Source organism: Muntiacus reevesi, chromosome 4, assembly GCF_963930625.1.
Source record: "Muntiacus reevesi chromosome 4, mMunRee1.1, whole genome shotgun sequence".
In the NCBI taxonomy this organism is placed as follows: domain Eukaryota; kingdom Metazoa; phylum Chordata; class Mammalia; order Artiodactyla; family Cervidae; genus Muntiacus; species Muntiacus reevesi.
The window spans coordinates 112,727,177-112,982,226 of record NC_089252.1 but is presented as its reverse complement, the minus strand read 5'-3'; the positions used below and the strand labels follow the sequence as shown (position 1 = coordinate 112,982,226).

Below are 255,050 nucleotides of genomic sequence, written 5' to 3'. Positions count from 1 at the left end.
AACCAGGCCCTGGCCTTTAAGGAACTGGGAATCTAGACCAGGGGCCAGCAAACTCCAACCAGTGGGCTGACTCTGGCCCATGGATTGCTCTTGTAAATAAAGTTTTATTGGAACACAGCCAGGCTCATTCATTTGAGTACTGTTTACAGCTGCGTTCCAGGCTTCCCAGGTGACACTAGTGATAAAGAACCCATCTGCTGATGCTGGAGAAATAAGAGATGCGGGTTCAGTCCCTGGGTTGGGAAGATCCCCCGGAGAAAGGAATGACAACCCAGTCCAGTATTCTTACCTGGGAAATCACAGGACAGAGGACCTGGCGGGCTACAGCCCGTAGGGTCGCAGAAGGTCAGACGCCACTAAAGCAACATAGCATGCATGCACGCGTGGCCGCTTTCAGTCAATGCCAGCACTGAGCGTTTGCAACAGGAACTGAATGTGGCCATCAGACCTAAAGGACTGACGGTCTGCAGGAAAAGGAAAAGCCTGCCAGGCCCCGGGGCAGAGCCCAGGCAGACATGCACTCGGAAGAGAAGCAGAGAGAAGCGTGAGGGAAGTGAAAGTACATGCAGCTGGAAAACTGGGAAGAACAGGACACACCTGCCTTGTGACGTGATGCGGCCGCCAGCAGTTCCCCAAACATCCCACTTGCCATCCTTTGCCAGGATGAAACCCCCCCATCCAGAGCCTGTTCCTTTGGGATGATCAATGCTTTTGAACATGCCGCTGGGGAGGGTCGTTCACCCTCAACTCACCCTGACTGTGGGTTAGCTGACGAGATCGTGCAGGAGGAGGCAAGGCTGCCCGGGCTTTCCAGAAGTCTGGAAGAAGGGAGGGGGAAAGTGAGCAGCATTGTAAGCCAAAGCAGCCGTGTTTATCAGAGATGAGCCCGCTGCGAGAGTGTCTCCGAGACTGGGGTTTCTGAAAGGTGGGGTTGCAGTGTGACTTAGGGGTCACTTGCCCCCTAAAAGCAGAGCTGCCCTTCCTGCCCCCCTCCCAAACCTCGCAGAGTGCCTTCCCACATGCAGGTGTGTGGACACCCAGATCTGCACACGTGGGCACACTTGCATACATCCGGTGCACTGGTGGGTGTTAGGGATGTATTCACGTTTTGTCTCAGGAGTGGCGGTGGGCGAACTTTATACAATTTGGGGGGACCCACTTCATAGACAACAAAAGAGTCCAAAATGCAGCTGACTCATTAAAGAAGACCCTGATGCTGGGCAAGACTGAAAGCAGAAGAAGGGGATGGCAGAGGATGAGATGGTCGAATGGCATCACCTACTCAATAGACACGAGTGAACTCCGGGAGACAGTGAAGGACAGGGAAGCCTGGCGTGCTGCCGTCCATGGGGTTGCAGAGTTGGACACACCTGAGCAACTGAACAGCAACTTTAAGATAAAGATTCCAAAATTATAATATAAATTTAGGTATACAAGTACATATGTTTTCAGAGCTTTAAAAATGAACAAATACCAGAAACATCACAAATGCTAGAAAATTCACATATATATTTTATTAACTCCCTGATATCATTGAAAATGAGTTTTCTACTCTTTTCTTTGCGGAGTGGGGGGAGTGGGGGTGCTGTACACTGTGACAGCCTCTTCAAGCCTCTATTTCAAAAAGAAAAATGCATCCCTATGTTCATAGAAACACTATTTACAACAGTTAAGACATGAAAACAACCTACATGTCCATCAGCAGATGAATGGACAAAGATGAGGCACATATGTACCATGGAATACTATTCAGCCATAAAAAAGAATGAAGTCAGGTCATTTTCAGCAACATGATGGACCTACAGATTGTCACACTAAATAAAGTAAGTCAGAAAGAGAAAGACAAATACCACAAGACATCATTTATACGTGGAATCTAAAATACGACAGAAAGGAACATATCTATGAAACAGACTCGAAGACATGGAGAACAGTCTTGTGACTGCCAACGAGTAGGGAAGTTGAGGTGAGCAGGCACAAACTATTATATACAGACTGGATGAACAGCAAGGTCCTACTGTATCGCATGGGGAACTACTTTCAGTATCCTGTAATTAAACCGTAATGGAAAAGAATTTTTAAAAAGAAGGTATGTACATATGTATGTATCACTAAATCACTTTGCTATACAGCAGACGTTAACACAATATTGTAAATCAACTATACTAGGATGCATAAAACAGGACTTCATGCAGGTATTTGCTGCTTAGCATGACTTTGCATGTGGGTCCTATGGATATGGGAATCCCAATCAAGTTTGTATGTTTTCCATCACAAAGAGAAGAAGAATATACAGTGTACTTGGAGTGATATATGTTGCAGATTTGGGCATATGCTGCATTATCAAACTTAAGCCCAAATGGAGAAAAAAAAACTTTTTGACTAGGGGTCAATGAGAACTGAATCCAACTACAGAATACATGTCTGATGATTAGAAGAATCTCTCAGGTTCATTTCCAAGAGTAATTCCTGACTTACACCTCTCCAACCTTGTTTCCTGTGACCCACACATTTTTGGCGTGTAATTTATGGCACCAGGGAACACAATGAGGTGGTTCAGTCCAGCCACAGGCCCCACTCCTCCATGTCCGGACTCAGTGGGAGTCGGCGCCTGGCATCAGAGCGACTGCTGGAGCGATTGTCAGGCCAGGGTGGCTGATATTAAACCATCTATGGGACGGGTGTTATTCAGTCGCTAAGTCGTGTCCAAATCATTGCAACTCCATGGACTACAGCACGCCAGTCTCCTCTGTCCTGCACTATCTTCTGGAGTTTGCTCAGATTCATGTCCATTGAGTCGGTGATGCCATCCAACCATCTCATCCTCTGTCGTCCCCTTCTCCTCCTGCTCTCAATCTTTCCCAGCATCAGGGTCTTTTCCAATGAGTCAGCTCTTCGCATCAGGTGGCCAAAGTATTGAAGCTTCAGCATCGGTCCTTCCTGAGAATATTCAGGATTGATTTTCTTTAGGATGGATTGGTTTGATCTCCTTGCTGTCCAAGAGTCTTCCCTACCACCAGAGTTCAAAAGCTTCAATGCTAAAACTGAAGCTCCAATGCTTTGGCCAATTGATGTGAAGAGACAACTTACTGGAAAAGACCCCGAGGCTAGGGAAGATTGAGGGCAGGTGGAGAAGGGGGTGACAGAGGACGAGATGGTCAGATGACGTCATTGATTCAATGGACAGGAGTTTGTCCATTGGAGTCAATGGGCATTGAGTCATTGGACCCCATGGACAGGGGCAAACTCCAGGAGATGGTGAAGGATACGTGCTGCAGTCCATGGGGTTGCAAAGAGTGGGACATAACTAAGCAACTGAACAACAATGATATACGGGTGTGTGCCCACTTCTGTGCTTGCTAGGAACCCGCTTCTGTTTTATTTTCTCTGAGTGTGTATACATGCTGGTACGGGTACATTCTGGAAGCTTTTCTACTTGTTGGTTTGTGCAAGTGTGAGCTTTCCTAGATGAATGCCAAGTATATTTGCTGCAGACTTGCACATGCCGAGTCAGCGCACTTGCCCGCCCTCCAATCCCAATCCCCCGGGGAGATTCTGGCGTCTCTGAGACCTTCCCGGTCAGTTCCCCAAGCTGGGCAACTACTAGAGAGCGCAGGCTTTGAAATCTGGAGTCCTGCCACGGACTGGCTTGGCAAGTGACTCCAGCCCCAGTGTTCTGATCTGTAAAATGGGGACACACTTCCTAGCCTCCCTGTGAGCAGCCTACACAGTAACGTGGCTTTGTTAGTTACGAGGAGACTGGGGGAGCGACTGCCCTCCCCACTCCACATCCCAAAGACCTGACCCTTTCCAGGTGCTGAAACTGGAGGTAGCTCTGTAGCTCTGCATCTCTGAACGTGCTGCCATGGCAACCACTGCCTCCTGCTCATGTGTCAGCAGTGTGGGATGAGGCTCTCATAACTGCTAGGCCTGGGCGTGGCAGATGAGCAGGCTCACGGGAAGTCCCTACCCCACCCTTCTCTTCCAAAGTGGTCGGGGAAGGATTCAGGGAGGCTGTTATCTTTGTGGCTTGGGTTCTGCTCCTTCTACTGTGCTCCCTCCAACAGCAGCTCGAGCAATAGCTTTAAACTTTAGCACACCTGCAAATCAACTGGGCAGCTTTCAGAAAGGCAGACACTTGTGCCTACCCCCAGGAAGTCTGCTGCAATGTGTCTGAGAGGGTACGGGGCACCTGCATTCTTACTATGCTCCCCGGAACCATACCTGCAAAAACTCAGCATCCTTAGTGTGGGGGCTGCCTTTATGCTGATCCCCACATGATCAGACACTTCATTCACTTATTTACTCACCAGTGTATCTGCATAATCAATTATCCATTCACCCACTCACATGTAAATAACCATTCCCTCATTTGTCTTCTTATTTATTTAAAGGCATCTATTAATGTCTTAAGCTCTGGGAGATGAGGAAAGAATTAAGGATGTATTCCCTGCATCCTAGCAGAAAGTTCCAGGCAATGTTTTTTATATTGTGGCAAAATGAATTTAATGGATTCACTGGCATATTTTAAAAATTGAAGAGAATAGGCTGTAATAGGAAATATTAGTGTGCATAGCAGTTAGCAAGGGAAAACAGTGTTTGGGCAACTTTCACATCCTGTATACATGTGGGTGTGGATATTGGCTTTTAGTGAGAAAGGCATTTTCCGCTGAGGGACTGGGGGCTGGAAGTAAATGACCCTGTGGCATGCATGCCGGTTTCTGGGAGTGGGCGGTGCTGAGGGGGCAACATAGCTCCATCCCTCTGTCAGCGTGGCATTGAGAGGCTTCACGGAGAAGGTGACATTTGAACTGGGTCTTGAACCATGAGCCGGAGTTCTTCCACTGGGGGGGAGCAAGGGGATTGCAGGTGGAGGTAACAGTGTGTGCAAAAAGCACAGCGGTGTGGAAAAGCAGAGGGAAGAGCCAGACGACCCGCGGGCCTGGAGCGTGGAATGTGTGGCTGGAAACGGCATGAGCAGAGGCGGAGAGTGAGGAAAGTCTGGATCCCCAAGGGCCTGAATACCAGGGAAGGCGCTCAGGTGTTAGTATGGTACCCTCTGGAGCCCCTGGGATGGGAGCAGGGACGTGACGTGGTAAGAGTGGCCGCCTGGACAGACCGCACCAGCAACACCGGGCCCGGGAAACCGGCAGATGACTATGGCTGTTCTGTGTGTTCTGCGGTCCTGGGGTGGGCTCAGACGCTGCTCTGTGGTGTGAGGTGGCAGGGAGCATTACTAGGCAGTGGTCTGTGGCTGGCAGTTAAGGATACACTTGAGAAGCATTTAGGAGGTGAAATAAACAGGACGCACTGATTGGCCAGGGGAAGGGAGCATCCGGAAGAGTATGCACTGAGGCCTGGGGTCCTGTTGCGGGGAGCTGGGTGGATAGGAAAACCACCGAATCTCATCTCAGCAGGCCTCCCTAGTGGCTCAGCGGTAAGGAATCCGCCTGCCAATGCGGGAGATGTAGGTTCGATCCCTGGTCCAGAAAGATCCCCTGGAGGAGGAAATGGCAACCCACTCCTGTATTCTCAGCTGGAGAATCCCATGGACAGAGGAGCCTGGTGGGCTACAGTCCAAGGGGTCACAGAGAGTTGGACGCGGCTGAGCAACTGAACTTATGTTGCCACCTGATTTGAGCACACACGCTCTTCCTGGGAAGTGGAGGTAATTACTTAGCCCTCCAACTGAGAGAGGCATTTTTGTAGCCTTATAGTTAAAAAACAGTTTTAAAGTTGGTAACAGAGGCTCATTACGGGAGTCATGATGGCAGTGTGGGGCCACTGCTAACCTCACTTTCCCTGTTCTCAACATCTGGACAATTATGCTCCTCCTCACCCGCAACCCCGCCCTGTGATGGTTAATTTTACGCTTTAACTTGACTGGACCGTGGGATGCCAAGATAACTGGCTAAACATTATTTCTGGGTATGACCGTGAGGATGTTTCCAGAAGAGACCCGCATTTGTGTTGATAGACTGAGTGAAGACCCGTCTTCCCAGCGCAGGTGGGTGTCACCCAACTGGGAAGGACTTTAATGGAATGCAAAGCAGGACGAAGTGCGGGCATTTATCCCTCGACCTGACTGCTGGAGCCGTGACCTTATCCTCCTGCCCTAGAACTGGGGCTCACACCATTGGCTCGCCTGGTTCTCGGGACTTTGGAACCAGACTAGGAACACACCATCAGCCTCTCTGGAGCTCTGGCTTGCAGGCAGAAGACTGTGGTACTTCTCAGCTTCCATAATAGCACAAGCCGATTAGTTGCTGCTGCTCAGCTTTTAAAGCACTCACTTCCTCTGGCTCAGAAACCCTGAAGTCCTGTGTTGAAACATCAGTGTCATAAATGGGTGGCCCGTCAGCCAACTGGATCCCTAAGCGAAGAGCCCCCACCCACCTGCGCCAGCCCTTGGTTGGACATGTAGTGTGAGCAAGAAGTAAATCTTTGTTGCCTTAAGCTGATGAAATGTAGGGTTATTTCTTACCCACCCTGGCTGGTATAAACCTCCCCCTTCCCCCTCCCATTTATTGAGCATCTACTGTGTACCAGGCTCTTTCTTTATCAAATAGGTAGAAGGACTCTGTCACTATACAAGAGTTTTGCTACTTTATGCTAAACTCTTCTTGACCTCCCATCCCGTTCAGAGGGAAAGCCCCGTTCTGACCAGTAGGACCTAGAAAGCCCCTCACTGTCTGGTGTCTGCCTCTCCTCACACCCTCCTCCCAACCCTATTGGCTTCCTTGCTTTTCCTCCAGCGCTAGGCACGCTCCTACCCCAGACCCCTGATTTTGCTGTTCATTCCGCCTGGAATGCTGTTCCTCTGCGCATCCTCGCGATTTGCCATCTTACCTCCTTTGGTCAAACCTCACTTTCTCAGCAAGGTGTTCCTGGACTAAATATTTAATCCCCACCTGCCTTCTCTGCTTCATTATTATTTTTATCACCTTCTCCTGATTTACACGTACCTTATTTTCTCTTGTTTACTCTCTCTCTCCCCACCGGAATGGGATCTCCCCAGAGCAAGGATTTTGGTTGTCTCTGATCCCTGTTGAATCCCCAGGGCCCGGCACATAGAGGTCCTCAAGAAATTCACTTGAATGAATGAATACATGAGTCTGTGAGGAGGGCACTTTTGGTTCCATCTTCAGTGGAGGAAGCAGAGACTAGCCATCTGGCCGAGGTCGCTCGGTTGTAAGACCCACAGCTCGTGTTCTAAACCTGCCCCGTCTCATACATTGTTGTTTGAGACACAGTCACTCACTGGTGTCTGACTCTTTGCGATCCCATGGACTGTAGCCCGCCAGGCTCCTCTGTCCATGGGATTCTCCAGGCAAGAACACGGGAGTGGGTTGCCATTTCCTCCTCCAGGGGATCTTCCCGACCCAGGGATCGAATCCACGTGTCTTGCATTAGAAGGCAGATTCTTTACCTCTGAGCCACCAGAGAAGCCCGTCTCATATGTTAGGCAACAGTAACACTGTGTGGGGATTCCCATCTTTATCTCGAGTGTCTAGAGGGCCACTGTGACTTTAGGCTGGTCCTACCAAGCTGGTCCAACTAGGCTGGTCCTGGGAAGGTCTCCCTTCCCAGCCTGGCTTACAGGGATCTGCCCCAAGCAGGGTTCTGGGCTCTGCTGGGGCTTCTGAGTCAGGCAGCAGCGCCACCTGCTGGCCATGTGGATCCCTCCGCGTCTCTTACTCCCTGATGGGCAGGGAAGGAGCCCGGCACGCTCTGGGACTTAAAGAGTTGAAGTGTCTCATGCCTAGAGGGCATAAGCCGACAGACCCCATTATCTCCACACTTACTCACAGCAGCATTGAGAGCTGGGCTGCAACAGACCCGGCTTTAATTCCCAGCTGCACCACATTTGAAAAGACCCTGATGCTGGGAATGATTGAGGGCAGGAGGAGAAGGAGACGACAGAGGATGAGTTGGTTGGGTGGCATCACCGACTCGATGGACATGAGTTTGAGTGAACTCCAGAAGTTGGTGATGGGCAGGGAGTCCTTGCGTGCTGCGGTCCATGGGGTTGCAGGGAGTCGGACACGACTGAGCGACTGAGCTGAACTGCACCACTTTCTAGCTGTGTAACTGCTAGTTTCAGACCCTTATCTGTAAATTGAGCAGCTGTCTCCTGGATGCAGTGAGGGTCAAGCTATAATGCCCACAGACCACCCCTCAGAGAGCCCTTCCCAGACCATGCCCATCTGAAAGAACTCCTTCTCTCCCTCCAAGCCTTTTCTTTTCTTTTTCTTTTTTTTTTGGTTCTTTCACTTTACCTTGTTTTTTTCTTTATAGCACATACCACCGTCTGACATTTTAATATTCCTTGTTCACTCTCTTCCCCACAAAATGTCAGCTCTATCAGCGCAAAGACTTTGCTCCCTGCTGTATTCTAGGAGCCTTCTGCAGGGCTGGGTGCATTGTACGGCTAAAGAAAAACACTTCTGTGTTGAAACACACTTTGTGTTTGGACACAAGTGTTCGGTGAACATTACTGTTTTTGTGGTTCTGTGTTTATTTATTCATTTACTCACTTGCTCCTCTCGTAGTTGATTCACTCACATATACTTCTTTTTTCATTATGGTGAGACATATAGAACTCAAAAGCTACCGCTGTAAACATGTTTTGAAGTGTGCAGCTCAGTGGCATTAAGGACATTCACACTGCTGCTTAACCATCACCAACAAGCCTCTCCAGAAATTTTTCATCTTCCCCCACTCCCAGGCCCTGGCCCTCACCATTTCACTTTCTGCCTGTATGACTTTTGGCTACTCCAGGGGCTTCACGTAAGAGTGATAGTTGCTCAGATAGCTGCCTGACTCTTTGCGATCCCATGGACTGTAGCCTGCCAGGCTCCTCTGTCTATGGAATTCTCCAGGCAACATTACTGGACTGAGTTGCCATTTCCTTCTCCGGGAATAAATTAATTAATTTATGTGCAAATCACTCAGTCGTGTCCGACTTTTTGCGACTGTATAGTCCATGGAATTCTCTAGGCCAGAAGAGTGGAGTGGGTAGCCTTTCCCTTCTCCAGGGGATCTTCCCAAACCAGGGATTGAACCCAGGTCTCCCGCATTGCAGGCAGAGTCTTTACCAGCTGAGCCACAAGGGAAGCCTTCATGTAAGAGGAATCCCCGTTTTATCTTTCGTCACATGTATTTCTTGAGCCCCTACTGTGTACATAGGAAGTGGTTCCGGTAGGACCACAGTGAGGGCTGGAGGTGATCAGTGCGCCCTGTTCTAGATCAAACCCCTAGAACAGGGCCTGTTACAGGGAAGAGCCCAAATGAAATGGGCACCATCCCCTGCAGAGTCCTTTCTGAGCTGTGACGTGCTCAAGCCTGGGCTGGGAATTAACTTCTCCGACTCCTGTCTGTACTTTTTCTGTGGGTGCTATACCGAGCAGAGACAACAGGTGGCAGCCTCGTGCCAGGAAGAGGCCTCTGGCCGCTGCCTTCAGAGGGAGATGATGTCTGGGGCTCCAGGGGCCGCAGGCAGTGGTTTAGAAGGTCCTAGCGAGTGGGATACGGGGCCCAAGTCCTTCAGGGTTTGCATCGACCCCCGACAAGGAGGAGGCGGAGGGGAAGAGAAGGGGCAGCATGTTGTAGGGGAAAGTGCGTGAGTTGGCAACAGACAGACGTGGTGGGCTCAAGCCCCGCCACTTCTCTGCTGTGTGGTATTGGGGGAGTCTCTTCACCTCTCTGAGCCTCTGCTTCAGCATCTGTAAAATGTGCTGTCACTCAGTTCTGTCCAACTCTCTGAACTGTAGCCCTCCTGCCGATCACTAAAGGTCACTCCGATTCCCACTCCCCAAGCTCTGACTGCCACCCTGAGCCGTCAGCAGTTTTCCAGACCATTTTACAGCCTACTGCTCCAGAGCCCCTCCTGCCTGCTTCTCGGCCCAAGCTGCTGCCACGAGCTTCTTCCTTCCAAGCAGGAGCGGTCAGGCAGGGTTTTTCATATCCCTGCTTTACAGATTCCCTGCTGATCTCAGAAACTAGGTTTTATCACCCGTAAGAAGTCTGATTTAAGAAGCAGACACTAAGGCTCAGATTTGGAATGATTCCCATTTATAGGAAATGTCCAGAGAAGGTACATCCAGAGACAGAAAGTAGGTTAGTGATTAGCAGGGCCTGGGGGACGGGAGGATGAGGAGAAACCATTTAATGGGGTTTTATTGTGGAGTGATGATGTAGTTTGGAGTCAGATAGAGGTGGTGGTTGTATAATATTGTGAATGGACTAAACATCACTGACTTATTCATTTTTAAAATGGCGAATTTTTCATGCAAAAATGGCTCCTCTGATCATGCAATTCTCCAGGGAAGAATACTAGAGCGGGGAGCTGTTCCCTTCTCCAGGGGATCTTCCCCACCCAGGGACTGAACCCGGGTCCCTGGCATTGCAGGCAGATTCTCTACCACCTGAGCTACCAGGGAAGCCCAACTTTGATAGCACTTCCTTAATATCCATCCTCTTTAAAAAAAAATTTCTACAAAGAATAATCCATGCCTACATTTCTGCATCGACATGTCCTCACTGAGAAGCAGAAAAAAACAGAACCAATCACACAGCCTATGAAGCCCGAGGGCCTGAGCCTGAATTCTGCTCCTCCCCTTACTAGGAAAGCTGTGTGACCTTGGGAAGGTTACCCAGCCTCTCTGTGCCTCTGTTTCCTTCTGCTAGATGGGCTAATGAAAGTGACTACCAGGGGAGATGGTGGGATGGACCAGTGGGTTAACTTGTATAAACGCAATGTGTTGAATAACAGTAAACATTTATCGAGTGCAGGGCATGTACCAGGCACTGTTCTTACACTTTACACATATTTACTAATTTAATTCTCACAAGAGCCTTGTGAGACAGGCCTTCACTATTATGCCTATTTTACAGATGAGGCCTGGAGAGGTGGATCCCACTGCCCTTGGTCACATAGGGAGTACAGAGGTTGAGCCCTGAATCGTGTTCTCGTAGGTGCCCCTCCAGGGACTGTCATGTTCTGTAATTATTGGGCACAGTGGTTATAGCCACCACCACCATCACCCAGCATCGCCTCAACCTCCAGCCCTGCTGCTGGGCCGCGGGGAAGCTGGCTCAAGAGAAGGGACAAATGTGAGTCAGGAAGGCGCTTCCTCCCTTTCATCTCATCTGAGCAGACGACCTGAGAATTCAGGCTGGCAGGCAAGTGGGGTGAGAGCGAGCAGGAGAAGGAACAAGGAACAAGGAGGAAGGCCTGGGGACCTGGAGCCCTTGTTCCCCGGCGTGGCCCACACCACATTCTCCTGTCTCCCCTGCACTTCTAATGACTACTATTCACAGTAATTCCATCTCAAGGTGGGGAGAGCCCTCTCTGGGGTGCGTGGGCTCTGGGATCAACCACACTTCTTCACTGCAGTTAGAAGATGCCAGTCCCGCTGAGACCTCAGGAGACAGCTGCCTTCTGGAACTTTCTGGAAACTTTGCATAAACAAATGGTTTTATTGCTTTTCCCCACTTGATTATAGAAGTGATAGATGTTCATTGTAAACAGCTCGGAAAAGAAGTTTTTAAAAGCATACAAAAAGTTTTAACTGTCTACCCATAAAACAACTCTGAGAGAGGCTCTGTATAGAAAAGAAGGTAGAAGCTGTGGGCTCTGGAGTTGGGCAGTCTTGACCTTGATGAGAAACTTAATTTCTTCTTCCTCAGTGGTCCCATCTGCGGAATGGGAATCATAAACGTGGTCATCTCAACGGTTGTTATGAGGAAGAATGAGATCAATGCATGTCCTACGTTGCCCTGCTAAACAAATTTAGCCAGCATTGCTGCATACACTGTGAACCTTTAGGGAGATTTTCTTCCAGGAATAAATTACAATTAGAAACAACCCAACCCAGTCCAATTCAATTCGAATGACACTATGTATATGTAATTTTGCATCCTACTTATTTTTACTCATCATTCAATTTTGGACACTTTCAGAAAAACGAAATTGACTTTTCTTTTACCATGTTTCTTGTAATGGCTGGGTCATGTTTCATGGACTGGGCATACCATCACTTATTGCACCCACCCTACTGCTGGACTTAGAGATGAAATCCTTTCTTTCATTGTTATTATATATAGTAATGTAGTGAAAAAACCTTAATACAAATTCTGTCCAGCATTTCTGAGAATTTTCTAAGAGATTCCTAGAAATGGAATTGCTGAGTCAAAAGGAATAAGTATTCTGGCTATGTTAGCAAATTATGTCCAGACACTTTTTAAAAATCAGTTTAGGCATCTGCGCTGCATCTAAAAATGTGTTTATTTCCCTGCATCCTTACTGGTACTGCCACTTACGAATTTTTTTTAAGTTTTGTAGATTTAATGGGTGAGGAAGAGTCCCTCTAGTTTGTGGTTTAGTTACTAGGTGAAAAGATGAGTATCTTGATATTTAATGTTGACTGGTAGCTGACAGAGCAAGTGTCTCAATTCTCTTCACTCTGGTCCCGTACCTGTAAACTGGGGATAATGTCTACTTTGTACGGTTGTTGTGAAGATAAGATGAGTTGATGCATATCAACCTGCTAGAGCTCATCTTGATAAATGTCAGATCGACCTCAGAAAGTATCATTACATTTGTTTGCTGTTGCTGTCAAACGTCACAGGCATACCTCAGGCCTGTCTGCTAAAGGAGAGAACCCTGTGCATGTCCCATGTCCTGCCTGTTCCTCGGTTTCTGAATCTGTCGGGTGGGGCTGAGAACACCTCGCCTTGAAGAAATCAGTGGGGGTTTCCTTCTCAGAGGCCTGGGCACATGTAAGGGTTTACTGCCTCTCTTCCAGTCTGATGAGACTTAGATTCCAAAAACAGGTGCCAATACTCCAGGCAGCCTGCCTAGAAGGGCGCCAAAGCCAACACTTGAAAGAGGAGTTAGAGTTAGCCAGTCGGACATGAGGAGGAGGGGGCCCCAGGCAGAGCAAGCAGCAGGTGCAAAAGCAGAAGTTTAGAAGAGCCTCAGGGGTGGGGGACGTGAATGGTGAGAGAGAGGGCGGGGGCCTGAAAATGCCCTTGTGACTGGACATTGGATTGTTTCAGACTTGGGCTGTTACAAAGAGCATGTCTATAAAAGTTATTCTATAAACTACCTTGGGTGTCCACGAGCAAGCATTTCTATTCTACCTAGGATAAAACTGGTTGGGTCATAGAGTATGCATAATATTCAGTTTTAGTTGATACTTAGGCTTCATTTATTTTTTAAGCATCACTATGAAAAATTTCAAACATACAGAAAAGTTGAAAGGATAGTACAGTGAGCACCTTTATACCACCACGACTCCATCATTAACGTTTTATTACATCTGTTTTGTCGGTCACAACTCCCGCCACTAGCTGGCACACTAGGTTTGATGCGCACTAGCAAAGTAATGCTTAAAATTCTCCAAGCTACGAGTTGACAATGCATGAACCGAGAACTTCCAGATGTTCAAACTGGATTTAGAAAGGCAGAGGAATCAGACACCCAATTTCCAACATCTGCTGAATCATAGAAAAAGCAAGAGAATTCCAGAAAAACAGCTACTTCTGCTTCATTGACTACACTAAAGCCTTCGACTGCATGGATCACAACAAACTGTGGAAAATTCCTCAAGAGATGGGAACACCAGACCAACTTACCTGCCTCCTGAGAAATGTGTATGCCGGTCAAGAAACAGCAGTTAGAACCAGACATGGAACAACAAACTGGTTCCAAATTGGGAAAGGAGTATGTCCAGGCTGTATATTGTCACTCTGCTTATTTAACTTGTATGCAGAGTACATCATGCCAAATGCCGGGCTGGATAAAGCACAAGCTGGAATAAAGATTGCTGGGAGAAATATCAATAACCTCAGATACGCAGATGACACCACCCTTATGGCAGAAAGCAAAGAAGAACTAAAGAGCCTCTTGATGAAAGTGAAAGGGGAAAGTAAAAAAACTAGTTTAAAACTCAACATTCAAAAAACGAAGATCATTGTATCCAGTCCCATCACTTCATGGCAGACAGATGGGGAAACAATGGAAACAGTGACTGACTTTATTTTTTTGGGCTCCAAAATCACTGCAGATGGTGATCACAGCCATGAAATTAGAAGACGCTTGCTCCTTGGAAGAAAAGCTATGACCAACCTGGACAGCATATTAAAAAGCAGAGATATTACTTTGCTGACAAAGGTCCATCTAGTCAAAGCTATGGTTTTTCCAGTAGTTGTGTATGGATGTGAGAGTTGGACTATAAAGCAAGCTGAGTGTTGAAAAATTGATGCTTTTGAACTGTGGTGTTGGAGAAGACCCTTGAGAGTTCTTGGACAGCAAGGAGATCAAACTCATCAATCCTAAAGGAAATTTGGATATTCATTGGTAGGAGTGATGCTGAAGCTGAAACTCCAGTACTTTGGCCACCTGATGCGAAGAGCTGACTCACTGGAAAAGACTCTGATGATAGGAAAGATTGAAGGCAGGAGGAGAAGTGGATGACAGAGGATGAGATAGTTGGATGGCATCACCGACTTGATGGACATGAGTTTGAGCAAACTCCAGGAGTTGGTGATGGACAGGGAAGCCTGGTGTGCTGCAGTCCATGGGGTGGCAAAGAGCTGGACATGACTGAGCAACTGAACTGAACTGAACACTGGTTTTATCATGTCTCCATCAATCCATCCATCTCCCACCCATTCACCCATCCTCCCCCCCCCCCCAGCATCTATTTTCAAGAACCAAAAAGCTCCCCCACCCCTCCCACTGCCCGGTGCCTCACCCCTCACTGGCCATAACTGCTTTCACGCCCATGAGTCTACCAGTTACTGCTCAGGAGAACGGAATCACATGAGTGACATAGACCAGTCAACATTTCCCACCTGGAGCTGGGGCTGAGCCCCACTTCTGTATGCTGAGGCTGCCTGCTGATACCTGAGTAGGATCAGGGCTCAGTTCTGAGGAAGAACGGGGAAGACGGCTGTTGGCTCCCTGTCTCCAGACGCCGCCTTGGCAGACAGAAAGACGGGCTGTGTGAAAGCTGAGCCTCCTCCGAGGCAGGAGCGCCCCGAATGCACGGGAGCCAGGCGCCTCCACTTGGTTTCTTGCCTCACTGGCTCCTGGCTGTGACCCCCTTGGGTCCTGGCGGGCCTTGGGGGCCCAGAAAGCAGGAGATAGGTCTGGGTGAAGCAGGAAGATTTGGCCTAGTTGAGACGGTGCTGAGCACCCATCAGGGACCTCCCATCCCTAGGTTCTGTTGACTTAAAAAAATGCACAACCTGAAAGTTGAGAATTCTGTTTCATTTGCAACATTCCTGAGGACTTAAACCCAAGATACATACAGTCTCTCAGATACCTCTCAGGGACTATTTCAAAGACCTAAATGAGGAGTCAGGCTCTATAGAACTTAAAAAGAAAAATGCAGGTAGTTAAATATCAAAAGATTAGTGCTAATTAAAGAAAACCAGACATCTCAAGTTAATGGATTCAGTGCTTTTCTATGCCTGCCAATGCAGGAGACCTAAGAGACACAGGTTCATTCCCTGGATCGGAAAGATCCTCTGGAGAAGAATATGGCAACCCACTCCAGTATTCTTACCTGGAGAACCCCATGGACAGAGGAGCCTGCAGGGCTACAGTCCATAGGGTCGCACAGAGTCGGACAAGACTGAAGCGACTTAGCATGCACGCATGCATGCATGGGAGAATGCAGGTCTGGGCTTATTGAAATTTGATATTGCACCTTAACTATTTAGACCCAGTATCCTGTTGTTCTCAATCCCGAATTGCAGGGTGCAACATCAGCCTGGCTCAGTGGCTCAAGTTTGATGGCTGCAGCACCCTCTGTTTACTGAAATGGCAAGCTGACTTTCCTGTTCACAGTTGCAACCCCGGGGTGCCTGTGTCAACTTCAAAGAGGCAGGTCTGACTTAAGAAGCCTGCACCTGCCAGCTCAGAACCATGCCTGGCATGTAGAAAGCATTCAATAAATACTGCCATTATGTCTGGCTTTGGGCAGATTACTCATCTTCCCCAGGTCTCAGGTTCCTCATCACAAAAATGGAAAGGTAAAGAAAAAGGATGAGGGGAGGATAGCTGCTTTATGGACTTCATGGTGAACAGCGAGATGATCAGCTCTATGTTTATACGTATCCCTTCCTGCTTGGATTTCCTTTCCATTTACATCACCACAGGGCCCTGAGCAGGGTACCCTGTGCCGCGCAGTGGGTTCTCATTGGTTATCTATTTTATAGATAGTATCAATGGTGTGTATATGTCAGTCCCCGTCTCCCAATTCATTCCACCCCATTTCCCAAACCCAGTCCAGGGAATCAGCGCCTCTGATTTCAGGACATTAAGTTAGTCGTTAGTACTATAGAAATATTTCTTGTTCATTGACTCAGTCATGTCCAGCTCTTTGCCACCCCATGGACTGAAGCACTCCAGGCTTCCCTGTCCTTCACTATCTCTCGGAGTTTGCTCAGACTCATGTCCATTGAGTCAATGATGCCATCCAACCATCTCATCCTGTCACCCCCTTCTCCTCCTGCCTTTAATCTTTCCCACCATCAGGGGTCACCATCAAGGGCTTTTCCAATGAGTCAGTTCTTTGTATCAGGTGGTCAAATTATTGGAGCTTCAGCTTCAGCAACAGTCCTTCTAAAGAATGTTCAGGGTTGATTTTCTAGGATTGACTGGGTTGATCTCCTTGCAGTCCAATGGATTCTCAAGTGTCTCCTCCAGCACCACAGTTCAAAAGCATCAATTCTTTGGCAGTCGGCCTTCTTTAGGGTCCAACTCTCACATCGGTACATGATTACTGGCAAAACCATAGCTTTGTATCTATATGGACCTTTGTCAGCAAAGTGATGTCTTTGATTTTTAATATGCTCTCTAGGTTTGTCATAGTTCTTCTTCCAAGGAACAAGCATTTCTTAATTTCATGGCTGCAGTCACCATTCATAGTGATTTTGGAGCCCAAGAAAATAAAGTCTGTCACTGTTTCCATTTGTCCCCCATCTATTTGCCATGAAGTGAACAACAAGACATTGGGGGAGTATTATTCTTGAAGTGAGGGTTGGAGGGAAGAGGAAGGAGGGTAAGTGTTTATTTTCAGGTCTCTGGTATCCCAAGTCCCTTCTTCCCACTGGACCTGCTTAGAAACCATCTGCTGTCAGGAGAGCCAACCCCCCATCCCACCTGGGTGTGCAGCCAACTCTGCCAAAGTGGAGCTCTCTGCTTGCATACCCCCAGGGGTGGGGAGCTCAGTCACTATGAAGGAAGCTTGTTCTACTGCTGGAGAGCCCTGACCAGGAGAATGTGCTTCCATCAGGCGAACTGGAGTCTGCCTCCCATCCACCCCTGGTGCACATACCTTTGACCCCTCTGGGGTCACAGAACACTCTGACCTTCTTCTTTATTTGCTTATTCACTTATTCAATAAAACTTTTTTAAGGAAAAATCTCTTCATTTTTCTAAGCATTATTTTTTCATCCATTGTAGGGAAGTAATCAGGCCTACTGTCACCAGCAAAATCCATAAACAATTCTTAGGGAATGTAAATGGAATGTGGGTAATAAAAATGTCTATTCTCTTTTATAGTTTTCCTTTGCCCTTAGTCTAGTTTCATTTTCTCACAGGGTGCTGCAGGCAGAGGCCTTGCACCCACTTCTACAGACCAGAGTTCCTAGGGGGGCAGGAACTCTGCACCTGACACTTCTGCCCATAACACCACAATTCAAGATAGTGATGGCAGGCCGTGCGCAGAGATGCGCTGCTCGGCACTTGGATCTGAATCCTTGAGCAGCATAGTTGAGTCTCACCAGTAGGAACGCCGCCTTCTCCCTGCCGAGGAGAATAAGAAATTCTTGCTTTTGAGTGGCAGGACCCAAACACAACAAAAAAACAGCAATACAGTCCTGCCCCAAGGGTTCAAAAAGCCCCCCATCATTTTGGGGGAAACTTTAGCTAAAGACCTAAAAGATGCACTTTGAGGAAATACTACAACCTTTCTGAAACACCTAGCCAATAAAGGATATAAGCTGTCCAGGAAAAAGGTTCACATGTCACAAACAAGGGTGATTTACCCAGGCTTCATTCTCACAGAAGGTCAGAGAAGCCGCCCCAGGAAAGGCAAGAAACCATTTACAGCTTCACCCGTCGGAACAGTGGAAGACAGTTTAAGGGTTTCCCGGGGATGGCTGGGTTTTCTAGCATCTGGACCCCTAACTATGGTCTAATAGCTAGGCCTCTATATGAAAATTTGAAAGGAAAGGATAATGACCCTTCCAAATGGAATTTAGGATACAAAGGGGCCTTTTAATAATTGGAAAGCAATTATGTTTGAGTCTGGCTCTGTCACTCTCAGATTAACTAAATCCTTTGACCTTTGGGGGCTTCCCTAGTGGCTCAGACGGTAAAGAATCGCCTGCAATGTGGGAGACCTGGGTTTGATCCCTGGGTTGGTAAGGTCCCCTGGAGAAGGGAATGGCTACTCTACTCCAGTATTCCTGCCTGGGAATCCATGGACAGAAGAGCCTGGCGGGCTACAGTCCAAGGGGTTGCAAAGAGTCAGACACAACTAACACTTGGACCTTTACTTTCATGAGCGAAGGGGGATTGCCCCCTCAAATATTAGCTCAGAAACTGGGACCCCTTGCTCAAGTGATTGCTTATTTCTCTAAACAATCAGATCAAACTGCCAAATGGGGGCCGCCTCGCCTATGGACTGGAGAAGTTACGACAACCCTGCAAAAGGAGGCTTTAGTTAAAAATTAATATCGGGTCAGTCTCACTATATAGACAGACCCCACACCAAGTTCAGGCTTTAGTTAGTTCTAAGCAAACAGAATGGCTATCCCCCGGAAGGTCAACGCAAGTTCAGGCTATGCTTTTAGACAACCCGGTGGCTACGTCAAAAACCTGACACACACAGAATCCTGCCACCCCACTACCCACAGAAACGGGGCCCCTGGAGGACGACAGACTATGCCAAACCTCATGGCTGCTCTGATCTCCTTGCTGTCCAAGGGCCTTCCAAGCAGGACAAACCTCAGCCTTAGAGTGGTTTCACACCTCATTGAGAGAGATTGGGAATCTCGACTTTTAAAGCTAGCACCATGGGGTTCATTGGATTGATGCTTTTTTTTTCTCCCCTGATTGAGATATAATTGACATACCATAAAATTTACTCATTTAAACTATACAATTCAATTTTGGGGGGTATACTTACATGGTAAGTATGTAACCCCAAATCTAAGAAGTCAGCCTCTTCCAAACCCCAAAGAGTAATGATTCACAGATGGGAGCAGTTTTGAGAGAGGGGAAAAGGAAAAAAGGTGGGTGGGGTAGGCAGTGACCGCCCCAGACCCAAGTCACAGAAGTAAGAAGCCTACCCCAGGGATTTTGTTCAAAAGGCCATGCTGACAGCCCTCACCTGAGCCTCAGGGCTCAGGGAGGGGAAGGTCTTAAATCTTTACAGATTCCCAGTGTGTATATACCATCCTGTACACACACACACACACACACACACACACACACACACACACACACACACACACACAGCGATTTGTAAGGAAACAGTTATGCTTACTGCAGAGTGTAAACGGTAAAACCTGGCTAGTACAGCTCTCAGAAATCATGTGGCAGTGATCCATTGCAGGAGTCACCAACAGGAAGATGCAGAATTAATCAAACGAAACAACAAGGTGGATGCAAGTGCCCCAAAGACGCCCTAGAACCAGAAAGCTGGCAACCGCTCCTCATACCTCAAAGGCCAGATCCATCGGATTACTCCCCAACTGACACAAAGGAAGAATTAGACAAGCCCCAAATGGGGCTTCAACAGCGATCTGGGGGTGTCTAGTTAGTGAGCAAGGGCAATACTTCTCTCCCCAAACTGTGGCTCATCAAGCCATGGAGGAGGGTCCGCAGGGAACTCCCTACGTGGGGGAAGCCCCACATCACCGGTTGTTGTCTGCGTGTTTACTAAGTCGCTCAGCCGTGTCCAGCTCCTTGCGGCCCCATGGACTGCAGCCTGCCAGGCTCCTCTGTCTATGGGATTTTCCAGGCAACAGAGCTGGAGTGGGTTGCCTCTAGTAAGTACATACATGGTAAGTATGTAACCCCAAATCTAAGACGTCAGCCTCTCCCAAACCCCAAAGAGTAATGGTTCACAGATGGGAGCCGTTTTATAAGAGAGGGGAAAAGGCGAAAAGGACGAACTTTTCGTCCCACTAGAATGAACCCATTGCATCCTCCAGGGGATCTTCCTGACCCAGAGATGGAACCTAAGTCTCTTGCATTGTGGGTGGATTCTTTACCACTGCTGCACATGGGTTGAATTGATTAGTTGAGGATGTGGTAACTTTCAGCATGAAAAGTAACAACCCTAACACAAAACCCACCAGAGGCCCACAGATCAGGCCCATTCAGACCCAAGGGATTTATCCTAGGGATAAGTGCATCTAAAATCCTGGCAAATCGGCAGCTGCCAAGTCCAGCTCACCCCTAAGGGGACGGACCCCACCGGGCGACCCTAACCATCCATCCGACTGGAAGTCACAGGGACCCCTCCATGCGTGCCTCGCACTCAAGGGAAGAGAACCCCAAGCCCTCACCTCTGCAGAGATGACCTGGGGCAGCGACCCCCTGACTACCTGTGGGACCCTCTCTCTGACCTGAAGCTTCTCTTCCATAAACCCACCACCACAGTGTGACCCGGGAGATTCAGCCGCGGCAGGGCCTGGACGTCAGGGCCCTCTCGCCCTGACCCACAGGCCGAGGACCCAGAGACCCACATTTGCAGCAAACACTTGGCAGGTGACCGTTATTCTCTTGTTCATATCTTGGCCTTTTGGAACTTTACATTGTCTGGTGTCCTTTGTCTCCAAAAGGTCAGACAAATGGGGGAGGCTCGGGGATGTGAACAATCAGGGCCTAAGCCTGGGCATCCTGGGGGCAACCCAGACATACCTAAAGGCAGCCGGGGAGCATTCTGCCCCTCCAGGGGGCTCTGATGATGCCCCAAACCCACAAGAAGCAGCGACAGAAGGCGGTCTAGCGCCCCTCAGGGCCTCTTGACAGTGAGGGGCAGGATATGGAGCAGGGATGTGTCACCAGCAAAGCCCGTTAACAACTCCCAGGAAATGAAAGTGGAATCTGGGTAATAAAAATCAAGTCTAACCTTTAGTTTTCCTGTGTGTGCAGTCTTCATTGGCTCAGAGGATGCCGCACCTGGAGGCTCTGAACCGTGTGGCTTCACATTGGGGGCTCTGCACTCTTCAGAACCGAGTTCCTGCTTCAAAATGCCGTGGGGCCAACACCTCAGTTGGCTTTGCCGGCCATGTGCAGAGGCGAGCCGAGATCGCTATAAGGCAACCCCGCCCATGGCCTGTCTGCACAAGCAAGCGTGTGCTCTAGAGCAAGTTCACATCTCTCCATTCTGTGCTGGAAGCAATAAGCTTTCTCCTGCTTCTGAACCAAACTCGCCCTTGTTTTATCAACTTGAACAGCACCAGGCAGGAGAACTCTTTTAGGGGACCAAAGCGAAATGGTCAGGTTGGTGCCACTACCTTATAGGTTTGTGGGTACTAATGAGAGAGAGGTTAGGCACGTGTGCGTGCTAAATTGCTTTAGTTGTGTCCGACTCTGTGTGACCCTATGCACTGCAGCCCGCCAGGTTCCTCTGTCCATGGGATTTGCAAGAATACCAGACTGGGGTGCCAGGCCCTGCTCCAGGGGATCAAACTCGTACCTCTTATGTCTCCTGCATTGGCAGGCAGGTTCTTTACCTCTAGCACCACCTGGGAAGCCCCAGGGGTTAAGCAGGGTTTAGTTATTAACAGTTAGGGTGTATCGCGAAATGCTGAATTTCAAGAATCAGAAACCAAAAGCGGATCTCTTTTGAGCACCGGCCTGTGATAAACTTTGTGCCAGTCCTGGCCGCCTAAAGACCCATGAGACACAGCCACTCCTTTCCAGTCGCAGTGGGGGAGACTGAGTGAGCAGAAAGGGGATGACTTCGCCCGGCAGGTCTGACAGCTAGGAGGGCCCCCCGACACACACACACACACCAGCAGCCTGGCTGTGTGAGCCTGTTACCATGCAAGGGCGTGACTTCTGGGCTGAGACCTGAAGGAGGGGCTTTCCAGAAGAAAAGGGACAGTTACAGCGGCAGGCGTGTGAGAGAGGAGAGGTCCTGGTGCAAACCAAAGCCTGTGTGCACCTCTCCACCTCACCCCTGCAGGATCTCCCATCCCCACAGCCCCCTACAGCTCTCATCAGATGAAGGCGACACCCAGGTCTTCCTCAATTGTTTAAATAACTTCACTTGGAAGTTGCAAAACTTGTATAATTTCTGTACAACCTTCCCCCAGACTTCTCAGGTGGTCTTTCTCCACGTGTGCCTGTTCCCTCATCTCTTTCCCACTCGACACACACACAACACACACATGTACATACCACAGATGTGCAAGTTGTTATTTTTCCTCAATCACTGGAGAATTAATTGTAGACAAGGTATTCCTTCACTCCTATTTCAGCATGTGTTTCCTAAAAGCAAGGATATTCTCATACGTATTCACGAAGCAAGTCAAAATCAGGAAACTAACACCGACACAATATTATCATCTAACCTTATTAAAATCTTTAGATTATTAAAATTCCACCTAATGTCCCACTGATGCCCTTTATCACAAAAGAAAAAGTATTTTTTCCTCTGACCCAGTGTCTAACTCGGGAGGAGGCATTCCGTTCAGTGGTCATGTTTCCTTAATCTGAAAAATTCCTCCATTTTGCCTTTTACGACCTGGACATTTTTGAAGAACATAGGCCAGCTGGTTTATAAAATGTCCCTGAATTTGGGTTCTTGGATTCTTTCATACAGTGTTTCAGCCAATTTTCTCCATCAGAAAGGCTGACCATTCATATGTACCAGGCCCACTCCTACCTCCTCTCATTAGTGACTATCCTATGATCTCCCAACTCTCTTAGATCCTTACTCCCTTATTTCTCCCACAACTGTAAAAGGCTTGTTCCTATAATAAATCCCTTATCCCATAACACTCGGAGTGTTTCTACTTCCCAGATGAACCTGATGGAGAGACAGACTTAAAAGTAACAACAGGACCAAAGCTGGTGACTATGGGTGATTGTTGAATCATTCTTAAAACGTCTCTGTAGAATTCAAATTCTAAATAAGATTTTAAAATTAAATATTTTGAGGAATGAGTCACAAGAGAGTGAGTGTTGTTAACTAAGTATGCTCCTATGATACTAGCTTTAGACCTTGATTTAGTTGACCACCTTATAGTTTTAGAACAGTGAAACCGTCTCCCTTACGTGGCTCAGAATCATTTTCTATTCACTCATTCCAAGACTCTGGGAGAAGTCCAGCTCCATGTCCCTTGATTTTGAGCCCAAATCTCTCTCTGTTGGGGAAAAATATTTTAGTGTTTTTGGTGTGTGTTCTGATGAAAGAGGTTATTGTGCCCCCACCCCCAAGAATTGAAGGTCTAACATTGTATATCATAGAACCTTTATTATTTTTTCCTCTATATTCTTAGAAACGTACATAACGCCCGTGCTCTAGTTATAACACCATTTATAGACATTTAAAATGCATCTTCATTTATAAATATTTTACATTTGGTCCATAGAACAGATCATTTTACTAAATAATACTGTAATTTTTTTAAAACAGGCTCTGTATATAGTTTGAATATGTATATATTACATATATTTTTTAATATAGAGATAGATTTACTTGGTGTTCTGAGAATAAACCCTTATTGCAAAAACAAAAAAAGCATATATGATAATACAATATCTTTCCCTCCCCAGGGCAAATACTAAAAAAAGTTACACGTATTCACAGTTCTCACAGTAATTGTACGACACGTAATATTGTGCTATATATGTGGGTTTGGATGGAAATCAGTTAAGGGATTTCTTGCCAAACATCTCACTTAGATTTGCTTACAAACATTATTAAATACGCTGCATTTGTCTTCGAAAGACTTGTTCTTAGTTCCAGAGTGAAGAACAAAGAGAAAGTTAGAAGCCTTCCTGCCCTTATTTTAAAGGAATTCACGCCAAGGCTGAGGGGGTGGGACCACGAGACACAGAGAAGGGTTCCTTTTGTTCTAAACCCTATAATTTAACAATACATATGCATTTCGATCCTGGATTCACCAGTTGGCATTTGGGATGCCTTAGTGATGAGACTATTTTACAGATGACTTCAGGAAAAGCTTGTGAGATTTCCTACACAATATCAAATGAGACCCTAGGTACCACACGTGAGGATGAATGTACATATGTGTGCATTTCTATGCATACACGGACTTTTTTTTTTCTCTACAAGAATGTGTTTGATATTCTGAGGGTAATACCTTATTGCAAGAACTGGTATGCTGGTCACTTCTGGATGAGGATGAAAGATTTAAAAAAACCCACAGTCACAGTTATTTACCATAGTTATTAAGGATTAGTTGTAAAACACAGCTCGTGAGTTTAACTAGCTAAGGAGTACAGGGCACGACGTACGACTTGCTACACGGGAACCCATGTTCCCAGCAAATGAGAAGCTGTCGAGCTGCTGGAGCTTGCAAGAAACTGTCTTCACTGGATCTGCCACCATCACCACCACCACCGCGGAGCCCAGCTCTGGAAAAGAACACTGCCTCCCAACGAAGCAGCTTTAATCTCGGAAGCACTTGGGGAGGGGGTCTGGATTAACACCAGCCCCTTGGTTACTGGGCTGGTGGATTTTAGTGGCAGCGAGGAGATGCCCACTGGGGAATTTCACAGGAGGGGAGAGGGCAGCAGGCGTGACTGGGGCGGCCGTAAGGGAGACGGTTCAAGAAGGAGACAGTTAAGACCACTGGATCCGCTTTGCAGTCAAACACAGAGCCTCACCTTCATTGCCTATGGATGGTTCTGTGCTCGGCAAAGCAGGCTGGCCTAAGAAAAGGGCTCCTGGTTAGGAAACGGCCCCGGCGGGATCAGAGCCCCTCCACCACCAGCGGTGGTTAAAAAAATCAACTGTGCTTTGCAGCCATTTCCCGAGGAGCAGGGGGTTTGTCTGGAAGGGTCACTGTTGGGCCAGGTGCCCTCAGAACAGCCTGGCCAGGGGTGTGGAAGGCGGTGGGGTGCGGGGTGAGGGGGGAAGTAGGAAGCTTAGTGCAGAGATGCCCGCTCAGTTGGGTGGGAGGGAAACAGGGTACTGGATCAGCTGCCTGAAAAAGCAGCTCTGGGAATGCTGACGGACCTGCCGGGGTGGGCGGGGGTGTCAAGCTGCCTCGGGAAGGAGAAAAACAGAACACTGAAGCGCTGGCTCCCTGCTCTTACTAAAGGTGAGCTCCCCCTGGAAATGCCCATTATACAGAAAATAGCCTTTTCACGCACACAGAGCAGCATTCCTGGCAGAACCCAACTCCTGCCAAGCCGGAGATAACAGTCATGGGTTTCGGCAGTAAGAGAACAGTCAGGAATTAAAACTAAAAGCCAGGAGCCCACAGCCTCGCCGCTTCTCCCTGGCCGGCGGGGTAGTAAAAAAGATCTATGATAGCAGCCACACAGGCCGATGCTGACGGGGGAGGAGGGAGCCGGGTTATAAAGGTCACCAGCCCGCGAGCATCTGCTCCTCCCACGGTGGGAGCCCCCCCCCCCCGACCCCGGGGGTGTGACTGTCCCCACCTCCCTCTGTTCGCCTGCTGATGGTGTCTGGACTCGCCACTCGAGGTAGGTTGAGATAGACGGTATCTTCAGACATCAAGTGGTGGTCACGCGCAGCCGGGGCGGGGGGTGACAGCATGGGTGGGCGAGGCGCCCCGCACCCCTAGATGTAGGCCTCTTTGCTGGCTGAGCCGCTGGCCTGGGACTGCTCCGGACCGTTCTCCGGGCGCACGATGTCTTCACTCGGCTGGATCATGACCTGGATCCGCTGTGGGCGGCAGAGCAATTAGCGCTAGGATGGCGGGAGGCTGGCTTCTCCTTGGCCCACCCACTTTCCAGGTCCCTCCCGCCTGCTGACCTGCAAGACGGGAGCTCCCAGCCCCCTCCTGCGCCTCTGCAGAGGCCCCCCGGGGCCACGCCCACCCCTTTCATGTGGGTCATTGTAGCAATTCCCCTGCAGGTCGCAGCACCCCCTCTATTTTGGTTCTTGCCCCTCACCCTTTTCATTCTATTCTTGACACCCCAGCCCGGGGTTGGGGGGGATTAGGTGAAAAGAGAAGTCTTTTTCTACCCCATTTCACCAAAGCCCTACAAGGCCCCACAGGACCTGGTCCCCCCATCCCCGCCTCCGCCCCTTCACTGCAGACCTCACTATTCTCCCTTCACCCCCTCACTTCCTCCACTCTAGCCAGGCAAGCCCCCTCAGCACTGAGCGAGGGCCCCTGCTGTCCCCGCAGACTGTACATCCTTCCTTTCAGATGGTGACATAGCTCGACCTGTCTCCTGAGGTCTTGGCTCACTGATATCTCCTCAGGGAGCCCTTGCCCAGCACCCCCTAAACCCCCTTTCTCCACATTGCTCATCCCCATCAAGCGTGACTTTATTTAACTGTGGATCTTTTCTCTCTTAGAATGTATTGTCCATGGTGGTGGTAGTTTAGTTCCTAAGTTGTGTCTGACTCTTTGCAATCACATGGACTTGCAAAGCCAGGCTCCTCTGTCCATGGGGATTCTCCAGGCAAAAATACCGCAGTGGGCAGCCACGTCCTCCTCCAGGGGATCTTCCCGACCCAGGGCTTAGACCCATGTCTCCTGCATTGAAGGCGGATTCTCTACTGCTGAGCCTCCGGGGATGCCCGTGAGGATGGGACTGCGGCTCAGGGCTGAGTCCCCGGCACTGACCGTGGCATCTGGCACAGCATGTCTGCTGACGGGGTGTGACTCTGACTCACCTTCTCTGCACGCGCCGCCCCCCATCCTACCCCATCAGCATCTGTCCTCAGAGGAGCCTTCCTGTTTCCTGACCACCTTCTGAGACTTAGTAGAGAACTGTGGGAGACAAAAGCCTTGGACGTGGAGTTGGAAGAAAAGGCCGTAAGGGCCCTGCTCTGCTAATGCCTGACCGCAAGGGGTGGAGAAGAGGCTTCTGCCACGTCTTCCCTGTGCGGCAGACCTGCAGCCCCTCCTGCCGGCTCTGAGTGGGTCTGGCAGGTACCTCTTGGAGGGCAGCCAGGCTGAGAAGTGCGGATCCAGGTCCTCCCCAGCTGTGGCCCTGCATCCGTCCTCGGTGAATCCCCCAGCCCACCCTTACTCCATCAGTGTCTCAGCTCCTGGGCCTCCAGCACAGCCTTGTTCACTCGAGGATTCAATATTATTTAACGAAGAGCTGCTATGGACCTGGCATGTGCCAGGGGGCCCCCGCTAGGGGCAGCGTGCTTTTCATGAGGTCTCGAGTTAGGCTCTTAACACATCTGATTCCACCCTTCATGGCTCTGTACAACCCTCAGGATAAAGTCCAAAGTTCTTGTCCTGGTTTTCCAAGCCCTTCAAGATCTGGTCCAACCTTCTTACATCCCCAGCCTCATCTCTCATCACCTCCCTGCATGCCTCCCCTCTCTACCGGCCAGCGACACTGATCCGTTTATACCCCTGGGCCTTTGCACATGCTTCCTATCCTCTTCCGGGGACATGCTCTCCGCCTCTATCATTTATTTTATATATCTACTCTTTTCAGATCTGCTTCTCTTATAGGTTATACAAACTATTGAGTATTGTTCCCTGTGCTACGCAGTAGGTCCTTGCTTATCTGCTGTATGTACATTACTGTATATATGTCAACCCCAACTTCCTTATTCCTCCCCTACTTCCTTTCCCCTTGGTGACCGTAAGTTTGTTTTCTTTGTCTGTAGATCTTTTTCTGTTTTGTAAAGAAGTTCGTGTGTATCTTTCCTTCCTGCTTCTCCTTTTAAGTGTGGTTTGTCCGTAGGCCTCTTCTTTGTTGCCCCCTCTTCCAGAAAGCCTTCTCTAACCCCCCTCAATGCAGGCAGGGCTAACCCGTCTCCCTGGTTCACCCCAATCGTGACCTCTGACACTCCTGTCGTTGGCTAGCGACCTGTCTTCTCCCCGGGCCGACTGTGCTCACAAGGGTGGTGGTGGCGCTCAGCACAGTACAGGAGCGGCCCAGCGGCAGGAAGGGTGAGGACCGGGCTTACCTGCTTCAGGGAGCCCTTCAAGGTGAGGAACATGTAGGCCATGTATCCGGGGATGAGGACCATGGAAGACAGGGCCATGAGCCAGCCCACGCCCTGGCCCCACTTGGGGAAGACGTAGCTCCCCATGGTGAGAGGGGTCATCTGCACAGCACTGAAGATGAACACACCCTGCGGAGGGGGAGAGGGAGGGCCAGGCGGTCACCCAGACTGGACTGCCAAGGCCCTTCCTTCGACCCTGAAGGTGGCAGGTCCACCGCACTCCACCCCTGCCCTGGCGCTGCCCAGGGCCCCCACAAGGGCCAGCATCTTGGGAATCCTGCACCCGGGGCCACTGCTAGGACATAAGCCAACTTCGTGTAGAACAGAAGCCACCATCTCTGAGAGGACCAATAGTAAAAGGTGTCTTCTCTGTGACAGCCAATAGAAAAGGGCCTCTCTTCTGGGAGAGCCAATAAGAAAAAGGCATCCGCTCTGGAAGAACCAATAGTAAAAGGTGGTTCCTCCGGGAGGACCAATCGCAAAAGGCCTCCCTTCTCCCAAGTAACCAGTGTGCCAAGCAGAACAAGGGTGGGAGGTCACCCCCAGCCTGCCGTTGGCTGGGTGCCCTTGTGCAGGACACAATAAATGCGGTGGCCCTGCCCCACTGCAAGGCTCTGGGTGGGTGGTCCCTCCCAGGCCAGTTCCTGCCTTAGTTTCCCCTTGCAGGAGAGAAAGAGGGATGCTGAGAATGCGGGGCCTCCCCGTGTGGATGGTTTGGCTTCAGAATCAGGCCAACATGGTTTGAGCCTGAAGATGGTAGGCTCAAGTGGTAAGATGCCCACTGGGTGAGGCTGGCTGGTGAGCCCCAGCCACCGCAGCAGTGAAGTAGGGCAAAGATAGCTGCTTTGCTGAGGTTCATGAAGACTCCAGGGAACAGAGGAAATGCTCAGCACAAATGGGAGAGAGCAGTATACCGAGGGAATAGAGGTCTGGAGCCCTTCCATCTGCCTTTGGCTCCGGAAGTTTTTCTCTGGCCCTGAGTCACCCCAGGGTCCGGTCTGGCCCTGCCCTTACCGCCACAATGATGGGGGTGAAGAAGGACCAGCAGAGCTTCCACCAGATGCAGGGCCTGGAGCCGACCATCTCCTGGATGTTGTCATAGAACCGGTTGACGCCTGTGACAGGTGGGATGAGAGCAGGAGGGATAAGGGAGCAGTGGGGACTGCGGCTCAAGGCCCCGACCTGCTGCTTCCTCACACTGCGACCATGGCCAAGTCACCTAACCTCTCTGAGCCTCAGTTTCCTCGTCTGTAACACAGGGCGAATGCTCCAGGGTAGGGGGTCCTCGTTAGCTAAGCTCTCAATAACCAAAGCCCCCCCGGCAAGCGGGGCAGTCACCTGAAGGTGAAACCATCTACCACCACGAGGACGTACCTACAGGAAGCAGCCCCACCTTTCAGGTCCCTCCCACTCAACATCTCTCCCAGCAACACCTTCAAAGCTTTGCTGGGCAAAGGAGGTTTTCCCTGCTGATCCGATGCATGAGCGGCTAATGATAAGACTGCATGGAAGAATTGCCGGTCTTGCAGAAAGAACTCTGCAGAGGTCCTGAAGTTCACGAGAGTGACACTGGGTGCCACTCAGACTTAAAAGCAAAGTCACTGATAATGAGGACCTGGAGGGTCAGACCAGGTGGAGAGCAAGAAGGGAGAATGATGAGGAGGGTGAGGTGGCAGGACTACGGGGACCCCCAGGGACCCAGGGGAACACTTCTTCCAAAACCACCAGCTTGCTGTGACAACCAAAGTGCCCAAAAGGATAGCTTTTTCACTATCAGGCAGTTGAGTCTAGAAACTCAGACCACAGAATCAACAAACAAAAATCCCCATGTCCTGCATTCTTTGTTCTATGATTTATCATTGCTGTTGTTCAGTCGCTTAGTCACGTCTGACTCTCGCATCCCCATACTGTAGCAGGCCAGGCTCCTCTGTCCTTCACTATCTCCTGGAGATTGCTCAAATTCACGTCCACTGAGTCGGTGATGCTATCTAACCATCTAATACTCTGTCACCCCTTCTCCTCCTGCCCTCCATCTCTCCCAGCATCAGGGTCTTTTCCAATGAGCTGGCTCTTCGCATCAGGTGGCCAAAGTATTGGAACTTCAACTTCAGCGTCAGTCCTTCCAATGAATACTCAGGGTTGATTTCCTGACTGGTTTGATCTCTTTGCAATCCAAGAGGCTCTCAAGAGTCTTCTCCAGTACTGCAACTTGAAAAGCAACTTGAAAGGTGCTCAGCCTTCTTTGTGGTCCAGCTCTCATAACCGTGCATGACTACTGTTCTAAAACAATACATGCTTTTAATTATAGCTTAGCTTTTAAAAAATATTTAACTTTAGAACTTATTTTTATAGTTTTACATTTCTTTTACTAGATAAAATTTCAAATAAATCTTTGATCCCAAAATTTATGAAGAAATGTTGGCTCCCATTTTAAAGGAGTTTAACTCAGAGTTCAGTTCAGTTCAGTCATTCAGTCGTGTCCAACTCTTTCCGACACCAGGCCTCCCTATCCATCACCAGCTCCCGGAGTTTACCCAAACTCATGTCCATTAAGTCGGTGATGCCATCCAACCATCTCATCCTCTGTCGTCCCCTTCTCCTCCTGCCCTCAATCTTTCCCAGCATCAGGGTCTTTTCAAATGAGTCACCTCTTCGCATCAGGTGGCCAGAGTATTGGAGTTTCAGCTAAGGTATCTTCCAAATATGGGATGTCCTATGCTAACTTCATTGAATTGCTGTGAGGACCAAATAAATTAATGTATGGGAAAGGTCTGGTGTTCAAGCTGTATTTGCAGAATGATGACTGGAGAAAGGATGACTGAATGGATGAATGAATGAATGAGGGAGGAGGGGTTGGTGCTTACCATAAAACCAGGAAATGGAGACACATTCAAAGAACACGAGGAACAGCAGGCTCATGCCACTGGCGGAGTAGTAATCGAAGAGTTTGAAGACATAAATGCCCCCCTGCAAGAGCAGAAGAGGGGAGAATGGGTCCCCTTACCCTGGGGTCCAGTGCACTCAATTCAGGGTCAACACAGGCTGTTCAGGTTGGGGTTAGGCTACCCTGCAGCAAGGCCTGACAGTAGATTAGAGCAAAGACAGGGGGCCTTGCGGCCCTGCAAGGATGTAGGTGTGGACTCTGGGGACTAGGAATAAAACGTCTGAGTGGCGGGCAGAAACACCCCATTTCTGGGAAGGCTGGAGGGCAGAAGAGGAACTAGTCACTCGAGCCACATGTTCACAATGTCAAACGAGTCGTGTCTCCCCCCATAAGTTCTTCCATAACTTAAATAAGACCGTAGGGGACTTCCCTGGTGGTCCAATGGCTAAGACCCTGAGTCTGCAGTGCAAGGGGCCAGGGTTCGATCCCTGATCAGGGAATTAGATCCCACATGCTGCAACAAGCATTCACATGCCGATCCCGAGTACCTCAACTAAGACCCGGTGTGGCCAAATAAATGAATATTAAAAAAAAAAAAGACCGTAATGTAACACATAAAAAGTAAAGATACATAAAATAAAATCCAAAACGTATTTGGAACATCTTGCACAATCTGGCTCTGCACCCTCTACCTAACCCCCGACTCCGTTACCTCCGCACTGGCTTTCCTTCTGTCCCCCACATTCACCAAGTCCATTCCCACGCCGGGGCCTCTGCACCTGGGTGCGGTCCTCCCCTGGTGAGACCTCTCCCCCGGCTGGCGCTTCCTCACCAGTGAGTTTCCGCTCAGCTGTCACTCCCTGACCACTCTGTCCCAGGCGGCGTCCCTCCCACCCCCACTGCTCATTTTGTCCACTCTCCTGTCTTGTTCTGCCACGTTAACTGCAGAATCTGCAGGGTCACGCCAGACCCACAGCAGGTGGTGAGCGACTCTGAAGAATGGAGTAACAGAGGAACAATAAACCTGGGGCTGAACAGCATCTGGATCCAGGGAAGGCTTTGTGGATCATAAATCAGACCCACGGGGCTGTGTTCACAGCTTTAGGCTCATTTGTATTTATCGAGTAATTCCTCAGTTGTGTGTCTGTCTTCCAACTAGACTGGGAAGCTCTTTCTTTAAAGAAAAAAAAATTTATTTATGTGTTTGGATGTGCTAGGTCTTAGTTTAACTGAGGCACGTGGGACCCTCAGTTGTAGCGTTCAGGATCTAGTTCCCTGACCAGGGATGGAACCCAGGCTCCCTGCACTGGGAGCTCGGAGTCCTAGCCAGTGGGCCACCAGGGAAGTTGCCTGGAAGCCTCTGAATGCAGAGACGCCTGCTCACTCTCCGGATACAAACAGGAATGTGGAAATGAAAGGAAGGGATAGCATCAAGTTCCAAGGCCCAGCTCCAACCTGACTCCCCGGGTTAACTCTGTGAGTCTTTCAGGCTGAGTCCTGCATTTCCTCCTCCAGGGAGCAGTCGCTGGGGCCGCATGTCAGGTTGAGGAGGCTGTGTTCTCATTTCCCCCTCAGCGTCTGCATCTCCCATCAGCCCGGGAGCCCCTTGAAGGCAGGAAGCCTTCCGAGTCACGGCTCAGGGCCTGGCACAGAGATGGTGCTCGGCGAACACACGAGAGGAGGCACACAGGGCCTGCCAGGGGCCCCAGGCAGCAGCAGCAGAGGCGTGCCGACGCGCTCACCTGCGTGATGTTGGACAGGCCGATCAGGTAGGAGACGAGGCAGACGGCGGCGATGAACAGCTCCCTGCGGTTGCGGAGCAGCCGGGGGTACTCGTCCACCAGTGCGGTGATGAAGCCCTCCACCGTGCAGAACTGCGGTGGGGAGTCGGAGGTCAGCGCCCCGGGCAGCCCCAGCCCCCCAGCCCCCCCAACCCCAACCAAAGCCTGACCCTCGGGCCCGGCAGGGCCAGGACAGCCCGGGATCCAGGCCTGACTCTCCTGCCACCTCCCTCCGTGACCTCAGAGGGCCTTCCCTCTGGGCATCAGTTTCCCCATCTGGAAACTGGGCAAGGTGGCTGACCTGTCCCTCACATCTCACATGCTGGAATATTCTAGGGGGTCTGAAACTCATGGCCATGTTCCCGGGACCTAAGTCAGTGAGCTGCTCTCCTGGCTTGTTCCTGGACCCGGGAGGCTGGAAGGGGCTCCTCAAGGTGCCAGGGAGTGTGTCCTCACCTGGCTGTCAATGCCCAGCATGAGCAGCATGGAGAAGAAGAGGATGGCCCAGAGGGGAGAGATGGGCAGCTGGGTGACTGCCTCCGGGTACGCCAGGAACGCCAGGCCGGGGCCTGTGGAGGGAGAGGTAGAAGAGGAGAAAACACAAGGCCCTGAGCACCTGCGGCCGCCCCAGCACACCCGCCTCCTAAGCTTCATCCCATCTCACGCTCAGAGTCTTCATTTCAGTGAGTGTTGTCAGCCTCCCTTTCCAGACAAAGGAACAGTGTGGGAGGGGGCTGGGAGGGAGGCAGGGGGGCTACAGGGTTGGGTTCAGAGGCAAGGGGACCGGTGAGACGGAATGAGCGATGGCAGGGGCCTGGCTAGCGGTGCAGACAGTTCCAGGTGCAGAGAGCGGGGGCAGCTGCAGAGACGCTCGGGAGGCAGAGTGGGCAGGTCCTGGCTTTGGTTGGTTTGAGGGAAGCACCAGGATGCTGCTGGGGTTTGGCCTGGGCACTGGACACTAGAACCCTTTGTTGTGATGGGAGCACAGGGTATAAGGCTCAAGGAGTTTAGCAGTTTGCGTTTGAGCGTCTCCTTGGAACACAGGAGACTGCCACCTCCCTGGGGTGTGGCTCTGGAAAGCGGGCAGCTAGGAAGCTCCCTTCATGGGCAGGGGAGATTAGGACCTCAGTGAAGAATGCTCTTTCCACACAACCTGCCAGCTCTCCACAAAGGGAATGGACAAGTCACGCTGCCTCCCTGAGCCTCTGCCGTGAGCACAGGGGGCTGCTGTCCTTGGACCCTGTAGCAAGGAGGGCTGCGGGGGAGGCACACTCGATGCCAGTGAGCCCGGGGGGCGGCCACGGTGGTGATGGCGAGGAGGACGGCAAAGCCTGTGCAGTTGGCCCCTCCCCCCAGCCCTCACCGGTGCAGGTGCTGACCTGAGGCCGCCACGTCAGCAATGGACCTCTTGGTGACGTGGGCCATGAAGCCCACGATGGAGAAGATCACGAATCCGGCGAACATGCTGGTGCAGGAGTTGATGCAGCAAACGATGATCGAGTCCCTGCAGAGAGGGAGGGGCGGGGTCAGGAAGGGTGGGGCTGGTGGAGGGTGACCCGTGGGCAGTGGTTATGGAGTGACCAGGTGGACCAGGGTATTTGGGAGCTACTGGTGTGCCCACCCCCAACCACCAGCGCAGGGGCAGAACCAGGAGGAGTGGCCAGAAGGCGCTGGCTCAGGGATGGGTGGAGGGCTAGGGGAGGGGTGTGGCCATGGAGGGGGTGTGGCTGTGAATGGGGGCGTGGCCGGGGCGCAGAGGGTGTGGCCACAGGTGGGCGTGGCATGAGGGCGTGGCCATGGGGTTCACCTGTAGACGTTGTTGTGAAAAGAGTTGTAGCTCCCGAGAGCGATCAGGGATCCCAGGCCCAGCCCGTAGGAGAAGAAGATCTGGGTGGCGGCATCCAGCCACACCTGTAGGCAGAATGATTTAAAAAATAGCCAAAATTAGAATCACAGCCAGAGTGGCCCCAAGACCTTTTACGCTAATCGCCTCTACCAGGCAGCACCCGGAGTTTACAAAAGACAGTCAGAGACATGCGATGTTGTTCAGTTGCTAAGTCACGTCCGACTCTGCGACCCCATGGACTACAGCACGCCAGGCCCCTCTGTCCTTCACTACCTCCCAGAGATGGCTCAAATTCACGTCCATTGAGTCGGTGGTGCTATCTAACCATCTCACCCGCTGCCGCCCCCTTCTCCTGTTGCCTTCAGTCTTTCCCAGCATCAGGGTCTTTTCCTGGAGACCTGCGATAACTTACCCTAAAGCTGGTATGGGGACTTGGGACTCGGGTGTGTTCTTAACTCAGTGCGGGCCCTCCAGGAAGGCCAGGAGGTGAGACCAGGAGAATCGCTCACCTCGGAGTCCGACAGCTTGCGGAAGTTGGGCGTGATGTAAAAGAGGATGCCCTCCTTGGCCCCGGGCAGCGTCACTCCACGGAAGAACAGGATGATCAGCATGATGTAGGGGTAGGTGGCGGAGAAGTAGACCACCTGCGAGGAAAGGGGGCAAAGGGTCACACCCCTCCAGCACACCCAGACTCTCCCCCTCCCCACTTTACCTACATCCACACCTGCTCTGGGCTTGGTTCCGGTTCATCTTCCTCCAGGAAGCCTTCCTGGATTCCTAACCTGCCCTGCATGGCCACGTTTCTACAGCCCCTCCTTGGTATCCGAATCAAACAGGTCGGCACCCATGTCTTCCCTTTCCCTATCCCTCCAGTTTTTAAATTTTCATTTAAAGTATTCAGGTAATAAATGTTTGACAAGGAAATTTTAAAATTCCACATGAACACACACACACAATTAAAGTTCCTTTCAACAGCCCACAGAACACAAGTTACATGAGGGTCAGGACTTGTGTTCATGTCTGTTTTCCCAGTGGCTAGAATGTCCATGGTATATAGTAGACACTCAGTAAGTGCCCAACAAATACATGAGTGCATCGATGTTAATATTTTAATGTCTTCTTTTGAGGCTTCGCATATATGATTCCATTTTCCTACAAAGAAGGCTCAATTCTATACCTGTCTTTTCGATTAACATGCTTAGAGTTAAAAAGCATACAGTACAAACCACTTTGTTTCTTGTGTTGTATACTGAATGCTGTTTGATTGCCTCCTAACACTGTGATTTTTAATTATACAAAACAGTCCCTTAGGAGGTCCCGCCACCCGATGGTCCAGGAGCCACATCTACCCTCTGTTTTGCGATGACTCTGCCCAGCCCAGGGGAATCTCGAGAGGCCCTGGCACTGTGCTAAAAGCATGACACGCACTGTTTCCTTGAATCCTTACAACTTCCCAGAAGGTAGGTAACGTTATTATTCCCATTTTACAGGAAAGGAAACCGAGGAGGCACCGAGTAATGAAGGGACCTGCTTAACTCAGAGTTGGATGAGGTTCCCTGGAGCTGACTCGTCACCCAATGCAGAGATCCCCCTCTGAAAACCCATCCCCCGGAGGTCCCCACTGTGCAGACCCCTTACCTTTCCCGTCCAGCCAACACCCTTCCAGATACAGAAATACACCAGGATCCAGGCGATGGCCAGGGTGATGGCCAGGGGCCAGCGGATCTGACCTGGCTTATCCAGCCCGTCTGTCATCTGGTGCATGTTGCGCCTGGTGGAACACGGGAGGGAAGACAAAGTCACATGGGGCTGGCGGGGGCTGGAGTGACCTGGGGGTGCCCAGGGCGTGGACACGGGTGATGGCTTTCTCCGTGATGCTGCTGACAACTCTGATCACTGGGCTCCAAGAGCTGGGCAGAGACTGTGTGCCAGTTAAACTAATGGGGACAAAGTGCTGTGTGCTCAAGGGTCCTGCCAGCGCCTTCATTCAGCCTCCAGGATGGCTCACCTGGGTGTCTGCGGCGGCCTTCCAGCAAGACCCCATCCCCTCTTCTGCTCTGTCCCCACTCCAGCCCCAGGGAGCCTTCTAATGTCTGATCATGTCCCTTTTCTGCTTGCAGCGAATAGCTGTTGTTCTCACAGTTATTCTTCCCGAGTGACACCCCCCCCAACCTCATGGACAGCCCCCTGCACTTACTCCCAGAACTCCACCACGGCGCTGGTCATGTTGGTGGTGTTGATGACGCTGTAGTTGGAGAAGCAGCGGTCTGTGTTCCAGGAGTTGTCACACTGTTTCCACGGCAGCGTCTGCAAAGACACAGCCGCACAGACAAGCCCCATAAGCCCCAGGAGCTGACAACAGTGGTCCCAGGACATACCGTGCATCCTCATGGTTCGCCGAGCCGCCTCACGCCATCATGTCAACTCCCTTCCCAGAAGCTGCTGGGTGCTGGTCATGCTGTGCTCCCCATTTTAGAGATCAGGGAGGGGCAGCAACTTGCTCAAGATCACACAGCTCCTAAGCGTCAGAGCTTTACACTCTTGAAAACCAGCTCTCCAAGCTGCACCATGAGGTCTTCCACGTCCACCCTGGGGCTACCTCCCAGCCACATGACCATGGGTAAGTGACCTCACCCATCTGAGCTCTGCACATCAAAGTTAACAGCAAACATTTACCATGCTTGTTCTTTGCTGGGTACAGTTTTAAGCACTTTACACGTATGTATTCCTTAAGCCTCATACAATCATGTGAGGTAGGTTTTACTTTAAGCCCCATTTTGTAAACAAGGGCACTGTGGCTCAGAGAAGTTAAGTGTCTTTCCTGGAGCTGCACAGCTGGTATATACTAGGGGTCAGGATTTGAACCCAGGCTGTCTGGGTCCTTATAAGACGGGCTAACAATGCTATGACTTTTGGAGAGACCAGGGCAGCTGAAGACAAACCATGCCCCCCACCCAGAGGAATGGCCCTGTTAGGGGCAGAATGGTGGTAAGTGGATGGAAGCGCCGGTCTGGGTCTGGTTTCTTCAGGGCGGGGACAGGCCAAGGGGCCACTGACCGTGGTGAAGGAGTTGTACAGGTAGTAGATGGCCCAGGAGATGATGACGATGTAGTAGATGTTCAGCCAGAAGGACAGCACAGCAGCGGCAAGACCCACACCTGGGAGCAGACGCACCAGCGTGATACACGTTTAGTAAAGTGCTAGCAGAAACCGGCCCGGCTCCTGTCACGGGTGCTGCTTTCCTCGACATCGCCAATCTCACTAGACCCCGGAGCGAGGCAGGGACTCGGCTAAGGTCACACCCACGTGGCGGGTGAGGGAGCTGGGACTTGCTGCTGGGGCCCAGCCCAGGCTGGAGGCAGGTGAGGGGAGAGGGGCTGAGGTCAGCCAGGCAAGCACGACCCTCCATGTGTCCACCTGAGTGTCCGTCAGGCACCGAGCAAGGAAGTGAACGGTCGTACCCAGCCCCTGCTGGGGCAATGAACTCGCAGGACAGGGCGGGCTGACATGGGGTGGGGCCGCTGGCTTGGGACTTCTGACCATCATCACCAACAGTCACCTTCCTCCAGCAAAGGCTCCTCTCTATCCAGACATGACCTGACAGCTCCCTCTGTCTGGGGCCCGGAGGTGGGGGCAGGAGCATGACCACAGCCCACAGCCCCACTCTGCACACTTACCCTTGAACATGGGGGCCAGCTTCCACACCCCCAGGCCCCCGATGGATGTGTACTGGCCCAGGGAGCACTCCAACAGGAAGAGGGGGACCCCCGCGAAGATGAGTGTCAGGAAGTAGGGGATCAGGAAGGCCCCTGCGGGGTCAAGAACAGAGGTACTCATGGCCTCAGAGCTCCGAGAAACCCGGTTGGTCAGAGGAAGCATCACAGAGCTGGGGGTGGTGGTGTTTTGGGGTCCCTGCCACGATTGCCTTATATTCTGCCACCACGGCATCCCCCAAAGCCAGAGTAAGGCCTGAGGATGTCCTGTGCTCAAAACCCAGACCCTGCACTTTGCAAAATGTAGAGGTGAACTCTTTGGTATCACTGACAGAGGACTACTGCCCTTTGGAATTCTTAGGAAAAGGATAAGAAACAGGAAGTGGGGCCTGGCACTTCCTTTGGAGTCTTTGCTGTTGTTTAGTCGCTCAGTCGTGTCCAACTCTTTGTGACCCCGTGGACTGTAGCCCCCCCAGGCTCCTCTGTCCATGGGATTCTCTAGGCAAGAATACTGGAGTGGGTTGCCATTTCCTCCTCCAGGGGATCCTCCCAACCCAGGGATCAAATCTATGTCTTCTGCATTGGCAGCCAGATTCTTTACCACTAGTGCCTCCTGGGAAGCCTTCGGAGTCTTTAGGGGACCCATTTCCCCCAGGTCACCCCATAAAACACCTCCACGGGGGTTTGCCCCCACCGGGAAGTTGCCAAGCCAGCTACCTACCACCACCGTTTTTCCCGCAGAGATACGGGAACCTCCAGACGTTGCCCAGGCCGATGGCGTAGCCCACGCAGGACATAAGGAAGTCGAAGCGGCCCTTCCACGTGTCCCGGTCCGGAAGGTCTGCCGCCTTTTTCTGCACCTTGACCACCAGGGTTTTGGGCTTGTCGTTGGCCACGGGGACCTCGCTGACCTCCGTGGAGATCTGCCCGTCGGCCACCTTGCTGGCGTCGGTTGCCATGTCTCGGAGTTTGGACGCGGGGGTCCTGGCAGACGAACGTGCGATGTCAGCCCCGGTCCACGTGGACAGCAGTTTTGCGGCTCAAGGTCACCCTAGGAGAGCAGAGGGTTGGGGCGATAGGCACTGAAGGTATCAAGATTCTAGAGCCTCCCCAATATAACAGAATGAAATAATGCACAAGCCGGGGGCCGTAGAGGGCTCTCCCCTCTTCCTTCCACCAGCTCCTGCTCAGGAGGAAGGTGTCTTTTGTTTCCAAGGTCAGCGAGTGAGGGTATGGCCTGACGTCTCCTGGACCAGCATCAAAGCTGGCCATCTGTGACAGGTGCCCTCTACGATGTGTCCTGCTCAGAGAATGCTGTCCAGGATAAGTTGCTTCAGTTTTGTCCCACTCTTTGTGACCCCCATGGGCTGTAGCTCGCCAGGCTCCTCTGTCCATGGGGATTCTCCAGGCAAGAACAGTGGCATGGCTTGCCATTCGCTTCTCCAGGGGATCTTCCTGACCCAGGGATCGAACCTACATCTCTTACGTCTCCTCCATCAGCAGGTAGGTTCTTTACCACTAGCGCCACCTGTGAAGCCCGCTTGCAGAGTAGCCCAATGCAACCAAAGTTCCAAACTACTCTTGATTGCTCTGGTCTCAGTTTCCCCACCTATAAAATGGGGGAAGGGGTAATCTTCTCTGGCTTATAGAATTATGGCTAAAAGGAATTTTTAATGGCTATGAGGGTGCTTTTCACCCAAATGGTTCAGAAAGGAACCCCACAGACGACTGTTTGGACTCTGGTTGTTGACGTTACCTGATAGTTTTCTGTGCTGGGTCAGCTCCACACTGGTTCCCTCTGCAATCGCGGGGTAAGAGCCTGCAAAGAGGATAGACAGGGTAGTGAGCTGGCAGACAGGCTGCGGGCAGCCCTGGGTACAGGCAGCAGGGGGTGCAGGCAGCCTGCCAGCATCTGAGCCGTGGACGGGCACCCAGCCGGGTGACCGCAGTGGGTACATGCGACCAGGCGCTGGTTCCCTGGGTGCTGGGAACATGCAGGAGCGGGCTTGCTGCCCCTGGGACCACGGTGGGGGGTGGGCACAAAGGCGAGGCAAGGAAGACGTTCCATAATTTTATCAGAAGGAAAAGAGAAACCCACAGAGGGGCCCCAGCTCCTCAGGGTCCCTCTGGGAACCAAACGAAGTGGCTACTTTTCTGTGTCCTCCGTCCACATGTGTAGGAATGTCATCACAGGTCACGTTAAGAACATGGCAGAGAGCGAGGAAAGTAGGTTCCAAGACAGTTCATTTAGTGTGACCCTATGTTTGCCACCCCCTCCAAACTGTTCATGAAAGAAAAAAAACTAAACTAAAATAGAAGGATATACCCTAAGATATTCACATTGTGTAGTTTCTGAGCTCTGGTTTCTTCTTCGTGCCTTTCTGGGTTTCTATAATGTTCCAAGTTTAAAAAAATAAAACACCAGAATAAACTTATGGAACCCTCAGAGCAGAAGGAGCACGTGGGCGCTGGTCAGTGGGCGCCCGGGTGTAGGAGCGGGGCCGAAGCAACGTGCAGTGTGGGCCCGGCCCTATCCCAGCGGCCCCTCCCCTCAGCTCAGCCCCCCGCCCACGAGGGCACCCCATTTGCTGTGCACTCGCGGCCCCCCACCCCCCACCCTCACATGCGGTCCCCGGTTACCAAACACCAGTGTCTCTTCCCAGGGTTCACGGAGAGCCAGACCACCTTCCGGTAAGCCACGCTTGACCGCCAACCCTGCTTCTCGTTCTCAAGGCCGGTCTCCGGCGCCCGTCTAAGACCCCGGCCTGAGCAGAGCAATGTCGCAGGGAGCTTTAGTCTCAGGCTGGGGTGACTGCCCCCTAAATATCAGGACAGGCTGGAGGCAGCTGATTCTGGGGTCTACCAGCACATCCAGGGGACAAAGAAGCCTCAGGCAGGTGGGGAGAGGCTGAAGCCGACCCTCTTTGGGGGAGGAAGCATCAACCATTAACTGTTAAAAGACAACGATGCCCTTAACTGTCTCCACAATTTGACCTTGTGGGTACCAGCCTCCATATTTGTTCAAAAACGATCCAACCACTTTGCACCGGGACTAGTCACCTGATCCTACCAGTCAATCAAGGCTCCCTCCCTGGCAACTGGAGGAAGAACGCAGTCTCCCCCTCCACTTGGGAACTCTGAGGCAGCCATCCTTGCCCACCTTGTCCTCAGAGCAGCAGAGATGGTTTGCTGAGCTGGGAGGAAATCAGAGATCAAAAGACAAACAGAGTCTTCAAGGCATTCTATTGTGCAGGTCCGGGCTTTCTTAAGACCAGCTACATTCCTGCTCTTAGAGTCTATAAAGCATCCCCACGGTTGTAATGGGGCTTCCCTGGTGGCTCAGATGGTAAAGAATCTGCCTACAATGCAGGAGACCCGGTTCAATCCCTGGGTCGAGAAGATCTCCTGGAGAAGGGAATGGCAACCCACTGCAGTATTCTTGCCTGTAGAATCCCATGGTCGGAGGAGCCTGGCAGGCTACAGTCCATGGGGTGGCAGAGAGTCAGACAGGAGGTTGAGCAACTTTCATGGTTGTAAAATAAATCCCCCGCTTCTGCTTATGTTGGCTCCTGGGTTCCTGCTCTAATTCTGAAATTTCTGCACACACCTTCTGTGTCCCATGGGAACACCAGCTGCTGGCCTCCACTCTGGGTTGACTTGTTGCTCATCAGAGAGACTCAACTCCAACCAAACTCCAAAATCTACTGGGCTTTGGAAACTGGTGCATGCGCTGGGCCACAGGATCGTCTGACTCCATTTGGGGAGACAGATAGAAAGATGGCAGGACATGTTGAACAGAGCGGATGGGTGTGTACATTCTTTGAGAGAACCATTCAGGGCTGGGGGAGACGCACTCTGGTTCACCAGGAGGTTTGGTCCGTCGTCTTCTCCATGAGAATATTGAAGACCTTCTCATGCCAAGCCCAGAAGGATCAAAGATAGCAGCTTTGGTCATGAGGAAGACGTCCATGCAACTTCCAGAACTGGGGAAAGTACTGAGATTCAGCCCAATGTCTGTAACTTCCCTGTGAGAAGCCACACCACCAAATGTGGAGTCTTCCAGGATCAAGCATGTAATAAAGTCAGGAATTAATACAACTGACAGCTTTTTTTGTTTGTTTTTTTTGCAGAGTCACACTGAGAAGGCCCTCCTTGCAAGGACCAGCCTGGGGCTAACTCAGACAGACCGTAGGGATCCCTCCAACACTTACCTTGGGCAAACTATGTCACCTCTTTGGTCCTCTTTGGTCAAATGAGGGGAAAACACTTCTCTCCCAGGGTTGTGGGGAAGATGAAATGAGACGTGCCTGCAAAGCATGAGAAAGCACGCCCGGCTCACAGCGATGGAAAAGGGAATCTCGGCCATTTGCATTGTGATTGCTGCCATCCGTGTACAGATTGTGGCTCTTAATCTGGTGTTCTCCACTTCCCAGAAGGCCACAAAGATGATGATGATATAACAATAATAGCAGTAATAAGAATAGCAGCTAACATTTATTGAGAGCTTATTATTCAGGCCCTGGAGCGACTTGAAGCATTTTCAGAAGCTGGATAGAAATCAACCTTTTAGTTGCCGTGGGGAATACTAGTTAATAAAAATGCCAAGCCCTTTGCTTTGGGCTGTTTTTATACCAGCTCAGAGTGGTCTAGCTGATCACCTTGGGCCAATCAGAAGCCAGCAGTGGTAGCTTTGAATGTTTGGTTAATTAAAAATAAAAAATCTTTTTCTGTAGTAAATAAAATCTGCTAAGAAAAAAAAAGAATCCAGAACATCTTACAGATGGGAGGAAAATGATAAAAGGTCCCCATTGGTGAATAAAGGACTCCCAGGTGGTCCAGAGGTAAAGGATCAGTCTGCAATCCAGGAGACATGGGTTCAATCCCTGGCTTGGGAAGATCCCCTGGAGAAGGGAATGGCAACTCACTCCAGTATTCTTGACTTTGGAAATCCCATGGACAGAGGAGCCTGGCGCGCTATAGTCCATGGGGTCGCAACACAATTGAGCACATACACATTCATGAAAAAGCCCGGGACCCTGTGCTAATAAACCAGAGTTGTTCCAGGAAACCGCCTCATTGTTCATACCCTGCTGCTCGGAGAACTTTAATTCCTGACCTGGCTGGTTCTCCTATCACCTCCCCGTCACAAAGAACGGCAGGCAGAAAGCACAGGCACGTGCCTGTTTCCTGCGAGGGAACCCGTGTTTCGACAAAATGAATGCTCTCTGAAGCAAAAGCAACCTTTCCGCCACTGTCACCTCTTCTTTCCTGAAAGCAGCACCCGTGCTCTGCAGGTCCAGGGCGTCTGGAGGATGGCTCTGCAGGTCTCGTCCCTCCTCCTCTTTTATCTGCTGGTGGAGCCGGTGGAAGGACAGGCCTCACCACCCCTGGATCTGAGGCCCATTGCCAAGACCTTCCTCCAGCGTCTCCCAGTTCTTCCTCACCAGGTGGCAAAGTTCTGTAGACCAAGAATCCAGCTACGTCTTCCTCCAGGTCTGTCATTAACTGAACTCCAGCAAGGCAGCATTCAAAAGGGCACGGTTAATGTGGGACCACAAGCAATGAGTCCTCTGTATTCCTCACCTACTCCTGCACGCCTTCATTCATTCATTCAAGCATTTACTGAGCACGTGCCAAGAACTGGTGGTGGGACCGTTGTTCCAAGTGTTTTGCATTCTGAGCTACACCAGAGTTTGAATCAGTGAACTGACAGGTACCAACAGACAGATTCTCTTGTGTAACTATTTATTGAGGGCCTAATGTGTGCATGGAGCTGGGCTGGACACTCAGATGGCAAGGATTAGTAAGACAAGATCCCTGACCTTCACAAGGTCACGACCTCTAAAGAAAAACAGCTCTGCTACAGCTATTCCTAATACTCTGTGTCAGCGCAGCAAGAGTCTATGGAGCAGAGAGGCCTAAAAGGAATGACTTAATTCAGCCAGCGAAGGTGTCCCAGATGAAGGAACATTTGAACCGGGCTTTGAAGGCTGTATATGTGCTCGTTAGGCTCAAAAAGAGGGAAATGGCATCCGCAGTAGAGGGAAACCCATGAACAAAGGTTGGGAGGTTTGAAGCTAGGAAGGTCAGTTTGTGAAGGGCCTCAAAACTCAGGCTAGGGAACTTAGGGGGACCAGCTGCAGGGATGGGACAGGGGTGACAGTGGGATCAAGTTCAAATTACAGAAGAAGACTCCCTCCGGGAGGCTCTGTGAAGAATGGAGTTAGAGAAAGAAATTCGAGACAGAACAGTGCTCAAGATGTTCCCACGATGTTCCATCCTTCCTTGATGTGCTCTATGACCAGGTCTTAAAGCCATGGATAAAAATGAGGCCAAACCAAGCAGGAAGCATGCTTTGTACGGAAAAGAAAACATGTTGCGTTTGGAAGCATTAGATCAGGCAAATTGGGTCAAAACTGGCCCTGGGGCTTGTTTTATTATTTAGCCTGAACAAAAAAAATTTTTTTCCGTTTGAATCAGGAACCAGAGATGTGATTATCTTGGATCCAGCATTTCAAGCAGAGGAAAGAGTAAGTGCAAAGGCCCCAAGGCAGGCGTAAGTTTGGCATGATTGAGAGCCAGCATGGAGGCCAGCGGGGCGGGAGTCCAGGGCAGGAGGGGACAGTTCTAGTTAGAGGCAGGCAGGGGCCAGATCATGCAAGGTCTCAGAGACCACAGTGAGAAGCTCAGATTTCACCGTAAAGGGGAAGGGAGAAAGTGGAGGGCGTAGCGGCAGGGCTGGCCTGACTTACATTTAGGAGTCCTCTCTGGCTGCCCAGGAGAGGCTGCAGAGCAGCAAGGGTGGATGCGGGAGGCTCCTTAAGAGCTGAGAGTCCAGGCGAGGGATGATGGTGACTAGAACCCTGGCTTCAAGGCGAGGCCAGAGCTGGTGAGGAGTAGCAGGGGATCCACTTTGGAGGCAGGGCCCCCGGGCCTTGCTGGAGGCTTGGCGGTAAGCAGTCCAACTCCAGGGCCAGATGGCAGGCTGGGGGGAGGGGAGCACATGGCAGCTGCCTGGGACAATCCCCCTCTGTCCCGCTGCCGCATCAGAGGGACGGGCAGGGCGGCTGCGTGGGGTGGGGACCTAGGCAGAGGCAGAAAGGCCAAGACGGAGTCTCAGACCGCCATTGTCTAGGGCCGGGGCAGGGCCCAGAACCCAGTGGGAGCCAGGGGGGCTCTGCAGGGGCGAGGAGGGGGAGCAACGGGCCTGGGAGCGGGGCCGCTTCCTCCCATGACGCTGTGAGCGCTTGCACCCCTGCTTTGTGTTGCTTCCCGTTCTGTAATTACAGAAATTACAGAGGCTTGCTTCAGACCGCATTCGCTGCTCTACTCTCCTTTCTTTCTGAAACTCTGCGGTTCAAGAAAAAAATTAATATTGGGTTTGGCCGCATGCCAAAGGGAAACATAATGGTTTATTCTCTGCTTTTTAGGAAGAAATGCTAGGCTCGGTCCATTGCACAAGGCTTTATTGGGCATCTGTTGTGCACCCAGACCCAGAACAGTTCCAATGAAGAGAGAAGAGCCGGCATCTATTGAACACCTCTTTTGTGCCAGGCACTTATCTCAGAGGTCTAAGGTCTGCCAAGTGCTCACCTCACCTCAAGAAGCCGAGGCCTATGTCACCCGTTTGACAGATGGGTAAACTGAGGCTTGCCACCCTGGGGCAGTTACTGTAGAGGAGTCTCAACCCAAATGGCTCAGCTACTCAGAGACTTGCTACTCAAAGTGTGCTTCTCCAAGGGCAGACTGGCAGCCTGTTAGAAATGCAGAGTCCTGGGCTCTGCTCCAGACCCATGGAATCAGAAGCCGCATTTTTTTTTTTAAGATTTATTTATTTACTTCTGGCTGTGCAGACTCGATAGACGTGAGTTTGAGCAAGCTCCAGGAGTTGGTGATTGACAGGTAAGACTAGCGTGCGGCAAACCACGGGGTCACAAAGAGTCAGGCATGACTGAGCGCCTGAACTGAACTGAACTGAACTATGTGGCACTTGGGCTTTCTCTACTTGCAGTGAACAGGCTCAGTTGCTCCGAGACACATGGCATCCTCCCAGACCAGGGATTGAACTCATGTCCCTTGCATTCCAAGGTGAATTCTTAACCACTGGACCACCAAGGAATCCCAGAAGCTGCATTTTAACGTGTCCCAGGGATTCAGGTGCCCGCGGCAGCTTCCAAAGGTGTAGGTTATGGGTGACCCTGATTATCTCATGGAGTTTGATTCAAATCCCTGGGTGACCAGGAGCTAGATGTTTACCTTGCTTGAGCCTCAGTTTCTTTATTGCAAACCTGGACCCCTGTATTTCACAGATCATTGTGTCGACACTGAAGTGAGACGAAGAGTCTAGGGAAAGCAGAGGGCCTGGTGCACAGGAAGTACTTGATACACAGCAGCTTAGAAGGCCATTCAGAGAGATGAATGGCCACGGAAGTGGCTTGCTTTGTAATCGAAAATCATCATATAAAAGTGGCCCAATTAATAGCTGATGCTCGGTGCAGAGGGATTGAGGGAGGCTGGGCTGTGCAGTGAGAGGCGGGTGCTGTGGGCAGCCCTTGCTACGAATCTCCCTGCAAGTCAGGGAAGGCTCCCCGGAGAAGCTTCTGTGATGGAAAAGCTGGAGAGGGTCTCCAAGGCCTCAGGACTTTGGCCCCAGAGACCTGAGCCCAGTCTGGGGGTGAGAAGTCAATCTTTTGCCTGGCAAAACGGATGCCTGCGAGTCCAGATATTAGGCCCTCATCCTTGGACTCTCAGTCCAAGCAGGGCTTGGGGCTGGGACCAAGGCAGCCAGCCTCCTTCCTGATCCAGACTTGGTCTACAGCAGCACTCTACAGATGAAGACAAAGGCCCAGAGAGGGTTGGGGGCTGGTCTGAGATCACACAGCACAGGAGTCATATGACCCTTACAGACCCCCACGGCCCCTAGATCTCAGCCTCCTGTACACTCACTTCAGAGACGAAGGAAGGAAGGTCCGCATCCTGGTGCAAACCTCTCGGCTGCTTCGACAACCCTGAGAGGCCATCTGCAGCTCCAGGTGAAGTTCTCAACAGTACTGGATGCCGATCCTTCACAACATCCCAGGGTGACTTTCAAGTAAGCCATGTAATTTCTCTAACTGTCTGTTTCTTCGTCAGGAAATGGGGCCAAAGGTAATTACTTTATACATTATGACCACTAGGTTGAGATTTTCCAGCCCTGGGCCCAGCCCAGCAAATCATAATACAGTGACGCTAAAATGATTATTAGTTCCATTTTGCAGATGATGGTTCTGAGGCTCAGAGAGGTCAAATAACCTGCCCAAGGTCACAGAGGGTTTAACCCTGGCCCTTTGCTCACTTAGCCGATGCCTCCTGGACACTGGCCTGTGTGAAATGCTCTGAAGCGCATGGACGTGGCCCCTGACCTTCTGAGCCTGCCTCTGGGCTCTGCGGAGGAAGAGACGTATTGGCGTGAAGAGGCGTCTGCCTGGCCCGTGAGCCTGCTACAGGGAAGGAAATCAAAGTGCAAGCCCTCCTGCCTTCAGTCTCAGAGAGCCCGCAAGTCTGGTTTTCTAGGGTGCGTCCCAAATCAGAAAGTACAAGAAGGTTAGAGGACATCCCGCCCCAGCAACCAGAGTGAGAAAAAGATCAGCTTTATAACTGCTGGGTGCTTCTTAAATCCATCACTCAGTTCAGATGCTCAGTCGTGTCTGACCCCTTGCGACCCCATGGACTGCAGCACGCCTGGCTTCCCCGTCCATCACCAACTCCCGGAGCTTGCTCTAACGCATGCTCATTGAGTCGGCGATGCCATCCGTGCAAAGGTGAATAAGTCACGCTGCTCTTCTGTCTGTGAACACACGCAGGAAACTGTCCCCAACTTTTTGTTAACAAAGAAGGAAGGAGACAGAAGAGCTTGAAGTACAAGAAGAAAGTGAGCTGGGGACTTAACACATCAGGGCGTGCTCTAAGCGCTTTATGGAGAGCCCTGGGTTGGTCAAAAAGTTTGTTCAAGTTTTCCCGTAAGATGTTAGCCAGCTCAATAACTCGCCACTCTCACCCCTCCCCCACATTTTACTGATGGGTAAACCAAGGCGGAGAGAGAGAGAGAGAGAGAAAGGGACTTGCCGAAGATCTCCCAGCTAGGAACTGGGGGATGGGGGGCAGGGCTGGAACCCAGGCAGCTGGTCTCCTGTGTCCACATCCTCAAGCAGCCCACTCCGCTATCTCTAGTTGGATGCCTGCAGAACTCCCCCAAAGGCCCACCTTTAGGAGGGGAGAGAATGTAATTCCCTCCAGAGCAAACCCCCAAGGACAAGGAGCCCAGAGTGCCTGCTGACATTACCTCCCCAAGGTCTGGCTCTGTGAAGGCTAACTGGTCCCCACGGTCACACCAGGCAAACCCTGCAAGTGTCCTGGGAGCCAACAAGGGGTCACGTGGGATCCCAGCTGAGCAGCTGTCAGCAGGCCCCCAGGGCCGGGTTCTAGAGAGCCCCCCGGGAGGCAGCTGGCCCAGGGGTGGCAACCCCTTTAGGAGTCCCCAGCTCTCCTCTGCTTGCAGACACAGCCGGTGCTCGCAGAAAAGCAGGCCTTTCTAGGGACCGGGAGGGGAGGATGCGCAGTCAGCTGGAGGCTCTGGAGTCTGCAGACCCCGGTCTGAATCCTCACTCTGCATGCTACTGGCTGTGAGATATCAAGCCAGGCCCTTAATTGTTCTGCGCTTTGGTCTAAGGAAAGGAGTCAGGCTCTGGCCGCGAGCACCCTCCTGACTTCATCCTGGTTCTCATCTCAGCCTGCCTGCCTTGCTCACACGGTCCACAGCCTGCTAACATCTGTTCTCGCCCCTAATTGTCTGCAATGCCTGACTGTGCACCTCGCTTTGTCGAGGCAATTTTCAATCCAATCCAACCTGCATCGACCGCACACCTCCAGGGAGCCGGGTCCCACGCTGGGTGCAGAGCGATCCAGACGCCAGCTGGAGCCTGGGTCCTGCCACTGAGCGCTGGTGACAGCTGGGCGTGCGGATAAGCGACATCCACTTGGGGAAGTTCTCCCACAGCCCAGAGAAGGGGGGAATAGTGCCCGGCTGTGGCCGGGGGCTGGATTCAGGCAAGAAACCAGGAGGCAATGGCATTAGGGCTTGTGGAAAGGGGACACAAGTAGGACACTCTTTCTATAATCGCAGTGAGAGAAGTAGGAGCGGAACCTTTGCTCCTCTCCCCAAGCCTAACACTTCTAGTCCACCCCAGGCAGAGAGGACGGGGACAAGGCATAATGTGTTTATAGACAATGAGGAGGGACCTGAGTCTGGCTGGCGAGAATCTGGGGTCCCTTAGGGAGCTTGGCTGGGGAGGTGGCAGGAATGGTCAAGGGCTCTGAAAGCAGGAGAAGGGGGCGCTCCCAGAACATGAACAGTGATCATGCCAAAGGTTTATCCAGTGCTTTAGTTCAGTGGGCTTCCGTGAGAGCTCAGTTGGTAAAGACTCTGCCTGCAATGCAGGAGACCCCAGTTCAATTCCTGAGTTGGGAAGATCCGCTGGAGAAGGCATAGGCTACCCTCTCCAGTATTCTTGGGCTTCCTTGGTGGCTCAGCTGGTAAAGAATCCACCTGCAGTGTGGGAGACCTAGGTTTGATCCCCGGGTTGGGAAGATGCCCTGGAGAAGGGAAAGGCTACCCACTCCAGTATTCTGGCCTGGAGAATCCCATGGGCCGTGTAGTCCATGGGGTGGCAAAGAGTCGGACATGACTGAGTGACCCTCATTCATCTCACGGATGCTCGTCTTTAATTCTCACAGACACAGGGACTGCGGGGGGACAGGAGCTTGCCCAAGTCCGTGGTCTGGAGCCATCTGCTCAATTCCCATGCTTTTATCCTCTCCCCCAAACTCCCACCCCACACAAGGAGGCAAGGATGAGACAGAGGGATGGCATCACCGACTCAATGGACATGATCTGAGCAAACTCCAGGAGAGAGTGAAGGACAGGGAAGCCGGCAGTCCATGGGGTGGCAGAGTCGGACACGACTGAGTGACTGAACAACCCCACGGTGAGCACAGAGCAGGGGAGCCCGGGGACCTTTGAGAGAGGGGAGACTTGATCTGATGGTGACATGGCCAGAACCCATCTGCTGAGTACGTGGTGGGCGGAGGGACAGCGAGCTGGGGGGTGATGGGGAAGGCCCGGTCCCTCTACACAGCCTGCCTTCTGTCCTGACGAGCTAACTGATTCGTCTACCCTGTCTCTCCAGCTCCACTGGTCCTCTCTGCACCAGCGGGACTCGCGTCTTCACGTGGCTCTGCTTCTCTCCACGGCAGCTCACGCAACGCCCGACACACACACACGCTCTCCCGAGTCCCACCATGGGGACACTGCTATCACAGGTCCTCGAGAAACGTCGGCTTCGGAGAAGGTGGCGCCCCTCCCGTTGCCAAAGCAGGGGTGTGCTGGTGAGCTTGAACAACGGGCTCTCCAGAAGGCAAGGGACCAGCCCAGCTGGGAGTTTCTGCTGATTTCGGCAGGGTCTGTGTTCCCGCCCCGGCGGGGTCAGGGTCCACCCTGAGGTCACAGGATCAGAAGAGATGAGCTCACTCTGTGAGTCTTGTGGGCTCTTGATTGCTTCTTATAAGGAAAGCCTCGGATACCAAAGATGAGGTTTAGAAGGAGAGATAGAGACTGAAGAAGAGCAGCCGAGGGACAGGGAGAAGGGGCCGGAAGGAGAGAGGGGAGGAGAGAGGAGGAAGGACGGAAGGGAGCGGGGAGACCCGGGGGTGCTGTTGGTTTCCTCTTTGCCCTGCTCTGGCGACCTCCCGGAACCTGCGAACCTGCGTGTCTCCCGGAACCTGCCCGAGACCCCAGGGAGGGAGGGAGCCTGTGTGTGCCTGCCCAGTCGCTCACTCGTGTCCAGCAGGCCCCACAGAGTGCAGCCCACCAGGCTCCTCTGTCTATGGAATTTTCCAGGCAAGAATGCTGGATATGGGTTGCCATTTCCTTCTCCAGGGGATCTTCCCAACCCAGGGACTGAACCCGCAGTCTCTTCCATCTCTTGCCATCGGCAGGCAGGCAGGCGGATTCTTTACCACTAGTGCCACCCCGTGAAGGCCAAGAACCTGAGAAGGGAGAGGAGGGAGGAAGCCCAAGTTTCAGAGACCCTGGCAGAATCCAAGGAGGCAAGTGGCTGAAAAGCTGAGACTGGAGCCAGGTCGCGGGGCTTCCCTCCCCCCAGCTTCCTCCAGCTGGCCTAACTGGCTGAGCCAGGGCGGGCTCCAGGCACCCCTGAGAACCACCGAGTCTCTCATCGCCCCCCACCCCGCTTCCTCCACCCGGTGTGGGGAATGCTGGTGGTTCTGCTCCAGGGGACGCCTCTGAAAAGCGCCCCCTGCTCCCCTGGCCAGAAAGGATGAACTCAGATCAGGAAACAGAGAGTGAAAAGACACCCGCCCGGCATTCTTTACACACACTGCTCTTTGCCTTGGAAGGCACGCTCTTTGCCTTGGAAGGCACGCTCGTGAGAAACCCAAGGGTTAAAGGGCCCTTCCCTCCTGTTCAAGATGTGTTTGAAGGACTCTGAAGGGCATTAGGATGAAGGCCCTTTAAGAACTCAGATTCAGGAAGAAGAAAAACACAATACTTCGGGGACTGGTGGAACAAAACGGTTTTTAGTCCCCCGCAGACGCACAGCTGACGTGGAGAGCTGACCCCGTGCCACAGGACGGGACTTTGGTGACAGTGGCCTTCGGCAGCTCCGTGGTTCCCTTGCCAAGCGTCCACACCTGCGACCCTGCTTCCCCCTCTGGACACCTCTGCGGGCTTTCTCAGCCCCGCTCTAGAGATGCAAGCGCCGAAGCCCCGAAGACAAACTATCAGATTAAGATCACACAAAATCATGAGAACCACCAGGGGTCTCGAATCGCCTGCCCCTGGGCCAGAACAGGCCCCACACGTGTGTCTGGTTGAGCGCTTTGGGAGGGGAAGAAGGTGTGTATTTACCAGTTTATTACAAGTCCCACCATGACTGTCACCTTGCTCCTGACCTCTTCATTCATTTCTTTGACCCACCCAGCCCTCCATGGCCTTCGAGTTTGCAATTCTAATATATAGGGCACAGTCTGGTCATGCCAGACAGCTCTTTCTCAAAGTGGTAGGAGGAGGGGCCACTGTTGCCCCTTCCTAAGAAATATGCAAAATTTGGGGGAGGGTGGTTAAAAAAGCGAGGTCAGCATTATGAGTTTATATTTGGGAAACAACAAATCCTACTGTTCTTTTAATGCAGCTCAGATGGATTTAAAAAAATGTTGACAGACACTGCTTTAGGATATTTTTCAAGAATGAGAAGGGTGTGTATTTTCAGTCGATTAAGGGTCAGATTCCTGGGTCTCAAGTATTTCCTACAAGAGAAAGCCAATTTTGTTTTTGAAAGACTCCAACGAATGCTCACTCTAGCCAACGCATCTATTCTTGATTCATTCACCAAGCTTTCTAAAGAAATCTTCATCGTATGAATACCCCACCCCCATTTTTGTCAAGAGAAAAAATTCCATGTAGGGAGAAGAAGCCACCCATTTGGGGAAATGAGATTTTTATTGAGAAAATGGTCTTAAGTCCCAGGAACAATGAAGAAATTCAGGAGTAACTTCCGCTCAGGAGGTCAAGGGTATTCAGAAGTTTATTTGTCAAGAGCCAGGATGGAATAGGGCAGTGTTTAAGCGCACTGACCCTGAGGGTGAGAAAACCTGGTTTTCCGTCTCAGTTCAGAAGCTGCATGACTGCGAACCTCTCAAACACGGAGGTGACAATGTCTACTTTTATGGCAACTATGAGGATTGCCTGGGGAGACTACAAAAAGTGGTTCACACAGAGCCTGGTACGTACTCAATACTTGTTACCTGGCAGAAATTATAATAAATCACCTGATTAGGGCTACTATTTTTTTTTTCCCCCAAGAGAGCTATGGGGAAAAAGTCCAAGGCAGGATGCCACAGTTATCTCAACCCACAGGCAGTTGATAAAAGGGAATGGTGAAGTCACTGTCAATGCTGACCACATCAAATTCTCACAGCAAACTGCTCACTAAACACAGTCCCCAAGTGGACATGGGTACCTATCCCTACAATTAGCACATCTGCTCAAACCTCCTTAAATGTCAACTGTCTTCATCTGTCCCCATGGAATGGATCTCCCAACCCTCTCCTGCCTGCCAAAGAGGCAAAAGTCAGAGTCTGCGGGTGGGGGGGCGGGATTGGGCTCACTGCTTCACACGCACCCCGCCATCCAGCCTCAGGAGCAGCAGCGAGCAGACGACCCTCCCTCTCCGGGGAATCCAGGACCAGGTTGCTTCTCTGGGGGTGGACGTGCTCAGACAGGGAACAAACAAAATGGTCGCTTGCCTCTTAAGTCACCAGGATCCGAGCTCTCAACTGTGCTTTTGAGACAGCCAAACGCCGAGGCCAGCACCCGCTTTCTGCTTCCTAAATGGAGTGGGGCTGTCTGCCAGCTCGCCTCCCCTCTTGGCCAGCATGCAAATGATGTACTTTGGGGTTCCTCGGGGTGTTAACCCCATGCTCCCCGACCCCCAAGTAGGGAAGGGAATATATTGCCCCAGCTGTTCGGGATGGAGAGATGAAGAGCATGGGTGAGAGTGTTTATTTTCCACGGGCTCACCTGGAGAGCAGCACAGAATAGACACGACTCCCCAGGCATGGTGCGTGTGCAGATTTTCGGGCTCGGTGCATTTACAGCGAGGTATACACCAATCATGCCTTCCAAACACAAAGTACTTATGCATGCTTTTAATGACGGAAGCTGTGGGTTTGTCCTGGTGACATTCACTACGCCTGCAATGAAGATCCCCGTTATTTACTGCTCTTGTACTCGTTTTAGCCAATCTCAGTCATCCTACCATCTACACCTAGTCTTCCTACACCATATCTCACACCGAATCTTCCTACACCAAATATGGTTGGGAACACACCTGTCTAGCCTCTGCCCTTTGGTTGATGCTCAGCAGTGGGGCCTGATGCTCTGCCCACCTACCCTATTTGGTCTCATGACAATCGTATGAGATTGATCTGTTCTTATCCCCATTTTGCAGGTAAGGACACTGAGGCTCAGAGAGGTAAAGTGACTTTGCTCAGGGTCATGCAGCTAGGAAGTGTGAGGGTGGGCTGTGGACTTACTGTTTCCCACTCCTCTTGGTCTGGAATTGTTGCTCCATCACAAGCTCTGCGTGTGAGAGTCCCCTCAACAGTCTTTAGAGAGGCCTAGGTACTCTGAGTACACTGTGACCCCAGCTCATGGACTGCCCTCCCCCTGGCTGGCCCCCACCCAGGGCCTCCATAGTCCAGACTCCCTGCAGACACTGGAGGTTTGAAGCCCAGCTCCATCTCGTGCACAGGTGTGTGACCTGGTGATGTCACTTCACCCCTCTGCACCTCACGCTGCACCTCCACAAATGAAGAAAATTACCCCGTCCTGCGAGGCTGCAGCAAGGATGCTTCCAGACAAAGCCAGTTTCCCTGCAGCTATCCGCACCCCCCACCCCCAGCCTCTTTTCTGGGGAAGCTTGAGCCCTAGACATGAGAGCCTCCACTCACTCCATCGCTCGCTCGAGCGGCTCCCGAATCAGCATTCAACACACATCATTCTGCCTTGTGCAACGCCATTATCTCCCGAGGACACAGGCTCCGTTGTCATGGCAACCAGAGTCCTTCCACCAACTCTATTTAATAATTTTTCAACAGCGGTGCTGGGCTTGGGGCAGGGGAAGGAGCACTGGGTTAGGGGTTAGGGGTTAGGAGCTCTGGGTCCTAGCACCTGTGGGCCCTTGACCCTGCCTCTTTAGGCCTCAGTTTACCCACCTATAACAGAGGTATCAGAAATGGGTGGCTTTTGTGACTTTCCCTGGCCTAGAAAAACCTAAGAAACTGATTTCAAGGTCCAAGAAGCAGGAGGCAGGGAACCAGAGCTACTGGGGCGGTCTGAAGGTTTGAGTGACACTTTGAATCCACCAGAAGAACCAGAAGCGGCCTTTGGTGACCAGACTCTCTCCTGCTGCCTCTACAATGTCACTTTTCAGACATTGCTGCGATATCCGTGACCTGCCGCGGTCAGGGCTAGGGTTCATTCAGAGACAGGTTTGCCTGCAGCCATCACAGCCCTCACTGCGCCCGATTTGCTGCTGTTTAGTCTGAGTCATGTCCAACTCTTTCGGGACTCCACGGACGGTAGCCCACCAGGCTCCTCTGTCCGTGGGGTTTTCCAGTCAAGAATACTGGAGAGGGTTGCCATGCCCTCCTCCAGGGGACTCTCCCAAGCCAGGGATCGAGCCTGCGTCTCCTGAATTGGCAAGTGGGTTCTTTACCACTGAGCCACGTGGGAAGCCCCAAACCCAGTTTGCAGATGTACAAATGGAGGCAAAGGAGCCCATGAGCACCAGCAAGTGAGAAGCCCTGCTCCCGGAAAGGCTAGGCTGGTGGTGCCCAGGAAGCGAGCCAGTCCCCCTGCCTTGCCCTTCTACCCCATTCAGCCCACGACGGGCCAGCTCCGGCCCCCACCTGTGCGGCTTCTGGCTCCCCCTCAAGCAGTCACAGAAACAATCAAAAGCAAGAGCTAAGTACTTGTTCTGTGTCCCCGACTACGTGGGGCACCGCAGACCCCAGAAGACACAGCGTTTCTGCTCCTGGCTTATCTGCGTGACCCACAGTAGGGCCTGGCACACAGTAGGTGCCCAAAGCTTTATTTGGTCCCGTTGTTGGCCCACATCGGCCTTTGACCACCCCCCTCCCCAAAGGCCTCTAAGAAAATCTCCCAGAGCAGCCACCAACGTCTGAGCTCCGAGGACCCACTGCGGACCCCATGCTGGGGAGGGGGGCTGGTGCGAACAGGGGCTTTGTGACTCCCGGCTGGCTGCAGGCTGGGGAGGGGGTGGCTCTGCCTTGGCACAGGCTGATGGCACTGCTTTCAGGCACAGCCGCTGCCAGCCCAGCGGCGCTATTTAACTCCTCTGGGGCTGGCGTTTTCATTTAATACCCGCGGCATAATTAACAGTGCTGCATCTGCTCTGTCATTACCGGCATTCTCTGCCATTTGGAGAAAGGGCCCTTACATTCCCAGTCATTAGTCTCAGGGAAGCTGTCATGGGGGAAATGGAGGAGGAAGTGGGGCATGCAGCCTGCCTTTTCCCCGCTCGGAGAGCTGGCACCGGGCGCACGGAGCGGCCAATCGATGTGTCCCGTCCAAAGGCTTTGGCTTCATGGGCAGAGAAAGGGGAAGCACCAGATTGGGGAAGGACCCAGCCCACCATTCCCCAGGCTCCCAGGGAGCCCACAAGGGAGGTGGCACTCCCCCCACCTCCTGGGGTCTATCAGCCCAGGCCTCAGGTGTCCGTCAGCAGGACGGAGCAACCTGGGCAACCAGGAGAGCGCCCCGGGCTCGGTCACCTACTGAGGATCCCGGAACATGGTTTATGAAATACTGGGCTCGGTGCCTGCGTCAAAAGTCAGAGCTCAAAACTGGGTCTCCTACGCGTCTGATGACTTGGTGGCATAGCGCAGAGCCAACCCGTTAAAAGAGTGTCCGTGCAATACAGCGAGCGCATTCAGATTCCTTCAGGAATCCTGACTACTTCTTCCCCATGCCCAAGCCCACTTATAAAACTGTAGGTGAGTCCCTGACCACACGCTCTGGAGACAGCCAACAGGAGCGCTAAGAGGCTCGAGGCTCGGGTGGCCACGAGGGCCGGACGCAGGACGGAGAGCACACAGCACATGGGAAGCAGCTGCCTCTGGCCGTGGTCACTTTTGTTTCGGCTCCCCCCATGACAGTCCCACCTGGGTTCTCCCCAGAGGCAGCAGGTGGCATGGGAAAGCACAGGGGGCCGGCACCAGCAAGACCTGGGCTTGAACTCTGCAGTGTAACTCAGGTGGAGCAACCCCACCTCCATCGGCCTTGGGGTGGTCCTCCGGCCGATAGGGATGGCACTGCTGGTCCCCTGACACTGTTCTCACCACCTCGGGCAGCCCACAATCGATGCCCGGGAAGTGCTCCAGCCTCGCTGGTCAGGGTCGGGCTGGCCACACAGCCAGGGGACATGTCAAACCCCCAAATTCCCCTGGCCTCCCCCAGACCTCATCCTATTCCACAACCACCTTCAGCACAGGCAGCAGTCCGAGGGCAGAGGGGAAGTGAATAATGTCCAGGACAAGTGGTTTCCATCCCCTACCCACTCCTTCCCTTCCCTCTCAGTCGGGCAGAACTCTGAGCCACACGGCAGGTCCCAAACCACCTCGAGGCTCACGTGCAAACACCTGCCCACAACTTTCCAGGCTACCAAGGCCCTCAGATCCTTCTGGATGGTCTCACGGGGCCCCTGGGGCTCAGATCCGTGTAGATGAGCACTGCTGGGCCCGTGCGTCTGAGAGCAAGCATCCTTCTTGTCCCCAGGCACTGCCACCACTCGGACGCCCCGGCCACACGAGCACACTTCAGACCCCAATCTGGATAGAACGGAGCACGTGTCAGCGGCGGGCCAGAGCTCAGGGCAGGCAAGAACAGGATCTGGGGCCCTTTCCTCCAAAACCTCACGCCGTGCCTTTCCACGCTGTCCGGCAGGCTTGACCCCGGTGCTGTGACCTGCCTCCCACAGAGGTTCCTTCCAAGGGGCTCCCTGATGAACTGGGATTGGGGCTTAGGAAAAGTGACGCCCCTCAACTGGGAAACCAGAGGTCAGGCTGAGGGGGTGCAGGACTTGCTGAGCCCCCGTTTCCCCATCCAAAAAGTGGAGATAGATAATAATGGAAACAATAGTAATATTACTTTCCCCTGGAGCTCCCAGCTGATGCAAACTTCAACAGGAAGCACTTCATGCACATCTGTGTAAGCATTAAGTGTGTGCGTATTTCACATGTGTGCAAAGAGGATGCATCTGAGTCAAGGTCATTCTGATAAGGGCTTTCTGAGAAAAGTCACTTAAAGCAAATGCCTCTTTTTGTTGGACAGAGGACTCTTCTCTGTCGGGGACCATATTTTCTTCCCCTGGAATACTTCAGACAGGAGCAAGAGAAAGAACACTACAAGAGCTTTTTGTTTTCTTTCTTTTTGTACACTGCGAAGTGTTGCTCTGATGACTGAGGGAACTGCTATCAGGACGAAGCTCCAGAAGACCGCAATCCTGACACCAAATGTCACTGCTCACCCTCCGTGTGGCCGCTGCCTTCTCCCTGCACAGAACCTCCTCACCGAACAACAAGGCCATGAAAGCAACCTGCTGTCACTGTCTTTCAGGGCATCTCTGACCTTGAATGTCCCTCTGGCCAGAACGCAGTTGTCTCCAGAGCTGGCAGGCGACACCGATCTCGCAGACACCGTGCGGCTGACAGGTGGGCGGAGCGGCAGGCCACTGTCCGAAGCAGCCGCTAACGCGTGCACCCCCCAGCCCGGCCGGCCTGCCACGATGCCACCCGGCCCTGGAAGCTGGGGACCCTCTTCTGCAGCCAGGAGGGCCCCTGACACCCTAATGTAGCCCGTTCCACCTAGCTGCACAACCCGCTGCCCGCACAGGGCTGCAGCCAATTGCTCTGCCAAGACCTGGCCTCCTTGTAATTTCCAATTTGTCAGAAATGTAAAAATAGAAGGCCATTCGCTGCAGGCAGCTCGCATCAAATCGCATGCCACTTTGGTGTCACGTCAGATCACGGTAAACAGAACTGATGGCTTCCTTGGCTGCTCCCGGTGACTTCCAGAGCAGCAAGAGGGTGGTGACAAGTTGGGGTGGAGGGGCACCTGAGAGTTAGGGCAATGTGGCTGGGTGCACAATATCAACACCAGCTTTAAGTGAATCTAAAGCACAGGTCACAAATCCGCTGTATAATATGGGGACCCCTGGGCACGAACCCCAGTCCCGCCAGTTAGCAGCCAAGGGACTTTGGGCACAAATTCATCTCTCTGTACCTCACCCCGCCCAGCTAGCAAATAGCAGCTATCACACTCCCGGCCTCCTAAGCTGGGGCAAAGCTCAATTGATGGCGTGAACTGCAAGGTGCTTCCTAACGGGCAGCTCCTTAAATGGGTGTCGCGGCCCCGGCCACATGATCGGGGCCAAGGCCTCCGTGGCAGAGGCGTCAGCGCCACGTGGCTGCACCTGGGCTCCCGGGCCAGCTCCTAGCCCAGCGGTCTTGCAGCTGGTGCCGCCCGTTCTCTCCGTCTCAGTTTCCTCATCGGTCCAGGGACAATTCCGCTATGGAGCTCACGGGGTTTTGTGGAAATGAGACACAGTCCTATCAGGAAGGCACACAGAGCAGCCCCCTGGCATATCGCCAGCTCGCACTAACTCTTAGCTGTGACTGTTATTGATGAGACTACACTGGAACCACATTTCGTGGAGTTTTTCTTTTTTTTCCTGTTTATGACTGAATCCAAGTCTGCGCTGAAATATCACAGCTTGTGTTCACACCTACGGTCCATGCCAGGCAACCCTGTCCCCGCTTTTAGCCGGCTCCCCGCTCGCTCCATCTCTACCTCCGCTCCGGAGGCCCTCAGGTGAGCTCAGAGTAAAGATGCTGGATGTTTGTAAGGCTCACAGAGGCACGTTTCCTGGGAAGCCCTATCTCGGGGTCCACATCGGGCCTCCCAGCATTTCCCCCTCTCAAGTACCACGCTGTTTCCCATCACCTTCCAGAGAATGGGTGGTAGAGAGTGCACCCCCCACCCCGGTTCTGGGCTCATATGGGGAGCTGGTGCCGGGGAATGCCACAGAGCAGTGGCTGAGCATCTGATGACATTCTTGCTGGGGGCAGTGGGGGCTGCTGCTCTTTGCAGTTGTTGTCAATTCAAGCTTGCTTTTATCATGGCAGGTGTGCTCTGCCCACCGTTCGAGCAGCTTGGCCTGGCTGAATGGAAAGGGCAGTCCTGACACAGGAAAAGGGCAGCGGACACTTCTGTCTCCACCTGGGGTTCAGGTGATCAAAGGGAAGAAGTGCCAGGCCCACCTCAGGCCAGGTGACACGGAGGGGCTTGGGTACCACCCCACTGCTCTCAAGACAAAGCAGGTGGACTTTGGGATGCTGCGGGGCTGGAGGCAGCAGGCAAGGATTAATCAACTGGGGTTGATGCTTGGCTTGTGATCCACACACCGCAAGGGACAAAAAGACGTTTCTAAATTCCGAGTGACTTGGGACATCTCTATCTCAGCTACTGAGCTCATAGCCAAGTGCGGGAATAGCGTCTTTATGTGAAGGCAAGAAGCCGCTCGACGCTGTGCTTTACTGAAAGATGCTCTCAGTATATGCTGGGAGGGCAGGGCAGCAGCCACTGTTTGGAGGGTGGCCCAGAAGGGCCTCACTGTCAGTCATCCTGACCATCGCCCCACCACCTTGCTTTGTGGAGGTAAAAGCAAGGCCCAAAGACCTATCAAGGGGACAAAGCATTGGCCTGGAAGTCAGAAGAGTGGGGTTCAAACCTCTGCCCCACCTCCCCCTGGCTGTGTGACCTTGGGCAAGTCACGTTCCCTTTCTGTCCCACAGGTTCCTCACCTCTGAACTGGGGGGTCAGGACAGTACCTGCTGCACAAGGTCACTGTAGGAATCACAAGCTGGGGACACGGCAGCTTTCAATACTCCGTCCCCACCTCCCCATGTGGACGAAAGTTTGCCCAAGGTCACCTGCGGAAAGCGGCCTCAGCCCTGCTCAAAGCCCATTCATCCAGGGTTCGTTCCTGGCTGTGGCCTCAGAGGCTGTATTTCATAGCCTTCCTGCTCAACAATGCAGGAAGGTCCATGCTCTGTGCTGTCCTCACCTTCCATCTGTGCTGGCTTTATTCTAAGATCCTTACTGAGCGCCTTGCAAGGTCCTGGGTGATCGGTAAAAACATTCACAGCATTTGGAGCTCCGGGTCGCCATGCATGTGAGAACCAGGGACAGACGAAGCGACTGTGCTTCTTTCAGCTTTGAGGAACCTGCTCCTTCCTTGTCTTTACCCTCCGCGTTTCCTCCTACTTGGCCTCTAGATGCCCCCTCCCAGCCCCATCCCGAGATCCTGGGGGAACCGGCTTCTCACCGAGCCTCCAGCCCGGGACTGAACAGGCAGAGGGTCAGCAGAGATGGTTCCCGCTTCTCCCCTGCAGCAGCCGCCTCTCTCCTGTAATTCTCAAGGATCGCCCCATGCTACAGATGCCCCGCCGGACAAGCTGGGTTTCCTCCTGCTGCCGGGGACTCATGGTTCGTCCTCTAAGGGCTGGCCGTTGAGCCAGCGCTTGGCTGGAGAGAGAGCAGTTCCTTTGTTTGCAGCCTGGCTAACAGTTTCTTCCTGAGCCTCAGGGGAGACTCGGCCATTTTGCCTCATCGCCCTGGGAAAAGGTCCCTCTCACTTGTCCAGGGACCTGCACCCTCCTCGCCTTTGGGGTGGGGGGTCTGGGGCTGCTCTGCCAGGACGAGGGCAGGGGCTGGGTCGATCCTTCACAGAGACCGCCAAGAGGCAGAGGACACACGCCTGCGGTTCCCAGTGACATTCTTTGTTCTGGAATTTCGGAGTTGGGGTACTGCATTTCATGCTCTCTTATGAATGCATTTCCTCCAAAGTTGCCAACGAGAGAATCTAGGCCATATCCAACACCCAACACTTCCCTCTCTCACCGAACACCCACCGTGCCATCACAGATCAGGACTGACCCAGAGTCCGCTGACTTAGTCTGACAGTCTCTGATTTGGGGGTGTCCCCAAAGCTCAGGAGCCATTTTATTCAGTGCCCCCCTCCCCAGTTCTTCATGAAGACGAGGCTGAGCTTCCCGGGACAGGACAGAGAGCTCAAGCCCCACATCAGGCAGACACTGGGCATTATAACTGGGTTTTTAAAATCCCAATTTTCTCCCCAGGATTCACGCAGGTTTGGAGAGATCAGCTCAGAGCCTCCGTGTGGGGCTGCTGGGTCTGGGTTCCTTATCCAAAAAGCAAGCTAAGCTAGAACATCTGTGGATGCCAGCCATAGGGATGTGTGGGTACAAGAGGACGCCCCATGGAGACATCGTCATTGTCCCGGGGGTGGCAGGGTCGCCTCTTTCTCCAGTGTCCAGAAAATGAATGTCAGGTTGTAAGGCAAGAAGACAGACACAGTCTTCAAACCTTCTAGGGACCCCCCGCCCCCAACCAATCCTACATCGCTCGGAGAGCGCGGCGCGGACTTCTGTGCGCTCAGCTCAAGCCCAAGCTGCGCTGTGCTTTCTAGTCAACGTTTCTTGAGAGCCTAAGCTGCGGAAGACAGAAAGGAGATGTCCCATTCCCCAGTCGCCTGGTCCCCGGAGCCCGCAGGGAACAGAAGAGGGGCACAGCCCGACCTCGGCGCAGCTGACCCCGCGAGCAGTGGCGCACGGCTCGCCAAACGTTATCATTCCATCCCGGGTCCCCCGCCACCCCCTGGGGGTGATGGGGGTGAGCGGGGCTCTTCGACGGCTCCAGCAGAATTTAGCGCCAGCTTGCGGGGGGCGGGGAAGCGGAGGCAAGGGGCCCGTGACCCCTTGGAAAGGAGGTGGAGATTTTGGCGACCCTCGTGCGTGCTCCCTCGGCCCCCTCGCGCGTCCCTGGTGCGCGTCGACTGTCGGAGCTGCGCCTCGGGCTCCTTCCTGTGGGCCCGAGGCCGGGCGAGGCGCGGGGGGCTGGAAACTCGGCGAGCCCGACCCCAACCCGCCCGGCCCGCGGCGGCGGCTCTGGGCGCCCGGCCTAGCCGTCCGGCCGTCCCGGACTCGGCGCCCCGACGCCGGCCGCCCCTCTCCTACCTGCGGCCGGGGCTGTGCTGCCCGCGGCGGGCGCTGCGCGGGCAGCTCGGCCGCTCCGGTGCGCTCCGGGCGCGGGGCCGCTCCCGGCTGGGGCCGCGCGGCGCTCCCCGGCTCCTCCGTTCCTCCGCTCAGCGATCCTCGCCCGCAACCTCGCCGCGCGCTCGGTCTTCCGAGGGCGGGAGCAGGGACGCTGGGGGAGAGGGGCGGGGAGCGCGGGGGCGGGGCCGGGGCGCGGGAGCCCGCCCAGCCCGGGGAGGGGCGCCGCCGGGCCGCCCCGCCCCCCGGCCCCCTGGTCCCGCCCCCGCCCTTCCCCTCCCGGCCTCCCCTCTCCCGTTTCCCGCTTCCCGATCCTCTCTCCCCACCTCTCCCCCTGGTCCTCTCCTCTTCTTCTCTCCTCTCCGCCCCGCCCCGTCCGCCTCGCCCGCGCCCCTCTCCCCCGCCCCGCCTCCCGCTCCTTCTTCCTTCGCCTTCCGTCCGGTGGGCTCTTCCCCGGCGCGGCCCGGCGGTCTGGGTCTCTGTGTCCCGTCCTGTGCCGTAAGGATTTCCCGCGGGGCTTTTCTCCTTCCAGCCCTGCCGACCTGCTTCTGTTGGTTTGTTTCGGTCTCTCTCCTCTGACACCTTCTTCTCTCCCCGTAGGTCGCCAGGCCCCCTTGGGGGGTGGATGGAGGGTGCGCCCCTGCCCCCTCTCGGCTCTGCTCCCAGGGACGGCTCCCCCCACCCCCCGCGCCCCATGCCTGCTGACCCCGGGAAGTTTTTGAGCTGGAGCGCCCAGGCTGTGGGTCCCAGGCTGGATGCGTGCGCCTGGCAGGGAGGTGCGGCTTGGGGAGGACTTCCTGTCTGCTGCCAGGGGGCGGTAGAGGAGACACAACTGGCTCAGTGTGTGGATGGACAGATGGATACGCAGATGATTAAGAATGGAAACACAGCCTGGAGCAACACCCGGGGATGGGAGCTGAGCACGCCCACCCTCCTTCCAGGTCTTAGTGTTTGAGAGGCCCTCCCCAGAGACCCCTCATCCCATGCCTGAGGCCTCCCTCCCTTCCCCTTGACCCCTGACTCCTTTCACAAAGACTCCTGGTAATGGGGCCGCGACTGCCCTTCCCTCCAGGTTCCCCAAGGACTCACAGAAAGCATCTCCTCCCCCCAGGGCTGGCATTTGCCAATAGACTTGCCATCCCCCACCCCCATCATCCATGGGCTCCCCAGGTGGCTCGGCGGCCAAGAATCCGCCTGTAATGCTGGAGCTGCAGAAGATGCAGCTTCCATCCCTGGATGGGGCGGATCCCCTGGAGGAGGGCGTGGTGACCCCACTCCAGTATTCGTGCCTGGAGAATCCCATGGACAGAGATGCCTGGTGGGCTACAGTCCATGGGGTCACAAAGAGTTGGACACGACTTAGCGACTTAGCATGCATGCAAGCCTATCATCCACTGTGGGGTCTCCTAAAGGTGACCCTAACTGCTCCTGCCTCTTTCCCCCATTCTCACCCACAAGCATGGAATCCTGATATCTTCCTTGACTGCTCCATCGTCCCCCATCACTGGTCACCAGCTCCCATGCTATGACCTTCACCTGTACTTCAGTGTCTGTTGAACTCCTCCTGCTTGCCAGGCAGTGTCCTGAGCCCTGGAGACAGTATGGGGAACAAGACAGGTCACAGGCCCCTAGGCGGTCCTGATTGAGGGTGGGAGACAGGCTTCTGTCAAATAAGCACACAAGCCCAGGCGGACAAGCTCTGCCAGGAACGCACATTCAGGATGGGATCCAACCTGAATCCATCCCAGTCCTGCTTGGGATGTTTGGGAAAGGTTTCCTCAAGGAAATGCCATTTGAACCAAGGGCCAAAGGATGGACAGATGCTGTCTGGATGGAAACGCAGGGCACAGATTGGAGCGAGGTTATGAGGGTAGCAAAAACAGAAGCTGTTTTTTTCTTGCCTGACATTCATTTCAGTTTGGATGACAGCACCTCGGTTTTGATTTGGGGACCTCCCCTCCTTCATTCGCGTTCATCAGGTTGGATGGGGTCTCCTCCTTTCAGAGACAGCATGTGACCTGGGCACAGTCATCGCACATCACCCCAACCTCGCTGGGGGAACATGGATGGATCCTGGGTTGATAATTCTTCCTGGGACTTTGGCTAAAAGGACTGTCGGCCAGAAGTTTGATCTCCACCACAGAATCCTTGGATGTCCTCGAGGGGCCTCGAGGCAGGAGGGGAGCTGAGAGGCTGGGCTCCTGCTCCACAAACTGGCCCTGGGAGGAGGAAGCCGACAGCCACAACAGGAAGGAGGGCCTGTCTGGGGGTGACCGGGGCCTGGCAAGGGCCCTGGTGCTGAGTGACGTCTAAGGGTCCGTGCAGCTTGCGGGCGCAGGTTAAAACCAGTTGAGGGCTCCCTCATTCAAAGCACATGAGTGTGTCTGCCCAGTGGCGGGTGGCGTGGGCTTCCTCATAGCATCTGCTGGAGAGCTGTCCGAGGTCTCAGCCTCCAGCAATCTTGTTCACACACTGATTTCTTCCAGGCCTGGGAAAGCAACCTTCAGGCAGACTGAGCTTAAGAAATGTGTGTGGCTGATTGCTCGGGGGGGGGGGGGGGGGGGGGGGGGGCCCACCCGGAGCAGCTGCCCAGGCCCAAGGGCCACGTTCTCTTGGCCAAGGAGTCATGCCCACCCATAAGCCAGCCCCAGCCCACTACCAGGGCCTCAGGAAAAGCCTTCGCCAAGCCCCTCCTGAGTATCCCTGAGCTGCCAGGTGGCCACGAGGGGCTGCTGACCTCGGATTTGGAAAGAGCTCGGACATCGTGAGGGCTTCCCTGGTGGCTCAGTGGTAAATAGCCCGCCTGCCAATGTAGGAGGTGCAGATTCAATCCCTGGGTCAGGAAGATTCCCTGGATTGGGAAATGGCAACCCACTCCAGTATTCTTGCCTGGAGAATTCCGTACACAGAGGAGCCTGGCGGGCTACAGTCCATGGGGTTGCAAGAGTCAGACATGACTGAGCGACTAAACAACAACAACCACAGTTCCTAAGCCCTGAGCTGCTGGCAGCCAGTTTTGTCATTCCTTGAGCAGGTCATGAGCGCTAAAGAATTGATGCTTTTGAACTGTGGTGGTGGAGAAGACTCTTGAGAGTCCCTTGGGACTGCAAGAAGATCAAACCAGTCCATCCTGAAGGAAGTCAGTCCTGAATATTCATTGGAAGGACTGATGCTGAAGCTCCAATACTTTGGCCACCTGATGCGAAGAACTGACTCATTGGAAAAGACTCTGATGCTAGAAAAGATTGAGGGCAGGAGGAGAAGGGGATGATAGAGGATGAGATGGTTGGATGGCATCACCGACTCAACGGACATGAGTTTGAGCAAGCTCCAGGAGTTGGTGATGGACAGGGAAGCCTGGAGTGCTGCAGTTCATGGGGTCACAGAGTCGGACACGACTGAGCAATTTACTGAACTGATCTGAACTGAGCAGGTCATGTCTGAAAGTGGAGCCAACACAGAGGAAGGAAGAACTGAGAGATGGGGAAGTGACAGAACTGATGAGTATTGTCTGTCCCTGGACACAGCTGTGCCCGAAGACAGTTTTATTATTTAAATCTCATTAAGTTCCTTTTTTTTTTTTTTTTTTGTCATTTACGCAGGTTTGAGTTCAGTTTATGTTGCTTAAAACCAAAATAGTCCCTAAGAATCCAGTGCCAGATTGAGAAACAGGAAACATTACCAATAGAAATGAATTATAATAACTATTTCCACTCCCCCTTCTTCCTTCAAGTCTGTCTTACAATCATCTCTCTTTGCTTCTGTGTTTCTGTTCAGAAGTTAACTCACCTTTATTTTCATTGCTCTAAATCTGTTTTGCCTACTTAGGAAAGGAAAGTCTGTCTGGCTGTCAGGTCAGTTTCATAGACTGGCCATCTGATGCTTGAATTATCTCCATCACACCCCCTGTTCCCCGCCTCCCCTCCCCACCCCACCTGCCCATAACTGTCTAGCATCTGTCTGCACCTCTCCAGTGATGGGGAACTCATTATTCCGCCGGGCAGATGGCTTCAGACAACAAACTCTTATCTCAGTGGAGTTCTGAGGACTGTCTCTCTGCTGTGCAGGGGCGGCTTCAGATGAAGGACCGCATACTATAAAATTGAAATGGCCAAGGCACCATCTCTAGGTCCTTCCTAAAAGTCCAGTTGAAGTCTTCCAGAGAATTCACATGCAGCCCTTGTGGGCTCGAGGCATGGGTTCTGTTAGCAGAGTTCCCAAAATGTGGGCAGCAGCCACTGGCAGTAGTTAGGATAATTTTCAGTGACATGAAATAACTTGGCGTGAAAGGGCTCTTCTATCTTCATCCCCTGTAATATCCTTGTGATTGCTGTCCATGGGCAAGCCTCAAGATGGTGCTTCTTTGTCTCAAACACCGCTCACGGTTCTGAGCCATCCCATGCTAACGGAGAGAGAGAGAAGCCCTAGGCCTGCAGCCCTGGTAGACAGCAATATCTAGTTAGAACTGAACACAGGGCTCATCTGTCCTTGTATCTATTTTAATGGAGACCTATTTCTGGCAAGTAATACTGATCTTCTAGTTATAGTATGATGTATGGTTTCCTTTTCAGATACATTTATTTAATCTAAAAAAGGAAAATACTTAAGTAAATAAAAATAGACACAATGCACAGATTTTTGGCTGGTCTGCGAATGACTAAAGTTTGCGTAGCCTCATTTAGAGAAATATTTCACCCATGTGTTAATTCAGTCAACAAATGTTCATTGAGCACCTCTGAGACGAGACGCAGGGGGAGGACTGGACAAGGAGCCAGCACGGCTGGTACGAGATTCCATTAGAGAGGGCAGGGCCTGAGCAGGGAAGGCTTCACCACCACATGGAGGAATTGGACCTCACCTTGTGGCGGGCGCTGGCTCTGGGGAGCCACTGCATGTGCTAAAGCAGCGAGCAAGGTAGGGTTGAAGGTGGCTGAGACAGGCCAGGTATGCATGGTGGATTAAAGAAGAGAGGACTGGAGCCGGGAGGCCAGGAGGTGGTAATATTGTAGACCTGACATGAAGGGAGAACCAGCAACTAACAGTGGACATTCAACACACGGCTAAAACGATTATTGTTAATATCGTTGCTGTAGTCCTCTCCCTTCCTTTGACTCAGGGTGGTTCTCTGAGTGATAGTCTTGCAAGGCAGCAGACTGGAGATGGCCTTGACATATTACCAAGTCAAACACTTTTATTTTAGAAATGGGGACATTGAGGTTTGTATGGTCAAACCTGTGCTTTTTCTAGTAGTCATGTACAGATGTGAGAGCTGAACCATAAAGGAAGCTGAGCACCAAAAACCGATGCTTATGAATTGTGTGCTGGAGAAGACTCTTAAGAGTCCCTCGGACTGCAAGGAGCTCAAGTCAACCCTAAAGGAAATCAACTCTGAATATTCAGGGACTGATGCTGAAGCTGAAGCTCCAAGACATAGGCCACCTGATGTGAAGAGCCAATTCACTGGAAAAGATCCTGATGCTGGGAAAAGACTGAAGGGAGGAGGAGACGACAACAGAGGATGAGATGGTTGGATGGCATCACCGGCTCAATGGGCATGAGTTTGAGCAAACTCCAGGAGATAGGGGAGGACAGGGAAGCCTGACGTGCTGTAGTCCATGGGGTCGCAAAGAGTCGAACATGACTGAGCGACTAAACAACAACAGCAAAATTGAGGTCCAGAGAGAAGAAGCACCTTGCCTGCGAGCATTTGGCTACCTGGGAGCAGAGCCAGGAAGGTGATGACTGCTAGCTGTATTTTGGAGCACTGCTCCGTGCTCATTACTGACAACTGGGGGAACAGAGGCTCAGAGGGTCAGTGGCCCAAAGTCACGGAGGAAGGACAGAACTGGAGTCCCCACCCAAGCCTCCAAAGCTAGCACTCTGAGCCATTAAGTTCATCAATCTTGCCGCTGGGGCTTTCCTGCCACCCCGGTCAACCCCTTGTCGGGTCACGGGTGATGCTGTGGGTAGAGGCCTGATTTTTGGGGGGAGGGGTCAGGATACTCAAATCTATCACCAGGCCTCTGTGTGTGCTTTGGCAAGTCCTTCCCCTCTCTGAGCCCCAGTTTCCTCACCTGTAAGTTAAAGAGATGGCACTTCCCCTCTGCCATTTCTTGGGCTTCCCTGGCGACTCAGTGGTAAAGAATCCACCTACCAATGTAGGAGATGATGCAGTTTTGATCCCTGGGTCAGGAAGATCCCCTGGAGAAGGAAATGGCTACCCACTCCAGTATTCTTGCCTGGGAAATCCCATGGACGGAGGATTCTTGGTGGGCCGCAGTCCATGAGTGACCACACAGTAGTAACAATCTGCCACTGCAAGGGGTGAGGGGCTCAGAGGGAAAGGCCACGCCTGAGTCTGTTCCCCACGCCTCACCCAGGCCTCCGCCAGCTGCTCAGAACAGACGCTGTCTCCCTGAACAACAGGGAGCTTCTCCACCTGTTTCTCTGAAGCTCTAGTAAGACTGAGAAGCCTCTCTTTGACCTAAGAAAACATCCCCCGTAGAGAAACAAGGCTTTGTGTTTTGTTTTCAGAAATGGTGCTATTACCTTAACCACACCCCCCTCCATGCAAGAAATTCCTCCATTAGCAAAAGAGCCAGCGCATTAATGTGTGTAACCACTTGATAAACCACAATAAACCTCGCCGGAGATAATGGGACGTAAGATCATTTTGTTATGGTCCTAAAGGAACCAAAGAGCCTCTTGATGAAAGTGAAGGAGGAGAGTGAAAAAGCTGGCTTAAAACTCAACATTCAAAAAAACTAAGATCACAGCATCCAGTCCCATCACTTCATGGAAAATAGATTAGGGAAAAAAATGGAAACAGTGACAGAATTTATTTTCTTCAGCTCCAGTATCACTGTGGATGGTGACTGCAGCCATGAAATTAAAAGATGCTTGCATCTTGGAAGAAAAGCTATGACATGCCTAGACAGCATATTAAAAAGCAGAGACATTACTTTACTAACAAAGGTCCGTCTAGTAAACTCTATGGTTTTTTCAGTAGTCGTGTATGGATGAGAGAGTTGGACCATAAAGAAGATTGAGCACTGAAGAACTGATGCTTTTGAACTGTGGTGTTGGAGAAGACGCTTGAGCGTCCCTTGGACTGCAAGGAGATCATACCAGTCAATCTTAAAAGAAATCAATCCTGAATATTCATTGGAAGGGCTGATGCTGAAGCTGAAGCTCCAAAACTTTGACCACCTGATTCGAAGAACTTATTGGAAAAGACCTTGATGCTGGGGAAGGTTGAAAGCAGGAGAAGAAGGCGACGACAGAGCATGAGATGACTGGATGGCATCACTAACTTGATGGACAGGAGTGTGAGCAAGCTCCAGGAGTTGGTGATGGACAAGAAAGCCTGGTGTACTGCAGTCCTCGGGGTCGAAAAGAGTCAGACACGACTGAGCGACTGAACTGACCTGAAGATCATTTTGTTACCCTGCCCTTGAATCACGCTAGGGCAGGTCCTCTTTGCTGAACGTTCAAGCATTTGTTCACGTCTCACCATGCTGAACTCAACACAGAAACACTCTGACAGACTGCTGCTTCCAAATAGACATCACCCCAGAGGTAAGGAGCAGGCTGTGCTGGGTGCAGACAGAGACTGTCCTAAGGACATGGCCCGATAACATTTCTTCACAGTGTCCAGTCTGTGGGTTATGTGCAGTCTGCGGAGCTAGACAGACGTTGGAAAATGACCTCACCTTCCTGGGTTTGAGTTTCCTCATCTATAGAATGGGAATAATAATGATAGTTATAGGGACTTCCCTGTTGGTCCAGTGGTTTAGACTCCACACTCCCAATGCAGGGGGCCTGGGTTCCATCTCTGGCATGGGAACTAAGAGCTGGTGCGGGCGTGCTGAGTTGCTCAGTCGTGTCTGACTCTGTGTGGCCCCGAGGACTGTAGCCCACCAAGCTCCTCTGTCCATGGCATTCTCCAAGCAAGAATACTGGAGTGGGTTGCCATTCTCTCCTCCAGCGGATCTTCCTGATCCAGGGATCGAACCACATCTCTTACGTCTACCTGAATTGGTAGGTGGGCTCTATAGCACCAGCACCACCTGGGAAAGCCAAGACCTGGTGCAGGCAAATAAAGAAATATTTTTTAAAAATAACAATACCTATAGCTTCTACCTGACAACATTGCTGGGAGAAAGCTAGCTCCTGTTCTGGTGTGTGGGAAATGCTTCAATTACTCAGGTTGCCATTTGCAAGCTCTTCTCCACCCGACTCAACAAGACTCTACTTGAGGGTTGAAGGCAGTCTCAAAGGCCACCACCTCCAAGAATCTTGTCTGACTTTCACCCAACTGCGTAGGATTCCTTCTGCTCCAATTCCCACTGAGATCTTGTTCCTGCCTCCCTTTAGGTACTCACCACTCCCCACTCGGTGGGAGTGGGGACTGCCCTCCAGGAGCCTTGCACACGATATTGGCTCAATACGCACTGAGACTTCATTAACATATGCTCCCAGGGCAGAGAACCTGGGCCTCTGGGTTCCTTCCAAACTCCTGGTGGACATCCAGCCTCGTGAGACTATCTTCAGCACTCATCTAGAGGTTCCCACCTCTGGGCCTTTACCCATGGCTGTTCCCTCTGCCAGGAACGCTGTGTCCTTACCCTCTTCTCTCGTGGACTCACCTGTACCGTGCTGGATCGACCCAGGGATCGAACACACATCTCCTGCGTTGATGGTTGATTCTTTCCAACTAGCGCCACCTAGGAAGCCCGAAGAGACAAACACACACATGAAGACCACGGGCTCTTGTCTCACTCAAGTGGCAGATTCTTCAGGACCTGCCTGCTGGACCCTGGGACAGACCAGGCGAGAGTGGGGCTCAGAGTTCTGAAAATCCTGACTTTTTCTCCCCTGAGCACTCCTGGAAGTGAAAACCCTGTCTGTTGGTGAGCATGAGGGTCAGTCACTCTCAGGACGGAGCTGAGTGTCGGTCTCACCTGTGGGCATCTGACAGTCAGCCCGGGCTCAGTGACATCCCCAGGCCGCAGTTTCTTCCTCTGTTGTGAGGCGCAGCCGTGATGACCCGGGAGAGTCTGCTGAGAGGGCCGGAGGATTCGTGGCACTCAAACCCTGGCATGGAGTGGACGCCCCCTGAGGGCACTGGCACCCATCCATCCGTCTCTATCTTCGGAAATCCCGAAGCAGCAAATGCCTGCTCTGCTTTCATTATCTGCCATCAGAATGGCCGCTAATCACACTATCGTTATTTATGAGAGCGATGGATTCAGCATTTTTATTCCGAACAGAAGCTGTTGACATTCCTAGAATAGTCCCTGGAGAGGGAAAGCCCATTGCAAAATGCTCCTTCAGAAACAATTTGCAATCAGTGGCCCAGGCGTGGGTCCAGGGATGTGGTCCTCGCTGGTTCTCACTGATCAGGGGAATAAAGACAGCTCCACTGGAGGCCGGGGCCAGGGGCGGGCAGGAGCCAGCAGAGAGCTGACATCTTAATGGGAGATGACATGGCAGGGCCCTGGGGCTGCAGCTTGCGCTCCCCAGCTGACGTGGGCCGGGGACGTCTTGGCAGGTGGGGGAAGACGGGCCCTGGGGAGGCCTGCCCGCTTCTGTTCCCCTCTGCCGTCCACCCCATCCCTTTCTCTCCGACCCTCTGTCTTCTCTGATTACCTGCCTTTTCTCTCTCTCCCTCTCTTCTCTCCTTATTTTGTTTTCCTTCGTTTTTCCTCTTTTAAAATCACCCTTTATTACCCGAGTATTTCTGGTATTTACTCCTTGTAAACTATCACAATATTTAAGACAGATGTTCCTTTTGATCGTCCAAATGCAATCCTCACTTCCTCCTCCTTCCCTTAGCAAACCGGAAGAGTTTGCTCTGTGTTCTTTCTGAGCGTTCTTTCTTTCCATTTGCATGTATCTATATACACCTAGGAAATATGTTTTTGGTGTGTGTTGTTTACATTATAAAAATAGCATTGTACTCTAGTTGTCATTGTGTTACTTGCTTTAAAAAACAACAACAGCAAACTTTTTTTAGAAGAGAAGTTTTGGGGGACTTCCTTGGTGATCCAGTTGTTAAGAATCCATCTGCCAGCGCCGGGGACACGAGCTGGATCCCTGGTCTGGGGAGATCCTACGTGCGGCGGGGCAACTAAGCTCGTGTGCCGCAAGTACTGAGTCTGTGCCCTAGAGCCCGGGAGCTGCCACTAGTGAGCGCAGAGGCCTAGAGCTTGTGCTCTTCCACAAGAGAAGCCACACCAGTGACAGCCCCACGCACTGCAGTGAGGCTCCAGCACAGCCAAGAATCAATAAGTACTTTTTTAAAAAAAGAGAGATGTTTTGGCTCCTGCAAACTTAAGAGGAAGGTACAGAGATCTCCCCCACACCTCCTGCCCCTAAGGGAGCAAAGCTTCCCTCAGTATCAGCATTCCCCTGCAAAGTGGTTCATTTGTTAACAACTGATGAACTTCCATTGACAGGACGTTACCACCCTAAGCCTACAGTTTACCTTACGGTTCAGTCTTGGCTTTGTACATTTTGTGGGTTTGCACAAACATGTACCGTTATTACACTGGGTTGGCCAGAGAGCTCACTCAGGTTTTCTGTTATATCCCATGAACTCTTTGGCCAACCCAACAGTATCCACTACCCTAAAAATCCTCAGCGCTCTACCTATTCACCTCCGTTCCCCACCCCGCATTCCCAAGCAACCACTGATCTTTTCACTGTCTCCATAGTTTTGCCTTTTCCACGATGTCATATAGTTGGAACCACACAATATGCAGCCTTTTCAGACTGTCGTCTTTCACTTAGTAATAATATGCATTTAATACGTCTTTTCACGGCTTGCTGGCTCATTTCCTTTCAGTGCTGAAAAACTTTCCATTGTCTGGATGTACCTCAATTTATGTTTCCATTCACCTACTGAATGGACATCTTGGCTGCTTCCAAGTTTTGGCAGTTATGAATAAAGCTGCTATAAATATCTATGTGCGAGTTTTTTTGTGGACGTAAGTTTCAACTCCTTTGGGTAAATAACAATGAGTGGTATTGCTGCATAGCATTGCCAGAATATGTTTAGCTTTGTAAGAAGCCAGCAAAATGTCCTCCACAGTGACTGCACTGTTTTGCGCTCCCACCAGCAATAAATGAGAGTTCCCTGGGCTCTAAATCCCCACCAGCCCTTGATGTTGTCCGTGTTCCAGATTTTAGCCATTCTAATAGGTAGCTCATTGTCATTTCATTTTGCATTTCCCTGATGACATATGACGTGGGACATCTTTTCAGATGCTTATTTGCTATCTTCATGTTTTCTTCAGTGAGTTGTTTGTTAAGATCTTATGACTTTTAAATTGGGTTGTTTGTTTTCTTATTGCTGAGTTTTAAGAGTTCTTTATGCATTTTGGATATGTCTTTTGCAAATATGTTTTCCCCAGTCTATGACCTGCCTTCTCATTCTTTTGATATCGTCTTCTGCAGAGCAGACGTTTTTAATTTTAATGAAGTCCAGTCCAGTCCATTACTTCCTTCATGGATTGTTCCTTTGGTCTTGTTTAAAAAGTCATCACCACACCCAAATGAAATCAACCTTGAATATTCATTGGAAGGACTGATACTGAAGCTTAAGCTCCAATACTTTGGCCACCTGATGTCAAGAGCCTTCTCATTAGAAAAGACCCTGATGCTGGGAAATTTAAAGGCAGGAGGAGAGGGGATGACAGGAGACGAGGTGGTTGGATGGTGTCACTGACTCAATGCGCGTGAGTTTGAGCAAGCTCTGGGAGACGGTGAAGGACGGAGAAGCCTGGCACGCTGCAGTCCATGGGGTTGCAAAGAGTCAGACACGACTGAGTGACTGAACAGCAACAAAAAGTCATCCCCATACCCAAAGTTGTATAAATTTTATCCTATATTATCTTCTAGGAGTTTTCTCATTTTGCATTTTATATGTAGGTATATTTAGGATTTATGGTCCCCTGTAAGTTAATTTTTGTGACGGGTACCTGGTCTGTATCTGGATTCATTTTCCTGCATGTGGACGTCTAGCTGTTCCAGCACCATTTGCTGAAGAGACTATCATTGCTCCATTTCAACGCCTTTGCTCATTTATCAAGGATCAGTTGATTGTGTTTATCTGGATCTATTTCTGGGCTCTCCATTCTGTTCCATTGATCTATTTGTCTGTTCTTTCATTAGTAGCACACTGTCTTGATTACTCTAACTTTATAGCAAGTCTTAAAGTCAAGTAGTACCTGTCCCCCAATTTTGTTCTTCTTCAGTATTGTTTCACTTTCAAGGTTATACAGCTGGTGACCAGTGGTTATACAGGTCTAGTGACCAAGACTCAAGTCTTGGACTCTTATTCCAGCATGGAAGAGGGGAGGAGACAAGGGTGAGAAGAACAACTAAGGTGAGATCACGGGGGACCTTGAGAGCCAGATGGAGGCACAAGGATCTTGTCCTGATGGCAATGAGCAGCCAAAGAAGGGTCTTGAGCAGCAGAGTGATGGGGAAGCCGTGGGAAGATTAATCTGGTGATGGTATGTGCTGTGAGTTGGATGGAGAGAGAGGTGTGGGGACCGAGAGGCATTCAGGAGGTGGATGCAATTATCCAGGAAGAGATGATGGTGCCAGGAAGAGAAACCCTAACAACCAGCCCTGCACAAAGAACTTCCAACTGTCCACTCGGAGGGCCACTCCTGGGGCCACTCCATATACCATGATGCATGTCATATTGTGGAGCTGGACTCACTGCTGGCTCTAGAGATGGGCACATTGCCCCAGGCCTGGCCAACCAGGATAAATTCATCATCCCCATAGGAGTGATTAGTTCAGGAAGGAGCACATGATGAAAGCTGGCCCAGAATGAATGAATCCCAGACTTCTGTTGATGAAGGGTGCCTGCCTAAAACCAAGGTCAAACTAGAGGCAAAGGTAGTCAAGAAATAGTGAGAGTGAAACTCAGTCATAATGAGTCCTAATGATATCACCTGAGCTCCTGGATCCAGCCATGCCTGAAGTCCTCCTGGAACTTTTTTTCTTATGTGACCCCAAAGCTCTCCTCCCCTAAACAATGTTTAGTGTAAGCTAGTCTGCACTGGGATTCTTTTGCTTACAACCTAAAGTGTCCTGGGGGTGTGCCAGGTGGCACTAACGGTAAAGAATCCATCTGCCAATGCAAGAGATGCAAATGACATGGATTCACAGAAAAATAAATGACCCAATCAAAAAATGGGCCAAAGAACTAAACAGACATTTCTCCAAAGAAGACATGCATATGGCTAGCAAGCACACGAAAAGATGCTCAACATCACTCATTATCAGAGAAATGCAAATCAAAACCACAATGAGGTACCACCTCACACAGGTCAGAATGGCTGCTATCCAAAAGTCTACAAACAGTAAGCGCTGAAGAGGGTGTGAAGTAAAGAGAACCCTCTCACACTGTTGGTGGGAATGCAAACTAGTGCAGCCACTATGGAGAAAAGTCTGGAGATTCCTTGAAAAACTGGAAATAGAACTGCCATACGATCCAGCAATCCCACTGCTGGGCATACACACCGAGGAAACCAGATCTGAAAGAGACACGTGCACCCCAATGTTCATCGCAGCACTGTTTATAATAGCCAGGACGTGGAAGCAACTTACATGTCCACTGGCAGATGAATGGATAAGCAGGTTGTGGTACATATACATGATGGAATATTACTCAGCTACAAAAAAGAACTCATCTGAGTCAGTTGTAATGAGGTGGATGAAACTGGAGCCTATTATACAGAGTGCAGTAAGTCAGAAAGAGAAACACCAATACAGTATATTAATGCATATATACGGAATTTAGGAAGACAGTAATGATGACCCTACACTCAAGACAGCAAAAGAGACACAGGTGTAAAGAACAGACTTTTGGACTCTGTGGGAGAAGGTGAGGGTGGGATGATATGAGAGAATAGCACTGAAACATGTATATGACCATAAGTAAAATAAATGACCGGTGCAAGTTCGATGCATGAAGCAGAGCACTCAAAGCCGGTACTCTGGGACAACCCAGAGGGATGGGGTCGGGAGGGAGGTGGGAGGGGTTTCAGGATGGTGGGACCCATGTCCACCCATGGCTGATTCATGTCGATGTATGGCAAAATCCACCATGATATTGTAAAGTAATTAACCTCCAATTAAAATAAATTAATTTTAAAAAAGACACGGGCTCAGTCCCTGGGTGGGGAAGATCCCCTGGAGCAGGAAATGGCAACCTACCCCAGTACTCTTGCCTGGAAAATTCCACAGACAGAGGAGCCTGCTGGGTTACAGTCTACAGGGTCGCCAAGAGTCAGACACGACTGAGTACACCCAGACACTCTTTCTCCTAGAGTATCCTGACTGACACCGCAGTCACAGCTGGGTCAGGGCTCAGCAATCCTACAGCCCGTGGGCCAAGGCCAGCCTGCCACCTGCTTCTCATAAGTAGAGTTGTTTTGGAGCACAGCCATGCCCATTTGTTCACATGTCATCTATGGCTGTTCTGGCACTGCAAGGCAGAATCGAGTAGTTCTGACAGACACGATGACCCACAAAGCCTAACACATTCCTTTGTATGGGCTCTTACAAAAACATACATCATCACGTGGCCTAGATCAATCTCTCTCACCTCTTACTAAGGTGGAGACGGGGGCCCAGAGAAGGGCTCGCCTAACACTGGGCAGGACCAGCCTAGAATCCAGATTTTCTGACACCCAGGCTAGAGCGCTTTGTTCTGCCTCCCCTTGTTCCCAGACACTGCCCTGAAGTGTCCGTGTGTCCTTCTGGAGGGTGTTTGGTTCACTTGACAATTGAATCCCCCTCGTAGGCCCAGACAAAACCCTTCTCTGTGGCCTCCCTGTGAAGCTCCTGGGAGTTGCAGGGAGCCGGGGAAATTGAATTCCATAAATAACCAAGACTGACAGCCCAGCCAGTCCTTCTCGCCTCCCCTAGCGACCTACTAAGTGGAACTGGAACAGACACGGAGGACGATTGTCCTGATGGGGAGCCTGTCCACATCCCGAGGTGCCCTCCTGGCCAGGGGACCCAGGAACAGGGGAGGGCCCACTTGTATTAATAACATGCTTTTACATCATTTAAACAAGGTAAGGTAAGGGTTTGGAGACTCACTCATCTTCCCATCACTTCATGGCAAATAGATGGGGAAAAAACAGAAACACTGACAGACTATTTTCTTGGGCTCCAAAATCACTGCAGACAGTGACTGCAGCCATGAAATTAAAAGACACTTGCTTCTTGAAAGAAAAGCTATGAGAACCTAGACAGTGTATTAAAAAGCAGACACCACTTGCCGACAAAGTCCATTTAGTCAAACCCATGGTTTTTCCAGTGGTCATGTATAGATGTGGGAGTTGGACCATAAAGAAGACAGAGCACCGAAGAACTGATGCTTTTGAACTGTGGTGCTGGAGAAGACTCTTGAGAGTCCCTGGGACTGCAAGATCAAACCAGTCAATTCTAAAGGAAATCAACTCTGAATAATCATTGGAAGGGCCGATGCTGAAGCTGAAACTACAATTCTTTGGCCACCTGATGCGAAGAGCTGACTCATTGGAAAAGACCCTGATGTTGGGAAAGACTGATGGCAGGAGTAGAAGAGGGCGACAGATGATTGAGATGGTTGGATGGCATCACCGACTCAATGGACATGAGTTTGCGCAAACTCTGAGAGGTAGTGAAGTACAGGGAAGCCTGACGTGGGAGTCCATGGGGTTGCAAAGAGTTGGCCATGACGGAGCGACTGAATGACAACTATCTTAAGGAGGCTGAGAGGTGATTTGGATCACTGTGGGTAGAGCTGGGAGGGCTCAGAGGCATAAGGAATGTGTAGTCAGAGAAGGTTCCCTGGAGGAGGCAGTCTGGAGTATTCAAAGTAAAAAATGTTCAGGAAACCCTTTGCTACCCCTCTGAATCCTGCCCGCCCCCAGCTGTCCACACTCCAGCCACACGGGCATAACCCAAACATGCCAGACCCACTCCTGCCTCGGGACCTTTGCGGTTGCTGTTCACCCAGCCAGGAGTCTCCGAGTCTCAGACCTTTGTGTTGCTGGTTTCTTCTCATTATTGGGCCTCAGCATGTTTGTCACCACCTCTGAGAAGCCTTCCGCCTTCCGTCACCACCTATCTGAAACCTGCTGTCCAAGCCTAGTTGGTCTCCCTCTCAGCCTCCTTTCTTATTATCATCCTTCTCCGGCCTCTTGAACTGTCCCTGGCCTGGGGTAGGGAGAGATCAATAGCGTTTGTTAAGCGAGTGACTGAGGAAGCAGCGCATCCCCCCAGGAACTTACAGTTTAGTGGGGGAGATGCGAGCGTCCTGTGGGGTGAGCGGCCCCACGAAGGGATGGGGCAGGGCGGGGAAGGCAGCCCTTAGGGGTGCAGGGAAGACTTCCTGGAGGAGGGCGGGGTAGGCAGGAGAGAGCTGGGAAAGTGTGAAGGAGGTTGGAGGAGGGAAGCGTCAGAGGTGAAGGAGCGTGGGGGAGGAACTCAGTGCTAGAGCAGAGAGGAGGGACTTCCCTGGCGGCCCAGTGGCTGAGGCTCCAGGTGCCCAGTGCAGATGGCCCGGGTTCCATCCCTGGTCTGGGAGCTAGATCCCACGTGCTGCAACCAAGGATCCAAAGGGCCACAACTAAGACCCAGTGCAGGCAAATAAATATGTGTGTTTGAAAAATAAAAAGAACAGAGGGGAGGTGGGGCTGAGAGGTCAGACAGGTGGGCGAGGCTCAAGGCCAGGGCCAGCCTCAGCTCTTAGGGAGGCTGGACTCCATCCCAGGCCAGGATGGCGGCTGAGCAGGGACGTGACAAAAGCCGCCCTGGGCATGAGAAGCTCATTTCAAGGATGTATTGAAATCAGAAATCAGGACCAAGTGGCGGCGTGGGGGGGGGGGGGGTCTTCCCTCCTGGAAAGGGGGAGGGTGGTCACCAGAGGGGAAAATGGGGTGACCTGTATCCTCTGCTCCACCGCCTCACCAGCATCCACCTTCAGGGCTGTGGTCCTGCTGTAGCCCAGGCCTGGCCCGTCCAGGCTGCTAATCAGGCGGCTTCCTGGGAGAGGTGACCTGGAGCAGCCCTGGCCCCAGTGTGAATAGGGAGACCTTAGCGAGAGACTCGGTTTTGCTCCTGGTGGAGTGTGTGAATGTGTGCGCCTCTCAGCGGCTCGGTTTCCTCATCACCTGAACACGGCAAGGAGCAGCATCTGTGTCTTGGGTCTAAGTGAGACGGTGCAGGTCAAGTGCTGAGCACAGAGCCTGGACTAGGACCCGGCGGAGGTGACTATCAGGGGCTGGCTCGTTCTGCCCCCACGAAGGCTCCTATGTGGGGGGCGGGGAGAGGTGAGCTGGGAGTAGGAGAGTGTGGCTGGAGGTCTGGGGCAGCCTGAGGCATTTGGGGGCCTTTCCAGGTGGCACTAGTAGTAAAGAAGCCACCTGCCAAGGCAGGAGACGTGGGTTTGATCTCCGGATTGGCAAGATGCCCTGGAGTAGCAAATGGCAGCCCACTGCGGTATTCTTGCCTGGAGAATCCCATGGACAGAGGAGCCTGGGGGCTACAGTCCATGGGGATACAGAGTCGGACACGACTGAGCGACTAAGCATGCATTTTGGAGACCCCCGAATCCCTTCTGGAAGATCCTTGTCTTTGGCGGTGGCTCAGGACTGTCTCTCTGCTGGGCTCCCATCCCCCCGGGGCAGCTCTGAGAGTCGGTCCTGGGTCCGGGAGGCACCTCAGTCTCTGGAGCTGCTGGCGGGCCCTGCCGCCATCGCTCTGCAGCCTCGGCGCTCGGGCCAGGTGGAGACGGCCCAGCGGCCGCGTGGAAGGTGACAGATGGCCACAAATGAGGGGTGAATGAACCTGCTAAATCATCAGCTGGGAAATTGAGCATCTCGCCTCCCATCTGTGACGGCTTCTTCTCCAGGGACGGGAGCGTATGTTGGGGTGTGAGTGTGGGGGGCGTTTGCTGCACATGCAGATGGACCCAGTGCCGGGGCGTGGGCTTGTAGCACACAGGTACATACATGTTTGCATGTGTGTGCACACACTTACATACTCATATACACACACAGAAACTTGCACACGCATGCTCACACCCTCCCCTGACTCACATTCTGCCCATCACACACACACACACTCCCATTTGTCCACTCAAGCACAGGCTCTTGTGCACACCATTTACACACTTTTTTTTTACACCCAGAAACACCAACTGACACCTGTGCACAGCCAGCAGCACAAGGTACCCCAACAGATAGATTTGTGCAGCCGTAATTTTTCACAGTCACCAAGAGCCACTGAGACACACAGTAGTCACGTACGGATAAGAGAGTTGGACCCTAAAGAAGGCTGAGCACCGAAGAGCTGATGCTTTCCAACTGCGGTGCTGGAGAAGACTCTCGAGAGTCCCTCAGACTGTCAGGAGATCAAACCAGTCAATCCTAAAGGAGTCAACCCTGAATATACATTGGAAGGACTGATGCTGAAGCTGAAGCTCCAACACTTTGGCCACCTGATGCAAAGAGGTGACTCATTGGAAAAGACCCTGATGCTGGGAACAATTGAGGGCAGGAGAAAGGAGACGACAGAGGACGAGATGGTTGGATGGCATCACCAACTCAGTGGACATGTGTTTGAGCAAACTCTGGGAGATGGTGAAGGACAGGCAAGCCTGGCGTGTGCAGTACATGGGGTCGTAAAAACTTGGCCACAACTGAGCAACTAGAGACAAGAACTGAGATGCACAGCTTCTCACAACCCTGCATCTGAGTGGGGTAGGCTGGCTCCCATTCAAGGGTGCTTCCTGGCTCTCCCTGAGGGAGGGGCCGCTTTCCATGAGAAGAGGCTCAATCACGTGACCAGCTCCAGCCCCTGAGACTGGAGGGGAAGAGCTGTGTGTCCCTCTGGGTGGGAGCCCCCAGAGCCAGCTGCCAGTTCCTCCGTGCTCTCCTTACCCTCTGCGGTGGGGACCAGCAGCCCTCCGGGTAGATGCTGCACATTTACTGTTGGCCCAGGGAGCAGCTGGCAGGGTGCAGAGCCAGAGGCGACCCTTGAAGTAGCTCAGATGCTGAGAAGTAAATCTTCATTGCTGTAAGCTACTATGGTCTGGGGACCACTTGTTACTGCCGCATGGTGTAGCCTCGGCTAAGAGAGACAACACACACACACACACAAACGCATCTCACAAACATACTATGAGATAAGATAAAATATATATACACCTATTGGTTGATTGATCTCTGCCCCCAGTTCCTGGCACAGAGCTCCTGAAACACTTGGAACTTCCTAAATAATAAGAGTGATTTTTTCCCCCAATTATGTGACATTTGGTGGGCTCCTGGATGGCTTTGGGATAGGTGCTGGTCCCCAGAAAGACCAAGCCATGATCAGAAGCTTGGAACTTTCAGCCCCACCCCTTACCCTCTAGGAAAAGAAGAGGGGCTGGAGATTGAGTCAATGATTGGCTGGGACTCTATGATGGTGGTGGTGGGGGTTGAGTTGCTAGGTCATGTCTGACTCTTGAGACCCCATGGACTGTAGCCCGCCAGGTTCCTCTGACCATGGGCTTCTCCAGGCAAGAACACTGGAATGGTTCACCATGCCCGTCTCCAGGGGATCTTCCCGACCAGGGGATCTTCCCGACCCAGGGATCGAACCTGTGTCTCTTAACGTCTCCTGCACTAAGCAGATTCTTCACCGCTAGTGCCACCTGGGAAACTTGAGACTCTTCCGGACCTTTCTGTACGTGCCACTTCATGTCGCTGTTCATCCATATCCTTTGTGACATAATAAACCAGCAGCCAAAGTATGCACTTCCCTGAGTTCTGTGAGCCATCCTAGCAAATGATCAACCCCCAGGTGGGAATCACGGGGACCCTGACTTCTGTCTGGTGGGTGAGAAGTCCAGGTGCACTCAGCACTTGTGCACAGATGGACAGAAATGCACTCAGGACGTGTGACTGGTGTCTGAAGCGGGGGCAGTCTCGTGGGACTGAGGCCGTAATGTGTGGGATCGGACTCTGACTCCAGGCAGACAGCGTCAGCACTGAGCTCAGCTGTAGGACTCCCAGCTGGGGTTGCAGAATTGCTTGAGGTGTGCAAAACCCACACATCTGGAGTCAAAAGTGTTGTGAGTGTGGTCACAGCATGAGAGCAAAGGAGAGACACAGAAGGGAGCATCTTTTCTTACATACACAGACGCTCAGGGGTCCTGCGGGGTGCACACACACATACACACACACACACCACTCCCCTGTGCTCACACACTCTCCCCAGCACACACCAGGCTAGTCTGACAAGCAAGGCATCCAGCCTGTGATCAGGAACAGGGAGAGCGGCGGGGACAGGATGAGGTGGGAACAGACACGGGGGCTGGTGATGGAGCTGTGTGTGTGTGTGTGCACGCTCAGTCGCTCAGTCGTGTCTGACTCCTTGTGACCCCAGGGACTGTAGCCCGCCAGGCTCCTCTGTCCATGGGATTCTCCAGGCAAGAATACTGGAGTGGGTTGCCGTCTCCTCCTCCAGGGGATCTTCCTGACCCAGGGATCACACTCGAGTCTCACCTTCTGCACTGGTGGGTGGACTCTGCCACGGCACTGCCTGGGAAGCCAACAGAGCTGTGGTTGGATTATTTCCTTATTAGGGGACTTTCTGTTGTCAAAGGATGCAGAGCTCAAGTGAGGCAAGTTCCCGAGGGTTAAGGAGCACTTCCGGGGGAGTCGGGAGTCGGGAAGCTTGGCGCTGGGCCTTGCGTGGCTGTGTCCCCTTCTCTGCTCTGCACCTCCCTGGGGACAGGCATTGCTTTGAATCCAGGAAGGAAGGAGGCTGGTCAAATCTGAACAACAATAATAAGCAGCCCAACACGGCCTTCCCCTGGCACGGAGTCAGCCTCTTCCTGAGCTGGAGTCCACTTGTGGAGTCCGCACAGGGGCCCTCTGAGATCTCAGGGTCAGTGGATTGAAGCCCCCTCGGCAGAGATCTGTGGGTGGCTCCCAGCCTGCAAATGCCGGTGCTGGGCTTGAGTGATGCCATGGAGACCTCCTGAGCTCATAGGCACAGCTGACCGGAATCCACAGCAGGAGGGGCACGCATGATCTTGGGATGGAATGACATGCGGTCCCAGGGATGAGTAGGCACGTCTTGGGGAAGTCTGGCAGGGCTGAGCGGGGCCTTCAGAAGCTAATGAGGACCTGTGTTTTGGTGACAGAAAGACCTGGATTCACGTCTCAACTCCTCTGCTTCCTGGATATGGAACTTTGGCTTAAGGACTTACCCTGACCGGGTTCCTTATCTGTAAAGTGGATATAATCATGGCTATAATCATTGTTGCGTTGTGGTAAGGATGAAATGAGAAGATGCTCAGAACAGCCCCAGGCAGGGCCTGTCTTTGCTTAAAGGCTCATATCTGATGCTTCTTCCTCCAGGAAGCCTTCCAAGATCTCTTTGCCTCCGAACTTATGGAGCATTTTGTACCTGATTCAAACACAATTCCCATTGAGCTTGAATTAGAGTTCGTGTGTGTCTCTGTGTGTGCACTTGGTTGTGTCTGACTCTTTGCAACTCCACAGACTGCAACCCACCAGGCTTCTCTATCTGTGGGATTTCCCAGGCAAGAATACTGGATTGGGGCGCCATTCTCTTCTCCAGGGGATCTTTCCCACCCAGGGATTGAACCTGTGTCTCTATCTCCTGCAGTGGCAGGCAGGTTCTTTACCAGCTGAGCCACATTACCCTGGAGAATTAGCGTTTACTCACTTGGGAACTGTTCTGTTTTCTCAAGACCCGTCTCTGTATCAGGCCCAGGGCTGGGGGTGAGTAGGAGGCCACTGCCCTCCCCGAGCGCCCCACCCATGGGCCCGGAGGCCGTGGCCAAGCTCTGTTTTTCCTCACTGTCTGTGGGGCTCAGAGACTGGGACACAGGGCTGCCCTAGGGACTGGGAGACAGAAGAGCAGGGTGGGAAGGACTTCGGCCTGCAGTCAGGTCTAAGCTCTGTTCCCTTCTTACCCTGTGACCTTGGGCAAGCCCCGGGACCTCCCCGAGCCTCAGTGTCTCTACCTGCGGGCCAAATGGCAGGGGTTGGGCCTGATACTGTACGTGCCCCTGGGCGCTGGCCCTGCTGAGCTCTTAGGCACGAGCCTGTCCTCACGTGGGAGGCTGGTGGGTGGCCCAGAGCCCACCCCAGGCCCATCCCCCCCAGGCCCTGACTGTGTCCTGCGGAGGAAGCTGCGGAGGGTTAATGCTCTCGGGAGGCCACCCTTTGTTTGGAGCGACTTGAATTAGCATCTGCGGGCTGATCAGAGTCTGGGTATTAACGAGCCGTTGAGTCAGAGCCAGTTTTCCAGTGCGCTGTGCTGTTGATGAATTAATCGCTTCTGACAGCTCTGAATGCCAACTCTGTGCTCACCCTCAGCAAGCCTGGGGTGGCCGCTGGCTGAGCCACCCAGGGCCCAGGCCACCCCTTGCCCCCGGCAGCAATTCAGTAGCTCAGCCTGGGTTCTTGGCTTCTTTAATCTGAATCTACACTCATTCCATTCCATCCACCACGTTTCCTTGATTCCTAATCCAGTCCCACCCAGGCCAGATCATTCAGCACCCCCCACCTAGAACAGTGGGTGAATGTCAAAACACTCTCTCATCTCTTGGGCAACAATGCGCTGAAAATCACATGCTCTCAGAGGCTCACTCCCCCCTGGGAATACAGGTGTTTTGTTTGGATGAACATTTGTATACTTTTGGGGTGGACTGGGGTGAGGAATGCAAATTGAGGGCAGAGCAGAATTGTTTGAGCAGTAAAGAGGATTTTTAGAAACTATGTGGGGAGAAGAGGAAGGAAGAGATGCAAACATATTCTGGGTGCTCCTTCTGTCTCGGCCTTTTGGCAATTCCTTGACCACTCCGTGACCTTTTGCACCCTTGGGCCTTTGCTGGAGCTTCCCTCCCCTTGGAATGCCCAGGCCTCTGTTCTTGGTTATAGACAACTCCTAATCATACGTCAAAGCCCACTCTACATTCTCCAGTCAACCCTTCCTGGGTTTCCACTCAACTCTGAAAAGATGGCCTCAGAGGTGAAATTAAGGAAACAATGCCATTCACCATTGCTTCAAAAAGAATAAAATACCTAGGAATAAACCTACCTGAGGAGTCAAAAGACCTATACTCTGAAAACTGTAAAAACACTGATGAAAGTAACCTGTAGGTGTACAGAATTTGAAAAAGAGTGAATACATGTATAACTGAATCACTTTGCTATACACCTGAAACGAACACAACACTGTAAATGAAGTATACGCTAATAAAAATTTTTTTTTAAAGAACAAAAGTTCTAAAAAAAATAAATGGGGGGCTTCCCTGGTGGCTCGGGAGCAGAGAATCCTCCTGCCAGTGGAGGAGACATGGGTTCGATCCCTGGTCTAGGAAGATCCTACATGCTGTGGAGTAACTAAGCCCGTGTGCCCCAATTACTGAGTCTGTGCTCTCGAGTCTGGGGACCACAGCAAATGAGCCCATGCCCCACAACTACTGAAGCCTATGCTCTACAAGAGAAGCCGCCGCAATGAGAAGCGTGTGCACATCTAGAGAGTAGCCCCTGCTCATCACAGCGAGAGAAAAGCCTGTGCAGCAGTGAAGACCCAGCACAGACATAAATAAAGAAAATTATGTTTTAAATTGTTATGGGAACATGTTTAAAAAAAAAAACCACAATTGCCTCAAGGCTTCCCTGGTGGCTGGGATGGTAAAGAACCTGCCTGCACTGCAGAAGACCCAGTTTTGATCCCTGGGTCAGGAAGATCCCCTGGAGGAGGGCATGGCAACGCACTCCAGTGTTCTTGCCTGGAGAATCCCATGGACAGAGGAGCCTGCCAGGCTACATCCCATGAGGTCACAAAGAGTCGGACACGAATGCAGTGACTTACCAAGCACGCAGGCACCCTGGAAGCCTGGCTGAGAGCTCCTTGAGGGCCGGGACCTTGTCTCATTGAATATTGTGGCCCCAGGCCCATCTGCTGCAGTCAGGCGTCTGTGATGACCACACTCTGACCAGCCTCATCTGCAACGATGGGCTCCTCCCTCCAGAGCAGGCCTGCCTTCAGCAGAAGGTTAGTATTTGAGCATCTGTGACTGTTTCTCCTGTTCGGTAGGAGTGCCACGGCCTCAGCATGCTGCTTGGGGGGCTGGCAGGCAGCCCAGGGAGATGGAGGAGGATGAGAAGGGCCGCCCTGATGGCCTGGGGCCTCCTGAAAGCGGTGTTCTGAGGGGAAACAGTTGTCACAAGGCTTCTGATCATCGTCCCTGCGTGGGGCTGCCTTTCATGTCTATGATCACACCGGCCCCCTGAGGCTGCGCTGGTGGTGGGAACACAGGGCTGGCGGGGCAGCTGGATCACAGCGAAGACCGTCAGCCTCCCGCCAGGCCCAGATGTCTGTCTGTGGGGCCCGGATTCCAGACTCTGTGTGCAGCGTGGCTTCCGCCAGCTCCCCACCCTCTCCTGCCTCTTGTCCCTCCATAAAGTAAGTGGTTAAGCGGTGAAGAGGTACAAGGATTCTCACTCACTCATTCATGCACTACTAAATTCTCTTCTCAACCTGGTAGCCAGGGGGATTCTGTTAAATGACCAGACCCCTCCTCTCCTCAGAAGCCACTACCCTCAGAGTAGAAAGGAAAGCCGCTGCAGTGGCCTTTGAGGCCGGATCTGGGCCAGCGGTCCCCTCTCCTGGGAAGCCCACACCTGGTCTCAGCCACACAGATGTCCTGGCTGCTTCTGAGCTCCCCACACGGGCCAGCTCTTGCCTCAGCAGTCGCTATGCACCACTCCCTTCACCTGGGACATGGTTCCCTCACCTGGGACCCTCCTGCCCTCACCTCCTGTGAGCTCTTAAAGGCTACCATCTCTAGAATCTTTCTCTGATCACTCTATTCTATTTTTAGACCTCCCCCAGCATTCCCGATCCTCTCTATTTTACACACACATATTATATATAGTCCATATATATATATACACACACACCTATCTCCTTAAGTTTTCCACAGCATTTGCTGCCTTTTAAAGGCCTACATATTTGCTTGTCTCTCTATTTGTCAGAATTTAAAGGACACCAGGGCGGGAATTTTCATTTATTTTGTTCATTTACCAGCTGTCTGATCTTACAAAAGCCTCAGTTCCCTTGTCTGTTAAGTGCAGGAGACTGGCCCCACAAGCTCCCCTCACAGCTCTGTGAGAGGACCCCACATAGCATATGTTAAGGGACCCCTGCTCAGACGCTGGCTGTGCAAACCCCAGACTCCCATCATAGGAGGCTGTGCCCTGTTCCTCTGACTGAGGGTGCATTTCAAGTGGAAGGGGTGCCGGTATTTCCCGCTGTGGGATCTGCCCCTCTCCACCCAGTTGCTTTCTCTTGGCCATGCAGGTCAGGTCGGGTGCACTCCTAGAAGCAGTCCTGGCCAAAGACGGATGATGGACGGGAGTGGGAGGATGTAGTCCAGCTTCCTCCACTCCAGGATGGCTTGACATGAGCCTGAAGCCCCAGCGGCCCATGGCAGGAACCTGCTCAGCTGTGAGCCTTTTCTTTACTCCCTCTCTCCCCAGCTTCCCCAACAAGGGCTTCCTGGGGTCACCAGCTAATAAGTTGCTTTCATTCGAATCCTTGTCTCAAGATCTGATACCGGAGAGTCCAACCTGAGGCAAGTGGATTCCTGGGAGGTCTACCTAGGGCACCTCCATGTCCCTCCTCTCCCAACCTGGCCAAGCCTTTCCACCACAACGGTTGTCTCTGTGGTTTTCTTAAGAGTGCCTTTTGAGTTTTCCTTAGAGAGAGAGATCGACCCAAGATGGGGATCACAGAACAGCCTAGAGCCCATGGGCTAGAATCAAGACATCCTTGGAAGCTATTTACATTCCAAGCTTCACTCCTGAAGCCAGAAACCTGGAGACACAGCTCTTTCTGGTTGTCTACACTCCATCAAATGAACTACTTTTGTAGAGTGGCTTGTGCATGTGTGTGTGTGCATGTGTGTGTGTGTGCATGTGTGTGTGTACTGGGAGGGTTGTGACTGGCTAGGATACTGGCTAAGATTTAAGCCTTTGGAGCTAGATAACCAATAATCATACTGAATTTTCACTTAGCACATACTGTGTCTCTGGATCATGCTGAATGTGTCTGTTACATGTGGGATTTTTCTAAGCTTTCCTGATAGTTCCATGGGACACTGTATCAGGCAGGGTCCTGGTGGGAAAGAGGAGGTGCACATATATGGAGAAAGTCAGGAGAGTTTAACAAAAGAGGCAGGGAAACTAATAAAGGATGACGAAGCACCTGAGTTCAGCGGCTGTGGCCTAAAAGGGACTACAGAGAGAGTGGCCGAAGCTCGGGAGAGGGCCGCCTGCCCGGAGCTGTGGCTTCGATGGACGGATGTGGCTAAACTTCAGGGGGGGGACAGGACAAACACCCCGGGGGGGGGCAGCATGCCCTTGGACCCAAGCACCCACCCTCCTCCTGCCCTCCGGCCTCCCATCAGCTGAACCCAACTGTTAACAGGGGACGAGGGAGACTGAGTGTTAGTTCTTAAAGGCCAGCCTTCCGTGTCATAGGGCAGGGGAAGAGGCTGGAGAGTAGGGCTGGAGCGGAAAACACACGTCCAGTAGAGAGGAGCTGTGATAGTCATTCCCACGCAGGACTGGCTGAGTGCGAGATGCAGGGCTCAGTGCAAAATGAAAATGCCGATCCCCGCTGTTAAACAGTTATTAAGAATTTCACGACAGTGATAGGAGAAAATTAAACCACATCACATGCCCTTGGAGCCAACCTTGTTCCCTTGTTACCGATGAAGAAACTGAGACACAGAGCGATAAGGTGCTTTATCTAAGGCAGTTAAACTTGTGCTTTGAGTCCTGACTCTGCCCTTCTAGCCACAGAGCCTCGGACAAAACACTTTAGTGCCCTAGAGGAGGGTCTCAAGACATTTGACTACTGTAGCGGCGTAGAGGCGTTGCTAAGAACAAGGGGGATGAAAGCTGGCTCGGCGAGCAGAGCCTCTGAGAGCTGTCCGAGGTGCTGGTAGGCCATTGGGCTCCCTGGGCCGCCCCAGTGTCTCTTGGATGTTTAGGAAAGCAACAGCTTTTAAAATAGCCTATTTCCACTCCCAGCCTGTCTCTGGGCTCCTCTAAGCATCAGAACACATAGACGTGAAGTGTTATTGTCTGGAGTGTGCAATGTGGTGAGCTGGAAAGAGCATAGCTATGGGAGTCAGGAAATGGAGATTTAACGAGGGCAATGTCGACATCATCTCATTTCATCCTCACAGCTATCCCTCAGAATCAGGGGTCCCCAGTCTCTGGAATCTAACACCTGATGATCTCACGTGGATCTGATGTCATAATAGTAGATATAAAGTGCACAGTAAATGCAATGTGCTTCAATCATCCCCAAACCATCCACCATCCCCCCAACCCTGCTGGTCCATGGAAAAACTGTCTTCCACGAAACCAGTCCCGGGTGCCAAAAACGTTGGGGACTGCTGCTCAGAAGTACCACTGTAGCCACACCACAGGCTTTAATGAACACTCTCTATTAGGCAGGCTTAACTTCACAGTTACTCTATCATGTAAGTGTTGTTATCATCCTCACTTATGGACCAGGAGTCTTAGGGTAAGAGACAGTCACCACTGCAGTAGATTCCACTAGGGTGCCAGCCATTATGCTTGCTCTGTGCACAAGGAAAGCTGAAGATGCTGGGGCTGATGCCCATGGAAACACCTCTCAAGCAATGACAGGCAGGGGTTGGAAGGACAAACACCCCTGTGTCCTCACCTTGAGGTTGGGATGATGCTGAGGCATGTTCTGCACTGTCTTCCAGGGTCCCCCTGTGGGGTTAAGCTCCAGTTGCTGGCAATAGGATCTGGCTTGCTACCACACCCTCTGCTGGATTCCTTTGCTTCCTCTGTTTCACTTTCTGTCTCAGCCAACCTCTAAGATGACCCCCATGATCCCCACCTCCTGGTATTCAAACTCTTGTAGCCCCTCCCACACTATATCAGAGTTGGTTTGTGTGACCAATGAAATATGACAAAAGTGATGGTATGTGTGGCTCCTGTCTGGAGACCTCTGGCTCACTCTCTCTCTTCCATCACTCACTCTGGGGAGAACCTGCTTCCATATCATGGAAAGCACTATGGAGAAGCCAACATTGTGACGTGTTGAAGCCCTCAGCCAGCAGCCCGCGAGGATCCCAGAGCTGCCCAGAGCTATGAGAGTGAGCTTAGCAGTGAATCCTTTAGCCTCACTTGTTATTCAGTCACTAACTCATGGCTCACTCTTGAAGAGCCCATGGACTACAGCATGCCAGGCTTCCCTGTCCTTTCCCACATCCCGGCATTTGCTCAAACTCATGTCCTTTGAGTTGATTTTGCTATCTAACAATCTCATCCTCTGTCACCCCCTTCTCCTCCTGCCCTCAATCTTTTCCAGCATCAGGGTCTTTTCCAATGAGTCAGCTCTTTGCATCAGGTGACCAAAGTATTGGAACTTCAGCATCAGTCCTTCCAATGAATATTCAGAGTTGAGTTCCTTCAGGATGGACAGGTTTTATCTCCTTGCAGTCCAAGTGACTCTCAGGAGTCTTCTCCAGCACAATTCAAAAGCATCAACTCTTTGGTGCTCAGGCTTCTTTATGGTCCAACTCTCACATCTATACATGACTAATGGAAAAACCATAGCTTTAACTATACAGACCTTTGTCAGCAAAGTGATGTCTCTGCTTTTCAATATGCTGCTTAGATTTGTCACTCTTCCAAGGAGTAAGTGTCTTTTAATTTCATGGCTACAGCCTCACTCAATTCTTCAAATCTTTAGCTCTGACTGACAGTTTGACCAAAACTGCATAAGCAGCCCTGAGCTAAACGACTTCCAGATTCCCGACCCTCAGAAACCATTAGATAATAGACACTTGTTTGACACTGCTAAGTGTTGAGGTAATTTGTTATGGTGATTGTTAACTAATACACTTTCTTATTCCACTATCAAGGTTTCCTGGAGTCGCTTCTCAAATAAACTATTTAAACTTGAATCCTCATTTCAGCTTTGGCTTTCAGAGGAACCCAAACTCAGACCTCTATCCAAGGGCATCTGCCTGGTAAGTGGAGAAGCCAGGATTCACACCCACAGTACATGAAGTGACTGCTCAAGGGTTCAGAGCTGTACATGTCTGTCAGTCTCAGTTGAAAGCTACAAGCACCTTGGTTATAGTGACCCTATAATCTATAGGAGCCTATAACCTTGGCACCTTTGGCGGCTTCCACACCCAGCTCAGCGTCTTTCACATATGAGGTGCCCAGTATGTTCCTGCCCCTCTGCACCCTGCCCTGCCCTTTATTATGGATGTTTGACTTCAGGGCATAGCTCTCCTCTTTATATCGAGATTTAAGTACCTGAACCAAGGATTTAGGCTGTGTTCAAATCCTGATTCTGGAATTCATGACCAGGGTGACTTTGGTCAAGTTATTTAATCATTTTGAACCTTTCTTCCTCTATAAAATGGGGTGATAATGGTATCTACCTCACTGAGATAATGGTAAATAACAGGAGTAAATGTGTATTATCAGTTCAGTTCAGTCGCTCAGTCACATCTGACTCTTTGTGACCCCATGGACTACAGCATGCCAGGCTTCCCTGTCCATCACCAACTCCCAGAGCTTGCTCAAACTCATGTCCATTGAGTCGGTGATGCCATCCAACCATCTCATCTTCTGTTATCCCCTTCTTCTCCTGCTTTCAATCTTTCCCAGCATCAGGATCTTCTCCAGTGACTCAGTTCTTCACATCAGGTGGCTAAAGTATTGGAGCTTCAGCTTCAGCATCAGTCCTTCCAATGAATATTAGGACTGATTTCCTTTAGAATTGACTGGTTGGATCTCCTTGCAGTCCAAGGGACTCTCAAGAGTCTTCTCCAACACCGCAGTTCAAAAGCATCAATTCTTCAGTGCTCAGCTTTATTTATGGTCCAACTCCCACATCCATACATGACTACTGGAAAAACCATATCTTTGACTAGACAAATGTGTGTATAGTCTTGGTCAACACCCAGCACTTAGGAAGTGCTGTATCAGGGTCTATGTGGCCAGGAGCATTTTAGATGCGTCTCCATCTCCCACCCCTCATCTTCAGATGGCACACAACTCACGTAGCTATTGATTTGGCAGATGACTTTGAGAGATATGAGAGCTGATTTCTTTCAACTCCCAGAGCCCCTTGGGGACCCTTACCAAACATGTATAACTTGGAACAAGCTCTCACCTCACCCAGACAATGCAGAGAGCAAAGCTCCTTGGGAGTGGAAAGGGAGATGAGTGGTCTGTGGGGTGGGAGCACACTCTGTGAACTTCATTTATTTTTATTTTTTATTTTTTATTTTTTTTGCCAAGAATGAATCCTGGCTGCCTTCCCAGCAGGTGCTCAGTAAATACACATGAAAGGGTGGATTGGAAAAATGCCAAAATGAACATCACTGCCTTGAAAACAGGGGTGCATTTTACATAAAACAACATCTCCTGGGGACAGTTGCATAGCATCACTCCTAAACACATACCTACCTGGCCTGTTCTCCTCTACTTTCTGAACTGATGACCACAACTCTTGGCTGGTATTGATAACTCTGCCAGAGACCCCGAAGGCACCATAATTCATATTCATCTCCCATGTTGGGTTAAGAATATTGGCCCGTTTATGCCCTAATTATGCTAATTAAGTAATTTTTTTAAATAAAGGAGACAGTTATCACCTTCAGTTTGACAGCATCTGACTCCATGAGCAGTCACAGCTGCCAGCATCAGGGTGCTCATTAGTTACCTCGAATTGCTTAGAGAAAGTCAATTATCATCAGGGTGCACCCCCAGTGTCTCTTGCATTATGGGGGCATCGGACTCAGTGGTTTCAGCAGTGAGCCGGAGTCTAGAGAGGTGAAGCCACAGTCGGGGCAGGGGGGTCACCAACTCTGACCGTGGTTTAGGCAAAGGCAATGCAGTTGGCCTGGCATGCTAGGGTCCACAAAGTCGCAGAGTCAGACATGACTTGGCGACTGAGCCACAGCAACAATGCAGTCGGAGCAAGAGGCCACTAGAGTGGAGTCCAGACAGCTGTGATGGCTGGTCTAGGACCAGAGGAGCCATGGTGACCACAAGTCCCCCTTTCCCCAGTCTGTGTCGCTTTCCATGGTCCTGAAACCCTCTGCACCAGGGCTCATGGTTTCACCTAACCCTTGGTTCCTGGTTCTGGAAACTCATGGACAGCAATCCCCACAGCTCATATCTTTTATTTTTAAAACTCTTTATCTCTCGATACACAATTCTGTCATTTTTTATGCTGTCACCGATTAGTTAGGCCCATGTCTTATTAATAATTCACAGGAGTGACTCCATACACCGTTGACAGTTCCATAATGCTTCTGACAGTTACACACTTTATTTTTGTCTCTGAGAGGCTGGGAGGGGAGCTCGCGTGACCTTAGCTGCCTTCCCCAAGGTTCTGCTTTTAAGCAGTGGGTACACTTGAGGGAGGGCGAGGATGAGGCCTCCAGAGACAGGGGCTTCCCCTTTAGGGAATCAAGGGCGAAAGTCTGACGACTGCCAGCGAAAGGGCAGGAATGAGGGAGAGGGAGCCTTTGGCAGAAAATGGGAGTCAAATCTGCCCGTGCCTCCTGAGCACAGTGCCACTAGAACTGTGTCCTCCCACGGGAGTCCCCTGGAAGCCCTGTGAGCTTCCTGGCCATCACCCTGTTCAGGCGAAGACTCTGGCATGTCTTTAGGCAAAGTGAAAAGGAGCCTGCACAGACAGCTGTGCTGAGATCAGGGGCCAGTGGAAGGGGGACCAGAGGGGTGGGGAGAATGGGACGGGGGGTCATGGTGGGGCAGGAAGTGGAGAGCATGTGAGTTGGAATCATTCCAGGCACCAGGATGCACTTCCCATTCACTGGACTTCCTTTAAGTATGTCCTTGATTGCCCACCCTCGGCGTGACTGCTCTCACTCAATGGACCAGATGACACTCACTAAGCTTTGCTAGCTGCCAAGCTCTGTTCTCGTCGCTCTCCATCTGTGAACGCTTTCAAACTTCCCGACCATTCTGCAAGTACTGTTATTGTTATTGTTTCCATTTTACAGATGAGAAAACTGAGTCCAGCTAGTTAAGTGGGGGAAAGTTGGATACAAATTTGGCCCCAAAGTCTGAGCCTCTAATTACTCTTCTGTGATACTCCAAATTCCAAGTTGCTGGGCACATCAAGAGAATATTTGGGATATTTCTACTTCAGCGTTGGACTTGCCAGGTGGCACTTAATGGTTAAGAACCTGCCTCCCAGTGCAGGAGACATAAGAGACATGGGTTTGATCCTCGGGTTGGAGAGATCCCCTGGAGGAGGGCATGACAACCCACTCCAGTATTCTTGTCTGGAGAATCCCAGGGACAGAGAGGCCTGGTGGGCTACAGGCCTTGGGGTTGCAAGAGTCGGACAGGACTGAAGCGACTGAGCACACATGCACGCTACCTCAGCATCATGTGGCCCTCCACTGGCTCCGACCACTTCATGCGGAGGACTCTGGGGCAGAGCAAGTTCCCGGCACCGGGATGCTGGGGGGAAACGGGACTCAAAGCCTGGGGTGGGTATCTTTTTAACCCCTGCAGGCTTTCCCGGGGATTGCTTTTACAGAACTCATCCAGCCCCTTCCTCTGTTTCTGGCCACCAACCTGGGCCTGGGTCTCCACAGAACCTTGTCTTGTACCCTGGGGGTGCATGCACAGAGATGTTGAGAAATAGCCACTCAGATCTGGTGGCCTCCACAGCTTGATTCCCAGCAGCTGTGGCAGGGGCGTTGCTGGGTCATTGACAGCCAGGAAGCCCTCCAAGCCACCAGTGACTGTTGACTGCTTCTGAATGCACTGCTCAAGGCCAGCTCCCCTCAGCTCCCCTCTGTTCCTGGGGGTGGGGGGGCACGGCTTTTAAAGGGGAGTAGGCGTGGTGGGGAAGGCATTATGGTGTCCTGGGGCTCCTGTCCTCCCACCTGGCTGGCTGCCTTAGGGTCCATCACCCTCCCCTGGGCTTCTCTGTGGAGAGCAGAGAGCTGGGGCTGCTCCAGATCTCCCCGCTGGGGGTCACAGAGGATGGAGCAGGGTAATAACCTGCATTGGGGTGCTCATCCACTTGTCTGCAAGCTCTGTCTCGGGGCCCACAGCCATGAGTCTTCTTCCATCCGAGACCCCCACTGCCGTGCGTGCAGGTAAGTGCTGCATAAACGTGGCGTCTATAGAATCACCTGCCAATCCTGATTATCATTATTAACATTTATCACTGGCTGACAGTCTACTCCGCACAAGGCTGTGACAACATTGCTGCCTCTGGGAAGGTCTCCACTTTACAGATAAAGAAACAGAGGATGAAAGGAATCAAGTCACTTGTCCCAGATCTCACTGCTCCGAGGGCCAGAGCCTGGAGTCCAGCCTAGGTCCAGCCAGCTCCCAAGCTGAGCCCGCCAGCCTCTACACTAGGATGAGAATCACAGCTGCTGTTTACGGAGCAGATTTCTCAGCAGGCCCCCTGGTAAGGAAGTTCACAGATTCTACTTCACTGAACCTTTGCAACAGCCCGTTTTATGGGGGAGGAAACAGACTCGGAAGAAAGAAGTAAATGGCGCAGGACCACAGAGGACCCAGAAAGGAGGGATCAGGTTTGCAGCCCGCCTCTGGCTGTGCGAAAGCCTGTATCACTTTGACCACCATACTACCCCCTCCCCCATAATCCCCACTCCAAATAAAGTTGGGACACACGGGGAACAAGCCTTCTAGAACACCCAGCATAAGCCAAAGGCTCTCCCTGCAACCCACCACCCCCTCCCCACGGGCTGTGCTCAAGTTGTGCAAATCTGCCTCTCCCGACAGCGGCAAGAGGTAGAAATCGGGGTCAAAGTCGGTGGCAGGAGAGGAGCGGATGCAAGATGACAGCTCCGTGGCTGGCGGGCCTGCGGGCAGGAGGCAGTGGAAGTGGGTTAGCGTCCAGGGCAGCACTGACCCACTTTGGGGCTCGTTTCCTCTCTCTAAGGCTTGCTCGGGCTCCTCCTCCCCTGCCCATCGGGACTGGGTGAGTGGGCTTGCCCCCACCCACAGGGGAGCTGGGGACACTGGGTTGATCCTTCTCTCTTTGCCTCTCTTGTGGAAAGCATGTGCCTGGTACCCTTGGCACCAAGGAGACCTGCCTGAGAGATTTCAGCACGCCCATCTGAGCAGGAACAAGGGGCTGGCTCCATGGGCCCTGGGAATCAACTGGGCAGCTGTTACAAACTGGTGGTTTCTCTCTGAACATCCACAAGAAGGACATCTCTCAAAGACAACCATGAAAACTCCTGCCCTTGATTAAGCACCCCTGTGTGCTGGGAACTTGATGGAACTCATATAGAATCTGCAATGGATGCAGAAACCAGAGTTATATTCCATTTTCCCATTATAGATGAGGAAAGCAAGGCTCAGAGAGGTTCAGCAACTTTCCCAGGATCACATAGTATGTCTGTTAGAACATATTGCCAGCTTTTCTGTCTCCAGGGCCCCCCAGCTACCCCCTCTGTTCTGAGACTCGCCAGGTCTCTACTCCAGAGCGGTGTTTTCCCAGTCACGAAGAAATCTGTTAAAAATAAAGGATTCCCTAGAAAATCCTGAACTGGCAAGTCAGGGATGGGCCATGGGAAGCCAGAGTTTTTAGAAGTTTCTGGTGGGGTTGGAAGCCCCACGTTGATCGGAACATGGAAGGTGAGTTCTAGGTGGCCGTCCTAGTAACTGCAGGCCAGGTTTCAGGCTGCATTCACCCGGTTTGCTTCAGCTGGATCGGGAGTCCAGGAAACCAAACGGTGGAACTGCTGGGATGCGAGGGAATTTATTGTCTGCGTGCCAGACCTCTTGAAAGCTCTTGTTTTGACCCCAGCAGGTGGGCCTCAGATGAGCATCTCTGCCTGGGCCCGCGTGCCTGGAGCTGCCATGGGTCAGGTGAAGGCAGCAAGGAGGGGCTGTTTTTGCAGCTGCTGCCCTGAACAGCACCCCCAGGGCCCCATCCGGCCTGTAGACTCTGCCTCCTGGCTGGGGGGGCGGGGTACTCATGGTGAGGCAGCCGGATGAGGTGCACAGTAGGCCCTCAACAAGTCACGGCACTGGCCTCCACTTGTCCAAGGCGGAAACCGACTGGTCCCTGATTCCGTCTCCGCCCCGACAGCCCTGCCTCCCGGCCGCTGCCCCTGTCCCCCCGTGCAGCCTACCCCCTGCCACCTCGCCTCACTTACACCGTCCAGTGGCCCCGGCCGCCTCTGTGCAGTCCACACACACCCAGGGATTTGCATCAGCTCTTCCCTTTCCTGACCATGTTGCTGTCTCCACTCTGTCTGGCTGGCACCTTCTCGTGGTGGTGGTGTCTCCTTCAGAGCGGTCTTTCCTGACCACTGTCAGGAGCAGCCCACCCCCAGGCTTAAGGCTCACTATCTCAGGCCACTGACCCCTTCCTAGCAAGCAGCGCTGTCATTGTTTTGGTTACTCACAGATGGATACATTGAGGTATACCCTCCACACAGCAAGAATGTGCATCTAGCGTGGTGGCTGCCTCATCGTAGGTGCTCGCTGGCTCATCGTAGGTGCTCAACAAGGTTTTATTTACTGAGTTAATGAACAATTAACGAATGATCTCCAACCTGTGCCTCTGACTGAAGGCCTTCCCTCCTGCTCTTGGCTCCCTGCCACTGCTAGATCTTTTGAAAATGGAAGATGAGAGGGACTGACAGAGTCATAGTGAAAAGATGACTTTAACAAAATGTAAAGAGAAATCTGGGCAAGGATGATTTGGTGAAAGTCTCCAAGCCCATCCAAACAGACACACCGAGGGTGTGACAAAGTCCTCCGTCCAAACTAGGAGCAATGAGAACCAGTGCTGCCGGAGCAAGAGGCTGGGCAGAGAGGCCTGCCAGGCCGGGTTCAGGGGAGCCCCCCACCCCCAATAAGGCCTTCAGCCTGTCCCTGCTGGTGGACCAAGCCCTGAGTCCCAGCAGGGCTGACCACGGGGGCCCCAGTGCCTGCTCCCTGTGTCTGCTCGCTGCTCTCAGCCACCCCGCGTCCGCAGGGCCTGCTGGCCAGCCTAGGCTCCACTGGAGGCCCTGCTGGCGCTGGCCCGCGTGGGGGCCCCTGTGTTCCTCGGCCAGGTCAGAGAGATCATATGCGAGACGAGAAGACCAAGAAGATGATGAAATGACGGAAACATCTTAGGGGCAGAAAAGCCAAACAGCTCGCAGGAAAAGTCAGCATGTGTGGTGTGGGGTGTGTGTGTGTGTGTGCATGGATGTGTGAGGTGGTGTGTGTGTGTGTGTCTGTGTGGTTTGTGATGTGGTGTGTGTGTGATGTGTCTGTGTGATGTGGTGTGTGTATATGAAGTGGTGTGTGGTGTGTGTGTGATCTGTGTGTGATGTGGTGTGTGGTGTGTGATGTATGATGTGGTGTGTGGTGTGTGGTGTGTGTGTGATGTGTGTGTGTGTAATGTGGTATGTATGGTGTGTGTGTGGTATGTGATGTGTGGGTGTGATGTGGAGTGTGTGGTGTGTGTGTGGTGTGATGTGGTGTGTGGTATGTGTGATGTGTGTGATGTATGTGTGTGTGATGTGGTATGTGGTATGTGTGATGTGTGTGTCGGAGTGATGTGGGATGTATGATGTATGATGTTGTGTGTGGCATGTGTGTGTGATTTGTATGTGATGTGTGTGATCTGTGTGTGATGTGGTATGTGTATGATGTATGACGTGCTGTGTGGTGTGTGTGATGTGTGTGTTGTGTGATGTGGTGTGTGGTATGTGTGATGTGTGTGATGTATGTGTGTGTGATGTGGTGTGTGATGTGTGTGTCTGTGTGATTGTGGTGTGTATGATGTATAATGTGGTGTGGTGTGTGTGTATGATCTGTATGTAATGTGTGTGATCTGTGTGTGATGTGGTGTGTGTGATGTGGTGTGTGTGCATGATGTATGATGTGGTGTGTGGTGTGTGTGTGATCTGTGTGTGATGTGTGTGTTTATGTGATGTGGTATGTGTGTGTGATATATGATGTGGTGTGTGGTGTGTGTGTGATCTGTGTGTGATGTGTGTATGTGTGATATGGTGTGTGGTGTGTGTGATGTGGTGTGTGGTATGTGTGATATGTGTGATGTAGGTGTGTGATGTGGTGTGTGGTGTGTGTGTGATGTGGTGTGTGTGTGTATGATGTGTGATCTGTGTGTGATGTGTGGTCTGTATGATGTATGTGTTTGATGTGGCGTGTGGTGTGTGTGTGATGTATGATGTGTGTGTATGATATGTGATGTGTGGTGTATGTGTGATGTGGTGTGTGTGTATGATGTGTGATCTGTGTGTGATGTGTGTGATGTGTGATGTGGTGTGTGGTGGGTGTGTGTGTATGATGTATGATGTGGTGTGTGTGTATGATGTGTGACCTGTGTGTGATGTGTGTGTGGTGTGATGTGGTGTGTGGTATGTGTGATGTGGTGTGTGTGTGTGATGTATGATGTGGTGTGTGGTGTGTGTGTGAGATCTGTGTATGATGTGTAATCTGTGTGTGATGTGGTGTGTATGATGTATGATGTGGTGTGTGGTGTGTGTGTCTGTGTGATATGGTGTGTGTGTATGATGTGTGATTTGTGTGTGATGTGTGATGTGTGTGATGTGGTGTGTGGTGGGTGTGTGTGTATGATGTATGATGTGGTGTGTGTGTATGATGTGTGTGTATGATGTGTGATGTATGTGTGATGTGGTGTGTGTGATGTGTGATCTGTGTGTGATGTGTGATGTGTGTGATGTGGTGTGTGTGTGTGTACAGGTGCACGTACAGATACTCTTCCCCAGAACTTCTCAAGTCCGCCCTGCCGTTTAGAAGACCTTCCCAAGAAGCTTCCCCCAGCCCGACTGCCAACACCTCTCTCAATGCTCGGCACCTGGTCCGCAGGGCAGACTACGTCACGATGTCCTTCCTGCCCCGGCAGAGGGCCTGTGCCCAGAAAGGGTGGACCAGCTGGACCCACGCACTGCAGCGCCGGGCAGGCCCACTCTCTCCCTTCTCTTCCCCATGTTGCTGTTCAGTAGCTCAGTCGTGTCCAAATCTTTGCGACCCCATGGACTGCAGGACGCCAGGCCTCCCCATCCATCACCAACTCCTGGAGCCTGCTCAAACTCACGTCCATCGAGTCAGTGGTGCCATCCAACCATCTCGTCCTCTGTCGTCCCCTTCTCCTCCTGCCTTCAATCTTTCCCAGCATCAGGGTCTTTTCTTTTTTTTTTTTTTTTTTTTTTTTTTTTTTAAATATTATTTTATTAGTTGGAGGCCAATCACTTTACAACATTTCAGTGGGTTTTGTCATACATTGACATGAATCAGCCATATAGTTACATGTATTCCCCATCCCGATCCCCCCTCCCACCTCCCTCCCCACCCGACTCCTCAGGGTCCTCCCAGTGCACCAGGCCCGAGCACCTGACTCAGGGTCTTTTCTAATGAGTCAGCGTGTGAGTGTGAAGGGGGAGCCCAAGCCAGCTTCTCCCGAACAGCCACAACAAGGCAGAGCGGGATGGGGTCTGAGTCTGGAGTTGGGAGACAAAAAGAAGTCGAGGGAGGGAGGCTGTTGACGTCCCCTGAGCAGCCAGCCAGCTGCTTAAGAGGACCCAGCGGTGGTCACCCCTCCCCAGCCGATGCCTGTCCCCCAGTTCCCCCATGTCCTTCCCTCTCCAGTTTCACCGAGACCCACGTGCTCAGCTCAGGTCCCGCCTCAGCCTCACACTTACCCTCACTGGCTGGGCCAACATCTGCCCCAGGAAGGGAGAGCTGGCACAGCTGGAAGCTGAATGTGTGCCTGGGGGAGAAAGGGTAAAATGTCCTCAGACGTCTCCTCTGGGCTTGGTGCCTGGGGAGTGCTTGCACCCAATCCCCGGCTTTCTTTCCACAGGCTCGCTGTCATCAAACCCACTCTACAGCAGATAGCCTGAGGTCCAGAGAGGTGGAGGGGCTTGCCCACGGTCACACAGCAAGAAGACAGCACGTGGCTGAGACTTGAACTTCTGAGTCCCAGGTCCCATGCATGTTTCATTCTGCCACATTTCTCTGGGCCTCAGTTTATCCATCTGTAAATGAGGTCAGAGCAGGTAAGAGAGAATAAACAGGATTAACTTTCATGCCGACTCTGGTCTGGTGTTAGAACTGCCTGACCACCGTGTTGAGAATTCTGAGCTCAGGCTGGGCTCGGTGGGAAGGTCAGTCATCCACTAGCAACGTCTGCCCTGGCTCAGGAACTGCGGGTTGTAGCACACGTCTTCTTATGGAGCCGATTTCTAAGGGTCCTGCCGCTCTGTCGTTTTGGTGCTGGAATGAGTTAACCCTCACCCCCAGTGGCCTCGAGTAAGCCCCTGCACACCTCTGAGGCTCAGGTTCTCCCTAGGCCTGGCCTGGGAACACCTTCCACCAGCCGCTTTGTGAAGGATGGAGCCAGCTGCTCGGCCTTCCTCGACTCAACCTCTGCCTTTACCTTCAGCCTTGCGCAGCTGTTACCTAGCAACAGGGTGTGGGAGGCTTGGAGGGGTTTGTAGAATCCCAGAGTCTGGGCGAACATTCTGCCTATCTCCCACGTCCCAAGCATGGACCTTGGAGAACCAGAACCATCCCTGTGAGGGTCCCCAGAGCTGGGGCCTAGGACCCAGGTCTCTAGGGGCCATATAGATGCTGTGGACTTGACCTGCTGCAGGCTAGGGGCTCATGGCTTCACCTTCCTGAGATGAGTGTCTTTATGTAGAACACTGGGGTGACTCACCCAACCTGGCTGAGGCACGGGAAGGGTTACGAAGATAATGGGTATGAAGGTGCCTCGGAAAATCTCAACCCTCCAGACCCTCTGCTTCCCTCTGAGGGCTCAAGGAGAACCTGAGAGGGGCTCACACATTCATTTCCCTGCCCAGAGATCTAGTCCGGGACCAAGGTCGGTCTCAAGCCCCTTATTATAGTTCTTGAGAACCGCTGTGTGTCAGGCAGGTACTCAGGACATCAGGGGAGGACTTAGGGCTTTGCACCTCCCTCCTCAGGATGGTGACACTGGGGTCCATCCTGGCCTGGCCTGGCCTGACCCTTGCAGCCCAGCCTGGGACCCTGGGCAGGATGGACAGAGGTCCCTTGTCTCATGAAGAAATGGGAGCGGGGTCGGCAGGTGGGGATCTGCAGAGGGGGAGATAATTAGGGATGAGGTCTTCAGACAAAGAGGGGTGTAAAAAGATGGGGAGGGGGAAGGAACAGAGATGCTGATGAGAAGAAGAGAAAGGCGGGTAGGGGAGGAGCTGAGGGATGCTGGAGAGAGAAGCAGCCTCAGGGTAGCAGAGAGGGAAGGGGTGAACTGATGTGCGTGCTCCTCAGAAACTTCTGGGGGCTGGAAAGGGCCATCAACCAGGAGTCAGCAGTGATCCACACCCCAGGGCTGCCCAGGACCCAGGGGCCAAGGCAGGTATCAAGGGGAACTCCAGACCCTTTGGCCAGAGCTCTGAAGCCTTGTTGCTGCCAACAGGCCTTCGCTTAGGCTGCCTGGCATTCTGGATCCAGGGCCAGGTCTCCATGGCCTCCTTACTCCCTGTATCCCAGGAAGGCAGGCAGGGCTCCCTTGTCCTGGAGGCCCACAGGTTCTCTGAGGTAGGGAGAAGGATCTAGGGCTCAGACCCAAAGCAGACATCCCCTCCATGACCTCCTTCCAAGTGAGTACTCACAAGCTTCTTGCACTCCTCTCTTCATGGGGAGCTCACCACCCCAGGGCACCCCACTCTCTCCAAGGCGAGTTCCAGGAAGTTAAGGCTTAACTCCACCTAATAAGTGAGCAGGAGTTAACCGGACAAGAAAAGGGAGAGGTGGAGCTCTAAGAAGCAGCAGCGATGTCCTCTGGCGGACAGTCACATAGTGGGTTGAACATTGAGAGAAGACCACAGACCCCTACCACAGCAGGGAAGGGGTGGGCGGTGTAAAATGAGGCTGGGGAAGGCACCAGGCCCCGGATGGTTCTGGAGACCAAAGAGCAAAGGGTGGGCTTCGAGAAGTCTTTATCTCTGAAGTAATGGGGAGCCACGGATGGTTTAGGCTGGGAGGTGGTGCTGGTGTTCAGATTTGCATTTTGAGAAGATCCTTCAATGTGCTGTGTAGCAAACGGACAAGAGAGTGCCCGAGTTGCAGCAGCGAGTCCAGGAAGGGAGGAGGCTGCTAGTGATGGCGGGGGCTTGGGCTGGTGGCAGGGAGTGTGACGGTGTGGAGAACCAGACGGACTGGAGGCCCATTTGAGAGTGGAGCAGATAGGGCTTGTGGATGGATGGGGCTGGAGCGGGGGTATGGGGTTTGGGGGCAGAATTGACTGCTGTCAGACAGAACCACTGACCCACATCTGGAGAGTGTCTTAAAACACTGATTCCCGGGCCCATCCAGGCCTATTGATTTCAGATTTCTAAGGCTGGGGTCCAGAATCTACATTTTTCAAAGAGGACTTTCAGATTATTCCAGGAATCAGTCCATCCATCATGGGCAATGGCTAGAACCTGGGATACCTTGAGTCGACTCCCAATTTTAAGGAGGAAGAAACAGATTTCTGGAGTGGAAAAAAAAAAATCAAAAACTTTTCCAGGATCACACACAGGACTAGTAAAGTAGAAATAACCAGCATTAGACCTCTGCTCTATTATTCTAATTCATGGTTTCCCTTAACTCTGGCCAAGAGCCCTGAGCAGGCTCTGGGGTGCTGGGAAGCATAGACTTTGCCCTTGCAATGACCTTGGTTCAAATCCAGACTTCACCATGCCCTGACTGGGCTGTGGTGGGTAAGCGATATCACCTCTGGGAGCCTCAGGAGCCTCACCAGCAAGCGGACATGAAATAGATGCCCAAGATGACCGTGGTGTTCGCACAAGGTAAGGTGTCCCAGGTACATGGCAATGTGCTCAGTAAAGGGAAACAGTGATGATCAAAGTTCATGCCACTGCATCAAGGACTGGCAGGAGCAGAGAAATCTCTGTGAGTTTGTATGTGTGCAAGACAGAGAGAGAGGGAAGGCTAAAACTATGCTCCTTCGGCTCATGACCAAGCACGACCACAATATCTGGAAGCCCACCATGAAAGCCACCCTTTCCTAGGCACTATTTTGTTCCTTGCCTTCTTGAGCACAGAATTTTGCAGCAGAGGAAACAGAGACTGGGGGGCGGGGGTAGGGGGTGGGGGACGTGACCTCCCCAAGCCCCACCGGCGGCGGAGGCAGAATGAGGAGCCCCCCCCCCCCCCCGACTGCGCTGCACCCCCTCTCGGGTCCAAGGCCTCTGGGTGCCGGTGGGTGGCAGGGCCACGGTCCCCGGAGCGGGAGCACGGACGACCCGGGGAGCCTGGGGAGGGGGCTGGGCGATGCGCTCACCATCATCAAGGCGCAATCAGCGCTAATCAGCGTGTTCTTGAAATAGACCCAACTGGATGGGGGAAGCGAGCAGCCGCCTGGGTTTGTATAGCAGCAATCAAGAGGGAGGCAATTTTAGATCTGCGGGAACAACAGCTCTTTGTCCGCGCGCAGGGACTTTGCCGAGCTCTGCGGAGCCCACTGCGGCTTGGAGATAAAAAGCACCCATCGGGGGCTGCAGCTGCCCCCGCCCAGGAAGGGGGGCGTTCAGGCAGTGGGTCCAGCTGCCTCTAGGGTGAAGTCCAAACTCTCCAGCACTTTGGCTGGGCCCATACTATATACTGGGCGCACAGAGGGCTGCTTTTTTGGTGACCAGTGGGCTCCATTTTGGGCTTCACAGGTGGCGCTAAGGGTAAAGAACCCGCCTATCAATGCAGAAGACATTAGAGACAGGAATTCGATCCCTGGGTCCGGATGATCCCCTGGAAGAGGGCATGGCAACCCACTCCAGTATTCTTGCCCGGAGAATCCCATGGACAGAGGAAGCTGGCGGGCTACAGTCCATGGGGTCGAGAAGAGTCGGACAGGACTGAAGCGCCTTAGTGTGCAGGGACAGGGCTCTATTTTACAGGAGGCGGGGCAGGTGGTGGAGGCTCAGCGAGGGGGGGGCGTTTCATGGTGGGTCACCCGGCTGGTAAGTGGCTGAGCTGGGATGGAAATCCAATCTATCTGATAACAGACCTTGAGGTTCTTCCTTTTATGGGGGACCTTCTGACCCTAGGATACCTTATCCTAAGTTAAGCCAACACCCTAATGGGACTCTCAGGTCTTGAAAAAAATGTCAAAGCCTGGGGATAACTGGTTCCAGTCTGCAGATAAGGCAAACAGGCTCAGAGAGATAAAGACAAAGAGATAAAGAAAGAGATAAAGGTCATCCAGATGGTGTACGTGATAGAGCAAGCCAGTGTGGGCGCTCCATCTTGTCTGACTCTTGCCAACCCCGTGGACTGCAGCCCTCTAGACTCCTCTGTCCATGGAATTCTCCAGGCAAGAATACTGGAGTGGGTTGCCATTTCCTACTCCAGAGGATCTTCCCTACCTAGGGATCGAACCCGCATCTCCCGCATTGCAGGCGGATTCTATAAGGCTGAGCCACCTGGGAAGTTGAGATGCCACCGAAAGAGAAAGGCCTCTGAGGCCCCGCCCGCCTGCCTGCCGGCCCCGCCCACCACTGTTGGCACTGTTGCGCAGGCGCCTCTCCTCACAGTCCAGGTCCTGCAGCTCCAAGACCTCCCCTTTGGGATCCCTTCTCTCGCACCAAGCGTTTACCAGCCCATGGGGGTCCTCAAACAGTCTGTGGTCAGTCTCCGAGGAGTCCCTGTAGCCCTGACAAAGTCTGGGGTTCCGACGGGGAAGTGGTAGAGCCAGCGCTCAACCCCGTGTCTGAGAGATGCCGCAGCCTCTTGAAATCATTAAGCTCTGGGTTTCTCCAAGGGCGCAGCCAGCGCCACAGCCTCTGGGAAGCCTTCCCTGCCAACTCTGGGGCTGCCATTCTCTGCCCCTCTGAGTGACGCTTGGTTGTGAAACTGGCCTGGTGGTTAGGTATGGCTGGCTGGAGAACTTTTGGGGATTTGGTGGCCCAGCATCATTCCCTTTCTCTATCAGTACTGATGCCCCCTGATTTCCCTTTTTGGGGAGTAACTCCCAGGCCGAAGGAAACCTCCCTGACAGCCAGCAGTCAGTCAGGAGCTCTAACAGGGGTAATGGGCAGGAAATCAAGGGGAGAATACAGTGGGGAGGCTGAGGGCAGACCAGGCAAGAGGCCACAGCAGCGGCCAGGTGAGGGCAGATGGTCCAGGGGAGTGGCTGGAGCGGATAAGTGAGTGGATCCGAGAGGTTTCCAGGAGCAAGGTCTGAGTAGACTGGTTGACCAGTGGAATGTGGGGAGTGAGGAGCGGAGTCTCACTTGACCCACTGGCTCCACATCTCAGGCATCCCTGACTCCCCTCACAATCCCAGGAAATCCTGCCTTCAAAATATGGCCACAATCTGACCACATCCACCCTTCTCTGTCTCATCTCTTGCCTATGTGACACTCCTCACTGATCTCCCCACTTCCACACAATCCCCCCGACAGCAGCCAGATGGTCTCACTGAAACAGAAGTAAGGTTATGTCCCTCTTCCGCTGGGTTAGCTCACATGTACACCAGCCTCCCAGCTGGTGATCTGCCCACCACCTCTCTCGCTTCCTTTCTGCATGGTCCCCTTGCTCCCCACGCTTCAGCCATGCTGGCTTCCTCCTCACTCTGGGAAGAGTGCAGATAAGCACTCATCCCAGGGCCTTTGCACAGGCTGTTTCCTCTGCCCCAGAACACTCTTCCCCAGACAGACGCTCTAGACAAGCTCCAGACAGGACAGGCTCCCTTCCCCTTTCTTCTTTCCCTTGCCCTGATCATCTTGTTTAAATTCCAACACCCCTCCACACTCCTGGGCCCTCCTGATACTTCCTCCCTATTTTATTTCTAGCCCTATCATTTATCATCTTATAAACTGTCTATTTTTACTCTTTAAGATATTTATTGTCATCTTGTAATAACTTATACAATGGAACAGAATCTGAAAAAGCACACACACACATATATAACTGAATCATTTTTCTGTACACTTGAAACATTATAAATCACCTAGACTTCAATTAAAAACAATCATTGGTTGGTCCTCCCACTAGAATGTAAGCACCATGAGGGCAGAGTCACTGTGGGTCCTCAATCAATATTTGTTGAGTGAAGGAAGTGGTAGAAGGGTGGTGTCATTTATTGAGATAGGGAGAAACAGACTGGTGGGTGTGGGTGTTGGAGGAGATGAATTCACCTGGGAAATTCGAGTCTGAAATGTCCCTATGGGCACCCAGGAGCAGCTACTCAGAAAGCAGTAAAAAAATATATAAGCAAAGACCTTAGTTTCTTCATCTGTAAATTGGGCTGATAATCTCAGCTCCCTCAATGGGTGTGTGTGGGGAGGGCAGGTCCGTTGAGATATAAGGGCGGCAGTACTTAGCACACAGTCAGTCCTCAACAAAGCGTGGCTTCCTTGCTTGTGTGTGTTTCCCTCTCCCTTCCAGCAGCTATGACAAGTTTGCTGTGACAAGTTCCCTGTGACAAGCATGAAGCCGCTGGCAAGTCCATAAATGTTTGGAGGATTATGTGGCCTGGAGGAGGGGTCCTGCCCCCTTTGCTTCTTTCCCTTCCTGAGGTTCAGCTCACGGGGTGCCCAGAGGCCCCAGCAGAGGCTGGAGCTGAGGTTGAGGACCGTGTGCAGTGGCAAATCCCCCCCTTCTCCCTGTCATCATTTCTTCCAACCACATGAGAATCATTTTCCATTCCCTATGGGCCTGCATTTGTAACCAGCCTCCCAGTGGTGAGGGGAGGATTTTTAAAAATAGCTTTATTGATTTTATTTTTTGGAAGATAAAAGCAATAGATGTTCTTTGTTAAAGGAAAAATTAGATGGTATAGAATGACGAAAATGAAAATTAAAATCAGCCCAAACTTTATCACCCAGAGATAATACTCATCTACATTTCAGGATCTGGCCTTCTCATTTCTGTGCTATATCTTTGTGTCTAAATGGGTCTGGGGTAGGACCCTGGGGCAGATGAAGCAAGGTGGGGACCGGGGGGAGGCGGGACAGGTACCAAGGCAGGTACCTGGAGATGGGCCTGTGTAATTGCTGGTACACGGTCAGAGCAAACCCACAGTCTGCCTCGTGGGCCATGTCAGTACCTGAGAAGTTGCCTGGCACTCCTCAGATTTTATCATCATTTGCATATTCACCTAACCACAACCCCTATTATATCTTTAATACCTTTCCTGCTTATTTGAAGCTCTATAAAACAAATGCCATATAGCCACTATCTCATTTAATCTTTAGAATAACCAAAAGAGAGAGTTTCTGTTATTAGTCCCATTTTACAGATGAAGAGACTGAGGCCCAGGGAAGCAAAATGACTGTCCAAGGCACGGAGTGAGTTCAAAACCAGGATCCAGGTCTCCTGATACCAGCATGCTAAGCAGAGCTACATGTAACAAAGAGCACGTTCTTTTCATGTGCCAGACACACACCCTCAACATCCCTGCCAGAGCGGCTTATTCTGTTCATTTGTTCAGTTGTACAGAAGTCAAAAAGGTGAAGTCACTTGCCTAAGGTCACACACCCAGGACTGTTGAGAATGAAGGCAGGTGTGTCTGGCTGCACGCAGGAGCTCTGGATGGGCTGGGATAAGAAGGGTGACTGTTCTGTCACGGGAAGCCTCGTTGTCCCTCTTCTGGGCACCCAGAGTGGAGCCTCAGGACCCTCTTGTCTCAATTCCAATCTCTGCTCCGGTCCTGACCTCACTGGTCACGGCCTGGACCGTGGGGAGGGGGGTTGGGTTTAGCAACAGCACCACCTGGTGGCTGATTCTGCCACCGGAGCCCGTCTGAGCCCAAGGACTCTGGGTGGGAGGGCAGTGATGGAGGGGTGGGGAAGCCCCCAGCTCATTCTCCCCTGCTGGAGCCCTGGGTCACCCAACAGTTGCCTGGTATAGAGAAGAAACAGGGGCTCTGGGTTTTGTAAACCTGGCTTTGAATTCCAGCTCAGTCTGTGTGATGTCAGCCAAGCTCCTCCACTCATTTCTCTTGAGTTTGGACTGAGTTTTCACATCTGTAAAGTGGGTATGAACTGCAGTCTCAGGGTAGTTCTGAGGCTGATGGAAAATACCTGCCTCCCCCCACAGGCACCCACAGATAACGCCTAGATCCTCTGTCAGGCTTCTTCTTAGTCACCCGGCTAAGTGGGGTCCAAGCTTCTGTCCAGACCAGGCTAAGAGAGCCTTTCCATTCTAGAAACGGCTCACTTGGGGAAGACACTCAAAAGAAAGGCAGAGAAAATCCACAGGAGAACAAGAAAAGTCAAGTGTTGTTTAGAACTGGTCTGACACACTGGTGGGGGCAGGTGGGGGGCTCTCTTAGGGAGAGCCAAGCTTGTTCCACTCTCTCAAGGTCCTTTGCCCAGACCCGCCTTGCCCACCACCTTAGGTGGTCTGCAGTCTGGCTGGCTTCCCATCACTGCGTATCCCCAAAGACTTCTTCCTGCCTCTGCCTCTGCTCAAGTTGTTTCCCATCTCAAATGGGCTTCCCTGCCCGGCAAGTTCTTTCCATCCCTCACTATGCCACTCCAGTTCTCAGCCCCTGGTCAAGTGCTTGGGCGTGTGGGCCCCGCGCAGACCTGGCAAACTGCGATCCTACTCAGCTCCTCCACTTTCCACGAGGTGTATGTGGTGTCTTTTTTTTTTTTTTTAAAGTCGTGCAGCATGTGGGATCTTAGTTCCCAGATCAGGAATTGAACCCTCGTTACCTGCCTTGGAAGGTCAGAGTCTTAACCACTGGACCACCAGGGAAGCCCCTGGTGTCAATTTTTGTTGTTGTTGGGGGGGGGGGGGAATTATTTACAGTTTCTGGACATTAGTTCCTTGTATAAGCAACGAGATGAGTAAACCTTACCTGTGAGGTCTGTTGTGGGGCTCGGACGAGGCAACGCCACGTGACCCCTGGAACGTGGCAGGTGCTCAACAAACTGTCCTGATCCTGTCCCAGCACTGCCCGGGCGCTCGTCCCTGGCACGCTCTGCCCTGCGGCCTCTCGTGGGGCGGGGCTCTGACCGGGCACCTAGCCTGACGCTCAGAGGGCAGTGCCTGTGTGGCTCCTCCCAGCCTCCTTCACGAAGAGGACCTTATTCTAAAGTGAGAGACACAGAAGGCCAGGAGTTGGCAGCAGAGCCTGACTCGGCTCCCTACAGGGTCAGGAGGTGCCCTCAGGCCAAGGGCTCGCTTGAGTTTTCACAGCCTGAGAGGGTGCCAGGGGCTGAGTACGAGACAGGAAGGCAGAGGACTTCTGGGGGAATCCCGAGCCGGCTACGTTTCCTCTCCGGTTCACCTTTTCGTCACCACTCTACCGACGGCCAAGCCAAGGCCCAGACAAGTGGGCAGACTTGCCCGGGGCCGCACCGCGGAGCTCAACTGGCCGGAGAAGACTGGACGAGGCAGAATGCTTCTCCCCCTGCGCGCCCCGAGTCTGGAGAGGCACAGGCACCTTCTGCGGGACCAGGAAGGGCAGAAACACTCAGACAAAGGGCTCTTCCCCTTGTCTCAGTGCCCCCAGACCTAGGTCCACGCAGGGAACATGTGGGTGCTCGATAGAGCCCACCGAACACCAAACCCCGTTTTCCAAAATTTGCAGCTCTCAGACAACCTGGGGGAAGGAATAAACAAAGTGGGGGTGTGGCTGGATTAGAAAGACAACTCTTATAAAGCACTTAGCAGACGGTAGACATTCATTGTACAGAGATCACATGAAAGGCAGTGTGGGCTTATGAAACAGCCCTGGGTGTTTCTAACTGATAACCCCCTCAGTTGAAACAACAGCTCCCAAATGTGGAACCCAGACGGTTTTGCAGGAACATCACGGAAGTTAGAGAACCCGGAGAATCACCTGATGAGTTACAACCACACCGCCAGGAAGAGCCACAGAGAGTTGGTTCATTTCCTTTAATTTTTAAAAATGAGTAAGCAGACAATCGTGTACCCTTTGAATACCCCATAAAAACGTTCATTATGCAAAACAGTACAACCTTTTTCATTTTTTAATAATACTGTAAATATCTCAGAAAGGATGTATTGTTTCTAATGAATATCAAAAAGAGTCACCGTGATGACGTTTCGCCTGCCCCCACATTTCCCTCCCTGCCCTCCTCCCCAAGTTACCCAGGTACTAGTAGGAAATTATAAAAAGCGAAGAACAAAAGCCCTCCCTCCGCCCTGGCCCACGAGTCCTGTAAAGTGAGTGACATGTTAAGTGCCACACGAACAGCGCGTCCCCAGCGAGGCAGAGGGGCAGTGCGTCGGTGACCGTGGTGGGTGGGGAACCGGTAGCAGCAGCAGTGGGGAGACCCCGCCCCAGCCTGTTGTGAGAAGAGCCGAGGAAGGCGGACACAGGCGGGGTTCCGCCGGGGCCCCGATCTTCCTGCATCCATTTCCGGGGTCCACCAGAGCAGACAGGTCAGGGAGATGCCGGGCTGTGTGTGCAAAAGGGGGGGCCCTGGAACCAGACACCCTGACCTGCCTGGGTGGTGGGGGGCGCTTGGCCTCTCTCTTAGCAAACACGGGCTTTAGACGGGGACCGCTGAGGGCTGAGCAGCTGGGCATTTGGGCGAATCAGACACGCAGGTTTATTACAGGAAATTAAATCCTCTGTTTGGAGAAAGCTTGCATTGCCACCGCATAAGACTGGGCACAGAAAGAAGGACAAAGGATGCATCTTGCCTGTCCCCAGGTAATTCAGGACCCAAGGCAGAGGCACGACATCAAATCCAATTAAGGAAGAGAGGGGACCAGCCAGGGAGGCCCGGAGCAGTGCCAGCCGCTGCCCCAGACCCCGGGGCGGCGCGAGCGAGGGAGGGGATGGGAGCCCAGGGCTCCACGCCAGTGAGCTCTGAGGCTCCTCTGCCCCTTGGCCAGAGAGGCAGCCGGGCCAGCTCCTGGGGAAAAGGTAGAGGAGAAGCCTTGTGAAGATTCCAGGGCTCTGCTAGCGGCAGGAAGGGTGGGCAGGGACTGGGGGGTTTCAGGAACGCAGGAGAGGGAAGAGGGCAGGGGGATGGTCAGAGGGAGGAGACGAGGTCGGGGGATGAAGAAGGGATCAGAGGATGAAACCAGGCTCCAGGCCCGACCGCCACTCTGACCCAGGAGGTTGGCGGGGGTGTCACATGGCGCAGACCCCGGCAGGGCCAGTGGTAGGACAGACAGCCGCAAGCAGGACGGAGCCCAGGAACCATCAGCCAGGCGCCCCCGCCAGCCCGCTGAGGAGGATGGAGCGGCAGAGCCGAGCGTGCGAGCAGACGGCCCGGAGAAGCCCTGCCGTCTGCGGGTCTCCACGGGAAGGAACCTCTCACGGAGGAAATCAAGTCACGTGGTTTCCGGGATAAACTTGCTTTAAAGAAGGGAGTGATGAGTGGCAAGTCTTCAGAAGAATCCAAGATCAATAGCAGGTCTGCACGCCCAGGAGGCACGCAAAGGATCCCTGGAGAGATGTGGCCAGGCCAGGCAGAAACCCCCAGAGCTCACCTGACCCAGCCATCCCCACCGGGGAGACCCAGGAGGGCTGGGAAGAGCCCAGGTCACTTGGAGGGACCAGGGCAGAGGGGTGCCTGCCGCCCAGGAGTCCTGAGTCGGCCGGGACGTTTTCTTCTCTGACATAGCCTCGCTGTCTGCAAACCCATCACCTCCGGGAAGCCGGGGAGGACGGGCAAGGGAGGGACTTCAGGGGAAGCCTGGCAGCGTGGAGACAGACAGACTGGACTGACGCGGGGCACGGACAGGTCGGTTCAGAGGCTGACGGAGGAGGCAGACGTCGCTCCCACCCGCTCACCCCACAGCCCGAGGATAAAAAGTCCGGTCCTGTGGTATAGCTTCTTCCTAACCCGGAGGGAATGCCAGTTACACCCTCCTCACATGAGAAGTCCCTGTATAGGGTTATCTTTTCGCATCGTTACTCACATGGCAGTTGGGGGGTGGGATGAGGAGGGGGCATGACTTGAAACCAGAGTGGGCATGGCCACCTTAAAATTAACTTGTTAATAAATCCTGTGCAAAAAACAAACAAACAAAAACCAGAAACGAGCAAGCCTCTACCACTAGGTGAAGAACGCGGTTCAGGTATTCATCTGCACACACGGCGGTGGACGGCAGGGGGCGAGGAGCAGGAGGAGGGCCATCGAGGTGGCCGGGCGCTCAGAAGTGCGTCTCCTTCTCTGTAATGGCCGCAACGGTCCCATCGCCCTTGAGTTTGGCGTCACAGTCATTAACCACCACCGTCCGTGGGCCTGCCCCAAGCGTGCCCCGCATTTTCAGGTCGGCGCTGGGGATCATCAACTTGCGGAATCTCTACACGGTTGGAGAGGAAAAGAGTTGTCTGAGAAGAGCGGTTGTTGGGGATCCCCGGGGGGCCTGCCTCGGCGCCTCCCAACTGCACAGCGGACACCTCGGGGGGTGGGGCGCGCTGCGGAAACGGCAGGCCGGGCTTGGAGCTCTGCCCTGGGCGATGCGTCGGCCTGGAGATCTGTTTCCCGCCCCCACCCGGGGACGCAGGGACCACAGGGTACCAGTGCTGGATGAGGAAGGAGACGATGAGCAGAGTTGCCCGCCCTGTACCTGGCCAGGACGCAGGAGCTGTACCCAGGCCGCATCCTTCCTTCCTGGGCAGGCTGACGCTGGGCTCTGAGGCCCTGCTTGGCCTTGATAGGTGTGAGGCCAGTCACCTAACGCCACCGCACCGCACTGTCCCACCTGTGAGATGGGCCAGCAGTTCCTCCTGGGGACTCTGCTGTGAGGGTGAGCTACAGCACCTCCGGTGCCGTCTATACAGTGGTCTCTGCATAAATGGATTTGTTTCCCATAGAAGGCCGTCATCATGCCTGTCATCCCCGTCCAGGGAACAGGAGGTGTGTGTCTGAAGGTGGAAAAGTTCTCGCTAAGGCCCCAACCCCGCAGAGTGGCCGGCAGACAGGGTGCTGGGCGGATGGGGTGGCCATCATCCACTCTGCCCCTGCCCCCTTGATCCTGCCTGGGCACCCCCCCACCCCCACCTCAGCCTCACGTGCACCTTCAGAAGACGTCAGGCCAGGATGTGGGAGGTCCTTCCTGGGCCCTTTCCCCAAGAAAGCTGGAAGGACTTTGGCGTGCTGGTTTCTTACGATCAAGGTCCTGTTTTCATGTTTAGATCCTGCCATGCCTAATAGGCTGGGCCTATTCTGCCCAAGACGGATTAACAGGCAGGACGCCCCTCTTCCCCCATAATACCATCACGCCGAGCATCTCCTAGGTGCCAGGCAAGGCGCTAGGATCTTGACAGAGGACAGGAGCTGGGAGCATGGGCTCTGGAGCCGAGTGCCTGGGCTGGACTCCCAGCTCCACCGCTTCACTGAGGCAAGAACCTAACCTCTGCATCTCGGCCCCTCATCTGTCGGAGAGGTGCACAGCGGCGCCCGCCTTGAGCGTCATTTTCCTGAGGTGTCCTCAGATTTGCTGACCTGTGCATGGCTCTTAACACAGACTACTTGCCCTCAGAGCAACTCTCTGACACCCATCTTTCCTTCCAGATCCTTCCCATCAGCTGGCAGAACCTTCTGGAAATGTGTGCATGTGTCTTCAGTCATGTCTGACTCTTGACACCCTACGGGCTTGTAGCCCACTAGGCTCCTCTGTCCATAGGGTTCTCCCAGGCAAGAATAATGGAGTGGGTTGCCATTTCCCTTTCCAGGGGATCTTCCCAACCCAGGAATAGAACCCGCATCACTTATATTTCCTGCACTGGCAGGCAGGTTCTTTACCACTAGCGCCACCTGGGAAGCTCTTCTGGAAATGGAGGGACATGAACTCACTGGCAGGGGCCAGCCAGGGCCAAGGTATTTGGGCTCCAGGGCAGTTCTCCTCTGGACATGCCTGGTCCCAAGTCAGAATCAACGACTGCCCTTGTCCTACATTCTCTGCAGGAGTGGAGGACTCAGCCTTGCTCTGGGGGCAGGAGCAGGCTGGAGAAAGGGACCTTTCCTCTCGGCTTGCTCCCGGGACCTCGCTGGGTGCTAGCTCTCCCCTGGGTGGACAGGAGGGCTGGCTGGAGCTGACTCTGGGCTGGCACGCGCCTTGGGGGGCATCGGCACACAGGCCATGTCTGTGAGACACAGCTCAGCCCCCGAGACCCCGGGGTGCTACACTGGGGCTGGAGCCAGGCAAGGGGCATGCAGCACGAAGGCACAGCCTCAGGAGGCCTGCTCCACCACGCCAAGGCTGTGTGCCCTGGGGTAACTGGCTTCCCCTCTGTGCTCAGCTTTCTCACCTGTGACATGGGGCCAGGAAGCACCTCCACCTCACAGGACACCTATGAGGACTCGGCAGCCTAGTGACTGTGGATGGCTTAGAGCAGCGTCTGGCATAGAGCATGCGGTTAGCAAAAGAGACATGAAGCTAACTCAGACCTCCTGACCCCCCAGCAGGTGGGAAAGAAACGTGAAGAGAGACAGGGTGTCCAGGCTGTGACGGGCCGGGGCCCAAATTCACTAAACAAGCAGGAGAACACGGATAGCATGATTTCATTGGCAGGAAAAAGCCCAGAAGAAGCATATACAGAGAGATTTCTGGGTGTCTGGGGCTTGGGACAGGGCTTACTGGAAACAGGCACTGGGAATCTTATGAATAAATAAGAATATATGTAAATACATAAAAATGTTTGCAAATGGATTTATGGTGATGACAGCATGACACAGAACATTGCTACAAAAAATACGCCATTGAATTATATCAGAAATGGGTAAATTTTATGATATAGAAAACATATTTCAATAAAATTGTTGAAAATGGTCAGTTTGCTAATTCTTGGTGGTCTGATCTTGGGCGAGTGACTGAATTTCTCTGAGGATAGAGGAGATGCAGAACAGAGAGAGCTCTGCATGATGACGGCACAGGATAGATGCCCCCAGATGTCAGATTCTCTCCCTGTGCCCTGGAAACAGGGTCGGGATCAACAGAACATCAAGAGCCGACACTTGGCCCCTCTCTCCCCCCAAGTCCTGGCTCAAGTGCTATCCCTCTATGCACTCACTGAGTCCTCAAACAACCTCTGTAAGTGAGGGACTACTGCTGACCCATTTTACAGATGGGAAAACCGAGGCTGAACTCAGGAGAAGCAGCTCAATCTCTAGGCCTCCGCACAACAGTACTGATGGACCCCTGCCATGGAGGAGCTGGCCAGCCTTCCCCAGGAGACACGTGGGGGTACATTCTCATCACGTCCGTGGCCCAGATGAGGAAGCGGGGACCCAGAGACTCCCGTGACCACACTCACACTCACCAGCACAGCCCTTCTAGCATAGCCAGCCCCACCCTGTGTCACATTCCCCCCCGCCCCGCCCCACTTCCCAGCCACCCTCGCTGACCCCTCCTCCCGGGCTGCTCACCTCTGGCAGCGTCCCCTCTGTCTTCCACACCTTGATGCAGACCCAGACCGGGATGCAGAGCATGGAAGACAGGGCCATGAGCCAGCCGATGCCATAGCCCCAGGGCGGGTAGGTGTACACGTTGTTGTACTTGAGGGGCTTGTATTTGACCAGGAAGAAAATGAATATGCCCTGCAGAGAGATGGGGAGAGGTCCCCGGGATGGCCCTCAGCCTGGGTGCGGGCGGCTGGTAGGGGAGATGGTCGACCCTGTGCGGTGGCCTCGGAGAGGTGGCATCCTGCCTGTCCACAGCGAGAAGCATAGGAAACAGACCCCACAGGTCCCAGGAGACCCTCCTCGACCCCCCAGGAGCCTGATCTCCAGCCTCCGAACAGTCAGAAATTTTAACTTTATTTTTTCTAGCTACTTCTCAGGGCTGGTTTCAAAGCTGGCTTTCAAAACTAAGATGGTTGGTGAAGATGCTCTGAGATACTTCCAGTGCCAAGGACTGGGTGAAGAGCAGCAGTTTTGTTTCTTTAATTAAACATCCTTTCACCAAGGCCTCTCCGCAGTTTGGTCTGAGGGGCAGAGCGTGAGCCTTTCACTACCCTCAAGCTGTTGCTTCATTGTTAACAGCAGAGCCAGATGTCTTTCACGGGACCCTCAGCCCCCATGGAGGTGGGTGCTGTCTGCCCGGGCTGCGGGTTTAGAATCTGAGGTCTCAGGAAGAGAGGTGACTTGCTCACTGTCACACAGCAAGCTGGTGGCATGACTGGGGTCCTAGTGAGGCCCCTGGCCCAGCCCAGAGACTGTCCCCCCAAAAACACTGGCTTGGAAAGGTGTCAGCTGCCTTGGACTTCCTGAGTGCACAGAAGGTCCCCCAGGGGGACATCACCTCCTCAGTTTTGGCCTCAGCCAGGCCTGGGCTCTGGGGTGGAGAAGTGGGCGGGGGGTGGAGAAGTAGGGGAGTGGTGGGCTGCAGGTGGCTCCTGGCAGCACCCTTACCGCACAGATCCCGGGGGTCACGACTTTCCAGCACCATTTAATGAGTGACAATGGCCGGTAGCCAATCATGTCTTCGATGTTATCATAGAAGCGGTTGCTTCCTGTCCAGAATAAAGCAGACGGGCACACACACCCCAGAGAATTTCTGTACAAGACTCAGAGGAAAGGCGATGAGTGCTTTCCCCAGCCAGAGACCAGTTGTGGCAGGGACCCTACCTGCTGCTTAAAAACTACCAGGGTGTTAGCTATGTGCAGCGCTAGGATAAACTGTGGTGGAAAGGGCTCTGAAGAGACCCCTCCTGACTCAGGCGGTGAGGCCCAGGACACAGTCAGGAATTTCTGGGGAAAAGGTGCAAGGTGGTCGCTCTGAGCGGGGTCAGGCTGGCTGACCTGCCTGGGTGGGGTGGGGGTCGGGGCTCAGATTTTAGGGCTGGTGGGCGTCTATTCACAAGCCCAGCAACTCTCATCCACTCACTCAGTCTGGGGAATAGGAAGGCCGAAAGGCAGGTGCTGAGGGCCGGTCACTAGGCTGGCTGGTTTGTCTCCACCCCCCTCCTACCAGGAGCCATGGTGATGACTATTCCATTATACAGATGGGAAAACTGAGCCTCGGGGGCAGAAGGTTACAGTGCCTGAGCCTGGAACCCCTCCCTGTGCTGCAAAAGGGTATACAAGCAGTAGGGTCTTCCAACAGATGTGCCTGAGGGTAAGAGGGTGATGGAGATGGAGACGGGCCACAGGGAAGCCCAGCCCACCCAGGTCCCGGGCACTTGGGGGTGGCGGGCTCGGCCTCCACTCACCGTACACCCAGCCAATGCAGATGCACTCGAAGATGGCCACAAAGAGAAGGCACATTCCGCTGGCGGCGTAGGAGTCAAAGAGCTGGAAGATGTACATACCGCCCTGCGGGGTGGGAGGACAGACACGGGGAAGAGGGACAGACAGACATATGGGAGAGCAGGGTTAGCCAGCTGGCTTCGGCAAGGGCGCACCGCCCTGTGGTCACCTACCATCCTGGGGTCCCGGCCACCAGGGCGGACTGGTCTCCCCGGCATTCTGAACGCCACACCCACCACGGCTGGGCCCCTGAGACCACCCCAAGGGGCTCGCCCTCTCCTACGCATCCACACCGCAGTGTGCGTAGGTCCTGCCTCTTGTGGTCATGAGGCTGGAGCTACTGTGTCCTCAGTGCTCACACGGGGAAGCCGAGGCCCGGGGTGGTGAGAACACGCCCCACCGGTCACCAGAGGTCACCCACCATGGGCCTGAGGACCGGGCCCAGGCATCCGGCTGCAGAGCCTGAGACCTTCCCCGCCCACCGCCTCACCTCCGTGGAAGAGCAGATATTTGCAGACTATTTTTCCCCAAGAGCAGAGCTTTAAATGTGTTTAAATGAGGGAGAAGATCCTCCGAGCAATTACTGAATCTGCTACGGCCCATTTGGCAGGTTTAAGTTCCCCGTGTGGTCACCCATAGACACGCCTCCGCAGAGGGCAAAGGTGGGTGTATGGGGCCTGAGTGTCTGCTGATTCCCCGTCCAGGGCAGGCACAGCGCTGGCTCCCTGATGGGCTCTGTGATCCAGGGTACCAGGGCTGGCCAGCTGGCGTCCAGGAGAGCCCTCCAGCGACTGGCCTGCTGCAAGCCGAGGATGCCTGCTTTTCCTGGAGCCCCACCAGCCTCTGGAAGGCATCAGGTAACCCCCCAATTTGTGCGTGACAGAAGACTCTACTTGGCGTAATTAATCAGCACTTAATGAGGCCCTGCTCACTGGCTGTGTGGAGAGAGGCAGGGGGGAAACGCGGCACCATTCATTGCTCAAATGCTGATTATCACTCCCATTGATGTGACAATGACTAGGAGCAGGAATTACACACCCTGGGCCAGGCCCCAAGGGCACAGAACAGATCCAGGCCGGCTCCTGTTCTTGAGGACTTTGGGGCCTGGTGGGGCAGGTGAACACACAGGTCACTGTAATGTCCAGATGGAGACTGGACCGAGCTTAGAACGAAGTCCTGGGTGGGAAGGAAAGCAGAGGAGGCTTCCAGGAGGAGGTGGCTTTTTTGAGTTGAGAAGTAGAGAATGACGAAGATCAGCAGACTGACCCCAGTCCCACGGCAGCTGCTTTGACAGACTCTAAATTCCCTCACTTTCCCATGTGCCTTACAAAACCCCTTTGTGTCTCCTGACAACAGTTTTCTGGTTATTTGGGGGGGGGGGGGCGTTGGAGAGCGGCTTGGTTCGTAAAATTAATTTTGTGAGTGTGGGTAAAAAGATACCTAATTTCGCCTTCCCAAGTTACTTAAGAAAGTATCTATTAGGATGCTACAGGAGGGAAGAGAATCGTGGCTTTATGAGACAGTCTAAATTTGGGGGTGTGATGAGCCCCTCCCTGCCCAGAGGCCTGGCAGTGACAAGAGGGGACACGCGGAAGGTGGGAGCTGGAACACACAGCGCCTGAAGGTGTCCAGGTTCCTCAGTGATGAAGCCTGCTCTGAACTTGAGGACAGTGAAAGTCACTGCCTGAGGGTTATCCGGCAGACACTGCCTCCTTCACTCAGAAGTTTTACTAAAAGGGGCAGCCGGAGCATCTGGGTGCTCATGGGCTTAGTTGCTCAGTTGTGTCCGACTCTTTGCGACCCCACGGACTGTAGCCCGCCAGGCTCCTCTGTCCATGGGGATTCTCCAGGCAAGAATACTGCAGTGGGTTGCCATGGCTGCTCACAATGACCAGGTAAACCCAGCCTTTCTCATTGTGAGTTTTATTCCTTCTGGTGACGGAGACCTGGAGCTGAGCACTTATACAAGTACTGAACGAGAACTTCCATGGAGTCTCACGATGACCCATTACAAACACGAGAACACAGAGTCCCCGAGAAGTGCCGGACCTGGAGGCAGGGTCACCCAGCCAGTCAAGGTCAGAGCTGGGACGTGATGTCAGATCCGCCTAACCCAAACGTGTCCATGCTAAATCACTTCAGTCGTGTCCGACTCTTCACAGCCTCATGGACTGTAGTCCACCAGGCTGCTCTGTCCATGGGATTCTCCAGGCAAGAATATTGGAGTGGGTTGCCATGTCCGCCTTCAGGAGATCTTCCCTACCCAGGGATCAAACTTGCGTCTCATGTCTCCTGCACAGGCAGGCGGGTTCTTTACCACTAGAGCCACCAAAGTCCAGGCACTTACCCCTCATGTTACCCTGTCCACATCACTTACCCGTGTGGCTATCACTCACCTCCGTTAACATCACAAGGCCCAGAAAGTAGGAGGTGACCGACAGGGCCAGGATGAGCAGCTCCCGCCGATAGCCCCTCCGGAAGACCTTGGGGTACATGTCTACCACAGCAGTCACCAGGCTCTCCACGCACACGAACTGGACGGGGCAGACATGATGGTGCGAAGCTCCAGAGAAAGGCCATCAGAGGCCCTGGCTCCAGGCAGGCACAGCAGCCCTAAAGCCTGGGCTTCCCTCCCTGCCGGGCCTCGCCGTCATTCCCACACTTCCTCACCCTGACGGAGGACCCAGGAATAACAACAGCATCCCCCGCGCTTACAGAATGGCAGCAGGCCCATTCAACACAAGAGGACCCTGAGGCTCAGAATGCCAGCAGGCCCATTCAACACAAGAGGACCCTGAGGCTCAGAATGCCAGCAGGCCCATTCAACACAAGAGGACCCCGAGGCTCAGAGAGGGGAGGTGACCAGCCCAAAGTCTCTCTGCAAGGAAGCAGCAGAGTCAGGCCTTGAGATGAGGTCTCCTGACTCTAAAGTTAGAATTCCTTCCCCCTTATGCTGCCAGTCACATGCCCATGTGCTGGGCCTTGTTCTAGGGTGGACGAAATAAATGAGATCCCGTCTTGGCCTGGGAAGCGAGATGGCAGTCTGGGTAACTGTCTTGAGAGCTGAGGGCTCTGGTCAGTCTGTGGGGGCCTGACTTACTTCATCCTCCAGGCCTGTGACAGAGCCCCTGCCCTTTGCTTCCGGTGGGCGGGTGGCCTTCTGCTGGGGGGAGGGCAATCAGGGGAGCTAATGCCCAGCTCTTGTGTTTGGGCTGGGCGTTTAGATGGCAGAGCTTGAGCCACTATGCATCTGTGTGATCAGGGCCAGGTATGAGATCAGCCACATTCCTACTCAACCCTCAACACCCAGACCCAACAGCCCAGCATATCCCGCACCCCCTCCCCGAGTTCTCCCAGCACTGCGGGCAGATCTCCTGCATAAGCCTTTTCCTGACTGCTTCTTATTGCCCTCAACTTGGGCAGAACAGACCCCAGCCCCTATTCCAGGCCCAGTCCATACCCCTCATCTGTGGGGTCCACGCTTGCTCAGATCTGTCTCCTTACAAAAAGGTGAGACCCTGGAAGGCAGGGGCCATGTCACTGACATCTACTTCAAGTGGCACCAAGCAGATGCTCAGAAAATGTTTGATAAATGAATAATAACAACAGCGGTGAACACACGGTGCTTGCTGTGTGCCAGGCTAAGTTCTATGTAGTTAACAGATGTTAATTTATTTAATCTCTATGTATTAAGTTCTACCATTGTCCCTTTTTTGTAAAGAAGACACAGAAGCATAGTGGTGTAAGTAACTTGCCCTGAGGTCACTAAGGTCTAACATTTTAGAGCCTGAATTTGAACGGGGCGATCTTGTTCCAGAGGCTGGGCTGTCCTTACCGTGGGGCACTGGGAGGTCATTATTTGGGGGCACCCCCGTCCCTGGGGCCACTGCTTGGCTCCATGTCCTTTCTGGTCCATGTCTATCTCCCCAGGGAAGGTATTTCCATCCTCATTGTGGAAAGGGACTGCAGCACAGCCCAGAGTCACACGGCTGGCAAGACTTGGGACTTAAACTCAGTCTAGACGCCAACGCCCAGGCTCCTGGCCTCCAGGCTGTCCTGTCTCTGGGGGAAGACTAGCTGTGCTCGTCCTTTCTCTAGGGTCCCCAGGTAAAGGAAGGGGACTCAGGGGACGCTGTTGATCCAGCATTTAAACTGAAGAGGCATCAGAGCAGATGGTCTACGCAGTGCAGAGACCTGGGTGCATATCCCTTCAAGTCACTTGGCCTTTCTGAGCCTCAGTTTCTTCCTCTGTAAAACGGGGATAACAGAAGCCCCCCCCCCCTCCAGCCCATATGGTTATCATGATTGAAAACTGAGGACACAGCCCAGGCACACTTGGGGATGGTCTGAGCAGCCACCCCCCCCACCCTCACCCCCCGGGGCCCTAGGCGCCCTTTGCAAACAGAGTATCTCAGCCCTAGTGCTGGTTTGGCTCAGCCCAGCGGCTCGCAGAGCCCAGGCCCGGCCCCACACCCCTCTGCGGAGACAGGCCTGTCACTGTCACACAAGCTGCTGATCCCTCCTGAGGTCTCTGCCGTGACAATGGAGGGACGGTTATCAGCAAAAACACCCGGTTGATTCTGCAGCTCGGCTTAGCAGCTTCTGAGAAACCATCCAGGGGAAGAAATAGGACTTGGCTGGATTGACAGACACACCAGCCACGGGGCCTGGATGCTGCGTGACTCGCTCAAGGTCACAGGTAGGGTGGCGGGGAGCACCTCACCAAGACACCCCTGTCTGAGGGCCTCAGAGCGCCTGGCTTTGGCTGGAAGACCTTCTCTGGGGCTCTTCGGAAGGCCAGCCACAATACAGCAGCAGGGCCAAGGGCTGATTTCTGGAGATGAAGAGAGACTGGAGGCCACAGGGTTCCAGCAGGAAAACCAGAGAGGGGATTGAAAGAGGGTGGGCGGAGGCGAAAAGACGTAAGTGCACACATTTGCGTTAACAGAAAGGAAAATGTGAACACATAAATTGTTAGTTCTAACTCCGCATCCTTCACGGAGGAAGGCGGGCTGCCAAGTGGGGGTGGGTCTGGGAGAGGCAGGAGGACAGAGGCGGGTGGGGGCGGGGTGCAGACGTGGGGGGAGCGAGAGCTGGTGGTGATACCCACGACCCACCCAGGTGGCCACCTGGGGCATGTCATGGGGGCCTCGATGTGGAGATCAAGGAAGGAAGCAGATGCTTTTCTGTGTTCCCAGGTCTTTTATGATCTGGTTGGTCCCAGCTGGCCAGAACCAGGATGTGGTGTGCAGGCCCCAGATCTGTTCCTGGGGGCAGCACCTGCCCCCCGCTGCCACTGCCGCCTGGGGTCCCCGCTTACCTGGCTGTCCAGGCCCAGGAAGATGAGCATCATGAAGAACAAGGCGGCCCAGAGAGGGGAGAGGGGCATCATGGTGACGGCCTTGGGGTAGGCGATAAAGGCCAGGCCAGGGCCTGGAGAGGAAGCAGAGAGAAGGGGCTGAGTGGAGTTCAGTGCCTCGCTCAGTTGCTGTGTTCATCTAAAATGGACTAAGTGTTTCTTTTGTGCCAGGGACTGTGCTGAATTCTTCCTTGAATCATGTACATCTCACAGCCACCCCATGCTCCTGGTTCTACGAGGATACCCATTGTACAGATGACCAAGATGAGGCGGAGAGAAGGAAGCAAGGGAAGGGTCAAGACTCAAGCCCAGGTTAGTCTGACACCCAGACCCTCCTCTGCATAGACATGTCTCTATTCTTACTGGGGTAGATGAGGAGAGGTGGTGGTGGCAGGCATTCTTATTAAACTTATTAAACTGTTCTCAGGCCCACCGAGAGATCCTAATTCAGCCAGTCTAGGGTGACAGAAGAACCAATGACTCCTATGTAAGTAATTAGGAGTCAGGGCTTGGACAAATGATGGTCCACCCAGACCACCTTCTCCTCTGAGCTGCTCATCTCCCAGGTCCACACTCACTTCTCTTGACTGCTCCCAACAGGGGGCTTGATAGCACAGCCTCAGGATGGACCTTATTACCGTCAAGGATGGGAGGCCGATGTTCTAGCCCTGCAGCACGTGGCTGAGGGTTCAAATCCCCATTCTTTACTGCGAGCGCTACCCTTGTCTCCTCAGCTAGAAAATGGGAACAAGGGATTCCTGCCTAATAAGGCAGTTGGCAGAGTTCAGTGGGATGACGCGAAAATATGGAAAGCACTTAAAAAGGTAAATGTTCAAGAGACACTTATCCTGATTATCTTCTACCTTAAAAAGCAGCCTTATTAAAGGCTAATTTACCTACCATAAGTGTTCATTTTAAGTGTATAACTCAATGAGCTTTGAAAAGTGGAGGCGCCCAGAAAACCACCACTGCAGTGAAGACAGAGAACATTTCCTCCACCCCCTGCTGCCCCTCTGTCTCCCCACCCTCATTCCCTGTCTTTGTACTGGGCAACTACTGATCTTCTTTTTTCACCTTAGATTAGCTTTGTTCATCCTATCTAGGTGGGGAATTGCCAGGTCATATGGGAATCGTATGTTTAATTTTCTAAGAAATGCCAAATGGATTTCCAAAGTGACTCTGTCATTTTACATTCCTACCAGCAACACTTGAGAGTTTCAGGGGCTCCACATCCTTGTCAACACTTGATGTTGTCAGTCTTTTTAAATTTAGTCATTATAGTGGGTATGAAGTGTTATATCATTATGTTTTTAATTTGTATTTCCCTGATGACTAACAATGTGAAGTATCTTCACATATCTTTATTGTCCATTCATAAATCTTTTTATTGTTTATTTTAAAATTTTATTTATTTATTTATTTTCTGCCCATGTTGTGACTTGCAGGATCTCAGTTCCCCAACCAAGGACTGAACCCAGGTCCTCAGCAGTGAAAGCAAGGAATCCTGATCACTGGACCATCAAGGAATTCCCTACATATCAACATCTTCTTTTGTGAGGCGCCTCCTGTGTTCTTGCCCATTTTCAGTTGGGTTAGCTCCTTTATTTTGAGTTGTGAGAATTCTTAATATATTTGGGATACAAACCCTTTATGAAACAAAAGAATTATGATTATCTTCTCCAAGTCTGTCGCTTACCTTTTCATTTTTAAATTACATTTTGTGAAAAGCAGAATATAAAAATTTCCCAATTGTTTGTTGTTGGTATAAAAAAATACCAAAGATTTTTAATTGTCTTTCTATCCTGTGACCTTACTAAATTTACTTAGTAATTTTTTTTTTTTGTAGATTTCTTAGGATTTTCTATGTGGTCAATCATGTTGTTTATGAATGAAGAGTTTTTATTCTTCCTTTATAATCTTAATATTTTCACTTTTTCTTGCCTTATTATACTCTCTAGGAATTTCAGTATGATATGGAACATGTTTTGAGCTTTGCAATGTTCAGTCAACATACTGCTTCCTGAAATTCACTTTTGTTAGCTCTTTTCTTTCCCATTCTTTTCAGAATGATTGCATTATGCATTTGTAATACAGTTAAGTTCATTCATTACTATTTGTATTACATTTGGTTCCACCCACAAAAAAGTAACTATTTGTCTTGGGTGCTCTGTGAAGCCCTACTGTGGTTCTCAGTCAGAGCTACTAAAGATAAATACTCAGAGAAGTATTCTTCCTTCTCCTTACTTCTTAATTCCTCACCTTTTTCTCTCTTTTCCACTCACCATTGTAGGCAACCATTCTCTTTAATTTTAAAATGTTTATGCACACACCTATTTAAAAAAATATCCTTTAATTTCCATTTACTTGATTATTTTTTATAGTGAATGAGTGTTGAATTTTTCAAAGACTTTTTCCGCATCTATGGAGATACTTTTATGATTTACTTTGGACTATTAATATGGTGTGTGATATTAATTGCTTTCTTAGCATTAAATCAATCTTCCATTATTCCTGGAACAAATCTTACTTGGACATGGTATATTACCTTCTTAATATGATTTTGGATTCTAATATTTTAGATTTGAGTTTGCTGATATTTTATTTGGTATTTTGGCATCAATATGCATGAGTGATATTAATCTGTAGTTTTCTTTCTTGGCATTGTCTATTTGGTTTAGGTTTCAATACTGTGTGTTTCAGATAATGAATTAGCAAAGTTTCCTCCCTTTTCAATAATCTGGAATAATTCATAGGGCACTGGGCCTATCTTATCTGGTCTCAAAAGTTTGGTAGAATTCCTCTGAGAAGCCATCAGGGCCTGATGTTTTCTTATGAGGTTGTTCTTCAGTAACCTGTCTGTTTCTTCTATAGAAATTGGCCTGCTTAAGCTTTCTAAGTCAAATGGGGTCAGTTTTAGCAATCTCCATTTCCCTAGGAAAATATTCATTTCATCTAGGTTTTCACATTTATATGCAAAGAGGATTGCAAAGTAATCTCTTATGATTTTAAAAAATGTCTTCTGCTCCAATGGTTATTTCCCCTTTGTAATTTCTTATTTTGCTATTTGTATGTTCTTTACCCCCTCCAACCTCGTTTTTCCCCCCCTCCTCCTTGATCATCTGATGATTTGCCTATTTTTATTTTGAAAAACCTGGAATTTTTATTATTTTAAAAAAAACAACCCAGTTTTCTACTTCACTACTTTCTGCTTTTTATTATTTCCTTCCTTGAGTTGTCTTTTAGTTCATTTTGTTGCTGTTCTTATTTTTCTGAACAAGGAAAGTAATTGTTTTCATGCCTGCACTTTTATTGATAAATGTGTTTAGTAAAGTTCTTATTGTTAGTTTATTTCTGTGTCCCCTTGCGTTGTCTGCAGTTTTTTTCCTTCATAAAGATTATTGCCGTGTTATTTGGTGCATACATTTGTGTGTGTGTTGTATCTTCACTGTGAATTGTGGTTTTTAACATTAAAAGGTATTATCCTTTGTCATCCTTAATGCATGTGGAAGGCTACTCTGTCCTCATTATAGCCTCTGTGAGCCACTTTGTCTTGGGTGTGTCTCTTGCGTACAGAATAGATAAGTGTATCTCGGAGATGTTGGAGGTTTAGCTCCAGACTACCAGGACAAACAGTATCACAGCACACTGAGTCACATGAATTTTTCGGTTTCCCGGCAAATATAAAAGTCATGTTTACACTATAGTCTACTAAATGAACAATACCAGTAGGTCTAAGAAAAGGTATATACATTAATTAAAAAACAGTTTATTGCTGAAGAATGCTAACCATCATCTGAGTCTTCAGTGAGTCGTAGTCTTTTTGTTGGGGGAAGGTCTTGCTGCGATGTTGATGGCTGCTGACTGATCAGGGTGGTGGTGGCTGAAGTTTGGGGCGGCTGTGGCAATTTCTTAAAATAAGACAAGAATGAAGTTTGCGGCCATCGATTGACTCTTCTTTTCACAAGTGATTTCTCTGTAGCATGCAGGGCTGTTGGATAGCACTTTTACCCAAAGTAGAACTTCTTTCAAAGTTGGAGTCAATCCTCTTAAATTCCGCTGCTGCTTTAGCAACTATGTTTACTGTTGATCAGTTGCTCAGTCATGTCTGACTCTGTGACCCCATGGGCTGTGGCATGCCAGGCCTCCTTGTCCCTCACCATTTCCCAAAGTTTGCTGACGTTCATGTCCATTGCATCATGATGCCATCCAGCCATCTCATCCTCTGACACCCTCTTCTTCTGCTCCCAATCTTTCCTAGCATCGGGGTCTTTTCCAATGAGTCAGCTCTTCGCATCAGGTGGCCAAAGTATTGGAGCTTCAGTGTCAGTCCTTCCAATGAATATTCAGGGTTGATTTCCCTTAGGACTGATTGGTTTGATCTCCATGCTGCCCAAGGGACTCTCAAGAGTCTTCTCCAGCACTTTTGCTGTCATTTCGACAAAGTTCACAACATCGTTACCAGGAGTATATTCGATCTCAAGAAACCGCTTTCTTTACTCACTCAAAAAAGCAACTCCTCATCCACTAGTTTTAATAATAATTTAAAAGTTTGAAATACTGTGAGAATTACCAAAATGTGACACAGAGACATGAAGTGAGCAAGTGCTGTTGGAAAAATTGTGCTGGTAGATGTGGCTTAATGCAGAGTTGCCACAAACCATGAGTTTGTAAAAAATTAAAAAATAAAACAAGTGAAGTACAATACAACACAGTATGCCTATGTGTAGGTCTCACCTTGTGAGTCAAATTGAAAATCTTTCTCTTTCAATAGACGAGTTAAGGTCATTCACCTTTACTGACAAGACTGATACATTTGGTCTTGACTGACAATATATAATTACATATACTTTATATGTATATGAGTTGTGTATTCTGGTTTTTTTTTTTTTTTTAATTATTATTTAGGAAGGGTTATGTAGCTATTCTGGTAGCTCAGTGGTTTAAAAAAACACCAATGCAGGAGATACAGGTTTGGTCCTTATTTTTGGTCTGGGAAGATCCTCTGGAGAAGGAAATGACAACTCACTCTAGGATTCTTGCCTGGAGAAGTCCATGGACAGAGGAGCCTGGCATGCTACAGTCCGTGGGGTAGCAAAGAGTCGGGCTCATTTAGCAACTGAACAACAACAATGTTTTTATTCTGGTGGTTAACTTCATACCTGTATCCTTTTTAATGCTCTTAGGCCCTTGGTCTCTTATTTAAACCTTTAATATCTGTCTTTTCAGGTCCCCCACACCCACCAGTATTTACCACCACTTATTACTCATACATCAGGGAGTTTTTTCTATCTTCTCTTGCCTCCTCTTTCTATTTTTTGGTTGAATGATCTCTACTTTGTAACAGTATGCAGTGTATTTCTACACTAGTTCTCTATCATCTTCCCTACCTTTGTTTTGATCTTATACATATACATACATATTAATACATATTTTATATATTTTAAGAGCTTAATATTAAGTCTTTTCCTGGAGTTTTACCAGTCATTATTGGGTTGAATGACATTCATGCTCTAATAGAAGAATGTCAGAACATCAGAAGAAGTCTCTAAGTTCTTGCATATTAAAAATGGCTTTTCTATATAGCTTTAACATACTATATATATAACATATATAGCCATAACATACATGAAGACATGGATGGATATTAAATCCTGGTTCTTACTTCTTAACGTGAATTTTAAAAAATGCTATCCCATAGTTGCCTTGCTTTGTATGCTGGTTTCAAAAAATATGGTGCTAGTTTAATGCTTTTGCTATTATAAGTTATTTGATCTTTTCTTGCCTGGAAGCCTGGAGGATTTTATCTATTTCTTTGAAACTTGGCCCACTGCATTGGGAGTGTGGGGTCCGAGCCACTGAACCACCAGGAAAGTCCCTGCTTCTCTTTTGTTTTGCAGGTCTTTACATTTTATCTCTTTTTCTTGGGCTCCCTTCACCATGCACGTGTTCACCATCTCCCTACAAAACGATGCTTTTCTTTCTTTTTGCCCCCCACCTCTTTTTTTCTCTGCAAGGTTTGTGCTTCAGATGGCTCCTTTAAAACGTGCCTATGCCTTTAAATGGCCCTTACCCCTTGAAATCACACTGACTTTGAACCCCTGCAGTCCCTGCTAAAGGATCTGTCACAGTCCTTTCCAGGACTTTCAGACTGAGAGTACATTCAATCTTTCTGGTGACTGCTCCAAATCACTCCCAGATCCTTTCGCTAGCCTCTGTCTTCCATCTGTCCCACAGTTTTTCTCAGCTTGCCTTTGCAGGAGATACTGTGTGCTGGGATTGGTGGTTTTTCTTTCTGTCACAGTTATCTGCAGCTTCAACATTTTCTGTCTTCAAATTATCCAGGAGGCACAGCTTTGTGTAGAATATACTTTTCCCTTCCTGTTTTATCTTGCTGGCGGAAAAAACTGGGATAAGAAGAAGCTATACAGTTGTCACTGTCCTCAGATACTCTCACTTCCTCTAATTTTTAAAAGACTTTGTGTAAGACTGATAAGATCCATCTAGTCAAAGCTATAGTTTTTCCAGTAGTCATGTATGGATGTGAGAGTTGAACCATGAAGAAAGCTGAGCACTGAAGAACTGATGCTTTTGAACTGTGGTACTTGAGAAGACTATTGAGAATCCCTTGGACCGCAAGATCAAACCAGTCAATTCTAAAGGAAATCAACCATGACTATTCATTGGAAGGACTGATGTTGAAGCTGAGGCTCCAATATTTTGGCCACCTGATGCAAAGAGCCAACTTATTGGAAAAGACTCTGATGCTGGGAAAGACTGAGGACAAGAGGAGAAGGGAGGCGACAGAGGATGAGATGGTTGGATGGCATCACTGACTCAAGGGACATGAGTCTGAGCAAACTCCAGGAGATAGTAAAGGACAGGGAAGCCTGGTGTGCTGCAGTCCATGGGGTCACAAACAGTTGGACACGACTGAGTGACTGAACAAGAAGACTGACATTATTTCTACTTAAACATTTAGTAGAATTCACCAGTGAAACAGCAGGGCCTGGAGTCTTCTTGGTAGAAAGATCTTTGACAATGACTTCAATTTCTTTTGGAAATACAAAGTCATTTAGTTTTTCTGTTTCTTCTTGAGTTAGCTTAATTAAATTATGTAGTATGTTTTAGGAAGTTGCCCATTTAATTTACATTATCAAGTACATTAGTTTGAAGTTGTTCATGGTATTTCCTTATTCTCATTTTAAATGTCTACAGGACCTGTAGCCATATCTCCTCTTTCATTCCTGATATCAGTAATTTGCATTTTCTCTCATTTTTCCTTTCATTAGTCCTGTCAAGGTGTTAGATATTTTGCTATCTTTTATAATACAAAATTTTCACTTTGAAAATTTTCTCTATTGCTTGCTTGTCTTACCTTAATTAGTTCTTTTCTTCTACTTACTCTGGGCTTCCCTGGTGCTCAGGCAAAGAATCTACCTGCAATGCAGGAGACCCAGGTATAATCCCTGGTTGGGAAGATCCCCTGGAGAAGGGAATGGGTACTGATTCCAGTATTCTTGGCTGGAGAGTTCCAGGGACAGAGGAGCTTGGTGAGCTATAGTCCATGGGGTAGCAAAGAGTTGGATACAACAAAGTGACTGACACTTCTAACATTCTCTACTTACTTTGTATTCCTTTCTTTCCCCCAGCTTCTTCTGATAAAAACTTTAAGTGTTTACTTTAAATCCTTCTAATTAGGTATTTAAAGTTACAAATTTCCCTTAAGATCCTGCTGAGCAAGGTGAGGGGGCTACATACTTGCAATATGCAATTTCTGCAAAAGGCAGGAACTCCTAAAGGGCATCGTGCGTGGTCTGACTCACACCCCTCAACAGAGCAGGCTTACCTCCTTAGCACCTGAAGTGACACAGAGGGTGAAGCAGAAGAGATGACAGCCAAGCCAGGCTGTACCACCCATGTTCTGTGCGACCTTAGAGGAACCTCTGTGGCTCTGAGCCACGGAGTAGCGTCCTCATCTCTAACGGGCAGTATAAAACCCAGGACTGCTGTCTACATGAATGGCATCCCCTGCAGTTGTGCAGGGCACCTTCTGCACAGCCTTCATAAAGTCTGCCTTGCAGAGGTGCTGTAGTTGCTTCACGAAGTAGTATATGAACAACCAGCCTGGGGCCTGATGGGTGGGACAGAGTAAATCAGTCATGGTACATCCATTCTGTGGCATCTCACTTGGCCATGAAAAGTCACGATTAAGCTCTCTATTTGTGCTCAGTCATGTCTGACTCTTTGCTACCCCATGGACTGTAGCCCGGCAGGCTCCTCTGTCTATGGGATTATCCCAGCAAGAATACTGGAGTGGCTTGCCATTTTCTCCTCCAGGGGATTTTCCCGACCCAGGCATTGAGCCCACGTCTCCTGCATTGCAGGCAGATTCTTTAGCAATGAGCCACCTGGGATGCTGAGATCTCTATTTACTGAGGAAGAAAACTCTCATGCTTTCTTGTGAATGGAAAAATAAAACTGAATACGATCCAGTTTTCATTAATATAGGTATAGCTATACATGTATGGCAAATCCTGGCAAGAGAACCTCAAAGTGCAGTCTGATTCAGACTGGAGACTTTTTCCTTTGTCAATATTTAAACATTTTCCTACAGTAAGTATGCTTACAATTTGAAAAAAGAAAAAAATTTTTTTTTAGTTGGCTCTTTTCCTTTCCACCTCCATTCTGAGCTTCAGCTTTAAAATGCATCTATCAAATGTAAATAATGATAAAAAGAGCAACAAGAGTGCTGCAGATATGCCGTGTCACTCAACACCTGAGCTGGGAGTTAGTTTGCTCATGTTACAGAGGAAGGAGAGGATTCTCAGAGCAGGCAGAGGTCCCAGGGAGAAGGTCACGCGCCCTCTCCGCAGGGCTGCTCTGTGGTTTACTGCCACGGAGGATCATGGATGCTGTGTGAAGTGCCAGGTGCCTGCCTACCGTGGGCTGCAGGATGGAGCACTCAGAGCATGGTCTGGATCAAATCCAACAGCTCTGTTCCTTCCAGTCGATGTGACCTTAGGTAAGCGACCACAACTCTCTGAGCCTCAGCTTCCCCACTGGTAAAATAGGGGTAGCAAAAGTGCCACCTTGGGGGGCTGAGTCGAGGCTCACATGAGGCAGTTCCTGCCCAGAGTGTGCAATCTATGATAGACACCTTCGGTCATATTAATATCCTCTGGTCCGGCTCTGGTCCCCTGATTTCAGCAGGGACTGTCTCTCTCTCTCTCTCTCTGACAGACATCATGCAGAAGAAGGTGGAGCCCCACGGGCCATGAAGTAGAGCCTGGCAACCAGCTTCCTGATCTAGGGTCCACACCCACCACCCCGCCCAGCTTGGTGGGTTAGAGGGGTGCTTCCTATCTGTGCATGTCAGGTAAAAGCAGCCACACCACGGACTAGAGTTCACAGCGGAGGCAACGCAGCCCCACAAGCAGCTGGGGTTGTCATAGCAAATGGGGGGCACGAGCAGCCTTGAGCAGACAGAATCCAGGGAGGCTGGACCCCCTGTGATGCTCCTGACTGTCTCACCAGACATTCCTGTAGCTGAGAAACCTATTTAGACGTATGGAGGTTAGCGTCTAACTTTGTCATGTAGACAGAGAATATTTTTCTACTTTATAATAATATACAATGAATTGTCCCAAGATTCAAAACCATGTGAATCAAGGGGAGAGTTCTCCACCATTTTGCACAATCACTTCAGCAGCAACTACCCTACCTGTGGTATGTTTGACACAAACACGTGTCATTTTACATGAAGAATGTCACACTCATGGTGAGTCTACACATAGAGTGAAGAAGGGGAAAGGGGTCCTTCCAGCCGAGGGAGAACAGTATGTGCAAAAGCCCTGGGGTGGGAGGGAGGGGCAACCACAGACGTGAAAGCAGACGGCAGTGTGGTGGGGCGGAGTGAGCCCGGTGGGGGGCGAGGTGGGTGGTGAGACCACAGGAGCTGGGCAGTGCAGGGCCTGGGGGCCACGCCGAGAGGTCAGCCCCGCGAGAAGCCAGAACAGACTGTCCGCCAGGGGAGGACACGGTCAGGTTTGCATTTCAAAAAAGAATCACTCTGCAGGAGAGTGACGCATGGAACGTAAGGGACAATGGTGGAGGCAGGGAGGCAAGTGGAGGCTCCCGTGGTTCTCGAGGTGACAGGGACGGTACTCTGGGCTAGCGGTTTCCCCGCAGAAGCCTGGTCTGTGGATGGACTGGGGGCCCCCTCCTGAGACCCGAGCCCAGGAGAAGCGAGCTGAGGAGGAAGGCCATGGTTCCACTTCGGCAAACTCACCTGACTCTGCCACCTCGGCGATGGGCACCCCCTGCTCGTATGCCATGAAGCCCAGGACTGAGAAGATGGCAAACCCGGCCACGAAGCTGGTGCCGCTGTTCAAGCAACAGAGCATGATGCAGTCCCTGGCGGGGGAAGCGGGAGAGGGGCTCGGGTCAGAACCCGGCGGGGGGAGCCGGTGAGCGCTGGAACGTTCTGTCTGAGCGCCAAGGAGGCCCTCGGGGTTCAGAGAGGGGAGGGGGCTGGCCCACAGTCACACAGCTTCTGCTGCACTTTTCTAGCAGGTGAGGGCAGTCGCAGACTGGAAGCACAGAGAGGGGGTGGGAAGGAAGGGAGGCTGGCAGGTGGGAAAACGCACACCAGGGAGGAAAGACTTGGAGACAAACCAATGCTTCTCCAAACTCCTGGCAGGAGAGAAAACCAAGAGAAGTGAGAGAGGATTGATTTTCTGGAAGCTCAAAGCATGAAAATATCAACCTCTGAAAGAAAGGGCTGTTTCCCATCCAGCACAGAGGCCTCAGGAGAGACACCCCTCCCGGCCCAGCGTCTCCCAGACCTCACACAGGCCTCCACTCTGATGCTGCAAGGAGCAGACGCTCCCAGGACAGACCCTTCAGGGAGTGGGGGGGAGGCCCTCACCAGGGCAGTGACTGCCCCCTGCTCTTGGCCAGGGGTCACAGCAAAGAAGCACCAGCATAAAGCCGTGACGCAGGAGATTCCAGACTACAGACGATGGGGCTCCACCAAGAGGAAGAAGACGGAGCCATGCCTCCCAGCCCCTCCAACTTGGGGCTGTGTACCCTCATGCAGGTGGGTCAGGAGACCAGACTCTCGGGACCTCGGCCATCAGAGCATGCACGTGGGAGTTGGACTTACAATACCCGTGATGCTTCACTTTAAAGGGAGGCGCTGGGGTGGTCTGTCCAGTCTCCTCCCTGGAGCAGGACCAGCCCGGAGCATCCCCACCACGACCCTAGCCAGCAGGGCCACCCACCTTGCTCCATGGCGCTTTGCTTCTCGGATGGCTCCTGCCGCTCACAGTGTAAGAACTTCCTCATGCTCTGTTTGACCCAAATCCACCTTCTCTGGGAAGTGTTAGTTCTAACCTCCCCAGCAGCCTAAAGACCTGAAGATAGAGGCCCTATACCTCCTTGAGGTTTTAGCTCGCTCAGCTAAACCCCCAGTTCCCTTACCACTGATCCTGTCTGTGATCTGAAAGTCAGTCCAGCTTGTCCCTCTTCAAGAGTGTCACATCCAGGACTGAGCACTAGACTCAAGAACAGAGCAGGACTCTCACCTCCTCTTCTCCTGACACCATACTTTTTGTTATGCAATCAAAGGTTATACTGATGTTGGTGACTGTGACCCCCAGTTTCCTTGCATTGACCCTGGGAATCAAGGGCATGGTGGGAAGAGCATTAGACTGGGGTTCCAATTCTCCCGGCAATATCTTCTCTCTGGGCCTGCTCTCACTGGCTAGATGACAAGGTGGCTTGGATAAGAGGGTTTCTTGGGCCTTGTGATCAATTAAGTCATTTTCCAGCAAGTAGTCACTTCCACACATTCCTCCCTGGGGTGGAGTATATTTCCCGGCCCCATTGACTGAGGGCTTACCCACGTGACTTGCTTTGACCAATGAGATAGCAACAGATGTGACATAAACAGAGGGTTGAGATCCACTTGTGCAGTTGGTCTTGTCCTCACTCCTTCTGTGATTTGCCATGAGAAGCACTTTCCCAGGGTAGCTCCTATCTCTGCAGCCTGGACCCCAGAATGCACACAAGGAGTGGGCTTGAGCCTTGCCCGGACCCTGGAGCCAAACCTGTCCAGCCTACAGCCTGAAAGACAGAGTTCCCAACTGACCAACAGACATATGAGCAATAAAAGCAAATGCTGTGGTTGTGGTGGTTAGCTACTGCGTTCTGGGATGCTTGTTACACAGCATTCTTGCAGCAGTGACTGACTGATACAGGTCTTTTTTACAGAACTCTTTAGGCACTGTGGACAGAGACTGGGCTACCAAGCCTGGAGACTTTATCTGCAGGCCTGATCACCTTCTGGGTTTCCCACGTGGCGCTAGTCGTAAAGGACCTGCCTGCCAGTGCAGGAGACATAAGAGACACAGGTTTGATCCCTGAATTGCGATGATCCCCTGAATAAGGGCATGGCTACCCACTCCAGTATTCTTGCCTGGAGAATCCCATGGACAGAGGAGCCTGGTGGGCAACAGTTCCATAGGGTCACAAAGAGTTGGACATGACTACAGCAACTTAGTATGCATGATCACCTCCACTCTGAGGGAAACTCAGCTCAGCCCAGGAGGGCAAAGTTATTCCTAAATCTGTCCTGCACGCCTGTTTCTGGCCCCCAGAAACAGTGCAGAACGAGGCAGCACTGGTGAGGAAAGTGTTTTCTTCACAATCTCTCCATACTGGGATTCTTCTGTTTTTTTGGACCTGCAGTGTTGAGCACTGTCACTGAATCCCGAGGTCCAGGGAGGACAGACACATACTCAGGCTCTCTGTCATCTGCTGGTGAAGTTGGAAAAGACCCTGATGCTGGGAAAGATTGAAAGCAAAAGGAGAAGAGGGCAGGAGGGGGTGAGATGGTTAGATATCATCACTGACTCAATGGACATGAATTTGAGCAAACTCTGGGAGACAGTGGAGGACAGAGGGGCCTGGCGTGCTGCAGTCCATGGGGTCTCAAAGAGTTGGACACGACTTAGGGACTCAACAACAACACTGAAGTTGGGATGTGAATCCAGCTGTCTCAGACACCAAAGCCCACTTTTTCCTAGGAGCTACACAGTGCTCCTAAGAAACAGTGCCCCCTAAGAATTCAAACTTCTAAATCCTGACTTTTGGAAAACAACCTTTGGGTATTCATGTGGTTGTTGGAAACAAGTGCCCCTTATTGCAAGATCCCCACCTCCCCTCAGAGCCCACCCCCCTCAGTGCCTTCCTGACCACAGAGGAGCACAGGCTCTGAGCAGACCCAAGGTCCCTTCCAGGCCTGTGCCCCTGCACCCCGTCCTCAGAGCACCCCCACCTACAAGCAGAGAGCCTAGCGGCCTGTGTTCTGAAGTGAGGATTTTCCCCATCTGGTTTGCTCCACTTGCAGCCCTCTAATTCCTTCCCCACAGGGCACCTTCTAGGTGAAAAGCTACATAACACGCACTTTGAAGTTGGCAGGAGCTGAGCTGGGCTTTGAAGACCTCCAGAAGCTATTATGCTGTCGGAAGAGGGTATTAATTTACTCCCTCTGAGTCAGGAAGATCCGTTCACGGAACAATTTGGAAATGGAAATAAAAGGAGCCCTCAGACTTTTGCAATGTCACTTAGGGGATTTGCTTTCTTCTGCTGATGGGAAGGGGAAAAAAACCTGCCTGTTGGATGAGGGAGCTGAAGGGGTCTGGGGCGGTCAGCATATTTCACCCATGTGCTCGGTGGGGAAGAAAGCTGCCACTGTCTCAGACACAGCCTGATGACACGCAGTCTTGGCCAAATCCTTGCTGATTTCAGTAGCTGGGAAAGAGGTGGCCAGGCCTGGGAGTGAGGAATGAGGGTGCAGGAGCCAGAGAGGCTCAGGTTCAAAGCCACATTGCATGGAGCCTCAGTGACCTCATCTGCATAATGGCAAGGCTCTTTCCTCGCTCCCTTCCACTTCGGCCAGTGCTCTCCTAGGCTGGAGGGACGGTGATGAGCAAGAGGACTCAGACTGCGTCCTCAGAGCTGAAGGCTGAGCAGGAGGTGACCTAGAGACCTCTGCCACGCGCGGCACACAACAGAGGCAGGCTGGCGGCTGACGTGCTGACAGACGGATGCGGACGGCACCTCTCTCCAGCATCCCAAGGGGGTCACCCTCGACCTGGACCAGAGGCCTGCCTGTGCTCTCCTTGTACCCACGCCTTTCTCTTCTTGCCCCTGGTTCTATCCGTCTCGCGGCTGACAGGGCTCTACCTCTCACATCCCAGATGTGAACTCCCAGATCTGCCTCCCGTGAACACCTTGAAGGACCAGAGAGTCCACCCCACAACCTGGCCTGACTTCCCACCTCTCTAGCATCCCTCTCTCCAGTGGTCCCCAGTGACCTCTCTGCCCAACAGCCCAGGGACTCAGGAGAGCTCGCTGGCTTCCCCTGTGGCCTTTCCTCCAGCATGTGGGATCTGCCCTCTTTCTTTGCTTCGGTTTCGCCAAGTTGCAACCTCTATAGACTGGAGCTGTACCTCTCACGGTAGCGATTGGGGGTCTCACAAACTTAGTGACACATAGAGCACATGGTTGGCTTAACACGTGAGTAAAGCCATCACAGAGTCAGCTTTCAGATAAGATGTGGTGGAGTGCTGGGATGGAGGTTAGGAGATCGTGGCCAGAGTCCAGGTCCACCACACCTAGCTGGGGTGGGGGAGGGACCATATCCATGAGCTTCAGTTTCCCTTCCCTCGAAGATCGGGATAACATGAGAGGGACTTCATCACTGACCAAAGTCCTCAGAAACAAGGCTCCCACTTGAGCCTCACAACAACTGAATGATGTGGGTATATCACATCCAAGGTCCCATCCCACCACCACACGTTGACATGGCTTCTCTCGCTGTACCCTCACCTACATCGAGGGTTCATTTTCAGATCACAGCTCATTTGCTGGTGAAGGAAAATGAGCTGATTATTTTAAGAGCGTATTACTGATCTTTTTCTTGGTGTTTTAGGATTTTTCATTTAGATCTGTTTCTATTCTTTACATTAGTAGGGACACTAACCCTTTTGAGTATCACAATGTTAATTGATTTTTGAGTATCATGTTACATGTTAACTGACTTAAATTGAAGACAGTAGGGAAAACTACTAGACCATTCAGCTATGACCTAAGTCCCTTACGATTATACACTGGAAGTAACAAATAGATTCAAGGGATTAGATCTGAAAGAGAGAGTGCCTGAAAAACCATGTACAGAGGTTCGTAATGTTGTACAGGAGGTGGTGATCAAAACCATTCCTAAGAAAAAAAATGCAAAAAAGGCAAAATGGTTGTAAAGAGGCCTTACAAATAGCTGAGAAAAGAAGAGAAGCAAAAGGCCAAGGAGAAAAAGAAAGATATACCCATTTGAATGCAGAGTTCCAAAGAATAGCAATGAAACCTAATAGAAGCAGATGATATTAAGAAGTGATGGAAATAATACACAGAACTATACAAAAAAGATCTTAATGACCCAGATAACTACGGTTGTGTGATCGCTCACATACAGCCAGACATCCTGGAGTGCAAAGTCAAGTGGGCCTTAGGAGGCATCACTACAAACAAAGCTAGTGCAGGTGATGGAATTCCAGCTGCACTACATCAAATCCTAAAAGATGCTGTTAAAGTGCTGCTCTCAATATGCCAGCAAACTTGGAAAACTCAGCAGTGGCCACAGGACTGGAAAAGGTCAGTTTTCATTCCAATCTCAAAGAAAAGCAATGCCAAAAAATATTCAAACTACCTCACAATTGCACTCATCTCACACGCTAGCAAAGCAATGCTCAAAATTCTCCAAGCAAGGTTCCAACAGCATGTGAACCAAGAACTTCCAGATGTTCAAGCTGGATTTAGAAATGGCAGAGGAACCAGAGATCAAATTGCTAACATCCATTCAATCTTCAAAAAGGCAAGAGGATTCCAGAAGAATATCTACTTCTGCTTCATTGACTACACCAAAGCCTTTGACTGTGTGGATCACAACAAACTGGAAAATCCTTAAAGAGATGGGAATACCACACTGCCTGACCTGCCTCCTGAGAAACCTGTATACAGGTCAGGAAGCAACAGTTAGAACCAGACATGGAACAACTGACTAGTTCCAAATAGGGAAAGGAGTACATCAAGGCTGTATATTGTCACCTTGCTTATTTAACTTATATGCAGAGTACATCATGTGAAATGCCAGGCTGAAAGAAGCACAAGCTGGCATCAAGACTGCCAGGAGAAATATCAATAACCTCAGATATACAGATGACACCACCCTTATGACAGAAAGCAAAGAGGAACTAAAGAGCCTCTTGATGAAAGGGAAAGAGAAGTGTGAAAAAAAAAAGACTTAAAACTCAACATGCAGAAAACTAAGATCATGGCATATCCAGTCCCATCACTTCATGGCAAATAGACGGGAAACAATGGAAACAGTGAGAGACTTTATTTTCTTGGGCTCCAAAATCACTGCAGGTAGTAACTGCAGCCATGAAGTTAAAAGATGCTTGCTCCTTGGAAGAAAAGATACAACAAACCTAGACAGCATATTAAAAAGCAGAGACAGAACTTTGCCAACAAAGGTCCATCTAATCAAAGCTATGGTTTTTCCAATAGTCATGTATGGGTGTGAGAGTTGGACTATAAAGAAAGCTGAGCGCTGAAGAATTGATGCTTTTGAACTGTGGTGTTGGAGAAGACTCTTGAGAGTTCCTTGGACTGCAAGCAGATCAAACCAGTCAGTCCTAAAGGAAATCAGTCCTGAATATTCATTGGAAGGACTGATGCTGAAGCTGAAGCTCCAGTACTCTGGCCACCTGATGAGAAGGACCAAATCATTGGAAAAGATCCTGATGCTGGGAAAGACTGAAGGCAGGAGGAGAAGGGGATGACAGAAGATGAGATAGTTGGATGGCATCACTTGATGCCATCAGTGATGACTTGATGGAACATGAGTTTGAGCAAGCTCTGGGAGTTGGTGGTGGACAGGGAAGCCTGGTGTGCTGCAGTCCATGGGGTCGCAAAGAGTTGGACACAACTGAGCGACTGAACTGAACTGAATTACATGTTATTATGTCCTTTAACTTTGTAGATGATTTTCATATTTTGTTTGGAGATGTTACGCAGAATGTATATAGATAACATTTGTATTAATGTGACTTTTTAAGGATTATAAAATCTATATGTACTCAAGAGTAAAGACAAGACAAAACATTTAAATTGTATGGGAAAGTACAGGTAGAGAAAGCCCATTGTTCCATCTCAATGCTTCTCTTCAGAGGTGGCTCTTTAATAGTTTCTTGTGTCTTTCTAGAAATTTTGAAGCTCTAGATATTTATGTGAATCACTCTGTCATTTCCCTTCCTGACCTAATCATTTTGGGTGTTTCCATATCTTTCTCATTATGAAAACAGTATTTTAGTCCTCATTTTAGGATGGTTTGTTTTTTAAAAAAGTATTTAACTCTTTAGTTTTCCTGCACTTACTATGGTGCGTATGTGGGGCAAAGTATTAGGCTCCGTCCTAACTATTTCTACGAAAATACTTATGCTAGCTCAGAAACATTTGCTGAAAAACCCTTCCTTTTCCAGTGAATCTGTGTTAGGGACAGTATCATTGCCATGAGTCCACGACTTTCCACATTGCAATGAGGAGCTCTTGATCTTGCGGGCAGAGATGTGCCATCTGCCCAGCCCTGCATATTTACCATCTGTGTCTGTGACAGGCATGGAGTCAGAGGTGCAGAGACCTCAGCAAACAAGCCGCTGGCCTACGGTTAGAGACCAACGTGCCAAGTTCACTTCTGCCAGACACTTTTGGCTGACCTTGGGCAAGTCCCTGGACTTCTGTGGTCTCAGCCTCAGGGCAGAATCCAGGCTGCAGGCAGGAGGACCAGGCAGCCAGGGTCACATAGCCCCAGGCTCACCCCCAGCGTGGGTCCCCTCTCCACACTGGGTGCAGCGGTTGCAGGAGGCTGGGGGTGGGGAGGGAGGTCCATTAAAGAAGAGGTAGCAGAGCACTGGCCCCTCCAGGTCAGACTGGACAGGACCCTACAGTCAAGCGAGAGGAAGCAGGAAAGAAATTCCCGACCAGAAGGCAGAACAAGCCGTCAGTGTCGGAAGACCCGGGTTCAACTAGCTGTGTGCCCTTGGTGTGACCTTGGACCAATCCCTTATCTGCCCTGGGGTAAAACTGTGCTGGAGAAGGTGGGATGGAGGCCTGAATACAATTCCTGGCGTGGGCTCCCTCCGAAGCCTGGAACTTGCTCTGATCATGTCTGCTATTCTCTGAGCTCCTCTGGTGGACCACTCTTAGACTCTGGGCTGGGAGAGGCTGTCAGATCGCCCAGGGTCCTCCCCTGCCCCACCTGGATGGTTGGCATCCTGCCTCTTCTCCTCTGACAGGCCTGTTTCCCTCACCCAGCCTTGCAAGGTTGGGGGGAGATGTCAAGGAATTAGCCAGACAGCATGGGGGGCTCCCAGGTTCGGTGGAGATCGGACAGGCAGGGCTGGGGACATGCTCACCTGTAGCAGTTGTTGTTATAATTGTTATAACTTCCCAGAGCAGTCAGACAACCCAGGCAGATGGCATAGGAGAAGAAGATTTGCGTCCCAGCATCTACCCAGACCTGGAGGAGGGCACAAAGAAGTTGGCAGAGAGAGAAGTCAGATGCACGGCCAGGGGGTAGGGAGGCGGGGTGGCCCCGTTCTCTGAAATCCCCCGCCCATGCTCAACCCCCACGAAAGACTCCAAAAAGGGACAATCAAATGTCCTCATCTCAGGAACACGGTTTTTAGAAATTCTATTCTCAGGATGATTAAATATAAATGTCCTTAATTAAATCCAGAAATTTCTGGAGGTTTTGGACAGTAGTTCACCAAGCAGCAAGAATTTGGGTGTTTAGGACCCTGTTCCAGCCGTGTGAGCTTGGAAAAGTTACTTAACCTCTCTGAGGCTTAGTCCTGCTACCAGCAAAGCGGGGAATAAACTTCCCTCTCAGGACTACTGAAGCCAAGAGTCATTTTCCTTCTGATGGCTGAGACCATCATGAGAAAAGCTCTCTTGGGTGTCTGTGAACTCACAGAGTTGTACAGGGTCTAGTGGGGGTGGGGGGCATTCACCAGGGGGACCAGTTTTCCTGCAGGTCTGGAGGCTTCTCCCGCTCTGCCCCATGCACTCAGAGGACAGTGAAGGGAGAAGCAAGGGGGCAGGCACTCCATCTTGGTCACTCTCCCAAAGAGCTGTTACTCGGGGGCTTCCTGGGTGGTACACGTGGAAATTCCTCTCTCAGTCTCCAAGTGTCCCTCTGACAGAACTGCCAGGGATGGTGTGACACACGCAAGAGGAATTACGGTAATTTGTCTAACACTCCTTTGGGCTCTCTTTGAGCTCCGCTCTAGAAGCCATCAAAGAAATGCCACAGCTCGAACCCAGATGCAGCTGATGAGACTGATGCTTGAGAATCCAGTGTCATCTAGAGAACAGGTGTGATACCAATTCAAATACTAGCAAACATTTGCTAAGCATGTACGGCGTGCCAGGGACTGCTGTGAACCCTGTATGCGTTACTACACTTGAATATTCACACCAACACCATGCAGGAGGTGCTACTATTAGCTCCCTTCTACAACTGAGGAACAGAGCATTGAGTAACTTGCTCAAGATCACAAAGCTGGGAGTGGCAGAAACAAGTCCAAGGAGACCTGCCTCTAGAGAAGCACGCTTAAACAGTCCCGGAATTCCAGAAGTCTTCGGCTGTAACCTCCCACCCAACATAGGACGCTCTTCTGGTACTTCTGACAGAACAGTCTCTGCTTGATTACTGCCAGTGACAGGGAGCTCACTATCTTTTGACACAGCCCTTTTCCTCTTCAGAGAATTCTGACCATTAGCACATTTCTTAAAATGAGAAAATCTACCTTTTGCGTTCCCAACTCTGGGGCCACCCAGGCCATATCTCCCTTTCCCATATGGCATCACTTTACAGATTTGAAGACCCCTCTAGAACACTCCCTTTTCCAGGCAAATTATCACTATTTCCTCTTTTCTGGGGATTTGATTACACAGCCCATGTTACTTTACCCTGGATTTGCTTGCTTGTTAAATCATTCAACAAACACTTATAATGAGCAAAGTTCACAATGCTGTCTCTTGACCTAAAAAGTGCATACATTTTTTCCCCCTCTAACACAGAGCTTTTGGGTTTAGTGTTTTTGGAGCTAAATGAGGAAATTAGGGAAAGCTATTTCACGAAGTGTGTGTGTGTGTGAGTGAGTGAGTTGGGTGGTGCAGGGGAGGATGCTAGCAGATCATAGTAGACTGAGACATGGTGAGGGGGAAACAGGAAGAAGAACTATTAAAATTGTTTTTCAAGAAAGGGGAGTTGGGAGATGGGATAATCATGAGAGTAAATAAATTCAGGGAGGATTTTTTCCAAATGGTAGAAACTTGAGGATACTTAAATGTTGCAACAACACAGGGTAGAGAAAAAGTGTTAAAAAAAGATTTGAGAGAAAAATGGGTATATTTTAAAGTCCTCCTTCTTTGCCTCAGTCTCCCCACTTGCCACCTCAGTGGATTCCCTTTTCTCCTTGGTAAGGCCAGTAAATGTTATGGAGAAGCAAAAGACAGCTTTGCTGCTGAACCAGGAAAGAAAATCAGATCCTAGGAGCATGGTGAGAGGATGTTCAGCACTCAACCAAGCACTGTTTCTATAGCCTCTGCAGGACTTTCCTGGCGGTCCAGGGGTTAAGACTCCGTGCTTCCCTATTTACAATAGCTAGGACATGGAAGAAACCTAGATGTCGATCAACAGATGAATGGATAAAGAAGCTGTGGTACATACATACAACGTGGTACATACAAAGGAATATTACTCTGCCACAAAAAGGTACACACTTGAGTCAGTTCTAATGAGGTGAATGAATCTAGAGCCTCATTATAAATCAGAAAAACAAATATTGTATATCAACACATATATATGGAATCTAGAAAGATGGTACTTATGAACCTACTTGCAGGAGATGGCAACGGAGACACAGACATAGAGAACGAACTTGTGGACACGGTGGGGGGGGGGAAGGAGAGGGTGGGACAAATGGAGCGAGCAGCATGGAAACATACACATTACTATATGCAAAATAGCTAGCCAGGGAGAATTTGCTGCAAGATGTAGGGAGCTCAAGCCTGGGGCTCTGTGACAACCTAAAGGGGTGGGATGGGGTGGGAGGAGGGAGGGAGGTTCAGGAGGAAGGGGACGTATGTATACCTGTGGCTGATTCATACTGATGCATGGCAGAAACCAACACAATATTGTAAAGCAATTATCTTCCAATTAAAAAAAAAAAAAGACTCCATGCTTCCAATGCAGGGGCTGTGGGTTTGATTCCTGGTCAGGAAACTAAGATCCTGAATGTTGCCCAGCATGGCCAAAATTTTTTTTAATTAAATTAATTAATTAATTAATTAATTAATTAATTAAAGCTTCTGCAAACCAATGTCCCCCTCCCCAAACTCTTCACTGAGCACACACACCAGACTGTGAGAAGCCTCCAGACCTTCATCACCACTGGGCCCCAACGACAAATGGTCCCCCCTCCCCACGTGGCAAATAAACCCTCCATGAGTTCAAAAATACCCAAGAAAGCTTTCCATCCTCATGTCCCAAACATCTCAAACCACGATGTTCGCCTGCAGGGGTTTTTCTTGCAGTTTGCTCTTTGAGCATAGCACTCAGAAACAGGCGTCTGCTTTCTTTCCCACCCACCCAGCATCCGTCTTACCCTTTCAGGTACCAGAACCCCAGTATTACTTTGAGAAACCATCTCTTCCCCACCCAGGCCTGGCCAATCAAAGCACTTCTCCTGGCCACAGTGAGTGGCTTGGGATGAGCCTATGATGCTAACCAAGATGCAGTTCCAATACTTTGGCCACTTTATGCCAAGAGCTGATTCTCTGGAAAAGACCCTGATGCTGAGAAAGACTGAGGGCAGGAGGAGAAGGGGGCAACAGAGGATGAGATGGTTGGATGGCATCACTGACTCACTGGACGTGAGTTTGAACAAACTCCGGGGGATAGTGAAGGACAGGGAAGCCTCGTGTGCTACAGTCTACAGGGTCACTAACCATCAGACACGACTGAGCAACTGAACAGTAAGCCAGTGAAACTCAATCCTGGGACTTTTAGTGGAGCCAAGGCAAATGGAACACATTGTTTTTTCCAGAGGGAGGCTGGAGGTATAACATGGGGAAAATGGGTATGTGGATAGACTAGACTTTCAATCTCCTTGGTGGCTCAGACAGTAAAGAGTCTGCCTGCAGGGTAGGAGACCTGGGTTCGACCTCTGGTTCAGCAAGATCCCTGGAAAAGGGAATGGTGACCCAGTTCAGTATTCTTGCCTGGGAAATCCCATGGACAGAGGAGCCTGGCGGGCTACAGTCCATGGGTTCACAAAAAGTCGGACACGATTAAGCCACTAACAAACACATAGTCTAGACGAAGCATCAGATGAGTTGTTCAGGACACAGGTAGAAAGTCCAGGGCTTAGTACTGCCCTAGAGACACAGATTTGTAAGTCATCAGCATTTTAGTACTAACTTAACCTTTCCCTGACTCCAGATTCAAGACCACCTCCACCGGCCTTTTCTCTTCTCCACATTTGGAAAATGAGTGTTGATGCACCTTTTCTGCTGAGATACATGCTCAGATCTTGCAGAGCCTGGGAAGTTTCAGGATTAGATTTCTTGAAAAAGTCTTCTGAACACGCATGGTATGTCTTCATATGACTCCACACATTGGATGCCTTAGCAGATGGGCATATCTGACACATGTCTATATTCTCAATCACACCTGTGGTTGTGAAAATGCAACAGCGTTCCAACTGTTGGCCTCTCTGCACCCCTTGCCTGGGAAGGAATGAATGAACTAATTGTGGAAGCCACTATTTTTGTGAAGACAATTACTGCTAGGCTGGGCTGAAATAAACAACAAGCCCCCAGATCTCAATGGCTTAGCACAGTGGAGGCTTACCTCCCATTCACACAGAACCCACTGAAGATTGTGAAGGGGCTCTTCCACCCAATAGCAGGGATGCAAGCCCTCTTATTTATGATGATACCTCCGTGTCAGCACAGCCTCTGAGGCAGAGGAAAAGGGAACCTGAGCTTTGCTCAGGAAGTTTTTAGAGTCAGACTTAGGGAATTACTTATACCACGTTTGCCCACTCACCCCTGACCAGAACCAAGTCCTATGATCTCAACCTAAAGCTGAGGAAGTCTGGGAAAGTCTCTTTCCATTTCACTCAGGAAGAGGAAGAACAGCGGGTTGGTGAGCACAAAGCATTCTCTCCGCTACAGGCGTTGAACCAAGTCTTCTTCATCTAAGCTGACTCCTTCTTCAACCAGTAATTCCACAAACACCCACAGATCAAACCAGATGGTAGTGGCCACTGCGATGATCTGACAGAAAGGGCCAAGTGAGGCTAACAGAACAGGCCAACAGGACATTCACGAACCTTCAACCAGTTTGGTGATGCCTTAGGAAGTGGGAATCCTGAGTGATCATTTGTTGAAAACCTACTGTGCATGCGAGGCTCTCAGTGGACAATCTCATAATTTGCATAACCATCCCACTAGGGAGTACTGTTATCTCCATTTTTAGAGAAGAGGAAATGGACCTACAGATGGTCAAACAGCTAATGAGGGACAGGGTCAGGTTTGAACCCAAGGTGTCCTGGCTCCACATTTTGCAGACAGAAGCCAGGGCGCTCTGGGGTGCTGGGCAGGCCTGGACCCTCGGCAGGGGCTCACACAGCTCTGTGGCTGTGAGGTCAACAGGACAGAGGCAGCGTCTCCCCCCTGAAAGGAAGACCAGGTCACCGGGCCCCACTGACCAGCATCTCCCAGGACGCGACAAAGGGACAGCTCGGTGGAGAAAGGGCTTCCGAGCTCTTGACACAATCTGAAGGGGAAACAGTCTCCACTGAACAAACAAACCCTAAGGAAGCTGGGTCAGCGGCTGAGAACCGGATCAGTCCCCAAGATCTGCGGCAGTGAATGGGGGGCGTTCTGGCCGTGTAGCTGGGGGCGGTCTGCATTCAGAGGTCTGGAGAACAAATTTGCATGGGAATCCTGGGGGCAGGGCCCCTTTGGAAGAGAGGTGGTCCCGCCTCCTAGCTCTGGGGCAACCAGTTCAGAACAACTGATTCCAATGAGCCCTGGTGCATAGCAGGTGCCGAGAACAACAGACTGGGGTGTAAGCTTCCCTTCCCACTGGACCAGCAGGGTCCAGCTGGGAGAAGCAAGGAAGGATGGACGGACGAGGACACGATCTCCTCTATCAAGATCAGGAGGTACACTCTCAAACTGGCCGTTTAGTTCCTGCTGCCTGGCCCCCAAGGACCGCACTCTATGGTGTACAAGGTACCGTCCGCATCCTGTGACCTGCCCACTGCCCCGGGGAGGGCGTCATCACAGCCAGGCTAGAGACCGCTGTGTGTGGGGAACATGCCTGCCCCCTCTTACCTTCCCACCCTGACCTTCACATGTATCAACAGAGTGTCTAATCTCCTAGAAGTTTAGGGGGAACGCTTCACGTCTTTCTCTCACCTCTTGGAGAGAAGAAACCTCCCGACTGGGGAGACGGAGAGAGGGTCATGGTGCATGTGTGGTGAGCCCCTCCCTTTTTCTCTCAAGCACAGACGATTCAATGAGATGTGTCGTGCTTAGTTGCTGAGTCATGTCCGATTCTTTGTGACCCCATCGACTGCAGCCTGCCAGACTCCACCATCCATGGGATTCTGCAGGCAGGAATACTGGAGTGGGTTGCCATTTCCCCCTCCAGGGGTTCTTCCGAATCAGGGATGGATCCCATGTCTCCTGCATCGTAGGTGGGTTCTTCCCTCGATGAACCATCAGGGAAGCCCCTCAGTAAGATGTGTGTGGAACAAATACTCACCACACAGCCTGGCTCTCGGAGAACTCTCAGAAACCCAGCTGCGAGCTCCAAGAGACAGCAGGTTGCTTAGTCGACGTCCATCCCTTCTCAGGACCCACCAGTCCTCACAGATCTGGAGAGAAGAGCCTCTCTTCTCTTTTCTCCCCGCACTTCACAAGACGGGGTGTCCACTGTGTGCCAGGTGAAGTCCCAGGAGCTCCTGCCCTCCCTTCTCTTACAAAGGCGGGCAGACACTCCGGAACGCATCATCCAGTGGAGAGGGGAGCGTGAAGGATGGCGTGAGGTGGGGCATGGACGCAGAGGGCAGCAGGGGCCAGGGCTCTGCTCCGTCAGGGCAGCTGGAAGGGGACGGGCAGCTGGAAGGGGACGGGAGCTGCAGGCATGACTTGCTGCCGTGAATAAGGCAGCGCAGCCTGCAGACAGAAGCTCTCCCAGTAACCTGCTTTCATGTCTACGAACAGCCACCCGACCGAGCGTAAGGGCAGCACTTCTTTCCGGGATCAAAGCCGGTGCCAGCAGGTGGGCCTGGCCTGTCCTTCCCTGCACCTGGAGGAGGTGGTGCCTGTCACACTGATGCTCCGAGGTCTCTGGCAAACCCAGTGGTGACCCAACCTGCCAGGGAAGTACCAGCGAGAGGAGCCAGGAATCAGGCACCAGCTTCACCTCCAGAAGCACCGAGACATGCCAGGCAGGGGTGGGGGTTCCTCACACTTCACAGGCACGGGACTCCCTGCTGCGGTCGGGTGCAATGATCATCCCCCTTTTATGCATGAGAAAAAACTAACTCCCAGGAAGGAGGCATTTCTTGTCTATTTAGCCTTGGAGAGGCGGGGTACCAGGTCAGTCAGTTCAGTTCAGTCGCTCAGTTGTGTCCGACTCTTTCTGATTCCACGGACTGCAGCACGCTAGGCTTCCCTGTCCATCACCAACTCCCGGAGCTTGCTCAAACTCACGTCCATTGCATCGGTGATGCCATCCAACCATCTTGTCCTCTGTTGTCCCCTTCTCCTCCTGCCTTCAATCTTTCCCAGTATCCAGGTCTTTTCCAATGAGTCGGTTCTTTGCATTAGGTGGTCACAGTATTGGAGTTTCAGCTTCAGCATCAGTCCTTCCAATGAATATTCAGGAGGAGGACTGATTTCCTTTAGGATTGACAGGTTGGATCTCCTTGCAGTTCAAGGGATTCTCAAGAGTCTTCTCCAATACCACAGTTCAAAAGCATCATACAACTCCCTTACTCTGCCTCTTCTTGGCGGTTAGCACTTCTCCAATACACGTGCTATGAAAAACAGGCTCCTGGGGCTTTCCCGCCACCCCAGCCCGCCCAGCGCCAGGCCAAGAAGGGGCTCAAACCGCCAGACCCGATGGTACATGTGGCGTTTGGCTGTCCATGTTGCCAGGACAGAGCTCGGTGGCCGTCTTGGGCCCATGATGACCCACAGCCTTTTCTTTATTTGACATTTCCTTATGAGACGGACCACCACACACAGACACACGAACACACACACACAACACAACTTCTGTAAATAAAGGCTTCCACTGAGGTGAAAACATACAGCCCGGCAGAAAAAGGCTGAAATTAAGCTCTTTCTCTGGGCTGTTTATGTGGGTAAATAGTCTCAAAAGATTAAAAGTAGGTTAGGAGAATAATACAACAGCTGTGTTTCCAGTGTGTACCTGACAACGACCTTTGTAGGAGTGAATAATTACATGAAAATCACTTCCTTCCCACCTCTTCTGCAGCCCCCTCCGGGTTGCTAGGAGCCCTGTCTCCTCTGCTAGGCTAATGCCACATACAGATGCCGGTGAATACAGTACGGCCATTGGGAGGGAAGGGAGTCCAGGACTGGGGAGGACTCGAGTGGCCCCTCCTCCGTGGATTCAATGCGGGAAGAGGGCTCCAGAGGGCTCGGGGAAGAGGATTCTGGATGTATTTAAATGCTAATGTGCTGGGCAGCCAGGCAGGTCCAACGGGAACAGTGGTGGGGAGGGGCAGAGGCTCTGGGCCTGGGAGCCCCACTGGAAACACGTTCTGTGGCCTCTGGCTCCAGGGCCAGCCCGTCCTCGGGCAGCCAGCCCTGCTGGCCGACTCAAGCCCAGCCAGTCGCCCTGCCAGTGCAGTGTCACTGGGTTGAAGGTGGCTCCGTGGGCGGTGAGGGGAGCCTCGGGGTGTCGCCTGACCCTGGCGGCCCCTTCGTGCAGAGCAGGCAGCGGGGTCACTGGGCCGGGCCTTTGCCCAGAGGCTGGACAGCCGCGTCCTGGTCACAGAGTGCGGAGGGAGTGGACAAGCAGTTGCTGGCACGGGGCCGATGGCAACAACTTCTGTGCTTTCTATGGTAGAACCCTGGGGCTGTGCACGTCTACCCCTTAACCCACTGCATGAGGCAACTGAGCCCCAATTTCGTTGTTGTTGAGTCGCTAAGTCGTGTCTAACTCTCTGTGATCCCAAGGACTATAGCTCGCCAGGCTCCTCTGCCCACGGGATTCTCCAGGCAAGAATACTAGAGTGGGATGCCAGGGCCTCCTCCAGGGGATCTTTTGAACCGAGTATCCTGCGTCTCCTGCATTGGCAGGCGGATTCGTTACCACTCAGCCACCTGGGAAGCTCTGAGCCCCACTTTACTATAGGGCTAAACAGAGGAGGTTTGGAGCAGTGGGCAGTTTCGGCAAGACCTGAAGACATCATGTTCTCAGCTCTGAACTGTTCCCAGGACTGTCCACCCAGCCTTGGGGGCTACATTTTAGGGCAACGTCTTCTCCCCCCGCAAAGTGTTCCTCTGAGACTGCTACTCTGGACAGGACACTCATCACGTAGGGTGGTCCTGCTCATTGTAGGAGGTTCAGCATCACTGGGTCCCACTCTCTAAACATCAGAGCTGCCCCATCAGAGAGGAACCAGAATTACACCTCCATGTATTTCTAAATGACCCCATGGTAGTGGTCCTACCTCCTCCCTGGGAGAATCATGGAGGTGGGGGAGCCTGAGCTGGCATCCATGGTGGAGCTGCAGAACCCAACTGCCTTCACTGGGCACACAAGGCCAGGGTCTTCTGGGCCAAACCGAGCTCTGAACTGGCACATCTCCTGTGTCATCTGAGCAAGTGCTGAGATGGAGATGAAGCCTTGTCATCTCTTGCCTTAACCACTGCTCTGCTAAGAACCATGGAGCTGGTTCAGAGGCAGACAGGCAGAAAGAGAAAGGACTCACAAGGAGGCTCCAGGCCCTGGGAGAGCCAACCAGCGGCGTGGATAATCAAGTCTAGAGAAGGGACTTCTTCGGGAGGGAAACAAAAGAGCAAGCAGCCTCGGTTGGTGGAGGCGTCTGCCCAGCGACAGAGCAGTCAATACACTTAATGACATCATCAAATTCATTGGGTTTTTTTTTTTTTTTTTTTTTTTTGGTCTGTCTCCCGGACACCAGAACAGAAGCACCAGAAGAGGAGGAAGTTTAGTTTCTTCATTGGTGTATTCCCAGGCCTCTTGTTTTTGCACAGGGTAAGCACTCAACAAATATGTACTGAATGCCACCGCTGTTTAGAGTCTCCAGTACACAGGAATGGAGAATTCAAGGCCTATGCAGAGTCCTAGCTGCCAGGCCAAGTGGAGAACATGCTAGACTAGGAGGGTCAGGAATAGAAGGGTCTGACTCCAGGTTATCCTGGAAGTTCCTATGTGTTCTCCCTAAGGCTCTTTCTTTCCTCCTGGCCTCAGTTTTCCAATCTTCAAAATAAGGAAACTGGAATGTAAGGAGATGATAAAGATATATGGCATGCAAATCCCACCCCTATGCCTGTTCAGGGCAGACACTGCTAATCAATCACAGGTTTAGGATTATGGAGTGAGCTCCCTGTTGCGAGAGGTAATCAATACAGCAGAGTCAGGGAGTGAATTCTTGCACTGCACTGGAAGTTGGGGCAGAAGGTCTCTGAGGTTTTCCGCTTGTGAGAAACTTTATGGTCACTGGGTCAGTTCCCATCAACAACATTTTCTGAGCATCATGTATCTGCTAGGCATGGCCAATACAGAGATAATTAAAAACGCTGATCCCCTGCTCACTGGCTTGTAATCTAGCATGTGTACATGGGAAAAGGAAGTCAGCCAGACACCGTCCCTGGTCATACAGATTCAGGCAGATCTGGCTGAATGCCAGCTCTGCTGGGTGACTTCAAGGTCATCCCTTGAGCCTCAGTTTATTTGTGGGTAAAACGGGGATGAGAACAGCTCCAAGCTGCTCTGACACGAATGGGTATGTGGAGAGTGCGTGCTGGCCTCTGGCTCACAGTAAACACCCAACCAGAGGAAAGGGCTGAGTGGCCACAGATGGCTCACGACTTCAGGCTTGAGAAGCTTCTTCGAAGGGTTTGGGGGCTGAGCAGGTGTGTGTCCAGGGAGGGAAAGCAGAGGAAAGTCAGCTCTTCCTGGCCCAGTCAGGGGCTGGTCCAGAGGCCCGGGTCCTCCCCACCTGGTGTGAGAGCCCCCCATCCCAGGGCAAGACACCCAGTCTTCTGGCAAAGGCTCAGAACTGCCCCAGCCGGTGCCCCAACAACCCTCTTCTCAGACACACCTCCTTCCTCTCCCAGACCCACAGACACACCCCAGGGACTGCTGACCTCAGGACGCCCCTCTGTCTCCCTGGGGCCATGGCGTCCAGGCAGCACTGGGGCGAGAACAAAGACGAAACCCACCGAGGAGGACACCGTGTGAGCCTTCGTCCCTCCCTGTGTGAGCACTGCCTGGAGACACAGACACCCTTGCTCCTGAAGAAGCTAGATGGTCGGTTCTCTTAATCACCTCCACTGCAGAGAGCCAGGACCCCGAGCCCAGGCAGATTCCTTCTGTGCTGGGAGCTTACTAAGCTGACTGCTCATCTCACTGGGTCCTGGCCACACTTTGAGCCAGGTGCTGTTTTTATCTCTACCTAAAGCCCAAGAAGGGCTTCCCTGGTGGTTCAGCGGTAAAGAATCTGCCTGCCAAGCAGGAGACTTGGGTTCTATCCCTGGGTCCAGAAGATCCCCTGGAGAAGAAAATGGCAACCCACTCCAGTATTGCCTAGAGAATCCCACGGACAGAGCAGCCTGGCGGGCTACAGTCCATGGGGTTGCAAAAGCTTCTGATACAGCTTGGCGACTAAACAACTGTAACAAAGACCCAGGGAGGCTATAGCAGTGGACCTGGGTCAGCCAGCAGGCAGGGGGAAGGTCACGACTCAGACCTGTTGACCCCAAAGCCCCTCCCTTAAAGCTCCCTGAAGACTCTCACCATCTCAGCCACAAGGGAGCGGCCAGGGCTACCTGCCTGCTGCCCGGCCTCTGCCCCTCCCAGGCCCACGTCCCCGTGGATGCGGTCCTTGACATCCAGGGACCTGCCTTGTCCACGCACACATTTTCCTTTCAGCCCCCACCCCCACCCTGCGTCCTGGCCAATCTGTGGTCACACGGCCATCTGCTCCACACTGCCTCTCCTCGGCTCATCTGAAGGGAGAGGTGACAGCTTTAAACAACACCAGGTCCTTGGGAAGCTGACTAACAGAGCAGCAAGCCCAGGGCACCCAGGAAGAACGCAGAAGCAGGTCTGAAGACTGGGTGAGCGGACGACCGGCAGTGTATGGCCAGCCACCCCCTCACCCACAAGCGCTGAGGCTGTCTTCTTGACCACACAAGGTCAAGGTCATGGAGGACAGGAAAACGGGAGGGATGGGTAACGTCACGTGTGGACTCACGGGAGACGAGACAGGTGGCCACAACACTCCCTCCCCACTGATGCTGCAGGACAGTGGCCTCAGCTCTGGGCAGAGCCCCGTGACACAGGACTGTCCTCACTCCTCAGACCTCTCTCAGTGACATCCCGGGCATCTGCTTGAGCAAGAAAACCCAGGATGACTAGGCTAAAAATAAATCAAGATATGAACGTTGAAGCGTTTGGGGGGGAAGTGTGCCGATGTCTGCGACTTATTTTGAAATGAAAGAAAGTGAAAGTGTTAAGTCCCTCAGTCATGTCTGACTCTTTGCGGCCACTTGGACTGTAGCCCACCAGGCTTTTCTGTCTGTAGGATTCTCCAGGCAAGAATACTGGAGTGGGTACTCATTCCCTTCTCCAGGGCATCTTCCTGACCCAGGGATTGAACCCAGCTCTCCCACAGTGCAGGCAGATTCTTTACCATCTGAGCCACCAGGGAAACCCTTACTTTGAAATGTATACAAAGAAATAAAATGGATGGATGGATAGAAGTCTTGGGAAGATACTGGATGGAGCCAACATGGCAAAATGTCGAGGCCGAATCTAGGTGGTGGGTAAAGTGGGGGTGTTCCCTGCGTAGGGAGAACCAACAGGACGCCAGATGCGATGCTCTCAGCCCAGCAGTGGGGACTGGCAGGTTCACCGGGGAGATGGGTCCATAACTGCCAGGAGGACCGCATCTGCGAGAAGTCGTGTGCTCTGTGGCCAACACTGTGGGTGAACTAAGGGGACCCCTGCTCTGCCCGCTGACAGTCAAGAGCCAAAGCCAGTGTTCAGTCCCTGAACAGAAAACCTAGGAACTTCCCGGGGGTCACAGGTCTCCTTGACCTCACCTCAAAGATTAAAAACACATCCACTGTGACTCATGGATTTATCTGTTGTTGTTCAGTCGCCAAGTCATGTCTGACTCTTTGTGACCCTGTGGGCTGCAGGACACCAGGCTTCCCTGCCCCTCTTCATCTCTCGGAGTTTGCCCAAGTTCATACCTTCACTGCTGGAACAGTAAAGCTGAAGCTCCAATACTTTGGCCACCTGATGCAAACAGCCAACTCATTGAAGAAGACCCTGATTCCGGGAAAGACTGAGGGCAGGAGGAAAAGAGGGTGACAGAGGATGAGGTGGTCGGATTGATCTGAGCAGGGCTCAAACCTCACTGTCAGCCATGATTCCTTTCTGGCTGAGGCAGAACAGGTTTCCAGGGTTCAGGAGAGGAGCAGGAGTGGTAACTGAGAAGGCACAAGGGCAAATTCCCCACCATCACTCTCTGCACGATTTCCAGATATATTTGACACTGTCTCTGAGGCCTTCACGCAGAAGCCTGTGTCTGTAATTTGCTGTCCCCATCTATCTTTCTTAGAGCATCTTTACTTATTGCCTCCCTTGGTGTCTTCTCTATGCTGTCACCTATTTTGAGGTATAAACAATGATCAAGGCAGCTCCTGTCCCAGGCAGCAGCCCAGCGCTGAGAAGATGAAGGCCTTCTACAGCAGGTGTTTACTGAGCACCTGCTGTGTGCTGGGCAGGATGGCAGCCCCTCTGGGGGAGGTATGGTTGGATCAGATGTGGCCCGTGGTCGGCAAGGGTAGTCTTGGGTGGTGTATTTTAGATTATCTCTCCAAGGATGTTAACTACTCTTGCTTAGAATGACATTCATCCAACTTTCTCTCCCCACTTATTCACAAGGCCTTGAAAATTCTTTTTTTTTTTTTTCAAATGATGGATTTATTTTTAAACATTTTATTTTGTATTGGAGTATAGCGGAATAACCCTGTTGTGACAATTGCAGGTGGACGGCAAAGGGACTCAGCTATACATATACCTGTAGCCATTCTCCCCCAAACTCCCCTCCCATCCAGGCTGTCACATAATATTGAACAGAGTTCACTGGACTGGCCTTGAGAACTCTTAATGTGCTATCATCTCTAACCTTGAAGACACGTGGGTGATTTACAACATAAACACAAATTCACATGCCCACAGATAAATCATCTCCCATCTCAGTCTCACTTCCACAGAGGATATTTTAAAGAGTAATTCCTGGGCTTTGACACCTTTTATTAATCACACACAAACAACCACTAATAGGAACTTTCTGTCAGCATGAAATAAACCAGGAGAATGGGTCATAAGGGGAGAAAGAAAAGTCAAGGGTCACTGAACAGGAAAAGGTTTGAAAATCAGTGATTTTACTCGATGCCCTCATTTCATGACTGAGGAAACTCAGTACCAGGAAGGACAATAACCCTTCCCGGTCACTGACGGAGCTGGGTCCTTGATCCTGAGCCTGGGAGTTTCCCTCTAGGCAACACTGCCTCCGGTGGGCAGGAGAGGGAGGGAGCAGCACAGAGGAAGGAGCTGAGCCACGTGAGACATCCCTAAGCACTAAGCAAGGAGCAGAAGCAGCATCCGCCCTCTTTGTAAATGTCCTGCGGGACTGGGCGCTTGCCCTGTGGGTCTTTTCAGCGCTTGCTTACACATGAGAAGGAAGGGAGGCGGAACATGAGGTTCACACACCAGTGAGTTTTCAGCATCAAAAGTCACAATCCCCAGCAAACTCAGATGCATCAAAGCCCCATCACCGTGCTGCTCACAGACAGAAGAAAGCCTTGCTCTCCCGGCCCCCATCTGTGCTGGGTCAGAAATCATCAGACTACGTCACCTTTGCAAAGCATGCACCTTCCTCACCAAGGAGGCATCTGGGGAGGCAGACCCAGCATCTTCAAGACAAGAATAGCGTACACTGCTCGGCAGCCCTGTGTTCCTCCGGGCGCCATCGTCCAGGTCAGCCCCCTCGATGCTCTCACCGGTCAGCTGAGGTGGAGAGGGTCAAGCTTGTAAGGACAGAAGCCCAGAGAGGTTCAGTGACCTGCTCAAGGTCACGAAGCTAGTGAGTAAGGACCTCATTCCATGTCTGGTCTAACCTCTTGATTTCATAGTTGAGGAAACAAGCTCAAAGGGTGGAAGGTAATAGATATTTCAACTGGAGGTTCTATTTTCTCATCCAGTTCTCTCCCAGCTGTGGCCGTGGGTAAGTCATCTCCCTGCTCTGGGACTCAAACCCAGACTTGTCCACCAAAGAAGAAGGTGAATCTAGACACTGACTCTCAAACTTGTTAAGACAGCAAAAAATGGGCCCCATGGGGCATTTCTGCCAAATACCTTGGTGAATGTGATTTTACTCCATGTGCTACAAACAAATGTACTGTCAGAAAACATAATCATGGATAGTATGAAATATGAAATCATCCTCACAAATGTATGACTTTATGAATAAAACTGAACTGTTGAATTAAGCATGAATGACTCAAGGCGACTTTCTTTAATTTTAATTTCCTGCTTGAACTTTCAGCATGTCATGTTCAAGACCAGCAGATGAAGAGTAGCAAATGCCAAGGGCCAAATTTGCTTTTTATGAGGGATACAGGAAACAAGTCATTATGAAATATAATAGACACTGAAAATTCATAACCTGGCTGAAAAGGAAGATAGAAGATTCCTCCAGATGCCAGAAACGAGAGAGTTCAAAGCTGAAAGACGAGGGGAAGGAATAGACTCAGTAACCCATGGGGATATCCAAGTAGACAGATATCTAAGTGACTGGGGTTTAAATTCCTTCCCAATGATAGAGTTCAAATCTCAGGCCCTGGCAAAGAAAACCCAAAGGAGAATATGCAGACTTTCCAATAACTGGCAATGGGAAAACTGGACAGCTAAATGTAAAAGAATGAAATTAGTATATTTTCTAATACCATATACAAAAATAGACCCAAAATGGATTAAGGATCCAGATGTGAGACTGGAAATCATAAAATTCCTAGTAGAAAACTTAGGTAGAACACTGTTTGACATAAATCATATATATTTGGAGCTGTCTCCTAAAGTAAAGGAAATAAAATCAAAAATGAACAAATGGGACCTAATTAAACTTAAAAACTTTTGCACAGCAAAAGAAACCATCAACAAAAGGAAAACATTCTACTGAATGGGAGGAGATGTTTGCAAATTATATGACCAATAATGTTTTAATACCCAACATATATAAACAGTTCATACAACTCAACATAAACAAAAACAAACAACCCAATTAAAAAATGGGCAGAATAGACGTTTTTCTAAAGAGACATACAGGGCGCCAACAGGCACATGAAAAGAAGCTCAACACCATCAATCATCAGGGAAATGCAAATCAAAACCTCAATGAGCTATCACCTCACACCTGTCGGAATGGCTATCACCAAAAGAAATACAAATAACAAATGTTGGCAAGGATATAGAGAATAGGGAACCCTTGTATGCTGTTGGTATACAGTATATACTTCCACAGGTGCAGCCACTGTGGAAAACAGTATGGGGGGAGGTTTCCCAACTGACTAGAAACAGAACCATTATATGACCCAGCAATTTCACTCCTGAGTATATATCTGAAAAAAACAAACCACTAATTTGAAAAAAATGCATATATTCATAGCAGTATTATTTACAATTGCTGAGCTATGGAAGCAGCCTAAGTGCCCATCAACAGATGAATGGATAAAGAAGATGTGGTACATTTATACAATGGAATACTACTCAGTCAGAAAAAAAGAATGAAATAATGCCATTTGTAGCAACATGGATGGACTTGGAGGATATTATGCTAAGTGAAATAAATAAAACAGAGAAAGACAAACAATATGTGATATCACTTATATGTTGAATCTAAAATATACAGCAAACTAGTGAATATAACAAAAAAAGAACCAGATTCAGACATAGAAAACTAGCTAGTGGTTATCAGTGGGGAGAGGGAAAGGAGGAACCCAGGAGTAAAAGATTAAGAGGTAAAAATTACTATGTATAAAATAAGCTACGAGGATATATTATATAACACTAGGAATATGGCCAGTATTTTGTAATAAGTATAAATGGAGTATAAACTTTAAAAATCACTATATTGTGAATCACTATATTGTACACCTATAAATTACATAATATGGTACAACAACTGCACCTCAGTAAAACAAAACATTTTTAAAAAAAGATTTCAAGCCCTGGGCATGACCAGAAGCTGAGTGGTTGTACTGTAAAATGTAGAAGCCAGAAAGGGTTTGCCCTATAGTGAATGACCTATCAGAAAACTCCATGCCTCGGGCCAGGACTCGATCTACAAGTAACAAGTATGGGTGTGATCACACACGGCTCCTGCAAAGTGGGCACCCGTTTAAATTAACACTTCAAAATTACCGTCCTTTTCACACATGAACTCAGAGAGCTTGGTTTTCACAAGCTTTTGCTGAAAGAACTACCAAAGGATGTACTCCAAGAAGAAGGAAATTTAATCCATTAGACAGGGGTGAAAACAGGAAGCAGAGGAATCAGTAAGCATCTCGTAAAATTCAAGTAAACATCAGCTGTAAATGGTAATAAAGCAGACTTTTAAAAGGGGTGGAAAACAATAACAAGGACAGGGAGAGAGTGGAAGCTGGAGAGAAATTTGTGTCCCATGGTATTTTCCTGCTGAGAAAGAGGACAAAGCTAGTTAAGAGCCACTCTGACTAACTGGGCTCCTGCATCTGCTGTCTTCCCAATGCACTGGAGAGGAGATCCTCTCCTCCCATCCCGGGGCCACTGCAAATCCGGCTACTACAGCCTCCATGACATGTCACGGGGTGGACCTCCACTGCAGTCCTCTCTGCCCAAGGCAGCGGTGGCCACCGTTCTGGTCCTGACTCTTCAACGTGCAGTCTTAGAACTTTTCTTGAAATTACCAGGCCCTCCTAAGGGGCAGAGGTCTTCCCTGGTGGCTCAGTTGGTAAAGAGTCCGCCTGCAATGTGTGACACCCAGGTTCAATCCCTGAGTCGGGAAGATCCCCTGGAGAAGGAAATGGCAATCCACTCCAGTATTCTTGCCTGGAGAATTCCACAGAGAGAGGAGCCTGGTGGGCTACAGTCCACGGGGTTACAAAGAGTCAGACACGACTGAGTGGCTCACACTTTCTAACGTGCTCTAAGGGCTAGAGGAAAGACACCCCTAATGCTGACAGCAGGCCTTCAGAGAGTCAGGGCTCACTTGGCCCCTGGTGCAATCTGAGCTTGAGTTCCACAGACTCTTCTGCTTCTTGGGCCTCTTTCCCTCTAAAGCGTGAATGTCCAATAGAATGCTCTGCAATGATAGAAATGTTCTATATCTGCTCTGCCCAATAAGGAAGGGCCCAGGCATAGGTGACTATTGAGTTCCTGAAGCCTGATGTGTGAAACCAAGGAGCTGAATGTTGACTTGTACTTAATTTCAATTACTTTAAATTTAAATGGTTAGATGTGGCTTGTGGTCACTGTGTGGGATGGTGTAGTTCTAGAGGGTGGGCACTCCCTGAAGGGATCTGCTCCATTCCCAGATCACCCTGAGAGAGACAGATGCAGATCTCTCCCACGCTCTGCCCTGGAGCATGAGCGAGAGCAGGGAGGTGACCCCAGCACCCAGGAAATCCTTGCTCACCTTGTTTGGCCCCAGCACCTCTGCCTCCCCGACCACACCCCTCACTGATGTGTCTGACAGGTCTGAGAATGCTGAACGCAGAATGCTCTTACACCAGTGCTCCTCAGACTCTCGCACTGTAAAACCAGCGGAAGGTACTGCTGAGATGCAGACTCTGATGGGGCAGGTTGGTGATGGGGCCTGAGGGTCCACATGTCTAACAAGCTCCCATATAAAACTGATGCTACTGCTGGTCTGGGGACCACACTTTGAGTAGTAAGGTTTAGACAGTTGTCTTGAAATGTCAGTTTGTTACATGTACACATACCATGCCGAAGCTGAAGCTGCAAATACTTTGGGCACCTGATGTGAAGAGCTGAATCATTAGAAAAGACCGTGATGCTGGGGAAGATCGAAGGCAGGAGGCGAAGGGGATGACAGAGGACCAGAGGGTTGCATGGCATCACTGACTCAATGGACGTGAGTTTGAGCAAACTCTGGGAGACGGTGAAGGACAGGGAAGCCTGGCGTGCTGCAGTCCATGGGGTCGCAAAGAGTTGGACATGGCTGAGCGACTGAACGACAACACCACCTGCCATGACAGCTAGCCTACTAGCTTACATTAATATCTATATCTCATTGTTTTGTGGTATCTGCTCTCTAAAGACTTTGAAAAGCATACTCTGTGAGAACAGGATGGGTTAAATCAGCTCATACTGTGCAGCGCCACAAAAATGCCTGAAGCCTTGGTCAAGGAAATAAAATTAAATGCATATTCGTCTCATACAGAAAATAACAGCTAACACTTACTGAGCATTTACCATGTGCTAGACACAGTGCTATGCATGTGATGAATGAGTATTACCTCATTTAATCCTCATAACAGCCTTTTTCACAGAAGAGAAAATCAAGGCATAGATAGGCTAAGTAATGTGCCTGTGGTCATACAGCTAGTAAGCGGATGAGCCATGGAATCTGAGGAGTCTGATGGGACCCCCACACTGTACCTGCAGCTTTGGTTGAAAGCTTAAGATCAGGGCATGTCTATGCAAGTCAATGGACTCTTTTAGAGAAACAGATTCTAATGAAATACCTGCCCACAGGTATTCATAGTGGCTTTACTCACAATGATCAAACCTGGAAGTACCCAAGATGCCCACCAATAGGTGAAAGAATAAACAAATTACACATTATTCAGACAATAGAATATTAGTCAGAGATAAAAAGATAAGAGCTTAAGGGCACATAAAGACATACAGGAAAGTTAAATTCATATTACTAAGTGAAAGAAACCAGTCTGAAAAGGCCACATAATGTATGGCATTCTGGAAAAGGCAAAACTATGCAGACAGGAAAAGGATCAGTGGTTGCCAGGGGTCTGGGGAGGAAGGGGGAGGGATGAACAGGTGAAGCAATTTTAAGGTAGTGAAACTATCCTGTGTGACGCTGTAATGTGGATACACGACATGATGCATCTGCCAAAACCCACAGGCAAAACACAGTGAGCCTGAATGTCAAATATGGGTCTGTTGAGCTAATAACACTGTATCAGCACGGCTTCATCAATTGTAACAAATGAACCATCTCATCCTTCAAGGATTAAATCAAAAGCTACACACATTTTTTTGTTGTTTAGTCCCAACTCTTTGGGGACCCCATGGACTATAGCCTACCGAGTTCCTCTGTCCATGGGATGCTCCCAGCAAGAATACTGGAGTGGGTTGCTAGGCCTTCCTCTAGGGGATCTTCCCGACCCAGGGATCGAATCTGCGTCTCCTGCATTGCAGGTGGATTCTTTACCAATGAATCACTTGGGAAGCCCACCACACACATATAGGATGTTAATAGTAGAGAAAAGTGTGGCCAAGGGATAGGAGATATATGGGAACTCTCTGTATTTTCTGCTTAATTATTCTGTAAAACTTGCTTTTAAAAAGTTTATTAATTGAAAAAGAACATGATTAATGCACACATTTTTATATCTAACTTTGGAGAGGGAGGCCAAAGACCCTCCAGCAATGACAAAATTCCTGTCCCAGAATATATCACTCATCTACCCTCTCCACCCAACTCCCCTAGAGCCCAGCAAAGGTCTGGCAAGAGTAGATACTTTGTAAATATCTGTTGATTCATTTTAAAAGCAAAGATCTAACATAATACTTGGCATACAGTCGGTGTCAGTAATACTTGCCAGATGAACAAACGTAAGACTGGAATCCTAAAAAAGTGGCCGAAGGACCCCTGGAGACGGGCTCACAGCTGTTCCCTTCCTGTGCTGGTACAGCTGAGGCCTCATCCTCCATTGCTCTTGCCAGCCCCAGCTGTGGCCCCTCCCGGTGGCATCTCAAGGGCAAAACCCCCGCCTGATTCATCTCTCATGCTCCTACTGCACAGGCAGGCCTTGCACACAGTAGGGACATCCTGAATGCTTGCTGACACCTGTCTCGTGGGCTGCTGCAGGTAGCTGGACACACTCACACACCTGCCCATAAAGCTGTGACATCACAGCTGGAGGGAGCCTCTCACATTCCCTCCATGCGTCAAAGCCTCTCTCCTGCCCCCACAGCAAGGTCACTGGATACAAGTCTCCACTTCTTCCCTCTCTGTCTCCAGACTTACTCTATTTTCTCGCTCCTTCTGTGTAACCAGAGAAGTTTGCTTGTGCTGATTCATCTACTCTTAGCACATCTATGAGGGGGCAGGAGGCGAGTAAAAGATTGGACTCTGCCCGCAAGAAGCTTACAAGAGAGGAACTGAGTCTCAGAGAGAGTGAGCTGTCTGCTCAAGGTCACAGGGCAGGTGAAGGAGGGTCAGGCAATCAAATGCAGTTCCAGTGACTCTAAAGCTCTTTGTCACTGAGTTCTGCTGAGCCTCTCATCTGCATAATCTTCTGAAGTTACAGCTCTGTTCATGACAGTGAGCCTTGTACTGAAACACTCAATGGCTCCCTGTAGACCACTGGATAAAATCTTCAGCTCTCTGGGCTTGACATCTGGTGTTCCCAACGAACAGGCCTCAGTCTGCTGTCTCACCTTATTTCTTGTGATTCCCTGTCACAAAATCTATCCTGTGGCCACAGTGAACTACTTACCATTTCCTCCGTATATGCAGAATTTCTGAGCTTTATCTCCAAATAGTCTTCCCTTCCCCATCCTTCAAGGATCAAATCAAAGATTTTATGGTTTCTTAAAATCTTCTCTGGGACATCCAACTGGAAATAATTTTGGTTTCCTCTGTTTGCAGTCCCTTTATCTAAATCACTGTACAGCATGCACCCATCGACCCACTCACCCACCTACCCATCCTCCCATCCACTCATCCATCCATCCCTCTATCTACCCATTCACCCACCTACCCATTCTCCCATCCACTCATCCATCCATCCCTCTATCTACCCACTCACCCACCTACCCATCCTCCCATCCACTCATCCATCCATCCCTCTATCTACCCATTCACCTACCCAACCATCCATCCATCCACCCACTCATGCACTCACCCATCTACCGATCCATCCATCCATCCATCCACTCACTCATCCAACCCCTTATCTATCAATTCACCTATTCATCCATCTATCCATCCACTCATTCAACTACCCACCTACTCATCCTGTATTGACTGGGAGCCTAACATGTGCCAGGTTCTCTGACAGGTGCCAGGGAGTCACAGTGGACAAGACAAACACATCCTCAGCTTACATGGAGCTGACAGTCTAATGGAGGGAGGTTAACAGTGAAGCTTCAACAAATGAACACAAGATTGCTTCAAACAGCCATCTACCCTATGCATAAAATAATACAGAGGTTTGGTTAAAGTCATGAGGTTTAGTGGGGGTGTTTGAGCTCAGCTGATCAGATATAACCTTGGAGCAGAGACTATAGGGTGAGAGGGAGCCAGCCACGGGAATATCTGATGGGACAGCGGTCCAAACAGATAGGGTCTGTGATGCTCTGGAAAGAGCCTGGGATGTCCAGGGCCATGTGGGAGATGGGACCAGGTCACAGAGGGTTCCTTAGCCTTGGTCATGGTTGAGTAGTCTGGATTCTAATTCTAGTGTAAGGAGAAGCTGCTAGGACTTATAAGCAGGAGAGTCAGACTTCTGGGCTTTTTTCTGGTCCTGACTGAGTGACTAGAAAGGAATGGCCCTCCTGCCATAAGCAGCTCAGAACAGACAAAAACAGAACCATTTTCAGGCAGTAGATAACACTCAGGGCAAGACTATTATCCCTGCGAGATGGGGCGATGCCAAGAGGGGTATGCCGAGCCCTCTGCCTGGGGACAAGGACTGGAGCCCAAACAGAGCACAGAGTCCTGTCACACTGAACTGGCAGGGCCAGAGGGCAGGGCAGCTGATGGAACTGGACGCTCCAGGGCGTGGCACAGGGAAGGGAGAGCCGGGCAGAGCAGGGCCCCGTGTGTCCATGTGGAGGCTCCTGCGGCTGATGGCTGGGCTGCAAACATCCAGGGTGAGACCACCAAGGCTCCCCAGGTAGCGCTGCATGGGGCTGACAGTGCAGCAGCAACACAAGAGGCCAGACACTGCCGAAGAAACGCAGAGTCAGAGGATCGGGGCTCCCGCCCTGCCGGAGCGGACAGATCTGGTCAACACCAAGTATCCATTCATCCTTGGTACCTGGCTGAGACAAAGCAGGGTTCTTCCCTTAGGGGAAAGAACCATGTCCTAAGGCAGGGTTTCTGTTCCTGTGGCACTATGGACATTTGTCACCCACAATTCTCTGTCACAGGGGCTGTCCTGTGCCTTGTAGAACATTTAACAGCATCCCTGGCCTCTGCTCACGGGATGCCAGTAACTGTCCCTCCCCACAATCAAGTTGCAACCTCCAATAATGTTTGCAGACATTTCCAAGTGTCTCCCAGGAAGCAAAATTCCCCTAGTTGACAACCATCACTCTAGAGTAATCACCACTCTAGATGCATCCTTAAAAAGCCTAAAGCCAAGCCCTGGCAAGATCTACAGGGGAGTCGGAGTTGAGAATCCTATTAAGCCCTACTCAGTCCATATTAAGTTAGAGGAACTTGACAAACAGCTTGGGATTTCCACTGACCCACACTAAAAAACAAATCTGAACCTATACAAGTTTAAGATGATCAGCCAGTAACTGAATTATCTATTAAAATAAACACCAACTACTCTTCACAGGAAGATAAATCCAGACTGTTGACAACATATTATCCCCAATATTCAGTCAAAAACTACCAGGCATGGGTCTTCCCAGGTGGCTCAGTGGTAAAGAATCTGCCTGTTTATGCAGGACATGCAAGAGATGTAGGTTCGATACCTGGATCAGGAAAATCCCCTGGAGAAGGAAATGACAAACCCACTCTAGCATTCTTGCCTGGGAAATCCCACGGACAGAGGAGACTGGCGGCTACAGGCCATTTGTTGTTATTTTTCAGTTGCTCAGTCGTGTCTGACGCTTTGTGACCTCATGAACCGGAGCACGCCAGGCTCCCCTGTGCATCACCAACTCCTGGAGCTTGCACAAACTCATGTCCATTGAGTCGGTGATACCATCCAACCATCTCATCCTCTGTCATCCCCTTCTCCTCCCACCTTCAATCTTTCCCAGCATCAGGGTCTTTTCCAATGAGTCAGTTCTTCCCATCAGGTGGCCAAAGTATTGGACTTTCAGCTTCAGCATCAGTCCTTCCAATGAATATTCAGAACTGATTTCCTTTAGGATGGACTGGTTGGATCTCCTTGTGGGCCAAGGGACTCTCAACAGTCTTCTCCAACACCACAGTTTGAAACAATATTCAGAGCTGATTTCCTTTAGGATGGACTGGTTGGATCTCCTTGTGGGCCAAGGGACTCTCAACAGTCTTCTCCAACACCACAGTTTGAAATAATCAATCCTTTGGCGCTCAGCCTTCTTCATGGTCCAACTCTCACATCCATACATGACCACTGGAAAAACCATAGCCTTGACTAGACAGACCTTTGTCAGCAAAGTAATGCCTCTGCTTTTTAATATGCTGTCTAGGTTGGTTATAGCTTTTCTTCCAAGGAACACACGTCTTTCCATTTCATGGCTGCAGTCACCGTCCACAGGGTCGCACAGAGCTGGACACGACTGAGGTGACTCAGCAGGCACAGGGTGGCTAGATTAATACCCCCCTCTAACTGCTGAGGAGTCCACGCGTGACGGAAGAGGCACAGCTGTGTCAGATGCATTCCAGCCCCCGCACAGCCCTTCTCCGCCGCTATCACTGACTTCACTCTGTCTCTTTCCAAGGAGACTGTCAACGCCTTGAAGACAAGAGCAACGTGTGATCTGATTCTGCCTCCCCCTGCTTGGTTCTGAGCGGAAAACACACCTGCGTGGTGGAACCATGACCCTAACCCAGGATCAAATAAAGTGAAAGGAAAACTTTGGGGGATTTTCAGTCCCAAGGAGTGAGGTTGGCAAGCACCTATGTCAGTGAGGTTTGCAATCTTTTCCAAAACGTATCCAATGTCTCTAAGCCAATATCAGTTTTGTAAATATTGGTTTGAACGTCCACAACAGCCAAGAGGCCCCTTTCCCCTTGGGTCCGAACCTGGACTCCGAGTATACTGCCACCAGGTGGCAGCAATTCCACGGCCCCATCCCTGAGGTGCATCGGTTCAGCTCACTTCAGTCGCTCAGTCGCGTCTGGACTGCAGCGCGCCAGGCTTCCCTGTCCATCACCAACTCCCGGAGTTTACTCAAACTCATGTCCATTGCGTTGGTGATGCCATCCAACCATCTTGTCCTCTGTCATCCCCTTCTCCTCCCGCCTTCAATCTCTCCCAGCATCAGAGTCTTTTTCAATGAGTAGGTTCTTGGCATCAGGGGGCCAAAGCATTGGAGTTTCAACTTCAGCATCAGTCCTTCTAACGAATATTCAGGACTGATTCATTAGGTTCATCAGGTAGGTTTTTCAAAAAAATTACTTACTTTAATTGTAGGATAATTACTTTACAACATCGTGATGGCTTTTGCTGTACATCAACATGAATCAGCCATAGGCATACATGTGACCCCTCCCTCCTGAACCCCACCTCCCACCTCCCTCCTCACCCCACCCCTCAGGTTGTCACAGAGTACCAGCTTTGGGTTCCCTGCATCATACATCAAACTCCCACTGGCTATTGATTTTACATGTGGCGATGGATGTTTCAATGCTATTCTCTCAAATCATCCCACCCTCTCCTTCTCCCACTGAGTCCATAAGCCTGTTCTTTATGTCTGTTTCTCCTTTGCTGCCCTGCACCTAGGATCAGCGGTACCATCTTTCTAGATTCCATATACATCAGATAGGGTTTTAATCCGGGGTCTTGTTTGCCCTGACTTGTCCCCCGGTGAGGTGGAGAGAGGGGGAGACTTGGCATTCTGAGGGCTTTCTCTGGGCGTCGTCCAACCCTGTCCCCTCAGCTGCAGGTTCCAGTTCCCTCCAGAGAGGAGGCTGACTTGGGGTGCTTGTCCCTGACTTGGAAAAGCAGACCCCGGGACTTGGATCTGTGACAGGCCTTTCTGTTCCTGCCCTGAAAACACACACTCGAAACACAATGAAGAGCGAAAGTGGCAGAAATCTGGGGCAGGGAAAATGTGATTTCCTGCAAGAGCCCCTCCACTCCCCCAAAGACTGAAAAGGCAGAAAATAAAAATTTGAGGGGGGAAAAAATGGAGTGGAAGCACTTCACACTTGAGAGAGAACACAGGGCTGACAGAGAAGACAAATAGATGTTTAGAAAGTTATAACAGACCACGGAATGCAAATTGCCAGGGGACAAAGGCGGCGAGCTGCTGTGTCGCTTCAAGTGCTTGACAAGAAACTTAATTACTGGACCCGTGATTAGAGGCGCTCGGTTCTGAGTTCAAGGCCTCCCCTTGGGCTGGCCAGAGCCAGGGGCATGGGCACAGAAGGAGGAACACCACCGAGTGCCCGATGCCCTACTATGTGCCAGGCCCTGGCCGGGCACCCACACTGAAGCCGGGAAGTGCGTTTGCCTTCCCAGGCGCACTGGCTTCACGGCTGCCATGTGTAGCAGATGTTCATACCTGGATGGACAGGTGATGGCCCTGAGCTCAGAGAGTTAAGGCGATGGGCTGAAGGCTGCCCAGGAACTCAACGGCAGGAGTGTCTCAAATTCCCTTCCCCGTGCACTGAAAATCCCTCTCTCTGAACCCCCAACCACGGCACGTGCTATGTCACCATAATGCAAAGTCACACAGACTCTGGTGGGAACAGTCCTTCTTTTCTTCGTTCATTCATTCAAAATCTATTACTGAGCGTGTACGGTGCTGCAGGCACTGGAGAGCTAACAGTGACTCTAACAGGTCAATCCCTGCCCTCACGGACGCCACACTGTCGTGCGTGGCAGACAGTGATGCACGATGAATAGTCTGAATGTTGGCAAGTGCCACGGAGAAGTCAAAGCCGGGAAGGTGGGCAGGATGTGTGGGGGGTGGGAGGGACGTGCGGTTTGAAACCAGGTGGACAGGAAGCCCTCAGGGACACGACCACCCTGCAGACCTGGAGACAGCGTCCATGGCTCTCTCGACCCCACAGTGTCCCGTGACGAAGGCGTTCTCCCGGCTCCCAGGCTCCCAGCACTCAGCTCCTCACCTGTTTTCCATTTCTGGAATTCTCTCTGCTGCCTCACTAGCTTGGGAGACAGGAGAAGGGGACTGCTGTGAACACTGCTCCCACCCACCAGCCCCAGAATCAGTTTTCATGGAGAATCCCTGCCATACAAGCTCTGAGCGGCCAGAAGGGTCCCTCAAAGGGAACCGTCCCTTGTTAAAGGCCCCGGGAGTGGTGTCCAGAGCTCTGCACCAGTCAGGCTCCCTGCGACCCTTTGCAAATGTAAATGACACAGCAAACAGGCATGTCTGAGCTCCTTGTAAGTGGGAGGGAACGGTGGCTGGGCGGGATCTGGAATTACTGGAAATCCCGGACCCTGCAGAGGCTGCATCTGAAGTCCTCGTCACCCTGGTCGGGATGTGGGCAGAAGAGCAGCGCTTTGGGCGGGAAGACACCCTGGGGACCTTCCTTCTACTGGGCGTCACTGCCTCCCCTCCCTTGTTGACTCGCACAGGCCCCAGACTTCAGGGAACTCCAAACATGCCTGCAGAAAAGTGACACTCTGATGGGGAGGTGCAGTCCCCCAGTCATCACTGGAGCCCCAGGACAGGGCTGGCTGCAGCAGGCTGCAGAAGAGACCAGGCAACTTGGGGGTTCTGTCCAACACCTGCAGCAACACCACCCCCATCCCCGAAGCCCCCACCCAGCGAGCCTCTGGGAAGGCAAGAGAGGGAAAGTGACGGCATCAGAGCAGCCGCTCCCCACCCCCTGGGGTGGATGTAGAAAAGGCTGATCGGCCCTGGCTTTGGCACAAGGGTGGTCATCAGTAACAAGCCGCCCGTTCTCCACAGATGGAAAGGAAGCAGGAGGCTGTGATCCTGCCCAACCCCACGTCCCTCTTTTCACAGGGAGAGGAACCCGGGTGATGGGGGGGACTCTGCTCTCTTGCACCAGACCGTGGGCCCCCTGCAGGGAAGGGGGTCTTGCTCATTCTACATACTGAGTATCTGACACGGGTGCTTGTATTGGGTTCAGGGCTTGGTTCAGTGTGGGCAAGGCCTGTGGGCAAGGCCTCTTTCCATAGCATGGATAAGCCCCAGGGAACAGGCAGAATGGTGACCTTTTCTAGATGTGTAAGTAGCCAGTGAAATCACCAAGCAGAGTTCTTCCATGACATACTTTGTTAATATGGGTTTCACTTTTTCCAAGGATAATCCCTTATTGCCATAATGTCGATTTACTTTAAATAATGACAAAAAATGTATCAACTGGTAATTAAACCCACCCAGACTGTTTTGGCCTTTCCCAGTTTGGGGGGGAGGTGGGGAGGAGAGGATATTAAAGTAGTTTTAAGAAGTGAAAAAAAAAATAGTGCCCTTTGCTTCTTCGTGGTCTGGAACACGTACCCAGTTGTAACTGGGTGGTATGGATACTCATCTCCTTTCATTTAGGAGCTGTCCTGCCCAGAACCCAGGGACTCTGGGCTCTCAGTCCTCATTGGGTTGCTCAGCTGCCATGTGGCCACAGGCAAGTGTCCCAGCCTCTCTGATCTGAGTCTCTCTGCCAAGTGGACGTGTTAGCTGGGGCACTGTCACTCTGCTGCCCTGCCCATGGGCTGCCCTCTCTCAGCACCAGGAGACAAGCTTCGCATGGGCTCCGAAGGTGGAGGAACCGTCAAAACCCTTACACACACTCAGCGTGCCTGTACACTCCATTGCCGGCCTTTCAGCCCCCAGAGCAGATAGAGAGCTGGTTCAGGGCTGCTCCCATCTCCCTTTCCATCCATGCTGAGCCCTTCCTGCAACACACCCAGCTAGTGTTCAAAAACACTAGCTACATGGAGTGCTATTCGCCTTTCCCTTTGGGGTCACTATCCTCATCTGTGCATGAGACAATCAGCTATGACTACTGCTTTTTGGTGGAGCTACACACATGGGGGTGCTGGAGAAGACTGCAGAATCCCTTGGGCAGCAAGGAGATCAAACCTGTCCATCCCAAAGGAGATCAACCCTGAAGATTCGTCGGAAGGACGGACGCTGAAGCTCCAATACTTTTGCCACCTGATGCGAAGAGATGAGTCATTGAAAAAGACCCTGATGCTGGGAAAGATTGAGAGCAGGAGGAGAAGGGGACGATAGAGGATTGGATAGCATCACCGACTCGACGGACATGGCTTTGAGCAAACTCCAAGAGATAGTACAGGACAGGGAAACCTGGCATGCTGCAGTCCACAGGGTCACAAAGAGTCGGATGTGACTTAGTGATTGAACAACAACACAACAAACAACAAACATATCCATGTCTTGGCTGTTACTGACGGGAGAAACAAAAATTATTACAGCTCACAGATCTGGTGAGCTGGAGGTTTTCAGACTTCTTGCTAAAGCAACAAAACATTCCTTTAAAAGTCAATATAGCTCTCCCTCTTACATTCATTCAGCAAACATTTATTGAGCTACTGTGTACCAGGAGCTTCTACGTCTTGCTAACCCCTTTCCACTGAATGTAGGATGATAAGGGTGGGAGGTCTTGGAACCCTTGATAAACGGGGTCACATGGTTTCTGGCTCTACTACTCAATTCCACCTTTGACTCATGCCTTTGGAGAGCCACAGACAGTATGTAAAAAAATAATAACACCATGGCCAGTGCTCCAGTAAGACCTTATTTATATAAACAGGCGGAGGGCTGAATTTGGCCAGAAGGTCATAGTTTGCCAACCCACACTCATGGAAAACTCAGGGCTCTCCAAGTCTATTTTGAAAACGATTCAGTGAATTCACCCTTTCATGTCATCTGTGGGGAACTGAGGCCCAGAAGGAGAAAGAGAGAAGGAACTTGTCCAAGGTCACTCAGGACCAGAGGAAGAACCCAAAGCCCGACTCCCAGCTCCATCACTCCAAGTGGCCACGCTCCACAGAAGAGCCTTGCAGGTGAGCGCTGGCCGGGGACCCAGATGCTTTATTAAAGGGAAGAGCTGGTAGGTAACGGGGATGATTGGGGCAAATGGTCTGAACGGGGAACTGCCTGGCCTCACCTTTGTTCTTCTGCCCATGGGCATGCATGTGTCTGTGTGTGCACGTGTGTCTTTGTGCAGGGTTCCAAGGCTGGGAAAGACTGGGGGCAGGAGGAGAAGGGGGCAACAGAGGGTGAGATGGTTGGATGGCAGCACCAACTCATAGGACCTGAGTCTGAGTAAACTCTGGGAGACAGTGAAGGACAGGGAAGCCTGGCGTGCTGCAGCCCGTGGGGTTGCAGGGAGTCGGAGACAACTTAGCAACTGAACAACATTAAGACTGTAGGTATCACAGTTGGGTTTTCACAAACTTTTCTGATCATCAGGGTGGTCATTGGAGCCTCTTAATAATATAGACGCCCACGTGCCATCTCAGCCCCCCAACAATGCATCTCAATGTGTGCCAAGGTATCTCGGGGATCAGCCAGGTTTGGAAGCTCTGGGAGATGCTTGGGACCAGCTGACCCTGAGGACCAGGAGAAGGAAGCCAGTGAGCAGAGGAGAGAACAGGACAGTCATCCTGGATCAAAGCAGAATTCGTGGACTTAACAAAAATACACAGACCGGTGATTTCGGAAATCTGTTTTCCAAAACTGCTTCTTCAACTGAGCCCTTGGCATCAGAGGTTGGAGTTGGAGAGGCCAACCGTCAGGAGCTCATTTCCTTCTTCCTAGGGATTCTGCCTGCAACTCAGGTGGCTGCTGTCAGCAACCTGGTGGGGTCTGAGCCTCGGGGCTCTCACGGTGTGGCAAACGGAGACAGAAATGAACACACACGCCAGTGCCACCATCCGCTTTAATCCACCGTAATGAGCTTTACCTGAGCTGCACAAACCAGGCTTCCTCAAATATTCCCACCCCCACCTTTCTAACGGGGGCAGCCTCAGCCGAGATAATAGATGCGACATTTGTGAAATGAAAATGTCTCCTGCCATATTAACAAACAAGAAATGTCACAGCCATCAGCGATTTCTGGCCTCCAAATGTGAATGAGGGCTCCCCAAACTGCAACCCAGCAGATGCTACCACCCCCCAAGGTGACGGCTGAGGCACTGGGGGAATGCAGGAAGGTGAACAAGGAGGCAGGATTGTCCCTAGACGGCTGTGGTGCACAGGAAAGGAATGAATCCAGTGAGCCCAGAAGCCTGCATCTTCCCATAGATAGAATGCGAAATTCTCTAACTTGATATCTGATCTTCGCTGTTCAGACTGCCTGCTCCCTTTGTTGCAAACTTGTATATAGCTTGACTTCCCCTCCTGTCTCCTTGGAGCAGTTTTCTCAGAGCTACTGAGATGCTGTCTTTCCAGGCTTGGAGTCCTAAACATTCCCACCAAACAAAGTAACTCTACTTTCAGGTTGTGATTATATTTTTCATTCGACACATCTCTTGCAAGCTTTGTGATCAGCTGAACACAGATTCTACACTCAACTCTGTAATCTGTGTTTGTTTTCACAGAAAAACGAGCGCCTCCTCACCCACTGGGATATGTGTGAGTATGTTATTTCACATGTTGGAGTTGCCAGGGGCCCTCAAATAACACTGAGCCCTGGGACCCGCCCCCAGAGAGTTTCCTTTCATTGGTCTGGGTTGTGCTCTGGGAATTGGAATTTTCTAAAGCTCCCCAGGGTTTTCTAACAAGTGGTGGGTGTTGGAAAGACTTGATCCCCTAAGATGCTGTCTTCACCTCTTATCTAACACCCTCAGGCACACACACCACCCCTGCCCACCTGGAGATGCTTCAGCATAAACAGTTCCACCCAGGATTCAGAACGGCTGATGCCTTTCCAAAGACAACTAACAGCCTGACCAGGTCACCCATTATTTTCTTTCTGTGAGCAAACCCCCTGCAAAGAAAATCGCCAAGACCCAGTTTCTCTCAGAGAACCACGGCTGCAGAGATCTGTGTTCTCAGGTGGGGAAAAAAAAGTGTATTTTTATTTTTACTGGCCTCTAGCTGAGCAATTCCTGCAATTATGAAGGCAGGCAGTAGACCGCAGTATGCATACATGTGGTTCGTCGCTCAGCAGTGTCCAACTCTCTGCGACCCCAAAGACTGCAGCCTGCCAGGCTCCTCTGTCCATGGAATCCCCCAGGCAAGAATACTGGAGTGGGCTGCCATGCCCTTCTCCTGGAGATTTTCCTGACCTAGGGAACGCACCTGGGTCTCCTGGATTATAGGCGGATTCTCTACTCTCTGAGTCACTAGGGAAGCCCTGTTGGCACTTGAAAACCCAGATATTTTCTTATCATGGTATAGATATTTCCAAACACCATTTATGCTCATCACTGCTTTGAAATCACGGAAACTGTTCATCATACGCTGGATCTTGCTACATTGGTCTGTGCTAAGTCACTTGCTACATGACCGTGTCACAAAATCTGTCTTTTCTCATGTTTTGGTGATTGCATTTCAATATATCTGACTCCCTGTTTTACACATTGAGAAGTATTATTCTGAGAAGGAGGCCACAGACCTTCCAACTACTCGACGGGGCCACTTGGCCTCCATGGAGAAGCCTCCGTGGAAGTGGCGGCTGGCTGTGCACAGAGCCAGTGACTCTTACCTGTGGGTCGGAGAGCCGGGAGAGGTCGGGGTACAGGTAGAACTTGACGCCTTCGGAGGCCCCAGGCAACGTGACCCCTCGGATCAGGAGGATCAGCAGCATGACATAGGGGAATGTCGCGGTGACATACACCACCTGCCAGGAGAGGAGGGCAAGGGTCAAGAAGGGGTGATGATGATGGGCAATGCAGCAGCTCCCCCCCCACCACCTTCTCGCCAGCAGCAAGAGCCCTAACACACGCGTTCTCCCCTCAAGGCCAGATCTTGCAGTGAGCATCTCCTGAGAGCCCACGGGCGGTGCTGTATCAGTGGTCCTCTCCAATCTTCTTCTGAGCGGCACCGAAGAAATACATACATACAATACCACAACCCATACACACACAGAGCCAAGACAGGAAGTTTCTCAGATTCATGCTCATCTCGCATGTGTGATGCACTCTAAGACTTTTTATCAGATGGTTCCATTTGAAAAAAAAAAAAAAAAAAGGTCATGATCCTTTAAATTCATGTCACACTTTACCAACGGGTCAAGACCCACATTTTGAAAATCACTGCTCTTAACAGAAAATCAAGTTTTCATAGCCAAAGACAGGACAGGAGAAGACAGGATAAAACAGAGAAGGGAACGGGAAGGGGAGAGGAGGCTGGGGAGCTGTTGAGGGCGCTGTTTTCCTGGAATCATTCCGGCATGGTCCGCCTGGAAGGAGGAGACTGATGAACCTGATTGGCCCCTGCAGCCCAAGGATGCAGTGCAAGAATGAAGGCAGGGAAAGAGACAGACTCCTCCCCACGCGTCCCTGAGCAGGAGCAGCATAGAAGGAGATGGCCACACCGTGTCGGATCGCGGGGGTTTCTGTCTGCCCGGGGTTCCCTCAGCACTGAGACCGCTCCTGGTCACAGACATCCTCCCGCACATCCTCGCCTCCAGTCGCTTGGCTCCTCTATTTAGAGCAGCAACGTGTTAACCTCTGGGGGCCGCAGACACTTCTGAGACTCTCCTGACAACTGTGGACAGACTCCCTCTCTCCATTCACAGATCATGTGCACCAGCTTCTGGATGGCCCAGAGGCTCCGATTCCTCAGGTAAAGGACCTACGTATGATCTTAATCCCTCCATCACTCGGGAGCCTCTCATCCCTTTGCAAGGCAGGGTTTCTTCTACCAGTGGCTCAGGCCTTCACTCCACTCATTCATTTACAGTATTTACTTACTCATCCCCCTACTCACTCACACCCGCCTGCAACACTCCTATGAACGGAGCACTGAGCTAGACTCCTCGATAAAGTGGGGGGTGGTCAAAGGATGAGGGTTTCTGTCCAAGTCTTCCCCACTGGTAAAAAAAAAAACAAAACCAGACATGTATGTAGTAGCCACTGCGTAACTGGGGGAACACAGAGGATGGAGAAGCACAGAGAAGGGAGAGGCTAACCTCAGGGACAGTCAGGGAGGGCTTCTCCAAGGAGGTGATCCAGCTGTTGACCCATAAAGGATGAAGAGGAGTTTCAGGACACAGGAAACGTGGAGAAAAGGAAGAAGGAACAAGTAAAATCCTACCGCACGCTGGACATGTTACACAGGATGATAGAAACGGCTATGTTTATTCACCACTTCCACACACCAGTCATTCATTCTTCAGACAGTTATGATTATCCTCTTATTAGATATGAAGAAGATATCTAGCATCCTAGATGCTAACTCAGGATGGCCCAGCTAAGGAATGGCTGATGTGAATTTAGTAGGAGGTCTGTGGTGAAAGTCATGACTTCAAGGTCATATGACCAACCACTGGGCTGTGTGTGTGGCTCTCATGACAGCAGTAAGAATTCAGTGTTATTTCCCCCATTTTCAGAGATGTGACTCTCAGAGAAGTCGAGTCATTTGGTTGGTAATTTTAACTCAGCCCTCAAAAATAAAAAAATAAGAACCATCTGGGGGTGGTGTCAACAGGTCCCGCCACCGACACAACCGGGAAGGTTGGATAACCTTGTCTAGACACTGTCCCCAACCTGTGGTGACCACGCCACCCTCAGGCCACCCACAGTCCTGCCCCACAGATTTTGGCATCCGTGTTCAATCCACATGTCACGTAATCAACGTAAACCATCTCCTGACATCAGAAATTGTAATCCAGAGAAGGTAAAAGCAAGTTAAATATATAATGAGAGACCAGCAGTCATTATTAGTAGTATAATAAAACATCCCAGGTTGCAATAGGGGTAAAGAATCTGCCTTCCAATGCAGGAGACGCAGGTTTGATCCCTGGGTCGGAAAGATCCCCTGGAGAAGGGAATGGCAACCCATTTCAGTATTCTCGCCTGGAGAATCCCCTGGACAGAGGAGCCAGGCAGGCTACAGTTCATAGGGTTGTATACATACTACATACATAATAGTAACAATAATAATAAGAAATTAGAGACCAGGTTCCTGCCCAGAGAGCTAAGAGTGCTATATAATCTCCACCTGCCTTAGCACAATCTGTCTATCATAGATCTTCAGCATTTCAGATAAATGCTTGATTCTCCTGCCTTCAAAATGAAAGCCCCCTAGTCAACTAGCTTATGTCTATGAAGCTGGGGAGGCTAAACTCTTGCATTCATTGTATAATTTCCTCTTCTGTTTCTGCTATATGGTGGAAGATTAATTATCCAGAATGCCTAGGGCCTGACTAATGATATTTCTGGAGCTTGATTCTCAATGCTCACTAAATCAGGGGAGAAAAAGTGTTACTATGTGAAACGTAAGAACAAAGGAAAATCATAGACATTTGTCCTTCAATCTGTGGGACCATCTTGGTGTGACTTGACATACTGCTTATGCCCTGCCTGGTCTGTAGTGAGTGGACTGGGCCAATGGTGTGTCATGAGGTGTCACTTGCAACCTGGCCACATGTACCTCTGGAGTGTCCTGGAAGCACACAGAGCGGAGAGTCAGCACAGGGGCACGATTTATGAAGTGGCTGATCATTATTCTGAAGCAATTCCAATGTTCAGAGTCCTAAATGGATGCTCTGCTTCCACACAACATTTAGGAGACGTCGACTCCCTCCACTGGTACACACCCTCCTTTTCAAGATTCATTTTGCAAAACCATAAGGGAAATAAAACATTCAGGTACAGTGCCCAAAGACCACAGTGTGGACAATGAGTCAGGCTGCCAAAAGGAAACCGCTGGCTGGCAGGTGTTGGCTAGAACAATCCCTTTTGTAAGCCAGTGTCTGAGAGCCCAGAGTCAGGGCACAAGAGGTGGTTCAGGGGCATCATTACGTAGTGGACGCCAGTGGAGAGTGCTATGAAAGGTGAGATGTGGTGCGGACCCAGCTCTCCTAAAAGGCCCCCCCAGCCTGTCTGTCACCTCAGCCACCACAGACATGTGAGCATCACCTTCGATTTCTCCCGAGAGTAGCTACAGGCTGTCCAAACAGTATAGATCACGTCATCAAGAGTGCACCTGTGAGTGGCTCACACGTGGCCACACCTTTCCTGCGCCCATGCCAGATATCACTAATGGACCACCATTCTCTGCAGAAAAGCCCGGATGCAACCCCAGAACCCTCTGCGCAGGACTGGAGGCAGCACCGCTCTCGGTTGGGATGAGACCTGCTACCTGCTCCCCTTGCTCTAGCCCATTTTTCACTCATTCCTTTGCCTTCCACTGCAGATCCTTAGTTCTGGCCCCCAGAGTGGTGAGACCTGGTCTTGTGCTCAATGAAACAACTGCTGGATGTGTGCACATGGATGAAGAACCTGAGGCCAAGAGTGCACCGCAGCAGTGTGAAACCAGGACCAGAGGCTAGAGAGACAGGTTGGAGGGTCTCAGGAAGGGCTCTGGCCTTCTCCTGGCCAAGTCGGCGAGGCTGGAGCTGGGTCTCTGAGGTTCGGCAGGAACGGCGGGGAAGGTATGGAACCAGCTGAGGATGTGGACGCAAGCACAGATCTGGTCCCACGGGATGTCTAGGCACCTCCAGGCTGTCCCCTGGTGCTCAGGCTGGAGTCAGTCCCCAGTCAGGCGGGGAAGGTGTGGAACCAGCTGAGGATGTGGACGCAAGCACAAATCTGGTCTCACGGACGTCTAGACACCTCCGGGTTGTCCCCTGGTGCTCAGGCTGGAGTCAGCCTTGTCACTTCCCTCCGCTTCCTCCACATCCCAGCGGCAGCATCAGGTCCTGCCAACCTGACCGCCAACTGTATTCTGAAGCTACACACCCGTCTTCATCCCTGTCATCAGGGCCCCTCATCACCCTTCTTCTCAGCCATGTGACAGCCCCATTTCGTGGCCCGAGGTTTATAAAGCAGACTCTGGCATGTGCCTTCCTGCTTCCCTGAGTCCAACCCCCAGCCACACAACCCAGGCTGTGGGATACAGAGCTGAGCACTGGGCTCCAAGTCAGGGACCCCGAGCTCCAGCCCTGGCACTGCCCCCACTTGCCGTGTGGCTCAACCAGTCTCCACCGCCCCCCCACCGCCACTCTGCTCTCAGCTGTGCCAGGTCCCTTGCTGCTGGGGCGCAGGCCAGGCCTCCTGCAGGCCTCCCTGCCTTTTCATGCCTCCCTTTGTCCGAAGTCCACCCCCAGCTCCTGGGCCACCCACGGCGTCAGTCCTGGGTATGCCCGACTCCCCACGGCTCTGAGGGCCCCTCAAAGTCAGGGGCCCTGCCTTCCAGCTGTGATGTCCTGGTCCCATTACTGCCCCTGTTAGGCAGGGCGCCGCAGCGGTGGGCTGGAAGTTCCTCAGTCTCACGTCAGGGGCTGCCCGATTCACTGGAAGCCACGCCGTGTGCCATGTCCTCCTCGACCCCCACCCACATCTACACCCACTCATGCCTGCGTCCTCCCAGTACCAGAGCTGTTCTCTGTCAGCTGCTTAACGTACTGTCGTGTACGTTTAAGATTCTAAAATGAAAGTTCCACAAAAAAGGGGAGTTTCATCTTTTCCTTTCCCACAGTGCCCAGGCCAGCCTATGTCACACACAACAAGCTCAAAAGACATCTGCAAGAGAAACAATCAGCAGGCTGATACCTGAACCCCGAGGTTAGATGTGGGTCTTCAGAACAGCTCCCCCGCTTTGTCCACTGGAAATGCTAGATCCACATAAAATGGGGTTCAGAAAATTGCATTGGATTTCAAGGAGCGTTCATGGCTTCCCTGATGGCTGAGCGGGTAAAGAATCTGCCTGCAACGCAGGAGACACAGTAGATAAGGGTTCAATTCCTGGGTCTGGAAGATCCCCTGGAGGAAGGCATGGCAACCCACTCCAGTGTTCTCGCCTGGAGAATCCCATGGACAGAGGAACCTGGCAGGTTACAGTCCACAGGGTTGCAGAGAGTCAGATACGACTGATTGAGTGACTAAGTGTGCACACACACACACACAAGAATAAGGAAACCACAGTAGATATGGCTTTAATAGACAGACCAGGTCAATGATGGAGGGCTAAGACGCTCAGGTGCAGAATTCAGTTTCATTGTGTCTGAGGCCCTAGGATCTGTCTGGAAGAGCCAAGCAGGGCTCAGGCATTATGCTAAATGATACAGGATCTGGTGACAGACAAAAATAAGGTCACTGACAAGGTACTATTTCGGCCTGCAGTTCCTGGCCCCTGTCAGTAGTGGTGTGGACCCAGAGAGGTGGGCGTGGGGGAAGGGGGGGGGGTCTCAGCTGTCACACCACTTGGGCCTCTGAAAGGAGACTCCTGACCAAAGCACACCCTTGGATTAATAAAGAGTTTTTTTTTTTTTTAACTATTGTTTAATTTCCTTTCAGCAGGTCAAGTCCTACTGAATATAAAGGTTAGCACAATTGGTGGTAATTATAGTGCATCCTGTTTTAATTGACTCTAATTGCTCATTTGCATTCTAATACTGGAATTGTGGACTGTTTTCTCCCTACTTCCAGGACACAGCTATTTATTTCATGACGGGGAGGGCACTGTGTAATCACTGAGAATGCCATGAAAGTTCAGAAGGGCTGTCCCTTCACTGGACTCAGCTAGAAGCATCAATCAAAAGGCACTGAGCAAGAAGGCTGGTATGGAGGCAGGGACCTAAGACCACAGCGTCAGAAGATACAATTTGCAGGGCAGTGTAGGCAACTTACACACCCTCTCTGGGCTGGCATTTTACATGGACAATGAGGCAGGGGTAAACTAATCTAAAGTGCAGTCACTCTTAAAATCTTCTCAATTTTTTTTCTTTTGCTATATACATGTATCACCTTTATTTTCTTAGTATCTTCTATACATCAATATGCTCTCTTGCATTAAATAAATATTATATAATAAGAAAACTGTGATTTTTTTCACCATAAACTGAAAATCTTTATCTCTTATCACAAACAGAAGGTAAAAGCAAAAATAAATGCATGAAGATAAAATGCGATTAAATTCTAGCCAAAGGCTCTGAGTCTGTGCTGTATTCTCAGTTCAAAAGCAAGACTAGCAAGTGTCAGAGAGTTACTAAAATAGCTAAAAAACTTACTGCACCTTTTGCCTTAAGACACATGAAAAGGGAACAATGTCTCATTACATGATGGGATGTTCTTTAATCCGGGTTCATGCATCACTAAAACCAACCTGCAGACCGCCAGGAGAAAGAACCCTTCCCATATCCCTGAGAAAGACAGACAGATGATCGCTGAGGTCCATTCTAGCAACTACAGTGTTTTCTAGAACACAACCCTTTCCAAATGACCAGGAGGACTCCTGGGAGCTCTCCAGGGTCCTGATTCTGACTTGGGCTGAACCTTCCTTGAGCCAGCTACCTGCAGCTTGGGAGACACTGAGGTTAACTGAGCACTGACCCCGGTGCCTGAGCTATGTCGCAGAAGATCTTTAAGTGATCTGCATACTACTTGAATAAGTTCTATCCTCATTTTGCAGAAGAAGGAAAAACAGATGCTTGAGAGAGAACTGTTTTGTTCCCAGTCACAGAGCAAGAAGAGATAAGAAAGCCTTCCTTAGTGATCAATGCAAAGAAATAGAGGAAAACAATAGAATGGGAAAGACTAGAGATTGCTTCAAGAAAATTAGAGATACCAAGGGAACATTTCAGGCAAAGATGAGCACAATAAAGGACAGAAACGGTATGGACCTAACAGAAGCAGAAGACATTAAAAATAGGTGGCAAGAATACACAGAAGAACTATATAAAAAAGATCTTAATGACTCAGATAACCACGATGGTGTGATCACTCACATACAGTCAGACATCCTGGAGTCTGAAGTCAAGTGGGCCTTAGGAAGCATCACAATGAACAAAGCTAGTGGCGGTGATGGAATTCTGGCTGAGTTATTTCAAATCCTAAAAGATGCTGTTAAGGTGCTGCATTCAATATGCTAGCAAACCTGGAAAACTCAGCAGTGACCACAGGACTGGAAAAGAACAGTTTTCATTCCAATCCCAAAGAAAGGCAATGCCAAAGAATGTTCAAGTCACTGCACAATTGCACTCATCTCACATGCTAGCAAAGTAATGCTCAAAATTCTCCAAGCGAGGCTTCAACAGTAAATGAACTGAGAACTTCCAGATGTTCAAGCTGAATTTAGAAATGGCAGAGGAATCAGAGTTCAAATTGCCAACATCTATTTGATCTTCGAAAAAGCAAGAGTTCCAGAAAAACACCTATTTCTGCTTTATTGATGCCAAAGCCTTTGACTGCGTGGATCACAACATACTGTGGAAAATTCTTCAAGAGATGGAAATACCAAACCACCTTTCCTGCCTCCTGAGAAATCTGTATGTAGGTCAAGAAGCAACAGTTAGAACCAGACATGGAATAAGAGACTGGTTCCAAATTGGGAAAGGAGTACATCAAGGTTGTATATTGTCACCCTGATTATTTAACTTATATGCAGAGTACATCATGCAAAATGCCAGGCTGGATGAAGCACAAGCTGGAATCAAGACTGCCAGGAGAAATATCAATAAGCTCAGATATGCATATGACACCACCCTTATGGCAGAAAGTGAAGAGGAACTAAAGAGCCTCTTGATGAAAGTGAAAGAGGAGAGTGAAAAAGCTTACTTAAAACTCAACATTCAAAAAATGAAGATCATGGCATCCGGTCCCACCCTTCATGGCAAATAGATGGGGAAACAATAGAGATAGTGATAAACTTTATCTTCTTGGGTTCCAAAATCACTGCAGATGGTGACTGCAGCCATGAAATTAAAAGACGCTCACTGCTTAGAAGAAAAACCATGACCAACCTAGACAGCATAATAAAAAGCAGAGACATTACTTTGCCAATAAAAGTCTGCCTAATCAAAGCTATGATTTTTCCAGTAGTCATGTATGGATGTGAGAGTTGGACTATAAAGAAAGTTGAGCACCGAGGAATTGATGTTTTTGAACTGTGGTGTTGGAGAAGACTCTTGAGAGGGTCTTGGACTATAAGGAGATCCAACGAGTCCATCATAAAGGAGATCAGTCCTGAATATTCATTGGAAGGACTGGTGCTGCTGGAGCTGAAACTTCAATACTTTGGCCATCTGTTGTGAAGAACTGACTCACTGGAAAAGACCCTGATACTGGGAAAGACTGAAGGCAGGAGGAGAAGGGGATGACAGAGGATGAGATGCTCAGATGGCATCATGGACTTGAAGGACATAAGTCTGAGCAAGCTCCGGGAATTGGTGATGAACAAGGAAGCCTGGCGTGCTGCAATCATGGGGTTGCAAAGAGCCCGGCATGACTGAGTGACTGAACTGAACTGTAGGGAACAGCTGTCGTCGGTGATCAGGAGTCTGCCTTCTCCAGCACGGGTGCCGGGCTCTCTGCCGCAAACCTGGCCACACGATACCGTCCTGTTCTCAGCTTCGTGCTCCTCTGTCCGTCCTCTAATCTCAAGGGTCCATCTTGCCTGACTCTGCGCAGCAGCTCATTATCAGCTACCCCAGACCGGGAAACACTGTGGTAGCCTAGCCCCCGTCCCCCTTTCCTTCCAGCCAGACTTGCCTCTGTGTCTGGGGTATATCTGCACATCCCGTATGACTGGAAATCACGGTATTGAACATTCAATCCTAAGAGAACCACTGCTTTGCACACCAACAGACTTTTCCCAGCTTGGGATTCTGAGAGAGCACTACCTGAATTCCCCTGAGAGGACACTACAGCAGGTGCCAAACAGTCTGGCAGAACCGCCACTAAGATGCTATCGATCTCCAGGAACAAGATGCCAGGAGGATGAGAATCTGAAAGGGGAGGTCACCAGAGACACACCTCTTCTCTTCCCCAGTTTCAGAGATGTTCTTAGACCATTCTAACAGAAACAGTAAATGAGGAAATACAACATTCCCTCTGTTTCAAGTAACCAAATTCTAAATAGGTACAGGAAAGGATGCTTTAAAAAGAAAAGAATGAAGGTATTTACTATTCAAGGAGGTAACAGTCTTTTGGTGGTGGTGCTTTAGTCCCTCAGTCCTGTCCAACTCTTTGCGACGCTATGGACTGTAGCCCACCAGGCTCCTCTGTCCATGTGATTTTCCAGGCAAGAATACTGGAGTGTATTGCCATTTTCTTCTCCAGGGGATCTTCCCAACCCAGGGATTGAACACGAGTCTTCTGCATTGCAGGCAGATTCTTTACCACTGAGCCACCAGGAAGCGTGACAGCTCTTTAGCAGTGTAGCAATATTTCCATGAGGGAACACGCTGTTCTCTACAGCCAAGCTGCTTGGGTGAAGCTTATGGTGAGAAACTTGTGGAGACTTCTCAGATCCTGACCCCAAATGCCACTCCCAGCCCTGGTGAGGTCAAGATGGAAGGATTCGCTCAACATCTAATGTCATCTTCAGGGTTGGGACACTGTGGGCAAGAAACCTAACATCTTAGGAGGCCAGGGGAATAGTGTTAGTCTTACTTCTTGCTGATGGTTGGGACCAAAAAGATCACCTTCACTCACGGCCTATTCTGACCTTGAAATTCCCCGGCTTTATTATTCTGTAGTCAGGGACATCCTGGTTGAAAGCAGAGGGCTCAAGAGGGAAAGTGCTGAGTTGGGACAAATGGAAGATCAGGAGGTACCAAGTAAAGATATAATGATGGGAAAAATAATTACTGTTGACTCTACATTCTAATGGCAGGAAGTGAAGAGGAACTAAAGAACCTCTTGATGACGGTGAAAGAGGAGAGGGAAAAAGCTTGATCAAAACACAACATTTAAAAAACTAAGATTATAGCATCCAGTCCCATCACTTCATGGCAAATAGACGGGGGAAAAAGTGGAAGGAGTGACAGATTTTATTTTCTTGGACTTCAAAATCACTGCAGATGGTGACTACAGCCATAAAATAAAAAGATGCTCTCTCCTTGGAAAGAAAGCTATGACAAACTTAGACAGCATATTAAAACATAGAGACATCACTTTGCCAGCAAAGGCCCATATAGTCAAAGCTACGGTTTTTCTAGTAGTCATGTATGGGTATGAAAGCTGGACCACAGAGAAGGCTGAATGCTTAAGAATTGATGCTTTCCAATTGTGGTGCTAGCGAAGACTCTTGAGAGTTCCTTGGACAGCAAGGAGATCAAACCAGTCCATCCTAAAGGAAATCAACCCTGAATATTCATTGGACTGATACTGAAGCTCCGTTACTTTGGCCACCTGATTCGATGAGCCAACTCACTGGAAAAGACCCTGAGGCTGGGAAAGACTGAAGGCAAAAGGAGAAGGGGGTTGCAGAGGACGAGATAACATCACTGACTCAATGGACATGAATAGAAGCAAACTCTGGGAGATGATGAAGGACAGGGAAGCCTGGAGTGTTGCAGTTCATGGGGTCGTACAGAGTTGGCCATGACTGAGCAAAAGTACAACTACATGCATTACTCTAATTCTCAAAGATGGAAACTAGTATCATCATTTCTGTTGTACAGAGGTGGAAATGGAGTCACCCAAATTTGAGTATTTGGCCCACAGTTGCCCAGCTAGGAAAAGGTAGGATTCAAGTTCAGATCCACCCCACCTCCAAAGCCTGACACTCAGCCACTACCTAGACCCAAGGGGAGTTCAGGTGCAGCCTCATCTCACACCAGGTCTCCGTGTGCTGTGTGAACAAACCCTGCACTTCTCCACGTGCAAGCCACTCCTTCTGTCATTCCCTTCACCCGGAAGGTCCTGCCCCCTTCTGAAGTCATCAAAACCTTGCCAGCCTTCAAGACCAGTTCAACAATTGTGTCTTCCAGGACTCAGTATGAAGTCACCCAGGCAGGAAGACAAGGCTCCGTCCCAGCCTGCAGTGCACTCACTGACATGGCACACAGGTACAGGATCAGGGCATCCCTCCACAGGGTAAATTCCCTGGTGGATCAGATGGTAAAGAAGTCACTGTAATGCAGGAGACCCAGGTCCGATCCCTGGGTTGGCTCTGGAGAAGGGAATGGCTAGCCACTGCAGTATTCTTGCCTGGAGAATCCCATGGAGAGAGGAGCCTGGCAGGCTATGGTCCATGGGGTTGGAAAGAATCAGACACAATTGAGCGACTAACACTTTCACTTTTCCAGGTTTTCCTGCAAAATCTAACCTGTGGCACTGTCTACATCTGTGACTGATCTGGGGCAAGCTGTATGTATTTCAAAGGCTTGATATTCTCCTCTGTGAAATGGGAACAATAATAAAGCAGGTTCTCAAGTCCATGGAACGTGGCTATGAGTTCCCACCTCCCTCGGGAACTAGCGTCTCCACCACAGCGGGCACAGTGGCCCTTAGTCAACACCTCTCAGGCCTCCTCTCTCTACTGAGCTCTTTTCTCATTCTACCTTCTCCTGCACCTGCCTCTCCGGTACTGAGCCGTATCTCTGCGGTTCTGACTGCTTCTCACAGAGGCCCATGAAGGCTCTAAACAGGTGGTGAATGAGTACACGAGAATCCCAATAACCCAGCAAGGATGACTGGAACAGAATAGGACAGACTCCCATGAGACTACAGTGGGCTTTCAGTGCAAACAGGCTCTGTACTTGCCCGAGCCTCTCCATCTGAGTGTGAAGGACTTTCTGTCCAGTTCAATTCACCAGCCGTTTTGTAAGCCCCCCTGGGTGCCAGCTGCCGGGCTGGTCTCGGAGATTATGCCGGTGAATGAGCCAGCCCCAGACAGTGACAGTCGTGACAACAGACCATTCAGTGGATGGTAATGGGAGCTTAGGGACATATGGAGGCAACTAGGTGGCAGTGGCCTTCCTAGGGAGGTCCTCCTGGAGCTGAGCTTTAAAGGGGGAGCGGGCTGCCCTGTTGCTCCAAGGACCTACAATGTGCTCTGTGAGTAAATTCCTTAGGGCAAGAAGAATGAGCACGCAGGGAGCTTCAGCCTAGGAAGAACCGCATCTCTAGGAAAGAAACAAGATCTTCTCGAGGACAGGGAAGCTGGGCCTGGAGCAAACAAGAGACTTGAAGAACAACGACATGCCTGAAGATGGCTGAGCCCAATTCAAGTCCTTGTCCACGGGACATCTAAAAAAAAAAAAATCACTGGAAGGGAGTCTGGTGTTAAGCCTATTTCATGGTGAATTAAGATTAGTGAGAGAGTCAATGCTATTGATTTTTATATAGCTCCACCGTGAAGACCACAAAAATGAAAACAAACTCCCAGAATAGTCCAAATGACATAAACATTCCATGCAGTGCCCGGCCAAGCTTCCACCAGCATTAGGAGCGATTATTTACTGCCTGGAAAACACATTGGTGCCTTGGCTAATAATGATTTAAACACCATCCATCTCCCTTGGACTAGAAGGCTGCTGTCGCCGTGGCGACCAAGGGCACCATGAAAACACACCCTTAAATCCCGGGCAGGACTTTACAGGTGCAGGGAGGCTGTCGGGCCAGAAATACCACTCTGTGTCCTCTTCCTCTAATCTCCAACATGCTGTTGGTGATGGAGAGGAGAGGAAAGCACCCGTGCTCAGGGGCTGTGTCTTAGCCAGAAAGGCAACATGCTGCCTGCATCCTTCAAACATCACCTATTCGCTGAGACAGACTGCCTCCCGTCTATCCCACAGGCCAGAGGCTCTTCTGGGCCCTTCCTCAGGCATCCTGAGCAACACAGGTCCCTCCCAGACCACCTGCAGTAGCCACAACATGCTCCTTCCGAAACAGCTTCATTTGTTAAAAAAAAAACAATCTACCTTGCCTCCTGTTTTTGCCTCAGGTGCCTTGTCTCCCACCTCTCCACCCAGGGGCCACCCCCAAGGACACCAGGGGCCCCCATTAAGTCAAGTCTAATAGCTTCTTAGCCTTTGTCTTTCTCCCAGTTCCCAACTTAAACACTTACCCCCATTAGAAAGTTTATGCTTTCCTGCTTCCTTTCCTCGTGATTTTTTAAAAGTCGTTTACAGGTTCATTTTCTCACACATTCTTTCCATCAGCTAATCAACCAGTCGGCCAGTTTTGATCAGCATCTGTTATGTGCCAGACACTGCAGTGGGCACAGTGGATGCAAAGGTAGATGGGGACCGAGCCCTCCCCTCTAGTTGTTCTGGGGGCTGCCTGCTGTGTCTGCAGATTTCTAAGCTGCTTTCCGGAAGACCGGCCTCCTCCCATGTCTGTTCTTTCTCTACGTGCTCCCGTGGCTTTTCTTACCTACTCCTATGGAGGGCTTCCCCAGTAGCTCGGCGGTAAAGAATCCACCTACAATGCAGGAGATGCAGGAGACATGGGTTTGATCCCTGGGTCGGGAAGATGCCCTGGAGGAGGGCATGGCAACCCACTCCAGTATCCTTGCCTGGATAATCCCCATGGACAGAGGAGCCTGGTGGGCTATAGTCCATAGAGTTGCAAAGAGTCGGACACAACTGAAGTGATTGAACACACACACATGGTTTTCAGAGCTACTGATGCACATGTGGTCTTCAGTGTCTCTCACCAGCCCAGGGGTATCTCTTGAGTTTAAGACTCATATTTTCAACTCCCTTTTCTGTACATCTACTTGGATTTCCTCTCTAAAATCCCACCTGCTCAAAATAAAAAACATCACTTTCTCCCCCGATCTGTTCCTCCCTCTGTGTCTCTTTCTTGGATAACAGTGTCACCTACATGACAACTTCACCGCATCCTCTTTGAGTCCAGCTTCTGAGTTCAAATGAATAAAGCCTTTGAAAGGGAGAGAGATACACAGTCGGGGTCCACTGCCCTTCCTCCCTTCACAGCCCTCCGCAGGCGTGGCCAGCTACAGGGGGCCCTCCCTCTCCTGCTCCCCTTCAGTCCCCCCTCCTGGCCCTCTCTACTCCCCCATCTCTCAGCTCCCAAAGTCCCATATCCTTTGCTGTTATTCAGTTGCTAAGTTGTGTTCAACTCTTCACGACCCACGAACTGCAGCATGCCAGGCTTCCCTGTCCTTCCCAGAGTTTGCTCAAACTCGTGTCCATTGATTCAGTGATGCCATCCAACCCATCTCATCCTTTGTCACCCCCTTCTCCTCCTGCCTTCAGTCTTTCCCAGCATCAGGGTCTTTTCCAGTGAGTTGGCTCTTTGCATCAGCTGGCCAAAGGATTGGAGCTTCAGCTTCAGCATCAATCCTTCTAATGAATATTCAGGGTTGATTTCATTTAGGATGGACTGGTTTGATCTCCTTGCAGTCCAAGGGACTCTCAAGAGTCTTCTCCAGCACCACAATTGGAAAACATCAATTCTTCAGTGCTCAGCCTTCTTTACGGTCCATCTCTCACATCCATAAATGACTACTGAAAAAACCATAGTTTTGACTAGACGGACCTTACCTTTCATCCTTCTCTTGAATTCTTTCCCTAGGTATCCCACCTGTTCCCAGAGATCTAATTCCATCAGCTCTAAGATGCATGCATTTAGCACTATTCACCTTATTATCTCTGAAATCAGGATGCCACCCCTTTGAATAGAAGGGACTGGGGTCAGAGCTGATCCTATTATCACTACTTCGGCTGAGTTATGGGCTCACTGGGCTAAAATATTTTAAATCAATTTAAATCAATTGGTGTTTGAAGGTTTACAATGTCTTTTTTTAAAAGATCACACTGTGCTCCAGAGACAGGGGGTGAAAGTTGATACTGTGAAGGAAATATAAATCATTACAGAGAAACGATCATACATTTTCTTGCAAAGAAACAACCAAGTACTTCATGGATCTGAGAAGATACCCACCAGCAGATGAAGCTGGATCACACTGCTAGTGCAGCACATGCGAACTGATCACTATGGCACCTCAAACAACATACCTGCAGACCGGAGAACCGGCCGATTCCTTTAGGAGAGATAAAGAATTTTCAAAGCAACAGGAGCCTGGTGCGGTATCTCACATGTCACAGGGGGTAACCAATGTCAAGACAATGTAGAGCAGATTAACTAGTAGTGTTTTTGCTTCTGATGTTCATTCTTCTTAATTGGGCACATTAGGTACCTTCTGGTATATAAGATCGGCTTCCCTGGTGGCTCAGACTTAGGTAAAGAATCTGCCTGCAAGGTGGAAAACCTGGGTTTGATCCCTGGGTCAGGAAGATCCCTTGGAGATGGCAGTGGCTACCCACTCCAGCATTCTTGGGGGTTCCCTGGAGGCTCAGACAGTAAAGAAACTGTCTGTAAAGTGGGAAACCCGGGTTTGATCCCTGGGTTGGGAAGATCCCCTGGAGAACGGCATGGCAACTCACTCCAATATTCTGGGCTGGAGAATTCTGTGAACAGAGGAGCCTGGCAGGCTACAGTCCATGGGGTCGCAAAGAGTCGGACACGACTGAGTGACCATAACGGTGCAACTCGGATCAGGTGAAATGTGGCATGTCAGAAGTTTCTCATCTTTTAGGGGACACAGGCCCTTTCAAAAATCAGATGATAGCTATGGACTCACACCCTAGCAAAGTGTACTTATCCTCGTGACCCCATGATTTTTACACAATTCCTAGGGGCTCGGGGGCTTCTTGAAGCATCTCTGAGTCCCAGGTAAAGAAATCCAAACATGAAAGCTGATGACTCCCCTCCACATCCCTCTCTCTGCAGCGCTCCAGGCTTCCCGTCCACCACATAGACATCTCTACTTGCAGCCTCAGAGGCATCGCAAGCCTAATGGGTCCCCAAAGAGAGGCACCTCTCTCCCAACTCCAGCCACAGCTCTCCCGCTCCGACACCACGCTGACCCACCACTGGCACCATCAAGCATAGTCACTCAAGCCAGGAAGCGGCCTGGGCCTCTCCAGCCCCGACACCCTCTTCATTCAGACACCGGGAATGGACGGATGGATTCTCACGCCTGCGTATTTCCCAAACCACCCTCTTCTCTCCTCAAAGCTGCCACCTCCTCCTCCCGAATGACCACCACGTGGAATCCAACCTTGGCCCCTGTGCACCCACTCCCCAGGTTGCAACCACAGTGGCCTTTCTGTAAAGAAATCCTGGCCATGACACCCCCCTAGGTTAAGCCCTTTGTGGCATTCCACTGCTCGAATCTTATGAGGCTTGCCTACAAGCCCTTCCCAAGCCACCCCACCCCCCACCCCCACCACTCCATCCTGTCTCTCTTGTCCCCTTTCAAGGCCTGTGCACTGGCCACTCTGAACCGCTTTCTGTTCCTCTCCTGAGCCACAACCCTCATCCCGTCCACTCTCTGTACCAGCCTACGTAGTCCACAGGGACCACATCTTAGATATTTGCCTCTCTGTCTCCAGGACTCACCAGGGTCCCTGTAATCCAGTAGGTGTTTAATTAATGCATGCTGAAGTAATCCTAGGGCACATAGGTCCACAAAACACGAACTCAGTAATAAATGCTCTGGTGAGACAGAGAAACAGAGATGGTTCTGGTCCCAGCTCTGGGGTCTTAAGTGGGTCACGGCACTTCTTCAAGCCTCAGTGTGCACATCCAGGAAATGGGAATGAAAACATCGACTTCAAAGGATGGTTGTGAAGCTTAAAGAATTTAATACAAGTTGGCAGCTGCTGCAAAAGCAGTCTGTCCTCTGAAGGGCCACCAGGAGACATATGAGGCTCCTTTGCATGCATGCTCAGTTGCTTCAGTCGTGTCCGACTCTTGGTGACCCCATGGAGAGTCGCCCGCCAGGCTCCTCTGTCCATGATATTGTCCAGGCAAGAACGTAGAGTGGGTTGCCATGCCCAGGGGATCTTCCCCACCCAGGGATCGAACCCACATCTCTTGCACCTCCTGCATTGGAGGTGGATTCTTTACCTGCCAAGCAATTGGGGAAGCCCAAGGGCTACTTTATGTGACCATAGAGACTGAGGGTCAGCATTTAATGACCAAGGAAAGCTGGCAATCCTGCATGCATGGGCACAGTCACCCACAACAGTACTGCCCTATTTCTCAGGATTTCCAAATATGCCACTAGATACTCATGTGTGTAGCTTATAATAATTTTTTGGCCATGCCACACAGCATATATTGGGATCTTAGTCCCTCGACTAGGGGTCAAACCTGCACCCCTCTGCATTGGAAACTTGGGAGTCTTAACCAGTGGCCTGCCAGGTAAGTCCTGCTTATAATTATTAAGCCTAGAATCTAACTCTGTTTTATATATAACCTCAAAGTATATTTCACCTCATTTTAATAGAAACTGCATGTTCCAGAAATGCGATTTACCATATGAATGGAAAGTGGACTGTGCTGTCTTTATTTTGGTGCTTTACCAAATGTTATCCATCATTTCAGAAAATCATGTCACTGCTGGCAACGCCACTGGTGGAACCCAAGTGGCCTGTGCCGCCTCTTCCTATCAGTCCACACTTGTGGTCGTGGCATTCACAGTGATTCTATCAAAATGTAGTGCTCGGCTCTTATTTCAAGATGTGAACTGCAGAGGAAAAGAACCGACAACATTCTGTGGAACCTCGGCTCTCCCATCTCATAGTCAAATGCAATCACACCGGCGTGGTGCCCGCCCCTGTCGAGTCTGGCATGTTTGTACCTAAGCGTTTACATGTTGAAATACAAGCTGTTTTAGTATATGTTGCTTCCTTTCTGCTCGTCCTTTAAAATATAGTAAGGGTATTCTATAGATTTTCTTGGACTTACCTGGGCTGGTCGATTATTGACGACCTGCACTTCTAGGTGGTAAGGGGGCAGTATTAAAAATCCCATCATCAACAAGAGTGCTGGGTCTATCAACAGGGCTCATAAAGGCTGTGGTGCCAGGGTGGGCATGGAGTCAGCACCGGCTTCCTGGTGTCGATATGATAACCACCAGAGTACTGCGCCAGTCAAACTGTGACACACCATGTTGTGATTCAGGACCATGGTCGTGTCTGGCTTCTGCAGAGTGAGTTACCATCTGCTGCTATGTCCTCACTAGGTGGGGTGGGGGGTCTTGTTTATTGTCCATTGTGGGGAGAGTTGCTGTTGATCAGGAAGGAAGAGAGAGGCTGCCCAGCACAGACAGCAGTGTAACGCCTATCAGTGACCCCTCCACTCTCCAATACACCCCTGCCCAAGAACTCGCAAGGGCTTCTTCCCCAGTGGCTCAGCAGTAAAGACTCTGCCTGCAGTGCAGGAGATGTGGGAAACGGGTTCGATTCCAGGGCTGGGACGATCCCCTAGAGGAGGGAAATGGCTACGGACTCCAGTATTCTTGCCTAGAGAATACTGGACAGAATCTCATGGACAGAGGAGCCTGGTGGGCTACACAGTCCATCGGGTTGCAAAGACTCGGACACGACTGAGTGACTGAGCGCACACAAGTATGCACAAGACTCTCAATGGCTCCCCACTGCCCACGGGACCTAGTCTAGCCCAACCCTGGAGCCTGGCCCAGCCCATCACCTCCCAGCCTCCACGGCCACCCCTGACGCCCCTTCTCCTTACCCCTGGAAGGCACAGCCCTGCCCTCCACATGGCTGTCTTCCAACATGATGCTCACATCTCCTCCCAGGAGGCCTTTCCAGAATGCTGTGGTCCACAGCGACTTCCTTATTCAAACTCCATCCCAGCAATGACTGGGCCATCATCTATCCAGTGGTCCCCAACTTTTCTGGCACCAGGGACTGGTTTCATGGAAGACAGTTTTTCCACGGACCAGGGTGGGGATGGGGAATGGTTTCGGGATGATTCAAGCATATTACATTTACTGTGCACTTTACTTCTAATTTTGCCGCTGATCTGACAGGAGGTACCATTCCATGGCCTAGAGGTTGGGGGCCCCATGATCTATACTACAAAATCCTGTTATTATCTTCAAGTGAATGAATCCAGTCTTACTGCCCCACTAGACTGAAACCTCTTTGAAGCTGGAGAATGGGTTTATAGTACTTGTATGTCATAAAAGAAAAACAACTGCAATTCATGTGTTTACTGTGTGACGGGCAGGTAATTCACAGGCATCGCCTCACTCAAGGTCTAGAGCAACCCAATGAGATGTGTGCACCGAGGACCCTGCAGTGAAGGCCGAGGAAGCAGCTCCAAGGCAGAGAAAGGTGCATGCCCGGGGTCACGCTGGAGGCAGGGCTGTGCCACACACGCTCTCTGCCTGGCTCTGCTCTCCCCCACCCGCCTCCCCGTCTCCCACCAACAGTGCTGGGCGAGTGGCGCGCACCCAGGCTGGCGTCGAGTGGAGGCTTACTTACTGAAGGCTCTGCATTCACCCTGGCTGGGGAGCCACCTAGGCAGTGTGCATGCTCCATCGCTCAGTTGTGTCTGACTCTTTGTGACCCTTTGTAGACCTGGGTTCAAATCTTGTCTCCCATAGCTTCTTGGCCTTTTGGCTAAGATCGAGTGTAGTATCAAATCGTGTCTCCGATAGCCACATGACCTATCCGAGCACATCACTTAGCCTTCCAGGACTTCACTTTTAAAGTGGACCTGCTGATACTCCCCTGTCCGTCTGTGGGGGGTTAAATTAGACAATGAACAGAAGTGCTGAGCCCAATGTCAGGCACACGGTTGGCGCTCTGTAAAGTCAACGTCATTTCCTTAGCTGGGGGGAGGATCCACATTTAGAACCTGAGCCACGTGATTCTTCAGCTTCTGCGGGCCCCTGCCCATCTCCCTGCACCCCTGCCATCACCATCTGCAATCGCCCTCCAGCTGATCCTCGTCCCCAGAGAGGATCTCGAACCTCCAGCTGCACACGGACTGTGCACATTCCCATTCACCCTGCTTCATTTTCCACCCCTCTCCCCCAAGACAGGTTTTCCTTCTACTGTTTCCTGACCTGCAGGGGAGGTCAGGGGAGAGAGCTTGGCTGTGTGACTGCCAGGAAAGGCTTCAGAACTTTCACCTCAATCAAACAGGTCCTACCACGTGATGAGCAAACACACATTTTGCTGGCTGAATTAACAAGCGATGGTTCCCAGTATCTACCATGTGGGTTACCCTGGGCACAGAAAAATGCACAAGGGCCCTGGTCATGCAGGGCTTCCCAGGTGGCTCAGTGGTAACGAATCTGCCTGCTAGCGCATGGGAACTGAGTTTAATCCCTGGGTTGGGAAGATCCCCTCGAGAAGGAAATGGCAACCCACTCCGGTATTCTTGCCTGGGAAATCCCATGTCCATGGAATTACAGAGAGTCAGACACGACTGAGCAACTAAACAGTTCATCGTGCGATGGATGCTCTGTCAACAGATACAAGGAGGAAGGAGGAGGGAAAGAAGAAAATAGGGAGGGGGAAACGATGTAAGCTAGCTTTTTGGCCTTTGTACCTGGGCCCTTTGACCTAGAATCTCCTTTCTCCTCTGCCTTTGGATAATTAATAACCATCTGCACCTCCCCAGCCAGCTTGGATCCCACTGCCTTCTGGGGCTGCATTCATCTCCAGCACAGGGACATTTTGTAACTGTCTGTTTACTTCTCTGCCTACACGCCCAGCCTCTAAACTTGTTTAGCGTTGATATCTGTGGTCCTGGGCACAGGACAAGGTACACAGGAATGTTTCACAAATATTTGCCGTAAGAGGTAAGAAATGTCTCTGGACGCACAAGCCCAGCAGTCACGAGACAATGAGAGGCAAACACAGGACAGTTGGAAGCTGCTGTGGGCGAGAGCCATCAGCGGAGGGAAGAGGAGGTTGAGAAGGATGGGGTGGGGGCCCCAGAAGGCTTCCTGGAGAAGGAGGAGGAGAAAGCAGGATGGTAGGGAAGGAAGAGCTTGTTGTTGTTCAGTTGCTCAGTCGTATGCAACTCTTTGTGACCCCATGGACTGCAACACGCCAGGCTTCCCTGTCCTTCCCAGAGTCTGCTCAAACTCATTTCCATTGAGTCGGTGATGCCATCCTACCATCTCATCCTCTGTCCACCCCTTCTCCTCCTGCCTTTAATATTTCCCAGCATCACGTCTTTTCCAATGAGTTGCCTCTTCACATCAGGTGGCCAAAGTATTGGAGTGTCATCATTAGCATCAGTCCTTCCAATGAATATTCAGGACTGATTTCCTTTAGGATTGACTGGTTTGATCTCCTTGCAGTCCAAAGGACTCTCAGGAGTATTAATTGGAAAGCATCAATTCTTCAGTGCTCAGCCTTCCTTATGGTCCAGCTCTCACACCTGTACATGACTCGTGGAAAAGTCACAACTTTGACTATACAGACCCTGATCGGCAAAGTGATTTCTCTGCTTTTTAATATGCTGTCTAGGTTTGTCATAGCTTTCCTTCCAAGGAGCAAGCGTCTTTTAATTTCATGGCTGCAGTAACCACTGGCAGTGATTCTGGAGCCCAAGAAAATAAAGTCTGTCACTGCTTCCACTCTTTCCCAACCTATTTGCCATGAAGTGATGGGACTGAATGCCAAGATCTTAGTTTTCTGAAGGTGTCTTATAAAGTCCAAAATCAGTTGACTTTAAGTAAGAGATTGTTCTATATGATCTGGGTAGGCTGATGCAATCGACGGAAAGGCCTTAATAGCAGAACCGAGGTTTCTCTAATGAGGATGGGTCGCCTGTGGTCAGTGCTATAAGTGACCACATAACATGGTCACTGTTCGTCTGTGGTCACAGAGAGCTGCAGCCCGCCCTCTGCATGCTAGCCTTGCCCAGTCCACCCTCACAACACACCAACTCTTCGTACAGAATCTTCTTCTGGTTCTGCTGCTCGGGCTGAAGGCTGACCGACAGAGGTGGCCACAGGGGTGCAGAGCAGGGGGACCGGCAGGCCCCCTGGAGGGAGACAAGAACACTGAAGTGACTGCTGCCGCCGCAACAGGCCGGTCTCAGCTTCACTGCCCAGCCTGCACTCTGCGCAGGCTCATGCCTTCCCTCTCTGCTCCCCCAGTGCCGCTTTGGGTCTTTGCCCATCACTTTTCCTGCCACACCTGTCAGAGCCAGCCCACATGTCACCTGCCCGGAGCCTCCTGGACACGCTGACCCCATGTCCTGCACCTCCCAGGCAGGCTGTGGTTCAAAGGTAGGGACACCGACACAGTACCCCCCAGCTGTCACCGCACCTGTTACACTACCCTTGAAAGCAGGAGAAACTGAGCTGAGAGAAATGGGGTGACGTGAACAGCCAGCGAGGTTGGTGGTGGCCTGCACTGACCCACACTGCTGGCCCGTGGTAGGGCAGGACTCCTGACACTAAACATCGGCTCATTCCGTTCTCCATTGCCAGCTCTGTCTTTGGCTTCTTTGCCTGATTCTTGAAGGCAGGGTACACAGTGAGTAAGTCTTTTATTTTTATTTATCTTTTTTTTTTTTTGGCTATGCCAAGTGGCATGTGGGATCTTAGGTCCCCAAGCAGGGATCAAACCTGCATCCCCAGCACTAGAAGCAGAGTCTTAACCACTGGACCACCAGGGAAGTCCCAGCTAGCAATTTTTTTAAACTTCCCCTGCAGTGCTCAGCCTGGCACTAAGATTGAAGCGGGACACCACAAATACCTCTGCCCGTTTCTGGTTGAATCTATGGCATCACGCCTGGTCTCACGTGGAGCTCAAAGCTGCCTGGACTCCTCACTGACGCCACTCAGGAAGGCAGCTCATTTCCCAGCAACATGGGTGCACATGGATGGGCTCTGGTGGGGCCGGGCTCCCAGGGGTGCTCTGGAAGGGTTAACGGCACCCAGTCCCCTCGGGCCCCCCTCTGTGTGCTGAGGGCTTTCTCAGGAGGCAGCCAGCCCTATAGGACCCCTCCCACCAGCAACCACTCGGACTTTCGGGGGGCCTTTGTGCTTCAATAAAGGCAGTATTACCCAGTCGCAAAGCTTCCCTCCTTTCCAACCCTCCTCGCTGCCAGGGTTCCTGCTAAAGGTGAAGCGCTGTCATTCAAGGCCAAAGAAAGAGCTGAATCAAGACGCTAAACTCTTTTGACTTCATGTGACAATCGATGGCTCTCCCTGGACCAGCGGTGTGAGAGCTCCCAACTCCGCACAAAGGACCCTCGGCAGTGGCTTCGGGTGTCCTCGGGCCCCAGGGCTGGAGGGCAGGAGATCTCCCCGCGGGGCTCTCTGCATGCATCTCATGAACGCTCTAGTTTCCTCTCTGAATGCAGACAGCGGCCGGGCGCTGGGAGAGCCCCACCACCAATGCCGTCCCCGCGTGCTTCGGGTTGCAACAAAGGCCACTTGAGGGCCCAGAGGCAGCGCTGCCCAGTTCCTTCCCCGGGCCTGTTCTCCTCCCTTTCACACATCTTTCCCTTTCACTCCCCCGGCCCCCTTTGCTGCGGCTTTATGCCTCATTGAATCCATTAGCCACTTTACAGGGTGCTCCTGAAGAATAAATTTGCTGCGTGGGGCTCCTGATGGCTGCCCTGCTGGCAGCTCCCGCCTGCCTTGGTGGTAGTGGGGTGGAGGGAGTGGGGGAAGGCACACATTCGAGGAGGAGCTATTGATACCCGACCCCAGCCTACATCTCCATCTGGTAGGTCAGGGGTAAGCTGGCTGGAGCAGGCACCGTCACCTGCCAAGGAGCCCCACCCTGCTCCTCCCCAATCCTGGAGGCATCCATTCTCCCAGGATCTTAGCACAAGCAGCTTAAGCCCTGTGAGCCTCTGTCTTCTCATCTGCAAAATGGGGATAACAACCGCACCTTTCTCATCTGTGTGTGTGTCGGTCACTCAGTTGTGTCTGACTCTTTTCGACTGCATGGACTGTAGCCCTCCAGGCTCCTCTGTCTACGGAATTCTCCTGGCAAGAATACTGGAGTGGGTTGCCATTTCCTTCTCCAGGGACCGAACCCAGGTCTCCCACATTGCATGCAGATTCTTTACCGTCTGAGTCACCAAGGAATGCTCAGTGGGTTAATGTAGCAAGGGCCTTACAACAAGGCCCAGATCAAAGTGCCACTTAAGCATCTTCTTTACCATTAGCATCATGCAGAGGAGGCAGGCTGTTTAAGAGTCATTGTATAGGGCTTCCCTGGTGGTCCAGTGGTTGAGTTCACCTTCAAACACAGGGGACAAGGGTTTGATCCCTGGTCTGGGAAGACCCCACAAGCTGTGGAGCAACTAAGCCCCTGTGCCACAACTACTGAGCCAATGCACCGCGACTACTGAGGCCTGGACACCCTAGATCCCAGGCGCTGCAACAAGAATTTTTCTTGTTGTTTAGTCGCTAAGTCATGTCTGATTCTTTGCAACCCCATAGGCTGTAGCCCACCAAGCCTCTGTGTGCAGCACGAGGAGCCACTACAATGAGAAGTTGGCGTGACCCAATGAAAGAGTAGACCCGCTCACTGCAGCTAGAGAAAGCCCACACACAGCAACCAAGACCCAGCACAGCCAAAAATAAACAAACAAATGAAATTTTTTTTAAAAAGTGTCTTTGTACAGATGTAAAAACAGAAACAGACTCACAGATACAGAAAACAAACTAGTGATTACTAATAGGAAGACAGATGAAGGGAACTAAGAGGTACAAACTACTAGGTATAAAACAAATAAGTTACAAGGATGTAAGTACAGCATAGGAAACGGAGCCAATGTTTCAAAATAACTTCATCTGGAGTTTAATCTATAAAATTACTGAACCACTGTGTTGTACACTTGAAACTAATATTGTAAGTCAACTACACTTTAATAAAAGGAAAAAAAAAAAGGAGTCCTTGTACCACCTCCAACTCCTCTACTTGTTGGTGAATGAAGAAAGAAAAAGGAAAAAAAAAATCAATTCAAGGCTCTTTGCAGCTGTTTCTGTGTGAGTGTGTCTGTCTGTGTGTGTGTTTTCTTTTTTCCTGCCTTGGTGTCCTGGAGCTCTGAAAAGAATAAAAACAGTGGCCTAAAGCAGTGAAAAGGCAGGATTCTTCTTAAAATCCCAGCTAATCCTGCAGCTTCCTTTAAAGTGGCAGCAGGAGGAGGGGGGAGGGGGCCAAAATTGTTTTTGCTGCACCCTCCCCTCCCAACCACTGCTCCTGGAGACCAGGAAACGAGGGGGAAAAATCCATAAATCATCCTCCAGAGGAGGACAGAGGGAGGAACACTCAGGAAGACAGAGCAGAGAACACGAGCCAGCCTGGGGGGGAGGGTGTGGGGGCAGCAGGAGGGGGCACCTGCCTATCTGGTGGGCAGGGAGGGCTGCCTGCAGAGGGCAAAGCATCCAGGCAAGAGCTGGGCCAGTCACCCCATTCAAAAGTCAAAAAAGAGGGCTTCCCTGGTGGTCCAGTGGTTAAGAATCCACCTTGCGATGCAGGGGCCACCAGTTCGATCCCTGGTCTAGGAAGATCCCACATGCTGGGGGACAACTAAGCCCATAAGCCACAACCACCGAGTCCGCGTGCAGCAACTACTGAAGCCCATGTGCTCTAGAGCCTGGGCTCCACTGCAAGAGAAGCCACCACAGTGAGAAGCCTGCGCCCTGCAACTGGAGTGTAGCTCACACTCCCTGCAACGAAAGAAAGCCCACGAGCAGCAACGAAGACCCAGCGCAGCCATAAACAGATACATTTTTTAAAAAAGGTCAAAAAAGAGAAAGGTCTCAAACTCCGGTGCACCATCAGGTTCTGCAGAACGAGGATGCCACACTGGAAGGTGTCTCTGATTGGACCACCTCTCTTCATGCACTGCACCTCCACCCTGGTCACCCACCAACTGGGTTCCCTAACCTCTCCATTCCGTGCCTCGCCCCCCCGCCACCCACTCACAATGAGTAGCCAGAGCCAATTTTTAAGGATGAAAGTCAGATTATGTCACCCTTGCTTAAAATCTTCCTGCGGTTCTCCACTGCCCGTAGAATAAAATCCCCGACTGCTCAGCACAGCTGTAAGGTCTGAGCCCCGCCCCATCACATGCCACCATCCACTCCATCTGGCCCCAGTTTTGTGTCATCTCTCCAATTCACCAGGTCCTACCCCCACTTGAGAATTTCACCTGTGCTGCTCACCTGAATACTCCCTTCCCATCTTTCCCATCACAGATGGGGGTCTCACTCAGTAATGCTATCCTTTACCCTCCTCACCCCAAGGAGATCTCCTGCCCTCATTCTTCCCCCTCCAGCCCCCATTCTCTACTCACAATATTCCTATAACTGCTCATTCTTCATCTGATAATCAGCTTCACAGTCTGACTCACTCACCCGTAAAGAGCCCCCCAGTCTTGTACCTGGCAAATAGTAGGTGAGCAATAAGGCACTTAGTGGATTAATAAAATAATCAGTGAGTAATACTCACTGCAAGTGAGCATTTGAATACAAAAACCCAGCACATTTGGGAGTTGGAAAGGCTGGGGTGAGATTTTTAAGGATCCTTCGGAAAAGCTCTTCATCCCAAATCATCACTGTAGCTTTTCAATATCTCAAATGGTCCATGCTTTGGGTGACAACAATTTTGATGTTAGTTTCTTTTTGCGTGGCAAACAGTTTTCATGAATTAGTTTAACAGATTAAAGATCCAAGAACTTTTTCTGTGAAGGGCCAGACAGTGCATATTTTAGCCTTTGTGGGTCCACATACTCTGTTGCAATTACTCAACTCTGCCATTGTACCAGCACAAAAGAAGTTGACGGCAACGCAGAGAGATGGATGTGGCTGTGCTCCAACAAAACCTTATTTACAAAAGCAGGTCATGGGTCAGATTCCGTGAAAGACCAATGCTGACTGATCCGTGGGTCAGGCTAAGGCCTAGCAAAGCCACAAGAGAAGGACACATAGTAAAGATGAGGCTTTTCAATCTTCAACAAGCATGCAGAGCAGGTACTAGGATCACCCTACTCTAACATTGCTTCCATGATGCAGTATGACAACACAGAATAAAGACAAGAACACCTGGAATTTATTTTAAATTATTGTTTTGTAGAGCACAAAGGATTTCGGTTGTATCATTTCGCATGTCAGCAATGGGCTTCCCTGATAGCTCAGTTGGTAAAGAATCCTCCTGCAATATGGGAGACCTGGGTTCGATCCTTGGGTTGGGAAGATCCCCTTGAGAAGGGAAAGGCTACCCATTCCAGTATTCTGGCCTGGAGAATTCCACGGACTGTACAGTCCACAGGGTTGCAAAGAGTCAGACAAGACTGAATGACTTTCACTTTCAATATGTTTGTGCAAATGGGAAATTCTAAGAGCAATTTTCTCTCTGGAAGACCTGGGGAGCTATTGTTAAATGTCTAGGTGGGTGGGTGAGTGGATGGATGGACAATAAAAATGGAGAATACAGGTTGTTTTCCAGGGTGATTATAAGGTAGACTTGGTTAATGATTAGATGAGATGTTATAGGAGAAGTTGTCCAAATGAGTTATCAGTTTCAGGCCTATGAGACCATAGAGAGGACCTGGTGGCAGGGATGGGCAAGATGAATCTGGTTGACAAAAAACAAGCAAAAAGCAAAGACTTTTCAACAAATGGACATTCATATGCAGAAATGAATCAAGACACATACCTTACACCACTTAAAAAAATTTACTCAAATGAGTCATAGATCTAAATGCAAAATGCACAACTATAACAAAGTCATCTAGGGAAAACCTAGACTTTGCATATGGCAAAGACTTTTAGATAAAATACAACACCAAAAGCACAACCTGGGAAGGAGCTAGTTGACAGGGTGGACTCCATTAAATTAAAAATTTCTGTGCCGCAAAAGACAATTTCAAAAGTATGTGAAAGCAAGCCACAGACAAGGAGAAAATATTTGCAAAAGACACATCTGATAAACTATTGTTAGCCAAACACACAAAGAGCTCTTAAAGCTCGACAATAAGAAAACAAACAACCAATTACAAAATGGGTCAAAACCTTCAACGGACACCTCACCAAAGAGACATACAGATAGTAAATAAGCATATGGAAAGATGCTCCACATTACCTGTGATCAGGGAAATGCAAGTTACTATAATCAGGAGATACCACTACATATCTATTGTTGTTGTTTAGTTGCTGAGTCGTGTCCGACTCTTTGCGACCCCATGGACTGTAGCCCGCCAGGCTCCTCTGTCCATGGGATTTCCCAGGCAAGATTACTGGGGTGGGTTGCCTTTTCCTTTTCCAGGCAATCTTCCTGAACCAGGGATCAAAGCCAAGTGTCCTGCTTTGCAGGTGAATTCTTTACCACTGAGCCACCAGGGAGGCCCCACATACCAATCAGGATGTAGGACAGCTCAAATCCAAAACACTGATGATACCAAATGCTGGCAAGAATGCAGAGCAGCAGCGACTCTCTTACACTGAAGGTGGGAACGTAAGATGGCACAGCTGCTGTGGAAGATAGTCCAGTAGTTTCATATAAAACTAAACATACTCTTACCATAAGAACCAGCAGTCAAGCCACTTGGTATTTACCCAAAGAGTTGAAAACTTAATGCCTATACAAATGCTTATAGACAAAAGTTCATAGCAGCTTTATTCCTAGTTGTCAAACTTGGAAGTACCCAAGATGTCCATTCACAGGTGAATTTGGTATATATCCAGCCAACGGAATATTATTAGTCAGTGATAAAAAGACATGAGCTATCAAGACATAAAAAGATATGGAGGAAATTTAAATGCACCTCGCTAAGTGAAAGAAGTAGCTTAAAAAAGCTACAAACGATATCAGTCCAATGACACGGCATTCTGGAAAAGTCAGAAGTATGCAGGCAGCAAAAAGATTCTGTTTTGATGGTTGCCAGGGATGGGGAAAGCGGGGGAAGATGAACAGGAAGTGCACAGATTCTTAGGGTGGTAGAACTACTTTATATGAGACTTTAATATTGGGTCCATGTCATTATACATTATGAAAGTGAAAGTGTTAGTCACTCAGTCGTGTATAACTCTTTGCAATCCCATGGACTGTATCCTGCTAGGCTCCTCTATCCATGGAATTCTCCAGACAAGAATACTGGAGTTGGTTACCATTCCCTTCTCCAGGGGATCTTCCCCACCCAGGGATCAAAGCAGCGTCTCCTGCACTGTAGGCAGATTCTTTACTGCCTGACCCACGAGTGATTCAGGCATTAAACATCATGTGTGTCCTTAGCTGCTCAGTCGTGTGTGACATTTCATGACCCCCATGAACTGTAGCCCGCCAGGATCACACATCTGCCCAAATTCACAGAATGTACACCACCAAAAGTGAGCCCTAATATAAATTACAGACTTTGGGAGAATATGATATGTCTATGTAGGCTCATCAGTTTTAACCAATGTACCACTCTGGTGGGGGTTGTTGCTAATGGGGGAGGTAACACAGTGTGGGGGCAGGGAGTCGATGAGAAATCCCTGTACTTTCTGCTTCACTCTGCTGTGAACCTAAAACTGCTCTAAAAGAAGAAAATCTCCAAAAGCAAAACAAAAAACCAAGAACACAGGAGAATCACAAAGATGTCTCCATGTCTTAGCCACTTGATTTCAATTATCCTGACTGAAAATGTTTATCATCCAGAAGATGACAACTTATTAACAGCTTGGAAGTTTCTTCCTAAAGAAACGAAGTGTTTCAGAATCCTATATTTACTCAGGATTTAATATACAATTGAGAAATGTTCTTATTTATTTCGTTAATCCAGACTTTTGGGAATTTTCAATACTGTCCAGAGAGAGGGGATGAATAACTGTGTGGAACTAAAACCAGGGCAAGAAAATAAATGGCTTTACTAAGCTCTTGCCACAGGCTCAGAAATCAGACCTACATGTTGTCTTTGAAGCTGGACATGAGCCCCCAGCTGAAGGTATCAGAACAGATGAGGGCCAGGCTTAGGGAAAGCAGAGAGACCCAGAACTGAATTCCAGCTCAGCTCCTTCCAAGCGGTGTGGCCTCAGGCAAATTTGACGACCTCTCTGGGCCTCCACCTCCTTACTTGTACAGTAGGGTTTGGACTTAAACCCTCCCAGCTCAGACAAGCTGTACTCTAACATTCCAGAGCTGGGTCTCTGCCATTAGAATCCCCTTGTTCACAGGACCTGATTCTCTAGTTCTACTGCTTAACGTGAGCACTGCTACACAGAGTCATAATTGCTCATCTGTCGGTGTCCCCCACACCCAGTGTGGACTGCACACTCTGCGGGGGCAAGACTGTCCACCGTCCTCCCGGGTGCATCCTGGCACCTCCCAGGGAGCCCCCGCACAGGCGGGACTCACCCTTTCCACAAAGTCTGCCAAGCAGCAGTCGTGTACCACTTGCTCTGCACTGAAGCTGGAACCCAGAGACCATCTCTCCAGCCAGAGCAGCCTCTTCTGAGTGTGCAGGTTGCTCACTCAGACCCTGGGAGACCTTGAATGTGGGTCTGTGACATCAGAAGGATGGAAAGCGCTGAGGAAGACATGGGAGGAAATGGAGCTGAAGGTCACGTGCAGCGATTCTCCTCTGTGGGGTGGGGGACACCGATGCCGACATAGCCTCGGGGCCCACGTACCGCCCCGCAGACCAACAGAGAGCACTGTCACCCCCACCTGTGGCCCTGCCACAGCCTCATCCGGGATCTACTTATTTGTGAAGTGAAAAGACAAAGTGTTAGTCTATCAGCTGTGTCTGACTCTTTGTGACCCCATGGACTGTAGCCCACCAGGCTCCTCTGTGCATGGGGTTCTCCAGGGAAGAATACTGGAGAGGGTTGCCATGCCCTCTGCCAGAGGATCTTCCCGACCCAGAGGTTGAACCTGGGTCTCCTGCATTGCAAGTGGATTCTTTGCCATCTGAGCCACCAGGGAAGCCCTGATCCCAAATCCACACTTACAGAAGCACCTGCCAAGAGGCTGAGCCTACAGCGTGTGCATCCACTCCTGAGAAATGGTTGTGCTCTCAACTGAGTTAAAGTCGTGGTTACAGTTTTTGCTTTGGAGACGGGATGGAACCAGGAACTTTCCTCAACTTGATGAAATTTCAGAAATTTCTCCTGAGGCCCAGGTATGGACAGCAGGCTGGAACTTGGGGTGAAGAGGAAATGCCAGCTCCTGGACAACAGCAGGAAGATGGAGTCCCTCCCGCTTCCTTGAACTGACCCCTGAGGGCGACTCTGGCCAGAGTCCTGCAGGCAGGTGGCAGGGGTGACCTCTGCCCACTCAGGAAGACTCAGATGACCTGCGTTTATTTTTAACTGTTTTTATATAAAATCTGAAAAGCCTTTGGACGCTGGGCTCACATCCAAGGTGAGGTGAATAATAAACAGTAAAAAAAATAAATAAATAAAAGCATCAGGCCCTAGAGCCCACATGCTGATCTGGGGTCTCCTAGACTCCTCGAACTGTCAGATGTGACCTCCAGAACCTTGTCATTTATAAGCAGCCAGGGATGTCCCTCATGCTGGGAAGGAAAGATTAAGGGCAGAAGGAGAAGTGGGTGACAGAGGATGAGATAGTTGGATGGCATCACCTACTCGATGGACATGAGTTTGAGCAAGCTCTAGGAGATGGTGATGGACAAGGAAGCCTGGCGTGCTGCAGTCCATGGGGTCACAAAGAGTCGGACACGACTGAGCGACTGAACAACAAGGGAGGTGGGGCATCAGAGCAGGTCCTGACCTGACATTTACTCACCATGTGACTGTGAACAAGTCCCTTCTACTCTCTGAACCTCAGTTTCCTCATCCATAAAATATGGCTGTGGATGGACCAGATAGTCTCCAAGGAGCCTTGCAGGTCCTGAAAACCACTGCTCATTTTGGACACTCACCCTGGTCTTGGACATGGAACATGGAGAAGAGCCCATGAAACCTAGTCTTAAGGAAAGGACTTAGTTGCTCTCGTGACTTCAGCATTTCCCTTAATAGGACCCTTAGCTGCATCCGACCATCACGGAGCACCCCCTACGTGCTCTTAACAGCCTCTTCATAAGCCACCTGTAAGGAAACTGTCACTGTCCTCAAGTCACAGGACAGGATTGATGGTGCACTCACCCAGAGGCCTGGGCTATGCAGTCACCAAGGCATGGGGTTCATTCCAGCCCTCCGCCTCCCCACCTGAGTGTTCTCGAGTGTCCTTGTGGGGTCATGTAACCCCACAAAGCCTCAGTTTCCTCATCTGTACAACGGAGATAATGCTAGCCCCTGTGTCTCATGTAGTTGTTTCAAGGTCTGAATGGAATGGGCTTGTGAAGCACTCAGGAACCATCATCCTGCCTCCCCCCAAACCTCTTCTGAAATCTCTCAACATGGAGCCTGCCGGTCCTTCCTTGATACTGGGTCCCTGCCTTAGGGCCCTCTGACACACAGGCTTGATGGGCCCGCCAGCGGCAAGTGGTCCCGCCTTGGGACCGCGCATCCTCCTGCCATGGCCCACACCCAGGCCAAGAGCCCAAGGCCACACATTCACGTGGACAGCCTGCACACATGCACCCACCAAAACCTCATCTGCACTGTCCTACCCACAGCCTTGAACACCCGACACCCAGCCAGGCCCCACCGGCCCCGCGTGAACACCCGGAAAGCTGGTCATCGTAGTAGAAGCAACCAGAGCACCAAGCATGACAGCACTCCTCCCTGTTTCAGACGGTTCACAGAGCGCTACCACACGGACCATCTGCGGAGGGCAGAGGCCGTGTTTCATTCATCTTAGAGGCCCACTGAATAGCGCCAGGTATCCAGCAGATACGCAGAAACCACTTCTTGGATGAATAAGTTTGACAGCAAGATTTTTAAAAATCACCATCTGCTTCTCACACTTACGATCAGTTCTCCATTCTGCTAAGTGTTAAAATGTGCAGCCGTGCATTTCAGTCTTGCAACCAGCCTGTGAGGCAAGCTCACTTATCAATTCCTATTTGACCAAAGAGGAAACAGGCTCAGAGATAGTAAGTGATTCACCCCAGGTCTCAGTCAGTGAGAGACAGACCTGTGATGTGGACCCTGGTTCTAGATCCTGGTTCTCACCCCCTGCACCTGTCTCCTCTTTTTTAGCCAAAAAAGGCAGTGGCTAGGGGCAGGTAGGGGGGAGTGGTGCATGGGAGCAGGATGTATACAGTCTGAAAAGTAGATTGATAATGCAATGATTTTTATATTTTGGAAAAACAGGAAAAAAAATCCTATTGTCTTTAAGATACAAACCAGAGAAAGCAAAGATTGGCAAAATCATCTCGTCTGAAGGGACACGAGAGTCTCTGTCCTACTTCCTGGTCCCTGAGGCACATTCATGATTACTTCCTAGTACATCCTCAGCCTCCTTATAGCTCATAACATGAGGCTTGCTGACGTCTCTTCTGTGTTCTTCTAAGTCCCCTCACTCAGGTCTGCCCCCCTCCCACGTTTTAGCAGTTGGTTCTTCATCCCACCTACCACCCTGGGAGCCAAGGGGACCATCTTTTGCAAAAGGTCCCAGAGTCATTCAGTTCTTACTTCCTCAGAGGTTTTGTCTCCGTGCATGGCCTCCACCAATAACTTAAGAGTAAAGCTTACAAGTAACTGCCTACCAGAAGCCGGCAGTCAGGGACTATGACACAGTCAGGGTGACACAGGCATTTTTAAAAAGCCCTATTTTCCTCTTTCCCACAAATGAGGAAGCTAATGGTGGCTCAAAGGGTAAAGAATCTGCCTGCAGTATGGGAGACCTGGGTTCGATCCCTGGGTCAGGAAGATCCTCTGGAGAAGGGAATGACTACCCACTCCAGTATTCTGGCCTGGAGAATTCCATGGACAGAAGAGCCTGGTGGGCTATAACCCATGGGATCACACGGAGTCAGACACGACTGAGCAACTGACGCTGTTCACGGCACTGACACTCAGCCACAGGACTGTGGACTGTGGCCAACCGAGTCCCGTAGAAGCAGGAGGCTGCTACTCAGCTCAGCCTGACACTGTCAGGCAGGTACACAAGCCCAGGGGTGCCCAGCCTCTCAACTTTCCAAGGGACAGCAGAATCCTACTGGTTTTTTCACATGTTTCAAATGAAACGACCTGTTCTCCATATGTTGGTAACTAATTCTCCTCCCCTCCTTTTTTTTTTAAATAAAATATACGAGCGGGCTGGACTTGGCCATGAGCTGCACATGGCCCTTGTGGCACAGACGGCTGCAGCCATCAGATACCCGTCTGCTCCCCTCGCGTCTAAGCCTCCCTGGCAGCTGGTGAGGCCGTGTCTCAGGCTCTGGCCAGCGGGTTGGGAGTGGAAGAGCTGCTGTGACTTTCAGGCCAGGGCAGCTCAGAGCTTGCTGTCTGCTCCCATCTCTCTCTCTTATGGTCCCTGGTGGCTCAGCCGTAAAGAAACCACCTGCAATGCAGGAGATGCAGCTTTGATCCCTGGGTCAGGAAGATCCCCTGGAGAAGGGAATAGTAACCTACTCCAGTATTCTTGCCTGGGAAATCCCAGAGACAGTGGAACCTGGAGGGCTACACCCATGGAGTCGCAAAGAATCCAGACACGACTGATCGAATAAACAACAAACAAACAACAGCGAGGCACTGGAGGCCACGCGGTACAGACAGCACAGAAGGATGGAGGCGGCTGCCCTTCCCCTCACGGGCCGCAGGCGGGTGAGATCTCCGGGCCCATCAGTGGAGACAGACAGTGCCACCTGCCCGAGCACACGCCTGGAGCCCAGGTCGTTATCACAAAATACTCCATGGTCGTAGTTTAGCACTCCCTGGTTTCTAAAGCACTTCAACTCTCCTTCCCATATAGGACTCTCAACCCAGGAAGAAAATAGGATGAGGCTTTGCTATTTCACAGGTGAGCAAGCCGAGGCACAGAAGGCCGAAGTGGACAACCCTGAGGTGTGTGGCACACAGCTGGCAGACAGGGGATTTCAACTCTGGACTCCAGAGTGCCACACAGTGCTCCTCCTAGCTCCCAGTTCAGGAGCTGGCCTTTGTAACGTGATGCCCCTGGTGCTCTCTGGGTCACCTGTGAGCTTGGACAAGGACCACTCGCCCCCTCCCCTCCTGCAGCGAGCTGAAGATCCATCTCTTACCTTTCCCGTGGACTTGGTCCCCTTCCAGATGCAGAAGTAACAGATGGTCCAGGCCGCCAGCAGACACAAGGCCAGCTCCCAGCGAAGGTCCCCAATGTGCTCGATCCCATCTGAGATGGCCAGGACCCGGCGCCTGCAGAACGGAGGGCCCAGAGTCATGGGGGCTGGAGATGGCCCACACGGACCCCACCGTGGGCAGGGGCTAGTGCTGCAGAGGGGTAGGGGCAGGTCACTCAGCCATGCACCCCCCATTCACCAAGCATCTTCTCTGAGTCATACCAGGGCCAGGTGTGGGGGTCTCAGAAAGGAACGAGACCCAGCCCCCAGCCGTCCTGGATTCACCCTGTGGGGTGAACGGGACCGGATGGGGGTTCAGAGATGGCGTATGGAACAGCACAGGAAGAGCTATGTGGAGGACGTCCAGGGGAAGCACTGAACCTACTTCAGGGGTCCCGGGAGATGGCAGGACCGTCCATAAACACTCCAGGTCCCTCCCTGAGGGGTGAGGGGTGATGACACGTTCCTGCTGAGCTCAGCTCTGGCCAGAGGACTTGCTGTGGCCAATGGCACACACAGCCCTTCAGATGGCGGCATTCAGAGCCAGGCGGTGTGGTCTGCCTTGTTCCTTCACATGAGTGTTGCTGTCCTAACACAAGCATGTGTCCAGGTGGCCCTCTAGAAGCTCTGGTTCATGAGAGAATGTGTGAGCCCTCCAGCCACCCTAGGTCAGAACTGCTCTATGAGCAAGAAGGAAACTCTGCTGGAAGACAACTGCTGGATGATGTTACTTGTACGAGGAATCTAAAAATGCAGCCAACTAGTACATAAAACCAAAGAGCAGCAGACTCACAGATACAGAGAACAAACTAGTGGTTACCAGTGGGGAGAAGGAAAGGGGGGAAGGGACAATATAGGGTAGGAGCTTCTTTAAAAAAAATTATTACAGGGTTATTATGGGACTTCCTTGGTGGCTCAGATGGTAAAGAGTCTTCCTGCAATGCAGGAGACACAGGTTCAATCCCCGGGTTGAGAAGATCCCTTGCAGAAGGGAATGGCTACCCACTGCAGGATTCTTGCCTGGGAAACTCCAGAGGAGCCTGGTGGGATACACAGTCCCTGGAATTGCAAGAAGTCAGATACGACTGAGCGACTAACACACACGGGAATATATAAAGTCATGTGTGTGAAGCTTTTCAAAGTTGTAAAGCACTGTAGAATTTAAATAATCATTCATTCACACACACAAAAAAAACCAGAACTCGATTTCCTCAAGCTACTAAGATCCTTGTTACTGCGGCACAACCCAGACTATCCTTACTGCCATGGGGCTCAGAGAGAGCTTTGTGGAAGAAGTGATATTTGAGCTAGAGTTTGAAGGATGACGGAGGTTAGCCAGAAGAGGGAGTGGGTAGAGATATTTCAGGTCCAGGGATAAGCACGAACAATGGCCAGAAAATAGAGCATGGGGTACTCGGGGAACACGGGGGCCCAGAGACCAGAAGTGAAAATCAGGGCAGATACACAGAGGAAGCCTCAAGGGGCAGGGGTGTCCAGGGGGCCCAGGCCACACGATGCGTCCAGCCACAGCCTCGCTCGGGACTCATCTGTCTGTCAGAGCTGACACGGGCCTATCTCTCACAGCACATCCTGGGGCTTGTGTTTCTCCACAGTCAGACTCGCCACGCTCTACATTGTGCAGGACCGTGGCAGGAACACAAGCCCCCTCCACACTCGCTCCATGAACCCCATTCCGGCTGCCAAGTCATCCCACTGGACCACGCCAGTCACCTGGGCACTCTGGGAACGTCCTCTGAGAAAAGCAGCTCCCACCCCACCAAGCATGAAAGCCTCCCTCAGTGTCTATCTCCCTGGGAATCCACTTGGGGCCTGATTCTGCATTAATTACTCAATGACAACAATTAGCGCTGGTCTGCAGGCTCCCTCCAGCCCCAAATCCTGCCGGAGAAATCATGCAGGCCCCCAGACAAAATTGGGCTGCGTGCAGTCAGGGATTTACTCTCAAGGAAGCCAGCTCTCACTAGACTGATAGCCAGAAAGGAGAACATCTACTTAAATACACATTTATTGAGCACATACTAGGTGTCAGGCACTGCATTTATACTGAGGATAAAGAAGTGTGGATGGTGCAGCTCTTGCCCTGTACTAGGAGGAGCTGGGCAAAAAGAAGTGCAAGTTGAGAAAGACAGGAGACAGCTGCTTCGTTATGAGGATTCTTTATTTGTTTCTCATAACAGTCTTTGGCTTTAATTCATTTTAAAGTGAGGGGCTGTATTAAATGAAACTTTTAGGAATACCTATTCTTACAACACCCTGGAGAAGGAAATGGCAACCCACTCCAGTATTCTTGCCTGGGAAATCCCATGGACAGAGAAGCCTGGCAGGCTATGGTCCATGGGGTCACAAAAAGTCGGATATAACTGAGCAACTGAGCACATTCTTATAACCGAGCAGCAAGACCCAGAGCATGGTCCTTGTGGGATGCCTGCCAAAAACATAAAAATCCCTGGGTCCCATCCTGGACCCATCAAATCTGAATCCTTACGGAATGGTTCTGAGGAAGCTTGCGTTTTGCTACATTTCCCCAAGGATTGCTCATGAAGGGCAAGGCTTGGCCATCACTGCAGAAGTAGAATTTCCTGGTAATGAAGGAATGACTTAGAAACAACAAGGGTTTTTTTTTTTTTTTTGAGAGAGAGAGAGAGAGAACAAAAGGGAGGGGGGCTTCTCTATTGCCTTAGACAGTAAAGAATCTGCCTGCAATGCAGGAAGATCCCCTGGAGAAGGGAATGGCAACCCATTCCAGTTTTCTTGCCTGGAATACTCTGTCCAGAATTCTATGGACAGAGGAGAATGACGGGCTACAGTCCAAGAAGTCGCAAAGAGTCGGACATGACTGAGTGACTTTCACTACCACTATTACTACTTGAAGAGGGAGTTGGGGTCCTCTGAGAAGTTACTGAAGGGATGCACTGTCTCCCCAGAACAGAGCAATACCCTGCTGTGCCCGCTCACCCCCAAAATTCTGCAGGAACTTGAGGGTGCTCACCGACTTCCTTGTCTCCAGACCAAGAGCCTCGTAGCCAAGAATGCATACTATCACCTGACATACTGCAGGCGATCTCCCCACCCCCAGGCCCTGAAAGCTTCCGGAACATCCATCAGCCAGCGAATGGGAAAGGACAACCTGGAGTAGAAGAGAAAGTGGCCGAGGCAGAGGGAGATGCCTGGGGTACCGAGGACTCAGATCTAGCAGGGTTGCATGCACACACGCACATGCCCTCTGACTGAGGTTTTTCTGAACAGAGTGTCTGAAAACTGGAAACAGCGCGGGGACCCAGGGACAAAGAAGGGGTTAGACCTGCCAGGAGCGAGCTGGCGCAGGCCCCCTCTGCCACATTTTGGAGACTGCACACTTTCGAGTCATGCAGCCGGCTTCAGCGCCCTCTCGCTTAATTGAACAATCTAGTTCCCAGAATGGGAAGCACATTACTAAAAGCTACACGGGATGAATGGCTCTTTTGTTCCACCAGACACTATTTGAAAACATCCTCTAACTATTTTCTTTAGGTTTTACCGGCGCTGACTCTAACTAGCAATAGGCCCGAGTTTCTACAGAAAGGAGGCTCGGGGGGCCAGGTTCTCGGCCTGCAGGGCTGTGGGGTTGTTTTCAAACCCACAAGGGCAGCCTTTGAGAGCCTGGGGGCTGGGACACTCAACTCTGGAGACTTGGAGAAGGCACAGCTCTTCCTGGGGGAAAAAAAAAAAACGTTCTTAATGACCCTCCCCCATGAAGTACTGGGACAGAAGAACAGTCTGAATAAAGAAGAGTCTGCTGCCAACACCCTGGCCAAAAAGGACCCGGGAACAGACCTCCCAACACTGTTCGGGGGACAGGAGATGCTGAAGACTGCATGGGGCCCTTTGGAGGCATTCATTGACCGGGGTTATAATATGCACCTACTACGAGCCAGGCAGGAAAGCAGGTTCCTCACGTGGCATTTTTTTCAGGCCTTTAAGAGTATGTCTGGAGATTTCCACCCAGCACTTGGAGGTGTGATGTCTCTGCTTCTTCAGCCCTCAGCACATACAGAAATGCCTGGGCTTGAAACCCAGCTCTGGCCCTGACCAGCTGTGTGACCTCGGGGAAGGGACATCACCCCTTTCCATGGGTTTTCTTTTTGTTGTTGTATTTCTTCTTAGTGTTTTGTTTTTTTTTAACACGTATTTATTTTTAATTGGAGGATAACTGCTTTATAATATTGTTTAGCTTCTACCATACACCAACATAAATCAGCCATAGGTAAACATATGTCCCCTCCCTCCTGAAGCTCACACCCACCTCCCACCCCATCCACCCTTCTAGGTGGGATTTGAGCTTCTGGCATCATATAGCAGATTTCCACCGGTTATCTAATTTTACACACAGTACTGTCTATGTTTCAATGCTATTCACTCAATTTGTCCCACCCTCTCCTTCTCCCCACCGCCATGTCCACACGTCTGTTCTCTAGGTCTGTGTCTCCACTGGTCTTCAAGCAGGAACTCACCTTACCCTCCTAACCATTGAGGAAGGTACAGTTGTTATCATCATTGCAAAGATGGGGACACTGACATGCCAGGTGGTCAGGGAACTTGCCCAAAGTCACTGGGAGCAAGTGACAGCGTCGGGATCTGAACCCAGGGACCCTGGCTCCAGAGCCCAGACATTCACCCACGGGGCCTGCTCCTCAGACTCCCCCATGACACGAAAATCACCCCTTCCTCTCTTTACAGATCAAAGGCATGTACCCCAGAGCTACTTCATGTGTCTTCGTGTGCTGGGTAACAGCAGTTCCCGGCATGCATCCTTCGTGCATTTCTCAATTTATTCAAATGACACTTATTAAGGTGTCTTCAGCGTATCGGGTACTGCGCTACACTTGGGTTCACGGTCCACTGGGGAGGACAGACCAGTGAACAGAGCCGAGTGCGGAGATGGTGAGGACAGCGAAGAGCAGGGGACCCTCACTGCAAGTCTGGCCAGTATCAGGACGTGGGGGTGGGGTGGGGAGGTCCCGGAGAGCAGCAGGACAATTAATAAAGAAGAGGGAGGCACTTGGGGGCAGAAACGCCACCAAAGGCAAAAGCCGGGAGGCTGGAACCAGGAGAAGGGCTCCGGGAGGCCAGAGAAGGCTCCGGGAGGCCAGAGAAGGGCTCAGTGTGCAGCAGGAAGCGGGGTGAGAAGCAAGGGCGAGGACAAGGCTGGAGTGATGAGCAGGTGAGCCTTGCTGAGGGGCAGGTGCCTTCTCCTCAGGGTGATGGAAGCCTAGAAGACTCTTACAAAGGGGCAAGACTCCATCAGGGGCATGTTTTGGAAAGCTCTCTTTGGTTGCAGTGGGAAGACTGGATGGTAGGCATGGAATGGAGCAAGCTGCCCGGTGTGGAAACTTTTGCGTTAACTCGGACAATAAAGAGGAAGGGGCTGGACTAAGGTCGGGAAATGACCCTGGAGGGGAAGAGGGGGGCTGAGGGGCAGCAGGGACACCAGGTGGCTCCCTGGGGGTGGCAGGCAGCAGGGAAGTGGGTGGTCCAGGCTGACACCAGGCGTGTACCTGAATGGATACATGGGGGTGGCGGGGGGAGTCGTTAGCTGAGCAGGAGTGAACTGTTAAGTAGGGTGGAGGTGGAGGTGGAGAGTCAGTCAGTCTTTTAGATAAGGCGATTTTGAGATGCCTGTGGAACCCCCAGGTGGCTGCAAGGGCCAGAGGCAGCTGGGTCTCTGGCTGCAAAAGCTCACAACAGAGATGCAGACAGGAGATCGGACCTGAGCCCTTGGCCATCAAGCGTCTGGGGAGAGCATGAGGTCGACTAGGCAGAGGCGGAGAAATGAGTGAGAGGGGGCACCCCGAGCCCCATCATTTACAGGCAGAGAGGACAATGGAGGAGCCCTTTCACGGGACAGAGAAGGGCTGGGCATCCCTGGAGAAGGCGGCCTCTGCAGGCAGAGGGAAAGGGCTTTCCAGCAGCCTGGTGAGAGGGACAGCGTTGTGGGGTTCAGAACCGGGCAGGTGGGAGAAACAAGGCGAGCTGCTCAGCCCTGGTGGGGCAGACTTCAGACAGTGGTGCAGGTGGGGAAGTGAGACCTGCTGAGACGGCTCTTTGGGGAAGCTGCTTCGACGGGGTCGGAGGCTGGTAGTTCTCAGCCACAGGGTACCAGAGCTGTCTTACGTTTGTTTTATTTTCAGGTTGGCACGACTGGGAGACTTAATGGGAAAGTGTCAGGAGGGAGGGAAAAGTTTCAAATACAGGATGGAATGGGGGACGAGGGAGGAGGGAGCGGGTAGAAGTCTCTGAGATGGGCAACAGGGGCAAAGTCCACAGGTGGAGATGTCATCTCTGAGGGAAGAGGAGGGAAAGAGTTGGGGAATCCAACAGGTGAGTTTAAAAGCAAACTATCATTGTTAAGAGATTCTCGGAGGAAGGAACAAGAAGGAGCTGGTGGCAGAGGTGACTGGCGGGTGCCACGCAAGGGTCCTCACATCTCACACATTCAGTTCTCATGGCAACATAACCACTCTGGAAGACACTCTTATACCCATTCTACAGGTGGGGCAACTGGGGTCCAGAATGGCCCAGCAACTGACCCAGATTGGGACCTGAAACAGGGTTCCTCTGATGATGCCCGCAGCCTCGGCAGAAGCTGGCCCCAGAGAGGGGAGGCCTGCTCAAGGCTTCTCCGCTGTCCTCCACGGTCTCAAGGAAGTGTCTAGATCTGATCCTGCAACACCCTCATTGCCCTCTCCATGTCCCCTGCCCACCCTTACACACGGAGGGGCTGAGTCTGTACAGAACCCCACGCCCGGCACCTCCCTTCCAAACACCAGCTTCCAGACCCGAGAGTGGTTTGACCTGAGAAAGCAGAGGTGGAGCAGACCCCTCTCCCACCACGGCAGAGAGCCCGGGGTGGGTGGTGTGGGAACAGGCCCCCAGCTGGTGGTGGGGGGTGCTCATCCTAATGTCCAGCACATAACCGGCTTACACTTCAGCTTTCTTTAACCTGTCATGGACGGGAGCGCTGCCGGGGACACGGAGACCGCCCTAAATACTGGCACTGAGGGGCCAAGCTATAAATAGCCTAACTCAGGCCTCCTCTCTGGTCTCCCAAAGCAACAAACAAACAAAAAAACAGCCCAAACAAATGCGCCTTCCCTGCCCCCTCGGGGTCCTGCTCTCACCTCCCTGGCCCAGTGCAGGGCATCAACTCTCCCCACGTCAGGGGTCTGCTCCTGCAGGGGCCCTCAGTCTAGGCACCAAACCGAGCTGGGGACTCAGGGCAAGGACCCTCCTGGAAGGAAACTCAGGCCTCCGCATCACGCATTCCCTCGGGAGAATGACCGAGTGTTACCTGCTGGCTGCTCAGTGCCCTAAGAACAGGGGCTGCGGTGATGAGGGAGGCAGGTGACCTTTGCCCTCAGGGAGGAGACAGGTGATGACAAGGACAGGGACAGCTGGCATTTCCTTCCTGCTCACTGAGGTCAGCGCAACCACGATTCCACTTTACAGATGGGAAAACCATGGCTCAGGGAAACAACACGCCCAGAAAGGCAGAGGCTGAAGCCACAAGTGCTCAACTTGAGATAGAGCTCGGACCCACAGCCCTGTCTTGGGAAGATGGACCAGAAAAGTATCACTCAGGGACTACAACAAGGCAACGAAGCTGGTCTGTAAGGTGTGGAGTTCCCGCACCAATTTCCTCTGTGGCTGCAGAAACCCTCCTCCCCGGTCATGTGGACGTCCCCTCCAGTCCTGAACACACCCTGCACTTCTCCCTTCCCCAGGATCCATCCCGCAGTTCTCTCTGCCAGCAATGTCCCTCTCAGTTCTCACACGCCTTCACGATTCTGCCTGTCCTTCAAGCACCAGCTCAAATAATACGGAGCCTTACCAAGTGCTTCCTTGGTCAGTACCTGTAAGCCAAGAACCTTCTTCCCCCTGAAGATGCAGTGAGCATCTATGCTGACCTCTGACCTAGAAATGCCTGGTACACTAACCGTTTCTATATAAAATGCCAGACAGTACTGATTTAGGCTTCACAAGGCGTATGGTCTCTGTCCCAACTATTCAACTCTACCCTTGCTGTGTGAAAGCAGCCAGAGACAATTTGTAAACAAATACTATGGCTGTCTTCCAGTAAAACTTTATTTACAAAAACAGGCAGCAGATGGATTTGGTCCATGGTTTTCTGACCTCCGTCCTAGGCTAATGCTTCCCAAAGAAAACTAATCCTGTATGGCTCCCTGAGGTCATACAGGGACCTCACTGAGGAATGACTACATACTATAGCCCTCTTTAGACTGTCCCTATGCTCATTAGAATATTAAAGGCTCTGAGAAGTCCTGCAATAAAGGCATCTCTATAGCTCTGTCTGTCTGGGCTTCCCTGGTGGCTCAGATGGTAAGGAATCTGCCTGCAATGCAGGAGACAGGGTTCAATCCCTGGGTCAGAAGATCCCCTGGAGAAGGGAATGGCTACCCAGTCACATATTCTTGCCTGGAGAATTCCATGGACAGAGGAGGTTGGCAGGGTACAGTCCATGGGGTCAAAAAGAGTTGGATGTGACTGAGCAACTAACAATAGCTCTGTCTAACCCAATGTATCCCAAACTTACTTAGAACTATTCTTCATTAAAGTGCAAATTAAAACAAAATGAGATGCCACTTCATGCCCACAAGGGTGCACCCACGAGGATGCCCTAATCAAAATGATAGACAATAATAAGTATCTTCAAAAACACATATGAAATAGATGACCAGTCCAAGTTTGATGCATGATGCAGGGCACTCAAAGCCGGTGTACTGGGACAACCCAGAGGGATGGAACGGGGAAGGAGGTGGCAGGGGGGATTCAGGACCCAGGGACACATGTACACCCCTGGTTGATTCATGTCAATGTATAGCAAAAACCACCACAATATTTTAAAGTAATTAGCCTCCAATTAAAATGAATAAATTAAAAAAAATAATTACACCAAGACAAGCAATCACACTGGGACCAGAGAAACCAAAATGTGTACTCGTCCCATCAAAAATGTATATAGTCTTTTCTGTCAACATATCAAAATCACAATATCACTCATACATATTCAAGAATTTTTGTTGAACTTTGACTCCTAAAAATGTACTATTCTTCAAGTATAATTTTTTCTATCTTGTCACTTTCTTGTTAATTAGTATAAAAAATAATATTTGGAGTAACTCCTTAAGATAGACCCATAAAAAGTATATTCCTAGCCAGTCTGAATAAATCAAGAGCATCTGCTAAAAAAAAAAAGAAAGGAATACAGAGAAATGGAACTCATATTTTTCTGGCAGGAATGTAAAACAGTTTAGCCACATTGGGAACGTTTGCCAGCTTGTCAAAAAGGTTAACATAAAACTCAGCCTTTGCAAAACCCCTAGGTTATTCAAACCCCATCTGAACGCAGAGTTCCAACAGCAAGGAGAGATAAGAAAGCCTTCCTCAGTGATCAATGGAAAGTAATAGAGGAAAACAACAGAATGGGAAAGACTAGAGATCTCCTCAAGAAAATTAGAGACACCAAGGGAATATTCCATGCAAAGATGGGCACAATAAAGGACAGAAATGGTATGGACCTAACAGAAGCAGAAGATATTAAGAAGAGGTGGCAAGAATACACAGAAGAACTGTACAAAAAAGATCTTCATGACCTAGATAATCATGATGGTGTGATTACTCACCTAGAGCCAGACATCCTGGAATGCAAAGTCAAGAGGGCCTTAGGAAGCATCACTATGAAGAAAGCTAGCGGAGGTGATGGAATTCCAGTTGAGCTATTTCAAATCCTAAAAGATGTTGCTATTAAAGTGCTGCACTCAATATGCCAGCAAATTTGGAAAACTCAGCAGTGGCCACAGGATTGGAAAATATCAGTTTCCATTCCAATCCCAAAGAAAGACAATGCCAAAGAATGTCCAAACTACCAAACAATTACACTCATCTAACACTCCAGCAAAGTAATGCTCAAAATTCTCCAAGCCAAGCTTTAACAGTATGTGAACCATGAATTTCCAGATGTTCAAGCTGAATTTAGAAATGGCAGAGGAACCAGAGATCAAATTGCCAACATCCACTGGATCATAGAAAAAGCAAGAGATGTCCAGGAAAACATCCACTTTTGCTTTATTGATTACGCCAAAGCCTTTGACTGTGTTGATCACAACAAACTGTGGAAAATTCTTCAAGAGACAGAAATACCAGACTACCTTTCCTGCCTCCTGAGAAATCTGTATGCAGGTCAAGAAGCAGCAGTAAGAACCAATCATGGAACAACAGACTGGTTCCAAATTGGGAAAGGAGTACGTCAGGCTATATATTGTCACCCTGCTTATTTAACTTACATGCAGAGTACATCATGCAAAATGCCAGGCTGGATGAAGCACAAGCTGGAATCAAGAATGCCAGGAGAAATATCAATAACCTCAGATATGCAGATGACACCACCCTTATGGCAGAAAGTGAAGAGGAACTAAGCCTCTTGAAAGTGAAAGAGGAGAGTGAAAAAGCTGACTTAAAACTCAACATTCAAAAAACAAAGATCATGGAATCCAGTCCCATCACTTCATGGCAAATAGATGGGGAAACAATGAAAACAGTGACAAACTTTATTTTCTTGGGTTCCAAAATCACTGCAGATGGTGACTGCAGCCATGAAATTAAAAGACACTTGCTCCTTGGAAGAAAAGCTATGTCCAACCTAGACAACACATTAAAAAGCAGAGACATTACTTTGCTGACAAAGGTCCATCTAGTCACAGCTATGGTTTTTCCAGCAGTCATGTATGACTGTGAGAGCTGGACTATAAAGAAAGCTGAGCGCTGAAGAACTGATGCTTTTGAATTGTGGTGCTGGAGAAGACTCTCGAGCGTCTCTTGGACTGCAAGGAGATCAAAACAGTCAATCCCAAAGGAAATCAGTCCTGAATATTCATTGGAAGGACTGATGCTGAAGCTGAAGCTCCAATACTTTGGCCACCTGATGAGAAGAACTGACTCATTGGAAAAGATGCAGACGCTGGGAAAGACTGAAGGCAGGAGGAGAAGGGGATGACAAAGGATGAGAGGGTCAGATGGCATCACCAACTCGATGGACATGAGTTTGAGTAACCTCTGGGAGTGGGTGATGGACAGGGGAGCCTGGCGTGCTGCAGAATGGGGTTGCAAAGAGCCAGACATGACTGAGTGAGTGAACTAAACTAGGTTATTCAAAAATAGCCCCAAACTGAAAACTACCCAAATGTTCATCAACTCATAGTCAGACAAATGAAACTAAATTAATTAATTAATTAAATGGGATGTTAGCCACAAAAAGGAATAAAGCAGTGACACATGCTGGAACATGAATGAACCCTGGAAACATTTGCTAAGTACGTGAAAGAGGACATTAACCAAGGACCACACATTGTATGATTCCATCAAATATGTGGTATCCAGACTATACGAATCCAAGAAACAGACAGCAGGTGAAAAGTTGCCTGGCGGTGGGACTGAGATAAACTATATGTGGGCATGGGAGATCTTGCTAGGATGATGAACATAGTCCAAAACAGTCTTGTGGTGACAACTTCACACTTGGCAAATTTACTCAAAAGTCATGAATTATACACCTAAAAAGGGTGCAGTTTATGGTATGTAAATACACCACCAAGTCATCTAAAGGCTATTAAGAAGGAAGTGCCCCACCATGTTTCTGCCTTTCCAAAGCAATATGTCCTAACTATGCAGAACACGCTCTGGCAGAGATAACGCCATGCAGGTTATCCTGTGTCACACCCACTGTCCAGAGCAGACTCAGTCAGGCTCCAAGAAGATGTGCACCTTGCCACGGACCACAGGCAGTGAATGGCAGAGCCTGGCCTTGCACCCCCATCTCCTGACCCCAAGCTTAACACCTATTCCAGTCCCTCATGGCTGGAGGGGAAGCACCAGCAACACAGGAGGCAATAAGGAGAGGTGTCCATATGCAGGGGTCCCACGCAGAGGAAAAGGCCTCGCTGCCTCATGGCTGGGGTCCCAGGGCCCTTGGGTTCCTGCCCTTCTCCCCCTTGGCAGGACTCAGCACAGCTCCAAAGGGCTGCCCAAGCCTTCCATGCCTCCCCAAGTACAGCAGCTCCCTATGACAAGTGGCCGAAAGCTCAGAGGGTCAAACACCACATTCTGTGTTAAGGCTGGCAGAGAGTCATTGTCTGCTACAGAGGGGGCGGCAGGCACACACATGACGTGGGAAAAGTCCTGGATGAGAGATCCAGCGTGGGAGTGTGTGTGTGTGTGGGGGGGGGGTCTTCCTCCTGGTCCAGAGTATCCCACCAGGAGGCCTCCATTCTTCGAATGTCACCTTCACCACCTGAGCTGTGGGGTTTTGGTGGCGGGTACAGGCTGAGTATGGGTAAGATGCAGGGGTGAGAGGAGCTACTACTGTTGATGGACTACTGGCCCCCATCCCACCCTGTCGTTGTATGCTGACTGCGCCTGCACCTGGAAGGGTGACGAGGCACACCTGTTTTCCAGGGAGGAAGCTCAAGTTCAGAATTGCATGCCCAGGGTTCCTATAAGTGAGCAGGAGAGTCAGGTCCCAGCTCTGGGGCTTATTCCTAATGTTACAGGTCTTCCAGGGAAAGCATGGAGCTAAGTGTGTGTGTGTGTGTGTGTGTGTGTGTGTGTGTGCGTGTGTGTGTGTGCGCGCGCGCATGTGTGTAAAATCTGGAGAGTTTCAAACACTTTCTCTCGGCTTTATTAGAAGTAATATGGAATTGGGATAACACACTAAAGTTTGGGGACAGCCCCTTTTGTGTGGCTCTCTGCCTGAGCCTGAATTGAAGTCACTCATGAACCTCTCGTGCCACCAGCTGCCAGGCCACTATAGACACTGCGGGGGCCAGCCTCAGTCTCCATCTGTCATCACAGCAGATCAGAGCCTGCTCGCCTTGCACGCAATACCTGGCTCAGCTGGAAACCACAGTTCTGCTAAAAGCAAGGTTCAAGTCATTTCCCAAAGGTGCCTCTTGAAATCCAAGAAGACATAAGCCAACAGGTTTTCTGTGTTTTGGTTGTGCTGGGCGCTGGAGACTTAACTCCTTCCTCATTCATCCCTCCCTCCCTCCCTCCATCAATTATACAGAACTGTGGGGCTGGAGAAGACTCTTGAGAGTCCCGTGGACAGCAAGGAGATCAAACCAGCCAATCCTAAAGGGAATCAACCCTGAAGATTCAGTGGAAGGACTGATGCTGATGCTAAAGCTCCAATACTTTGGCCACCTGATGTGAAGAGCCGACTCGTTGGAAAAGACCCTGATGCTGGGAAAGATTGAGGGCAGGAGAAGTCGGCAACAGAGGATGAGACGGTTGGATGGCATCACTGAATCAATGCACATGAGTCTGAGCAAACTCTGGGAGATAATGAAGGACAGGGAGGACTGGCGTGCTGCGGTCCATGGGGTCACCAAGGCTCAAACACGACTCAGTGACTGAACAACTGCAATCTGCCCCAAAACTCTCCCTTTGAGAACCTAGTGCCACAGGACTGCAGAGAGGAGGGACGGGCCAGTGGGATGCCGCCCTGAGATAAAACAGGCAGCTGATGGCGTTTCAGTCACGGGCAAGAGGAGCACGCAAGGAAGGGTGGAGGGACACAGCAGGGATCAGAGAGGCTGGCTCTCAGCCCAGCTCCGCTCTTGCTGGCCAAGAAAGGCACTTTGGATGAGCCCCTTAACCTCTTCCTGCCTCAGAATCCCGAGATGAGAATCTGTCCAGTCAGTGATGCCGTACCATCTCTCCAATGGGCAGGTGGAGTAAATGAAGTGATGGGCCTGGAGGGCCATGCTTGGGGCCAGGGTATACAGCACGTGCTTAGTAACTAACCGTGACCTCCCTTCTCTTCCTGCATGCATCAGGATGCAAAAGGAACCTCAGACACAACTCTTGCAGTTCAGTAAATCCCTGCTTCCCATGACTCAGTGTGAGACACCCACTATTTGTGAAAACAAATCGCCTCATAGCTGATTTTATATACACGTATCTTTACTCTAATGTTCAAGAATGAGTAATATTTTATAGATCACAGCTCTTCCGCAGTTACTAAGCCCAACTGTTCCTCCTCCTCCTCCCCCTCCTCCTCTCACTTTGCAGACAAAGAAAATGAGCTGCAAACAGATTCAAGCAGTGAGCCCAAAGCTGATAAGTGGAAGCAACAGTATTTAAATTCTTGCTGTCTGGCTTTAAAGCCCAGGTCTCTGTCTGCATCCTCGCATCTTATCACTACACTTCTCTGGAACATTTCAGCACCTGGATATACAAGCAGTGCCTCTACCCTGAGCTTCCGCTCTCAGCATCATGTTCATACCTCCTCATCTATTTACTGGTCCTGCTAGGGCCCCGGGGGGTCTGGGCAAGTAGGGACCCCTGGTGTTGACAAGTCAGGGCAGAGAGTTGCCAGCAGCAACAAGAGTGATGAAGCATTGCTCTCTGCTCCGCGTGGGGGAGGCCTGGTTTGTGCTTCAGGGATGGTTATCCAGGGAGGGTCTGGTGGATACCAGCAAGTCTGAAGAGCAGACTTCCGCAAGTAACCCCTCCCTGCTTTAGCATCATGGAAAATAAAATCCCACCGTATGCAGTTTTTTCCTTCTTCTACTCAGACATACTTCCTACACTTTTCTACAAGAAAGCACAGGTGATTCTGGCAATAAGGAAATCAAGTGTTCACCAGAGAACCCACTTCTATAAAGGGGAGCTGATCTAAGAGACGAATGACATTTCTGAACCTGGGAATGTACACTCTTCAATAGACAGGGCAAGAGTGAACTCAGACGACACTGACCTCCACAGGGTTAAGAAGCACTCATTCACTCATTCATTCACTCTTCGATCCATGCATGCTAATAAATATTTATTGAGCACTTAGCATGTGCTGGCAGGACAACAGGGAGCAAAACAGGACAGTCCTTGCTGGCACAGGGCTTTCCATTTAACAGAGAGACAGAAAGAGAAGAAACTAGTGAATAAAGGCACAAGGACTTCAGGGAAGTCCTATGCAGACAACAAAACAGACGGATGAGGTGGAGAAAGACTAGGGTACTGACTCAGCGGCATGGGCTGGGAGAGCTTACTGAATGACATTTGAATTAAGACTTGATGATAAGAAAGAGCCAGACACACGAGGAACTGGTGAGGAATCTTCTAAGCAAAGGGACTCTTCTCTACAAATGCCCAAGACTGAGCCTAGGACAAGTCCAGGACATACAAAGGGCACCAGTCCAGAGAAGGGGAGTGGGCAGAAGAGAAGATGAGGCTGAGAGGTAGGTAGGGGCAACCCCAGAACCACAGAAAGAATTAAGAGTTTCACTTCAGCAACTCTGAGCCCAAATTCTGTGTCCAAGTGAAAATCAACTCAAGTGGCCATGTGATTTAGAAATACACAAATTTTTAAAACCTCCTCCAGTAAGAGAAACCAAAAAGACAAGACTGCATCCTTCTGAATAAAGATAGAGAAGAAATTACCCTTAGAGCTTAATGCAGGCTTAGCACACAATATGCTTACAACAAATGTGTGCTGAATGGATGCCATGCAAAAGCACTTTCAATTGTACACATGGCGAACATGCATTTGCTTGCAAAACCGTGGACAAGAGAATGAGAGTGCCTAGAAAAGAAAGTGAAAACAGAACACAGTCCATCTGATGCCACAATGCTGGTTACACTCATAGCACTCAATCCTCACAAGGCACATGGGCTTAAAATGCAGAATTGCCAACACATTGAGATAAATGCACAGGTGCCAGACGCATAATGAGTTACTAAGGGAAACCAGGGTGGCCTGATTTTGAAATCTGACATCAGGAAGACAAGCCGCCCCTGCCTCACAGGCCCCTGCCCGATCCAGAACCCGGGACTGACCCAGAGCCTGAGCTGTTCTCAGTGGCTAAGACAGTCATTTTAATTATTCCCTGAAAGGGGAAATGAACCTTCAAGATGTCAGAAGCCCAAGGTCAGGGTGAAGGCATGGCCTGCCATGGGCAGGGAAGCAGCACCTTGTAACTGATTTTATGAGATCCACGGGCTTGTCTCTCCTCCGCTTCCAGAGGGCTAGGACCATGTCCTCTACTTCTACCACTCCCAACTACGCCAGTTTCCTGCTCACATGCACCAGGAGCTCAGGTGTTTACGGAACGAATGGACGAGCACCCAGCTGAGGCAGTCTATTCTGACCAAGCCGTGTGGCCCTGAATGAGATCCCTGGGGTCAGAGGCAGCAGGGTAGGGCTCTAACAGCACAGTTTGGACAGGAATCAGACACACGAGGAAATAGCAAAGAGAACCAGGAAAGACACACTTTCGAGGACACTTGATCCAATGCTCGAAGCGTCGTCACACAGGAAAGGAATCAGGCACATTCCCTCTAGAGCCCCAGAAGCCAATCTTTGGCTGAATTCAAGGAAGAACTTCCTCCTAGCATGGCATTTGCCAGGCTGTGTTTAGTGGAATGCTAGCATCCTGGGGTGGGGGAGGGGAGGGGGATGGGGGGAATGATTCCAAACGATTGCACGGGAAAATACGTTTGGGAATTTGAGTTAATCAAAGGTAATGGATATTCTTATTGGAGGGCACAGCTTTCAGCCCTTCTCAAGTTTATGTGACCCCAAACAGTTTTTCACAGGATGCTACAAACATCTCACAGAGTGTCTATGTCCCAAGTTCACCTCTGGGGAAAAGATGAATTAGAGCTGTCTCATACAAACATCTTGCGAAGGAAGGAAGGAGTGTTGCTGGTGGGAATGCAAACTAGTACAGCCACTATGGAAAATAGTGTGGAGATTTCTTAAAAAACTGGAAATAGAACTACCATATGACCCAGCAATACCACTTCTGGGCATACACACTGAGGAATCCAGATCTGAAAGAGACACGTGCACCCCAATGTTCATCGCAGCACTGTTTATAATAGCCAGGACATGGAAGCAACCTAGATGCCCATCAGCAGATGAATGGATAAGGAAGCTGTGGTACATATACACCATGGAATATTACTCAGCCGTTAAAAAGAATTCATTTGAATCAGTTCTAATGAGATGGATGAAACTGGAGCCCATTATACAGAGTGAAGTGAGCCAGAAAGATAAAGAACATTACAGTATACTAACACATATATAAGGAATTTAGAAAGATGGTAACGATGGCCCTATACGCAGGGCAGAAGAAGAGACGCAGAAGTACAGAACAGACTTTTGAACTCTGTGGGAGAAGGTGAGGGTGGGATGTTTCGAAAGAACAGCATGTATATTACCCAGAGGAATGGGGTGGAGAGGGAGGTGGGATGGGGGACCGGGATGGGGAATACGTGTAACTCTATGGCTGATTCATATCAATGTATGACAAAACCCACTGAAAAATAAAAAAATAAAAAAAAAAAAAAGGAAGGAAGGAGTGTCATGCCAGAATTGGAGTACTTTAAGGATGCAGAATTCAACACTGCATAGATGATACAAATATAATCAGAGAAGAAAATTGGAACTATGGGCTCATTCTGCCATCGACTTTTCATCTTGAATGACCGAGTAGCAGGCAAAAAGGCCCAGTTACACATGAGGACACAGACTAACTGTCCCCTCCCACCACTTGGTGTCCGAATGAGTGGGTAACATGGATATTATGGGCTTTCCAGGGGGCTCAATGCTAAAGAACTTGTCTGCCCATGCAGGAAATGCAAGAGACTCAGGTTCAATCCCTAGGTCGGGAAGATTCCCTGGAGGAGGGCACAGCGACCCACTCCAGTATTCTTCCCTGGAGAATCCTATGAACAGAGGAGCCTGGCGGGCTACAGTCCATAGTGTTGCAAAGAAATGGACATGACTGAACCGATTAAGTATGCATGCACACATGGATATTGCAAAGGGATCCTCGAAGCAGTCAGTACTGTTCTGAGCAGCTTAGGGATAAGATGAGTACTTGCCAGAGCCCACTTTGACTCTCCTCATGTACTGTTTTCTAGAGAATACTGTCTGCTTGCCTTCTTCCCATGTACCTTTACATTTGGTAAATAGTCACTGAGGGTCTTCCATATACCAGCAGTGGGGAGCAAAACCAGAAAAGGTGCTGCTTCATGACAGCCTTCTGGGAGATTCAGACAATAAACAAACAGGCTGCACAAATAAGAATTTAATCCAGGTTCCCATACACATTACAAAGGAAATGAATGGTACAAATCAATGTAAGTTACACAGAGACCTTGTCCAGTGGAGGACTTCGGGTTCCGTTCTCTAAGGGACCACAGAGACCATCTTTTGCCATCCTCAAATGTGCAGGTCCAAAACATTCCTATAGGAAACTATAGTCCACTGGGGCTGGAAAAGGCCACACAGCACCTGTCCCACGCACATACACACAAAGCAGCCTCCACTCCAGCACAAGGTCACATGGATGCTCTATTTGACTATGACCTACTGAGTAGGTCTTACCTGACTACCTGACTGACTCAGTAGGTCATAGTCAAATAGAGCATCACTGGCTCAATGTACATGAGTTTGAGGAAACTCCAGGAGATAGTGAAGGTGGGGAAGCCAGGCATGCTACAATCCATGGGGTCGCAAAGAATTGGACATAACTGAGCAATTGAACAATGACAGTAGGTCTGGATAGAGCTGGAGAGTTTGCATTTCCAACCAGGTGAGGCTTCTCTGCCAATCACATCAGGTAGCACTACTTCATCAGGCATTTTAAACAACCTAAACAAACTGAGGGTTATACCATGTTCATGAACAGAGAGGCTCAATCACAAAGGTGTCAGTTTTCTCAGACTAATCTATAAGTTCATTATCCTACCAACCAAAGTCCCCACAGAGTTGTTCTCTCCTTTATTGTTGTTGCCTTTTTAACTTGACAAGCTGATTTTAAAATTCATCTGGAAGACTAAAATAATTTTGGAAAACAGCAAAGTGAGGGACCTGTCTTGTGGGTTCAAAGCTTAAAATTAAACTTTAGGTATAGCACTGACACACGGTTAGCAAAATAGATGAAGAGACCACAGTGCCCTCAAACAGATCTATGCTTTCAGTAAAACTTTATATGGAAGATGGCATGACCAATCAGTATGGAAAGGATGAATGATTCAGCAAATACTGCTGGAGAAATTGGTTATTTATATAAAAAATAAAACTGGATTCCTACTTCATATCTTGTACAAAATAATATTCCAGGTAGATTATATTCCTGAATGTGAAAAGAACTTTAAAACTCTTAGAAGAAAACCCAGAAAAAAAAAAATTATATATATATCAACTTTGAGGTAGGGAAGTATGTCTTAAATAAGACACTCACTGTGCAAACCAAAAAGAAAAATACTGGCAGGTTTGAATTCAATATAGTTGAAACTTCTGTATGCTACACACAAACAATGAAGAAGAGTCACACACTAAGAATGGTATCTGGCTAAATAAAAAAATCACTCATAAAACTACTGCTCCTCTACAGTACTATTCATCAGCACTAGGGTAGGGGAGAGTCTTCAGTGAAGTCAGACCTTTTCAAACTGAAAAGTCTCAGTAAGCCTTTATCCAGCCTTCAACCCACAGAGGAAACTTTTCCTCAATTCCTGGGGCGCTGCACAATTCTGCGCATTCACAAGGTAAATGATGCCCTCTAGGGTTGTGCAGTGAGCAACTTATACAACCGTACATGGCAGCCCTGCAACTCCAAGGGCCACAGATCCCTTCGGAACACTGATGAAAAATGCCTGTCTCTGCAAAAATGCCTACCCGCACAAATACTGCCTATAAAGTCAGCGGATTCAGGCACTGTCTCCAAAACCATCAACAGCCTTATGTTGGTCAAACACTTCCAGGTATGAGGGCTCACACCCCGTGAAAGTACTTGCAGACAACGCTGTGGGACCACACTCTTCCTTAAGTACTTGCCTATTTACAACCTCTCCCCGCTCAAGTTGATCTACATCCTTTCCGTGTGACCTTGCAGCTACTGGATGAAAGCTAACCTGTCCCCCCAGGAGACTTCTGCTTTCCAGGCTAAATATACTCTTGACTTTGTTTACTGCAAACAGTCTAAATCTTCTCTTTCGCTAAAAATGAGTTTTTAAACTGCCCATCATTTTACCAAGCACTTCTTGCCCTGGTAAGTAACTAGGCATGCTGACACATCAACAAAGAACGAGAAAGCATTTTGCCCCTTTGGAAAACCTCTCAAGATCTCCATCCTGGCTTCTAAACCAGCCACATGCCCACAGAAGCCAGGAAGTTCAAGGCTGGAGGCAGGGTCAGGTTTTTTCAGGGGTGGGGTGGAGGCAACCAGGACAGAGCCCCCAGGGGCCGAAGGAGACAAGGCTCTTCCACTTACTCCCAAAACTCCATGACAGGAGAGGTGGCGTTCTGCAGGGACACGTGGCTGTGGTTGGTTGCGTTCAGTTTTTGGAACTCCACGCAGTTCTCTGCAGTGGGAAACAGGACAAGAAACACAAGAAAATTAACCTCTGCAAGGCCTGGAGCTTAGCACAACATTCAGAGCTGATGGTGCAACCAGGTGGTTTTTACTCAGCCACTCCAGGTAAACATGCCTCACAGAGCACTGTGGGGAAAATCAATCATGTACAAACAGTTTAAGAGGGAGGCTTGGCTTGATTCCAACCAGAGAAGAAGTTTTGGGGGTAGGGCACCTCCTCCCTCTATTTCCCACTAGTACGCCCTGTCCAATTCTTTCTTTCACCTTTTCCACTTCCCTGCCTAAGGCTTCTCCATGACATCTACCTGTTCCACCCTGGCAGGAACGTGAGGGTTAAAAAGGGGCATCAGCCATGTTGTCCCTGGGCCAGTAATGCAGGTGAGACTCAAGCTAATGTCACAGCTGCTTCATAAAGACCCAACAGTTGGATGAAACAATATCCGAATGTGTAAAGAATCCCTGGTTCCTCCATCATTCCCTCACTCACTCACTCAAAGAAAGGATTTATTGAATATCTCTTCTCATTTCATGAGACTTGATGACCAAGGGGGATTTGAATCTCAAGGTAAAAACATGAGTGTCTGTCCTTTAAGGCCCAGATCAGCCTATTACCCTCGCTTCTAGGAAGCCTTCTTTGATCTCCCTCTCCTGAATTCTAAGGAAGTTAGAGTTTAAAAGTCCTCCAAGGAACCTCCTTCTCCAACTCCCTTTATTTTGAAGAGGGTGAATCAAGGGTCAGAAGTAGTCAAGGGACCCCCACCCACACCCTCTCCCTGCTCACAAGTCACCAGCCAGTTAGGGGAAAAAACAGTCCCGCCAAGGCTGCACTTCCTTTACCATGGTTACTGCCTGGTTCTGTCTGGTTACTGCCTGGTTCTGTCCACCACGGAATCCAGGTCTCTTTACAGCACCTCCCTGTTCACAGAGCCGCCTGAATCACCAGGCTGTGAGCTCCCTGAGGACCGCATCATGTGTGTCCACTCACTTCAGAGCCCCTGCACCCAGCACAGTGGCCAGCCTGGAGCCTGCATTTAGCTTCATGCTGGCCCTTCACTCTGCTCACGTATGCACAAACCCTCCAACTACATATATAATCGCTGGAGCATGAAGCCCTCCTGCACATGATACTTCACACATTATAATAGTTGACAAGCCTTCAGAGAAAGGGGAGTGCAAATCAGTGGAAGAAAGCTTTGCAGCCCACTGGGGGAAAAGCCTCCCAAGTGTCTGCTCCTTTCCCACTTCTCTGGACAAGTGCTAACCATAGCAGGAAAGGAGATGGTCTGTGGGGTCCACACCCAGTCTTAAGAGAAGTCTGGGAACCTAAAGTTATAAGCAAAATGCCTGAATGTGCCCTTGTGCCTTTTTCTAGAGTGAGGAGCCCTTAGCTTTGATCAGATTCTCTAATACAGTGCCTCTCAATTTTTTTTTCTAGGGTAAAAAAATTTCTCAGACACCCAAAGTTGACAAGGCATTTTTATTAAAATAATATTTAATCATTTACAAATAAGCAATGAGTTATAAAGCCTTTGTGGTTCAAGTATTCAAACAACTATAAAGCCAGATTTTACAAGTTAAATACCAACTATACTACCGAACCAACACAATTCAAATTGATAGCATAAAACGGGTATGCACGATAATGCCATCTTGTGAGATTAAATTGATTTCCCAACAGAAAAATGGACCTGAGAGGTAGGAGGCAGGGTCTATGGAGTTAAACTTGCTTATTTTTCCATGCATTATTTGAGATTCAGTCCTATCACCATTTTTCTCTGGTCATGCATTTGCAGAACCTTCATTCCTACAGTTCACTGCATTCTTGGCTGGACTTAATATCAATGACCATTTATGAATTAAATCTCTTTTTCCCTTCATCCTATTTTCCTATTCATCCTATTTTCCCATCATCCTATTCACCAAGAATGCATCTTAAATTGTCAATGTGAACAAAGTCAGGCATTGAGATCCCCAACCATCCTCATTTATAAGGTGAATGTATAGATGATTAGAACATGCACATATTTTTAGAGTACCCTCAAAATAAATTTGCACAATTAATTTATCATGGATGACTTGCAGGCCTCCAAGAATATGTCCTTGAATTTTAGTTTGATAAACATCTTGATTATGCTCCTGGGCAAAGAAAGGTTAAGAACCAGGGAGAGAAAATGAGACCCCCCCAACCCCCCAAAAATGTGCTGGGTGGGGGAACAAGGTAAAGTTATGCAGGGATTAAAAACTAGTTCACAGCATTTTCTTGGTCTAATGACTGCCGTTCCTTCTGCCAGTGACCAACATCCTGCCCTGTCTTACTGTATCTCAGCTTTCAGGATGACTGGCCACTTACAGGGAAAACTAACCACAGGTTACAATACAGATGGTGAATAGATTAGAGCAGGTATGTTGACTGCAGTCAAAAGGTAGTGACTGTCTAGGGCAGTACTGAGCAGAGCTCCGAGGCCAAAACTAGACTCAAGAGGAAAGAGTTCTACAATCGATTAGTAATGTCTGTACAGAGCAGTCTCCATACACAGGGGTTGAGAAGTATTTGTCTTCTCTAGATTGTAAGACTCACTCCTGATAGGTTGACAAATTGATTAGTAAACAGTATATTAGAATCCAAAGTCATCTCAAAAGTTACCCACTGAAGGGAGGAGGAGTGTGGTGAATTCAGGTGTCTACCTGGGGTGGACAGGTAGAATCAATGAGCCACATGAGCTGGGTGGGGACTGTGGACAGCTTGAGGACAGATGCTTCAACCAGAGACAACAGCCGTTTCTCAGCTGCAGCCACTACCACCAAGTATGATTGCGGGAATGTGGCTCTGCTATTGCCGGATCTTTTTAACTTTTCAAGAGAAGCCGGGAATCTGGATATTCATCCCCAGCCTTCTGATTTTTCAATTTTTGAAAACACAAATACAACAAATACATTTTTGAAATGGGCTAGTCACTGATCTAAAGCCTAATTGACTGACAGCCCCCCTGTCTGCAACCCTTGATCTAGTCTAACCCCTTCATTTTACAGAGGAAAATGTGACACTCAGAGGCAGGGCTGGAATTGCAGCCTGAACCCCTGGATCTCAGTCTAGCACTTCTTACTTGCATCCTTACTGTGTGCCCAAAGGATGCAGCCTCTATTTTTGGCAAAGCAAGGTAAGAAAGGCACAATTCTTCTCCTTGTGCCAGTCCCTGGGCTAGTGCTCAGCTCATGCTAGTATGCAGGCCAGGTACAGAAATGACCCCCAGCTTCAGTGGAATCTGAACTCACAGCAAGACACGTGACGCACCACCAATCCCAGCTCACCCAGTAAGACCAGCAGAGAGAGCCTCCAGGGAGGCCGTACCTGTGTTCCACTCGTGCCCGCAGGTGGCCCAGGGGAGCTCGGTGGTGAAGCAGTTGCTCAGGTAGAAAATGGCCCATGCCAGGATGATAATGTAGTACACATTTAGATGGGCCTCAATCACCTGCGTTGCATAACCAATGCCTGAAAAAACACAGAAAAGGCAGTGATCTGAGTCCCTCTCCAACTCATTAAACAAAGCTGCCCTTCACAGCCTGACAATACCCAGGCATTCTTTTATTTTCTGGTTAACTCAGCACTTACCTTCAAATAAAGGGCACACTTTCCTCCAACATGTAATGCCACCTTCACTCGTAAACTGTCCCAGAGCTGTTTCCAGGAAAAAAACAGGAATCCCACAGCATATAAAAAACACCACATAGGGAATCAGGAATGCCCCTGCAAAGACGCAAAGGAAAGGAATGAAGCTAAAGTTGCCTCCACCTCTTCAGCCCTTGAATAACCTATTAGAAGCAAGACAGCATATGCTCTGAGCTTGAGCTCAAGTTCCTGCTATGAGGACCAGAGTCAGACAAGGTGAGCCCGGGTTTGGGCTCTCTGCCACCTACTCCTTTGAGTAAGTCTATGTCACATCTCCCAGCCTCAACTTATTCATCTGTAAAATAAGGCTTTAATACGTAAGAACTGCACCACTTATCTCACAGAATGGTTGTACAGTTAAGAGGATAAAGTTTAAGAAACTGTGTAATATGCTTGAATCTTTCATTTATGCATTCTATCCTCCAGCACAAGTCAAATCTATTCCCTCCCTGAATGCTGCATCCTCCTTTTATATTATAAAGTAACCTCAACTGGCCAAGGGAGGGGGCCTCTTCTTTTTACTTTGGAAGTAACCTGCAAAAAGTCTTTATAAGGAAAGGCATTCTCAAGGAGATATACAATGAGCAGGAATAGGTCCCTGTACACGAGCCCCAGGTATGGAGCTAAGATATGAGGAGTTCATAGCAAGAATACAGCCAGAGAGGCTGTCTTTGAATCAGTCTGAAGAAAAGACCACCTTAAGCTCCCATTTTGAAACACAATACCCACCGCCTGGGCCTTTCTGTGAAACAAATTAAATAACTGAGGTGAACATGAGCCATTACAAGCAGAAAGGGATTTTTCCAAATCCCTCATTCTCTCTCTGTCTAATAACAAAGCATGAAAACACACGCTATTCCCCGCCATCTGATCTTGCGAATGAAGGCTTTCACTGAAATTGCTTTTTGCTAAATGAAGTCCCTTTAACCCAGGATTAACAGCAATGATTTTGATCAATCCCGGTAACAGGACAATATTTACCAGGTTGTGAAAGGGTCTTAGCTCTACTATTTTTACAAACTTTCACATTGGGGAAGAAATACTAAAGTATTGTTGCAACTTATGAGTAGAGCTGTACAGATTTTTTTTTTTAAAGAAAGTTAAACAGTTGATAAGCAGATCCCCCAACTATATTAGAAGGCAAAAAGTGCCTGAAAGAAGATAAAAAGGGTCTGTTTGCTGAATCTAAGTGATTAAGACAAGCCATAGAAGTTTCCCTAACATGCTGTAATTTAAAATAAAATAACACTTTCTGAAAGCCTTGTGGCCTCTCTGTTCACAAAGCTAGTAATCCTTAAGATAATTAAACCAGGATATCTGTACACCCAGCGGAGATTCTTGTGTTGAGTTAGAGTAAAAAAAAAAAAAAAAAAAAAAGACTCATTTTAAAACTGTACTCACTACAGCCTTTTTTTAAAAAAAAATCTGAGAGTTTGTAATTAATGCAGTTTATACAATGTTCTGATTTTACGAATGCGTTTCTGGTTTTGGTATAACAATTTCCTGCTTTAAAAAAAGGGCGGGGGGAGAGGTTTAAACAACTCTTGCCTGGGACAATCCTAAAGGGTTTCCACAGGCGTCTAAGCGGACACAGCAGCTTACACAGGCTGAATGTGCAAAGAGGAGAGGCAGGCTCCCAGCTGAGGGCTCAGGGCACGTTCGGGGTCTCTGAGGCCACTCCCTCTCTCCCCGTGCCAAGCCACCGACACCGGCGGCCACTTCATTACCAGTGCAGAGCAGGCTTGGAGCAGCCTGTGCCTTCAGGATGAATGTCTCCAAAGAAAAGGGCCCTGGCCAAGCAGTCCCCTTCTCGCTCTCTGCAGCTGCCCGCACAGGAAGTCCTGCCCCGCAAAGCCCGACAGTGTGGTCCCTGCCAAACCCCTGAGTTACCTTTGCTGGACTCGGGATCCGCTGGAGGGACACAGCAAAGACAGAGAGCAATAAACAAACACCGGCTTTTCTCTGCAGAAACCGTGCTCCTCGAGGTTTCACAGGGTCCCTTGCCATGGCCCTGCCAGCTGTTCTGTTGATAACGACAGGTGGGGGCTCCTCAAATCTGGAGGCCCCCCTTCTTGGAGCTGGGAAATCTGAGGATTTAACTGCTGCGTCTCCACCATGCAGCCTCGGACATGCTGTCGCTAGAAACGACTCTCTGGTCACCTTCGTTTCCCTGACCCCAGCTAGCTCTGCTACTGCTGCTGCTAAGTCGCTTCAGTCCTGTCCAACCCTGTGCGACCCCATGGACTGCAGCCCACCAGGCTCCTCCGTCCATGGGATTTTCCAGGCAAGAGTACTGGAGTGGGGTGCCACTGCCTTCTCCACGGCAAGCTCTAAGCACCTTCCGAACAGCAAGTCAGTACTGTTACTAACTGTTCTGAGATGAGTCAAAGCTGTTTTGTGCCCATCTTCCCCCCAGACAGTCCTACACAGGGCCCTACGGGCAAATGAAAGGAAGGGAAACCAGACGGCAATGGGCCTCGCCTAAAAAAGTTCTCCCAGTTGTGCGTCCAATCTCACTTTAAAACCAGGCCTTTGGTGTGGGAACCCCACCTTTACCCTTTGGGGAGTGAGCGACTTCTCTGCCCCTCAGTTTCCTCCCCTGCAAAACGGGGAATATACCCCTACCTACAAAGACGACTGCGAAACGGTATGAGGTAAGTTGAGTCCGGAGGCCGGCATTTCGGGAAGCCCTCAGAAGCCCGAAGCTGCTCGGATGACCAAAGTCCCCTTTCCTTCACGCGCGTTTCCAGTCAGGAAGCTGAGGCTCCAAGGGGCTGCCTCCTGCCCCCGAACTCCCGCCAAGGGCTCCCGGCCTCGGGCTGCACCTCACGCCCGCGGGGACAGAACACACAGCCGGCGGACGAGCGCCCGCGTGCTAGCAGGTGGCGCGCTCAGGTGCGAAGTGGGGGGCGCGAGCATGCGCACTGGGGCGGCGAGCGTCGCGCCGGGGGTCAGCTCTCGCGCCAGGTGGCCCCGGGGCCGGCGTCCCCGCGAGACTGGGGTCCCGCCACACGCAGGCGCGGGAGGGGGCCCGGCTCCCCGCCCCCACAGGGCCGGCTTCTCCCACCCCGTCCTCCTCAGGGCCGCGCGCGCACGCGCGCCGCCTCACCTCCGCCGTTCTTGTAACACAGGTAAGGGAAGCGCCACACGTTGCCCAGCCCGATGATCTCCCCCGCCACGCTCAGGACGAACTCCACCTTGTTATTCCAGTGGCCGCGCTCGTGGACCGCCTTGTCGCGCTTGTCGCGCGCGGACACCGCGCCCCCGCCGCCGCCGCCGCCACTCAGCACCTCAGACTCCCGCGCCTCCTCAGCAGCCTTCCCGTTGCCCAGAGGCAGCGCCTTCTCCGCCGTCATGGCCGCGCTGGCTGCCTCCTCGTGCGCCGGGCCCGGCTCTGCGCCGCCGCCCCGGGCGGGCTGGCTTTTCAGGAGGCGCGAGCGGGCGGGAGGGGGAGGCAGGGGGTGGAGCTGAGGGGCCGGGCCGGGCCAGCGCGGGGACGGGGACGGGGACGGGGACGCTGCGGCCCGGCCCCGCCGGGCGCCCGCGTCGCCTCAGCCCGGCTAGACCGGGCCCGGGAGCCCGCGAGCACCTTGCGCGCGCCGAGCACCTTGCGCGCGCCGAGCACCTTGCGCGCGCCGAGCACCTTGCGCGCGCCGAGCACCTTGCGCGCGCCGAGCACCTTGCGCGCGCCGAGCACCTTGCGCGCGCCGAGCACCTTGCGCGCGCCGAGCACCTTGCGCGCGCCGAGCACCTTGCGCGCGCCCCTTCCCTCCCCGTGTCCTACCCACTGGCCTCTTTTTAAAAGAGTGGAAGCGTGCGTTCAGGCCTAGGCTGGGCTCCAGACACCAGGCCCTGAAGTTTCACCACTCTGTGACCTCCGAATTTCTGGGTCTCAGCTTCTCACCTGTAACAAGAGGAGCGGCTGTAGAACAGGCTTCTGCAGTCTGAGCGCCTGCGCATCCTGTTAAACTGCAGAGCCTGATCTAGTGGGTGGGGCAGGACTGGAGCTTCTGCGTTTGTTGGAACGTGTGCGCCCAGGTGATGCTAATAATGTTGGCAGGGACCACAGTGTGGAAGAAGGGAGAAAATGAACGGCAGGGAAGAAAATGAACTTTCTTCCCAGCGCTCAGACTGTGAGCTCCCCTAGGCTACTGACGCCTCCAGATCTTGTCCGTTCTGGCGCCCACCGTTCTAAACATAGTGACTCAGGACAGTGTGGCGGTTAGATTTGCCTGTGGAAATGGGCAAATCTAATTTGAACCGCCATCTATCTTAGTCTTTTTAGTCTTGTGAAGAAGTCATCTGACATTTCTGTGCCTTAGTTTCCTGATTTGCAAATAGGAATACCAATATTGCAAATAGTGCTTTTGTTACAAATGTGTGTGTGGAGTTAATACGAAAATGCTTATAAAGTACTTAGTGTATTGGAAGTGCTTTATGAACATTATCATACTCTGTGTAGTCACATATAGTTATGTATCATCTTGTTTAATATCTGTCTTTCCACTCAACTGAGAGGATGATGTACCCTGCCTTGTTTATTTTAAAAGGCATAGAGCCTAACACAAGAACCTGCACATGGTAGGTGCTAACTATTTGTGGAGAGAAGAAGGAAAGACCAGAGGAAGGAAGAAAAAAAGCAAAAGAAGGTAACGTTTGCAAGGGGCCACAGAGGTAGTCAGATCCCCTCTCTGTGATTTCACAGCCCTGAAGAAGTCCAGCCATGTGAGCTGTCTGTAACGCCCCTCACTGAGCCCTCCATCCATCCCTTGGAGCTCTCTCCGGGGCTCTGGAGAAGAGCCTCCCTGTCTCGTGGCCTCAACTTCTCCTTCATTCTGGTGTACAACTGCTTGAGTCTCTCCCCACCTTTATCTCCCACAGAAAATGCTTCCAGTTACCATCTTCCCCTTTCAGGCTTCCTTCCTCCCCTCCCCCTCACTATCATATTTCTTGAAAGAGTAAGTTTACATGCTGCCTGCCCCTTCTTCACCTCCCACTCATTCCTCAGCCCACAGCAATCTGGCGTCCACCCCCCTGCCACTCCCCTGAAAATGCTGTCTGTGAAGTCCCGGAAGCCCTCTTAAGTTGACAAATCCCACAGTTTCCTGTCCCTCCCCATCCTGCCTAATCTCTAGGTAGCTTTCTGCACCATTATACCTGTCTTTTCTTCTTAAAATTTCCACCTGCATGGTTTCCTTGGCATTGCCTGCCTTTTTTTTTTTTTTTTTTCTCACTGTTTCTCTTTCCGCTTCTCTGGTCCTCCTCTCTTTCCCCTTAAATTGGGTCTTTCTCATTACATTAGCCATCCAACGAAATGCTGATAGCTCCCAAACCTCCACTCCCAGGTGCTGTCCTGCGTATACTCAAAAGCAGAGATCCTATGGAGTGTTTGGTTCGAGAGTGAACTGGACTCAGGTAGATCCAGGCTCTGCCCCTTATAAGTTGTGTTACCTCTGCCTCAGGGTTCTCCTCTGTAATGTGGGGTTAATGTCAGTTATGACCTTATGGACTGAGTTTGAGGGATAGTTGTCTTGAGCACAGTTGGTGCTCTGTGAATAGTATTTTTTATTTTTATTGTGATCAGGATGATGGTGGTGGTGATGTCATTCCTTTGCTTAAATGTCTTCATTGGTCCTTCTTTTCCTACAGGATAAAATCAAATCCCTGGCCCTGGCATTTTGAATTACGCCCACAATCTGATTGTCCCAGACGTTCCTTCTAGATTGACTCCATCTTCTCCCATGCTAAAAACTCTGCATCAGCATTTTCATTTTCTTTGCGGTGATCCTCAGTGCTGCATACAGAATGAGCAGTCAAGATCGTCTTTGACCTTGATGGTCCCTACACACAGTAAGCGCCTCAGAGTTCATTTGTTAAATGAACAGCTGCATCTGAAATTAGAGATATATTCCTGGATTTTATTATTGCAATATTAGGCTATACCCGAGAATCTATGTAAACCTCCTTTGAATCTGATTACATTTTCACTTTGTACAGCCCATCAGCGTAGTTAGCTACAAGAATTGATTTCCTCTGAGCAGCTATGGTTTTACAAGACCTGCTTGGGAAGTAACATGAACTAGCAGCATGAGGGGTTGGGGAACCCAGGCTCAGTTCTGCTGATGGGTTCCGTGGCATTGTCTACCTCCCCTCACTTCTGAGCTTTGATGTCTCCAGTTCATTAACATGAGCTGATTATCCTCATCTCCCATGGTGGTCTTCAAGATGAAGCAAGGCCGTATGCGGAGAACACAGTACAAATCTGATGTCCCAAACTCACCTCTCAAGTTTTAGCATTTCCCTTTATGAAAGTTAACCAGGTCAGTGTCCTCTTACTAGAATTCAGTAAATAAATATTTAAAGTCCATCTCCATGATTGTTTCATGGCTCTTGAAAAGCTTTCCTCTTTTTCTCTGTCTTTATCCGGAAAAGCCCACATCTCCCTTATCATTTCACAGCCTCAACTCTGGACCTTTTCTATTAGATTATTTCTTTGTTTAAGTTCAGTGATATGACGAGCGCACACCATATCCATGGGGTGGATGTCCTTAGGTTGGAGTAGGGATGGGGATATGAGGCATGTCTCATTTCCAGAGCTGGTCCTGATGCAGCATAGCATAGTGGTTAGGAACATGGGTTTTACCATCATACTTCCTGTGTTCAAAGCCCGGCTCCACCACCTAGGCAAATTACTCTAAGCTTTAGTTTCCTTATCTGTAAAATGAGAATACTAGACATTTCTGCCTTTTAATTGCTCCCTACTCTTTTCTTGGGTGTGTGTGTGTGTGTGTGTGCGTGCTCAGTCGCTAAGTCTTGTCTGACTCTTTGTGACCCGATGGACTGCAGACCACCAAGCTCCTCTGTCCATGGGATTTCCCAGGCAAGAATACTGGAGTGGGTTGCCATTTCCTCCTCCAGGGGATCTTGCTGACCCAGGGATTGAACCTGTGACTCCTGCATTGGCAGGCAGATTCTTTACCACTGTATCACCTGGGAAATCCCATTCCTGAGGCAAGCATTAAAAGTCTTTTATCTTCTAGAATCAACAATTACTGTCCTGAAGGCTTATTTAAACTTCAGCATTGTTCATTCATTCATTCACCAAATACTTAATGGTTCTTGAGCTGTTTTTCAGATACTGTATTGGTCTTAAGAGGGGCAGATACAAGGCCTGCCCCAGGGGGATGCTAGAGACCACCTCAGACGACCTGGGAGAAGTTGATGATGACATTTTCAGGGTTTTTGCAAGCCACAATTGTTAGTAGCTTGAAATCTGTCTTGGTAGTTGTATTTACACCAGGGAAGTCTGCACTGAAGATGCTACAGACACTATCAATCAGTCCTACCCACCCTACCCAGCCAGCGTACCAGCCAGCGTACCACCCGCTATTATGGGAGGAGGCAGCTGCTAGTCAGATAGTCACAGTAGTGAATGGAAAGTCAGTGGTATGCACCATGAAGGAAAGGTCTTCGGCGCTAGGAGACCTTGTAACTGAGAGGTCCGACCTCGTCAAGGAGGTCCAGGCAGGTGACAGATGAGCCAGAGCCTGAAGGGACAGGAGCAGTGACCTGGAGGAGGAGGGATGTGAGGGTCCTGATAAATGATCCCCAGGGCTGAGGCCGGAGCGCAGAGTGGGAAAAGTTTTAGCAGTGGGCAGTATGAGCAGCTTTGCGTTATAATGAGGTTACTGTGGCTGCAGGGTGAGAAGTGGGCTATGGGGCAGGTGGGGACAGTGAAGAGGCTACTGCAGTGACCCTGGCCAGAGGAGAGGATGGCAGCTTAGAGAAGGGAGGTGACAGTGGCAAAGAACAGAGGAAGGTGGAGTAGAGTGAGATGGCAGGGGCGAGGGCTTGGGGAGGGGTGAAACGCAGAGGGCTCAGCCTGGGACTGGATAGGAGGGCGAGGGAAGGCGCCGTGTCGGGTAAATCTCCCAGTGGGTGGAGCTCAGCACCCCACGGTGGGGTGATGGTCCTGCTCACCTTCCTCTGGGTGTGCCACTGCTCGCTCACTCGGGGACTCGAGCACGGTCCTCAACCGTGTGAATGACTGCCGGATGGAAAACCTGTATGGCAGGACCAGGATCAAAGAGAGGAAGCAAGAAGGCATTGGGTACCAGAAAGAACTTCCTGCAAGTTGTCCAGTCTGAATTGTCTATTCCAGGAGGTGGTGAGCTCCTCAGAGCTGGAGTGTCCAGGTGGAAGCTGGACCGGCACATTGCAGGGACACCACAGGGAACTTAGGGATGGGATTTCCCAATAATGGGAGTCACGGAGAACATAGTTTTCTGGAAATACCTTGCCCAATTGTTGTTGCTCAGTCACTAAGTCATGTCCAATTTTTTGTAACGCCGTGGACTGCAGCATGCCGGGCTCTCAGGTCCTTCAGAATCTCCCAGAGTTTGCTTAAACTCATGTCCATTGAGTCGGTGACACCATCCAACCATCTCATACCCTGACTCTGCCTTCTCCTTTCGCCTGCGATCTTTCCTGGCATTGGGGTCTCTTCCAATGAGTTGGCTCTTCGCATCAGGTGCCTGAAGTGTTGGAGCTTCAGCTTCAGCAACATCCTTCCAAAGAATATTTGGGTTTGATTTCCTTTAGGGTTGACTAGTTTCATCTTGTAGTCCAAGGGACTCTCGAGTCTTCTCCAGCACCACAATTGGAAAGCATCAATTCATCATTATTACCACCATCCTTTTTCTAATAAACTTACATTTTTCTAATAAGTCTACAATCCAGTGATGGATGTGTGAGTTCCAAGCCTTGACAGACTGTCTTTCTGTTCACCTGCTTCTTCAAAAGTATTTTCCAGGTCAGTCTGCTGGTCCAGGAGGAAAAGAAGATACAGAGCAGAACCTCCTCAGCTGAGGTGCCCCCAGACAAACCCAAACTGAACCAGAGTCTGCAGTGACCCATAGAAGGATGAGCAAACCCAGCCCAGGCTGCCTCCTGACTTAAAAGTCATAATAGTCAAAGCCTGTTGTTTTGAGCCACTGCTTTGTGTGAGGCTTATACACATGTGTTCAGGTCCTTCCCATTCTTTAACACCCCCCTTTATGCCTCAGGGATGAGCAGCTCATTCCTTCAAGACCATGTTAATGCTCACCTTCTTCACAAATTCTAAAATTCTTTTTCCACCTTCTGAACTCTTGGGGCTCCTTGATGACTGAATCTTCCAGCATGAGGCTTTGTTTTGCAACCCTTACACATCAGACCTAGGACTTGCCCCCAGGCAGGTCCCTGTAGAAACATTTTCCCCTGAATGCCCTCAGTGTTGGCTTCAGGCAAGGTCTTTACTGGTAGGACCAGAATTTAGATAGAAGGACGGAAGGACGGGGGAGCCTTGCTGGTAGTGCTTCCCTCTCCTTGACCACTAGCAATCTCCATTAAGTCTTCACTCCATCTACTTATCTACTGCCACAATGTCTGGGACAGCTGTCTTTTGTAGGAAGGAAATACTAAAATTTTCCACTGAAATGTTTGCATGAATGAGCACCAGTAGATGACAAATCTGTCTGTATATTGTAGTAGATTGAATGATTGGTCCTGTCTCTTCACTCCCCCATAATTGTGTTCATATCCTCATTCTTGCTGTGGCCCCATGAAGGGCAGACTATCCTTCTCCTTGCCTTGACTTTGGGCTCACCCCTGTGAGTCACAGTGGCCCAGCCGTGGTTTGATTGTTCTACACAGTTGGCTGTGCCCACTTATCTGCTGACATTATTGTGAGAAGAACACTCCCCACATGGCTGCTGTCCCCACAGCCCCTACTCCAGAAGGGGACAATGGGCCTTGTTACACAAGTGGCTGATACACTTTAAAAATTTTTTTTATTTTTGGCTGCCCTGGGTCTTTGTTGCTTCGAGAGAGCTTTTTCTAGTTGTGGCGATCAGGGGCTGCTCTCTAGTTGCAGCGCGCGGGCTCCTCATTGTGGGGGCTTCTCTTGCAGTGGAGCACCGGGTCCAGGGCACGTGGGCCCCAGTGACTGTGGCACGTAGACGTAGTTGCTCCAAGGCATCTGGGATCTTCCTTGGACTAGAGATTGAACCTGTGTGCCCTGCACTGCAGGCGGATTCTTAGCCACTGTACCGCCAGGGAAGTCCCTGACTGACACAGGTTTCACAGGCTGCACTTGGGTCCTTGTGCACCCCTTCTCTGGTATGTTGTACAGCACCACTCTGGGGTAGGAATAATATATTTCCATTCTACAGGCAACGAAACCGAAGCTCAGAGGTTGAGCCCCTTACCCAGGGGAACCAGGACTGAACCTCAGTCGCTTCTCTGACTTACTCTTTGACCCGCCAGGTCTGGCCACAGTCCTCTTCCAGACAGTGGTTTCACCCACATGAACTTTGCCTTTCCCTGTCTGACCTAAGCAGAAAGAGGAGGGGGAAAAGGAAGAAGTCCTCATCTGAGCCTGAGATCGTTAGCTCAAAATGTGATCAGTACGTCCCGGATGTGAACCTGGGAAGAACAGCCCCGTCTGGGCCATTTCTGGAGGAGAGTCATTCCAAGTTTCCAAACCCTGATTTTACACTTGGACTTCAAGCCACAGCCTTCCTGGAGCTGGGTGGCCTCTGTGTTGTGAACGCTCGTGGTTCCTCACTTCCAAGCTTCCCTGTGCTTGTATCTCATCTCCCTGATATTCTGGCTAAGATGTCTGAGGCCAGTGACATGTCAAGACCTTTTTGTTTACCTATGGGTGGGGCTTACAGAATGACCACATCCGGCCAACAGGCTGTGTGTGCTCAGCCCCAGTGGCACCATTCACGTCGTCACTCGGGAATTGTGCAACGTGGTGGCCCTGACCCTGTTATAACACATGGCAACCCTGACCCTAGGTTACACAGCTGGGAGATTGCTACGCTCCCTATGGGCTCCAGATATACAGTGCCTTACAGCTGTACATCAAGGTTGCTCAGATATTTCCACTGAGGAGCATAAGCTAAGATCTGGGTGACTATCAACGATACATCCAGCCCCAAGTCATAGCTCTCTGGGTTCATTTCTCTGTTAACAGTAATCCTCCAAGCAATGTTCTCTACATCACCTTGGTTTTTTGTTATCCATAACAACAACATCATCAACAACAAAAATCAATGGAGAACTTCTAAAGAAATTTTCCTGGTGCCCTGATTTCCTCATCCCAGAAAGAGCCTGCAGTTGCCTCCATAGTCTGCTGTGTGCTCAGCAAGGTACTGGGTACTAGTGATGGCTCAGATGTGGTCTTGAGCCATAATCCTGTGTGGTGGGTGTTCAAAGAGAGGTGGAAACAAGGTCCTATGGGAGCACAGGGGGAAGAACGCTCTCATCCTAGGGGACTGGATGAGGCTTCAGGGAGGAGGTGTCATTTGCACCAAACCCTTGAAGTATAAGCAGGCATTCAGGTGGACAAAGGGGAGGAGGCTTTTCCAAGCAGGAGGAACAGTGTAGGCAGAGGTACAGAGGTGTAGAAATGCTCACTGGTTTGGGGCATGCCAACCCAGGTTACTCTAGTGGTAAAGAATCTGCCTGTCAGTGCAGGAGATGCAGGAGACACGGGTTCGATCTCTGGGTTGGGAAGATCCCCTGGAGGAGGAAATGGCAACCCACTCTAGTATTCTTGCCTGAGAAATTCTAGGGACAGGGGAGCCTGATTGGTACAGTCCATGGGGTTGCAAAGAGTCAGATACGAATGAGCACGTACACACACACACACACACACACACACACACACACACACACACACACACACACACACACACACACACACACACACACACACACACACACACACACACACACACTACCTAAGACTGAAGTGTCCGGCAGAGCAGCCACCAGCTGCATGTGGTTACTAAGTGCTTTAAATGTGACTGGTCTTACTGGAGATATAAAGCACAGTCCAGATTTTGAAGACTTAGTATAAAAATGAAGAATGTAAAATACCTTGTCAATATTTTTAACATTGATTATATGTTGAAATGGTAATATTTTGGATTGGTGGGTATGATATTGTGATTTATAAGAAATATGCATTTAATCATTCAGATGATCAAACTATAGTTCTCATATACTTTTAGTCTTCATCCACAGTTCCTGGCTCATAGCACTCAAAACCCTTGGGATTTCCTGAATGAAGGGGCAATGGAATCATCTTTTGTCGTATTTGGTTTCTTGTCCTCAGTCCCTAAAATCCTTGAGAGCCATAACAGGGAAATGGTATGTTATTCATAGCAAGTCTCTTTCCACCACAGCGTCCAGTCAGAGCATGAGGTGATCTTTGGAAAACACCTCAGAATGAGGGCTGATTGCCAAGAGAACCAACCATTAATAGAGGGGTGGAGCTTTCGTTCTCACTCCCTGATTCTAGGGAAGGGAGGTTGGAGGTCGGATTAATCACTAATGGCCAGTGAATTGTGCCTGTATCATGAAGACTTCATAAAACCCAACTGGATACGATTGGGAGAACTTCTAGATTAGTGAACACAGAGCATCCTTCCTATACCTTGCCCCACACATCTCTTCTATGTGCTGTTCCTTAGGTATCCCTTTATAGTTGTTCAGTCGCTCAGTCATATCCGACTCTTTGCGACCCCATGAACTGCAGTATACTAAGCTTCCCTGTCCTTCACTATCTCCCAGAGTTTGCTCAAACTCATGTCCATTGAGTAGGTGATGCCATCCAACCATCTTATCCTCTGTTTCTCTTTTCTTCTCTTGCCCTCAATCTTTCCCAGCATCAGGGTCTTTTCCAATGAGTCAACTCTTCACATCTGGTGGTCAAAGTATTGGAGCCTCGGCTTTAGCTTCAGTATCAGTCCTTCCAATGAATATTCAAGATTGATTTCCTTTAGGATTGACTGGTTTGATCTCCTTGCTTTCCAAGGAACTCTCAGCAGTCTTCTCTAGCACCACAGTTTGAAAGCTTCAATTCTTCAGTACTCAGCCTTCTCGTGGTCCAACTCTCACATCCGTACATGACTATGGAAAAACCATAACTTTGACTACGTGGACCTTTGTTGGCAAAGTGATATCTCTGCTTTTTAATATGCTGTCTAGGTTTGTCATAGCTTTCCTTCTAAGGAGCAAGTATCTTTTGATTTCATGGCTGCAGTCACCATCTGCAGTGATTTTGGAGTCCAAGAAAATAAAATCACTGCTTCCACTTTTCCCACTTCTGTTTGCCATGAAGTGATGAGACCTATATCATGAAGCTGCTGTAAAACCTAAATGGACAGGCTCATCACTTCTAGATTAGTGATCACAAGGATGTCCTTCCCATACTTTGCCCTGTGCATGTTTTCTATGTGCTGTTCCTTAGTTATATCCATTTATAATAAGCCAATTGTCTAGCAAATAAACTGTTTCTCTGAGTTCTTTGAGTCGCTCTAGCACAGTAATCAGACCCAAGGAGGGGGGTGCGTGGGATCCTGGGATTTATAGCCTGTTGGCCAGAAGCACAGGGGGCAGCCTGCACTTGTGATTGGTGTCTGAAGTTCGGGAGGGTGCAGTCTTGTGGGACAGAGCCCTTAGTCTGAAGAATCTGATGCTGTTTCTGGGTAGATAACGTAGGAATTGATCTGAATGGTAGGACACGGAGCTGGTGTCTTGAGAATTGCTTGGTGGGGGGAGAAAAGCCCCACCCGTATTGGAATTGGTGATCAGAATCATCTATTGGGTTAAGTATTTTAGGATATTAAAATTAATTTCATCTTTCTCCTTACACTTTTTAAATGTGGCTACTAGAGCAGTTTAAGTTACTTATGTGACATATTTCTATTAGTCTATAAAAACGAGCCATTGCAGGCAATAAATTCAGATTCAAGTCTTTAGTTTGGCTGTGGGCTGAAATGAGCCTGTATGCACGCCCGATTTGCCACACAGCTCGGAGTACCAGTCACTCACTGTTATATGGCAGGCAGCCTCTTCACACTGATAAGCGCTCTGTGCGGTCCCTGAAGCATCTGTGCTTTCAATGCTGCTGTGAGCGCCGTGGTGGCCACAGTCCCCAGAGTGGCAGCCAGAGTGTGAATGTCCCAGCTTTTCTAGACCGGTGCCGCCCTGTTGAGATATATTGAGAAGAGGTTCAGACTCTCATTCCTGGGCTGCCTGGTCTGTGCTATAAACCCAGTCTGAGACCCAACCAAGTGAGCTCTCAGGGGCCTGTTTGAGGTCTTGAATCAAAGCTGTTGCCAAGCCCGAGATAGACAGCTTCCTGCCGGAGGCTGAGAATACAGCCATGACTTAGAGATCAGCCCCCAGCCCCCACCGCACCCAGTGGGCCATTTGCTTCTCATCAAGCTGTGAGTTACGGTGCTGTGCCCATTTCTAAATGCCCATCTGTTCTCCTCTTTGGAGAGTGGCAAGGGGACAGGTGTCTGTCGCTTCCCCAAGTAGATTTTTCTCAACTGTCTTTCTTGCAATTTCCCTCACTCAGTTCCCAGCCACAAATAGTGTGTGGTTTGCATATCTTTGTCTCCTCCAATTTACATTTGAGCGAACCAGGCTGAAAGACTTCGAATGACCCACATAGCTCCTAAGCGGCCCGCTATGGCTTTCAAAGCCATCTTCCCATTGCCTCCCAAGGCTGTTGACCTGGTCTCAGCCTTGTTGTGTTACGATGCTTCCCAAGCTCCTGTCACAAAGTCTGTGTTAGTTAAGAGAATGCTGGTGGCTGTAACACATGAACACAGAAATCCCAGTGCTTACATACATTTGAGATTTACTCTCAGTATCCAAAACCCTCTCAGGCGTTTTCCATGCAGTGATACAAGGACCCAGGTTCCACCCATGCTGAGGTCCTATTAATTTCAACATGGGTCTCCCAAGATCTCTGCCAGTGACCTCCCTGGGTGTATGTGTGTGCAAAGACATTTCAGTCGTTTCTGACTCTTTGCGACCCTATGGACTGTAGCCCACCAGGCTCCTCTGTCCATGGGATTCTCCAGGCAAGAATATTGGAGTGAGTTGCCATGCCCTCCTCCAGGGAATCTTCTTGACCCAGGGATCGAAACTGCGTCTCCTGCAACCCCTGCATTGCAGGTGGATTCTTTACAATGGAGCCACCCGGGAAGCCCCCATGGCTGTGTGAAAGGACAGCACATAGCTGAGACCCTGTTTGGATATGTCACAGGGCTTCCCTGGTGGCTCAGTGGGTAAAGAGTCTGCCTGCAATGTGGGAGAGCCGTCTTTGATCCCTGGGTTGGGACGATCCCCTGGAGAAGGAAATGGCAACCCACTCCAGTATTCTTGCCTGGAAAATTCCTTGGACAGAGTAGCCTGGTGGGCTACAGTCCAGGAGGTCACAAAGAGTCGGGCACGACTGAGTGCCTAACACTTTCAATTTCACTTTCTGTTTGGGGAAAAAACATCAGGCAGCAATGGATTCCACTTCTAGGGCAGAGACCCCAAATGACAATGTCTTAAATACAAGGGATTTGCCCCTCTTCCCTGCCTTCTTTACCCTGCTGCTTAGGACCTAGACATGGTCTTGAGCCACCTTGAACTACATGGTTGAGAAAATTACTCTGGGGGTGGCAGAGTGCATGAACCTATGCTGAGTCCCTGAATAACCACATGGAGCCGAGTGTCCATGCCAGCCCCGTACTACCTGCCTCTAGACTGCATGCAGGAGAAAAGGGTTTCCATCTCATTTAAGCCACTGTTGTTTTGCATACCTCATCCATGCAGTTAAACCTCTGTTCTAAATACAGGGAGCCCACTCTTTTTGTCCACAACGGACTCTGGGCAAACAATGGATGGAAAAAGAGTTAGCCCAGAAGCCTCATACCTTAGCACAGGTGCTTAGGGGGTCAGCAGAGGGAATAACACCTTTTGGGCATATCATGACATTTCTTATTGTGATAAAAGAGATATAGCATAATTGGTTGGATGGCATCATGGACTTGATGGACATGAGTTTGAGCAAGTTCTGGGAGCTGGTGATGGACAGGGAAGCCTGGCGTGCTGCAGTCCTTGGGGTCGCAAAGAGTCAGACGTGACTGAGCAACTGAACTGAACTGAACTGAACATAAATTTACCATCTTAACTATTTTTAAGAGAACAGTTCAGGGGCATTAAGTACATTCACACTGTTGTGTTGCCATCACCACCATCATCTCCAGAACAATCTTCATCTGTCCAGACTGAGACTCTATACCCACTAAACCCTAACTCCCCCTTCTCCCTTCCTCCACCCAGTGGCAACCATCCTTGTATTCTCTGTCTCTAGGACTCTGACTTCTCTAGGGACCTCATGGAAGTAGAATCACAGAGTCTTTGTCCTTTTGTGACTGGTTTATTTCACTTGACATAATGTCCTCAAAGTTCATTCACTTGTCAGAATTTCCCTCTCTTTTAAGGCTGAATAATATTCTGCATATGGATGGATCACATTTTGTGTACCCATTCATTTGTTGATGGATGCTTGGATTCCTTCCACCTTTTGGCTATTGTGAGTAATGCTTCTATGAACATGACTGTGCAGATATCTGTTTGGGCAAAAGAAAAGATCTCTATAGGAAGAGGAAGAGAAAGTAGAAAAGGCATGCTCGCACCCTGGATCTGGAAGCAGTGTGTAATTTTTCAACTCATGTACCACTGGCAGAAACTGGTCACAGTGTGTACTGATTATCTATTGCTGAATAACAAGTTACCCCAAAACCTCGTGGCTTAAAAAGTAAATACATAGTTGTTGTTGTTTAGTTGCTGAGTTTCGTGTCCTACTCTTTGCAACCCTATGGACTGTAGCCCGCCAGGCTCCTTTGTCCATGGGATTTTCCAGCCAAGAATACTGGAGTAGATTGCCACTTCCTTCTCCAGAGGATCTTCCTGACTCAGGTATTGAACCCACGTCTCTTGCATTGGCAGGTGGATTCTTTACCTCTGAGCCACCAGGGAAGTCCAAATATATAGTACCTTATGGTTTCTAGGGTCAGGAAACAAGGAGAAGATTCACTGAGTGGTCCTGGCTCGGGGCTTCTTGTGAGACTGCAGAGGACCTGCCTCCAACATGTCTCACTCACATGACTATTGGCTAAAGGCCTCAGTTTTCTTTGCCGTGTAGATCTTTCTCTTACTCAGAATGTCAACTAATATTCTCCAACGGGCTCCTCTTGTGGCTCAGTGGTCAAGAACCCCCCTGCCAGTGCAGGAGACGCAAGAAACATGGGTTCAATACCTGAGTCGGAAAGATTCCTTGGGGGAGGAAGTGGCAACCTACTCCAGTATTCTTCCCTGGGAAATCTCATGGACAGAGGAGCCTGGTGGGCTATAGTCCATGGGGCTGCAAAGAGTCAGACATGACTCAGCATACACACACACATTCTCCCAAGTAAGGGATCCAACCTAACTTCAGAAATTATACACCGTCATTCCTGTGATATTCTCCTGGTTACACAGGTCAGAGTTGTAGGTGATACTCATTGGTGTAGTTCAGACCCAAGTCTCAGAGAGGCATCATGAGAAAAAGTACAGTTGGGAGTTGAATTCTGGGACTGGGGCCCCAGGAAGCAGTAGAGCATGTCAGGTAAGAGCACTGGTCTTGGGGTCAACAACCTGGGTTCAAAATCCACTTAAAATTCTTTGTTCTCGAATGAACACGCTCACCTCTCACTAGTCCATTTTCCTTTGTTGTTGTAGAGTTGCTTAGTCATGTCCAACTCTTTGTGGTCCCATGAACTGCAGCAGGCCAGGCTTCCCTGACCTTCACCATCTCCCAGAGTTTGCTCAAACTCATGTCCATTGAGTCAGTGATGCCATCCAACCATCTAATCCTCTGTCACCCCCTTCTCCTCCTGTCCTCAATCTTTCCCAGCATCAGAGTCTTTTCCAATGAGTCGGCTCTTTGCATCAGGTGGTCAAAGTATTGGAGCCTCAGCTTCAGCTTCAGTTCTTCCAATGAATACGCAGGGTTGATTTCCTTTAGGATTGACTGGTTTGATCTCCTTGCTTTCCAAGGAACTCTCAAGAGTCCTCTCCAGCACCACAATTTGAAAGCATCAATTCTTTGGTGCTCAGCCTTTTTTATGTTCCAACTCTTCCATCTGTACATGACTACTGGAAAAACCATAGCCAGTTTCCTTATAACAAGAAAAAAGCATTCGTCTCATAGGATTATTAGGACTGCTGATCTAATCCAGTGTTTCCTAATCTTTGTTTTGTCTCCTTAATGCTTTTTTCATATTTGTATGCCACCTGTAGTGTTACCTAATATTTTTTTATGTTTTATAGCATCTTTATTGATATATAGTTCACATAATACAACTTGCCCATCTAAGGTGTACAATTTAGTGATTTTAGTATGTTGACAGTTGTGTAAGTATTACTCTCATCAGTTTTCGAGCACCCCAATTTTCATCACCCTAGAAAGAAGCCATGTATACTTTAGCAGTCACTCTCGGTTTTCCCCAGCTCACCCAGTCTCCAGCCCTAGGAAAGCACTGATCTGCTCTGTATCTCTATGGACTTTCCCATTATGGACGTTTTATATAAATGAAATCATAAAAATATGTGGCCTTTTGTGTCTGGCTTTTTTCGTTTACATAATGTTTTCAAGATTCATCTACATTGCAGCATATATCAGAACTTTATTTTTTATAGCTGGAAAATCCATTGTATGGATCGGTCACATTTTATTTATTCGTTTATCTCTTGATGAACATCAGGATGTTTTCAGTTTTTCACTATCGTGACTAATGCTGTGAACATTTGTGTACAAGTTTTTGTGTGGACATACGTGTTCAGTTCTCTCGGATATATTTAGGAGTGAAATTACCTGGTCATATGATAAATCTATGTTTAGCCTTTTGAAGATCTGTTAGACTGTTGTATGAGGGTTACAATTTCTTCAATACTCATTATTATCTTTTTTGAAAAATTGTAGCCATTTTACTTGGTGTGAAGTGGTATCTAATTGTGGTTTTGATTTGCTTTCCCTTGTTATAGACTCATTTTGTTTATATGTAAAGGAGATTTTGCATTGTTTCTCTAAGTAGAAAGACTATCATTTACCATAAACAGATGGTAACCCCTTAATAACATAACTACCAGAGTGACACTTGTCTATGTATCACAGGCTGTAGTTGATGTGTATTGCATTTTGGGAAACATGAATATAGTCTAGGTAATAAGTGTGGAGCTGCATAGGCAGAAGCGAGTCTTTTATTGTGTTACGTTTTGTTTTTCCAGGAAGAGGGTGGGGTAAGATTCAGAGATCAGAAGATCCATGTTGAAGAGAGAGGTCCAGCTAGTGGGAGAGAGCAGCCTTAGGAAACTGAAAACAACCAGCATGTGGATGGCGAGAATTTATGAAGTGGTGTTAGACATAAAACCTGCTGTCTGGCAGCAGTGAGAGTTTAGGGGTTCTTTTCTCCAGCCCTTGTTGGTCTTAACTCCTTTTCTCATCCTTGCAAGGCAGGCTACCATCTATGTTCTCAGAGCTCAGAGGGGCAACACTGGGTCTGATTCAACCTTAGACACCTTGCCCACCCACAGTACTTCTGCTCAGACAGTGTTTGAGGAGGGTGGGGCTGGTCAGGGAGTCCTGACCTGGCAGCTGAGGTTGAGAGGGTGCAGAAACTTGTCCAGGTTCACAGGTTTACAG

The 255,050-nt window shown here is 50.5% G+C and overlaps 2 protein-coding genes across 2 annotated transcripts; both read right to left on the bottom strand.

Moving 5' to 3' along the window:
• Positions 1–23,547: 23,547 nt before the first annotated feature.
• On the bottom strand, positions 23,548–63,298 carry SLC6A1 (solute carrier family 6 member 1). The gene is made up of 16 exons (XM_065935416.1): positions 63,147–63,298; positions 40,168–40,230; positions 39,133–39,462; positions 38,376–38,507; positions 37,756–37,856; positions 36,896–37,005; positions 36,337–36,469; positions 35,208–35,342; positions 34,660–34,763; positions 34,232–34,356; positions 33,309–33,421; positions 32,814–32,945; positions 31,052–31,154; positions 29,202–29,302; positions 28,149–28,316; positions 23,548–25,925 (listed from the first exon to the last, which is right to left on the bottom strand). Exons 3-16 carry the CDS (start codon positions 39,368–39,370, stop codon positions 25,821–25,823), a joined length of 1,800 nt encoding a protein of 599 aa, XP_065791488.1. The 5' UTR covers positions 39,371–39,462; positions 40,168–40,230; positions 63,147–63,298; the 3' UTR covers positions 23,548–25,820.
• A 48,904-nt stretch (positions 63,299–112,202) lies between these two features.
• On the bottom strand, positions 112,203–238,829 carry SLC6A11 (solute carrier family 6 member 11). Its single transcript, XM_065935415.1, has 14 exons — positions 238,575–238,829; positions 235,409–235,543; positions 235,148–235,288; positions 231,697–231,787; positions 211,283–211,415; positions 176,161–176,295; positions 143,386–143,489; positions 135,138–135,262; positions 124,811–124,923; positions 121,887–122,024; positions 119,454–119,556; positions 118,654–118,754; positions 117,670–117,840; positions 112,203–114,601 (listed from the first exon to the last, which is right to left on the bottom strand). Exons 1-14 carry the CDS (start codon positions 238,819–238,821, stop codon positions 114,449–114,451), a joined length of 1,890 nt encoding a protein of 629 aa, XP_065791487.1. The 5' UTR covers positions 238,822–238,829; the 3' UTR covers positions 112,203–114,448.
• Between the last annotated feature and the right edge of the window lie 16,221 nt (positions 238,830–255,050).

What these genes read in the sequence shown, in the direction of transcription:
- SLC6A11 (XM_065935415.1), bottom strand. Translation starts at nt 238,821, where the DNA reads ATGACGGCGGAGAAGGCGCTGCCTCTGGGCAACGGGAAGGCTGCTGAG. An exon ending in AGTGTGCCCTTTATTTGAAG is followed by an intron (nt 235,289 to 235,408) that starts GTAAGTGCTGAG and finishes GTGTTTTTTCAG; the next exon opens with GCATTGGTTATGCAACGCAG. An exon ending in CCCGGCTCTCCGACCCACAG is followed by an intron (nt 143,490 to 176,160) that starts GTAAGAGTCACT and finishes GCCCTCCTCCAG; the next exon opens with GTCTGGGTAGATGCTGGGAC.
- SLC6A1 (XM_065935416.1), bottom strand. Translation starts at nt 39,370, where the DNA reads ATGGCAACCGACGCCAGCAAGGTGGCCGACGGGCAGATCTCCACGGAG. An exon ending in TGTACAACTCCTTCACCACG is followed by an intron (nt 37,006 to 37,755) that starts GTCAGTGGCCCC and finishes GTGTCTTTGCAG; the next exon opens with ACGCTGCCGTGGAAACAGTG. An exon ending in GCCGTGGTGGAGTTCTGGGA is followed by an intron (nt 36,470 to 36,895) that starts GTAAGTGCAGGG and finishes GTGTTCCACCAG; the next exon opens with GCGCAACATGCACCAGATGA.